General features: G+C 48.8%; 4 protein-coding genes, 1 long non-coding RNA gene and 1 other non-coding gene across 7 annotated transcripts; 3 read left to right on the forward strand and 3 right to left on the reverse strand.

Moving 5' to 3' along the window:
* Positions 1 to 6,151: 6,151 nt before the first annotated feature.
* Positions 6,152 to 9,109, reverse strand: FAM43B (family with sequence similarity 43 member B). Its single transcript, XM_010979801.3, has one exon. The coding sequence runs from the start codon at positions 8,205 to 8,207 to the stop codon at positions 7,221 to 7,223; it is 987 nt and encodes a 328-aa protein (XP_010978103.3). The 5' UTR covers positions 8,208 to 9,109; the 3' UTR covers positions 6,152 to 7,220.
* A 25,493-nt stretch (positions 9,110 to 34,602) lies between these two features.
* On the reverse strand, positions 34,603 to 34,766 carry LOC116157025 (U1 spliceosomal RNA). Its single transcript, XR_004140987.1, has one exon. It is a non-coding gene; the product is annotated as a U1 spliceosomal RNA (small nuclear RNA).
* Positions 34,767 to 36,815: 2,049 nt separating this feature from the next.
* Positions 36,816 to 44,102, forward strand: MUL1 (mitochondrial E3 ubiquitin protein ligase 1). The gene is made up of 5 exons (XM_064493975.1): positions 36,816 to 36,834; positions 36,973 to 37,094; positions 40,238 to 40,325; positions 40,749 to 40,869; positions 42,147 to 44,102. The coding sequence occupies exons 2-5, from the start codon at positions 36,975 to 36,977 to the stop codon at positions 42,874 to 42,876; spliced, it is 1,059 nt and encodes a 352-aa protein (XP_064350045.1). The 5' UTR covers positions 36,816 to 36,834; positions 36,973 to 36,974; the 3' UTR covers positions 42,877 to 44,102.
* A 12,440-nt stretch (positions 44,103 to 56,542) lies between these two features.
* On the forward strand, positions 56,543 to 60,058 carry CAMK2N1 (calcium/calmodulin dependent protein kinase II inhibitor 1). The gene is made up of 2 exons (XM_010979797.3): positions 56,543 to 57,176; positions 58,746 to 60,058. The coding sequence occupies exons 1-2, from the start codon at positions 57,011 to 57,013 to the stop codon at positions 58,814 to 58,816; spliced, it is 237 nt and encodes a 78-aa protein (XP_010978099.1). The 5' UTR covers positions 56,543 to 57,010; the 3' UTR covers positions 58,817 to 60,058.
* A 25,077-nt stretch (positions 60,059 to 85,135) lies between these two features.
* On the forward strand, positions 85,136 to 176,543 carry LOC135322905 (uncharacterized). Of its 2 annotated transcripts, XR_010383949.1 has the most exons (8): positions 85,136 to 85,235; positions 135,007 to 135,155; positions 154,199 to 154,253; positions 160,486 to 160,641; positions 161,236 to 161,294; positions 175,290 to 175,334; positions 175,718 to 176,034; positions 176,147 to 176,543. It is a non-coding gene; the product is annotated as an uncharacterized LOC135322905 (long non-coding RNA). The 2 variants fall into 2 exon arrangements; XR_010383950.1 differs by lacking the exon at positions 154,199 to 154,253.
* VWA5B1 (von Willebrand factor A domain containing 5B1) lies at positions 167,482 to 221,951 on the reverse strand. Its single transcript, XM_031464244.2, has 22 exons — positions 221,553 to 221,951; positions 203,606 to 203,770; positions 201,905 to 202,057; positions 200,417 to 200,636; positions 197,962 to 198,107; positions 196,965 to 197,096; positions 196,060 to 196,184; positions 192,190 to 192,366; positions 187,946 to 188,056; positions 185,905 to 186,107; positions 185,353 to 185,467; positions 183,712 to 183,897; positions 181,620 to 181,803; positions 180,603 to 180,793; positions 178,194 to 178,395; positions 177,407 to 177,721; positions 175,661 to 175,798; positions 173,075 to 173,206; positions 170,945 to 171,019; positions 170,242 to 170,311; positions 169,501 to 169,618; positions 167,482 to 167,976 (listed from the first exon to the last, which is right to left on the reverse strand). Exons 2-22 carry the CDS (start codon positions 203,742 to 203,744, stop codon positions 167,482 to 167,484), a joined length of 3,627 nt encoding a protein of 1,208 aa, XP_031320104.2. The 5' UTR covers positions 203,745 to 203,770; positions 221,553 to 221,951.
* Between the last annotated feature and the right edge of the window lie 63,548 nt (positions 221,952 to 285,499).

Raw genomic sequence — 285,499 nt, forward strand, 5'->3', positions numbered from 1 at the left:
TGGGGGAGGCCCAGTGGGATCCAGGGGCTCAAGTGATGCCATGGGACTTAGTCTTACTCTGTGGCCTGCTTTGCTTTTCACTGCAGGCCTCTCAGGCTCTCTCTCCTCATGGTGGCAAGATAGCTGCCAGCAACACTAGACACGCTCCCTACCTCTCAGCAACTCTGGCAGATTGTGAGCATCTCTCTTTCCAAGGTTTGCAACAAAAGTCCCAGAACTAAGTTCCACTGGTTCTGACCATGTCACATGCCCATTCCAGAACCAATCGCTGGGGCTAAGGATATGGGATATTCTGATTGATCAGGCCTGGATCACACATCCTCCTCTGGAGCCCATGCATGTAAAGTCAGCTGCACCAGAAGCCCAGGGACCAAGAGCGGAGAATGATGGTTTCACCAGGAGCGTCAGGGCAGTGGGTCTCCAGAAGAGTGTGTTAATCAAGGTACACTGTGTGCTGCAGTAAACAGCCCCCAGCTGGTCAGTGGCTAAAACAATGACATTTCATTTCTTGCTCCTATTGGTGGCAGTTGGGGGCTCTATTTCATGTGGTCATTCAGGGGCCCAGGCTGGTAGAGGCTCTGTCATCCTCAACACATAGCTTCAAGGATGCCCCCTGGGTGATGACATCCAGCAGGCCGGCAGGAGAAAAAAGCAAAGGTTTTATTTTGTTCGTTCCAGGTCCAGGAGTGACACGCATCAATTGTGTGGGTCAGAACTCAGCCACATCTCTGTGCAGGGGAGAATGGGAGAGTTTCGTTGTACCCAGGAGGAAAGGGGAAGCAGTTTCCACCATAAAGGGGGAATGGATGAGTGCTGGGCTGGTGAAAGCGAGATCGACCTGAGCTTTCGAGTGCAGTCCAAGTCCCTTAGCCTTTGTCAAGCGTTCCCAGCACGAAGCAGTACTGGCCCAGTCTTCCTGGCTGCGGTCTCCTTCATGATGGCTTCAACTCCACCGTCCCCCTTAATCCCTTGCTTGCCCAGCCTCCTGTCCTCTCTTAAGTTGAATGGTGATGAGGCTCAGTTATTCTGGATCAGCTGACAAACCCTATGTGCTCTATGGACAGGCAGGCAGTTGAGCAAAGCAGGAGAGAGGGCAGTTCTGGCTCAGAGATACACCAGATCTGTGTGTCAGCCCCCTCAGCCCTTTGCAGCTGCCCTTGACTGGTCTCTATGTCAGCATCACCTTCCACTTCTCCACAGCCTGTAGCTAAGGACAGACAGGGACTGGAGGGAAGCTGACCCATCACTCCCAAAGGACTGGCATCCCAGCTTTCTGAAGACCTTGGCTGGGAAGGCTGTGTGCCAACATGGTGGCCGGCAGGAGCTAATTGTCCCCTCATTCATTCACTTACTCATTTACCTCTGCGTGCTTACTGTGTGTCTGACACTGTGCCAGGTGCCAAGGCAAAAAGGACATACAAAAGCATAAGGTATTAGATCTAATCTAGTGTTAAGGCGATCAGGCTTGTGTCGGTTGAACAACGAGATGAAAATGAGACAAACTGTAGTGGAATCTTCTACCATGATTTAGAGAGAGCCACCCCAGGGCGTGAACAAGCAGTATATTCAGTGTCTCAGAGTCCAGGCACCTGTTCTCCTCATCCCAGAGCTCCAAGATGGATAATAATAAACATAATAGAAGCAGCTACAACTTATTATGTGCATTGGGCACTGTGCTAAATGGACTGTTCAAGTACAAAGCTTTCATTTTCCCAAAAAGTGTATAAAATCTAGACTCACCCACCCCTGTTTTTTTACAGATGGAAAATCAAGGCTCCGAAAGCCTTCAGAAACCTGCTCCAAGTTATAAAGCTGTCAAGTGGCAGCTCTGGGACTGGCCATCCAGTCTGTCTGATGCCCAAGCCCAGGTTCAACCGCCTGTGTGTTAAATTAGAGATGGCATCTGGATGGTCCTCCCGCTGCCCAGACAGCGCACCTGGAGGCTAGCTGGCCTGTGCCAGGAGCTGCTCTGTATTGTGAGTGGCAGCCTTGTGCTGGGGCTGGATGAGATCAGAGAGTGAGAAGGCCCAGTCCTGAGGCTCTGGAGCTGAGAGCAGACCCTCAGAGGGACAGAGGCTTCAGTTTCTTCCCCTGGCCTCATCTCTCGGGCTGCTGCTTTTCTCCCCGAGAACAGCAATCCATCTGAGCAGGGCATCTGAGGATAGTTCTCCTTCAGCATCTCCAGGCGGAAGCCTGGCAGAGGAAACACATCTCCACCCACTTGGTTTCCTATCCCATGATGGCTCTTCCATCTGGCTCATTCATTCATGTGTTTGTTCAACAGATGAATATTGAGCTTCATCCTCTGCCCTGCGTGGTCCAGGTACTGAAGGGAGGCGAATACAAATCAGTATGAGAGACAAGACATTTACACACAAACAGGAATCCTGGCTGTAACCTGATGAGGACCGAGAGCGAAGCATAGGCCACATCCTGCGTTAGATTGAGGCGAGAGATCACCCCCAGATCTGGCCGGAGCAGGGGACAGAGTGTGCATTTTTTTTTCATTTTTCAGTTTCATTAGGTAAAATTGATACATCTGACTGCACATAAACAACATACTGCGTAAATACATATATACAATATACTGCACGTATTTTTGAAAATTTACATGTATGTACTGTTCATTGTTTCTAAGAACAGTTTAGAGCTTTACTTTTTAAAAAATATTTCTAAAAAAACATACTTCTATTGAAGTATAGTCAGTTTACAATGTTGTGTCAATTTCTGGTGCACAGAACAATTCTTCAGTCATATAGGAACATACATATATTCGTTTTCATATTTTTTTCACCGTAAGTTACTACAAGATATTGAATGTAGTAGAGCTTTAGCTTTTTAAACTTACATAGTTATCAAAGGAATAAAGCCAACCACGAAGTAAGAATCAACAGAATGCAGTAATCCAATCATAAAGGACAGTCAAATGTGCTTACACATATTCAAGAAATCAATCATTTAAGTTATAAATAATAAGTAATTCATTTGTATCCTTTCTCTTTTAAGATTTCACATATAAGTGATATCATCTGGCATTTTTCTTTCTCTTTTGGGAGGGGTGTGCATTAAGGAAAGTTTTGAGGACGTGGAATTTCTGCTGGGCCTTGAAGAAAGAGTAGGATTGAAAATGTGCAGCCCAAGGTGGGGTGGAGGGGAGGGCGTAGCTCAGTGGAAGAGTGCGTGCTTAGCATGCACGAGGTCCTGGGTTTAATACCCCAGTACGGCCATTAAAAAAATAAATAAATAAAAGTAAATACATAAACAAACCTAATTACAGGAAAATATGCAGCCCGAGGGAAGGACATTCCAGGGATGGACATTCTAGGTGGTGAGAACAGCATGAGCACACGCCTAGAAGTGGGAGGGGGAGCTGGGAGCACATCCACGTGTGGAAGAGCAGGGGGAGTCGGGGTGGCACTGGCAGGTGGGCCAGCCGGCTTTCTTCTGTGAGCATTGTGCTGTGGTATCGTCACCCCAGTCACAGCCCGGCTCCTCTGGAGTGGGATCAGGAGAGCGGGAAATAAGGCCTTAGGATCCTGGGAAGAGGCCACCCACTCTGCCCACATTGTGCTTGGCTGCTTGGTGTTCTTGGAAAGCCCTCCATTGCCACGTTCATACTCCAGCGTTAGTTCTCAGGCCCAGACAGCCCAACAGACATAAGACACACACAGCATTGAGGGTAGAAGAAAAATTTAAAGGGCATCTCACCCAGTGTTTAAAACTCAAGTGGAATCCCAGAAACCCCAAAGAAGAAACAGAGAAGGTACTCCAGTTAAAGCAGGTTGTGGGGGGGGCCTCCTCATCCCATCTCCCCATCACTCCCCACAGCAGATCCTGGGGCACCTCTGGGAAATCTAGGGCTCAGAGAACTCCCCATTTTTACTTTACAGGTGGGGAATTTGATGCTGAAAAAGAGACACAGGGGCACCAGATGGCTTACCCAGTGGGTCATGGTTTTTTTTAAAAAAAGTTTTTGTAGTTTTTTGGGGGGTGGGTGTGATAATTAGGTTTATTTTTTTATTTTTAAATTTTTATTTATTTATTTGTTTTGGAGGGGGAAGGTAATTAGGTTTATTTCTTTACTGATTTTATGGGAGGTACTGGGGATTGAACCTAGGACCTTGTACATGCTAAGCATGCGCTCTACCACTTGAGCTATATACCTCCCCCCTGTTTATTTTTTTTAATGGAGGTACTGGGGACTAATCACATACTCTACCACTGAGCTATACCTCCTCCACCAACACCTCCCACCCCCTAGGGCTCTTTTGATCTTGTGCCTAATATCAGAGGAGACAGTCTATGTCAGTGCAGAGATGGAGGGGTGTGGTTTCCCAGGATGCACCCTCCCTTGGTAGCAAAGATGCCTGGGGCCTGGTGGCTGGAGCTGCCCGGAACAACCCACTCTGTGGCCCAGGCTCACCTGTGGCTTATCTCCTCCTCAAGCCACTGAGGGAGGAAAGTTGGACCAGGTCCTTCCTCCATTATAGACGTTGAGAATGGAGATGTGGCCAGTAGGACATGTTATTGTTCTTGACATGTGCTGGGCATTTGATTATTTGCCAAAGCTTTTTCACAGACATCATTATATTTAATTCTGTTTTTGGATGGGGGAGCAATTAGGTTTACTTTTGGGGGAGGTTCTGGGGATTGAACCCAGGATCTTGTGTAGGCTAAGCATGTGCTCTACCACTTGAGCTGTACCCTCCCCCCTCTATTTAATTCTTACAATCGGCCTTGTGAGATAGATATTAGCCCCCACCCATTTTACCATTGATAAAGATGAGGCTGAGAGAAGCTGAGTTGCCTAATATCACACAGCTGGTAAGGAGGCAGACGGTCCTCTCCCTCTGGTCTTCTAACTCCAGACTAACTTCTAACTCTAGGCTCTGGTCTAGAGAGTGTAGTGTAAGCAAAGGAAGGAAGGAGGAGGTTCTGTGTGTATGTGTGCGCGCATGTGTGCATGTGTGAGTATTTATGTTTTGGGAGGTTGCCTGAGAAAAGTAGAGAGGCTCAGCTGGGAGTGTGCTTGTAAATTATTATATTGCAACTGTTCCTTTAATTACATGCATTTCACTTGAGGATGTAGAAGCCACAAGGGAAGGACTCCCAGGCTGATAAACCTAGCTCAGTGCTTGTCCCAAGGCAGGTGTTTAGTACATTTCTGCTGCATGAATCTGATTAAAGAGGATGTGTTTGTGACCTTGTTTCTGGGTGAGATTGTCTCAAACACCAGAGGCTGTCTTGCAGCTCATCCTCCTCTCCCAGGTCTGACATCTTCCTACTTCCTTTTCTCCTTCTGCATATGGGGAGAAACACCAACAAATCCCTTGGCAATGCATAAGAGGGAAGCAATGAACACGCAGGGCATCCTTGCCCAGTGGGTCCTTGTCCCCCCAACTCCCAAACATGTGGAGTCAAAGCTTTCCCCTTCTAAATACCCTGACCCTGCCTGGGTTCCACCAGACTGAAGTAGCAGTGGTACCCTCTGTTCCAGCAGCTCCAGGAAACAGAACAATACTGATTGCTGGTGATGGCAGAGGCTACTCATCTGGGCTCTGGACAACTCTGGGATCAGTGCCCAGCTCAGCACAGAAATAAAGAAGATATCCAAGCTCAGGACTCACACTGTCACAAAGGTCCAGGCAGATGTCTTCAGTTCCTCTGAAAGCAAATTCGGTTGCCCACCTCTCTCCTTTCATCCCCGAGGAGACCCAGTGTATACCACTTGCTTTGACACACACACACACACACACACACACACACACACACACACACACACACACACACAGGAATCTTCTCAAAGATACGTGGCTGATGAGAAGGCCCCAGCCCAGTGGCCCTTCCCTATCAAGTGTCCCAGAGACACTTGCGTCTGAGTGCCCAGGCAGACAGACATTCTGGGCGGCTGAGACAGACAGCTGACACCCCTCCAAGGCTTGGCACATGTGATTTGCGGGCGAGGCACCTGCTACTGTCTCCCTTCCAGACATGAACAGCTTCCTGGCAGCAGCCACCCTTCCCCCAACCCTGAGAGTTGGCTCCAGCTGCTAAAGGGGACACTTTCTGGGGTCTTCTCCTGCCCTCTAGGATTCTGATGATAATCTTTTCACCCTCAGCAGGCCTGGCATCAAACACAGCACAGGAGTGGTGACAGGCTGAAAAAGCAGAACACTTTATTTACAATGATCATTTGGTGACACATAGATCTTTGGGCTTTTAGTGGCCTTGTTGAGACACACGTGGGCAGGGGCCCACTTTCTCTGTTGGGTTACCACACCCTCCTGCCTCATCCTGCTGTGAGAATCCCGTGGCTGTCAGGACCCTCCTGCTCTGACAAGCCTCGACTTGGGGGCATCCTTCCTGTGTCCGTTTTCTGGATAGTCAGTGGCCTCAAGCACCTGCCAAAGGTTCCCCTTGCCTCCATTGAAGGCCCTATCTTGGTCCCGATTTCAAGGCACCTAGCAGGGAACCACACACATCTGTATGCAGAGAGATGGGGTGGGTGAGGAGTCCTGTGAGGGTGGCAGGTGCCAGGGCACAGGCTTGGGCAGCTGCCTGGTGCAGAGAGCTGTTACCTGGACTAGCCTGTTCTTTAGGTTGGTAGGACCATCTCAGTCTTCTCCAGAGGAAGAGCAGTGAAGTCCCAGAAGTTCTCCAAGGGGCAGAGAGGCCAGGCAGAGGGCCTGAGAGTTTCTCCTGGTGTGTATGGCAGCCGGCTTTGTTGCCACTTCGGGCCTGGCCTCAATTCTCCACGGCGACTACTCTTCCCCCTATTGGTCTCATCCCAGGGAGGCAATCTAGACTGGCCGAGGGCAGGACCAGTGCCTCCACCTGGCCAGGATCCAAGCTCACCCTCCTGGATTTCTGGAAATGTTCCCCGCCTTCTCTAGAGAGGATGTTTTGGGAGAGAGGGTGTGGTCTACGGGCAAAGAGACTTGGTGTAAAGCACAGGCGGCGATTCCACAATTGAGGGCACCGGGAGGCTCGGATGGGGCCGTGAACACTGAATACTGCGACCCCCCTAACTCGTCCCCCAATACTCAAGGGCATATCAGGCGTCTCCCTGAGCCAGGATGAGGTGCGGGGCGGACAACAACAGAGACCACGAGGGAGACAGGGGCCCGGGGACCAGGGAGAGACGTAGCGGGCAGGCCGGGGTTGGAAGCTGTCAGTCAGGCCGGCCGGGTCTGGGGCCGCGAGTCCTGCCCCCTCGGCTCTCAGCGCGCCTGGGCTGCCCGCTCCCGGGGGCCGGCTTTCCAGCGGCGGAGCTGCGAGGGCAGCGGAGGCGCCGGGGCGCCCCGCAGGCTGCACGTCCTCAGCTCCCGAGCCAGGCTGAGCACCTCGGGCCGCTCGCGCTGGGGGTCTCCTTCCTCGCGCTCCTCTGCCTCCTCGTCCTGGTCCTCGTCCTCCTCCTGGATGCTGCTGAGGCGCGGCGCCCCGCGGCCGCGCTCCGCGGGCGGCGGCCGGTAGGCGCATTTGGCGTTGAGCAGCCGGCGCAGCGGGGCGCGGGGCACCGAGGCGGCGGCGCCCCCAGCGCGGAGGTGCTGCTGGCGCACGTGGCGCGCGTCGCTCTGGCGCTGCAGGCGCTTGAAGTCGCTGAAGGCAGCCAGCGCGGTCTGGCGGAGCAGGCGGGCCAGGGCGCGCGCCTTGTGCGCCCGCGCCAGCAGCACGGCGTGGCAGCGCAGCACCACGGCCTTGTGGCGAGCCTGGTGGCGGTAGACCCAGGCGAAGACGCGCGGGTGGCGCCCGTCCGCCGCGCAGTAGGTGATGCGCGGCAGCAGGTAGGCGTGCGCCGGCCTGCGGCCCCCGGAGCCCCCCGAGCCGCCGCGCTCGCACGGCTGCATGCGGATGCCGTGCGGCCCCAGCGTCAGCTTCATCTTGGTGCCCCCACCCGGCCCGCAGCGAGCCCAGATCTTGCCCACGGCGTCGTCGGTGCAGCCGTCGCCCTTGGCATGCAGGGTGACGGCGTTGCCCAGGTACCACACGGTGTAGGTCGGGTCCTCCTTGTTGAGCTCCACTTTCTGGCGCCGGCTGCGGAACACGCGGCCCAGGCGCTCCAGCGGCCAGTCGGGCAGCAGGTCCGGGCAGGAGCGCAGGAAGCTGGAGAGCAGCGACGTGTAGGCAAGCCCCGGGCTCAGGCTCTTCGCCTTGCACTTGGCCTCGTCCTCCACTAGCACGAATTTGTTACGTCTCCAGGGCAGCATCGCGGCGGCGGCCAGAGGGCCTGGGGGCGCAGGGAGCTCACGGGCGCCCTGCCCGGCGGCCGGGGGAGGGGAGGGCGCGCAGAAGCCCGCGGCCCCGGGCTCTCGAGAAGCTGGGCGGCGCCGGAGACAGTCGGTGCCTCGGTGCCCGGAGATGCCCAGTGCCAGGCAGAGCTAGCTTCACAGATGCCTGGTGCCCAGCCGGGCTGGCGGCCGAGATGCCCGGGCGGCGGCCGAGCGTCTGGGAACAGCTTCCCCCGGGAGTCGCTCCAGCCGTCCGGGAAGCAAGGAGGGGCCGGGGTTGGGCGGGGTGGAGGCGTCCCCTAGGCCCGAACTGGGGGGATCCCGCGGTCCCCGCCGCCCAAATTGCGGCGGCAGGGAGGTCACCGAAGCCGGGGCTGGCGGCTGGCGGCTCGGAGGGTTAGACCGAGAGCGCGACTGCGGTGGGGACTCCTTCAGGCGTCGCGACTCCACCTCCCCGGGCTGCCTACATCACCGGGCGGGACCGCTAGCTCTCTTGTCCCCTCCTCTCGCCCTCCTCTCTCTCTCTCTCCTCCCCCGCGCAGGCTAGCGCTGCTCTTCGCCCGAGACCCCGCACAGGCGCGGTGGAACGGGTTTAATCATTATAGTCGGAGGGGTAGGAGTGGAGGGGGAGGTTAAGGAGCAGGCATCTCCTGAAACGTACCAGAGGGATTTGCCAGTGCAGATTTCTCAGGCCTCGCTGGTGGTCTCATCTCCTTCTGGAGCGTTGGGTTCCCCCCTCTCTCTCCTTCTAGATTCCCACCGCCCCTCACCCACAGCAAGTCCCTACCCTCATCTCTGAGTGAGTTCGGGTGGGTTCCTGATGCGGCTGGCCTGGCTCACTTTGCCTCCTGTCTGCACAGCGGAAAGCCAGCTGAGGTGGCCGAGCAGTGCAGTGGAAAAATACTGTCGCTTGGGGAAGCTTTCTCCCAGGTTCTCCCAAGGTCGTGGGCCAGGCCACTGGGCCTGAACTGGGAGGCCAGTCACTGCTCCAGCGGCTGGTAGTGCCCCTCGCCTGGACTAAGCTGGGAGGGTACTCTTTGAGGGTGGGGAAACTTGCAGAGCAGTCCTGGGTCTGTAAGAATTGCAGATAAAAAGCTCCTTCTGCCAAAGGGCAGCCTCTGGCCTCCCAGGATTAAGTAGATAACACTTGTGTTTGTGAAGCTTCTGTTCCCTACCACCTCCTGGGTTTTGCATTCATTATCTCAGGATAGCCCAAGCTGGGTTAAGCGACTTGCCCAAGGTCACTGGGCTGATAAGATGTGGAATTAGGGCTCCAGTGAGGCTTAGGTGACCCATGAGAGGGCCCTCACTCTGCTGAGTGCATCGTATGCCCTATATGGATGGGGCACTCTCCATCCTCCCCTGAGACCCTCCAGCAGGGGCTCTCACTGGAGAGGGGTTCTTGGGTGCTGGGAAAGACACTCTGTCCCCGGGTGTGGAGACACATACCCCTTTTAGGATTTGTTAAGTCACAGGATCCCTAGAATCCCAGGATGGCTCTGATAGGAGCCCAGGAGTCTCCCACAGAACCAACACCCAAGTCCTCTCCGTGGTTTCAGAACAGCTCATTTGGGGAGTCTTCCAGATCAGGAATGAGCCCAGAGGCTTCGGCTGGGCCAGGCCCAACCAAGTGACCTCTCAGAGTTGGAGCAGTGGGAAGATGATATGTTCCACAGCCAGGCAATACTCATCCTAGGGCCAGCCGGCTGGGTTCAGAATCCTCGGGGGGAATAAGAACAGCCCCCACCCCAAGGCTGCATCACAGAATGCTCCTAGGTGACATGCAAATCAAGAATAGGAAATTACCTAGAATCGCAGAATCTTAGCTTTCAAGGGGGCCTCACAGATTATCTGGTTCACTGCAGCCACATTTTATTTTATTCTCCAAATGGAAATGTCTTTATTGCTTGTTGCTGATTATAAAAGTAATACAGACTTGTGGTAAAAAAAAAAATCACTCAAGAAGGACATGGAAGTCTCCCACTGTCCCCACCTTGTAGCTGTGGCCTCATTTCTCCACGAGAGAACAGGCTCCAAGCAGTACAATGATCCACCCTTTGGACCTCACCGCCTTGCAGTACTCTTCCCGGCAAAGGTCAGGAGGCTGGTGGAAGCGGCCAGCAGCAGCATCTCAACTTGCAAGGCTGAGATACCTCCAAGTTTTTGTGAAGGCACACAGGTTGCCCAGTTAAATTTGAATTTCAGATGAACAACCACTTTTTTTTTTACTGTCAGTGTGTCGCAAGTATTGCTTGCATTTGATCCTGCCTCCCAGAGAACAAGAAAGGATGGAGGCGCTGCATGGGGTGTGTGTGATGCAGTTAGGTGCCTCCTTAGGCTTACTCTCCTAGTCCTGCTTCTGTTCTGTTCCCATTGCTTTTGCAATATCCTTGGGGCGAGGCGGGGTGGGTCACCTGGGACAGTGTGAGATCAGTGTGCAATAGTCTGTTTTTATGTTCAGTCCTCTGGACTTCAAAGTAGCATTCGACATTGTTAGCTATTTTGTTCCTTTGTTGACCACTCACCTTGACCTCCTAGGCAGGGGTTCCCCCCTCCCCTGTACATCCTAGGATCACTTTTCGCTTCAGAGGCTCCTACTTATACCCTTAGGCTTGGTGTCCTGTCTTCTTTTCTTCCTCCAAACCTGTTCCTTGGAAGGGCTCAGCTGCTTCTATTCAGAAGAATAGAAAGGCCTGCCTTGGCCCATTCATCCAGGCTGAGCTCAAGGCTATCTCTTCCCTTAAGCTTTTTTTCCTTCTCTTCAGTCCACAGTGGTGCTACCAACTTTGTACCAGTCATCGCTACTTCCTAGACTGGCACGCAGTTGGGTTTTTATTTTCTTTTTCCAATGTGATTTTTATTTCTAGCATACTTATACTTGCATTAGTTGAAAAAGTCAGATAACTGGTAGAAACCATAAACACAGCTGATACGTAATTTATAAAAAGCAATCCCTCGCCTCATCCTTTCCCCAGTCTTAATTTTTACTTCCAAGGACAGTCCCTCTTTTACACATTTTAGATGTGATGTGGCTACTTATTTTTAAATTACACACCTAATTCAGATTTTCCACTTTTTGAGACTTTATCTATTGCCTTCCTTTGGTGGAAGATGAAGATTTAATGCCCTTTCATCCACCCCCACCACACACATTATTTTCCCGCCCTCTTAGCTTAGTTAGAAATTTTTGTTGTTGCTTCCGTATTCAGTGTTTAATTATTATGACTACGTAACTGTTGTCCAAAGCTGAGCCTTGAAGTGTGTTACAATTTCATGTTTCCGTATTGGATAACACTTTTTGCTGTTCTAGAAGTGTGTACCCACCTCATTAAAACAACAACAACAAACTCCCTTATGTACCTATCACTGATTTATCCCCCATCTGTCTAGCAGTGCCGTAAAACGCTACTCTGCCTGACTGAGCACACCAGGTGGGTCCTTCAAGTCTGTGTGTTTCTTAGAGACAGCCCTCCTGGAGGCATCCTCACTGGGCTCCAATCCGGACTGGTTACCCTGCAGCCCTGTAGCCCTATTGCCCTGGGACCTTGTTTCACTGCCACCCTGGGAGTTGTCTGTGCTTCTTTTCCTGTGCTGGTTCCTGTTTTCTGGATCCTTTGCTTTCTGCCTCCGACCCCTACCCCCGGCCAGGATTTATTTCCTTGTTTTGGCCAAGCATATGTTCCAGTAACTTTGATTGCTAGTTCTGCTGTGTGTAGAGTTCTAGACTGGAAATAAATTTCCCTCAGAATTTTGCAGAAATGATCCATCGTTGCTGTCGAAAGCCCGACGACATTCTGATTCCTGATCCTGTGTGTGTGTAACCTGATTTCTCTCTCCGGAAGCTTTCAGGATGGCTCAGAGATCTAAAGTTTCAAATGATGTGCATTTACGATGGGCACTTGGTGAGCGTTTCAATTTGGAAATCAATCTCTTTTAATCTGGAAATCAATTTGGGGGACATTTCTTTGTGCTAATTTCCTCCATTTTGTTTTTTGTTTTTTTTTTTTTCCTGTTTTAATTGGATGTTGGATCTCTTGGATTGATCCTCTAATTTTCCAAAATGTGTGTTCCCATTTTCCATTTTTAAAATGGATGCATGCTAAGAACACAGTCTACCACTGAGCTATAACCACCCCCATCTTCTAGTTTTTCTATATAGATTTTTAAAGTCTTGTCTCATAATTTTTCACTTCTAAGAGCGATTTCTTTTTTAATTTATTTTATTCTTTATTGAAGTGTAATTGATTTACAATGTTAGTTTTAGGTGTACAGCAAAGTGATTCAGTTTTATATATATATATGCACATATATATACACACACACACACACACATATTTTCAGGTTCTTTTCCATGATAGGTTATTACAAGAAATTGAATATGGTTCCCTGTGCTACAAAGTAGGTCCTTGTTGTTTATCTATTTTTTATATAGTAGTGTGTATCTATTAATCCTAAACTCCTAATTTATTTCTACCTTCCCCTTCCCTACCTTTTCCCTTTGGTAACCATAGTTTGTTTTCTATGTCTGTGAGTCTGTCTCTTTTGTAAATAAATTCGTTTATGTCTTTCTATCTTAGATTTCACATATAAGTGATATCATATGATATTTGTCTTCTCCGTCTGACTTACTTCACTTAGTATGATGACCCCTAGGTCCATCCATGTTGCTGCAAATGGCATTATTTCATTCTTTTCTATGGCTTAGTAATATATATATATATCCCGCATCTTCTTTACCCAGTCATCTGTTGATGGACATTTAGATTGTTTCCATGTCTTGGCTATTGTAAATAGTGCTGCTATGAACATTGGGGTGCAGGTGTCTTTTCAAATTGGAGTTCCCTCCAGATATATGCCCAGGAGTGGGATTGCTAGATCATATGGTGAATCTATTTTTAGTTTTTTGAGGAATCTCCATACTGTTTTCCATAGAGGCTGCACCAATTTACATTCCTACCAACAGTGTTAAAGGATTCACTTTTCCCCACACCCTCTCCAGCATTTATTGTTTGTAGACATTTTAGTGATGGCCATTCTGACTGGTGTGGGGTGATACCTCACTGTAGTTTTGATTTGCATTTCTCTGATAATAAGCGACGTTGAGCACCGTTTCATGTGCTTGTTGGCCACCTGGATGTAAGAGCAATTTCTTGTTCTTTTTTATAGCGTCCTATTCTTGTTCATAGACGTATTACCTCCTTTGTCTCTAAAAATGTTAATTATAGGTTGCTTTAAAATTTTTAGAAGTCTTAATTGAGGTAAAATACATATAATATAAAATTTACCATCCTAATCATTCTTAAGTGTACAGTTTAACCTTGTTAAGTATATTTACATTGTTTTGCAACCAATCTTCAGAACTTTTTCATTTTGCAAAATCAAAACTCTATATTCATTAAACAACAACTCTCCATTTCCCCCTTTCCCCAGCCCCTGGTAACCACCATCTGCATTCTGTTTCTATGAATTTACTACTCAAGGCCCCTCGTACAAGTGGAATCATACATTTGTCCTTTTGTGTCTGGTTTATTTCACTTAGCATAATGTCCTCAGTGTTCATCCATGTTGTATCACGAGTCAGAATTTCTATCCTTTTTAAGGCTGAATAATAATCTGTTGCATGTATATAACATTTTGTTTATCCATTCATCCACTGATGGACATTTGAGTTGCTTCTACCTTATGGTTATTGTGAATAAGGCTGCCATGAACATCGGTGTTGAAATCTCTCTTGGAGACTCTGCTTTCAATTCTTTTGGATGTTTACCCAGAAGTGGCATTGCTGGATCATCTGGTAATTCTGTTTTTAGTTTTTCAAGGAATCACTACACTGTTTTCCATAGTGGATGCACCATTTCACATTGCACGAGGGTTCTACTTTCTCCATAGCCTTACCAAAACTTGCTATTTTCTGTGTTTGTATTTCTTTGTTGATTTGTTTTTATAGTAGCCATCCTGATAGGTGTGTGGTGGTATCTTACTGTGGTTTTGATTTGTATTTCCCTATTAGTGATGTTCAGCATTTTTTATATGCTTGTTTGCTATTTGTATATTTTCTTTAGAGAGATGGCTATTTAAATCCTTTGCCCATTTTTAAATTGGGTTATTTATTTTTTCTTGTTGCTATTGACTTGTAGGAGTTCTTTTTTGTTTGTTTGTTTATGAGGGGGAGGTAATTGAGTTTATTTATTTATATTTGGAGGCGGTACTGGAGAATGAACCCAGGACCTCGTGTATGCTAAGCATGCACTCTACCAGTTGAGCTGTACCCTCCCCCATGTAGGAGTTCTTTATAGATTGTGGTTATTAACCCCTTATCAGATATGTGATTTGCAAATATTTTGTCCTGTTCCTTCAGTTGCCTTATTATTCTGTTGATTGTGTCCTTTGATGCACAAAAGTTTTAAATTTTGATGTAGTCCAGTTTATTGATTTTTTAACTTTTATTGCGCGTGCTCTGGCATCATACCCAAGAAATCATTGCCAAAACCAATGCCATGCAGCTTTCCCCTCTATGCTTTCTTCTAAGAGTTTATAATTTTAGGTCTTATTTTTAAGTCTTTGATCCATTTTGAATTCGTTTTGGTATATAGTGTAAGGTTAGGGCCCAACATCATTCTTTGCATGTTTATATCTAGTTTTCCCAACACATTTTGTTGAAAAGACTTTCCTTTCCCCATTGATTGGTTCTGGCACCCTTGTTGAAAATCATTTGACCATATATGCAAGTGTTTGTTTCCATCTCTATTCTGTTCCATTAGTCTGTATGTCTGTCTTTATGCCAGTACCACACTGCTTGGATGACTGTAGCTTTGTAATAAGTTTTGAAATCAGGAAGGGTGAGACCTCCAGCTGTGTTCTTTTCCAGGGTCCCTTGAGATTCCATTTGAATTTTAGAATGGATTTTTCTTTTTCTGCAAAAATATGCCTTTGGGATTTTGATAGGGTTTATATTAAGTCTGTAGATTATTTTGGGTAGCGTTGGCACCTTAATAGTATGAAGTCTTCCAATCCACAAACATGATTGTCTTGCCATTTATTTGTGTTGTCTTTAATTTTTTCCAGCAACATTTTGTAGTTTTCAGTGTTCAAGCCTTTCATCTACTTGATGAAGTTTATTCCTAAGTATTTTCTTCTTTTTGATGCTATTGTACATGGAGTTGTTTTCTTAATTTCCCTTTCAGGTTGCTCAAGATAAAATGAAACTGATTTTGTATCCAGTAATTTTGCTGCAATTTGTTTATTCTAAGTTTTTTGTGGACTCTTTAGGGTTTTCTAATTATAGTCATTTTTAAGCTTTTTTTTTTCAGTTTCATGCATTGCTCTGTTCCCTGCGTTCTTTTTCCCTGACTTATAAACAAAGTAATTAAAAGACGTACATCTCTGACTGTCATGCTTGCAGCTTTCCTCTAATGTCTGGTAATCTCTGTTGTCTCATCCTGAGAAGCACAAACACGGTTTGGAAACTCCATGTATGGGAGGTGGAGGAGGATGAACAGGACTCATTATGTACGAGCCTCCTTAACTGAGGACACGCTCAGCCAGGTTACAAAGAAACCAGGACAAAGATTCTCTCCTTGACCAAACTTGAGTCAAGCTCCTCTGAATCCTTTCTTCACGAGGCCCCCATCCTTGCCCATCCTGAATCACCCAGTTTTAACAAGAACCGTGTTAAGTCAGTTTAGACAGAATCCCCCACCCTGGATAGCTGAGCAAATGCCTCAGCCTGCTGTCATTTTCCCGTTGAAATCTGATCACACTGGCTGCCTTCAGCAAAGACCCTGTGAAGTTTTGTCAGGATCCCCTCTTAGCTCCAATTTCCCCTCTTAGTAGTTTTCCCTCCGCTGACCCCCACCCTGCTCCTTGGCTCTAAATCCTTGCTTATTCTCATTGTCTTTGGAACTGACCCCAGTTCTATCCTGAGGTTTCTCCATTGCGGTGGTTCCTGAATAAAACCTGTTTTTACCACTTGAACCACCATCCAGCTCTGGTTTTCTTGAACAACTCTTAAATGTGAGGTCTGTAGGTCTTGTCTTTTGGTCTGGCCAGTGTCCCCTGGGGGCACAGCTAAAGCCTCCTTCCCGGAGGTGGAGGGGGCGTATAAACCTGGCTGCCAGTGTCCTGGGAGCAGAGTGGAGGTGGGGCATCCTGGAGGTCTCCCTGATCAGGATGTGGACTGCCCGTCCATCCGTGTTCAGGATGCTGCCTCCCTCTCGTCCATGCCTGAGGTCCTCAGTCCAGAGGCATCTTGGGTTGGTCCCCCCAGAGAGGAAAGCTCCTGTCTTCTGGTGCAGGGGATGGGTGGGAATCTCCATGCTGCTCTGGAGAGGGGAGAGGAGGGTATCTGAGCTCTCACTGCACGCTTTCGCCAGATCATTGGTTTTTACACCCAGCTGGCTCCCACCGGAGATGCATGCTGTGTGAAACTCTCTGGTTTCCAGGGCTCCTCAGCATGATGTGACTGGGCTCTTGGTGGATTTTCATCTTTTCTGCTCCCCTGAGCTTGCTTTCCCATGTCCACGTGCCTTCCATCCTACAAAATGTTGCTAACACCTCTCAGCGGCTGTCATCGCCTCTTCCCTTTTCCTTGTCAGCTTATGCCACTTTTGTCCCTTTATTGTCATTTTAGTGCGCCTTGGGGAAGGGATGGGGACTTCATCTCAGTTCTCCATGTCTAACAGGAGTCTCTCCTCTGTCGTTTTCTGATGGTTCCTTATTGGGCTCGAGATTCATGGGTCACATTCGCTTGCTCTCATGATCACTTGTTCCTGGGAATGGAAAAGTACCTCAGTGCATATTGATCTGTTAATTAATCCATATTTATTTATGTATTCATTTTTATCATACATATGTATTTATGTGTTCAACTTCGTTCTGCTAAATGAGGAAGCTGGCCTAATTGCTCTAGTCCCTCCTGGTTTGGACATTCTGCCAGCACAGGAGTCATTTTATTAAGTAGGTGCATTCAAAACTAGACACTGTGGAGGCACTGCGAGATGGGCAGAGACACATAAGACACTCCTGGGGTAGCCAGCCTCTCAGACGGCTGCCAGTGATTCTCGCCTCCCGGTCTTCATGCCTGTGTGTGGTCCCCTCCACCCTGAATAGGGCTGAACTTAGGAACGACAAAGGTGTTGTGGAAACGACACCGTGTGATTTCTGAGGCTGGGGCATGAAGGACATTGTGGCTTCTGCCTCGTTCTCTCCTGGGTTACTCTTGCTGGCGGGGACCAGCAGCCATGTTGTGAGGACACTCAAGCAGCCCTGTGGGGAAGTCCTCACGGCAAGGGGCTGAGTCCTTCTGCTAATGCACCATCTGGGTGAGGGAGCCATCTTGGCAGTGAACCCTCCAGCCCAGTCAAGCCTTCAGAGGACCGTAGTCCCAGCTGACATCTACACTGCCACCTAGTGAGAGACCCCGAACGGGAACCATGCAGCCAACGAGCTGCTCCCAAATTCCTGACCCCCAGAAACTGTGAGATAATACGCGTTCAGCCTTATCCTAAGTCACTGACGCTTTAGGAGGATTTTTTTTTAAGCAAAAGATAACTAATACAATCCCTAATCTGTCACGCTGGCCCCCAAAGCTCTGTTTGGAGCCCATCTCCCCCCCAACTTCAGCATCCCTGTGAGGCCCTCTCTGCCTGCATCCCTTTGCTTCAGCCCTGCTGTACCAGCCTCCCTCTTGTCCCTCAAACCACTGAGCATCTTCTTGCCCCAGGTCCTTTCCACATGCTGTTCCCTCTGGTCCCCATCCTTCTTTCTTATCTCTTCCAGCTTATTCATCTTTCAAGCCAGTGCTTAAATGTCACCACTCTTAGGGAAGTAGTTCCCTGAACTGTCCTAACTTCCTTGGTTGGGCCCCTCAAAGCACCCTTCAAAGCATTTATAAGAATTGTCATCAGTTCATTCTTTGGGTAACCATTTATTTAATGCCTGCCTTTCTCTAGACCCAAGGCTCCGGGCACTTTGAGGGAAGGGAATGCATCTGTCCTGTATGTTGCTAACTCTGCGCTGCCCTGGACGGCAGCTGGAATGTAGTAGGTACTCAGAAGATGGTTGCTGACTAGCTGAATGAGATGTGTCCCCTCCATCTGACTCTGTTTTCATCCTTTCCACTATAAAAAAAAAAATTGCTTAGAGCAAATCCCTAATTGATGGCAGGTCGGTATGTTATTCTTAAAGGGTAGCACATACACTTTTATTTAAAAAAAAAAAAACCTCACTTCCGACAATGACTCATTTTGTGCCCTTGGGCTGCCTGCTTTTCGCCTCTGAAAAAGGTGGATAGCAATTGGTGCGATACTTCTCTTGAAGGCTGGGAACGCTTCATTTAGAGAGACTTTGGCAAGGTTTTCAATGCTCTTAAAGGACAATTTTCTTCATATCCAGGTGGTTGTAATGATTTTAAAAGTGATGAATAGAAATGAGCTGTGATTTACCATGTGGATGTATTTCAGTTTTAAGGATGTGTGTGTGCGCACGTGCTTTTGGGTGCTAAATTGGTAAACATTTGTGTGTGCATATTTCTTTTAAAAGAAGAGTTTGCTCTAGAATGCTCATGAACATCCAAAATTCTGCTGCACATTTGTTTGAAGCTGTAATTGTTTGACTTTGTTTGAAGCCATATTTATTTCTAATTCCTTTGGCTCCATTCATTTCTAATTATAACAAACCAATATTTACTTAAAGCTTACATTATGCAAAATCTTTTCCTTTGTCATAGCCAATCCTCATGATTACTTCTGCAAGGTAGGAACTATTATAATTCTCATTTTACAGTGAGGGAGCTGAGGCTCAGAGAGGTTAAATAACTTCCCTAAGGCCACACAGCTAGTAACTGACAGAGCAATAACTAAAATCCATTTGTCATGTTCTTAACCTTTGGAAAAACTATGCATGTGTATTTGTGACTAAAAAATGAATAAAAAGAGGAATGTGACCAAAATTACTATTCATTCTGAAGGATTTTAAGCACAAAGGAGTCTTTGGAATAGCATTAGTCTATAATCAGATGCCCAAGTACTGAGTAGTATGAATGTACATTATGAGGTGAGCAAAGGTGATGGATGAAGATGTTACCTTCAGTGCACTTGAACTCATGAGATAAGCTCGTGCATCCATCAAATTACAGTCCAGTGCAAAGCAAAATCATGTTTGCAAAGCAAACAGAACAGTCTAAAGAAAAGCTGGTATTTGGATACAGCTGTATCTCAGGGACGCAGGCAAGGGGAGACACCTGCAGCCCTCAGGCCCCGAGCCAGAGCAGGTGGGAGCGAAGACAGGGTCAGAGGAGGGGATATTGAGGTTGGCTCCATTTTGTACTGATACCGATCTCACTGTGAACGGCCCCGCTGGACCCCCTCATCTAACCACACATAGTCACTCTTCACTTGGTCAAGCAACCATTCAACAAACAATTTCTGAACACTTGATGTGTAGGCACAGGGTTTGGAGGAGAGCAGGACATACGTGGGCCCTCTCCTCCGGAGCTTACAGTCCTGTTTGGGAGAGGGCTGTGTGTTGCAGATTATTAAACAAATGATTATGCAGATAATTATTTAATTATGTGGCTAGAAGGAGAGAGTGCTCTGAAAGGGGGTCCTGATTTAGTCAAGGGGATCAGAGGCGATCTGCTGGAGGAAGTCACTTCATTTGAAACGTGGAGTGTTGCCAGAGGAGGGACTACTAAATAGTAAAGAACGAGTGTGCTAGTTATCTATGGGTAACACATCCCCCCGTAAGGGAGGACCTTAAAACAACCATCATCATTTCAATACCACTCCTGGTTTCTGTGGGTCAGGAATTTGGGAGCAGCTCAGTGGGGCCATTCTTGGGATCTCTCGTGAAGTTTCAGCCAAATGTTGGCTGGGGCTGTGGTCATCCAAAAGGTTGACCTGGGCTGGAGGGTCCACTCAGACACGGCTCACCCGTGTGCCTGACAAGATGGTGTTGGCCGTTGGCTGAGGCCTTGGTTTCTCTGCAGGGAACCGCTTGAGTGTCCTCATGGCCTGGTGGCTGGTTTTCCCCAGAGTGAATGAACCAGGAGGCCCAAACAGAAGCTACCACGCCTTTTACGATTAGTCTCAGAAGTCACGGGGTGTTTCTCATATTGTTTTGGTCACACAGGGCCAGTCCTGGTCCAGTGAGGGAAGGGGCTATGTCAGGGTGTGAGTTCTGCGGAACTGGATCTTTGGGAGGCATTTTGGAGGCTGGTTAAGAAGGGCAGATCAATAGAGGTTAAATTCTGGCGTTCCCATGTGATGTTTTACTGCAGTCTTTCCACGGAAGGGTGGCTCCTGCCCTGCACCCTTCAAACCACTGGATCACAATTGGGACAAATATTCTTGCTCCCATATCAGAATCTTTACATCCTCCCTAAAATCTCCCGTGTCACTGGACCACACCACCCAAAGCTCCTCTTTGCTATGGTCATCTAGCATCCCCAGAGCCTAAGGATTTTTAAACTCCTGGCTTACTGTCCTCTGCCCTACCACTCCTGCTTAATTCTTGGTGATTTCGATATCCACAAAGTGATCCTCCAACATCCCAACCCCCCAGCCCCTCCTCTGAGGAGCCTGTCTTCCACCCATCTCAGCACTCATCCCCACTGTCATACCCTTGACCTTGCCATTATCAAAAACTGCAACTCCAGTGTAATGTCAATTAAAAGCATCCCACAGTGTAAGAACTTACCATCTAGTGTCCCATCTCCAGTGATGCTTCAACCCCACCTGGTCCTCCAGTTCACAAATGTTCTACATTTTCATCCTTCTTGTAGCTCATTTCCCTCCTCCCTCAGCTTACATCCCATGACTTCTTTGCATATCCCTGTCTTAGTTTCCTGTTGTAACAAATGACCACAAACCTAATGGCTAAAGACAACACAGTTCTATTCTCTTACAGTTCTAGAGGTTAGCACTCTGAAATAGGTCTCCCTGGGCTAACATCAGGGTGTTGGTAGGGTCACATTCCTTCTAGAGGCACTAGGAGGAATCTGTTTCCTTGCCTTTACCAGCTCCTAGAGGCCACTCATGTTCTTCGGCTCCTTGGTCTTTCCTCCATCTTCAAAGCCAGCAACGTTGGGCTGAGTCTTTCTCATGCTGTCATTTCTCTGGTTCTCTCTTTCTTTCCTTCCTCTTCTGCTTATAAGGACCCCTGGGATTGCATTGGGCTCATCCGGATATACAGGATACCCTCCCCATCTCATGGTCAACTGATTAGCAACCTTAATTCTAATTCCTTATTCCTATCGACAGCCTTATTTCTAATTCCCTTTGCCATGTAATCCAGCATATTCAGAGATTCCAAGGATTAGGATGTGGACGTCTTTGGGGGACCATTATTTTGTCTCAAACCCCTCAAATGCTTTTCCCTTCCCCCAGGTTATTTTACTAGCCTGAACAAAATCCCAAATCTGGTTTAATCCAACTGTCTACTCACTCCATGTTTGCACCCTGGCTGGAGAAAGACAGAAACCACAGCTCGCTCTGTATCCATGACCACTCCTCTCGAGAAAACCTTCAGACTGCCAGGCAGTTCTGCTACATCCCCTGGTCCATTCACTCCCCCCTCCTGCATGATGACTTCACACCTCCTCCTCTCTTCAACCCCCTACGCTTCCTTCCTTGTCCTTACTCTCAGCTGAGGTTCTGGTTTCCTACTTCCTCGAGAAAACTGGGGCAGTAAGAAGAGAACATCCTCAGACTCAGCAGCGCATCCACCCGCCCACCTGCATCTGTGCTCATACTCTGTCTGCCTCCTTCTCGCTGCTGTGGACCAGCTGCCCAAAGCCAGCCCCTCCACCAGAGCCGGAGCCCACCCCTGCCTGCTCACTTCCTCAAGGTCATCACTCCAGAGAGCCCCTGCATTTTCTTCTGTGTTATCAGTCCCCTCCCCCTTCTCTTTTGGATTATTTTCCCATCAGTACACAAACATGCTATCATTTCTCCCATCACACAAAAGCCAACCAAAAGAAAACCCTCTCTTCATCTGACATCCTCTCTCCGGCCAATGCTGATTTCTCTGCTTTTCTTTACAGAAAAACTTGAAAAAAAAATACTTTCTGCTTCTCGGGTCCAATTTCTCCCCCTCTCCCTTTCTTGGATCTGCTCACATCCGGCCTTGGCTTCACTGTGCTTCTTAAGGTCACTGACAGCCAAGTTGCTAAATCCAGTGGTGGATTCTCAGCGCTCACCTTACTGAACTCTCAGCAGCATTTGATACTGCTCACCCCTTCCTCCTGAACACACTGCCTTTACATCCTCCCTTGGTGTCCTCCAGTCTCAACAGCCACTGGTCTCAGCCTCCTTTGCTGAGTTTCCCTTATCTCTTGACCTTGAGATATTGGAGTGCCCCCATGCGCTCCTGGTGATGTCAGCCAGGCTCTTAACTTAAAATACCATATTTTTTTTTTAAACGAGGGGGAGGTAATTAGGTTTATTCATTTGTTTGTATTTGGAGGAGGTACTGGGGATTGAACCCAGGACCTCATGCATACTAAGCATGCGCTCTACCACTTGAACTATAACCTCTCCATCCTGAAATGCCATCTTATAAGCTAACCATCTCCACATTTTATCTGTGGCCTGGACCACTCCTCTGAATCCAGACTCTTTCTTATCCTCCACTCGGAGTTCAAATAAACTTCTCAAAATTAAAATGACCAAAGCCAGGGATGGCCATACCAGCCTCCCAGTTACTCAGGACAAGAATTTTGGCACCAGTCTTAAGTCCTCTCTTTCCCTCACACCCTTAACCCATCTGAACCAGTTCACATTGGTTCCACCACTGCATATATCCAGGATCTGACCCCTTCCCACCGCATCCGCTGCTCCCACCCTGGTCCAGCCACTCTCATCTCCTTCCTGGAGACTGATGCAACAGCCTCCCCTCTGCTCTCCCCACCTCTACCCTCGGCCCTACTCAGTCTAGTCTCACCACAGGGACCCTTTTAGAAGGGAAATCCAATCATGTTCCTCCCCTACTCAAAACCCTTCAGTGGCCGTAGATGGTGTGGCTTCTAAAAAAACAGAAATTAATTTCTCACAGTTCTGGAGGCTGGGAAGTCCAGGATCAAGGCACAGGTAGATTTGATGCCTGGTGAGGGCTCTGGTTCACAGAGGGTCATCTCACTGTGTACTCCCATGGTGGAGGGGGAGGGAGCTCCCTGGGGTCTCCTTCATAAGGGCACGAATCCCATTCATGAGGGCCCTACCTCCTAGTATCACATTGAGGATTAAGTTTGAACACATGAAGTTTTTTGTGTGGGGATGCAAATATTCAGTCTATAGCACCTCCCATGGGCTATCGGGCCCCTAGTGAGCAGCCTGGCTGACCTTGTCCCCCACAGTCCTCCCCATTGATGTGATCACTCCACACTGGCCTCCTTGCTGGTTCCCTAACAGGCCAGGCACGCCCCTGCCTGGGAGTCTTCACACCGGCTGTTCCCTGGGCTGGAATGTTCTTCTGACACCCACACGTCCCCTTATCTCCTCCTCCACACCTTCACTCAAATGCCACCTTCTCATCAGAGCAGCTCGCTGACCACTCCATCTAAACCCGAGACCCCTCCACCTGGTACCAGCTCTCTGCCCTCATCGTCTGCTGTATGTTTCTCCATGGACACTTGTCACCATCTGTGTTCATTTTCTGTTGTCACTGTAACAAATGACCACAAGCTTAAATTAACAACACAAATTAGTTATCTTACAGTTCTGGAGGTTAGAGGCCTAAAATAGGTCCACATGCTGTGTTCCTCTTGGAGGCTCTCGGGGAGAATCTCTTTCCTTGCCTTTTCCACCTTCTAGAGTTGCCTAAATTCCTAGGCTGAAGGCCCCTTCCTCCACCTTGAAAGCCAGCCGCATAGCATCTTCTCGCTTTGACCTCCTGCCTCCCTCCCATCAAGATCCTTGTGAGTACCTTGGGCCACGTGGGGATTCTGGGGCAGTACCCTCATCTCAAGACCCTTAACTTAATCGCACCTGCAAAATCTCTTTCGCCACCTCAGGTGACACATTCACAAATTCACAGGGATGAGGACGTGGTCATCTTTGGCGAGGGGAGCATTATTCCACCTACTCTACCTTATTTTGTTTTGAATTGAAGTATAGTTGATTGACAAGGATATGTTAGTTTCTGGTGTACGGCATAGTGATTCAGTTATACGTATATATATGCATTCTTTTTCATTATAGGTTATTACAAGATATTGAAAATAGCTCCCTGTGCTGTACAATAGGACGTTGTTGTTTATCTATTTTACATGTAGTCCGCCTACCTCACCTTCTGATAAACCATTTTTTACTTCTTTATTTGTTTATCATCTCTGTCTTCTTGAGGGCAGGATTTGGACTCCTCAAGGAGGATTTTCATCTGTATCCTTAGTGCCAATCCATGGGACTACCCGGGGCTAATAGTAGGTGCTCAATAAATATTTTTTTGGAGTGAACATCTGTTGTTCTGCCTGTGGCTGTGTTTGCCTGCTCTTGCGAGATGTACCACCAGCAACAGCGACTCTGTTTGAAGGCATCTACCCCCCATGTGGCAGGCAGCGTCAACAGTGCCTGGGGTGGCTTTGGGGAGTGCGTTGGGCAGCCCCCCCAACCCAGGCCGCCTGATGGGATCTGCATCTCCCTTCAATAAGCCGTTTTTTTTGGAGACTGCTTCAGTGCAATTTGATTTAATTCTTTGATGTTTATTGAGTCCCTGAGGTGGAAGGCTTGGTCCCGCCCCACCACTCCAGGAGATGTCTACAAAGAGCCTCGTCTCCCTCTGATTTGAGACAGAGATTCATCTTCAGTCGCGCAAATGGTATTTTGTTACCGTGGCAACTGAACTTCTGAAAAAACGGATGTTAAGTAACCTGCGGATCCCAGTGCTCATGGCAACTGCCATTCTGCATATTTTGGGGGAGAAAATGTGCCTTGCCTTCTTCCTGCCTGTGAATTGAGGAGGGGGACGGTGTGCTTAGCAGCATCAGGTTTTCTTCCGGAATTGATGAGACATTGAGGTTTTTGGCCGTAGCAGGGTCAGAGGCTGGATCTCCCCCCTCCCCCAGTGGAAGAGCAGCTCTTTCCTACAAGGTCACATAACCAGTGCCTTGCCCCCACCCATGCTTGGAAGGAGATCTGTCTTCCGCCCTGCCTGTCTTTGATGCTCAAATCCCTGGAGACTTGCTTGGGTTTTATCAGGGAGATACATGGGAACACACACACACACACACACACACACACACACACACACACACACACGCACCCTACTGTGGGCTGAGATCTGACAGGTGTAGGCATCACCCTTCACCCATTCTTCCATTTAGTTGCTCATTGATTCCTTCTGTGTCCCCTCGGTAAATATTCACTAAGAGCCTACTATGTGCCAGGGCCTCTGAGGCCAGTAGGACATGATTCAGGATGTGGTTCCCATTCTCCAGTCCAGAATCTTAACAAGGAGATAAGTACAAATTACTGTGCAGCTTGAAATAAAGGGGAATGCACGAGGCATGGGAAGGAAGGGAGTGATTAACTCCAGCGGAGATGTAGGTGGGAGTGGAAATCAAAGAACTCAGCCTAGTTTTAAGTTCTTTTACAGAAAAAAAAAAAATTGGCCAAACTAGATACATTTGAAAAAGCTTTAAGAAAAGATCTCTACCAAGTTTCTCAAAGGCATTTTTGACTACGTACTTCATCGCCTCAACTGAAGACGTGCATCTCCCCCACTGTAGTGTGTCTGAAATCAGGGTGTGTTTTATGATCCAGTATATATGCGATGCAATGTTTCTTTTCCTGCTCCCAGTTGAGTTGATGGTGTGTCTGAGAATCGAGGAAACATGAGATTTCCCTTTTTTTCATTCCCAATGTTCATTAGTAACTGAGCCTGAGACCTCAGAGAACCTTCTTGACCTTGGACTCCTGCTCACATGTCTTCCCTGAAGAAGTGCAGCCTTTCCCAGTAGAGACAGGGGATGGTTCCAGTTTGAAGCATTTGGAGGGTCCTCTCCCCACTGGATGGCAGGTTAGTTAGTGTTTGAGAGGGTGGGTTCTGCGGCCAGATTGCCTGGGTTCACTCCCCAGCCAGGCTCCATCACTTTCCAGCTGGGTGGCCCCCTCGGAGCCTCAGCACCCACATCAGGAAGGCTGTACTACGTACATCAAGGCTGGTTATCCTTCAGTTTGTCCATTCTGTCAAAAACCAGACTCTGCACACTGAATAAAGCAAAGCAGAAAGATGCAGGGGTTTTTGCAAGGCTTTCAATTTGCAAGCCGGAAACTCAGGCTGTGGGAACAGTGAGTTCCAAGTTACTCGCAGAGTAAGAGATTTCTTAGGGGTAAATGCTGAAGCTGTTTGGCTTTTTCTGCTTATTGGTTGCCTTAGTGGTCTTTCCCCCTACTTGGATCACGGGAGCTAAGTCAGGGGAACAAGGAAGTCCAGAGATGGGGTGAACAGACTCGGCATTTGGGAATTGGCTGGTGTCTTCTGCCGATTTCTGAGAAGAGCTGTAAATCCCTGTTAAGGTTAGGTTAAGTTTCCCTTACGTGCCTGCATGAACCATCTCCATTTGGTCCCTGACATAAATAACTCCATTTTGTTCTACAATTCAACAAATATTTATTGAGCATCTACCATGTGCCAGGTACTACTGCAGAGCTGGGGGTGTGGAAGTGGACAAAACATAAAATCTCTGCCCTCTTGAGCTTACAATCTATTGGGGGGGTACCAATGATAAACATGCAAATTGTTTAAATATAATACATTAGGTGGTAATCAGTGATCTGGAGAAAAATACAGCAGGGAAGTGGGTAGGGACAGCTAGTGCAGGGGAGTTAGGATTAACAGCTGAGACTAGGTTCAGTTGGGAGTAACAAAAGAACCAAAACAACTGTGGCTTAAAAAAAGTCAAAAGTTCTTTCCTATTATTATAATAGATGTAGCCACTGGGGACCCAGGCCCCACTTATCCTATTGCTCTGCCATCCTCAACACCTGGCTTCTACCTCATGATCCAAGATGGCTGCTGAAGCTCTATTTGACTGCATCCCAGCCAGCCCAAAGGAAAAAGAGTGCCAGAGGATGTGCCTCTTTCTCCTTAAGAACATTCTGTAGAAATCTAATGTGATACTTTCCTTTCCTCCTCTTTGTTCAAAACTTAATCACGTGGTTATACCCCTGCAAGGAGGGCTGGGAAATGTAGTTTTTATGTGTCCAGCTAAAAATTAGAAGGATTTACCAGGAAAGAATGGATGAAACAAATGTTGGGGTACCACTGGCTGTCTCTACCACAGGTTATCACAAGGATTTGATTAGATAACACATGCAAAGGATTTGGTGTGCAATGAGCACTCAGTAAATATTAGCTTTATTTCAACACAAAGGTTTCTCAATGTATCTGTTCTTGGGAGCTATTTGTAGATGGTAAACATTCAGCAAATGGGGAAATGGGGGCTCAAAGTTCTTTAGTGACTGACCTGTGGCCACAGAACTGAAAGGTGGCAGATCCTATCTGGTGGGCATGGAGTGGGTTTCCCTGGAAAAGAGCAGAGGGTCATATGGAGGTGAGGGCGTATCAGGGATGACTCTGAGGAGTCCTCACGATCCTGGGGACCATACCTCATGTGATGGCATAGTCAGTGGGGCCAGGAGGATGTGCTCAGTGACTGCAGTCCTCAATAGTACGTGGGCTTGTTACCTCTTTTCCAGCCCTGAGAGCCGATGGCCACATGGTTTGGGGGCTTTTCATCAGGTTCTCTTACTCTGACATGCCTCTGCTCAAAAGCTTGCTGCTTACAGAATTGAGTGCAAACTCCACTGTTCCTGGCACCTAAGGCTTTTGATACAAATTTATTGAAATAATTAAAGGACCTCCATGATCTTTCTCTAATGTATCTTTTCAGCCTCTTTCCTCACGATGTCCTTCCTGACCCTGGGGGGAATCTATTTTTCTGTAACTTAATTGGTGTTTTTTTTTTTTTTAGAAACCTCAGGTTATCAAACTATATTATTTAAAAATAATTGTTTCAATAGAAAAATAATAAAGGCTAGAGTGTTTCAGATTTAAAATACTAAGGGTGTCTCTGTCTGCTCATCAGACCCTCCCCTCTTCTGGTCTCCACCTCCAGCCTCTAGACCACAGGGGTGAGCACATGTGATTGGGCAACCATATGATCCTACCCCTTGGCCACAGTGATTGGTCCAGGCATGGACATGTGACCCAAGACAGCCAATGCAAGGTCTTCCCTGAGATTTTTCCTTCATGGTCTTTTTCCTCCCAGTTCTGTGCTTAACCTGATGCTGCTTGTGACTATAATCTAATTGTAGGGAGAAAGACTAACGGTGGTAGGAGAGACTGAAGCAAACAGAGGAAAGCAGAGGAAAGGAGGAGGGAGAGGAAAAGGGGAGAAAAGAAGAGAATGAATAAATACTGGTGCATTTGTGTCCTAGAGGCTGGCTTCACCACTGTGCCTCTCCTAGTTAGAATATCGGGTCTATAATTTTTCCATTTTGGCTAGTTTGAGTTGGGTCTGGCTAGGACAAAAGCAAGGCAGGCTTGCTTGTATGATGCTGAGAATGAGTGCCTCCTTAAATTTGCACCCTAGACTCCTCACTGGTGCACCTTAGTCTTGGCCTGAGTCAAGTTTCAATGACTTGTAACTGAACGAATGCTTGGCTAATAAAAACTCTTCTTATATGTTGTATATTAGTTGAAACATATTAGTTGATCAAATTGGCCAAATATATTTGAATATAATGAAGAACACTGACAACCGGATCAAAGCCATTGGGGTTCTAGGCTGAGAAAGTAAACCGTAGCCCATTTCACAACTGCCAATAACTGGCTTGGTTATAACACAAGCTAAGAATTAGGGAACATGATTGTGATGGTTATGACTCAGTCAGATGTCGTTTGTAATCTCAGATCTCCTGTCCCTCTGACTTGTTTTATGATTCATGGAACAGACGCTGAGAATTCATTCCCCCTTCCTCGGTTAACAGTGCCCAGAATAGTGTTTGCTGCATAGAGAGCGCTCAATAGATACTTGTTGGATTGAACTGAACAGTAAGTACCCTGACCTCTGGCCACCCCTCTCCTCATACACATCTAATAGTGGGTATGTCGCTTCTTCTTGGCTAGTCAGTGTTTCTCCTCCCCTGGCTTCAGTGATTAGCTCAGATGTGAATATGTGACCCAAAGCAGTCGTGAGACAAATCCCATGTTTTTTATTGAAACTAGTGGGAAAGAAAAGTCCTCTTCCACTGGTTGCAAAGCAATGAGGATGTGGGTCTGGGGCTCCTAGGGGCCTCAGTATGACCTGGGGAGTGACTGTCTAAGAGCAGAACTAATAGAGGGGTGAGATGGAGAAAGGGGAGTCCTGATGCCATTGATTTGAGTCCCTGGATCCAGCCAATCCTGAACTTTTCAGTTATTTGAACCGTGTTCTACTTTTTGCTTAAGTGTGTTAGAGTCCAGCTTCTGCACTTGTCACTGAAAGATTCCTCATTAATGCAGTTAGTTTTTTAAAATCTGTGTATCTGTTAGGATGTTCGCGGTGGTGGTACCAATGGCCAATTTGCTGGGATTGCACAGTGAGGTTTATTATCTCATTGACAAGAAGTTCAGGGATGATGAAAACAAATTTATGTATATATTATATGCATGATTGGGACATTATGCTGTACAACAGAAATTGACACATTGTAACTGACTATACTTAAAAAAAAATATTCAGGGAAGGAGCACTTTCAGGCACAGTTTGATCAAAGCTCTGGCTCCATTTCTCTGTGGTTCTCCTTGCTTTGCTTTTCTCTGTGTATTGGTTTTGGTGGCAGCAAGATGGCTTCTACAGTTGCATGGCATCCAGATACATTAGTTGGAGACAGAAAAGGGCCCATCTTTTTCAATCTGTGCTCCTTAAGAGAAGACTTCCCTGAAGGTCCTTATCAGACCTTCCATCCCAACTTATTGGTCAGAACTGGGTTACATGCTCATTCCTAGGCCAATCCCTGGTAAGGGGAGTGAGACCATCATGATTGGCTGGGGCGGAGGCCAAGGTCTGCCTGCCTCCCTGCAGCACATCGTCCCACAGTGGGTCCTACATTTATCCCTTCCTCTCCAGTAACTACAGTCTGTTTTCTTTTCAGGTTCCACCCCATCTGCCTCACACATGGACAACTACCTCCCACCTTGAGGAAAATCTCTTCACTTGACTTTGCACCCTTTCTAGCCACCATGTTTCTCTTTTGCCTCCCATGAGAATTAGGGCTCATGGTTGACAGAACTCTAAGGAAGTTACTGAGGTGTGCAGAAGGGCTCTATAGTCAACTTCTTCAAAATGGATAAAGGCTCAGGAAGGTAGAACCAGGGCCAAGGAGGTGAAGCGTCAGAGATCCAAGATGGCAGTAGACTACTTGTGAGGTAATGAGTTCTCCACCAAGGGAACTAATCAAACAAAGGCTGGATGATCCTCTCTGAGTCAATGTAGAAGGGCTTCTCCTACTGGGAGTGAGTTTGGACTGAGTTTATTCATTCATTCATTTATTTAGTCAATACCATTTATTGAGCCCCTGCTGTATACCAGGTACTCAGCTAAATACTGAGGGTGCAGCATTTAACAAGAATATACAGCTCCTGGGGGTCATTCAGCTTAGAGATTAGCAGTAGGGAGGAACCTTAAAGAAATAATTATACACATAAATATATATTTACAGGTATTGTAGCATGACCCTCAAAGTTCCTTCAAATAAAAGATTTATGATTGTCTATGTAAAATGCTTAGCTCAGGGCCTGGCACGTAGTAGGTGTTCAATAAATGTTACTACTACAGTTATTCCCTGACCATAGAAGCCTCTGGCAATGTTTTCCTCCTCTGAACCTCTATATTATTTACATGTGAATATTACTCATTTGCCATTCAGCCACAGTTTTATTATATTGTTAAATTTTGAATTTGTTTATCAGTAAACCACAGCAAACATTTTCCCCCCCAGGAACTACAGTATTAAGCTACAAAATGACGCTGAACAGATTCAACAGGTTAAAACGCAAGACTTGCCTGGCAAGGGTATAGCTCAGTGGTTGAGTGTGTGCTTAGTATGTATGAGGTCCTAGGTTCAATTCCCAGTACCCCCACTTAAAAAAAAATTAAAAAAGAAAAAGCAAGAATTGTTTACATTCATCCCCTTCCTTGCATGTGTTTTGCAAGCCAAGAACACAAATAGTAATTAGAAGGAGAATTCCTATCATATCTATGGCTGTTTCCCACACATCAGCTTATCTGGGCCGACAGCAGTCCTGTGCAGAAAGCAGAAATATTACCCCCTTTTTCCAGCTGAGAAAACTGAGGCTTAGAAGTGGGAAATGGTTTGCCCAGTGCCTGGGGAGGAGAATATTTCTTCCTCCAATTTTCAACCAGCTTGAATAGAACTCCTGCTGGAGGACACCTGGGGAACCATCTACTTCTATTTCCCCATTTTATAGATGAGAAACTGAGCCTCAGGAAGGTGCTGGGACTTAACAGTAATCACATGGCTGGTAAGTGGGAGAGCTGATCTAGGACTCAGGGCATCTGACTCACAAGCCTGTCCTCATTCACGCTTTCCCAGTACACAGGGTGCTGGTCCTTCCCACTGACCAACAGGTGCTGTTAATAATTAAGGTGGGGTTAGGAAGATGGTTGGGGAGGGGGATCCTGCATTTCCCAGGTGAGGCTGGAGGTAAAGGTAATCACAGAGCCTGCTGACAAATAGCAAGCCTGAAGCTTACCTGGGTCCCTAGATACAGCCCAGTGTGGGGCACAGTTAGCCTCCGGGCTCCCCTTAAATCTCCCTGCCCTCGCCTTTCCTTCATCTCCCTTCTCTAGGCACCAGGCCCGTCTTCCCTGTTTGCCTTCTGTATCTTGTGCTCTTGGTGCCTCCTTGTGGCGAAAAGTATCCACTGCAGCATTGACCGCCCGTGTTCGCGAGAACATCCCAGAGATCATAGAATGCGGAGATTGAAGTAACTTTAGAGATTATTTTACAAATCATTTCCATTTTTCTTGGTGGAATCCTATCTTCCAGACTAGTTTCCCAAATGGAGTGTTATGTACTAAATCTTTGAATAGAAGTAACCCGTGTGGTTCAGGGCAGGAAAGGATTCCTATCAATCACTAAGTTGTTTTTAGGGCCAAACAACATGAACGAGATAGAAGTCGGCATAGTTGAGCGCTGAGGCATACAGCTCTGCAGAAAGATGGAGTTGGATACACTCTGCATCTTCACCTCACTGAGCCTCCTTTTCCTCATCTGTAAAATAGGGAAAAATAGTACCTAACTACTTTGTAGGGAGATATGGGAACAGTACGGAAAACACAGTGCCTGGCACAGCATACACAAAAATTAACTTGTCTGATACGTAGGACAGTTGTTAAGAGAGCAGTTCCTAAGCGTTCTCATCACATGGGGACTTAGTTCTTTTATTTTTATTGTATCTATATGAGATGATAGATGTTAGCTAATTGTGGTCATCATTTCACAACATGTAAATTACACCACCATGCTGTACATCTTAAACTTATACAGTGATGGATGTCAATTATTTCTCAATAAAGCTGGAAAAAAAAGATATTAATTCAAAATGGACTACAGACCTAAATGTAAAACCTAAAACAATAAAACTTTTGGGAGAAAACATAGGTGAAAATCATTGGGTTCTTAGGATAGGCAGATTAAATGCAACACCAAGAATATGATCCATAAAAGGAGAAAAATGGATAACTTGGACCTCATAAAAATCAAGAGCTTCTGCTCTTCAAAAGACAAAGAGAATGAGAAGTCAAGCCACGATACTGAAGAAAATATTTGCAAGTCACATATTTTATATAGGACTTGTATCCAAAGTATATAAAGAACTCTCAATAATTAGAAAATAAAACAACTTAATTTTAAAAATGAAGAAAAGATCTGAGCAAATATTTCATCTACAAAGATATGTGGATGGCAAGTAAGTACATTAAAGATGTTTGACATCATTAGTCACTAGAGAAATGCAAATTAGAACCACGATGAGATGCCATTACACACCTATAAGAAGGTTTACAATATCATTTATATGTAGACTCTAAAGAATAATACAAATCAATGTACATGCAAAACAGAAACAGACTCACAGATGTGGAAAACAAACTTGGGATTGCCAAAGGGGAGAGGGAAGCGGGGAGGGACAAAGTAGGGGTATGTGACTGACAGATACAAACTACTATATATAAAATAGATAGGCAACAAAGATACACTGTACAGCACAGGGAACTATAGCCGTTATCTTGTAATAACCTATAATGGAGTATAATCTGAAAAAATACTAAATCACTATGCTGTACACCTGAAACTAACATAATGTAAATCAACTACACTTCATTTTTTTTTAAAAAGAAAAAAATCTGTTTTACTTAAGAATGATGGCCTTTATTTATTTTTAGGGTGAAGGTGCTGGGGATTGAACCCAGGACCTCATATATGCTAAGCACACACCCTACCATTGAGCTATACCCTCCTCTTGGGGATGATAGCCTTTTAATGAGCTCCCAAAGAACTCATAGAAGGGCCTGGGGACTAAAACAAGAGGGCCCAAGGTAGTTAGAACCATACACACGGTTCCCCCGCAGTGGAGACTCCACTGGTTTTCAATTTTATGGCCTCTTTTTTTATGCTCTCCCTTTCTATGATCTAAGGATAGGAGAATTTTGATGATAAAAAACAAACAAACAAACAGGCCAGATCATGCCCTGCTGGTTCTCAAACAGCTTTACTAGATCCCAATCCCAAAATGATGAAGTTAAAATTTTTGGTCTGGCATTTAGGGACTTACAGGATCTGATCCCAACCTGCCTTTCTCAGTTACTTGCTCCCTGCTCTCTGTCTCATGCCCTAGGCCCAGACTCTTGGTGGCTTTGCACTTTGCTTGTCTTTTTCCCTCTGCAGGAAACGTCTTTCCAACTCCCATCCCATCACTGCACCCTCTATTCTGCTTACAGAACTCAAATTCCTTCCCTAGCAAGGAGAGTTAAGTTGAATCACTCTCCCAGAGGCCTTTGTTGCCCTAATTCCATTGGACCGGGGATAGTAGACAACTCTGCCCATGTCCGCTTCTCCACAGTCTCAAACAGCCAGAGGTTCTACCTCCTGGTGCCCAGACCAGAGCTTTGGGTGTAGGAGGGCGTTGGTTGTGGAGTGACTGGTGTGTTCATCTTCCTCTTTGTAATTTTATTTTTATTCTTATTTATTTCCTAATTTTTTTTTTTTTGGTAGGGGAAGGTAGTTAGGTTTACTTATTTATTTTTAGAGGAGGTGCCGGGGCACTCTACTGCTTGAGCTACACCCTCCCCCTCTTATTTATTTATTTAAACTAGGGGAGCGTTCGAACGCAGTCCCCCACTACCACAAATTACACAGTCAAGTTTCCCGCACTTGGGAAAATCACAGGGGTTAGCACATCCCGAGTACAATGAATGAACCTCGCCCTGGGAAAAACACCTTTGTGATCATGGTATGTCCTGTTTCAGGTAACTATCATCTCCCTCTTTTTTAATATTTATTTATTTATTTATTTATTTATTTATTTATTTATTTATTTATATTGAAGAACAGTCAGTTACATTGTGTCAATTTCTGGTGTGCAGCACAATGTCCCAGTCATGCATATACATACATATATTCATTTTCATATTCCTTTTTCACTAAAGGTTATTACAAGATACTGAATATAGTTTCCTGTGCTATACAGAAGAAACTTCTTTTTCTTTAATCTATTTTTTATATAGTAGCTAACATTTGCAAATCTCAAACTCCCAAATTTATCCCTTCCCACCCCCTTTTCCCAGTAATCATAAGATTATTTACTATGTCTCTGAGTCTGTTTTGTAGATGAGTTCATAGTCTCTTTTTCCTTTTTTTTTTTAAAGATTCCACATATGAGTGATACCATATTCATCTCCCTCTTTTTTAAATTCAAGTTTTATTAATTTGAAACATCTCATACATTCACACTAAAAAAGTACAAAGGACTGAAAAGTCCCTCTGTTCTTTAGCCACCTGATCCCCTTTTATGGAAATAACCAATCTTATTAGCTTTTTATGCAAACATGCATATTCTTCTCCCTCCTTTTTAGAATAAATGGGATCATACTCAGACAGTTTTGCAGTTTGCCTCTTCACTTTAGTATGCTTATATACACGTTTAAAAAATTTGCTTAACCAATTGACTATTGATAACATTTAGGTTGCTTTTATTCTTTTGTTATTAAAAACAATGCTGCAATTTATAACATATATTTGTCATATTCACATGTGTATTTACGTAGGAAGAATTTCTCGAGGTGGGATTGCTCTGTCAATGGGTGTGGTCACTTTTAATCTTGGTCAGCATTGCCTAACCATTCTCCATAATGTCCAATTTTACACCCACCAGCAATATGTAGGAGTCTCTGTCCCCACACTCTTGCTAACGCAATGTGTTATCAAACTTTTGGACAAGCTTCATTTAAAAAACTAAAGTTAGATCTTATTTTGTATGTATGTAGCAAGTTCATGATCATCCCTTGGGTTGAAAATCATCAAAGGTATCTGGTGATGTTGACAATCTGGAGATTCTAGCCCTATGTTCTCAGAATATAATTCTTGTTTGACTCCTAGCATAATTAAGGAATGGGGTAGGAAAATGTCATGGATCGCCAGCTGCTTTAATGAAGAGATTTTACTTTTGTGGAGCAGTTTACAGTTTTTACATTTTACAAACATTGATTTTGGTCAATGGGTACATCCTTGTAGTTTCAATTTAAAGCATAACCAACCTGTAGGAGACAGCTGGATGAGCATAAGCTTTGCAGGTTGATGTTTTGGATAAAATTCTGGGTATCTCTTGATTATTTTAGGAAGGAGATCACTATAGAGTTCAGAAAAAGAGTCTCTGAAATCTGCTGTATAGCTGTGTTGTGAGGATTAAATGGTATACTGTTCGTAAAACTTTTTGTCACAGTAATAGGCCCTTAATAACTGTAGTTTTAACTATTAGTTGTTAAAAAGTATATTGTATGTGGTGATGGCAGATTAAGGGGCTACTTGGGTGATACAACCTGCTGTCTTGGAGGTAATATCTCTGTAGTCCGGTAAATTCCTCTCTGGTATTCATTAGCAGTGTGACTTTGGGCACACCCCGTAACTCTCTGGTCTCAGTTTTCTCATCTGTAACGTGGAAGAATAAAATCCAAGACTCAAGGTTTGCCCTGAAGCTTAAATGTGTAATACTCATAAGTGCTTCTTAGACATTAATTCTCTTCTTTCCTCCCAACCCAATGGCGGAGACAATAAACAACCCATCAAACGCAATAATCCCAGGAAACCAGAAGGACCGAGACCGGGATGACGCAAGCAAGGCAATTATGGCCAGTGCGCCGCGCGTCGAAAGGGTAGTGGAGCGACGAGCTATCACTCCCTACCGGCGACGCAAGAGACTGGACCCAGCTGAGGCCGCTGAAGCTCAGCCATCACCCTGGCAACACCGCCTTCCGGTCTACTCTGCCCCTCCCGTTTCCTGTTCCAGCGTCTTGCGTCATCGCTGAGCGACCGGCTACGGGTTTCCCGTAAGGACAGTCCCGGGGGTGTGGTTCCGGGTGGAGGGAGGTGGAAGGAAGTGGAAGGAAGTGGCGGGAGGCGGAGGGTGGGGTTCGCGGGTCGCGGGGATTGACCGCGGGGCTTGTTAAACCCGGGGCTTGTTGCAGTCATGGAGAGCGGAGGGCGGCCCTCGCTGGGCCAGTTCATCCTCCTGGGCACCAGCTCTGTCGTCACCGCCGTTCTGTACTCCGTGTACCGGCAGAAGGCCCAGGTCGCCCAAGAGCTCAAGGTCAGTGCTGGAGTCCGCCTGGCCTCAGGCGGTCATCCTTCCCGGGGTAATGGTGAGCCCCGAATTCGCCGTGGGCCATTCCACTCTCGGCAGCTATCCAAGAGAGGAAACAGGCTCTGAGGGGGTGTCACCCGGCTGGTAGACAGAGGAGCTAGTTCAGAATTCGGGTCTCGTGATAACTGCTTCACTGCTTCCTTTCTCCTAAATCTTTCTCATTACTCAGAATGAATCTTGACCTAAATACTTTTTTCGACAAATCTTTATTGAACACCTGCTATGCTTCAGGCACTGAGGGTATCGCGTGGATAGAACAGACACTAGTCTCTGCCCTCATGGAGGTTCCATTCTAGTCCACCCAGACAAATAATAAACGAGTCAATCAGATTTTATGACACATGAGGATAAGTACTACAAGGTAATGCAGAGAAGAGAAGAAATGGGATGCTGGAGAAAGGGAGGTTTGCTGTTTTAAATAAGGTGACATTTGAGCAGAACCCAGGAGGGGCAGAGGGGGTCCGTTCAGATGTTTGGGGAAGAGCAGTTCAGACAGAGGGAACAGCAAGTGCAGAAGCCATAGACTGTACCCATTTACATAATTACTTTGCTCCTTGCTTCTATATTCTTTCTATATTACAGCCATTTAAAAAATACCACTCACTTTCCTGAGCTACACTTAACCACTTACACATTTCCATCTTGGTTTTAATTTTTCTTCACAATAATTTCTTGGGAGTAGATAAAAGGACACCTCCAGATTGCAAATCAAGAAATTGAGACTCCAAGGAAAGGCCTATATAGCTTGGAACTTAAACTTTGGTCTTTTGCTTCCCAGCGTAGGATAGTTTTTCTGGTTGACCTTGCTCTATTGTGAAAGTGTGGGCCGCTCATGAGAGATGGACTTCATTAGGTCAGAGACAGCATCTTACTTATCCTTCTTCCCTTCTAGGTTCTAACTCAGTGGTTCACAAGCAGTAGATATTTAATACATATTTGTGGATTTGTTTTGGCTGAAATTTCACAATACAACGGTTAGGGCTTGATTTGACATTTATTTGGAAGATGGATTCCTAAACCTAACTAACTTTATTATCATCAGATTCTTTTCATTAAGAGCTTAGAAACAAATGTGTGAAATCTCTACTGTGAAGGGAGTTTTGGAGCCTGGCTGGAATGAACCTAATTACCAAGGAATTGAATTTGTGGTGTGAATGACATCCTGGTGAGATTCCAGCTGCCCTCTTGTTTGCTTAATTAAATAACTAAGTTACTCCTGAAGTGATTGGCTATGAGTGTAACTGATACTTCACTTTTTGAATCCGAATCAGAAATCACGTTGGCATCAAGTTGGCTGGAGGTGGGATCCTTTGAAGCAGTGAGCTCTCCAGGACCCATCTTCGGGTATCTTAAAAGCTTTGCCAATTCGTTCCTAAATGAGGATGAAATAGCCACTTTCTGGAAAAAACAGTTGAGATTCCTAGTATGTTAGGTTCTATTTTCTTGATCAAATTTCAAAACTTCCAGAGTGGGGTTTGTGTCTTACCGTTTTACATTTCTCATAGTGATGGGAATACATGTTTATTGTATGCCTACTATGTGCCAGCCCCTGGTCTGTATTCTTTGACATCTTAAGTTTCATTTAATCCACATGAAAATCCTGTGAGGTTGTTTTCCCCACCTTGTACAGAATTTGAGACTCATAAATTAAGTTCACAGTAGATGCGTTGAAGCTTGATTCAATCTCAGGTCTTTCTGACTGAATTCCCCCTCTCTTCCTTTTTAAAAATTTTAACCAGCTATCCTGTGATGGATACTTGACTGGCTGTGTGACTTTGGGCAGATCACTTCACCTCTCTGAGCCTCAGTTTCCTTATCTAATTGGGGATAGTGATGTCTACCATATAGGGGTGGTATGAGCATTAAATGGGGTTATACATTTAAAGTGCTTAGTAGAGTGCCTGGTATGTAGTATATCTAAGTGCTTATTCACTGATTTATTTATTAAATACATATCAAGTGCCTAATGTGTGTCAGGCACTATTCTTGGCACTAGGGGGACAGCAGTGAACAAGACAAACAGGGTCATAGCTTTCCTAAGTTTAACAGCCTGGTGGAGGGAGAGACAGATAATAAACAAGTAAATAGAACTGTTTAAGTGTTAATTGTTGCTATTGCCATAATTTTTATTATCTTCACAGTAGGTGAAAAACCACAGTAGGTGGTTAATACATTTTTATTGACCTTGCTCCTGTCATTTACTGTGTCACAATGGCTTAAACTTAAAGTGACCTTAATAGGTATCCAGCACCTCCTCACCTTCCTTGTCTGACCCCCTTCAGATTTGTTGACAGGGATACCCTGAAAGCCAGAACTGTCCTTCATTCATCCCTGAATCCCTAGCACCCAGGACATAGATGCTGAGGAAATGTTCAGTTTTTTTTTTATTATTAATTTTATCTTGCTTTTGATGCAGCAGTGACGGGCTTGGTTGGTTCCCAAGCAAAGCACAGCAGGTTGGAAGCTGAATCGGCAGGGATGGGAGAACTGGGGGACGTTAGAGGCAGGCAGCAGCAGAGGGAACTATGCTCACCTGATTACGAGAGGGAAGAAAGGCACAATAAGAAGCAGACCAATAGTGTTTGGCCCAGGTCCTCGACCTTGTCCTGTAATGCAAAGCCACCTGTTTATTGTAATGTCTGATGCAGAGCATGATCGGATAAGGAAACAGTGATAATAATACCTACCGTTGCCCGGGCTCTACCGTGTACTGGTTTAGGTGCTTTTTCACATAAGCCCCTTGGATGCATGGTTCCATGTTGTCAGGAAGAGATCACATTACGTTCAGTCTATGGTATGCAAATTGATTAATACCTTTTATGTTTTCTTCTTAAAGAGTTAAAATGCAAAGGAGTGAATGCTTGGTTAACTGGAGAAAGAGTACGTGGTGCCCCTGTTTGAGGCGCTGCCCCATGCCTGTTTATATGGTAAAATTTGCAGGATGCAGCTTTGGAATCTGATTCTCTGCAGTCTCTTTCCTGCCTGTTTCCTTATTCTCTCAACATGAAAAGTTGAAATAGTCTTTTTTTTTTCATTTGTTTGATTGAGCATGTAGTATTCAACAGTCAGTTCAGTCTGTTTACATTTAGGGTGCTAAAAGAATCCACCTGGGTGAAGACTTAAAGAGTATTCTTTTGGAAGCTCCAGGAAAATGTGTGCCTTATGCTGTTATTGAAGGTATGCTTCTTTATTGGTAAAATGAAAAATAACTCCCTCTTCTGAAAGTTTGATAAAGATCTTGGCTGACATTGAGGGCCTTCTCTAGCCTTGGGGCACTGGTTCAGAACTTGGACTTTGGGATCAGAAGGACCTGGGTTATTGCTGTGTGATCTTGGGGAAATTACCCAACCTTTTCAAACCTCCATTGCCCCATCTCTGAAATAGACATTACAGGGTTGGTGTAAACCCCAAACGATGCAGTCTGTGTAACTGCTTAGCAGAGTGCCCACAAAGTTTACCTTGTAAGTTACATAAGTTAAATGATGGCATTTTTATCATTTTGATTAATGAAACCAACTCAAACTGAAAACAAAACTTAAATTACTTCAAAGGAAAGGGCAGAATAGTTCCTCAGAAATAAAACAATTTGTTTCCGTTTAGGCGCTGTTCGATCTGTTAAAGAAACACTTAACAGCCAGTTTGTGGAAAATTGCAAGGGTGTGATTCAGCGTCTGACGCTGCAGGAGCACAAGATGGTGTGGAATCGGACAACCCACCTTTGGTGCGTATCCTGGCTCCACCGACCCAGCCCTCACAGGTGGTCAGGTCAAATGCTGGTGAACGCAGGTCAAACCTTGGCAACCACCATTTTACTCTGTTTCTGTGAGTTTGGCTCTTTTAGATCCCTCATATGCATGGGATCATGCAGTGTCTGTCCTTCTGTGACTGGGTTCGTTCACTTAGCTTAATGTCCTCCAGAATCCATGTTGTCGCATGTGGCCGGATTTCCTTTTTTTTCTAAGGCTAAATAATATTCTCTCTCTCTTTTTTTTTGTATATATATATTTTTTATTGACGTATAGTCAGTTTACAAGATTGTGTTAATTTCAGGTATGCATCATAATGCTTCCATCATACTTGAAATTACATATATTTGTTTCATATTCTTTTTTCACCATAAGTTACTGCAAGATGTTGAATATGGTTCCGTGTTATATAGTATGAACTTGTTGTATATCTATTTTATGTATATTAGTATCTGCAAATCTTGAACTCCCAATTTATCCCTTCCCACCCCTTCCCTCACTGGTAACCATAAGTTTGTTTTCTGTTTGTGAGTCTGTTTCTCTTTTGTAAATAAGTTCATTTGTCTTTTTTTTTTTTTTAGATTTCACATATAAGTGATACCATATGGTATTTTTCTTTCTCCTTCTGGCTTACTTCACTTCGAATGACATTCTCCAGTTCCATCCATGTTGCTACAAATGGCATTGTTTTATTCTTTTTTTTATAGCTGAGTAGTATTCCATTGTGTATGTTAATTTATATATCACAACTTCTTTATCCAGTCATCTGTCGACGGACAGATTTTCTCTTGTATATGTATTCCACATTTTCTTTATTCATTCGTCAGTGGATATTTTGGCAGTTTCCTTGTCTTGGCTATTTTGAATAATATTGCAGTGAACACAGGAGTGCAGATATTTCTTTTAGATTCTGATTTCAGTTCTTTTAGAGCTATACTCAGAAATAGGATTGCTGGGTCATATTGTAGCTCTGTTTTTAATTTCTATGAGGGATTTATTTAAGTTAAATCGATTTCTCTTACGGAGCAAAGGGAAATAAACAGCGGTGATCTGTGATGGTGTTTGTTGCCCACTCGGAACCTGAAAAATGAGCTTCCGTCTCCCGGGGCCCTGGATGATTGTGAACTCTGTTGTGCTTTTCCCCTTGCTTCAGACTTTATCCTGCCCTCCTGGCGTATCGGTGAGCTCCATCCCTGCCTGGGCGTGAGGTAACTGCTGTCCTTCGTTTTATCCTGAGTTCTCATTCTTGTAGGAACGACTGTTCAAAGATCATTCACCAAAGGACCAACACGGTGCCCTTTGACCTGGTGCCCCACGAGGACGGCGTGGATGTGGCTGTGCGGGTGCTGAAGCCCCTGGACTCGCTGGACCTGGGCCTGGAGACTGTGTACGAGAAGTTCCACCCCTCCATCCAGTCCTTCACGGATGTCATCGGCCACTACATCAGCGGTGAGCGGCCCAAAGGCATCCAGGAGACCGAGGAGATGCTGAAGGTGGGGGCCACCCTCACAGGCGTGGGCGAGCTGGTCCTGGACAACAACTCCGTCCGCCTGCAGCCCCCCAAGCAGGGCATGCAGTACTATCTGAGCGGCCAGGACTTTGACAGCCTGCTGCAGAGGCAGGAGTCGAGCGTCAGACTCTGGAAGATCCTGATGCTGGGCTTTGGCGTTGTCACGTGTGCCACCCTCTTCTTCATCCTCCGAAAGCAGTATCTGCAGCGGCAGGAGCGGCTGCGCCTCAAGCAGATGGAGGAGGAGTTCCGGGAGCACGAGGCCCGGCTGCTGAGCCAGGCCAAGCCCGAGGACAGGGAGAGTCTGAAGAGCACCTGTGTCGTGTGCCTGAGCAACGTCCGGTCGTGCGTCTTTCTGGAGTGCGGGCACGTCTGTTCCTGCGCCGAGTGCTACCGCACCCTGCCGGAGCCCAGGCGGTGCCCCATTTGCAGACAGGAGATCGCCCGGGTGATTCCCTTGTACAACAGCTAACAGCCTGCCAGGGCCCCGCAGTGAGACGTGGGAGGCCCTCCCTGCCCGCTCAGGGGTGTTTATCTCGAGGCCTTTAGAAGAGCAGCGGTGGGGCAGCTGTTACCTCACACCCCCACCTCAGGATGCTGCCTGTTCGACCTGCACCCAGTGGGGGACTCACAGCCCCTCCCCGGGGCGGGCCTGGGGGCGCTGCATCCCTTCCGGGAGCCTGGCCGGCGTGTGTGCGGCTGAGACCACCTCATCGATCTTGAGCCAAAGCCAGTGACTCCAGCTCTTCTGCTGCAGCATCTTCTCGTCCCTTCTGCGAGCTGTCGATTCCTGTGGACTTGAGCCTTGAGTGACTTGGCCAGAGAGGAGGCAGAGCTGCCCCCGAGGAGACTCTGTCACGGCCTTCCTCCTCTTTGCTTACACCCCAGGAAATGTGTCAGGCAGGACACGTCCCTTGAATCCCTTTCCCCTCACCTGCTTGCCTCCTAAATGTGCACATGTGTGTGTCAGGACGACAGGGAGTGAAATCCCACATCTGCCCTCTACCTAATGGGTTGGAACTCCGGTCAGTAGAGTGAAGAGAGGTCATTTGCAGGGACACTTGGAATGGTGCTCATTCTCTGATCCCCTGGGGCAGTGGTGACAGGGCACCTTTGCTGCCGTCCTCCTGAGGGCTCCACAGACCTAGAGAGAGGGCCACCGGAGCCTGCTTCCGGCCCTGACTTGGAACTCCTGAGGCCTGAGAGGCCGAAGGGTGGCTCCAATTTTTCCCTGCCCGAGATGCGCTGGAAAGCCCCCTGCCCCCACTGCCCTGGGGAGCAGTAAGGACGCCGCTGCCCCAGCCTCCTGGCTTTCTCAGCTCCTCACCCAGGCTCTCACCAAGGAAAAGGAGCAGCCGGCATCCTGAGTGTGGGGCCTTTTCCAGGCTTCTTCCCTCACCCCCTGCCCCCCACTGAAAAGTGAACATCCTATGGGTGTGATCACAGCGCCCCTTCTCATTACGGTTCTCCCCCTCCCTCACCTGACCCGCTTGAGTTCGTGAGTGTAAGCAGTGGGAGAACCTCTCTCCACCTCTGAGTAGTCAAAGGTCTGTGCACAGCTCCGTCTTCTCTCCCTTCTTTGGCTTCAAATATCCATCCCCCAATCCTCCTTTGTGCAGGGGAGGTGGGGGTGCTCTCAGGGGGCAGACACCTGCAGTGTCCAGTGTGGACAGCACAAATAAAACGCATTATAACTGAGTGTTAGCCTGTCACTTTGAACAAGAGCTCAGTGGCTAGGCTTCCCCAGGGTGGGGTTGAATCCTGTTTTGGGGGAGGAACTGAAGACCTGGAGGCCTCTGTGTGTCCTTTCTCAGCCACGAGGTGGCTTTGGGGTCCCCCAAGTGGGTGCAGCTTAGTGATGCTGGAGCTGGGGGTGGGGTGGAGGAGTCTCTGGCCAGCCTGAGAGAGGGCCCTCCAGAGACATTCCTGTGGGTCATGCCTGGCCTCACTCAGGGTCATCTCTGTAATAAGTCAGTCCTGGTAGGCTGAACGCTGGGGCAGTGAAGTTTCACCTGTTGAGAGAAGGGGCCGGACGTGGGGTGTTGGGGACAGGAGGGAGGAAATTAACATGTAGCGTGTACCAGATACTCTTTCAGACTTTAATTTCAGAGCTGATCCTCACCAGACACTGCAGGCACTCTTGGCACCTCGTCTTACAGAAGAGGAAGCAGGCGTGTTGGGGGCGTGTTCACTGGGTCAAGGGTGCAGTGCTAGTAAGGGGGGATCCACATTTAAACCCCAAGCTGTGTCAAACTCCTGACCCTCCTGCTCACCAGCCATGGGGCTGACCCCTCAGTGCTCACACGAACACCCCACAGGGTGCTTGTCCCCACGTGAGTGGAGGAGACCACGCTGGAGGAGCAGGCAGACGTGATGAGAGCCCCCTTGCCGATACTGAGTCCTGTCCAGGGAGGTGTTCAGACCCTGGCTTTACAGACAGGTGTCCGGAGGAGGGGTAATGGGGCTGACCTCTGAGCACCTCAAAAGCATCTGTCCTTTTCCCCATGTCCTTTCAGCAGATTCTTTGTAGGAGTCTGGATGAATGAACCGCCTCTGGGGGGTTATCTATCAGATTCTAGCCCTTGGCAGAGATTTCATAAGTAAATCTGATCAAGTGATTGAAAAGCAGGGAAGGCAGCCTGTCTCAAACCCTAGCAGATTCTTCTATCTTGATTGTTCCTCCAAACAGAGTTGAGTTACCCATCACGGGAGACCCAGGAGCCGCACACCGTCCCTGCCCCAGGAGGTGGCAGCTGGTTTGAATTCGGGCACACATGCACCCAAGTTCTGAATCTGAGGTCCACACTTGGTCCTAGCCTGGTTTGATGGAGACTACCTCACACTCTCCATCACCCGTGGCAGCTCCCAGCTTCCATTTAAGGAGCCTCCTTGCCAGCAGGGTTGAAGGGGGCTTAAACTGATCCGTGGGACCAAGGCTAGGAGCGGGGGTGACGGGAGACAAGGAATGGACGGTGGGATTGTTGTGACTTTTGACTCAACCCCTCTGCTCAGCAACTCTCACCCTAGGCAGACAGCGTCAGGGAGGGGTCATCTTGAATAACTGCTCCAGGTGTTTTGAAAGTCTGCTCTGCACCTGATAGGCTTGAATGCTTGCAGCCCTACCAAGTGGCTGCTGTTCCCCACTTCACCAGCGAGAACAGCAAGGCCCAGCAGGGTTACGCGTTGCTTACAGCCACATGTCTCCACAGCTGGCAGACACCAGGCATGTCACTAAGATTTAGGGCGAACCAGCAGGGGAGGCCTTATTACCCCTTCTAACAGCTTCTGTGATTTGCCCAAGGCTATCAAGGTCAGACTGTGAGGCCACGCCCTTTGCCTTTCGGCATATTGAACCTGCCAGGCCGAGAAGGGAAGTTGTCCAAGAGGCAACTGAGTCGTAGAGACACTGTTTTTGAAGCCGGTCAGCACCTTGAAGATCACCAGTCCCACCCCTGGTTGGCTTTGAGGTTCCCCAGCTTATCCTGGTGGAGCAGAGGCCAGAGGGCAGGTCTTGGGAATCTTAATTCATTCAGAATTGGAATATAAACTTCGAAAAGCAAACAACAAAATCAGGCCAATCTCTGACACCCTTTACAACCCTGGTCCTAGGCTGGGTGTGGGTAGAGCTGCCATGTGCGGCCTCGGGAACACTCAGAGGAAGAACCTGTCAAGTTGGTATCGTTGGTGAAACGTTCATCTAAGAAACGTTTGCTAAATGCATATTCTGTGCTTGGGGCTGCAGATCGCAGTCTCTGCCTTCCAAGGGCTCAGAGTTGGCTTTTAATGTGTCCTAGTTGTTTGAAAGCAAATAAGCCCTGCGGGGACAGGTCAGATGGGCTGCTCTTGCTGTTGGAATATTTGTGGTTCACAGAATATTGTAGCTCGGAGGACCTTTGAGATTGGCCTGGTTAATGCAGATTCCCTGACCATTCAAAATAAACCTACCAAGGGCAGTGTATCATTGCTGCAGGGGAGCTGAGCAGAGAACCCCTACCCCGCAGAGCCTAGAATGATATATTTAAAACACCAATCTGACCCTGGCACCTCCAGGCCCAATCCCTGGCTCCTCCAAGGCATACAAAGGCCCAACCCCTGGCCACCTCTCTCAGCCTCTCCACATCTCTCTCTGCGTCTCACACCTGTGGCTCCAGCCACACCTAGCCTTTGAACTTCCTTAAACATGGATGCTTTGCTATCGCTGAGTCCTGCCTCTGGAATTCTGGTCCTTTCTTCACCTTTAGGTGTCCCCTCCAGAAAACCCTCCCTGACCCTCCCCACTGAGGTGGAGTTAGGTGCCCCTCCTCTGAGATTTCATAATCCAGTCTTCCTGCTCTTACCCATCTTGCCTCTGTCTCTGGCAAGAACTGTATCTTATTTCTGCTCCAGCACAAGTTTTTAGGTCGTCACTCTACACTAATCAGAGCTAACATTAGGGCTTGTTCTTGGCAAGGTACCTGTTCTTGGCAAGTACTGGCCATGATTGATGTCATTTAATCCTCATCAAGAGCTGTATGTTTGTATTACTCTTACTTTAAAGAAAAGGAAATCAAGGCCTAGAGAAGTCAAGTGTCTCACTCAAGCATCCAAGAAAGACAGGATTTAAGCCCAGGCAGTCTGACTCCAGAACCTGAGCTCTTAACCACTGAATGTATGGAGAATGAGTGAGGAAACTAGCGAATGAGATAGTGGCTGTGGGGCCAACAATCCTGGACGGCTGCCTGGAGGAGTTAGTGATCAAGTGAGAGTTGAGGGTCATGGCTTGGTTGTAAACAGCGAGGAAAGGGCCTCTCTTAGGACCTGGGGTCAAGCTGGATTGTGTTTCTCACATAATTTCCAGTGACCCGCCCAGAGCTTCGAGGACTCCAGGCAGGAAGGAGAATACTGTCATTGCGTGGTGGTAAATGGTTGGGAATGGGAACACAAAGACTGGCTTTCCCTTGGGTCCTGGCTCTGTTGCTGTGTGATCTTAATAGAGTGAATGAACCTCTCTGGGCTTCAGTGCTATCTATAAAAGGAGCAGGTTGAATTAGAAGCTCTCCAAGTCTCCATTGAGCACTGCCATTTTGCACATCTACAACAGAGCAAGTGGATGAGGGAGGAGGGAGGGCAGTTTTCCTGAAACCTTTCTCGAGGCCGCTGTCAGAGGGATGAGACAGGACCCTCTTCAGGCTCGCCGCCTGCCACAGCCTCGGGACCACGTTCCCAGGAAGCCAGGGAGATCAGCACATTTCTCCCTAATGAGATAGTGTTAGCTTATCAATTTTGAATGAGAGAAGTTTCCATGTACTATGTCCTGAATTGCTCCCCGGAGTGCTCATTAGTCACTTCCCCTGCAGCTGCTGCCTTATTGTTTTTCAGATGCCAGCCGAGGGACCTGGCATTTCCCTTCCCCGAGAATGGGGCACTTGAGTCCGAGCCAGGGACAGTGGCACTGGGAAGAGGGGCTGCCGAGGCCTGAGGGAGGGCCCTCAGCTCTTGACCTTTACCCTCTGTCCCAGCCAGAGCTTCACATTGGGTGCCTCAAATCGAGATTCCTCTAGGATTGGGCTGTGACTCTGGAGGGCCATGGCTGATCTCAGCAAGAATTTAGTAAGCACTGAGGGCACCAGTCACCTTGTATCTGTAACCTGAATGGCCTCAAGTCTGGGGAGAGGGGGATTCCATCTGAGGCCATACTAATATTAATGTCCAAATTCCCGTAACTTCAGGCCTCCCACCCCATCATGATCTTCCCTAGTATTGAAGATGCTTCATAGGATGAGGCTTCGTTCATACTTGTGATGCAGGAAAATGGGACGCAAGAGGATGTCCGTGTCCTAGGTCTCGGGCAAGCCCCTGGGACACGCCCTGCCAAGTGAAGGTCCTTGGCTCACTCCCTTAGAAAGAATTCAAGGCTGAGCCATAGTAGATGGAAGGTAGATTTATACAGAAAGATACATACTCCATAGGCAGAGTGAGCAGGCCATCTCGAAAAGCAAGAGAAAGGCCATGAGGTGGAAGTGCAGCATTGTTAGTTTTTATGGGCTTGGTAAATTCATATGCTAACAAGTGGGATGGCTAGTCCAGCTACTTTGGGGAAGGGGCTGGGAGTCCCAGGAACTGGGCCATCATCCACTTTTTGACCTTTTATTGTCAGCCTTCAAACTATCTTGGAACCTGTGGGAGTACCATTTAGTATGCTATTGTATTACCATGAGTGTATAAGGAAGCCCAAGGGCTACTGGGAGTTGAGTTTTCCGCCATCTTGGTGCTAATTGCTGTGTCATTCTTTTAATGGTGGTGCCCTGCCCCCTCCCCTCCTTCCCTCCTGTCTCACTTGCTGTAAGTTGGCTCAGAGTCTTGGTTTCTTCCTATCCTTCCCCACCCAGGGACTTAACGATGAGGGCCCTCTAATGCTGCCATCTCTACCATGACCTCCAGGTGGCGCTATGCTCCTATGGTTGAGGCTGGCTGGAGGCCTTGCAGGAGAAACTGAGGTGACACTTCCAAAGGCAGGTGCAATTTTCTCTTCCAAGGGATGGGGAACAGACCTGAGAAGGATGCTGGGCTGCTGGTTTCAGGTCCAGCTGGGCACAGGCTGGAAAGATGAGAAGCAGGGAATTTTCTCTACAGTTCCTTTCTCTGACTAACCCAGGAAGCTGGGTGCAGATGTGAAAGTTCTGAGAAACCCAGAAAATTCAGGTGGGAAAAAAAATCTCACATGTCTCCTATAATTTTCCAGGCATTCACATCTTTAAATATACTAACCATGATTTCTTTCAACAAAAATGAAGCATGCATAATGCATCACATGTTCTTAAAATACCCAGATGACTTCACACTAGTAAAAGATGCTTAAAAAAATTGCATGGAATTGATTTTGACTTTCTCCCCAGAAGCTTTTGCTCAGAGAGGCTGCTTCTCCCAGCCTGGCCTGCCTCCCTTGCTGTCATCTCCTCTGCTCTGTCTTTGCTTTCTGCTTTCTCCTATGTTAAGTTTTTCCATCCTCTTCTATGTTGCCTCTTGTAGGAGAAGGAATTGTCAATTACCTTACTTGGCAGTTCTGCCTCTTGTCTAACCTGTTTTCCTCTTGCCTTTGAGTGTGTGTAAGAGTTTCATCTTGTGTGTGTTTGTGCATCTGCCTTCCTCTCTGAGACTTTTCTTTTTTAGCCTCTCTGCTTCTGCTGGATTCTGTCTGCTTCTTTGAGTCTATCTCTTCTCACATCTTCCTCACCTGTGTCTGACATCTGCCCTTCCAGACTGGTCTCTCTTCTTTATCCCCTGCTCAGCCCAGGGTCTGGCAGGGCAGGGTGGGGAGGGCCTCCGTGACCACGCATTGGCTGCTCCTCTGTCTTCTACCCTTCCTGTTACCCAGGGAGTTCCCTTCCTAGGAAGAAAAAGCCCTCTGTCCACTCCTGCAGGCCCTGGAGGGCTCTGGGTGGTGGGATTCACTGCCTGGAGTGGTTCCCTGCTCTTAGTGACTCAATCAGCTCCTCATCTGATCCTCACAGTCTCCCTTTGAGGCTGATCTGGTTACCCCAACTTTACAGCTGAGAGGAATTCTGGCTCAGAGAGTGAAGTGACTGCCTGGAGGTCACGCAGGTAAGAAGGGGTGAAGCTGGGATTGAACTTGGGTCCTCTGATTTACCCTCATTTCACCTGCTCATCACCAGGCCCAGTGGACAGAACTCCAAGTTGGTTGTGGGGAGACCTGGGGTCTCGTCCTGGCTCTGTTTCCAGCTGGGCAGCTCATCTTCCTCATTTGAGACTGACTTCTCTCCACAGTGCAGTGGGGAAATGCCCCTCTCTGCCCTGCCAACCTTACAGGTTATCACGGACATCAAATGACCCTGCGTCCGTGGGGTGGGAAACTGCTTGAATAACAGCATGTGGGAACCCAAGGGTCCAGAGCCACACACAGCCCCCTTGCTGGGAACCTAGGCTCAGAAGTCAATGGCCACATCTTGCTTCCCAGGGTTCAGCCCCTGCAGGTCTGACCCCAGGTCTGGGGGAGAGTCAGGGTGACGGCCTCTGGGTTTAAGGTATAAAAACTCTTCTGTTGTCACAGGATACTGGTGGGGAGTGTCATTCATAGGATCCAGCCCTGCATTCTTTATCTGAAGGGCCTTTGGGGCTCTGAGATCCCCTGGCAACTATATACATGATTTTCTGCATCTGGGAAAGAGAATCCGTCTCCTTCACTAGATCCCCAGAGGGGTCCTTGGCCTGCAAGAGGTTTGGATCGAAATCTGCAGTCCCTCCATGTGTGGGGAGGCCGAGCTGCAGAGGCTAGAAGCAGCTTGTCCCTGGTCACCTGTCCTTCCAGCTGTCCTCAAGGAGGCAGTGTCACTCCACAGTTGAGAGCTCAGCCTGGAGTCAGACCTGCTGCTTCTCCTGGGCTCTGTGGCTTTGGGCTTGTTCCTCAACTTCTCTGGCCTCAGATCCCCTGAGGAGGCCATAGGATAGAGATGACAATCACAGCCCGCTTCTGCGGTTAGCATGTGTGGATGTGTATTTCCGGGGCGTGGGAAGCTCTCAACAGAGCTCGGTGGTGAGAGTTTGCGGTCAGAGGGCCTTGCTACCCTTGCTGAGCTCGGTGGGGTCAGCTCCTCCTTAGTCCCCTTTAGAGGTCACTGTTGGCTCAGCTTGTTGTCTGGTGAGGTCAGGTGCTCTTCAGTCAGGGGACTTCAGGCCTCTTGGGGCCTGGACAGGAGAAACCCGACAGAGGGTGAGGTATCCAGAGCCAGACTTGGAGCCAGACCCCCGTTCCCAGCCTCCTGATCCTCCACCCTTTGTCCATGAGGCCAGCATCCTACCATCCTTCTCTGCCTCCCTCACCCCCCTGGGGTCATGTGGGCACGCCGTGGTGCCAGGCCTGTCTGCTGTCCTCTCCTCCTTGCCTGGGCCTTAGAGGACAATTGTTTTCAAGGGTGACAATTGTCTTCCATCCTCTGTGGGAGGATGGGCAGTGGTGGGGGTGGGGAGCACAGTCAGGGCACCAGTTCTCTGCCCCTCATGTCCTGGTGAGTTGAGGCCCCTCAGCTCCTCCCAGCTGTCCTCACTATTTCTTAAGGTTTCCTAAAGAGCCCATGGGACTCTCACTTTGAGGGTTGTTGGTATAATAAAAACTTTTAAAAAATTATCCTCTGATCTTTCTCTTTATTCTATTTTAAAGAAATATAGCAAACTTCATTGTTGAAAAAAAGCCCTTTTATTTTGTGACTAATTGCGTGCATGGCCAGGGCTCCCCTCCCGGTCTGGTCCCCAGCGAGCAGTGAGATGCAGGCATGTGAGTGGGAGACCTGGGGCAGGAGACCTGGGCCCAGCACGCCCTGTCTGCGTCCCTGCTTCCCCACCTGGACTGGATGAACTCTAGGGCTGGTTTCAGGTGGAGCCTTCTAGAACTCTGGGCATTCTTTGGAGACCCTCCGGGGAGTATGAGGGGCCCAAAGGGTGAGGTCCTGAGTCCCCATCTCCCCAGAAGTTTGTCCTTTATCTACCTTTTATCTATTGAGGTTCCTTGTAAGATTTTATTGGAAGAGGGCGTCTTGGTGATTAAAGAAATAAACAAAGAAGCTAACACTCCTTGTGGTTTTGAGGGGAAGGGCTGTGTCTGTCGTGGACGTCCTCAATAAATGCACGCTGACTGAAGGACAGGTGGGTGAACTCTTGTATTGCTCCTTGATTCTAGGTCTGAGCCACCTGCAGTCAGTTAGCATGCTTTTCTCTCACTGTGTGTGATTGTGCGTGTGTGTGTGGTGGGGAGGTGGTGCTGCAGAGGCTCTGCCTTTCTCGGCAGGTGGGGAATGGGCTGCACCAGGTTCCAGTCACCCATGTGAGAGGCGTGGGGGTGACGTAGGTTTTTATGACTCAGGACAGTGGTTCCTGCTGGGAGGCCACTTAGCCTCTCTGGAGGTGACCAGCTGGCCACTGACATAGCCCTGCATCCTGGCCTTCCCTGCTGACCAGCAAGGGTCTGAGCCAGCCCTGGCAATGCCCAGCGTTCCCCATGCTCCACCCTGTGGGATCCTTGGCCTGAGCTGCCAGCAGATGCCCTGCATCCAGGGCTGCGGTACCCAACAGCCACCATCTTATCTAAGTCTCACCATTACCCTCTGATGCTGCAGCCTGGGTCTCAGTTTCCCCATCCAGGTAGGAGAGAGGGGAAGGCAACAAAAGGAGCAAGTGTGTCTGGAGCATCTATTTCATGCTGGGGCCCACCTGGGGTGGACTTTCCCTTTTTCTATCCCATCAACACTAATGCAGCGCTCAGGGCACAGCAGGGCCTGGCAGATCTATTTTAACCCTGGAATGTCTGCGCTAAAAGGGCTACAGAGATGGTCCAGTCCTGTGGGCCTCAATTCTGCAGAGTTCCAGGGTTTGGTGAAGGTGCTTTCAGGTTTGGTTTGAGGGGGGAGCCCCCCTTCCTTGGCCTCCAGCAGGTTTTATCTACTTTAGATTTGAGAGAACTGGCTGATTTTGCAGCTGGAAAAAAAAAAAGATGCGATTTTTCTCCAAGTTTCCCATTTTGTGATGTATAGTCAAAGGCCGGGAGGAGAGAATCAGCCTCTTCAAGGTCACAAAGAGAGTCAAGGAGCTAATGATGATAACTGCTAATAATGACGACCGCATTTACTGAGGACTTACTGTGTGCAGACCTATGACACGTGTACGATCTCCTTCCTTGGAACAAACCAGCAAGTAGGAATAATTATTAGCCCCATCTGACAGATGAGAAAACTGAGGTACAATGAGGTTGAAAAAAAGCACAGAGTTAGGAAATAACAAGGCAGGAATCTGAACTTGGCTGTCCCCTTCACCCTGGACTATGTCCTGCCAGGCTACCCTGCTGGATGGCGTGGAGGGCAGCCTCCACTCCTGCCGTACTTGGTCCATTCCTCCACCTGGACCCAGCATCTTCAACACAGCCCTGGGCATCTGGTCCAGAGCCAGGCTTTGTACGGGTGAGGCAGGAAAGGAGCCCCAGGGCATGTGTCTGCATCCAGGCCTAGGGCTTCAGGATAAAATGATGCCCGTACTGAAGGCTGGACAAATGGAGGACTACTTGAGTCACACTTTCCCTTGCAGAACTTGTGTGAATTTGGAGGCATCACTCAACCTTTAGGAACCTTATCTGTAAAATGGGACTGATTGTCCCAGCTTTCACTTCTGAAGGCTAACGGAAGGCTCTAAAGGGAATAGTCATGGAAATGCTTTTCTAAGTGTAAAGTGCCGGATGTGTGGTTTGGTGAGTGGTGGGTATTGAGTTGGGAAGGTGTGATGCTGCCACCTTTAACCTTATTTGAAACAAGGCAAGGTCAACTTAAAACCAGATGAGGGTGTAAAATTCGGTTTCTCTTCTTGGTCTCACTTGCTGTGTGTGCAGGGATTTGCCCGCCCTCTCTGTGCCTTTCCACTACCTTCTGCACAAGTGGGACTGTGGTAGCTGCTCAATGTGTAAATTGCTTTGTTATTCAGCAGTAAGGAAGGAGCCGGGCAAGTATGAGATGAGTGAAGTGGTCCCAGCCCTGCATGCTGTCACCACTGCGTGCATGGTGTCCCCTATAGGGACCTTGAATCACAGCTGGGAAAAGTGGCTTCTCTTGGCTCCATCACTAGCCTGTGACCTTGGCAAGTCACTTACCCTCTTTCTGCTAACATCAGTTAAACAGGGATGCACTGTCTCCTCTTTCCACCTCAAAAGGCATTTGTTTTGAAAAGCAAGGTGAAAAATGGATGTGAAAATGCTTTAGGGGGAGGGAAATAGAAAGCCTGATACAAATGGAAGAGCTTCTTGTAACTTTATCATTCTGCTTACTACGCTTTTGTTTTCTCTTCCAGCACTTGGCCTGGTGCTAACCTCAAAGCAGACACTCAGTAAAGCCTTAATGAATGGAGATAGGTGGCTTGTGGAGTGGAGCAAAGGAGGCCAGAGACCTGCTGCTTCTGACACTGACAAGCTGTGGGATTTGGGGCAAGCCCCTGACCCTCTCTGGGCTTCAGTTTCCTCATTCGTAAATGAGGTGGTGGCACTGGGTCATCTCTAAGGCTCCTCTCAGCTCTGCAGGCTCTGGAATGGGACTGAGTGAAGTGCTACTGTTCTTTCTCCCTCATTAAGTCATTTCTCAAATGTTTAATGCACATCCACGCTCAGCCAGGCACTGGGAGCCTGATGTCATTTTGTTTTCATAACACAGCCCTGCGAGGCACACAGGCAGCTGGCTAGCTACATAGCCCATTTTACAGCTGAGATAAAGGAAGTTCAGAGAGGGGATGTGACTTGCCCAAAGGCACACAGCTAGCAAATGACACTGGGTGGGATTCAAACATAGGCCTGAATCTACAGGTCATGCCTATTCCATCCGCTACATTGCCTCTATCCCCATTTCTCAGCCCTCTTCCATCCCTCTCCCCAAGGTGTCTGACCTCTGGAGGCCAGATGTCCCCACTACACAGTTTGGGGGGAGGGGAGGCTGGGCTGGCTCCTCCCAGACAGCCCCTCTACCATATGTCTTGTCACTAAAAAACATACCCTCCTTCCCCATAGCTTACCACCCACCGAGTTCTAGATTTAAGGGGAGAGTAGACCTGAGGACACTCTTTAGCTATTGGTGGGACCTCTTGCAGGGCAGTTGGTTGAGCCAGATGAGACTCACCAGGGAACCAAGATGTGTTTCCTTGTCTGCCTTCAGCAAGTTGCATGACCTTGGGATGGCTACCCCTTTGGTGGTCAAGGTGGCACTGCTGCGCGAAGGCGGTCTCCAGGGAGACAGCAGGTGCTGTTGGCTCTCAGCGAGGATAACGAGACCTCCTCGCGCACCTTGCCCCCTTGGAGTTACCATCTGCTCGGCAGATGCGCCTCCCAGGCCTCTGGGGCTGCCCCAGCCTCCCTCCCGGGTTTAGGAGCCCGCTCCTCGGCTCAGAAGCTGCAGTCTCTCCCCAGGGCTTATGACTGTTGCTGGAAGGGAGGTCCCCGAGGGCAGAGGGCTGCAGGCCCGGGACGTCCCCGGTGGACGCCAAGAGTCGGGCATCCCGGGCGAGCCCGGCGTAATAGGGCGCTCCCCTCTCCTCCAGGAGGCGGGGCTGCCCGCCTCCCCGCCATCCGCCTGCACTGCCTGGCCCCGCGGGAGCCGGAGTCGAGAGCCGGCAGGGAGCAAGGCCTTCCAGGGCAAACCGAGTGGGGGAGGGAGAGCGTGAGGCCCAAGGGGCAGGGCCCTGAGAGTCTGAAGTGGGGCGCAAGTGCGGGGGGTGTGGCAAGCGGATCCCCAGTTGGCGTTAGGCCGGGGAGATCGTGTCCTAAGGGCACCAGGTGCCCTCCGACTTTTGCCCCAGCATCTGGCCTCCAGGGAGACCAGCAGTCATCTGTCCTTCCGTGCGTGTGCGTCGTCGGTCCGCTCCCTACTCCCGCTCCTGGAACCCCCAATCCCCACCCCCGCTCCCCACGGGAGTCAGAGCCCGTGGAGGGTCCCGTGCGGAACCGCCGCGTACCGGCTCCGGCAGGGATAAACACCCCGCGGGAGGGGGCGCGGGGGGAGGAGGCGCCCGGAGGCCGCCGGGCCGGGGCGGGGCTCACCGGGGGCCCCTCCGCGCGGGCGGGACGCGGGTGCTGGGGGCGGGGGCAGGAAGCGAGCCGCGGCCCGGGCCGGCCGGCCCGGCCCCGTGACGTCGCTCGGCTTCCAGGGATCTCTCCCCGCGGCCCGGGTCCCCTCCTCCCCGCCCTCCTCCTGCCCTCCCCCACCGGGCCTCGCCTCCGCGCCGCGGCCGGCATTTCTCGCTCGCAGCTCGCTGGGTGGCTGGCTCTCGGTCCTAGCCTCCTTCTCCTCCCTTTCTCTCCTTCCCTCTCCGACCCTCTTTTCTCCCTCCCTTCCCCTTTCCTTCTCCTCTCTCCCCTCTTCCTCTCCAATCCTGATCTAGTCGCTCCCCCTGCCCTTTCTTCTCCCTCTCCTTTCTTCTCCCTCTCCTCTTCCTCTGTCCCTCTCTTTTCTGTCTCTTTCTCTTGATTTCCCTGCCTCCCATTCTCTCTCTGCTTCTCTCCCCGTCTCCCTCTCGGTTTCTCTCTCCCTCCTCCCTCCCTCCCTCCGGGTATCCTCTCCCCCCCCACCCCGCCCCGTGCCCTCCCTCCTCCCTCGCTCCCCTCCCCCCCGCCCCTCGCAGCCCCGCCGCTCGCAGCTCCCCAGTCAGCCTCCCCGAACCAGCACCGCTGCCGCCCGCACTCGCCGCAGGACCAGCCCGCCGGGCTCCCCGGGGTGCGCCCTCCTCGGCCCCGCGCCCTCGGGGCTCACTGGGACAGCCTCCTCCTTCGGCTCGTAGCCCCGCCCGGCTCGGCCCCAGCCAAGCGCCCGAGCGCGCCGAGGATGTGAGTCTTGCCCGCCTCTGCCGGAGCAACAGCCACTCGCGCGCCCAGCCGGAGCGCAGCGCAGCGCAGCCGCGGGCGCTCGCGGGGTCGCTCGGGCGGGCTGCGCGCTCCTGCCCCAGCGGCGCCCCCGGCCTCTCGCCGGCGCCACAGCCGCCGCAGCCCGCGGGCCGTCCCCGGCCGGCCGCCCCCGGCCCCAGCGCCGCTGACCCTGTCCGCCGCGGGCGGGGACGCGGGCGGAGGAGGTGCCGCCGCGGAGCCCCCGGACGCGACCATGTCGGAGGTGCTGCCCTACGGCGACGAGAAGCTGAGCCCCTACGGCGACGGCGGCGACGTGGGCCAGATCTTCTCCTGCCGCCTGCAGGACACCAACAACTTCTTCGGCTCCGGGCAGAATAAGCGGCCGCCCAAGCTGGGCCAGATCGGCCGAAGCAAGCGGGGTGAGTTCGCGGCCCCTTCCCCCGACACCGGATTCTCGGGCACCTAGGCCTGACGGAGGTTTGCGGGGATCTCCCGCACCGGGGAGCCGGTTCCTAACCACTAAAATCTCATCGCACAGAATTGAGGGGATCCCGCACTGCGGGTCCAGCTCTGGCTGGTCTCAGAAACCCCTCCCCCTCAGCCGGATCCTCCTTGGGGTCACCCAGGGGGCGTGGCGGCATCTCGCTGCAGCGGGGGCTGAAAGGTTATACCCTGGTCCCCTCCTATGCCGAAGTTTGCCTTTTCATTTCTAAATACTCCCCTCCCCCTTTTACGCAGTGTAGTTGCAGCTGCACTCGATCTACAGCCCGGGGGAGGGGTCCCAGGGCTCCCCAGGGGCCGACGTGGGGAACTGCGGGGGAGAGGACCCGTTCTTGCAGGGAAGGCTAGGGGCCTTCGGGTCGCACGGGCTTTTCATTGTTACTTGGGGTTGGGAGGGGGGCGGTTGTTGTCGAGCCTGGGCGCTAGGCGCTAGACCTGGAAAAGCCCCGGAGAGACTGGGACACGGAGAGGCTCCGAGAGGAGCTCCAGAGGCGCAGGGACAATGAGGGAGATCGACAGCTGCCGGGAGAGACTGAGACGCAGAGATAGGGAGGGGGACGGCGGGGGGAGGTGGCGGGGAGACCCAGGTGGGCAGAGACCGAGACAAAGCTCCGGAGAGGGAGCCAGAGCCGGAGAGATAGCGAGACGGGGACGCAAGTCTGGGGAGGACAGAAAAGCAGTTGGAACAATGAGGGCGACCGACATCCCAGACACAGAGAGGTCCAGAGACCTCGACAGGTGACCGTCTTGCCGAGAGACTGATGGAGGGACGGAGGAAGGCGAGGCTAGGTAGAGTTGGTGAGAGAGGCGGGGGACAGTGAGAGGCAGACGCCAAGAGGCGGTCGAGCCCCAGGCGAGCAGCAAAGGGAAGCTCTGACCTCTGCATCGGCCGCAAGTGCGGAGAGGCCGAGTCCGCCCGGGGGCCTCGCGGAGGGAGGCGCGCAAGAGGGGAGCCCCCAGCCCAGGCGAGGCCAGAATCCTCGACGGGCTGCGCACCGTGGGACCCGCTCCTGGCGTCCCCTTTCGCTCAGCGCCCCTCCGCACCCAGCCCAGGCTGCTCGCGCCACTCGCGCGGTGCTCGAGGCACCCCCGAGGGTCCCAGACTTGGAGACCGCGGCTCCTCCTCCCCTCCCTCCCCTGCCCCAGAGCCTTCTTTCTAAATAAATGCGCCCTCGGGGGTGGGGGATTGAGGTCAAGGCCAGTGCTTACCCTGACTGCAGCCGGGGCTGCGGGATTTGCTCCCTCTCTGCTTCCTTTTCTCAGAAGGGTGCTGGGACGCAGCCTGGGGGTAGGGGAGTGGTTCAGAGGGAAGCAGCAAAGGGACCCCTCGCAGAGCAGGAGGGTATGGGGCTGTGTCAGCGTGCGTGGAGACCCCCCTCCCTCTCCTTCCCCGCAACCCCCGCCTCGCCTCCTCGCGTAAAGCGAAACTTGAGAGACCCCTGCGAGGCCCAAGCGCGCTCACCTCTCCTTTTCTCCTTTTTTTGCAGTTGTTATTGAAGATGATAGGATTGATGACGTGCTGAAAAATATGACAGACAAGGCACCTCCTGGTGTCTAACTCCCCCAAAGACAATGAGTTAAGGGAGAGCATAAGAACGGCGATAACAGTTGTTGGCAAAAAGAACATGAAAAGCGAAAGCACTTTGAAATTTATTACTAGCTTGCTACCCACGATGAAATCAACAACCTGTATCTCGTGTCAGGCCGGGGGACAGATGAGGCGTGAGAAGGCGAAGGCTCTGGGCTCCTTTGCAAAAATAAAAATTTTAAAAAATTTTTAAAAAATTAAAAAAAATCACTATATACACACATATAAAGAAATAAAAAAGAAGTCTCAGTTGCAGCTATTTGTCAAAATTAATATCCATTTCTTTTTATATACAGTGAATATTGCACAATTATAGATCTGGATTTTGAACCACTTAAATAATGAAGCGGCAACACCGAGTGTTTTGAGGTGTTGGCATTCTTTGCTGATTTGGCTGTTCCCAATGTTTACATTATTTAACCTTGCAAAAATGATTCTGTGCACTTGGATGTGAAATGCTGTCCAGTTTTATTTTTTTATGTTGCTATCCTTGGATGTACAAAAAAAATCAGAAAATGATCTCTATAGATGTTCCATCTTATTTTGGTCATCTTTTGAAGTTATCAAGAATGTGTTTAAAACAAGAAGAGAACTTTTCTAAGGAATGATACAGAGAAAGAATCCTTGTTTTATTTTAAAATGAATTGTAAAGCTTGTGTTTCTTTGTTGCTGCAAGCTCTTTGCCCAAGTTAATGCAAATGGACACATTTTATATGTCAGGAAAAAAAAAACACTAAAAAACAAAACAAAAAAAAATGCTTGAGCTTTTTCTAACCTCTCCCTGCAGTCTGTTGTGTGAGCAGCCTGTTTTTTTTCTCTAATATCGTGTCAGTTTATTCTCTTTAATGGACTGTAAAAATGTAATCACAAGAGTGCCAAATATCTTGAAATGCCAAAAGGCATTTTGGTTTTTTCTCTTTTCCCTGTGCTCTGAGTCCACGTAAAGGAATGCTTGGAGTGTCTTTTTCTGTTATTTATAGGGGTTCTCTTAAGGCACACCAGCTGCCTGTTTTGCATGGTATTTGCAAAAATGCCTCTTGCGTGAGGAAATCTTTTACCATTTTTTGTTTGCAACTCTGGACCTCAAGAGGTTTCTTCCTTTTCCTACCCTGTTCCCTCTTTTCTTAATTCGATATTCTGTATGTTGCACCTTTAACCAGCACACAGGGCTATTTCTCCAATGTACAATTAAAGAACTGTTCCTGTGTCTCACTCCTCTCTTCTCTGCTTTGGTTTGGGGACTTGCTTTTTGTCTGCTGGTTGCAGACAGGAAGGAGGGAATGGAATGGTAGCTTTGGTCTGTGAGGCAAAAAGGTATGGAGGCCTCTGTGGCTTGGGTTCAGATGGTGGCAAAGAACAGCTGGATTGGCAAGTTCATCCAATTTGGATTCAGGTTGGGCTCTGCCTGCTTCCCTGAGGTTTCTGCCATCCCTGGTGGGGTTCGGAGGGAAGGAAGGCAGGATGTCAGCAGGGAGTCTGTCTTGTTAAGAGCAATGTTTGGAGGCTGGTAGACTTGGATTCAAATCCCAGCTCCTTCACTTCCTAGCTCTATGGACTTGAGTAAGTCCCTTCACTTCTTTAAGCCTCAGTTTCCAAATCTGTGAAGTGGGTATAATGCAGCTCCCGCCTCAAAGGTTGCTGGGAAGATGAACTTGACACCTAGCACAAAGTAGCACTCAGCATCAGATGCCCAGGTAACCCCTTCATCCAGGGCCACCTGTCCTCAAAGGCAGGACTGGGGAGGAACTTTCCCCTGCACCTTTGCCTTCCCAAGTATAGGTCCTTGCTGGAGGGATGAGCCTGCTTCACTGGGGTCCACCACCTGAGTCCATCCTCTCAGGCTTTCTCAGCAGCTCTCCTCCAATCACTGCTCAAAAAGATTCGTTATGAAAAATAAAAAATCTAAGCCTCTTTTTGGGCTCAGGATGCTCAATGACTGTGGAGCAGGCCCCTGGGGAAGGAGGAGTTGGGAGAAGGATTTTGGCTGAAGAAAGACCAGGAGAATTTTCTTCTGCTGGGCTCTTTGGCATCTGGGAGTCCCAGTGTCGGGTGCTTTTAATGTGTTTGTTGTAAAACTGTCAGCCGGGGAGTCACAACACAGCTCACAGTGACAGGAGCCTGAGTGTGACTCAGACATCAGGTAAGGCAGGCTTGGGGGGTGGGGGAAGGGGCTCCAGAGGGCCTGTGGGGAAGGGGGTGATGTCTCATCCCCCTTCTCAGGAGGTGGGGGCCCAGAGCCGCAGGGGGACCCAGCAGCATCTCTGTCAGTCATCATGGGGGCCAGCCAGTGTGCTGGCAGAATGGTTGGGGGTGCTGGCTTGATTTTCCCAGGCTTGTGACCCTGTTCCCAAACCTGGCCCCAGAGAATCCCAGTGTTTGGAACCAATGGACCTTTAGACACCACGGAGCCCAGCTCTCCCCTGTGCTCTCCCCATGAGAAGGTTGGGGGCAGGGCCCATCCTCTGTGCAGCATCAATTTGCCAAGAAGGGGAGGAGCCAAAGGAAAAGATTCCTTCTGAAGGCAGCTCTCTGTGCGCACCCAGGAGTAATTACCACTTAACCTGATCAGAGCACTGTGCCATTACAAAGTGCTTTCCCTTGTGCTCCCTCACAAAATCGGCCCAGCGACCCTGAAACCCACACCTTTCTCTTCAGTAGCTGAGGAAGTTGACACCCCAGAGGGGCAAAAGGGACTGTGCAACATTCTTTGAGCTTTTACTCTATGCCGGACTCAACAACAGTCCAGTGAAGTATCTTGATGGTGCAGGAGAAACCTGGGCTCCGAGGCATTAAGGAACTTGCATAAGGTCACTCAGCTAGGAAGTGGTGAAGTCAACTTGAGCCCAGAGTCCAGGCTCCAGGATGGGGATACAGAGTCATCTGACCCCACACCCAGGCTCAGTCCCAGCTGCAGCCACTGCCTTCCAGCCTTGAAGAGCCTTTGGTTGGCTTAGTGTTCTGAGCCTGGGCTCTCCAGCTATTCTGCCAACAGACAACTGCATAAGGGGTCAGAGGGAGGCAGGGCTTTGATGTGGTCAGCGAAGGGGGGAGTGCGGGAGCCCTTGGCCAAGGTTCAGGTCCATTTTGATAAGTGATGTATTAAAATGTTCCTGCTGGAGGCCACCCCAGCAGCCAAGGCAGGGTCCTCTGCCCGGGAAGGCAGAATCCGCCTTTCCTGAGCACTCCATTCAGCAACAGGGAATATAAATCTTTTAAATATACTTGAACATTGGGGTAAACATTTGTTGAGAAGGCACTTTGGGGACTGGGCAGATATCAAATTATACCAAGTGCAGGATATATTTGAAGTATTCGGTTAGGTAGCAAGAAATATGGAAAAGCCCGTGCAAAGTCCAAGGTAGGGGAGGGTGTCTCTAAGCCTCTAGGCACTGATCAGCATCCAGGGCTGCATTATTCAAACTTCACTAATTGAATGCTTGTCCTAAGCATCCATCACCCTGGAAGCTGCTTCCGTGGCCTGTCCAGGCTGACAGCCTGAAGGAATCTCAAAAAGCACCTCTAAGGAGGAAATTGACAAATTAAGTTTTAAAAGAAAGAGACTTGAAAATCGCTGCTGTTTGGAGGCCACAGATGAAGGCGTGAGTGTGGGTGCCTCTGTGGACAGCAGGCAGCCGGTTCTGGGTCCTTGGGGCCCAGCAGAGGGGGTAGACTTCAGGGTGGCTGGTGGGCAGGTGGAGCGCACGGGTTTGGGACTTAACAGGACTTGGATTTGAAGCCTCTCTTACATACGTTCTAGTTGTGACTTGGGGCCAGTTTCTCAAGCTCTTTGGGCCTCTGTTTCTCTTTTTGTAAAATGGGGATGGTGGCAATGCCTACCACACAAAGGATTAAACAGGAACTCCCTCTCCTCCCAAGCACAGGGCCTGGTGCCTAATAAATGGTAGTCATCATGTGAACATACATGAGGTGCCTACTATGTGCCAGGCAGTGGACTTTCAAGACCTAGCAAACAGTTTGTGGTGCATGAAGCTTCTCTGCAGACCGTTTTTTTGGCAATCCACAGCTGATGCCCGGAGGGGCCAGAGGGGCAGTGGAGGTGTCACCATAGGGGGTGGAGTGGAGGAATCAGCCTGTCTCTCATCCCTGTCAGTTCTGCAAAGCCCTCAATCAATATGATCCTAAGTAAACCAGTGCGCTTGCTCTCCAAAGGCAGTTGAGAGAAGACTCCTGCCTGCTTCCAACCAGATTGCTAGAAACCTTCCTTCTCTAGATGGAGATTAGCAGGTACTGACTTCTTGCCCTGGGAAGGAAAGAACTTGGCTTTCTGCTTGGATCCCCCTCCATCAACAGGTCCTTCTTGAATTTCGTTCATTTGACAAATATCGACTTAGCACCTACTTTGGGCAAGGCGAGGCTAGGCTAAATGGGTAGACAATGGTGAAGAAATGGGAGTTGCTCCCCGGGCTTGAAAATGATGATGGTTGCTATGGTAATGAGGTTGGGAGCGAGGAGCTTGCATACCCCCAAAGTCAGCAGCTCAGATCCTTCATGTTGGCAAAAAGAGAGAACCAAAGAGAACTGGGTCTTGGGGACTGCCTGAAACCCAAACGTGTGACTCACTGTTTAAAAAAATAAACTTTTAACTTCAGAATAGTTTGATGTTTACAGAGAATTTGTGAAGGCAGTACACAGTTGCCATATATCCCCGACCCAGTTTCTCCTATTGTTAACATCTGACATTTCCAAGGTATGCTTTTCAAACTGAGGATGCAACACTGGTGTAGTACTATTAACTAAACCTTATGGTTCACTCGGATTTCCTTAGTTTTTACCTAATGTCCTTTTGCTGTTCCAGGATTCCATCCAGGACACCACATTGCATTTAGTTATCGCGTCTCCTGAAGCACCTCTTGGCTGTGATCATTTCTCAGACTTTCCTTGTTTCTGGTGGAGTACTAGTCAGGTATTTTGGAGGCTGTCCCTCAATCGAGAGTCTGTCTGATGTTTTTCTCATGCTTCAACTGGGGTTATAGGTTTGGGGAGGAAGACCGTGGAGGTGAATAAAGTGTCATTCTCAGCACACCATGTCAAGAGTACATATTATCGACATGACTGATCACTGTTGATAATGACCTTGATTATCTGGCTGAGTTGGCATTTGTCAGGTTTCTCCACTGCCAAGCTTCCATACTGTCCTCTTTGGAAGGGCCTCATTACAGCCCACTTAGAAGGTGGGAAGTTGTGTTCCCCCTCCTTTAAGGGGGGAGTATCTCTAGAATTGATTGGGATTTTTCTGCCCCGGCGAGGTGAGTGACCCACGTTTCAGCCATTAACTTTGCCCCTGTGTTGGGCAAGCCCACTGTGGTTTCGATGTAATCACAAGTTCCAGGCAAACCGGGGAAAAACAAAATGCCCACAAGGTCCAAGGTGCTGCCTGATGACCGATAGATGGAGCCTTACCAAAAAAAAAAAAAAAAAAAAAAAAAAAAAAATTAAAAAATTTAATAAAAGCAACTTCCTGTGCAGGGGGAACTGTCACCCTGATTAGAAACTGTGCAGAATTTTCTCTTGGAAACCTTCAGGCAGCTGCTCTGGTTTATAAAATCTGCCTATTGGAGGAGGGGAAAAAAAAAAGATTGTCATTATTCCAGCAACAGAGATTCTCCCAAACCATATGCAAAAATAAATCCTCGGCGACCGGGCTGTATCCGGGGAAACCTGGCAGCTGGGCTGGAGATTGTGAGGTGGTCCCTGGGGACAGACAGCCTGTGTCCAGGGGCCCCAAGCCACTTTTTTCACAGTCCCACCTTGTCGGCACTGGGCCCCCACCCCATCCTACCCTCCCCCCCCCCCCCCCCCCGAGATGAGGACTTGGTTGGGCTTGTTACCCCTCATGTTGGAAGGTCTGCCCTCAACCCAGGGTAGTACACACCCACGGGCTTAGAGAAAGGTTCTCGACCCAGAAGCAGCTGTTTGAGGACAAAGGGTCACTAGAAGGGAAGGGAGGTCAGGGAGGCCGGGCTGAAGGGAGGAGGAGGACCTGGGAAATGGGCCATGGGAAATCCTAACAGAGTGGCAATGGGGGTTGGGTGGATGGGGTCAGGCAGTGATGGCAGAAAGTTGTCAGGGAAAGGGGTGTCCAGTAAGGCAGAGAGCCTGTGGCTAAGGCTTAAAGAGCTTGGCCTGGGAGGGTGTTTGGGTAGAGGAAATTAACTAATAATGAATTGCATCCATATTCATTCAAGGACTCAACTGTCAGGCGTGGGTGGTGCGGGTATTCTGCTGGGTATTGGCACTGAGGAGACGGTGCTGCCTAAAGCAAGGTCTCCTCCAGCCTTCAGAGACCTCACTCCCTGGTCAGTGACCATTTGATGACAGCTGAGCTTCAAGAGGTCAAGAAGGAGGGAGGGGTGGGCTCACAGGAAGTTTAGGAAACCCTTGGAGATCCTCAACAGAATGCTGCCAACATCCACAGTGGGTGTCCTGGAAAGGACTGGCGATTGCATTCCAATCCCAAATGTGCCAGTAGCACACTGTGTGACTGTCGCCGTGCACAGGTATTTCGCTTTCTGGGGCTCCTTTTCCCAGTATGGAAAATATTTACAAGGTGCTTGTTATAGGCACTCCTTGTATTTAATTCATTTAATTTTCACAACACTCTGGGAGGTAGTTATGATCATTACTATTCCTATTTTCTAGATCGGGAAACCGAGGCACAGAGCAGTGAAGTCACCTGCCTCAGGTGGCACATCTAGAAAGTCGCGGAGCTGGGATTGACCCCAAGGAGGCCGATCCCCAAATCCTTGGTTTCAGCTGCTCTAATATAAGGAGGGGGTCGGACAAGACGTCTTTCTACCGCTTCCGGTCCCTTGGAGAGCTCAGGGTTCTGAGCCTAAAACGCCCATCCGCCCGTGGGGGAGGGGAGAGTGAGGATCCGGTTGGCGGTGAACCCTGGACCAGGCCAGCCGGTTGCCATGGGGACGGCTAGGCGTGGCGGCCGGCCGAGGCTGCTTGCCCCGCGGGGCAGTTCCGGGGAGCTCCCGCCAATAGCAGGGAGTGGCCCGGAGCTGGCACCTGTGGCCGCGTATTCCAGGCAGACAGAGCGGTATTAATTCTCCCCTCTCAGACAAGGGAGACCACAAGTCCCCTGCAACCGTCTGAGCCTCTTCCGACCTGAACTCAATCCCCAACGAAGCCGCACTTATCTCCAGTTCATCTGTGTGAATTATTTACTGTGTCTGGCGGCCTCCCCGGCGGCGGCCTCCCCGCCCGCCTGCCTTCGCCCTCCCTGCCCCCGTGGCCTTTTCACATCCTGGTTTGAGGCAGCCCCTCTTCCTCACTATTCAAGGAGTTCAACTGTCCGGCCCCTGGGGAACTTCGGGCAGGAGCGTCCCACCTCCACGCGCCCTCACCTGGGCATCCGCGCCCTGTGTCCAGAGAGCCCTGGGTTAGGAGTCCAGAGTGTTTGTTTAACTCCCCAGCAATCCCTGCAAACAGGAGCACTGTATGTTATTCCCATGCCACATATGAAGACGCTGAGGTCTAGAGGATTTGAATAATCTGTCTACAATCAGGGAGGAGCCAGAGGTGGCAACAACAAGCCAGCAGGCTGGCTCCTGCTTTTAGGCTCCTAAGCCGGATGCTGTGAGGCCTCCTTAGCCTGGTCTTGGGTGCCAGTCACATCTGTGATGCACCGTGTGCCCAGGGTAGTGAGCCAGCCCTGTGTACTTGGCCCTGTGCTGGCGCTGGGGCCACATGGGTGAGTCAGGCACAGCTCCTGCTCTCAAATCGCTTCTGTCTGGAGTTGGTGGGGGTAGGGGACAGAGAGCAGGCAAGGACAGACACGTTCGTGACTAATTATGATACGAGCTGGAGGGCTGGGCACAAAATAACAAGTTCTGGGGCGGTGAGAGACCCATTCAGCGAGCAGGTGGGACTTCAGCTGGGCCTTGGATGGGGGTGGGGGTGGGTGCTCTTGGTGTAGGGAAGACTGAGCAGAGGGACAGAGGCTGGCCCATTTGGGGTTTGCTGGAGGAGGGGCAGGTCCTCAGGGAGGGAGGTGGGAACTGGGCATTTATGATGGTGCCAAGGTTGGAGGAGGAGGGGGCTTTGGGTCAGATCCTGGGGGGGGGGGTCCTTGAAATGTGAACTCAAGGGTCAGTTTAAAGCAGTGCTTCTGATGGAGTGGGGAGATGGTGGTGATACTTTTGTCCTTCAGGGGACATTTGGCAATATCTGGATACCTTTGTGGTTGTCACAACATGGGGAGGAGGGTAGAGCTATTGACATCTAGTGGGTAGGGGACACCTACTAGGGGACATCTAGGGATGTGCTGAACAGAATTACCCAGCCCCACATGTGCCGGGGTTGAGAAATCCTGGTTTAGAGTGTATTTAAGAATCTTTACCACTCACCAAAGTGAGATTTTGGGCAAGTCACTTAACTTTCCATGCTTCACTCAGTTCCCTCCCTAAAGTGGGCTGATTAAGTTGGCTAATGTTTGAGAAACAGCTGTCATCTTTTTCATTCTACTGTGTGCTGGCCACACCCTAAACACCTTACATATATGAGCTCATCTAATCCTTATAACCCAGTGAGGAGTAATGCTACTACTAATGGCACTATTATTTATGTTTTTTAATATGTATTTTTATTAAAGTATAGTTAGTTTACAATGTTGTGTCAATTTCTGGTGTAACGGCAGTATTATAATCTCCATTGAACAGCCAGGGAAACAGAGGCACCAGTGGATGGAAGCTTCTCGGGGACAATGTCTGTCTTATTTTCTGCTATCTCTCCAGCATCTGGATCAGTGTCTAAATAAATATTTGTTAAGGAGAGAATACATAAACCCTCCATGGACTTCAGTGGGCCCAGGCACCTCCTGCAGTGGTGAAGAAACTGGGGCACAGAAAGGTTGAGGGTCTTGTTTAGAAACACACAGCAGGACCTTTACTCCCTTGCTTTCTGGCTTTGGGAGAGCTACTGGGTGGTCTCTCTGGGCCTCTGGAACCTGGCTGTGATGCTGGCAGGAAGGTTTGTGCAGGGCATCTGAGATTCCCAGAGGGCAAGAGGGCCAAGAATCTCCCTGGACTCCTAGCTGAGCCAGAAAGAACTGGCATCTTGGACTCTGACCAAACCCGGAACTCAGTCAATGTGAGAATGTGTCTAGCGCCTGGGATTGGATTTGTCCACTTCCTGGGTGAACATGGAGAGATTTCAAATTTAATCCAACTCTAGTCCCGAGCCTGGGAGGGTTAGTATCTGCCGGGCACTGGCAGAGTCGGACGCGGTGTTGGACGGTCACTGAGCACCTGTGCCATCTCCGTGCTCCTTGCTGGAGGTGCGCATCTCAGCTGGTCCTCATGCCAGCCCATGGAGGAGGCACCCCTGGACAGGTGGGAAATCGACTTAAAGAAGTGGTAACTTGTCCAAAGGCAACAGCACAGAGGCTGCTCTAATGTTTACATCACCTGGAACCCAAGCACACATTCATTCCACAACTGACCACAACGGGCCTATTAACTCATCTGTGAAATGGGACCATGAATCCACACCTCTGAGGATTGCTGGAAAGGGTTAAAGGCGGTAACAGTGATAGAATACGCAGAGCCTAGTGGGTTCTTTCCCTCAGCTTCCTGGGGAGCCACCAAGTGTGAGCTTTGGGGTAGCCCTGGGGGCTGCAGTGGAGCCAATATTTGAGGAAGGGGGCCAAGGGTGGGCAGAGGCTTGAGGGGAGGCCACTAAGCACTTCCCAGTCCTGCTCCAAGAAGAACAGCCCCACTCAGCTTTCTCCCTGGGTCCTATCCGGCAATGCCGGCTGCCCTCAGGCTGTAAAGTGGGTGATGCGGCTTCCTGGGAGTGGGCAGCGCAGCACCTTCTCCATTCCTCAAATGGTTAATGGATCAATGGAAGTTAAAGGAGCAGATGGGGGTGTGGTCTACACCGCAAGCCTCCTCTCCCTCCACTTCTCCACAAACCTGCTACACCCTGGCCACACTGTTCTCTCCAGAATGTCATACTTTTTCTGTCTCTGCACTTTTGCATATGCTGTTCTCACAGCCTCCCACCCCTTTTCATCTTGCCAAATCCTACTCATCCTCCAGGTTTCAGCTGAGTTGTTACCTCTTCCAGGAAGTCTTCCCTGAGTCCCCTCCACCTGAATTAGTTCCCTGACTTAGGCTCCTGCAGCCCCGATACTTCCCCCTAAGCGCTCACCCCAGTGTGTGTCACTGCTGGTCAGTCCTCCCCCATCAGACTGTGTTTCTGTCTTGGATGGCCCTGGGGCTCTCTTGCTGGTCTCTGTATCCCCAGGGCTTCACGCAAATGCCTGGCACGTAGCAGTTCCTCAGGGAACATTGTCGAATTAATGTTACAATAATAACAACCTCTTGCATATGGAGAGCTCTTTTCCAGTTTCAAAAGCCTTTTTATGGCAACTATGTCATCAGAGCTTCACAGGGAACTTGTCATTTGAGGTAGGCAGGTTTCGCATTGGTATTTCCGTTTTGCAAGGGGGAAAACGAGGCTGGAAGAGATTAGGTGTGCTGCCCAGGTGGCTGGTGGGACAGGTGCGCTGCCCACACTGTCCTGCCCCAGGCAAGCCTGGAGATGTAATATATTTGGTCCAGGGTGTAATATTTTTGGCTCAGTGTTCTGATTCCAGGCTTTCCACCTCGGGGGAGGGAGTGGAGAGTTGGGGGCTAGGAGTTGTTGCTTTCAAGTCCCTGTGAGGAGCTGGAGCCAGCTTTGTGTGGTGGTGCTGGGGTGGGTGGGTGTAAACTTATTCTCTGGAAGGGAAAGGGTGGGAGGCAGTAGCATTCTTCTGAGAAGGCTCGTTCACCACTGTGCTGGGGACGGTATAGAATGCTGAGAATTCGGGAAAAAGATAACCCAAAAAGGGGAATGGCTAAGTAAACGGTAGTCTGTCCACTTGGTGCATTTAGCGACCATTAAAAATAATGTTAATGGAGTTCGTGCATTGACATGGGAAAACATATAAGTTATAATGCTCAAGGCAAAAAGGAGACTATAAATTGAACCTCTGATAGGAGAACGGTGTTGAGGAATGGTCTGAATCCCATCTCTGCCCCTTCGTGGCTGCAAACTCATGCAAGCTAAGCTCTCTGTGCCTCAGTTTCCTCACCTGTAAAACAGCCATAATAGTAGTCCTACCTCATAGAGCTCTTGGGAGGACCAAATGAGTTAATAGGGGTAAAGCACATAATACAATGTCTAGCATATATTAAGTGTAAAGATTTAGTTATTATTATTTTTTTAAAATTTTATTCATTTATTATATAATCACTTTATTTTGGCAGCAGGGGGAGGTAACTAGGTTTATTTATTTTTAGAGGAGGTGCTGGGGATTGAACCCAGGATCTGGTGCATGCTAAGCATGTGCTCTACCATTTGAGCTATATCCTCCCCACTTAGTTATTGTTATTAATTATTGTCATCTCAGCTATGGAAAATATATATGAAAAAGTAAAATGATGGAAGAAAAGTTCAATGGTGTTTTGGTGGGGGATGAGGGTTACTGGATGATTTTTTCTTTTTTTCCACTTCCTTGAATTCTCTAAATATTTTACAACGGGGATATATTACTTTTATTATCATGAGAGGATAACTACTTCCCCCAAACCACAGTAGTGGGGAGACAGACTCAGGAATCCTTTCCTTTTGGCCTCAAGAGGGTTGACCCCAGGGAGTCACATCTATAACTAACATCTGGGACTCCCGGAGAACACACACGTGTCAGTGTTTTTCTTTTGCCTGGGTCAGCAGCTCCCGGGTAATCTTTCTCCAAACTGATCAAGCTGCTCCTTTTGTCTCTCATCTGCTTGTTTAATAATTTTATATGATGCCTATCGGAACAAATAGCTGAGCTGTTTAAATCCCCACAGCCATCAGCTGTCACCACCTGATGACAATGAGAATTCCCCCTGCAGGGTGCATCAGAGATGAAACGAAATCATTCTGACCACCCCTGTCATCATCACACTCTCCCTCTATCCAGTGAGACAAGGACATTTACAGTCACGGAAATGCCAACTGCTGTGTAAGCTGATCCGGGCTCCGGCGGTCGGCTGGCCAGGCCGGCAGCCTGCCAGGGGAAGCCAGCCAGCTGGCCAGCTGGTCAGCAAATGACTGAGCTGAGCACACAGTAGGTGTTCAAGAATTATTCCTTGTCAAAATCAATGGGAATTTGGTTAGGTCTGGCCGATGTGTGTGACTCTCTCCTGGGCGTTGATGTATCTTGGTAAGGAGAAGGGGTGCAAAAGGATGGTCTTCATCTGTAAGGAGGAAAGGCCCATAGATTCTTCTAGGTTCTTCTACTAAGAACTGCATGATTTCTAGGCTTTGGGGATGGTGGTTCCTGACCTTGAGGGTCTATACTAGACGTTGATTAAATTTTTTCCTGCTCCTCCTTAGGATAAGGGTTTAAGTGACCAAGATGACCGTGATAACCATCATTGCAACATCTTACGAGCTCTCACCTCCCTATCTCCCTGTTTTTCGTCTATCTATCCATCAATCCAACCATCCATCTCTCCATTCATCATCCATCCATGCATCCATCCACCCATCCATCTATCCAGCCAGCCAGCCATTGTGAAGTAATATAATGGTCGATAAATACTTAGATCCTAGGGGCAGAGTGCCTAGTTTTAAATCTCTTCCTGGAGGCAGAGAGATGACCAGACACTGAGGTGACAGGGCAAGATCAAAGTTCTGTGAGTACAGAGAGGAGGAATCTGACACCCAACTGGAGCCTCAGGGGAGCCTGTAAGTTGGGCACCACTATTGCAATCATCATCACTGCCGGGATCCCTTTGACCATTGGTAGGTCCTCAGTCAACATTGGCAAAGCTGGCCTGTAAACCTCGGCCTGGTCCCTGGCATGTCTTCTCATCCCTGGCACCCTGACCCTTCCCCTGGCCCCTGTTTTCTACTCTGCTGCCTTTTCTGGCCCTGTTCTCCACTCTCCCCTCACTCCTCCATCCCTCCCCACCACCTGTCAAACGTACCTGTCCCCAGAGCCCTGATTTTTGCTAGATGACAACTACTTAGGTTGATAAACCAGCTTGTGTAAATGGGCCAGTGGGTGTTAACATGTCCCCCACCCCGGAAACATTTGTCATCACCATCGAGATCTTGGAAGGGCATCCGCCGTGCACTATGGGACACCGATTGTGAACACTGTGCGTTATTCAGCACCAGTTGTGTGTCATTATCAAGTATGTTGAGCACCGGATGGAAGTATTGACTCCATTACTGAACATCTTGTGTGGGCCTTTGTTGTGAATTTCCACTGGGTCTCGACTTCAGCTTTCTTCAAAAGACAGTGTGTTGGAGTGGGGAGAGGGAGATCCCGGTCAGACAGACCTGGGTTCAAATCTCACAAAACCTCTTGGTAGCTTTTGGATAAGTCGTTTAACATCTCTGAGCCCCGGTTTCCTTATCTTTTAAATGGAGACATAATACCTCCCTGGATGATGGGGTGGTTGTAAACAATCAAGCATCATGTTAGTGTGACAGTCATTCCCGGAGCTTTAAGTGCCCCGGACATGTCACCCTGCAGAGGGGCTGGAGATTCTGGGAGCATTTGGAGTGGGCCAGGGTCTCAGAGGCTGCACCCTGGGCGTGGTGTCCGAGGGAGTGGCCTAAGACTTGCTGGTATCTGATTGTCCTCCCCTTGATCTGATTACACAAGGCCTTGCAGGAAGTTTTATAAGCCGAGGGTGAAGATTTCACCCACTCAGTGTCCTCGGGGCCTCAGTCATCATCTCTGGGTGCCTTCCCTTACTTTCTCCCTTGGGGATTTATGTCATCCACCCCAACATCTCTGTGTTCCTTGCCTGAAGAAGTGCTTTGGCCTCCCACAAAGCCCTCCAACCTCCTTCCTTGTTTTTTGTTTGTTTGTTTGTTTGTTTTTAACAGAGGAAAAGAAACTAAAGTGTAGTAACACGTATACCTCCTGCACACATGGGAGACACTCAGGAAAACTAGTTACTTCTTTTCCCTTCGGTTTTGAATCAGCAAAAAAGATAGCCCTCCTGTAGTGTGACCCCTCAGAGAGGCGTCATGCCCAACGTGCTGATCCATCCACGCATTTATTCTGCACATGTGTACCGAGTCCTACCGTGTGCTGAGCCCCGCGCGTGAGGCAGGGATGGTGCTGGCTTGGATGCATCTGATGAGTGATTTTACGCCTTCTCCTCCCCTTCCCAATGGTCTAGTCACAGGACTCAATAGGGTCAGTGATGTGGGTTGGGAATGATACTTGATGGTAAAAACATGAACTTACACTTGAACATATCAACCTGCTGCTTCTGGGTTCAAATACTGTGTCAAAATGGAACTATATTCAATACACTGTAATAGCCTATAATGCAAAAGAATATGAAAAGGAGTATTTATATGTAAAATGGAACCACTATGCTGTACACCAAAAATTAACACAACATTGTAAATTGACTATATTTCAATTTTAAAAGTCACAAGTCTCACAGACCATTGGAAATGGGATTGGGAGAGTTGTTGCAACTGGGAGACAGAAATTTGAGATTATGGTCTAGGAGGCAATGGGTCAAATGATGGGGGTGGGTGTTACTGAACTGGGGGCTAGGGGCTCGGGGGTGTACAGAGGGAAGTGGGGTGAAGAAGAGAATAGAGGAGGGGACGAAGGAGAGAATCCTGGGAATGGTCCGTTGAAAGATTTGGGAGGCCAGAGGAGGCCTATTCTGAGAGTTGGGATGAGAGCTGAGGAAAGCATAGGGTGAACAGTGTCAGAGGAGCTCCAGGGTCTGATGGTACCCGGGCACCTCTGTGACCATGAGGCAGGAACTGGAACACAGAAAGTTGGGACCTAGAAGAGGTGGGGGAGGGGAGGGGAGGAGCCTTGGCCATTCTTTGGAGGAGGTGGGCAGTGAGAGGGAGGGGGTGCTCTTGGGGTGGAGGACAGCTTTGGATAGGATGCAGTTAGAGGCAGAGGGAAGGGTCTCCTTGGTTCGATGCATATACTTAGTGTGTACGGTGTTGGCCGGTCATCTTTTTATGTCTGTGGTACCTTCGTCTTCTTCACCAAGTCCTGCCAGCTTATGGCAGCTAGTCCATCCCTCAGTAACTACTAAGCACCTGTTATGTGCAGGATTCTGCTCCATGTGCTGGGGGTTCAGCTGTGAGAAGATGGACAGGATTCTAGCCTTCAAGGATCTTCCTTGGGTGGTGAGAACAACAATGAGCAATTGTAACTCACTAGCTTTCAGGGCTGATGAAGGGCTAGCATGGAGATAATATCCATCAGGCTTTAATCAGAGAAGCAGCATCCTTAGAATGGTACAGAATCAGGCTTTGTTATAGGGGTCAGGCCTTATTCAGACGCGGGAATGCGTGGGGCTGTCTGGGTGGGCTGCTCCTCTGCCTCTGGGGTTTAGCCTAGGGGTAGAGCCTGGGAGGCTATGGTTGGATTTGATGCTGGTCTCAGTGGGAAGAGGTTGAAGGAGGGCAGTGTGTAGCATGACTTAAGCTTTTGAATGCTTACTCATGCTGGCTACTGACGGAGGAGGGGCTGTAGCGGGGTGGGAAAGACTGGCAGTGCGGGTCTTGGATGGGGGTGTACTACAGTGGTCTAAAGAGGAGACGATGACAGCCAGAACTGGGGTGCTAGCTGTGAGAAGAGAGAGAGGTGGTGAAATTCTGGGTCCGATTTGTGGACAGAGGTACGATCGAAGTGGGTTGGCGATCACGGACAGAGTGGTATGAAGGTCCTCAAGAGTAACAGTTACTATCCTTTGGTCCAGGCTTCTGAGAAAGGCTGTCCTTTTCCTAGTGGCTTCCTTGCTAGTGGCCCCTGCCCTCAATGGCTATATGAATCCATCCCCCCCAATTCCTTCCAACATGCAGTTTCGCCCCACCCCCAGCTCACCCCCCCACCTTGACAGTTCTCTGCCTTTGGGCTCCAGTCTGTTGTCGGCACCCACAAGTGTCCTGTGCCTTTAAGATGGGGACAGACGGGCCAGATGAAATCTATCACCTCAAAGTCCTGCCTTAATGAGAGGCAGAGAGAGAAGATAATAAAAGCAAGAACCAGCCTGGGGGGAAAAAGAAAAGATTTTTTATCCTCCCAACCCTGCAAGTTCCCCTCGGGCTCTGAGAAGCCTCAAAAGAGTTCTCTCCGAACATATGAGTAATACCCGGCAAAAACGCTGTCCTCGGAGCAGAGGGAGAGATGGAATGATTCTGAGTTTGATTAGATTTTATTTCCAACCTGCAGCCTCCCTGGTGCCAACCTCCCACGCTCCCCACCCCTGCAGAGCTTGGCGGCCAGAGGAGCAAGGCGAGGCAGGGAGGGAGGAGAAGGGGAGTGGGGAAGAGGGGAGGCAGGGGGATCTCCGGGCCCTGGAGAACTGCCAGGGACAGGGAGAAGAGAGGTTCTCCTCCTGCTGCCTCCAGAGAAAGTGGCCAACAGGCTGCTGTTCTGCGACTATGAAAAAGCACCAGTTGGATTTCCTGGGGTCCGGGGAGGGATGGCTGATTGGATCAGCCAGTCAGGCTGGGCTGCTAGCTTGCTGTGTGATCTTGAGGAATTCATGTACCCTCTCTGGTCTCAATTTCCTCATCTGGCTTCGACAGGTTTTTAAGGACCTTAGTGGCTTTGATTTTAGGACAATTGCAACATGCCTATCTGGGAGCCAGTTTGGTTCTCACAGGGTTGAGTCCAGGGGAGTTCCCTAGATGTCAGACTGGGGAGTGATGTGGGGCAGAGGGGTGGGGCCAGGATGAGACTGGAGAATTGAGACTCTGGGGCAAGGGTTCATGGTTTTTTTAGGTCATCTCTAGGGGCTGGGGTAAATCTCTCCAAGTGACTCTCCCTTCCTTCATCATCCATTCATTCATTCATTAATTCACTGTTTATTAATCACAGGCTACATGCCTGATGCTGGCTGCACGCAGTGAACAAGACGCTGGCCCTGACCTCACAAGGCTCTCAATGTTGTGGGGGTGGGATGAGTATAAGGCACTGGAGACACTGAAGAAAGTCCCCTGACCTGGGCTTTGAGGGTCCTAGGCTTCCTGGGGAAGTTGACATCTAAGCTGGGACCCAAGGAGTGAATCGGGGGAAGTCAGGAGAGGAGGTGGGTAAGGGGAGTGCCAGGAAGGGGGAAGGGGCTATGCAGAGGTGCAGGGTATATGGAGGTGGCTGAAACAAGTGGTGTGATGGGAATGGGGCCCAGGGTGGGGCAGGGAGGGGTTCAGATTTCATCCCGGGGCCTTGGGGGCCATGGGGGAGGGTGGCTGTGAGCAGCACCTCTCCAGGAAGGCATCTGGCCAAGAGCATTTCACATGAGAAGACATGGGGGTGGATTTATAACTCTTGGCTCTTTAAGGCCCCACTCCCTGGGGGTCCCTTCTCTCACCCTGGACGTGGACAGTTATGGTTGATACATGGGTGAGGGGGAACCAGACTTCTTTAGTGTGGATCTAATGCTTCAGTGAGTTAAGGCTTTAGAAAGACAGGCTTTGGCTCCATTATGGAGTCTCTCGGTACTGGATCTGGCTGTCCTGGTGGGAGTGAACTCCCGTTTGTGGAGTCGGTGGGTGGCCATCCCTCCAGCTCTGGAAGGAAGGGTGATTGGGACAGACTTCATCTTGGAGTAAGAGGCATGAGCACTGGAATAAGCACAGCCAGGTCTGGTTTCCCAATATTGGCTCTGTCATGCGCAAGCTGTGCTTCCTTGGGTAAGTCAGTTAACCTCTCTGAGCCTCACTTTCCTTATTTGTAAAATGATATTACTAACATCCACTTCCCAGGGTGGTTTTGAGTGTTAAACAAGATGATGATGGTGGTAATGATACTGACAGTGGTGGTGATATTGATGGCTAATGTTTATTGAGTCCTAAAACCTTTTTAGTGATTGGTGCAGTGCACTGTTGAAGTCCTCCATTCAGGACCAAGGCACTTATCCCCCCTCCATTTCCAAGAGTGTTGTCAGTTGAAAGCTCACTGCTGAGTGCCTCTTTGGAATTGCCCTCAGTCCAAGTCAAGGTCACAATTGTCCCTACGGCGCAGCTCCCTGGGCTCAGCGCGGGAGAACTTGAGGGCCATCCCTGCCCCAGCATTCCAGATTGTGGCAACTGCGGAACAGGTCAGCTCCTCCATTTGCCGAATCCTGCTTCCTGCACCCCGTCACAGGTGCTTTCCCGAGGGCTCCCCTGACAAACCTCCTGCATCCAAGTCTTCATCTTAGAGGCTGTTTCTCGGGAGTCTGGTGTAGGATAGCCCTTTGCTGCACTGTCTTATATCATCCTCCCAACAGCCCTTTGCAAGAGACACCATGATTAAACCATTTTTGTACACAAGGAAACTAGAGTAGAGAGATGAAATCTCTGCTTGCAGCTGCATAAGTAGTAAGTAGCAGAACAAGGACTTGAACACAAGCTACTTGACTCCACAGTACAGCTTCTAACCAGCCTCAGGAGCCTGGCCCATCACAGGCAGGCGGCAAAGGGCCGTAAGTAGTTAACACCCCTTCCTGCCTCGAGTTCCTAGGGGGATGGCTCTGGACCATTGCCACTTACTCTAAACCCCCATCTCCTCGCCTGGTCCTCATCTTGCCCGCAGCCCTGATAGTGGCAGCAGCAGCAGCAGCAGCCTTCATGAGCCTCCCCTGCACGCCTGCTTTGCACAGTGGGAAACAACACCTCTCTCGGCCACCCACTCCCCAGCTGCCGATGTAACACCATTGTTACCACCACCAGGGTGGGTGTCTTCGCCTGCGCCACCTCACATGTGGTTCGTGCCGCTGGGGGAGCTGCTGGGAGGAGAGATGTGGAATCTGATCTTGCCTTACCCCGAGTTGGGAGACCCCGGAGGACCGAGGCTCTGGCTGGGCCTGGACATGTGATGAGCAGTATCTTGGTTGTAGGGAGACTGGCTGTAGTCTCAGGAATCCCTCGACTCATTTGGGGTCCCTGTACTTCTCTGGGTCTCGGTTCCCCACCCTAAAATGGGCAGGGGACCCTAAGGGCCCTTCAGAGCTGGTGTGATGCAAAGTACCTTCACGTGGATGCCTGTGACTTCTGTGTCTGTCCCCCTCAGTCCTGAAGGCCTGGAAAGCCATGTTCTTGCTCACTGGTGTGGGGCATTAGAGTTTAACACCTTCGCAGAGGAGGTCGCATTTGAGGCTCACAGCACTGCTGTGAGGCTGCGTGACGGCCTTCCTGTGTCAGATGATAAACAGAGACTCAGAGTGGGGCAGTCACTTGCCTCAAGCCATTTGATCTTTTAAAAATTCTTGAAATCACATCCTTTGTAACCTACACATAAAAAAAAAAAACATTGCTCAGTATGAGACCTGGGAGCTTAGAAATCACTCCATCAGATCCTTTTTTTTTGACAGATGGGGACCCGAGGGCCCCCCTCTCCCCTAGGTTACACAGTGACCAGCGGCAGAGCCGGGGCCAAGGGCATGTCTGAGTTTACTCAGTTACACTTAGTTGGGTATTTTTCGAATTTCATGCCATGAATTATTTCCCTTTTAAGCCTTAAAACCTAAACCGTGAATGGGAAGGCACACACCACACAAGCCTGTGGACATTGGCCCCTGTTTTGGGGAGGGGGGCAGAGCTCTAACTGCTGATCGGGCCCGTTTCGCCTTGTAACACAGCCGCGGGCAGGCACGGTGGGGATGACTTCGTGTGTTTATTTTCCTGTCACGGTAGTGCACGCGGCCCTGGGAGGAGGTGAGGCTGAGGAGCAGAGACAAAGAAATGTGTGTGTTCTGGCAAATTTGGAGAATTAACTCTGAGGTTGTTCCAAGGAGAAAATGATGTTTTGAATCGCGAGTTATTATACATCTGAGCTCGCTGCCTTTTAAAGAACACCTTGTTTATTTAACTGTTCTGTTTACAGATTTATTTATACCTGGCTCAGTTTGAAAAAGACTCTGAAGGGGCAAATTATTTAATTAGATTGTGAGTTTCTTGAGGGCAGAAACTACCCCCATTATTCTCTCCTCTTCTTTTGACAGGCTAACTTCTGGGTGTCCCTCCCCACCTGCCCTCCCCTAGCTGGATTTTCTGCCTCTCTCTGTTGTAATAATCTGTTCCTGTGTCTTTGTTTCCCACTGAACTGTGAGGGCAGAAATGTGTATCACACATTTTAGTATCTCATCCACCCATCTATCCATCCATCCAACAAGCAAATATCTGTCCATCCATCCATCCATCTCTACAATCATCCATTTGTATAATCATCTGTCTGTCCATCATCCATGCATTTATCTCTCCATCCATGTATCCATGCAACCATTCATCTATCCTTTCAAAACCCAAGAGAGTTGCACAAATGAAGCCAAACCGGATGAGCTACAAGCAATTATCCTTTACCCAGTGCTAATTTTGTTCCCAGCACTGTGCTAAGTGTAGCAGATATATTGACTAATTGAGTAAATGAAACTAAAATTTCCCAAAGACTCCATGAGGTTGGATAATTATCACCATATTTCAGATGAGGAGGGTAAGATGGAGGGAGTTTTAGTAACTTGCCCATGGTCACATGGTTGGTCAGTGTCAGAGTGAGCTTTTTAAAGCTGGTCGTCTGACCGTAGAACCCATAATCTTTTGCTTCCCCAAGGTGGGAAATATTTCTGAGGGAACGATTTATGCTGACTTGTACACCGTCCCCGCAACTAACTAACCTCTCTCCTCCCTAGTCCTCATCTCCACAAGCTCTGACCATCTCCCCCACCCTTGTCCTGCCCCCTATTCCCTCTACAAAGGACAGAGGTTCCTGATCTTAACCGGTGGGGAGAGAGGCAGGGAGTGTGAGAAAGGCCTGAGGGGGCATTCCATCCGGGCCAGGTCAGAGGTGAGGAGGAGGACAAACTCTCCTCTCCACGGGCAGCCCAGCCCTCTTCTCCCATCCCCTCCTCTGGGGAGGATCGGAGCAGCATGAGGTGTGCAGCTCTGCTGTGAGTGGGCAGGGATGAGTCAGTGTGTCTAGGAGGGCCGGGGAGGGCCAATCAATGCTAAAAGCATTTGGACCCAGAAGCCCTTGGGATTTTGGGGAAAGGAAGCACAGTTGTTCCAAGTTCATGGGAAGCCAAATGGAATTCGCAGAGAGGACTCCTCCTGAGCTTCGGGGATTCTCCACTTGATGACCTCCAGGCACCTTAAATCCCCCAGATCCAGAACAAAACCCACCTCCTCCACCTGCTTCTCCCTGCCTGTCTCTCTCACTCCAGAAGTGACAGCACCATCTCATGCTTTTGTCTGTCTGTTCCACTTCCCTTTCCCCAGTTCTTCAGGTAACAGCACCCTTTTACTTGGGATAATCGTTCCTCTCCCATTTTAGTTCTAATGGGACCAGCACAGCAGCATTCTCCCCTTTCTGGTTGAGGGGGTGGGAAACATCCAGATTAGGCCAATCGTATTTCCCCAGGCCGCAGGCCGAAGCACCAGGTACAGCGATGGACACGTGACCAAGCCTGACCAATCAGAACTCTTCCTTGGGATTTTCCTAAGTGGAGCTGATGGGGAAAATGTCTTTCCCAGGCTAGTTCCAAGGCTATAAAGATATGAGACTTGAGCTCTTTGCAGTTGGATCAAGAGTGACACCAAGACACAGAGAGGAAGAGGGCATCCTGAAGCTACCTGAGGCCCAGGTTCTAGTTGCTCCTGAAGTCAGCACCACCTCTGACTTCCCCTTAGCTGGTTTTCAGGGCAGAGGTGAGTGGATGGGTAATACACATGCCCTTTTCGCTCATGGTTTGATTGTGTTTTGGTTACTTGCAATCAAAGAATTCTGGCGATCACATTGTTTAAATGAGCAACTCCAGTATCTTCTTTGGTTTGGCCCTCCCCTTTACCTCTTCATCCATCAAAACCAAATTTCTCAAACTCTACCTTCTGATAAGTTCTCACTTCTGCTCACTTCTCTCCAGACCCACAGCCTCCTGGATAACAAGTGACTCTCTCTCTGGGTCCAGACTTATCCCCTCCTGTCTCTCACTTTAGGCACGCAAATCTGACCTGGTTATTCCATTGCTATAAACCATTCAATGGCTCCCCCATTACTCCCAGGATAAAGTTTTAGTCTTTTTTTTTAAAAAAAAAACCTTTTTATTTTGAAATCTTCTATTTATAGGAGAGTTGTAAAGATATTACAGAGGGTTCCCATATATCCTTTACTCATCTTCTTCTAATGTTAACATCTCATATAACCACAGTATGTTTGTTAAATGCGAGAAGTTAGCATTGGGACAACATTATTAACTAAATTACAGACTTCATTCAGATTTCACCAGCTTTTTCCTGTATTGTCCTTTTTCTGTTCCAGACTCTGATCCCGGATACTAGGTTGCACTTAGAAGTTTTAGCTTTTAAACAGGGCCTTTTGTGATTGAGAGCCTTTTGTGATCTTGGTCTCTGTTTACCTCCAAGCCCATCTCTAGCCCCTCCCCCCACCCCTTTCTGCTCAGGCCACCTGGATTACCTGCAGTTCCTCCAGGGGCCAGACCTTTCCTTACTCCTGGGCTTTTGTATACGCTGTTCCCTTTGTCGGAAAGAGTGCCATTTCCCTTTCTTGACCTCACACTTATTCATCTTTGAAGATTCTAATCAGTCAGCTCTCCTTCTAGGAAGCCTTTTGGACCAAACCCAGTTGACCCCTGGTTTTCTCCAGCTATCCCATGCTCTCTCTTTCCCTGTACTCTTCACCCCGGATTTTGATGACCTTGTCCTCCCCATTGGGTTGAAGAACCTTGGGGCCAGTGCCCTGTTTTATTTTTCTCGGTGGGAACTCAATGAATGCTTGCGAGATGGATGGAGTTAGGAAAAAGTCAATACCCACATAAGTGTCAGTGATAGCTCAGAAGGAGAGATCTGCTGGCCAGGGCAGGCTTCTTGACTTGACTCTTGCAAAATGGAGTGGTAAGCTAACATTTCTTGAGCACATACTATGTACCAGGCACTATTCTAAGCACTGTACACAAGCTAATTGAATTCTCATGAACACTCTATGAGGTATGCACTGGTTTTCTCCCCACATGACAGATGAAGGAATAGAGGTGAAGCAACTTACCAAGATGCACCGCTACTTGAGGGAGAGCTGGGGTACACCCTGAACTGCTTCCTCTTTGCCAGACTTTGGTGTGTGTCTATGGCCTATGGAGGAAGGTAGGAAGGAGTATTCCAGGCTGGAGCAACTGGTAAACCAAAAACATTTTGGAAGGTAAGCATGAGTGACCGAGGTTCTTGAGAAGTTTCTGTCTCAGGGGATGTGTTGTTGGTTACCCCTGAGTGGGACAGATGCGAGCTCGGATGGCTGTTTGGAAATGTGAACCTGGAGAAGAGGAGTGGCTGCATCCCGGTGGCAGAGGCCACTGATGCTCTCCAGAGTGTAAGTGGGCCGGAGGCTAATTAATTAGAAAGCTCTGAGAACTGGGAGCAACCCAAGAGAAGACTGTCTCAAGGAAGGAAGAACATAGAGGCCCAGGGAAAGCAGAGCCACCTGGGCCAGGGTGGGCACGGAGTCAGGGAGAGCCTGCTAGCGTGAGGTCCTCATAGTGAATAACTGCGAGATGGAAGCTGTGGTTCAGCTGGGCACCTGTAAACTGCCGCTGTGTTTATCGTTTATAGCCTGAGATTTCCTCCAGCTGAGTTGTACCGCTTTGTCCCCTAAATGGAGGTGCACCTCCTCACATGAGTAATAGCTACTATTTGTGCCGTATTTATGAAAAAGCCCTTTCCTTCACTGTTGTTTTCAATCGATCCTTCCAGTGCTTAAACAAGGTAGGCAGGCATCCTTTCCAGGTCCTGTTTACAGATGCAGAAGTGGCGACTTAGTGAGGAAGATGACTGGCCTGAGCTCATACAGCTAGAAAGGGACACAATAGACAACGAACGAATGAATAAATAAGAACCGGAAACTGGACTATTTGAGTCTGGTTTCTGTTCCTTTTCTGTAACATTTGAGAAAGGGTATTTCGTGCCTGAAACTGGAGCACCTGGCACATGATGGGCCAATAACGAATGGTTACATAGGTGAATGTAAGTGGTATGAGGAAGAAGAAGAAGAGAAAGGCCTTAATAACATAACCTCCTGTCAGTTTGTATCTGGAACAATGCTCATGAGACATCAGTCCGTCAGTCCTCACCACAACTTAGCTGATGGGAGGACCACTCTCCCCAGTTCACAGGGGAGGGGAGAAGACTCAAGGAATTAGGTGACTTGGTGAGGGGTCCCGCAGCCAGCGAGCTGTATAGACAGAACCAGAACCCGGGACTGACATGGAGTATTTGTGCCTGTCAGAAGCCAGGGTCATCTCCCCACACAGCCACACAGAGACACAGAGACACATATATACACATGCGCACATACAAACATGGCCACACACACACTCAGACAGACACAGGGACACACTACTGACACACAGAGATATACACGTGGACACACATCTAGACACACACAGATACACACAGACACACACCCACGAGTTGTGGTCTTTGGAGAAGATACCTTAATGCCTTGGGTACTGTCTTCACAGGAGCAAATCCTGGGGAATCTTCTTTTAGGGTGTTCCCTGGCTGGTTCCAATCCAGTCTCTCCAAAGCATACAAAGGACCAAGCTTTCTGGAGAAGAAGGATCTCCCTTCCCCCACTCCCTTCTAGCTTTTCTGAGATGAGGATGAGAAATCCAACAGGGAAGGGGCCGGAGGAAGGCAAGAGTGATGAAACCACAGGGAATTGGGAGGCTGTTCCCGCTGGAATAGATTGCTTTGCATCATTTTTAATTCTAAAAAGGACAAGTGATGTTGCTCTAGCTGGCTGGGCTGCGGGGCTCCCTGGTCTTCAGGGGCCATCAGCTCCTTTTCCCCCAGGGAATGTGACCGCCTTCTAACTTCCTCTTGCACCCTGGGAAGAGTTACAGCTCCATTCTCTGTGGAAGCAGAAAGGACCCTGAGTTTGGAGTCATATCCAGTTTCAAATCAAGCTCAACTCCTTCCTGACTGTGTAACCTTGGGCAACTCACTTGGAGCCTTAATTTCCTCATCTGTAAAAGGGGGGCAGTAGGACCTCCCTCACAGGCTATGGGGAGGATTCACCAAGATAAATTATCTGAAATGGCCAGCACCGAGCCTGGCGCAAAGCAGACGCACAGTCAGTGGGGTTCCCTTTCCTTTCTCCCACCAAGCACTCTTCCCTTCCCCTTCTGGTGTGGCTGGTTCCTAGACAGTCATATCTGGGTCATGGTCATCGCCCTAATTCCTGGTTGAGGCCCTGGCACATAGTAGATAATCCATAGATACGTGTTAAATGAGTTTTTCCAAAGTCCAGATCAGCTCCTGACTCTCCTGTGTCCCCAAATTCATCAATGGATGTTCATTTCTTTCAAAAGAGCAGGCTCAGCTCTTTAGCTTGGCATTTGAAACCTCTTGTGACCTGACCCCAGAGTCACCACCCCTCAAAGACTGCCCTTAGCCCTTAGCCTTGGGCAGCTGGGCCCCCTGTCCAGGCCCTGTGCTTTAGAAGTTCGGGATCTGGCTTTCCTCTGGCCTGGCCCATCCCCACGGGGCAAACAGTCTGCAAGGCCAAGGGGTCATGTCCACCCAGAAGCCATACCTCCTCCTCTGGACTAGGCTTTGGGACCCAGGCCCCCCAATTCCCTTCTCCCACATTTGCCTCCAGGGCTTGCATGAGCCTTTTCCCTGAGTCATCCTCCTATAGTTGGACCACACTTTTGGTGTTTGTGTCCCTAAGTCCAAAGGTTGGTCACTTGTCAGACTTGTGGATGGTGCTTGGCCAGCCTCACAAGAGGCCCCACCTGTGCATGTGAAGCCCTTGCAGAGGAAGATGGAATCTCTGTTGGGAAAAGAAGGGATGGGGGATGCTCTGGACCCAGACCTCCATTTGTATGCTTGCCTTGGGCTCCAGAAATGTTGGTTCTGCCCTTTGTAGAATTTCACATAGTTGGGATCATACGGTGTAGGTCTTCTGTGTCTGGCTTCTTTGGTTCAGCACAATTATTTAAGACTCACGCATGTTGTTGCTCTGTCAGTACTTCATCCCTTTTCGCTGCTGAATAGTATTCCATTGTATAGAGGTCTCACATTTTTTTGTCCATTTCACTGGTTGATGGACATTTGGGTTGTTTCCAGTTTGGGGCTGTTACAAAGAAATCTGATGTCAACAGTCACATAGAAGTCTTTGCTGGACATCTGTTTCCGTTTCTCTTGAGTGAAATTGCTGGGTCATATGGTAAGTGGATGTCAAGTGTTTTGCAAAGTGGCCCTACTATTTTGCATTTTCACCAGCAGTGTGGGAGAGTTCCAGTTCCTCCTTATCATTGTCAACACTCCAACCCAAGACTCCCGCGCCTAAAACCCAGGCAGTGCGGAGGCCATGAATTAAACAGGACAGGTGGGTCTCGGTTGGGCTGCTCATCTCTGTAAGGATATTTGACTATCAGAGCAACAAGAACCTCCAGGGATGCTGAGCTGTGTTTTTGTCATTTTACAGATGGGAAAACAGAGACCCAGAAGGGGAAGGGAATTGTCCTCCCCTGAGAGGGATTTGGTGCTGGTAGAGCTGGGAGGAGGCAGTGGATGGAGTAGGATTAAGAGCAGGGATTTTGGAGTTGGATTACCCCCAGATTCTAGTCTTGGTTTAACCGATGACTAACCTCTCTGAATCTCCACTCTTCCTTCTGTAAAATGGGGACAACCACAGCCTCATAGAATAGATGGGCAGGATGAAATGCCTAGAGCTTGAGAAGTTCCAGAAACATTTTACTGAGCACTTACTATGTGCCAGGCACTGTTCTTGATGCAGTGGACACAGCAGAGAATGAGACAGAGATAGTCCCTGTGCTCTGGGAGCTGACAGATGGTGGGGGGAGACAGATTATAAAGGAGGAAACAAATAAAATCAATAATCATAAACTGTGACAAGTGCTGTTTGAAGAAGCCAAACAGTGATCTATATCAGACAGAGCTTCTCCAGCCTCTCCAAAGAGGTGCTGTTTAAGTGGGCTGTGAATTATGGAGAGGAGCTGACCATGTGGGGAGGTGGAGGTGGAGGTGGTGGTGGTCCAGGATATGGGAACAGCATATGCAAAGGCGCAGAGGTTGGAAAGGAAGGACTGTATTTCAGGCACAGGAAGGGCGGTGCTGCCCTGGTACAGAGGTTCAGGAGCGAGCACTGCAGAGACACCGGAGTGCTGGCCTGGGCTTGGTCGTGCTGGGCCTTGCAGGGGTTTAGATTTTACATGAAGAGCTGATTTCTTTTTAGACACAGTGAATGTTGGCTGTTATCATCCTTCCTCTTATTTTCCATCACAGGGGTCTTAATTCCCAGTTCAAGCCTCTTTTCCAAAAACCCGATGTGGGCAGGTGCAAGGCTGGGGTCTGCAGCCAGCTGGGCCCGGCCTCCATCCCGACCTCTCCAACAGGCCTGGCAAACTGAGTAGCACCAGCTGGCGGGGTGGGGGCTGGGAGAAACCATCTGCTGTTCCCTACTGTCCATCAACCCATTGTCTGGTCCACGCCCTCTGCTCTGAGGACAACGGGAGGACAATGGGGGAATGTGATCTTCAGGCTCATGTTTCCTGGCCTGGCCCCTCGCCCCCATGATGACACCAGGAGAATGCCCCCCTGGGGTGGAGGCAGGGGCTCTACCAAGCCTGCATCCCTCATCATCTCCCTGGCAACCGCAGCTGCCAAATTGTTGGTTGAGGGGTTTTTTTTTAGCATCCTGGGTGGGGGTTTTCTTCTTGCCTCTCCTTAGAGGGTGGGATGCTCTTGGGAAAGGATGCTTCCTGAGGGCCCCTGCGCCTAGCCTGGCGTCTACGGATTCCTCAGGCCACCTGTGAGCCCAGCTCAGGAACACTCTAAGTCAGCCCTGGCACAGGCTTGAGATGCCAGCAAGATGGAGGCACCAAAATAAACTCATTATATTTGAGAAAAAACGTCAACGTTGTCATTATGCAAAGAATCAGACCATTGTTAAACTTCTTTGTGCTCGTTTGATGGTTTAGTACTGTTTTTATTTGGACTTACATGGGCAGTGGAGGGGTGCACCACCCTCTCCTCACTGCTTGGAATCTCTAAAAGTCTGGACCCAGCCCTCAGGGGACATGAAGGGAGGGGAGCAGACCTGTGGACATCTGCCCTCTCATCCCTTTGGTGGAGAGATTCACGACTTGCAGGGCAGCGTTGAGAGCTAGCTGGCTTGTCAGCAGCCAGTGAGGTCACTCTCTAGTATTCCAGAAGCCAAAAGGGTGATAATATTAGAAGGGTGATAATAAAAGAAGCCAGACAGTGATACTAACAGCCAGTGTTTATTGAGCACTTACTGTGTGCCAGTAATTACCTTATATATGTTAACTCACTGAATCATCACAATAAACCCAGGAGGTGAGTACTCTTGGCATCATCCCATTTTATAGACTGTGACGCTGAGGTACAGAGAGGTTAAGTAGATTGCCAACGTCACACAGCTATTGGGTGGCAGAACTGGGATTTGAACTTGGGCAGCAGAATCAGGATTCGAATTTACGCCCTCTCTCTCTGATTCCTGGTGAGCTCATGCATAGCTTTTCTTTCCGGAAATAAGCCCCACCCCCAGCCGCAAACCAGGCCAGAACTCTGGGGAGATAAAAATAAAGAGCTCAGGCACGGCCTCTCCAGGCTACCCCAGTGACTTGGCATAGCCTGGGGTTGGGAGCTGGACCAACGTAGGTTTGTGCCATCACTTGGATACTGATTAGCTACGTGGCCTTGGGTACAAAACCACTTCACCTCTCTGAACCTCACCCTCCCCTCCTGTAATTAGGATAATGATCGATCGTACCTTGCTCACTGTGTTGGTGTGAGCATTGAATGAGTGAATACACGTCAAGGGCTTAGAACAGTGTGCTCAGTAAACAGTCAGGCTGATTGTTATCTTTGCTTTTGCTCCCTTTTATGGTGATGGGGGGGGCTTGAATACTGGGTGAAGACACTTTGTATGTGGAAGACAATTACACAAATGTCAGGTCTTGGTGTGACTCATATAAATACGGAGTGTTCAGTCTGGAGAGCATGAGGGGGTGGGGGCTGGGAGGAGAGCCATCTTCCAAGGGGACGGAGTGCCAAGTGTCAGCTCAGTGGGGTGGTAGTGAGGGCACCAGCAGCTCTGAGGCGAGGGAAGGTGGCCAGTCTGCGCCGCTCCCTGAGCCAGAGGAGAGTCTTGGGCTGGGACCCCGGGCACGTTCCTTTCCCTCTCGGGGCCTCAGGCTCCCCATCTGTAGAATGGGTGACTGGGGACTAGCCGATTTCTAAGCCTCCCTGTCCCTGCCCTAATTTTCGATGACTCTGAGATAAGAGGATGTGTAACAATGAAAGTGGAAATAGACACGTGGTGTGGTAGGTCAATTGCAAAAATGTGCCCAGCTCTCTTCCTTTTTCTCTGTAATCACACCATTTACAAAATGACTTTGCAGCTTCTCCCTGCAAGAGGTGGAGTCTATTTTCCCTCTCCCTGGCACCTGAGTCCCGGGGTCCTGGTGATTTGCTTTGGCTGATGCAAGGGGGATGAGGCTATGTGCTGGCTCCACGCTGAGGTCTCTAGAGGACTTGCTGCTTCCTTTCTGTCTCCTCTCCCTCTTTCTCTTTCTCCTTCCCTCCCCTCTTCCCTCCCTCTCTCTCACCTTCTCTCACTTTCTCTCTTGTGACTGCTCTGTCAGCAATTCTGGGCTGGCCTCCTGGAGGAGGAGAGACCCGTGGCCCAGTCACTTCCATCATCCCAGCTGACAGGCAGCTAATTGTCAGACAGTTGAGCGTGAGCCCATCTTAGACCCACCAGCCCCCAGCCCACCTGCCAGCCGCCAGCAGACCCATGAGCAGGACTAGCTGAGATCAGCTGAGCCTGACCCAAAGCAACAGAACCACCCAACTGCCTTGCAGACTGGTGAGAAAATAAATGTTTATTGTTGTGTGCCATTGAGGTTCTGTGGTTGTTACACAGCATTACTGAGTCAGTTGATAACTGATACACATGGTCAGTGGAAAGCAGTGTGGGCACAGTCTGGTGCTCTCCTGGGCTGGGCTGTGTGTGTGTGGGGGCAGGCAGGGTTGGTTTAGTGTAATGGTTGAAAGGTTAAGTTCTGGATGGAGTCTGCCTGCCGCACTTCAGACCCCAGCTTTCCACTTTCCAACTGTGTGGCTTTGGGCAAGTTACTTAACAGAGACGTCTCTGTTTTCTCCAAAGTCTAGATAATCATAGAACCCACTTTGGGGTTGTAGATAGAGTTAATTCATGTAAAGCACTTAGAAAGACTCTGCCCATGTGTAGTTTTCCTGGGTTTAAGATCTAAGACAAATGTGAGGTTGAATCTTGATCCTATTATTTACTGGGAATCTGACCTTGGGTTATTCCTAAGCTGACATGTCCTTAACTGTAAGTTGGGGATCTTCCTAGCACCTTCCTCATAACTGAGATTGTGTGTATACAGGGCTTGACCCAGTGCCTGACCCAGAAGCTGCTCAGGAAATCTCAGCTTGGGGGAGGGGCCTCCCCCTAAGATCTTCTCCTTCTTTGCTCCAGCTTGGCCCACCTGCTGCTTCTGGTCATGGAATCTCAGAACCAGATGTCCCTGGGAGACCAGCGCTAGTTCAACTTCCTTATTAAGTATGGGCCCAGAGTGGGGACTTGCCCAGGACCATACAGAGTCAGTGCTAGAACCTACTCATTCTGACCTCCAGCCTGGTGCTTCTTGCATGATGCTGGGGTGGTCGTGTCCCCAAGTGGTACATGTCTCAAAGAGCAGACCAAGCTAGACCTGGCACCTTGTTCCACGGGCCACATGGGAGGTGCAGCCTCCTACTGGTCTTTCCCATGAGCCCATCCCATGCTGGTGCTGGAGAGTTCCCAGAGGGGTGGGGCCCGGACCCTGACCATGGCGGGTGCCACCCAGTGAGTCAGATGCTTAGATGACTAGGGGACCCTGGCCTCAGTAGGAGCACAGAGGGCAGCTAGCCAAGGGTATTCCCCGGGTACTCAGTGGGGAAACCATAGCCAAGTTTGGTCAGGGGCCTGCCCGGGATGCCCATTTCAGCAGAGAAAGAGCCAAACCTAGTACCCAGGCCTCCAGATGCCCACCCTGTGGCTCTAGGCTCATCCTCCCTCTTCCCCCAGCTTGGGCTCCTGGCCCTGTGGGTGTAACAGAGACAAGGCCAGAGTCAGGCAAGGTGGAGCCTGCTCCACCCCTGGCCTCAGCCTGGCTCAGGGAGCCTCCCTGGGGCTGCCCCACCTCTGCCCCCATTGATTACAGGGCTGCCTGGCCTGACTGTAGCCTGGACACTCCCTCCTCTCAGGGAAATGGGTCTCTGACCTCACCGTCCATCGCTCGTAGTCCATCCCTCGTAGGGGCCGGCACACCTGCTGAGTCAGGCCTGCCCCAGGCCCCAGGCTACCTCTCCAGGTCTTAGCTTGTCTCTGGGGAGGAGGCCTGGGCTTCCCTGCCTCTTTCTGCCCCTTCCCAGGGCCGGCCTGGCCCGGCTGAGGGTGCTGTGTGTGGAGCTGCTGTGCGCGTGCATGGCCGTGCGTGTGCACTGTGGATTTCCTCTCCTGCAGCACTGCATGGACACATGCCCTGATTCACACACAAGCCGCCTTCGTTCTGTGTGCTCGCTGTGTACGAGGTGGGGAGGCGTGTGGGTGTGTTTGCATAAGTTCTTGCTGGGCGCTTTTTCTGCCCAGTGTATGGGTGTCCTGCGTGTGTGTTGTGTGCACAAGTTGTGCACAGTGTGTCTATATGCACTGGCAGATAAGGGGGCCCTTGGGGCAAGTGCACAGCACACTCACCCCTGAGCACTTACTGTGTACGCTGTGTCACTGCATGTGAACTCTAAGGGTGTGCATGTTGTGTGTGTGTGCACATTGTGTGTGTACACATTGTGTGAACGCACATAGTGTGTGTACACATTGTGCGCACACACTGGGTGTACACGTGTGTGCATGTTTTGTGTGTATACACACGGTGTGTGCACAGCCTATGTGTACACCTTGTATGTGCACATTGTATGTGTACATGTGTGTGTGCATGCTGTGTGGGTGCACACAATGGAAGGTCCTCTGAGGACCAGTGTTGGCTCCGGGGGTGGGCTGGGGAAGGGCTTCAAGGTTCAGCCTTGGGTGGGTGTCCTGCCAGCTCCTTCTAGCTTGTCCCAAAGCCTGCTTCCGAGGCGCCTGTTCCTGCAGCTTGGCTCAGGCAGGCCCTGGGAGAGAGAACTGCCGACAGGGACCTGGAGGTGGAGGGGATCACCTCGGGCTGGAACCTACACTGGACACTGGTGCCACTCGGAGACCTCAGCACTGGCATCTCCTCTGGGTAGAGACGAGGAAGACAGGTCCTGGGGACCTCTCTTGCCCTTTGATCTTTGCTTCCCAAAGGTCATTTTTCTCTGAGACCTCTTCTGTCTTTGAGGGTCCTATATATAACAGGTCTTTGAACCTCTGTGCAGGGGTTGCAGGTCCCTGGAAGCTCCTCAGTTGCCCCTGACCTTGAGCCAGTCAGGTTTTGAGGATCTGGGCAGCATGGAGCCCAGATCTGTTGGCATCCAGGACCTGGGCCCCTGACCACTGCCCCACCCTGCCAGGGCACATCCAGAGACTCCTGCAGCCACCCGATGGGGTTGCATCCATCTACCCATGTGCCCTCCTATAATCTAGGCATAAGACACAACGCTGCCTCCTCACTCCCGTTTCAGGGCTGCCATGGCAACGCAGAAGTTGGCTCACCATCTGCTGCCTGTGGGACCTCAGTCAGGCCTTTACCATGCTAGGAATTAGTGTAGGGAGGCACCTGACCTGCTGTGGGGCAGCCATTGGCCACATCTGGCGTCTTTCAGCTCTGGAGTGTTTGGAGACAATGCAGCCTTGAGTCCCTCTGGCTGCTGGAGAAGTGTGGACACGGAGAGAGCCCATGTCTCCCCGGGGCTAACCTCTCCTAGTAACATCCTCTCTTAGGGAAGTGTCTGAGACTTATTCACACTATAGTGGAAATGACTGACCCTTTCTGGGAAGGCTGTGGGTTGGGGGTGGTAGAAATCTGGACTTTAATAGCAATTAGAAGCTTAAATTATCAAATTATCAACAGGGAAGATTATAGGCATGAGAGGGAAGTGCAGGGATATTAAACACTTGAAAACTTAGTTGGTAAGGTGGTTCTAGGTATACACTGGGGTCATGGCAAGTCTAACTTGCCCTTTGGGTGTCAGTGGGAGTTGGGGAGGGACCATGGCTCATCTCTGAGGCCTTTACCTCTGTTGGGAGCTGAGTTTTTCCTATGGGGCTCAGAGGTTCCCTCTACCCCTACTTCTGGCTCTTCTACATTTGTTTTCTTTGGAAAAATGTTCTCCCTTGGATGCTCTGTGCTTAGTATAAAAAGAGCAGTGGAGAGGAGGAGGGAGTCAGGATTCCAGTGGAGTGAAGTTAGGGGTAAGGTAAGGTGGCTGGGAGGGGTGGGTGAGAGAAGAGGAGAGAGAGGGAAGAGGAGAAGGGAGGTCTTAAGGAAAATGAGATCAGTTGCAGGGTCTACTTGAATCCCTGAACTGCCACTAGAGGGCGCATGAGTGTGGGTGAGTGACTTCCCCTCCCTGTGACTCAAGTCTCCTTATCAGTGAAATGGGTACAGTAACTTCTGGGGTGGCTGTGAGGACGGGGGGAGAGGCATGTAGAGGCCTGGCAGGGGGAGAGCACGCAGCAGTGGCTTTGAAAAGAGTGGTCTGCATCCCTTCTTCCTTTCTGCCATGGATTCTGTATCAGAGAGGGAAGTTTCTAGACATTGTCCCAGGCCCTCTCTCTCAGAAGGAAGATGCTCTGGCATCTGAGCCCATCTGCTGCTGACCTGGGTCTCTAGTCTGCCTAAGAGAGGAACCACCTCCCGCAGGCCCTGGGCAGGTCCCACCCCCTCCTTGCCAGGCGACAGGTCCACAGGCTGGGAGTAACCCACATAAATCGAGGTCGATGTACTGTGTGGCGCTGGGATGCCGAAGTCCTCCACCTCAGGGGCTCCGGGCCCAATCCCAGGCCCAGGAACTGGGACAAATCGGGAGATAAACAGAGGAGTCATTCTCAAAGGTGGAGCCCACCTCCTCGCCACACCCAACATCAGAGCCAGCAAGGCCCCAGTAGCACCCAGCTTGACTTGGTAGGGAAGCTAAAGGGTACAGATAGGGAGAGGGGAGGGGGGAGCAGGGCAGGCTAGCAAACCCTCTCCACCAGCAAGCTCCTCTCTGTGAAATTCTAGCATCTGCAAATTTATTTCTGCCAGCAATTTACCTTTTCTGCAAGCAAGAGAAATCTGTTCTTGTTTATGAGTCACTGCTTTTTCGGAAAGATTAGAGAAAGAAGCATCTGCGGTTGGGAATAAGACAGTGGCGGGGCCAATAAAAATGAGCCCTGGCATAAAGTCTAATGTGGTCTCACTCCCATTCAACCAGAGGCAATTATTTTCTTGGCTGGAGGTACATGGCTTTATTAATATCCACACAGCATCCTTTTTTGATAAAGCAAACATTTTCTAAGTAAATAAACTTTGAATCTTAAACTGAAAGCTTTACTTGACATGATGTAATAAGCTGGAAAATATGCTCTCCATAGAAACCTGTTAGGGAATGTGAAGTTGGGATAGTCTGGGTAGGAGTTTAGCATTAGATCTGCAGCTGGGGCTGGAGAAGGGTGGCTGGACCCTGTTTTGGGGGAGTAAAGCTGGTCGACTATCCTGTTCTCTGCGGGGGACACTGCCACTAGGCAACCCTCTGGGGATCCTTCCAGGGGCTGCCCTCCTCCTCCTGGATGCCTTGGGTAGGCCCTTCAGGCCACACACTACGTGGTAGTGTACAGTCTGCCAGTTGTCCCCAGTATTTGTGGTCCTCCAGCTCAAGACTACATTTCCCAGTGTCCTTTGCAATCAATCCAATCATGTGATAGGATCTAGCAAATAGGATGTGAGTGAAAATGAGTTGAGTAATTTCCAGGTTGGGCCCTTAAAAGGACAGGAGTGAACTTCCCTCTCCCCATCCCTTATTCCAACTGCTGGAGCAGAATCCTTGGACCCCAGCACGGAGGCCACATGTGAAGGCTGGCAGAGCTGCCCTGGATATGTACCTCTGGACTGTCATATGAGGGAAAAATGAACTTGCATCTCATTTAAGCCAATATATTTTGGGGTCTATTTGTTACAACAGCTTATTTTGTACCCTCCTTTCTTCATGTGGCAAACACAGCCTGATAAATTGCCCAAAGCCTGTGGTGAGTTACTTGCGTGTAGTTCGGTCACAGTCAGTGTCGCATTGTGGTTCAAAGCCTGTTGGACCTGATTTCAAATCCCTGCTCCCCTACCTGGTAGCTCTGTGACTTCGGGAGAGTTACTTAATCTCGCTGCACTGGGGTGGTTTCAGTTAGAAATGCCTTTCCCATGGTGACCCTGTGTCCACATGCATATGTCACTGGAACAAAAGTTCCATGGGCCAAAACACTCTTATTACTACCAGTATACTCTGATATTTTCTATTCCACTGGTTCTCAAAGTGTGGCCCCTGGACCAGAAGCATCAGCATCACCTGGGAACTTAAAATGCAATTTCTTGAGCCCCATCCCAGACCCGCTGAATCAGAGACTCTGGGGAGTAATGCCTAGAAGTCTAGGTTTTAACAGGGCTTCTGGGTGATCCTGATGTGGCTAAAGTTTGAAAATGACTGTTCTACTTCATCAACAAAATGGAAATGATCACCTATTAAACTAACCTTATGACCCGCGAATATGAATCATGACTCATGTAGAATTAGTGGACGTCTGTTTCCCTCCTAGCATTCGTTTCTTCTCCTTCTTCTCCTTCACCCCCCGTTCCCCTCCCACTCCCCTTCCCCCTCCTTTTCTCTCTCCCCACCCCCGCTTTCCTCCTCCTTTTTCTCCCCCAAATTTCAACAGAGAAACTAACTCTGGTCCATGACCCCAGGGATAGGTGGTCAAGACAGGCCCAGCCAACTGAAGCAGCGGTTGGTTCAGGGATGAGCATGTGATCTTCGTTGTCCAAGAAAATGCAATCCTGAGACTTTTGCTGGAACTATTGGGAAAGAGAAACTTTCTGCCCAGGGGTTGCTGAGCTGTGGGGAAAGAGCCGGGGCCGCCAGTGCCGCTGGAAGGGTTTGGAAGAGGCTGTCTGGTGCTGCAGGCATCTCAGAGGAGGGAACTGAGGGGCAGAGGAGAGAGCAAATGTTTTGGAATCTTGCATCATCTTGATCCCAGGCACAGCTGCCAGGGTCCACCTCAAGCATCTCTGGAGCTGAGGAGCGATGGAGCCGGAGCCTAGGTGCAGCTCTGATGTTCAGGGAAGTTGACACCCTCAGGGCTTCCTTCAGTTGGTGCAGTGAGGAGCTGGGAGTGAATGCCCGGGCTCCTGTGCTTAGAAGGACAGTACTGGGAGGCAGCAGGCTTCTCAGAGGTTCCAAAGGAGTCCAGCTTTTGTTGCTTATGGCAGCAAATTGGAAAACACACCCTTAATCACCATTTCCTTCTTCCTTGTCTCAATCTCCTCTCTCTCTCTCTCTCTCTCTCATTCTTGCTTCCTACAATCCCCTCGCAAATAAACCACCTGCACCCAGATCCTTGTCTCAGGTTCTGTTCTCATGGAAAACCAAGACAGATTTCTGTTGATATTTGAGCATTTGGATCCAGCTAGACCTGAAACAAACTCTACTCCTGGACTTTTCAGCTAAGGGAGCCAAAAAAAACAAAAACAAAAACAAAAACAAAAACAAAAACCCACCTCCTTTTGTGTATTAGTGATCTGTTACTGTGTAACAAACTGCCCCCAAACTTGGTGGCTTTCCACAATAACATTTAGTATCACATTTTCTGTGGGTGAGGAATCAGGGGCGCTTTGCTAGGTCCCCTGGCTCAGGGACCCTCATGAAATTGCAATAAAAATGCCAGCTTAGGCTGCTTCAGCTCAAAGCTTCACTGAGAAAGGATCTGCTTCCAAGCTCACTTCTCTTGGCAGAATTCAGTTCCTGATGGCTGTTGGATTGAAGTCCTCAGTTCTTCGTTCTCTGTTGATCAAAGGTGGCCCTCAGTTCCTTGCCATGTGGGTCTCTCCATTGGTTAGCTCACAACATGGTGGCCGGCTTCAGCAGAGCCAGCAACACAGAAGCCAGTGTTTTGCCGCCTAATTTAAAAAGTGATGTTCTAACATTTTTTGTACTATTTTACTTGTTAGAAGCAAGTCACTAGGTCACCCTAACCGTACCCCTAACACACACTTAAGGGGAGGGGATTACACAAGGAAATGAGTACCAGGAGGTGGGCGTCATCAGAAGCCACCTCAGAAGCTGCCTACCCCAAGCTATGAGGAGTATGAGACCCAGGTCCACAGCACAAAGCCGAAGAAGCCTTGAGCATCAGAATGGACTGTGAACTCTGGCTTTGATTGGTCCCAAGGTAAGGGGAAGTGACAGGCACCTTGGGGACACTCATTGGGTGGGAAGCCTGCAAAGATTTTGGTGGCAGGAAAGGGAGAAGGAAATGGAGTGTGGAGGTCCCTCCTGTGACTCAGGGAAAACCTGCAGAAGTTCACTGCCATTCTCTTCATTAAGGGCTATCTTTCCTTTGAATTCTCTCTATACTATTATGGTACTAGCTAACCTTTATTTAACATTTATCCTGTGTCCATCCCTGGATAAAGAATTTCACCTATATGATCTCATTTAATCCTCCCCCTACGAGATCAGACCTGGACGTATCCTCATTTTAACAACGTGAAGAAACTGAGGTACAGAGAAGTTAAGTGACTTGCTTGAGGACACACAGCTATTAAAGTGGTGTCACTGGAATTCATCAGAGATCAAAACCATGTCAGCTCAGTGACATAAAAGCATTCATGGAGGCTTGAACACATTCACTCACTCAGAGCCTTGGTCTCCCTACCCTTTCATACAAGGTCTTAAGTTCCTTACCCTAACTTTCCTGTTACTGAATTTTCATTACTGCCAGCATTTATAGACCTCCTTTGGGATATGGAGACTTTAGAGAGTGTATTGAAAGCTATGTACCTTCTTGCCCACCAAAAATGCACTCATGCACTCGAACTCACATTTGCCATATGATCACAGGTGGCAACTAACTTTCTGAAGGGCCTCGGGAGCCCCCAGGATGGACTCTCATTGGCTCAACTCAGGTCATGTGGCCACCTTGGAACTTCGCAGTCTAAGGGGTTTGGTGCTCTGATTGGCCAGATCCTTAGGGACCACGGCATCCCATCCTGGAAAAATTGGAGCCTACATGGGGAGAGTGACTTGCTTAAGGTCACACAACATTAGTGGGCCCAGGTTGGACTCACACAGAAACACATGCCAGTCCCTTGGCCTGCAGGTTCCTTCCAGGCTGGGATGTGACTGACTCATCCATGCATTCCCAGCCACCTGTTCTGGGCCTGACACGCAGGGGGCATTTCATAAGCACTAGATCTGCAAAGGCCCCTGCAGGGAACAAAGAGTAACTCAATGGAAGCTGAGGAAAAGGTAGCGTTTGTCCAGGGAGACCCTGGAACATTGTCCTGCAGGATGTTAGGTAGCCCATGAAAAAAGAAACTGCTCCATGAGGATGTAAGTTCGTGGAACACTGGACTGAACAAAGTGAATTGGTTTCTTTACGTTAGAACTTCTCAGAATTCTTAATAGACTCATGGCAGTGAATCCCCTCAAAGGAAGATACAGCATGCAGTGTTTCCCAAGCTTGTTTGATCATACAATCCTTTTTATTAAGTGAGATTTTCGAAGGATTAGCATTTAGCGAAACATATTTTGGGAAATGCCAGGAACACAAGGAGCAACCTGGACCAGGGTGGTCAGGGAAGGATTACTGAAGGAGGAGGAGGAGGCACTTCAGCTACATTCCAAGATACGAGGATAAGAAGAATCAGATGAGGGCAGGGGAGACATCTCACATGAATCACAGGAGAAAGCACTAAATATTATAGCACGTATGAGTTGAAAGACTTATATAGGTCAAGACTCCGTTGGAGACAAGCACCAGAAGTGCAATTCAGACTGGCTTAGGCAAAAGAGGGAATTTATTGGTCCATGTAACTGATTTCAGGCATGGCTGGATCCAGGTGCTTGAACCATGCCCTCAGGGATAAGTATTGACTTTGCTTGCAGACAAACCCCTTTCTGAGGGAGGGGGGCCTGGCATCCCCAGGCACACATGCTGCCAGCTAGCAACCTCAGCAGGAAGTGAAATGCTTTTGTACAATAGTTTCCACCAAAGTCTCAGGATGGACTTTCATTGATTCAGCTTGGGTCACGTGCCCACCCTGGAACCAATCATGATAGCTCAGGAGATTTGGTACTCTGATGCCCAGACCCTTAGGAATCAGCACCCCAGCCTCTCACTGATAGATGGAGAAACAGTTGGAGCCCAGAGAGAAAGTGACTTGGTCAAGGTCACAGAGCAAGTGAGTGGGAGAGTGAGAGAGGGACTGTCAGTTCAGGGCTCTTTCTGGACAGCTGGTGCCTGGAGGCCACTCAGATCAGTGTGGACAGAGCAGAATGTCTGCCGGCATCCTTGTGTTGAGTGCTGTGGTGGGGCTCTGCCTGGAGAAGAGGCTGGAAGGGACGAGACTTCCAAGGCCCTGAGGCACCAGAGAGGCTGCGAGAACATCCCGGTGCCTGTGTTGGCTGTGAGCACATGTGAGGTGGGCTGTGGTTGGGGAAGACAAAGAGAGCAGTTCAGAGGCAGGTAGAGGGAGTGGCTCCCTGGCTTCTAGCGGGGACGGGGGGGGGGGGGGAGGGGTGGTGGTGGTGGGGATCTGTCTGAGGTCTGCGGTGTCTAGCCAGCTCTCCCTTCTCCCTGAGTTTTTACATCCAAGCTGTTGCTAGGCACTTAATTCTACCTTCTAAGTATCTCTGAACAATCCACTTCTCTCTGGTTCTACTGACTCCGCTCTAGTCTGAGTTATCGTCATCTGGCACCTGGCTGCTGGCAACAGTCTTTTAAATGGTCTCACATTCTCATTCTCACTTCCACCCAGCCCTTGATCTGACCGCTTCATAGCAGTCTGAGGGCTCTTTGAAAAACTCATATAAGAGGTCATCACTAAAATTTTCAATGGCTCTTCATTGCCTTCAAGATAAAATCTAAACTGTGGCCCCTCAGCATCTCTCTGGCCTCTTCATGGGGAATTGTCCCCACTGCACTCCAGACACACGAGTTTCTCCTTTGAACAGGTTTCTCCTTGAAAGAGCCACATTTCCTTACCTCTGAGCCTTTGCACATGCTATTCCCTCTGCCTGGAACTCTCCTTTTCCCTCTTCCCCTGGCTAAATACTGATCTTCCCTCAGATTTCAGCCCAACGTCTCTTCCTTTCCTTTAAGAAATCTTCCCTAGTGCCTTCCTTAAGACTGAACTGAGTTCACCTACTACAGACCCCAACAGAGCCATCTTCCTGGAAGATGAGGAAAAAGAAGTTCAGAGAAGTCATCAGAGGTCACATGACTAGTAAATGGCAGCGCTGAATTAAATTCAGTTCAATAAAGATGCATTGAGCGCTGACTAGGGACCAGGCCGTGTGGTTATGGTTACGGTTATGTGTGGTTATGGTGACAAATCAGACCAGGTCTCCTGCCCTAGAGGAGCTCTCAGACCAGCAGGGGAGACAGACCTGTAAACACAGGTCAGTACTGCGGGAGCTGAGAGATGGGGCTCCAGACCTAATCTCAGTGAGACATGGAAAGTTCCAGGATGGCGTGATGTCTGAACTGAGATTTGATGGAAAGATGCCCAAACCCATGTGCAATAATTCATTTCCTCACTGACTGAATGAATGAATTTGCACACCTGCATCTTTTGGGATGCAGAAGCCAGGGGTAGGTGCACGTGTGTGAGGAGACGTTACAATGAATTGACATCCACTACTATGTGTGGGAATGCCATTATGCATGCAAATAATGCTGTGTATTACAGCAGCTGGGGGACCAGAGCACCAATAGCCTTTACTATACCCTTGCTTCTCAAAATGAGGACTTGGGATCCAATGCATCGGCCTCCCCTGGGAGTCTGCCAGAAATGCCCTACCCTAGACCTGCTGACTCGGATCCTGCAACAGGACCCCCAGCCCTGAGCACGTTAAGGTTCAGGAAGCACTGTATGAACTGGCCTCACAGGGTTTTGGTGAGGGGCATATGAGGTTAGGGTACAGAAAGCACTTAAAAGAGCCTTTGGTCCACAGAAGGTACTATTCGTATCTGCATCCAGGTGTGTTGTGCTTGTTTGCTTATCCAGATTCTTCACATGGGTAAATAAGAGTGCAGGGAGGAGAGGCTGTATAATTTGCAGGATTCAGTGCAAAATGAGATGCAGGCCCCTTGTGCAAAAATCAGACAGCAGACAGAGCTTTAGACCAAGCACGGGGGAGCCCTTGTGAGCTAGGGATGCTGTGTGACCACTCAGGTGGCAGGAGGAAGCAGCCTGGGGGCAGGCATATGGACATGGATGTGTTTGAGGCCCTGATGATTCAAGGGTTTCCCTTCTCTGGCGATTTGGCCCATCCCTCTGGTTTTACAGATGAGGAAAGCCTGGGTGAAGGGTGCCAGACTGGAGATTGGACTGCCGTCTCCCATTTCCCAGAGTTCCACCCTTACGGTCCACCAGCGCGGCTCTGTGTGTCTGAGCTCGACTTTGGGGAATCGTTGAGAACTCGTAGCCAAGAAATGTTCTCTCACGTTTGCACATTGTGAAGAGACGTTGGAAGTATGTTCTCCCATGAATCGTGGGTATCCATTCCCAGGGAGCTCTCTCTGCTAGGGAAGGGGTGTGAAATTTAATTTGCACTAATTATCCCGAAGTGAGAGGAGCGGGAAATGAGTTGGCTCTGCACATTCGGCCTCTTCCAGCAGCTCCATCCAGTTCCCTGGGTGGCAGTTTATTTATGTGCAAGGGCTGGGCAGGTGGGGGGTGCTGTTACCAAGGCAACTGCAGCTGCCGGGATTTTGGGGCGGCTGGGTGGGGGGAGGGGAGGGAGTGGGTAAGGGCTGGGGCGGATCTGAGGCATGGAACCCTGTGATTGAGGGGGGTCTCCTGCGGGGCCCGACTGTCTCTGATGGGGGAGGGGAGAGGGAGGAGGGGGGAGGGGAGGGAAGAACTCCTTCTTGGCCCCTTGTTAGCTGGGGAGGGGAGCCTTAGCAGCTCTATCCCAGGAGACAGACGTACTGTCCCAGTTTGGTGGGAGAGAAGGTTTCCGATGATGTTTCAGTGATTCTCTGGAGCTGGGGTGGCCCTCTGAGGCCCCCAGGGCCTAGGCTGAGCTGGAGGGCAGAAACCCAGAGATGCAGCTGGCAGAGGGAACACTGGAGGGGGAGAAAGAGGGACTCCGGAGCCTGGGACAAAATGCCCTGCCAGTCTCCTCTTGCTCTTGTCCAACCCCTTTCTCTGCTCCAACTTTTTCCCCATCCCTCCCTCTCCCCCTCTGCCTGCCCTCCCCGTCCCTCTTCCTCTCTCCGTAGACGCTCTTTCTTGCCACCGCTAGAGGGCGCTGAGGCGCCACGGTCGCCCCTGGTTTATCAGCCTAGGACCGGCTGTGGGCGCCTCGATGGGGTGGGTGGGGCCGGCGGAGAAGGCCCCACAGCAACTGTGTCCTCTGTAGAACTGGGCTGATTCTAGCCTCTTTGGACCCAGGGGCAGCTCTGGGCTGTCCCCAAGGGCAGAGGATGTCACAAAGACCTCCCCCTAACAACTGTCAGGGGAACGGGTGTTGGAGGGGAGAGGGTGCTTCCTTGGGACCTGGAAGGAAGGAGCCTGGGTTTCCATCCCAGCCCTCTCACCTCCTGGCGTGTGGGGTGACCTGGGGAAGTCACATCACCTCTCCAACCTACTGGTTCCTCTTTTGTTAAATGGGGGCAACGGAGCCCACCTCGGTTGTGAGGATTAGACAGAGAAACATACAGAAACGGAGGTGTAGTAAGCACTCCAATGGGAGCTCAGAAAATTTGTGACTTTCCCAAGATCACATAGTTACCGAATGTCAGAATTAGACCCCGAATCTGTCTGAATCCAAACCTGTCCTCCTAATTGCTGATCATGTATGTGGACCCACGGCTTTCCCCAGTTGTCATTGGAGTAATAATAATTCAAGCTGAGTATTGTGTGGAGCGTTGAGAGGAGAGGGAGAAGGGTTCTAAGGTTCTTTTACAATATAAAGATTGGGAGAGGTGCATGCCTATCAGGCACTCTTTAGTGAAAATTAGTAGCATCTTTCCTGGCCCTGAGACTGAGTGTAAGAGGAGAAAGTAATACGAGAGCATGTGTGACTAGGGGGAGCAGATGTCCAGGCTGCGGTGTTGCTGTGGGTGGCAGGAGGGCACTGGCACCCACGGCAGGGGAGGGAGCAGGCTGGGAAGGCATCAGGGGTAGTGCTCTGGTTAGAGAGCTGGCCTTGCTACTCACTTGCTGTGTGACCTGAGCCAGTCCCTTTCTCTTTGAAGGTGTTGTCTCCCACTTGTACAATAAGGATAGTGGACTGACTAAATGATCCTAAGGTCTCTTCCAGATTAGAAAGTTCATGCAGCTTCTTTCTCCCAGGGCTTTGATGTGGGGCAGCTCTAACTGGCATCAGAGGCCCAAGAGTGCCCTAGGGTCCTAGTCCACATCTGGGTGACCCCACATAGAAGTGAGCAGTGATGGCTGAGCTGTCGAGTGACGAGCGGGAAGTAGGGGTGAGGTGAGGGGAGTGGGGCTGGGCCAGCCTGTTTTAAGCCATCATGCCCAGCTCCAGTGCCCAAACTTGCTATCCCTCTTGAGTTAGAGCCTTCATCATTTCATGATTAATTTGAACTTTTTATTGTGATCCACTCAGAAGCGAAAATGGAGAATCTTGGAGTAAACTGGGCTCAAATGTAGCCTCAGTTGCCCTGCGAGGAAAGGGCTGCCCTTTCTCAGACTCCTTCCCTGCCTCGCCCCCAGCCCTGGAAAGTGCTGTAGGCAAGGGGAACTAGACTTGGGGACGGCCAGACCTGGGACATAATCCTGGCTCTTTTTAGCTTTATGGCCTCAGATAAGCTGCAAAACCCCCTTGAGCCTCGCTTTCCTCATCTGGAACATGGGGATAAACCCACCTGCCTCTTAGGGTTCTTGGAAGGATTCCAAGAGGACATCTGTAGAGGTACCTGGTACACAGTAGGTGTTCGGTAAACACCAGGGGATTCTGGGTCAGTGCCAGCCCGGACAGACATTGATGGTTTCCCTGGCAACAGCCCTGTTTCCTTTAGACCATTGTAGTTGCTGAAGGATTGTCCCTTGGGACAGAGGCTCAGATCTGCAAGGCAGTGGGCAGGTCTGGCAATGTCCGCAGCCTCGGAACAATGCTGTGTCCCCACTTGCTTCTTTACTTTGGGGCCAGACCCTGGCCCTTGGCCAAATGCACAAGCTTTCAATTCTGTGAGATAGAATCTAAGGTATCTGATCGGCTTTCCTCCCTACCCGTCCCCTCCTCTCCCCACCTCTTTCTCTTCCAAGCTCTGCAGTGGGCTGGTTTAGGCCTCCAGACCAGTGGTTTGAAATCTAGAAATTTTAGTTTTCATCCAAGTTATATAAGCACACATTTGAAAGAATCTAAACAATTCTACAAGATTTATTATAAAAATCAACCGTCCCCTGACTTCACACCAATTCCCCACCCAGAAAGGCAAACACTTTGACTTCTTTTTGATGATTATTTTAGTATTTCTATTTGTATTTCTAAACAATATACTTGAATCACTGCTGCTTGAATTTTCCCTTTTTTTTTTGCTAGTCTTTTGATTTTTTTGAGGGGTAGCAGTTTTGAGGTATAACTCACATATCAAGTAATTTACCTAATTTAAAGAGTGCAATCAAATTGCCCCATTGCCCCAAGCTCTGAGCAACACCATCCTACTTTCTGTCTCTATATATTTGCCTATTCTGGGCATTTCATATAAATGGGTCATACAGTATGTGGTCTTTGGTGACTGGCTTCCTTCACTTAGCCTAATAGTTTCAGGGTTCACCCATGTTGTAGGACATATCAGGCCTTTGTTCCTTTTTCATAGCTGAATAATATTCCAGTGGATAGATAAGCTGCATTTTGTTTATCCATTCATCCGTGGATGAACATTTGTGTTGTTTTCAGCTTTTGGCTATTATGAATAATGCTATTATGAACATTTGTATACAAGTTTTTGTGTAGACATTTGTTTTCATTTCTCTTGGGTGTATTATATGTAGGAGTAGAATTGCTGGGTCATAGGATAATTTTATGTTTAGACTTTTGATGGACAGCCAGATTGTTTCCCACAGCAATGTGCACCATTTTACGTTTTCACTAGCATTGTTCGAGGTTTCCAATTTTTCCATATCCTTTCAACGCTTGTTATTATCTGACTCTTTGATTATAGACATTCTAGAGGGTTTAAAATGGTATCACATTGTAGTTTCTATCTGCATTTCCATGACTGCTGATTATGTTGATTATATTTTCATATATTTTTGGATATTTGTATATCTTCTTTGGAGAAATATCTATTCAGATCCTTTGCCCACTTTTAATTTGGATTACTTAGCTTTTTATTATGGGGTTATAAGAATTCTTTATGCATTCTAAATACAAGTCCCTTATCAGATGTATAGTTTACAAAGATTTTCTCCCATTCCATGGCTTTTCTTCTCACTTTCTTGATAGTGTCCTTTGGAGCACAAATTTTTTTTAATTTAGATGAAGTCCAATTTACCTATTTTTTTTCTTTTGTTGCGTGTGCTTTTGCTGTCACATCTAGGAATCATTTGCCAAATCCAGGGTCGTGAAGATTTACTCCAATGTTTACTTCTAAGAGTTTTATAATTTTGGCTCTTACCTTTAGATCTCGGATCCATTTTTGGTTAAATTTTTTGTGTATGATGTGAGGTATGAGTCGAACTTCATTCTTTTGCACGTGGCTATCCAGTTGTCCCAGCATCCATTCATTGATGAGATTATTCTTTCCCCCTTGAATGGTCTTGGTACTTTTGTTAAAAATCAATTGACCATAGAGGTATGAGTTTATTTCTGGACTCTCAATTCCATTCCATTAACATATATGTCTATCCAATGCAATATCACACTGTTTTAATTCTTGTAGCTTTGCGGTACATTTTGAAATTGGAAAGTGTAATTCCTCCAACTTTGTTCGTCTTTTTCAAGATTGTTGGTTATTTGAGGCCTCTCGTAATTCCACATGAATTTTAGGACTGGATTTTCCATTTCTACAAGAAATGCCACTGGGATTCAGATAGGCATGGCACTGAGTCTACAGATCAGTTTGGGGAGTAATGCCAGCCATCTTAACAATATTAAATTTTATGGTCTGTGAACATAGGACATCTTGAGATTTATTTAAGTCTTCTCTATTCTTTCCAAAAATGTCTTGTAGTTTTCAGATGATAAGTTTTGCACTTTTTTTGTTAAATTTATTCCGAAGTATTTTATTCTTTTCAATGCTAATGACAATGGAACTGTTTTCTTAATTTTAATTTTGGATTGTTTGTTGCAAGTATATAAAATACAATTGATTTTTTAAAAATTGAAGTGTAGTTGATTTACAATGTTGTGTTAGTTTCTGGTATACAGAATAGTAATTCAGTTATACATATATATATTCTTTTCCATTATAGGTTATTACAAGATATTGAATACAGTTCCCTGTGCTCTACAGTAAGACCTTTTTGTTTATCTATTTTATATATAGTAGTTTGTTACAATTGCTTTTTGTATATTCACCTTGTCTCTTGGGACCTTGCTGAACTTGTTTGTTAGTTCTAATAGTTTTAAGTGAATTCCTTAGGATTTTCTTTATACATGTTCATGTCATCTGTGAACAGAGGTATTTTGCTTCTTCCTTTCTTCCTCCCTCCCTCTCTTCCCTCCCTCCCTTCCTTTCCCCTCCCTCCCTCCCTTCCTTCCTTCCTTCCTTCCTTCCTTCCTTCCTTCCTTCCTTCCTTCCTTCCTTGCTTCTTGACTAATTACCCTGGCTAGACCTTCCAGTACAATGCTGAAAAGAAGTGATGAGAACAGATAGTCTTATCTTGTTTCTGATCTTAGGGGAAAGATTTCCAGTATTTCACCATTAAGTATGATGTTAACTGTGGGTTTTTAACAGATGCCCTTCATCATGTTGAAGAAGTTTCCTTCTATTCCTAGTTTTCTGAATTTTTTTTTTTAATTATAAAAGACTGTTGGATTTTGTCAAATACCTTTTCTGTGTTTATTGAAATGATTGTGTGGGTTTTTTTTTTTTTGCATCTTCAACATCATTGCTCTTTTTAAATTGAAGATAGTTGATGTACAATATTATATGTTACAGATGTACAATTTAGTGATTCACAATTTTAAAAGGTTATACTCCATTTACAGTTACTATAGAATAATGTCTATATTCCCTGTGTTGTACAGTAGATCCTTGTAGCTTATTTTATGCATAATAGTTTATACCTCTTAATCTCCTACCTCTATATTGCACCTCTCCCATTTCCTCTTCCCATGGATAACCACTGGTTTGTTCTCTGTGAGTCTTTTTTTTTTTTTTTTGTTATATTCACTAGTTTTTTTTTTTTTTAGATTCTACATATAAGTGATATTATACAGTATTTCTCTTTCTCTGACTCATTTCACTTAGCACAATGCCCTCTAAATGATCATGTGATTTAAAAAATTTATTGATATGATGTATTACATTAATTAATTTTCAGATGTTATACCAACCTTGCATTCCTGAGTAAATCCCACTTGGCATGGTGTATGCTTCTTTTTATACATTGCTGGCTTTGCTTTGCTTGCATTTTGTTGAGGATTTTGACGCCATATGCATAAGAGATACTGGGCTGTAGTTTTCTGTTTTTGTATGATGTCTTTGGTTTTGGTATCAGAGTAATACTGGGAATATCTTTATTTCTCCTTCTTCTTTGAAAGATAGTTTTTCTGGGTATGGGATTCTTGGTTGGCAGTTTTCTTTTTTTTTTCTTTAAGCATATTGAATACATTATCCCAGTGATTCTGGTCCCCATTGTGTCTGATGAGAAGTGAATCTTACTGGATTCTTTTGCAAGGGATGGTTCATTTTTCTCTTGCTGTTTTGGAGATTTCCTTCATATACTTGACTTTCAGCATTTTTGCTACTTTGCATTTATCCTATTTGGAGGTTTTTGAGCTTCTTAAATCTGTAAATTAAAGTTTTTAATCAACTTTGGGAAATTTTAGTCATTATTTCTTTCTGCTCATTTATATGTCTCCTCTCCTTCTGATACTCCCATTATGCATATATTGGTTCATTTAGTGGTGTTCCCTACTTCTCTGAAGCTCTTCATTTGCTTTCATTCTTTTTTCTGTCTTTTCTTTTGAATTGCATAATCTCTTTCAATCTGTCTTCAGGTTTGCTAATTATTTCTTCTGACAGTTCATAGCTACTGCTGAGCTTGTCTAGTGAAATTTTCGTTTCAGTTATTGTACTTTTCAGCTCTAAAATTTCCATTAAACTCTCTTCTATTTATTTATGTTCTCTATTCAGTAAGACATCATTATCAAACCTCCCTTTACTTATTTAAGAATGGCTTTTAGATCTTTGATAATATTTATAATAGCTACTTTGAGTTCTTTGTTAAATCTGACATCTAGTCACCCTCACATACAGTGCCTGTTGCTTGCTTTTTTTTTCTCATGTCGATCTAACTTTCTTATTTCTATGCATGTCTGGTAATTTTTTTTTGGAAATTGGACTTTTAAAGTAATGTAGCAATTTTGGCCTCCTTTGTGGGTATAGTTTTTGAGGTCATTGTTTAAGATTTGTTCTGACCCCAGGAGGGCTCTTCTTATCTGTCTCCCCTGATTCTTCCTGGTGAACTAGTCAGTTTATGGGTTAGCCTGTGTCTCAGGTGAGTGTACCAGTCCCCTTTTAGTCTTTTTTGATACAGTCTCTATTGTGTTTGAAAGCATCCTTAGGCTTTCCCCAAATCTCCCCAAACTGTTGCCAATGAAGTCAGTTCTTTTGAGACAAGTTTTGGAACTCTCTCTTTTATGGTCTGTCTTTACCCTTGTGTAAGATCTCCAAGCCAGGACTCTGGATCTGGGGGTGGAGACAATGGTACCCTTCTCTCTGAGTGACATCCTTGCTTTAGGAGCTGGGCATTTGATGGAGTAGCTGTAGCCTTTGGTTTTTTTCAGCTTGCCACTCCTGGCATGGAATATCTGCTTTATGAATGAGCCAGGATGAGGGTAATTGAGGTCCCAGTGTTTCTCAATATTCCACTCCCAAGGTAGCTCCTCCATTCCATTAGTGGGCACTAGGAAGAAGAAGGGAGCCTCCATATCTCTGCTATATTCCCCTGAAACTTAGCCTTTGCAACAGTAAGTTGGGATAGGATGAGAAATGCTAATATCCTGCCCTTCCTGGGAAGATACTGCAGGCCTCCAACTGGGAGCTAAGGGGACAGAGCCCTGTGCTATTGGCTGTACCCAACTGGAGTAGAGTTCCATAATGCTGGGCTGGGAGGAGAAAGGCAGGAAGTAGATTGTAGTTCAAATGGCATAAACTTTTGCTGTTCTTATAGAGTTTTATTAGGTTTACTTGAATAAAGGTTTCTTCATTTGCTGTATGCCCCTAAGACCATTTCTAAAGACTTGAAATGATTCCAGAGACTATAAATAATTTTTAGCAGTTTCACTGGGGAACAAATCTGCAGACTTCTCTCATTCCTATGCCAGAAGTAGAACCCTAGGTATTTGACTTTACACTAAGGAAGATGAGAGTTTAGCTCTCTTTGCTCTCTTCCCCATCCTTACCTTGCTCTTCCCATTCCCCTATCCTCCCAATAATGCTGTGAATCTTTCCTTTTCTGTGCAAGTTTTTGTTTTCCCTAATTGCCTTTTTCAAAAAGTATTTTTATTTGTTTATACTTATAACTAAGTGAACCCCAAAGTGTTGGTCAATAGTGTGAATCTTCTCTCAAGACATTTGAATGCATCAGTTTTTTTTTTTTAATTAATTTCATCTTCCTGAAGAAATCTTCCAGAGCCTTCCAGTCTGCTTCAGGTTAGACGGGTTGCTTTTGACACCTGGTACACAGGTGTCATCCTGGGATCCATCATTATCAGCTTGGAGGATTTCTCTGTCTCTCTCAGCTTCCTGAATCCTAATTCTTCCTCTTTCTTGGTTTATTCCTTTGTTTCGGTGGAGTGCATCCTCCAGTAGTTCCTGAGAAAAGGTATATGAGATGATTTTTTTTTTTGAGATTTTGCACATCTGAAAATGTCTCATCTTTGACTGGATGTTAGTCTAGGTATAGAATTCCAAGTTGGAAATTATTTTTTCCTACAGAAAATTTGAAGGCCTTGCTCTATTGTTTTCTGGCTTCCAGTATTGCTGTGAAGAGAAGGAAGCTGTTCTCATTCCTTGTTTTTTCAGTTTGGAAGTTCAGAGAATCTTCTCTTAGTTCCCAGAGTAGTGACATTTCACGGCAATGTGCCTTGGTCTGGGTCTACTTTTATTTATTGTACTGGACCCTCTGTGAGTCCTTGAAATCTAGAAAGCTGTTCTTTAGATCTGTGAAATTTTCTTAAATTATCTTATTGATGATCCTCTGTGCCTCCCCCCCATTTTTTTCTGTTCTTTCTAGAACTATTATTTGAAAATGGAACTCTTGGACAAGTCCTCTGGCCTTCTCTTTTTCTCTCCTATTCTCCTTATCTATCACTCTAGAAAAACTAAACCTTATCTTTCAAGTTTTGCTTTTTAATTTCTGCCATTATATTTTAAGTTTTTAAAAAGTTTTAAAATTTTGTGCTCTATCTCTTTTTAAAAAAGGAGAATCCTACTTTAATTTTACCTGTGCATTTCTTATGTTATCTCTTTGATGATATTAAGACAGGTTTTTTTTTCCCCTTGCTATTCTCTGTTACCTTCAAGTTGGTCTTTTCTGTTTGTTTTATTTTTATCTTTCATTAAGTTAGAGGTATTCTTCTTCTTCTAGTTAACTCCAGTTATCTGTGCGTATTTTACAATAGAAAAGTAGAAGCTGACTGAAAGCTCTGAGTACATGGGTACGTCTTGTGGGCTGTGGGCTTCTTTGCAGGATGAACTGGCAGGGATGTTCAGTTGAAAAATCTCCGATATTTGTATCTCTAGGGTTTCTCTAGGTTTTCTCTTTGGTTCATCAAGTTCCCCTGAGAAGGCTCTTCTAATTGTCTGCCTAGAGGGTGTAAGTCTGGCTGCCAGTGTCCTGAAAGCACAGTGGTGGGAGCTGACTGGGGTCTTGACATCCAGCTTGCTCACATTCCCTGAATCTCCCTGTCATCAGTAGAGTAGCATCCCATGCACCGTGCCCGATGTCGCCTGTCTAGTGGTGTCTGCTCTGTGATTACAGCTTCTAAAAACAGCCTCTCAAATAATCCTCTTCATCTGAACTGTCCTTTACCCCAACTTCCAGAGTCTTTGGGGATTTTTGTTCCTGATCCAATTTCCTCAGTTGTCCAGCTCCTGAAATTTTGTTTCCTGATGTTTCCTCTCCCATTCTCCCCATCCTTCTGGGCTCATACCTTCAAACATTTAAAGAAATCCCTTTACTATTGATTTAGCATCCGAGAGGTGGGGAGAACCAAAGTGTTTAGTGTGTCCAGTCGGCCATCTTTACATGGGCATCCTCTCTTCTCGTTGCCTTCTCCATCGGAGTAAATGGAGACCCCACACTTCCAGCTGCTGATGTCCCAACTTTGGAGCCATCCTTGACTCCTCTCTTTATCCTATACCCCACATCCAATCTCTCAGCAAATCTTATGAACTTTACCTTCAACATACATCCAGAATTCACTGCAGACACTGCGAGAACCTCCTCTCTGGCCTCCCCCTTTCTGTCTTTGTGCCCCTTGCAGGCTGTTCTCCACATGGCAGCCTTTTCATCTGTCATGTCCTGTCCCTCTTCTTCCTAAAGCTCTTCTGTGGCTCCCATTTCACTCTGAATATGAACCCAGATCCCAATAAGGTTAACAAGAGCCTGCACGATCAAGCCCCACACAAGTCCCTTCTCAGTCACATTGGCTGCCTGGCCATCTCACAACACTCAAGCCAGCTCCCTCCCTGGCTCCTCCCTTTGCCTGGAGCATTCTGCCAGATACCTGCAGGGCTCACTCCCTCTCTTCCTTCAGGTCACCTGGGAGCCTTCTGTTTAAAAGTAAGTCCCTCTTCCTCCCTGGGCCCTCTCCATGTTTGTTACCCCACTTTATCTTTCTCTATAGCAACTCTTGAGATTGGACATATTTATATTTCTTGTTTAGTTATTTATAGCTTATGTCTCTTCTCTAGGATGGATGGTCTTGAAGGCAGGGATTTTGGCTTACGGTGTTCACTGCGATATGGCCAGCACCTCGAACAGTGCCTGGCATATAACAGGTCCTCAGCAAATACCTGTTGCCTGCAAGAATAAATGAACGCTTGGCCCCAGCCCTGACTCTGGGATTGACCTTATTCCGGGGAAGAGATGTAAGGAACTCCTCTACAGCCTTTCCCTTCATCCATTCACCCATTAATCCATTTATCCATTCATGAATTATTATTGCTGCTGTGGGTATTAATATTTAATAGCTAGAAAGTGGCAGAGGGGGGGTTTGGTCCCAGCCTGTCTGACTTCAAAGCCCTGGCTCTCCAGCATGCTGCTAAGGCAGGCCCAACCTAAAGTTGGGGGAATAAGGCTAAGACCCAGTTTCTCATCCTGGGGCAAGAAATTAGAACAGAGCGTGGCCCCAGGCTGCCTGTGTTCATGGGCGTCTCCCTGCTGGATGGGCAGTCCCTTGAGAGAAGATGCTCCCTCATGGAAGCCCCCCGGGGCTGCCCAGGGCAGATCAGCTGCTCCTTGCCTGCTCCCTCGGGGCTGTGTGCATCCTTCCATCAGGATGAAAACCCGATTTCTTTTAATTGGCTGCCGCATTCTGTCCATCCTCAACTGTGAACTCTTTGGGGATGGGGGCTGGGTCTTATTTGGCTCAGTGTCCCAAGAGCCCAGTACAAAGGGCCTGCAGCTGGGGAGACACTAAAGGAGCAACTGACAGCGCCTGGTAGGGACTAGGCGTACTATTAGAAATTGCTTCTCTTATGAGCCAGGCCTCTCTGGCCCCAGCCCACTCACTCTGCGCTCCTATCCCCAACACCGGGTGCCTCCACCTGACTTCTTTCTGGTGCTCAGGGCAGTTGGCTGAGTTCCTGGCCCACCAGCTTGGCCCTCTGCCATTTAGAGATTGGCCTCTCTGCACTTGGTCTTTGGCCTCCAAACATCCTGGCTTTGACACATCATATCCTTACTTGCTGGCCAAACTGGAGACAGTCATCACTGGGGCAACTGAGGCCACCCTTGGTGTACCAACGGGACAGTGGACCTCGGATGAAGAGGAGGGCCTGGGATGCCCACAGGACCGGGGATGCTGCAGGGACAAAGACAGGCAGGGGTGTCGGGCAGGGATGTAAGGGAGAGGAAGAGGGCTGATCGGGGTAGGGGGGCTGCCTTGGGGATTTGAGGATGTCTGTATTTGAATTGGATTTTTAAAGAGTCAAAAAGAGTTTAGTCAAGGCATGAAGATTTCAAATGCCAGTCTTCTTTGGTTAAGTCATCAACTGCAGCTAAAGTCAGGGTCCTTAAACTTTTGGGGAAGCGATTGTACGATTCTTCTCTGGAGCCTTGCGATATGGGGTCTGTTCTGCTATGTGCCCCTTTTGTGACCAGAGCAATGCTTGGCACATAAGCATAAGTATTATAGTTATCTTTTTTCTCAGTTTTATTGATGAATAATTGACATACATCACTGTATAAGTTTAAGGCATCCAGCACGATGGTTTGATTTCATATTGTTACCTTTTGACAAGCACACCAATCCTGAAGTGGGTGCTATACTGTTTTCCCTATTTTGGGATGAGGAAACAGGCTCAGAGAGGTTAAGAGGCCCAGCCATGGTCACACAGCTGGATGTGGCACAGCTGGGATCTGATCCCTCTGAGGGCTGTCTTATGAACTGTGTCAGAGGCCCTCTGCCATACTGAGCAAGAGTTTGTTGAATGACTGACAGTGCTGACATGTGGTGATGGGTGGATGGGTTTGAACAGCTGGCCTCTGCCAGCGGCAGCTGTTTATCAGGGACAGGAAAGGAAAGGGTGAGCTGGGGCCAACCCACCTGGGGGTTGGGGTCAGCCTTGGAGATCCACCAGAGATTCAGATATTCTGGTGGGGACCAGAGCCATCCAGGGTCATTTGCAGCCACCTCTTCGGATGGTAGAATCTGGTCTGCAAGGCAGAGGGTTCTGCAGCCTCTGTTCAAGCCCTTCCCATGCTGGGGAAGCGCCTTTTCAGGGATGAATAGCTCGGATTGTTAGGGAACTCCTGCTTTCTACTTTTTGTTCCTCCCCTTGGGATCCTGCAGAATAAGCAGAGTTGGTGTGTTGCTCCTTTACATATTTGTTGAGTGAATAATATAGATACCAGTCAGTCCCTGGGGGAGTTTAATATTAGCTAGTATCTCCGCCCACTCACCTTGTTTCCCCTGTTGTGAGCGTCTTACACAACCATGGGGTACTTGTCAAAACTAAGAGACCAACATTGGTATGTGACTATTAACCCAATTCTAGGTTTTATGTGGATTTCACTAGTTTTTTCCCACCAAAGTCCTCCTCCTGTTCCAGGACCCTATCCAGGATCCCACATGGCATGTAGTCCTGGGTGTCGTCTGGTCTGTGACACTTTCTCAGTCTTTCCTTGTTTTTTATGACCTTGAGAGTGTTGAGAAGTAATGACCAGGGATTTTGCAGATGGTCCCTTAACTTGGGTTCGTCTGATGTTCTTCTCATGACGAGATTGGGGTTATGGGTTTTTGGAAAGCAGACCACAGAGGTGAAGTGCCCTCCTTGTCACATCATATTGGGGGAAACGACCCCCATGTGGTGATGTTCACCTTGACTACTTGGTTAAGATGGTGTTTGCAGGTTTCTCTCCTGTAAAGGTAAAAAGCTGACATTTAAGTGCTTAATACGAACCAAACATTGTTATGGGTGTTCACTCACTGAACTCTTACAGCTACCCCAAGAGGAAGATATTCTGACTAGGTCTGTCTTAAGATGAGGAAACTGGGGCACAGTGAGTTAAAGTAACCCGTGCAAGGTTATGTAGCTGGTAAGTCTGGATCCCAGCAACTTGGTTCCAGAGCCCATGTCTTAACCAGGACTCAGTGTGTCTGCTCTGATCTAAGCACTCTCCTTGGTCACCTGGATTCCTGCAATGGCCTCTTTTTGTTTCCCCTCTGACCTTATCTACTACCCTACACCCCTCAGGCACTCTGTTCTGTCCAGCCATACTTGCCTCCTTGCTGCTCCATGAACATGCCAGGCATTCCCACCCCAGGGCCTTTGCACATACTTCCCCATTGTTCAGAATGCTCTGTGTCACCCAGGTGGTTTGCCTGATTTGCCTCCTTCAGGCTTTTGCTGAAATGTTATCTCAGTGAGGCCTTCCCTGGTCATCTTTAAAATTCAACACCCCCCCACCCCAGCACGCTCTAGCCCTCCACTTTATTTTTTTCCATAGCACTTATCAGCATCTGACATTCTTTTTATTTTACTTATTGATTGATTGATTATCTGTCTCCCTCAACTAGAATATAAGTCCCTTGAGGACAAGAGATTTTGGTCTGTCTTGTTTAGGGCTATGTTTCCAGTGCCTAGAACAGGACCTGATACAGAGCTTGCTGCTTTGTAAACATCTGTGCCTGAATTCCCTGAGCTTGCTTGAATCCAAGCTCTCTCATCCTTGATGAGTTGGTCCAAAGGCAGACTCCCGTGGTACACCCTCAGAGACCTCCTGCAGACTGACACTGATTCATTGATTAGCACCCTTTGAACTGGGTCATTAGACAGATCTACTTAACGAATCTACTTAACCATCCAGTCCCTTGGCCCTGATATGTAAGCTCCAAGGGGAAAGAAGGTGGGTCTGTTTTGTTTGCTCTTATGAACAAAATGTATTTACTACATTGCCTAGCACACTCTAAATGTTCAATACATGTTTGTTGAAAAAAAAAACATCAAAAAGAGCTGACAGTGACAAGGTCTCCTCTACAGTAATCTACAAACTGTCTCATTTCCTTATGGTGCTTGTCAGTTTCCACAGACCCTTCCCGTCTCTGCCCCCACCCCCATTCCAGTCTTGGTCGGGGAACAGCATCTGTTTACAGACAAATATCTTGGTGGCCTGACTGATTTTAAAGGAAGGAACAGAGAGAAATCAGGTGATACTCTTCAGGGGAAGCCTTGAAAGTGTTACACAATTTAATGTATTTATGCACAAATAGTTTGCTCTGACTAGGCTCTGGGGAAACTGGAGGGAGTCTGGTAGCGTGAGTAGGGAGTTGAAAACAGGGAGACTCCACCCCTCTCGCCCCGTGGAGGTCCCGTGGAAAACTGGGGCTCCAGGTGCCTTTAAAAAATGGTATGTGTTTGGCACCTACTATACACGGGAGCTTTATACCAAAATATCTCATATCAGCCTCCCAAAGGTCATTTCCCCTCTTTCATAGCCGGGGAAACAGGCACACAGAGGGTCAGTGACTTGCCCAAGGCTGCAGAGGTGGGGAGGGGGCCCCAGGCTACCTGGCTTCCATGGTTCTCCCTGCCTTTGCCTGAACTTTCTCTCTGGGTTTGGGGCTTGTTCCCTTCTGTGCTGAAGGCAGTCAAGCCCCGAGACAGTGGGATGGACTAAATGATCTCCCAGACACTTCCCTCGTGTCCTTCCCTCCCCAGAATCCCTTTTGGACCCTTGATTCCTGGGCTGGGGGCCTCAAGATGGTGGCCCAGGAGGTCCTGCGTCACCGTGTGAGCTGTGACCCTGGCCAGGGGGGCTGCATCACCGACAGAGGCCTGGGGACGTGGGCAGAGGGTGGGGAGGAGAGCAAACAGGGAGGGACGCGTTCTTCTTCTGCGAGTGTCGGCCTTGGCTCTGGAAATGAAATGCCTTTTAATTCCATCCTCTGCTTTTCTTTTTTCCCTCTGTGATGCCGTCTGGTGCCAGGAGGCCCTTGGCCACAGGGTGCGTGTTTAACAAATCCAATAAAGCCTTTGTTTGGCCGGTTGCTTGCTCCCTGGAGCTCGGCTGGCCTGGGAGACATTATCTCATTCGTGCTGCTCACCTGTGTGCAGGCTGGGGCTGGGCAGGGGCAGGGAGCGGGGTGGGCCGAGGGGGTGGGAGAAGCCGAGGCTGAGGGGAGAGGCTGCACTGCTCACGAGGGGTGACAGATGGTGCCTGGGGCAGTGTCCTGAGACCTGAGTGTTGGTCCGAGCCCTGCCACCAACTCTCAATTTGACCTAAGGCAATCCCTGGACACACCGGCTGTCTGTGAAGTGGCCCGATTAGACTAGGTAAGTGGATTTTATATTTTTTTTAAGCAGTAAAACCCAATTTCCCAAAGGGGAATAGGCTATGGACCTTGGTTATTACTCCCTTGATGTTTTGGTGTTTTTTTTTTTAAATGGTGGGTTTGTTTCTGCCTCAGGACCTTCGTACTGACTTTTCCTTTTTGCATGAATAGCCTTCCCCTAGAATGATCTGTGCACAGCTAGTCTTTCTCTTGTCATTTGGGAGTCAGCTCAGACATCACTCCCTCAAAGAGTCTTCGCTAACCAGCCTGTCTAACGACGTCCTGCACCCCTGCCCCAAGTCATTCTGTGCCCCACCCCCTTTTGTGTGTCCTCAGCACTTATCACTCCTTGCTGTTTTCTCGTGTCTTTATTTGTTAACATGCTTGTGGTCTCTTTTCCCCTCTAGCTTAAAATTTTCACGAGAATAACTTGGCCTTTTTCTTCACTGCTCTATTGAAAGCAGCAAACCCAGTGAATGGACAATAAATACCTGATGGATGGATGAATGAATAAATGAATGCTTATCTAAAACAGGTGAAAATGAGGCTGCTCTGGGTGGGACAGGTGTGGAGGGCTGTGTGCTGCACTGGCTGGACCTCCATCCTCCCACGGTCTTTGATGTCCCTCCCTGCCCCACATTGGGGTGCCGCAAAGCCCACTTTGGAAAGCGCTTTTACTTGGTTCTCTCTCAGAATCTCCTAGCAGTTCTGACAATCCATAGACAACTCTGAAAACGTGGTACAGCCAAGAAGTGCTGGGTTTCAGAGAAGCGCAAGGTGAGGGCTGGTTTCAGTTGTCTCTAGGGAGGTGGCCCTTAAACTGGTTTGGAGATTCAGCGCTGGAGCAAAGGACCTTTGATGAGGAAGAAGAGAAGTAGAGGCTTGGGACCGGGGATGGAATGGAGGATGGGAGCCTTCTCCAGACAGACAACCGTGAACCAACCAGGTTGGCGGGGGTGGGGGGAGATTAAATGGGAAATGTTGGAGGCGGACAGCTCGCAGGGCCTTGAATGCTAAGGTGAAATGCTTGTGCTTGATTTGTAACATGTGGGAGTCGGTACTGAAGCTTTGAACAGGACAGTGGAACCATCAGGGCCTTGTCTGTGGGCTATAAAAGGGAAAGGGCAGAAATGGAGGCAGGGGGACTGAGGAGGAGGCTGAGAGAAGATGAGGCCTGGGCCGCAGCAGTAGGAATGGGGAGAGGGGTTGCGATTTGGGAGAGAAAGGGAGCTAAGAGTGGAGCCGATCTGACAGTGAGTTCGTGTGGAGGGAAAGGAAGAGGGAACCGGCTAAGGTAGTCTGAAGTTTCCTACCAGCATATGAGGATGATGCTCTGGTCCAGGAATCGTCCTAGAGGACTGTGTTGGCAGGGATGGTAGGGGAGGGCTGGGCTGGTGGATAGCCCCTCCCCCATCCCAAGCTGGGAGACTAAGGCTTCTCAGCTCAGCTGCTCCCCACCTCTGGCTTCCTGGGCAAAGAGGAGCCTTTGGGGCAGCCCTCCAGTTTGAATCCCTCCCCTCAGGCCCCAGGATTAATGTGCTAATGGTCATGGGAAGGACTCAGTATAGACTTATCCCCACTGCAGAGAACAAGGCATGCCGTGGAATGCACTGGATGTGTCAGGCCGGGGGAGCCCCCTTTGGTTGAGGTTTGGCATGTGATGGGCATGTCTGTGATGGTCTGAATTTCCCAAGCTATGAGGACAAGTTCATCTTCTCAACCGCACAGATCGTCCCCTGACCCTGTTCTCCAACACTAGCCCTGAGCTCCCCACAGTCCTCCCAGTTCAGACAGAAAAGGAATAAGAACTTAAGGGCCTGGTCTACTGAGGGGCTTGCTTAAGAGTTTGGGGCTGCTGCCTGGAGAGTGTGCCCTGGCTGCCAGAAATGGAGGGTGTTCTTGGATGTCTAGAGAGTTCTGGAGCTTGGGGAAAATATTCTGGAATTCGAGGACAGATTTCAGAATTCTAGGCTTGTTCCAGAACTCTGGGCACTGTTTCAGAATTCTCGGGAACATTTGAGAAGCCAAGGGTATATGCTGGAATTCTGGGACACATTTCTGAACTCTGGGGGCCTGCTGGAATCCTGTGCTGGTTCCCTATCATTCACCTCCTTGGACTTGTCTTATCTGCTGTGATCTGCCTGTACACATGGTTACAGGGAGGCAGTTGCTATGGCAACAGTAACCGCGGGGTGTATCAACTCCCAGAATTTACTCTGAGCCTGTGACATTTTAGCTGGTGGAAAACCAGTTAGCTCCTGCGAGCCTGAGGAGCAGGGATTCCTGCCAAACCTGCCTCGGTGCTTCCCTTCCCCCCAACCTCAAATAACCTCCCTCTGGGCCTGGGGATCTGGCTGCCCGGCACTCCCTTGGGCAAATGAATATTCAAAAGCAGCCAAAAAGTGTATTCAAATCTTATAAACTTCCGCCTGCCTTGCTCCATCTAAATGCAACAGCCTCCTCTGTTTTGCCCCATTTATCTGCCAGGAAAGTGAAGGGCAATTCCAGGAGCTGAGAATAAGTGCTTTTCCCAAGTTGCTTTAACCTCCTAAGTGGGCTAAGCCCACCCCTCCTAGAGGGGTGGGGCTGGGCTTCTCACTCTATCCGATGGGCCCCTCAGACGAGTCTCCCAGAATCCTGAGATGCTGGAGTGCATCTGCTGAAACTGTGGTCCAGCGAGGGGGGTGACAGATGAGTGGCAGAGGCCCCCCAGGTTAGTGGCTGTGTTCTTAACCAGTAGGCATGGCCCCCTGCTTCCAGCCTCTTCCCCCCACACCCACCCCTAAGGGGGGCCTCTACAGGAGTAGGTTTTCTTGGCCTGAGCCCCTGCTGCTGTCTGCAAAATCACAGACTGTCATGTGTAGAGAGGACCCTTGAGAATCACTTGGGTTCTATGGATGGGGAAACTGAGGCCCAGAGACATCCCTCAGACGGTTGGTTAGTGGCAAAGCAAGGACCTGAATTTCAGGCTCCCAATTTGCAGCTCAGAGCCTTTGCTGTCACACTCACCTCTTCCACCCCATATTATTAATTCATCATTTGTCCATCCATCATCCATCCATCCATCATCCATCCATCTATCCATCTATCATCCATCCATCATCCATCTCTCCATCCATTCAGAAAGATATTAAGTACCTACTGACTGTCTTGTACCACCTTAGGCCTGAACAGGACAGGAAGCTTATGGTTGTCTTGTCTAAGCCCCTTGTTTAGGATCAGGGCTATGCAGTCCTCCCTACCTCATTCTTCCCTTCTGCCGAAAAGACATTCTCCCATTTAGACCAACAAGTGCCCATCCCTGCCCCCACCCCCACTGCCAGCACATCAAGCTCCTTTTAGTCTTGGGCAGACTTTTACTCATCATGTCCCTCCTGCCTGGGGCCCCCAGGCTCACAGTTTATCCAAACCTTACTCAACCTTTAAGGCCGCAAAAAGCCCCCTCATCCTCCACAAAGCATTTCCTCACCACCTCAGGCCGTCTGAGCCCTCCACTTTCTTTGGATAAAGAACTGTGCAAATGAGCCCCTATTCCCTGCTTTTGGGTTTTGTCCTGGTTCACTCCTCGAGAGTGAGCCCCAAGCTATTTTACTACTACTGTTACACTTGGGCAGTGCTGTGATGTAGAGAAAATGCTACGAGCTGTGGAGTCAAAGAGTCAAGTCAGTTTCACAGACGAAATGCTGTGTGACCTTGAGCAAGCTGCTGAACCTTTCTGAACTGCAGATTCCTGAGATGATAGCTTTGAGAATTCCAAAGTGCTGAACAAACAAGAGAGGTCTTCCTCATCGCGGGATCTAATTTCCCCTGTGCTGCTTGGGCTTGTAGTCTTGAATGACTGCTGATAGCACAGGGCACAGATGCCCTCCTCCTCGCCTGTTCCTCACCCCCTGTGGAGGGGAGACCTTGCATCAGAGCAACCTCCTGAGGGGCCTTGCAAAGCAGAGTTTTCTTTTTAATCTCTTCTTTCCAGGTCAGATCCGAGGTGGTGGTGGGGTTGGGTGGGAAATTGTTTTCTTCCAAGAAGACTCATTTCCTTGATTGGTTGAGGATGAGCAGGGTCTGGACGGGCCCTTGTGTATTTCCACGGGGCTGTGGCTTCCCCAGGGACCTCCTCCTGTCTGGGGAACCCGTGAAGCACTTGGTGGCGTCTTGATTCCCACTCTGTGGGCTCCTGACTTTCATCTTCATCGTGTTTCTCTCTCCTGAAGTGTGGCTTTAGCACTCTCTGGGGGCCTGTGGGAGGAGGTTTGTGCCTTAAGCACCTTTTATCTTCCCTCTGCTGACTGATCTTGTTTTCTAGAGCTGAGATTTCTTTCCATCACAGTGGTTCCAGGAGACAAACTCAGCCAGTTCCTTCCTCGCCTCGATATAAATCAAAACACGTATATATGTAACATGTGTCGGCCTCAGCCATGCATGTGCGTGTGCCCATCGTGTGTACAGGCCCAGGTGTGGTGTGCACACAGGAAGGCAGGTATTCACGTGGGGATGCATGTTCAGCCCCCTGCAGGCCAACAGCAAGTGTCTGCGTCCCGAGACTTTGTGCTTAGCTGTGTCTCCCTTTCCACTCATAGCAGGTGTCCACTCGAGTGCGTAGGTCTACACATGTGCTGGCACAGAGGGCTGCTTCGTCATGGGTGTGCCTTCACCGTGTGCACGGGCTTGGACACCCACATGCACCTATCTGTGTAAAGACGTAGACCCGGGCGCGTTCCCCTGCCCCCAGGACCATCATAACAGCAGGTGGTTCGACACCCTGTGTGCCAGACACTGTGAACTTGGGGGTATTAACACTTGAGCCCTTGCAATAATGTTGTGACATACATACATGTGACTGAATGATCATCCCTGTTTTCCTGGATGTGGAAACTGAGGCTCGGGGAGGTTATATAACCTGCCTGGGTTCCCACAGCTAGGACGGAGGAGGCTGGGCTTGAACCCAGGCAGTCGGCTCCACACGCATGACCACTACACTAACTTGGTAGTTACCGTGTTTTTGTAGGCAGTCCCTAGCCTGGGCCTGCCCTTCTCCCAGGAGTGTAAGTGCAGGGCAGTAAGTATGGGGTGTGAAGATAGGCTTGTGGTGTGACACTGCCCCCTTGGGAGCCGCCAGGAGCATTTTCGCTTTCTCAGGGGGCCAGTGCCCTGTGGTTCCTGACCTGGCCTCTCTAGAACTGACACCTTCCATTGCATTTTTTTTTTCCCTGAGGTCACGTGTCCCAAGGCCCAGCTGAGCCCCATCAGGCAGGAAGCAGAGAACCAGGCCACTCCCCCATCTCCGCCCCGTACTGTGATTTTCCCAGAAGTCAGGCAGCTCTTAGAGCCCCTGCCGCATATTGTTCCCATCCCCAATCTTATCTCCTCTTGTTGAGATCACTTTTTAGGACAGAGTCTTTCCCCAGCAACCCGCCCTGGACCAGTCTAATCAGGTTAGGAGCCCCTTCCCTGAGTACCTACAGTGTGGCTTGGGATCTCCCTAGGTCCTACTTCTGGCTCTTCTGATTCTCAGCTGTGTGACCTTGGGCATGTTTCTTGACCTCTCTGAGCCTCATCGGTAAAATGAGGACATTGACATCTACTCCAAGAGTTAATGGGAAATTACATGAGGCAGTATGTGGAAAGGGTTAGGACTGCACCTGGCACTAAGCCAGTCATCGGCACTGTTGTTCTGGCCTGTACTGTGCTGTGTCTGTATTTGTCAGCCTCCCCAGGCAGGTGGTGTGCTCTCTAAGGGTATGACCACGACTTCTTTCTCCTTCTGTCCCAGGGCCTGGCTGGGTCCCTGGGGCATTGTTGATTCTGCTCCACGTTGATTGAATGTCTGAATGAGAAAGCCAGTTCTTTCCCCAATGGGACCAGTTCTCTCCTGGAGTGGGATAAACCCCATCTCTCTGTCTTAGGGGGTGGGGTGAGCCTGTCTCCTCTATGCCAGGGATGCAAAGTAGGGCAGGCCTCCCCAGGGGGGTTGCCGTGGCAACAGGGAAAGTTCTGCTCAGAGGCAGACACACACACACACACACACACACACACACACACACACACACACACACACACACACGGGGTTGGTTGGGAGGCATGGTGGTGTTGCGTGCCTAGAGCAGGGGGACAGGCTGTTGAAATGGCTTTCAAGCCTCAGAGACTCATCTGTAAAATGGGGACTAGGCTCCCAGCTCATGATTAGGATCATATTTAAGGGGGGCATTGATGGGAAAGGCTGTTAGAGTTGCAGAGGGTCATGCCGGTCTTCTGGGAAATATCCTCCCTACCAGCACAGAAGCATCCCAAGAGAAAGGACATTGATTTATTCGCTGCTGTTCCCCCAACACCTAAAACAGTCCCTGACACATAGTAGGTGCTAATAAGTATTTGCTAAGTGAAGAATTAGTCAAGTAAGAGGATGGGAGCATCTCAAGGTCCCGCTCCAACCCAACATCTAGAATTCTACCAGGGCCTGATTCCAAGCTGTAGTCTGTATTACAGATCCCTCGATGCCCTCCCTGACCTAACCTAGACCCTCATGGACCCAAGAGTATCACCTTCCACCCTAGATGGGACCTCAGTGAGGGGCAGGCAGGGGACTGGGTCCCATCTGGCTTTGGGAGAATTATTCTAGACTGGGATCCCCTGACTTGGCTGATGATGGAAGCTTGGGGTAGGGGTGGGGGAGGTCGTCATGGTGGATGTAATGAATTCAGGTTCCCGGGCCCCTTCCTAGTCCTACTAAGTCAACCCTTTGGGGTGTGGCCCAGCCTTTGGAGTTGTACCAGGCACCTAGGGGATTCTGGGGACTTCGGCTCAGGACACGTCCTCCTGCAGCTTGGGGGCCTTTAAGGGGTCTCCCTGGCCAACCCAGGGTCTGGAACTTCTTATGCACTTGGGAGACTGAGGTCCAGAGAGAGATGTGACTTGGTCCCATCCTAACTCTGGCGCTCCTTTGCTTGTGGCTTTGGCAAACTGATTCGCCATCAACACCCAGCCTGGCTTCTCCCGAAGGAGGGAGCTGCCTGTTAGAGCATCCTGGTCAAGACACCAAGCGCCGGGGAAGGGGCGAGACTCTCACACCAGACGGCCCTGAGTTTGTAGCCTGGCTCTTTTTTGGAGCTTCTTGGGCAAGTGCCTTAACCCTTTTGAGCATCAGTCTCTTCCGCTGCAAAATGAGCATAACACGACCCATTTCCTGGAGAAGTGGGGTAGTGAGGCAGTTAAGAGCGTGGATTTTGCAAGCAGGGAGTCCTGATTTGAATCCTGGCTCCACTGGCTTTACAGCTGTGTGACCCCAGGCAAATGATTTTACCTTTCTGAGCTTTCACAGCTTCATCCGTAAAATGAGGGAGACAAATCCCAGCTTCATGGAGGTCATTGTGAAGATTAAGTGTGAAGGTGCTCACGAAGCACATAGTCGGGGGCTCAGCTAAAATGACTATTTTTTAAAATAAAGGCAAGAAGGCGGTGATTCAGATGTCCAGCCTGGTCCACTTCAGTGCTAGAGAGACACTAGGGAGTAGGCTGGAAGCTTTCCGAAGGACGGCCCAGAGCAGGGGCAGCGGAGGGGAGAGGTGTTTGTTTGAATAGCCAGAGATGCTGAGAGGCCCCTGGTGTCTGTCCATTAGCCGGTTCCTGCTGAGTCGGAGGGAGCTGGAGGCTGGGGAGGTGATGAGCCGTCGCAGCTGGCAGCACTTTCTCCGCTGAAAAGCAGTTTCCATCTCGTTATCTTAATGCGTCCTCACAATAACCCCGGTAATTGTTAGCCCAGGGATCAGGCTTCCTGTTTCGGATGGGGAGGTGAGAGCCCGAGAGGTCGGCTGGCTTGGGCAAGGTCACGCAGCGCAGCAGCAGCCAGAGACAGCGAAGGTGGAGGGCGACTGTGTTCCTGAAGGATGGTGACAAGCGCAGGGGCGCCCCTCCTGGCTTCGGTCCTGCTTGACCTCTCCCTGCTGCGGTACTCTGAAGCCAGATGTCTGAGTTCAAATCCTGGCTCTTCCCTTTCCTATGTGTGCCTTGAGGGCATCACCTAACCCTCATTAGCCTGGGTTTTTCATCTGTCAAATGGGAAGAATAATAGTACCTATTCCATAGGGTGTTTTTGGGAGTAGCCCAGCCAATATATGTAAAGCCTGTGCCTAGCACACGATGGGTTCTTTATCTTAGGCATAGCTTTCCTGCTGCCACATATGGGGCCCTAAAGTCACATCACCTGTCCGGGACTCAGTTTTTTCATCTGCCAAATGGGCACTTATCTGGTACCAGGTATTGCACCAGGCCCCTGTGAGCCAGGATTTTATTTAATACAAGCAGCAACCAATGACACCAGTCCTTTTAGCCCGTCACATTCTCCAGATAAGGAAACCAACACGCAGAGAAGTTGACTGATGCGTCTGTGCTTACTTGGCTGGTGACCAGGATAATCCAACTTAAACCCAGACCTGAGATGCCGGAGTCCATGGCTCCGAAATGTGCCGCCTCGAGGTTTTCCTCCGGGGAATTCTTTAGGGATGCTAAACTGTCTCGGACATTGAGTCTGGGGGTGGTGCCTGCTTGGATGCTGGAGCGGCAGAATCCAGCCTCAGATTCATACCTTCCCGTGACCCCTGCAGGCAGTGACCTCCCTCTGCACCCTGCCCTGGCCTGGGGCTCCAGTCCCACCAGGCCTTTCCGCTTCTCTGGGCCTGGGGTTGGGGGAGGCTGGCAGGCCCCAGGCCATGGCGGGAAGGCCATTAGCTGGCACTGGAGCGCGAGCGCCAGTAATGACCCTATTTTCATGTGGACGCAGCTCCTAGTCTCTCCCCATGCTCAAATCTGCTCCCGGAGCTCCCATTCTGGAAAGCAGCAGCAGCAGATTATGTAATCGGAAGTGGGTTATGTAAGGAAGTAGCACGTCCTGGTGGGACTGAGGGAATGGAGCATCCCCCCCCCGCCTCCCACCACCAGCCCCTGCTCCCAGCCCCCAGCGGAAGCCTCTGGAGCCCGGCCAGGCTCCTGCTCCCACACTGCTCTGTCCATCCTGGGACAGAGAACTGCAGTCAGGACGAGAGCAGGGATGGAAGAGCTCAGCAGGGGGACGGAATAAGATGGTGCTGGTCGGGGAGTCAGGAATCCTCGCCTCAGTCCCGGCTCTCCCGTGAAGTGGACAAATCTCCCCGCTCTGGGCCTCGGTTTCCTCTTCTGGAAAACCAAGGAGGGGTGGCCTGGGTAACTTGAGGGGTCCTCCAAGTTCTAGGGGTGCTGTTTCCCTCACCTTGGAGAACAAGATCCAGATTTCTAGGTTCTGACTCCGGCTGTGGCCAGCTTGCTGGAGCTGGGCATCCTTTGTCTCTGGGCCCTAACAGGATGATGAGCCTAACAGGAAGATGAGCTCCACTCTCAGCTTCGTTGGTGCCAGATGTGCCTGGACTTGGGGTTCTGGAGGTGGGCAGCAGAGCGGTGCCAGGGCATCTCATCCCTGACTCTCTCCTTTGCTCCTTGGTCGAGCCCTGGTGGAGACCAACCCATCCTGGTAATAATACCAGTGATGATGAAGACAGCCCCCCTTGATTGATCAGACCTCGTGCTCAGCCACTTTTCATGCACCACCCCATCTAATTCTCACGAGAATCTTAAGAAGTGTGTACTTCTAGTAGTCCTATTTTACAGTTGGGGGCTGAGGCTCAGAGAGGGCAAGTCACCTCCCCAAGCTCACACAGCCAGTCAATGGCCAGGCTAGGATTTGATTCCAGGCTTGTCACACTCTAGAGCCCCTGACACTGTGAGTCTGTACAGAACTGGCCTGGTTCTCTCCGGAGACCAGAGAACTGGGTATGGCCAGATGGTGTAAGCAGCCCTGTTCTGTGGTCTAGGCTCTGAGGAGTGTCTGTCCCCCTCACCAGCCACCCCCAGGCCTTTCTGGACTCCCTACCCACTGTCGTTCCCTTTGTGCCACCCACGGCGGCCATGACGGCATCTGTGAGGTGGAGCACAGCCTGCAGGCTGCGTGGGCAGTTGGCACTGAGGGCTCATGGGACCTCGTATTTTTAAACCCCAGCTCTGGTCAACCTCTGAAGTTGGCTCAGAAGAGGCCAATGGGTTTTCTTTGGGCAACGCTGACCCTGAGTTGGGGGTGGGCGGGGGGCGGCGTCCTTGGCATCGGGAGGCACCGGGGCTCTTAACAACCAGGGAGATGCCCAGCACCGGCTGGGGTTCTGTGTCCCTTGGACCCTGGGGGCTCCAGGCAGTCTGAGCCAAGATCATGGGAGCAGCAGCAGGTCCGAAGCTTGGATGGAGAAAACCAGGGTCAGCAGGAGGGGAGGGAGGAGGGTGGAACGCAGGCAGAAGGAGCCACAGGGTGTAGGTGGGAGGGCACTGAGAAAGCTTAGAGCCCAACCCACTTACTCTGAGCTGGGGAAGCTGAGGTCCCAAGAAGACAATATCCAGGTCACACTGTTAGAGGCAGAGCCAGGACCCGAACCCAGAACTCTTGATCGCCAAGCAAGAGTAATTTTGTACTAGCTTTTCATCTTGACTCCCAGGGAAGTCTTGCTCCTGCATAGGGAGTTTTACCTGCCCTGGAGGAAGGTGAGGGAGGAGAAGACCCCTCCTGTGCCCACTGAATGCTGCCACGTTAAAGGAGCCATGGCATGGTTTCATGATCAAGGCCAGATGACAGCAGAGGATGTGACTGGGGGTGAAGGGGAATTCGCTACGCACCTTGAGCCCACCAGGGCTGCCCCTGCTCCCTCCTTCTGATACTTGGGGCGTTGGTCAATTTCCTTGCCCCTGACCCCTGGCACCAGCAGAGTCCCTCATACAATAGTACAGAGCAGGAAACTGAGGATTCGAGGGGGCCGTTTACGGGAGAAACATGATGAAAATGAGGCACACGAGAGAGAGAGTGGGAAGACCCAGCCTGCAGCCCCAGCTTGGATGCTCTCAAGATGTGTAACTTTGTCACAGCGTCTTTCTGGGCCTCAGTTTCTTCATTTATCAAATGGGGACAATCATCAGCATTTACCAAGTCCTGATTTAATGCCAGGCACCGGACTAAACACTTTCATATGTTATTTTACTCAACTTTATGATGATCTATTTTGCAGATGAGGAAACTGAGGGTCAGAGAGGTTAGGTGGCATGTCCAGGGTCACTCAGCTGCTAAATGGCAGAACCTGGGTTTGCCTTTAGAAGACACTGGGCACTTCACCAGTATCCACTGCCTCCACCTAGGGTGCCAGGTTGCTCAGATCAAAGACGAGTAATGAGAGAAAGGGATTTGGAGATGACGGCTGGAGTCATGCACAAGCCGAGTGTTTTCAGCCCCCTTCACTTGCCCCTAACCACGGAAAGCAGGCTCAGACCCGTTCTAGGTCCCTCTTCAGGTACTTTTTTGCTTACCCTGCCTAATCCATTCTCCATTCTGGTTGCCACCAATGCTAACCTTCTGAAAACTCAAACCTGATTATCTCACTCCCCAATTTGAAACCCTTCCATGGCTCTCTGCTGCCGCTGGGGGAAAGTCTAAACTGTCTAGGTTGGTATTCAGGGCCCTTTCGTAATCCAGCCCCTTCCTAATCCTCCAGAGACTCTCTACTTTGGCTACATCATTTCCCGGACAGATTTTCTTCTCCTGCCTCATGACTTTGCTCAGGCAGTTCTCTCTGCTATTTTTACCTTATCCTCAAACTCCTATTCATCCCTCAAAACCAACTTAAAGTCACTTCTTCTGTGAAGCTTTCTGTGCCTGTCCCTGGTGGAATGTTACTCCTTCTCGGTGCTCCCATCACCTTGAGGGTGGTTCTCATCACCAGGTTTTGCTCCCCATCTCATCTGACACCTATCTCATCCTTAGAGAAAAGGGACTCTATGAGTCATTCCAGTGTCCCAGCCCCAAGGTTGGGCACAGTAAATATTTGTTGCTGAGTGAATGAATCAAGAGAGTAGATCAGGAAGCTGCAGAGGGTGGAAGATCAGAAAAAGTTCTTTCTGGGTAGAGTCCAAGTTTTGTGTTCTGGAACAGCTTCATCTATATCCCACTCACTAAGGATGTGTTCAGATTGAGAGCTAATGTCCTATAGTTGGACAGATTTGGAATTGAGCCATGTGACTTTGAGTAAGTCACTTAACCTCTCTGAGCCACTAGTTCCTCATCTGTGAAATGGGTTAACAAGATGGATGATGTGAGGATTCAGTATGATAATGCTTGGAAAACTGCTAGAACAGAGCCTACAATAGGGCAGGTGCTCAGTACAGGTCTCTTATCTATCACCCCCACCATCATTACCAACATCTCCATCATCATCATCATCATCATCATCATCATCGTCATCATCTCCATCAAAATCATCATCCCCATCATCATTCCCATCATCATCACCTGCATCCCAACATCATCATCATCCCCATCATCATTATCACCACCACCATCATCATCATAACATTCATCATCCCCATCATCACCATCATTTCCTAGATACCTGCCCCTGTATTGGAGATTCTGCAAATATCAGCCATGTGTCAGGAACTAGACTAAGTCCTTTGCTTTCATCATTCCATTTGCTTTTCACTCTGAAATAAAAACACAAATAAAAATCCCTTCTTTCCTATGGAGAATCTTCATACCCACCAGATGGGTAGCTACAATGATCCCCATTTAGAGATAGATAAATGGAGGCTCAGAGAAGTGAATTAACTTGCTATGATCAAATGGTAGCTAGTAATCAGAGGAGCCCCGTTCAAACCTTGGTCAGCCCTGTAAGCAATACCAAGTTGCTTGGGGCTCCTGGTTCACTTGTCCTTAGGGTTTTCCAGATTTGCTTCTGCGGCTAGTGCTCCCTGCAAAGGGTCAATATGAGTTTTTAGCTCTTTCCTGAGTCCCCTGGGCCAAGCAGAAGAATACTAGCATTTTCACTGAGAGTTTTACATGAAATCTAGGGAAACAAAATAGGGCATAAGCAAAGACGCCAGGAAGCTGGGTTTGCAGGCTCAGAAATCAGAGTGTTGGACCAGCTTGTTCACTCTGGACACGCATCATCATTACTCTGGACACACAAGGCCTATCCAGAATCTTCCTGCCTGAAGGTCCAGTCCTAGGGATCCACTCCGGAGAAACTCCGCCCCCATCCCCATCACATTTCTGGTCCCATTCTCATCCTTGTCCTTCTCCCTTCTGGAGAAACGTCACTAGTGTCTCTAAAGTTAGAATAAAAATGTCTATGTTGGCTTTTTTTATTAGGGTAGGTCTAGTAAGGCTCAAAGGAGAGAATTATGGATTCATTCACTCTTCAAATCTTTATCGTGCAACTACTGTGTACCACAATTGTGCTGGGCATGAGGACTTAGATACAACTCAAACACGGCGCCTGCCCTGGAGGGTCCCCTCCTGATTTTTACCTCTAGGATTAGCTGAGACTTTTCCACTTCCCCGTCATCTGTTCTTGAAGGACCTGAGGGCAGGGGCCCATCTTTAATTCTACAGAGCTAAACACAGGCAGGCTTTCAGAGAATGTTTGTAGAACGGGACTAAGCTGAACCCAGTGAGAATTAACCTCAGTGTGTAATTCTCCCCGATTTAAAGCATGAAGCTGGGGAAGCTCAGCCCTGACCTGCCCTCTTTCCCATGGGTCCACCCAACCCCTCTGTGTGTACCCTCTCACTATAGAGCTCCTCATGCTAAACCTCACTTTCGACTCTGAGATTGAATCTCTTCTATGTGCCAGGCATAGTGCTGGGCAGACATTGCTGTATCCTTACAGAAATTGATGATGCCAAGCATACACATACCAGGACGGCAGTAAAGGTTTATTAATCATATAATGAGGCTCTCTAGGAAGAGCAGGGCAGCTCCCAGGCAGGTCCAAAAATGATTTGAAAGAGCAGAAAAAAGAAGACTGGCTTGAAGTCTTTTATGAGTGGATGATCCTCAAGGACATTATGGGATTTTTGTATGGACCTCAGGGGTTGGGGCAAGGGTTCCTGGTGCATGAGCAGGGGCCTTTCCTGCTGGTACCAAAGGAGGGAGCAGCTGGGTTTTCTTCTCAGCTTGCCCAGATGTGAAGCAAAAGGGGAGGGGGGAGTGGCGGGCTTGAATGCTGTCAGCAGAAAAACATCAAAAGTGGAATCAGACTCTATATTACATAGTCAAACCCAGCCCCTCCTCCTAAACCTTGGCAAACACTAATCTGTGCTCCAGATCAACAATTTAATAATTTTGAGAATGTTATATGAATGAACTCATATAGTATGTGACCGTTTGAGAATGGCTTTCTTTTTTTTTTTTTTTTCCTATTCCAAGCAATAATGCCCTTGAGGTTCATTCAAGTTGTTGCATGTTATCAGTAGCTGGTTTCTTTTTACTGCTGAGTTGTATTCCATGGTGTGGATGTGACACATTTTGTTTAACCATCCACCTATTGAAAGATATTTGAGGTGTTTCTAGTTTTTAGCTATCACAAATAAAGCTGGTGTGCTACTTTATCTGATATTAATGTAGCCACTCCTGTTTTTTTTAAATCATTATTTGCATGGTATATTCTTTTCCATTCTTTTCTTTCAACCTATCTATATCATTATATTTGAAGTGGATTTCTTGTAGATACTATATAGTTGGATCATGTTTGCTTTTTAAAAAAAAATCCACTATGCCTTTTAATGGATGTATTTAGATTATTTACATTTAATATAATTGATATGTTAGGGTTTACATCTGTCCTTCCACTTTTTGCTTCTGTTTGCTTTCTTTGTTTTTCATTTCTGTTTTCTTTTTCTTGCCTGCCTATCAATTACCTGAACATTTTTTAGAATTCTATTTTGATTGATCTATAGTGCGTTTGAATGTATCTCTATATAGATATTTTCATGTTTTTTCTAGATATTACATCATACATACATAACTTACCACAGTTGTTTACAGTTTACTAGTGTAAAGTAAAAAGTTACCTCTTTTCAAATCCCTTTCCCTCGTTTTAAATATCATTGTCTTAAATATTCTCTCTAAATATATTGAGAACACATCAGATGATGCTTTATTTTTTGATTCTATCACCAAATATAATTTAGAAAACTCAAGAGGTGAAGGGAAGTTTTATACATATATATATGTGAAAGAACAACAGAAAGAGTATATATATATGTAATATTATATACATATTTCCATATTTTTGCTTATTCTGTTGTTCTTCCTTCTTGATGTTCTAAGATTCCTTCATTTCCTTAGTGTCTCAAGAACTTCCTCTAGCCATTCTTTTAGGGCAGGTCTGCTGGTGACAAATTCTCCTCTTTTCCCTTCATCTAAGAATGTCTTGACTTTTCCTTGTCCTGAAGGATGATTTCACCAGATACAGAATTTGAGGTTGACAGTTCTATTCTTTCAGTGCTTGAAAAGGGTCATGCAAGTTTCTTCTGGGCTCCATGGTTCCTAATAAATTCCTATCATCTAAACTATCTCCCCCATAGGCAAAGTGTCTTTCCTCTCTCACTATTTTTAATTTCTGAAATTGTCTTTAGTTTATTGAAATCCTTTGTGATGTGTCTTAGTGTAGATTTCTTTAGGTTTATCCTATTTGAGATTCACTCAGGTTCTTAAATCTCTAGGTTTATATCATTGGCCAAATTTGGGAAATTTTAAGTCATGATTTCTTTTTCACTCCTTTCCTAGGATTCTGATAACATGAATGTTAAATCTTTTGTTATCGTCCTATAAGTTCCTGAAGGTCATTTTTTCCCTGTCTTCTCTCTTCTTCAGATTGTACAATTTCTATTGTTCTATCTTCAAGTTCACTGCTCATTACCTCTGTACTTTCAATTTTGCTGTTAATTAAGTGCATTCACTATGTTAAAATGATTTTCTTATTGCATTTTTCAGTTCTAAAATTTTCCATTTGGTTCTATTTTATATGTCCTATTTCTTTCCTGTTCTTTCTATTTTAAAAAATTTGTTTCAAGTTAGTTTGCAATTGCTTGTTGAAAGATTTTTATGATGACTGTTTTAAAATTTGTCAGATAATTCCAACAGCTGTGTCTTGGTGTTGGCATCTGCTGATTGTCTTTTCTCACTTAGGTTGAGATTTTCCTGGTTCTTGGTATGATGAATGGTTTTCACTTATATTCTGGACATTTTGGGGATTGTGTTATGAAATGATGGATTTTATGTAAATCTCCTGATAGTGTGCCAGCCAGGGAAGGGGAGTGTCACTTCATTATTGCCAGGTAAATGAGAGCCTAGGTTCCTTACCCAAACTTTGACACCCCAGCGGAGAGGGATGGCTTTTTACTGGTAGGCAGAGGTGGGATTTCGGGTTCCCTGCCAGGGCTCCACTGATACCAGCTGGTCTGGGAGGGGTAGGGGTGCCTTGTTACTGCTCCCCACATAGCCTCCACTGACACTGGAGCTGAAGGAAGCTTTATGAATGCTGGATAGCAATGAAAGTCTTGACTTCAGCTCAGTCTCCTCTATTGTCACTGTAGGAAGGAGGGTAGGGGCTTCCTCATTACCACTAGGTAGAGGTAAAAGTCCAGGATCTCCATGCAGCCTCCATTGACACCATGATGTGGTGGGGGAGAGCATGTTACCACCTGACAGGCATGGAAGTCCTGGCTCTCCCCTGGTCTTCTCTGATACCATTTTGGTGGAGGTGGGGGTGGAGTGGAGGGGTGCCTTCTTATAGCCTGATGAGGGTGAAACTGTAGGCTCCCCACTTAGCCTTTGCTGATGGGGTTGGGGGAACGGGGCCATGTGTTTTTGGTAGTACTTGGACAAAGTTGGGTGGTTGTTGTTTAGAAATTTTCTGTGGGCTAAGTTCTTAGTCTTTCCTGGTCCTTTGGCTAGGGAGAGCAAGATTTCTTGTTTTTTTTTAAAAAAAAACCTGCTCTCAATGGCATTTCCAGGTTGCTGGCTTCTCCAGCACCCAGTCTGAGATATATAAGACAGAAGGAAAACTCAAAGAACCCACCATCATGTCGTTGCTTAGGTCCCTAGCCAGTCTGCCTTCTTCTCTCCACCTTTCAGGGCCGATTTAGTCTTGTTTTTAGACAAAGCATCCAAGGCTTTTAGCTGTACTTAGCAGGAGGATTAGGGAGAAATGCATCTACTTCACCTGGGTTTAGAACCAGACGTCAGCTTGGCTCTCTTTAGGTTTTTAAAAAAATAAGTGGATCTATTTTGTCTACTCGGTTAGAAAGAAAAACAAGCCTTGGGTAGAAAGTGAAAACAGATAAACCAGTTAAATATAATTTGGCATCTGTAGGATGAAACAAAGTAAATACCTGATTGTTTGCAGGGTTTGATCAGAGAAGCACGCTATGGTTGGCACACCCTCGGCTTTAGGGCTATCACCAGGAGAGCAGAGCAGCCCAGCACACCCACCACTGCACGTGTGATAATGATGTAATGATAGGAGGTGCTGAGTGGACAAGCTAATTTACACCTAGAAGAGGGCAGCCCTATGCTACCACCCAGGGGGAGTACAGACAACCCTGAGGAATGCACCTTCCCTGGAGTTGGCTTGGGGGAAGTCTGAGTGGAATAGAGGAGGTGGGTGAGGAGTTGGGCATTTTGGATAAATGTGCAAATCCAAACATGTGGGTGAGAATGTGGAGGAATGCAGGTCTTTGTTTCTTCTGCTGACCCTGGTCAGGTCCCTGAGGCCAACAGGTGGATGGTTTATCACTGTTTCTAACAGAGTACCTGGCACATAGTAGGTGCTCATAAATATTTGCTGATGGAATGAGTGGATGAATGAATGAGTGAGGGAATGAGTGTTTATTTGAATCACCTCCCTTATTTCATGAAGTGTTGTGGCTGACTAGAGATTCCCCACTGATGGGGGAAAATTGGAAGCTTATTGTCCTGGGGGTCTGGGTAACCGGCCTGTGGGGAATCCACAAGGTACATAGGTTTTCATGCTTACGGGGTAGGCCAGCTGAGAGGGAAGGGGAGATCAGGGAGCTGACATTTCGTACACCCACTGACTTACTCATTCGTACTCGTCCACGTTGGGGCCAGATGTTGCAGGTTTCCATGGCCAGAGGGGCAGGCCCGTGAGAAGGGAGAAGTGGGCAGAGGGTTAACATTTTATTCCTTCATCCATTCATCTACCTACCCATCCTTCCACCCACCCATCCACCCACCCATCCATCCACCCATCCATTTATCCACCCAGGATTGGGGCCATACTGTTAATGGTCATTAAATGCCAGCTTAGGACTTTAGACTGAGAGCTATTTTTTGTGACAGCTGTCAAGGAGGGGAAGTTAATTGGCATGAACAGCCCAAGTGCATGTTGGAAGCTAATTAGGGCTTAAGCAGGGATAGTCTGTGGATCCTGAAGTAAGTGGAGCCTAGCATTTCAGGAAGGGACCTTTTCATTCCTCATGTCAGTTTTAGAGAGAGATGGGGACCAGATGGGACACAGCTACTCTCGTAAACAAAACACCTGGGTTGTGTACTTATTAACCAGCTTTACGAAATCTCGAGTATAGGGCAGCAGATGGAATGATCTGGATTGGCTGTTCTCAAAAATTCTTGAAAGCGAGAGTACCTAGTTAGGCTTTCTGGCATCCTTGTTGGGTTCAAGACTGAGTAACACATTACTTTTTATGAATAATCCGGAAGAGGGTGACTTTCAAATGCTCCTGCCTTTCAGTAGAGACCACAAGTATCTCCTCAAGGTCAAAGCCAAGACTGGGACTGCGAGAGGGGCCAGGTCTCTTGGAGGAACCATCACCGTTCATTTTATCTCTGCCTTTGTACTCCCCCTTCTCCACAGGCTGTGCTTGGTTTCTCTCTGTGCTCAGTGTCTGAAACATGGAAGATGCCAATACTGCTTACAGAATGAGTGGACGAATTAGTCTCCATTAGTCAACTCGTATTTGTTGAGTTCCTGCTATGCACCAGGGATTTTCCTAGGAGCTGAAGGTACAGTAGACAAGATTAATGTTTAATGCCCAATGTATTTAAAACACACAAGTGCATCCTACAGCTTATAGCCCATACACTGCTGCCATTGTTTCCCGAGGGCCTGTGCCAGGTGGTGCTTGCAGTTGCTGATGGGTGAAGGTGTCTCGGAGTCAAGGCCTGATGGTTGTTCCTGGGGAAAAAGGGTGAAGAGAGGGCAGTACTTACTGAGGAGTCAAAATTGGTGGAAAATCGTAAGGGCTATTTGTTGAGCATGTTGTGTGCCAATATATAGGTTATCTCTCTGAGGTTTCCACCCCAGGAAGTAGACCCTTTTATTTGCTCTGCTTTACAGGGGAGGAATTGAGGCCCCAACAGCCACTGTGACTCACTGAAGGCCATGTGGGAGAGGGTGGTAGAACCAGGATTGAATCTAGGTCTATTTGGTTCCAAAGGTCAGGTTCTTACCCACTTGGCTCAACTGCCAGGGAGAGTGGAAGACGGTGGCAATAGGGGTCCTCAGGAGCTGATGCCTGGCCATGGAAGACTTTGGAGGGCAATTTGGCCCTACCTCTTGTTCTTGAGTGTGATGCAGTTATGGCTGACTTCAGGCAGAACCCCCAGACCAGCCTCCCTGTTGCTGGCCCACTGAGATGACCATTCTTCAATGCAAATCATGTCTGCCCATGCCCAGTATGGATCCTATATGCTTACACAAATCACTAACTAAAAATTACATATTGTTGAAGTTTCTAAACGTCACCTGCCACGCATCACCTGTAGCTGCAGGAGGAGGTGCTGAGTGCCTGGGGGGAAGCTGTTTACGTGCTCTCAGCCCCGCTGGGTGTACTGGGGCTCTGATAGGTAGAGTAATTCTGTAACTCAGCCACAAGTGGTAGGAGGGAGAACCTGGTTCTGCAGCAGCTTCAAGGGTTGACTATTTGTCCAAATCTACATTGATTTCTCCCCACATCTAGAGGCCAATCTAGAAACTAGAGAGGATTATTACAATAAAACAACAGTCATAAGCAACTCTCATCGGACACTTTCTATAGCCCAGAAGCTTAATTTTACCACTTTTAGAAGTAGGGACTTTGTCATCTCCATTTTTTGAAGGTGGAAACAGGCCCCTAGATGTTAAGCAACTCACTTAAGGTCACCTTGCTAGCAATTGGTGGAGAGGATCACAAACCTAACTCTGATTGACTTAAATGTCTGGCTCTTAGCTGTGGTGTTGCCCTGCCCCCACCTGCCTCCTCCCTCTGAGACCCAACAAGGGGGCTTCCTTGGTGGGGGGGAGGCCAGCAGCAGTAGGCTCAGAGAGAATCCATGAGAACAAAGCCAGGCGCCAACTTACCACGTGTGCAAAGGTCTCTGAGGACCTGTCTATTTGTGTGTTCACATGTGGGTCCTTATGTGTGTCCTTGAGATTTTGTACAAGCCCAAGTGCTTGAAGATGCGCTGTGTGTTCTGCATACGTTTGCATCCTCGCATGTGTGTTTGCGAGTGTGTGACTGGGCGCTTTTGTGTTTTTGTTCGCAAGTATCAACGTATATGTGTGTGTGTTCATGCTAATGTGCATTAAATGTGTCTAATTTTTATTGGGTGCTCACTATGTTCCAGGCACGATTCTAAGTGCTTTATGAATATCAACTAGTTTCGTCCTCACAACAATCTTGTGTGGCAGATATTACTATCCCCAAATCACAGATGAGGAAATTGAGGTACAGGGAGGGTAGTGAGTTGCTCAAACATCTCTTCTTGTGAATATGAACCTGTTTTCTTCCTTTATGCTGCCTTCCCTCATTTCCGGTCCAGGTGGCTTAGGTATTGGTCCCTCACCTTCCCAACACCTGAGTTGGACATGGAACCCAGGTGTGGCGATCAGAGTCACTGAGGTTGGTTCAAGCATCTGAACCAAGCGGCTCATGAGAAGCATCTGGGCGGAGTTCAGTGTTACTGAAAGCGTGGTCTGCAGATGGCAGCACCACACTCCTGGGCCCCAGTCCAAAATTCCTGAATCAGGAATCTGCTTTCACAAGCCCTCCAGGTGACCCTTGTGCACTTAAGAATTTGGGACTTGAAGCCAAACTGCCTGGCTAGGGGTTAGAATTCCAGCTCTGCCATTCATCAGCTATGGACAAGTTATATAAACTTTCCATGCCTCAGTCTCCTCATCTGTGAAATGGAAATAGTAGTCCCGACATTTTTGAGGACCAAATAGGTCAATACACACAAAGTGCCTAGTGCCCTGGCATGTGACTAGTTGCTGGAGGGTTTACTGTCACTGTTATTGCTCAGGAACAGGCATGAGGGGACCCAGTCCTGCCCAGTGAGCATCAGCCCTGAGACTTTCGCTGACACCGTCAGGAAAAGTCTCCTTCCGCTGAGATAGGATGTAAGCCCCGAGCTGCTTGCAAAAGCGCACCACCCCTAGGGGGAGAGCCTGCCTTGGGATAAAGCAGCAAAGAAGAAATCAAAAGGGAGAGGGGCCCTGCGGACATTTTTGGAGCACCTGGTCCATGCCCAGTTTTGTGAGTAAACACATTTCATTTTGGCCTTAGCCACTTGGAGCTGGACTCCTATCCCTCACGTATGAAAGACTCACACCGAATGCCTGATCTGACCCAAACAGTTTACAAAGAAGTGAGTCCAAGGCCGGACAGTGAGTTGGGGTCGTGGTTGAATGTCTGACCCCCAATGTGGCCTCTTCCTGGCTGTCCTGTCCCAGCAAGGCGACTCCAGGACTCACCTACCAGCCCTCAACTGCCAGTCCTCTCTCTGGGCAGCTGAAGGCTGACCCTGCCTTCATCAAATCTCCCCAGCCTCCTTTAACTGCCTCCATCTGACCTCTCCCTGTGTCTCCCGGCCTCCTCAGCTCACCCCAACTTGCCCTGGTGTCCCCATGGTTCTGGGCTTTTCCCTCATCCCAGGGCTCTCCTGATTTCCCATCCTCTCTGAATCGCCCTCCTTCCATCATCTCCCAGTCTCAGGCAGCAGCCTCACACCTGTCTCCCCCTCCTCCCTCCCTTTCTCCAGGTGGCCCACTGCCAGTCGGGTACCAGTTGGGTTGCCATGGGAACCGCTGAACTGCTTAGGAAGCTGCCATAGATCTAATCATGGCTGTGAGGTTTCAAGGAACAGCTCAGTTTCTGGACGAAAGATGGTGCTGACAGCCGATTAGACTGATGCTGAGGGGTGAGACGAGGGGGAGCAGGAGCCCCAGAAAATGCCAGCCAAGGCACGGCCAGGCCCCCGAGGCACCTGGGGGCAGGAGGCCAGATCCACCCAGCCCAAACTGCACTGTCTGCTGCCTCACTGGCACTCTCAGACCTTCTAGGACTTTCCTGAAGAGATCACTAATGCTCCATTTATCCCCTCCTCCTCCTGTCACTCATACTCATTCATTCATGCATTCATTCACTCACCAAATGGCTCCCCTCTTTCAGTCATGTGTTCCCAAGTCCTTTCCAGAACAGAGGGAAAAGACAGATCCCTCCATGGGAACCTTCCCCCAGCAGACCAGGCTCTGCTGGAGGGCATCTGGGGGCTGTGGGGGACCCAAGGAGGGCAGGAGGTCCATGCTGGGGGGGGGGTCAGTAAGGGGACTAAAGGTGGTCTTCACAGGGGATCTTTGAGCTGAGTCTCAAGGAGGGACAAGAGTGTGTCAGCTAAGCAAAAGGGAAGGTTTTTTCTGGACCCACCAGTTCTGTCTCTGAAGATGGGCCATGGAATGTGTTTCTGAGTATGCTTGAGCAAGGCCACGGGGAGCCACCACCTCCTGCTGGGTGGTCCCTTCAGAGCAGACCTTTCTTACAGCCGTGCCGAGGAGGGGTGGGCGGGGGAGACCCCACTCCTGAAAAAAGCCTGAAGTCCCCAGGGGACTTGGGGTTGGTGGTCTATGTCTTGGGAGGGCAGGAGGGTGGGGGATTATACGGGGGAGATGGTCTCACCTGCTAACACCCCTGGTCCCTTTGGTTGTGCAGCCAACGGGGCAGCATCAGAACTCTATGGCCAGAAGGGCCTGCCAGCTCGGTCTAGTCGTAGATGGCTCCCCCTGGTACCAGGCTGTTGTTTCTCTCATCCAAGCCAGAAACTGTGTTTGCACATAATTTGCATATATTTGCATGTGGTGAAAGCTGGGCCCAGCCTAACATGGGAAAACACATTTTTCTCACTAGGGTGCTTGCAGCCTGAATTAGAGCTCCCAGTGCACAGAGACCAGGCCTATAAAATCCTTCCCTCCTTTGGCCCTTGAGCCTCCTCTAGGACACCCCTTCCTGCACTCCTCCCCGCACTGCAGAAGGTGTCAGCAGGCGGAAGGTGTCCCAGTCAGGGAGCCTGGATTCTCCTGGTCCAGGCTCAGCTATATACTTGCTGTGATTTGACAAATCACTTTTCCTCTCAATGTCTCCACCTGCCTTTGTACTAGTCTGGATTTACAGAAGATCAGGAAGTGGAGGGTGTGTCCCTGAAGAGGTATCACGCCATTCATTCATTCATTCATTTAATTCTATTCATTGTGTGCTTACAAGGTACCAGTGCCCTCTGTTCTGGAATGAACAATACCAGCCATGATCCCTGCCTTTGGGGAGTTTCAAAGAGACTGGCATTAATCAAATGAACACACAAATAAATATACAGTTGCAACTGCAAAAAGTGCTACACAGAGACAAGCAGTGCTTTCTGGGAGCCCAGAATTAGACTGGAAAGTCACAGAAGACTTCCTAGAGGAAGTGTCCTTCAGCTGAGCTGATAAGTATAAGATGTTTTGTAGGTAAAGAGGGGCTAGAAGAGCCTTCCGGGGAGAAGAAAAAGCATGTGCAAAGGCCCTGCTGTGGGAAGGAGCAGAGTGAGTTTACAGAAGGGAGAGGAAGGTACTTTGTCTGAATGAGAGGATCTGAATTGAAAATAGATGGAAAGGTGAGGCCAACCCCAGAGGACCTTTTTGACCCATTAAGGATGGTTGTCTTTAAAGCAGTGATGCCTTTATTCTAACAGCAATGGAAGCCATTAAGCAAGGAAGTGACATAATCAGGTTTGCATTTTACAAAGATGGCCTGGACTATGGTGTGAAGACCGGGTGGAATGAAAGCAGGAACAGCTGTCAGGAGGCTGTGGGATTGTCTAGGAGAGAGGAAGCAAGGGCTTGGGTTAGGTCCTGCAGGTGGGGATGGAGGGAAGGGGAAGACACTGTGAGATCATCAGGCAGTGACACAGACAAGGCTCGGTATAGATGGAATATAGGGGGCTGATGCGTATGTGTTGGGGGACAATGACCTCTAGATTTCCACACAGCCTTTGAGCCATTCATTGACTAAAGAAGTAAATATGGGGCTGGGGGAAGCCCAGGTTTGGGGATAAAGAGCAGGAATTGAGTTCTGATCTCGTTGAGTTCTCATTGCCTTTGAGGCATCCTAGTGGCAGGGGGGCAGAGGGTCTGGAGCTCAGGGGAGAGGTGGATAGGGTGCTGTGTCTTCCCAGCCCCCAGCCTCAGGAAGGGGGCCTCCTCAGGAGCCCCTCTGCATCTAGTATTTTCCTGAAACAGCCAACCTCAACCTCAGCCAACCTTAGATTCGTATTTTAGGCTTAACGTCTAATCCCAGCGTAGGCAGAACACTGGGGAATGTGATAAGCATCTTCCCACACTATGGGTATTAAACTTGCACCTTCCCTGTATGGGGATGGTATTTTCTGAACCTCAAGTCGGCCCCGGCAAAGGAATTCCAGGCTGGTTCCAGGAGTGATGCACATCCTGGGGAACATGGTTTAGATGCAAAAGCTTTACAATTCCTGGAATCTTTTGATGGTTTGTGGGGATGAGGGGACAGAATATTTGAAATTAGGACAATCTCAGAAAATTGAGGCTGTGTGGTGTCCTCTGGAAGGCAAAGAAGGGGAAAGGAAGGGAAAGGAAACAGAGGACCTGGTATTTAGGAATGTCTACTGAATGCCAGACCTTAGGCTAGTTTTTTTTTTCCTTTTTAATAGTATCATACTATTTACTTCTCACAAAAGTGAGGTGGGTATTAATCAACCCATTTTACAGATGAGAAAACCGAAACTCAGAGAGGTTAGAGAACTTGCCCCAAGTTACACAGAGAGTATGGGCTGGAGCTGGAATTCTAACCCAGGCTCGAGCCCTTTCAACCACATCGGCCACCTCTGAAAGTGGAGTTTTAATCTGGAGCCCAGGAGGGATTTGGCTGTCTTGAGGACCAGGTGCCAGGAGGAAAAAAAAATCGCACTTCGATCCTGTTCTTTCCAGCAGCAGCCCAGAGCTCAGCTGTCTGGGGATCCCGACGGCTCTGCTCTTGGTCCAGTAGTCTGCCTGGGGCTGTCACTCCTCGCTTAGCAGTCTCACTCCCCCTTTGCCTACAAGAACTTTCCACCCGACACCCTTGCTCTTCTCACTGTCCCCTGGGAATGCCCTGTGCTTTCTCACCTCCACGCCGTTGTCCCGCCATGTCTCCTTTTAGAACGCCTCCTTTAGTCTGCCCAAGCCCTGCCCGTCATGTCCCAGCGCCTGGCACATTCCTCCTCGTTCTTCATGACCCAGCTCTCCGGCCCCCTCTGAACCCTCCCTGATCCTCTGCACAGAGCTGAGATCTTCCTTCTTCTGGGCCAGGGGTTGCCTAAGAGCCCAAAGGCCAGGTTCAAATCCTGACTCCTCCACTTAGGAGCTCTGTGACTTAGGGCAAGGTACTCAAGCTCTGGGTCCCAGTCTGCTCCTCTGTAAAGTGGAGATCTTAGCAGTCCTGAATTCACAGGCTCATGGGCTTGGCACGCAGAGAGCCCTCAGTGAGAGGCGGTCATTGTATGGCCCACTCTTTTGTATTTATTTACTTGTCTATCTTCTCCACCTGGCTGGGAGCTTCCTGAGGACAGAGCCACTCCCCCAACCCCACCCTTTTTTAAAGTATTGCCAGGACCTACCCTAGGCCTGATACATAGTAGGTGTTCAGTGGACATTTGTTGAATGAATGGGCAAATGCTAGTGCCTTTTTCTATATATCTTGCTTCCCTTCCCTGCACCTGGCTTTTTAAGGTAACAGTGGGGTTTCATGCTCAGTGGTAGCCTTCACAGAGCCCAGCCTACACACAGGAGGAACTCAGCAAAGGTCTGTGCTTTATTTCCTAATGAGCCCTTTCGCAGATGCACGGAACCCAGCCTCTGACCCACACATCCAGCAGCCGTCCTCTGGGGTGTAATGGATATGAATTTCTTACTGCCCACGTGTCTCGCCTTCCCCGCCGAGCACTATATTAAATGGCTGTTCAGGAGCTCAAATAAACAAATATTCCTTTCAAAATTATTACATTCACCTTTTGTTGGCAGAACATGCCATAGGAAACATCCCAACCCCATGTGTGGGCGTCTGCTTTCTGCTTCTGCCTCAATGGCAGTGCTTGAGGCCAAAAGGCCTTGTCAGGGTTCCAAGTGCCTGCTATGCCAAGCATTGGCTGGACTCGGGGCCAGTGGGGTAGCTGATTCTGCGTTAACCTGAGCTGACCTAGGCAAGGCTGTCATCATCATCATACTGTTATTGTCTTCACCACTGACACCACCACCACCATCAACACAGCCACCACCACTGATTGCCACCATCACCACCACCATTATCACTATTGCCATCAACACTGTCACAATTACTAATACTATGAATTATCAACTTTTATTGAGAGTTTCTCTGTGATAGACATAGAGCTAAGCACCTTACGTGCATAATTTTATTTAATCCTCAAAATGACCCTGCAGATAGGTATATTTTTTATTTTCATGTTACAGATGAAAAAACTGAAGCTCAGAGAGTTTAAGAAACTTGCCTGACATCACACAGCCAGCAGGTTAAGAAGTCAGTTTTTTTTTTTTAAACTCAAGTCATCAGGCATTTAATGAATGTCCATTGGCACATAGGATACTATTACCAGGGACACAAAAATAATTGTGCTTCCTGACTACAGGGTATCTTTACCCTCTGAGATTGGACCCATATAATTAATACAAAGGTGTGTCTAGAGAACACAGGCAAACTACCCTGATGGCCATGGGAAAGAAACATCCCAGGGCGTGGGAAATAACTCAGCAGTAAAGTGTGTGCTTAGCATGCATGAGGTCCTGGGTTCAATCCTCAGTACCTCCATTAAAAAAATAATAATAATAAAATAAAATTTAAAAAAAGAAAGAAAGATCCCATGTGGTTAAGACCTATACCTAGAGGTACTGCTATACTATGTATGTTTTGATAAAAGCTGTCCTAGGCTTTTTGGTCACTTGAAAGCCTTGTGCTCTTTATGACTGCCCTAATGGTATGGCCAACTCAAGGAAAGACTTGGCTGTCTCTCTAACTCCATGTGTCAAAGCCCTGGGCCAGTTGCTCTTGCTGTTCTAGGTTTACCAGGACCCCATCTTGGTCTCCAGGTGGAAGGGAGTTTAGTAGCCTTCTCGTAGGTGGAGAAAACAGAAACTCTGAGAAGGGAAGGAACTTAATGAAGGCTCAGAGGAAATTAATTTTTCTGTCAATTTCCCTGAAAGCGCAGACATTCTGTGAGGACTGGTTGGACTCTAAGTTCATCAAGGATGAAAAGGAGAAGCACTCACTTTAGGACTGCCTTTGCTCTGCTGGTTTATGCAGTAAGTGGTGGGGGAGGGGCTCCTCCCTAAGTCCCTTCCAAAGGGACCTCAGGACATGCTGGTTGAGCCTGAGGGGAGAGGGCTGACGGCTCTTGGTCTACTAGTCCTTCAGGGCTTCATATTCCCCATGGCTGGCCAGAATCCTTCCTTTGGAGAAGGAAGATTCCAGAGCTTATGGTGGAGTCTCCAGATCCCTCATCAGAAAGGTGGGTGAGCAGCACTTCAATTCAGACCTCCTTCCTGGAGGAGCAGCCTGGCTCCTTCTCCCCAGAGGCTGGGGCAGGCCAAAGAGAGAGTTGAAGGGATTTAAAGATCTGAGTGATTAACATATTCCCTGCCCCTTCCCCTTTGTTATGCTCTCAAGAGACTACAGTTAAGCCTTCAAGTTGCCTTTTGATGATTTCTGGGTCTAAGACTAATGTTTCTTTGTGACTCATGCTGAGCTTGACCTGAAGGAGGAGGCAGGATGGCCTGGCTTGAAGAGGGTCACATTTGGTTCCTTCATTTGCTCAGACAACAAATACTTTTTGACCTCCCATGAAGTGTCAGGCATTGTACTGGGAATGGGAGTCTAGCAGTGAGGACCAAGTAGAAGTGGTCCCCACCCTCACGGGGAAGACAGACACGACTCCGATAGTTATGAATGGAAATGTAATTACAACCAGTGTGAAGCTCTACCCCCAAAGCAAGGATGGCTAAGAAAACACAAAACAGGGAACTAGGAGTGGTTTTGGGATTTGGGGCTTCCTTGAGCCGATGAGGACCAGTGGCTATTTTACAGATGGGGAAACTGAGGCACAGAAAGATGGAGTAAATTGTCCAACATATACAGCTAGTAAACAGCAGGGTAGGGATCTGAACCCAGCGCCTCTGGCTTTGGAATCCAGCTTCTGAGCCATTTTACTTCAAACGTTTCTGGTGGATGAATGGGTTTAACAAGGCAAAGATGGGGTGGGCATGGGAGTAAGGGTGAGTTCTGGGCAGCTGGAACAGAGCTGCATGGCTGGTGGTATAAAGAGTGCAGAGCATTCCAGGAGCCAGATGAGGTCCAGTGCAGCTGGGATGATGGGGTGGGTGGCAGGAGGGCAGCAGGGAGATGGGCAGGACCAGATTGCTTGGGACCTAGTAGGAACTTTAGGGTTTGGGTCAGGGTCCTGGTAGAAGTAGCTCCACAGGGCAGGCATTGTGTCTGTTTTCTTCAGCTGTGAATACCCAGCTCTGAGCACACTGCCTGGCACGTAGTGGGAGATGGTGAATGACTGAATAAAGACCACCCCACCCCCATTAGCTTCCTCAGTTCCCACTGTCTGTCAAAATCCCTAGGGATCCTGTGGAAAATATAAATACTGGGGCTCCAGGCCTGGAAAATCCAGTTCAATAATTCCTTTTTTTTTTGTATATATATTTCTATCGAGGTATGGTCAATTTACAGTTTTGTCAATTTCTACTGTACAGCTTAATGCCTCAGTCATGCACGAACATACATATATTCGTTTTCATATTCTTTTCCACCACAGGTTACTACCAGATATTGAATATAGTTCCCTGTGCTATACTGTATGAACTTGTTGTTTATCTATTTTATGTATATTAGTTAGTATCTGCACATCTCGAACTCCCGATTTATCCCTTCCCACCCTCTTCCCACCCTGGTAACCATAAGTTTGTTTTCTATGTCTGTGAGTCTGTTTCTGTTTTGTAAATAAGTTTGCTTGCCTTATTTTTTAGACTCCACATATAAGTGATATCATATGGTATTTTTCTTTCTCTTTCTGGCTTACTTCACTTAGAATGACAGTCTCCAGGTCCACCCACGTTGCTGAAAATGGCATTATTTTATTATTTTTTTTTATGGCTGAGTCCAGTTCAGTAATTCTTGACTGGACCTTCAGATCTGTATTTTCAACAAGCTCCCCAGCTAATTCTGACTTTGCCTGGCTGTCCCCGGGGTGCCACTGGAAGTCAGTAGTTCAGCTTATAATGGGCGGCATGAAGCGGGGGAGCAGCCCTGCAGACTCTTGCTGGGGGACACACCTCGAACTCACTGCCTCTCACTGCAGTCTTTATCTATAACACTATGAAGAGAAACACTCTTGGTAAAGGGTCTTCCATAGACCAGGAGCCCTCTCTCCCTTTGGGAATGCAAATGTCAGCTCCTGGACTGAGCCTGACCACCTGACACTCAAGAACCTGACCTGGACCAGTGTTGACCTTGAGTTTTATGTATCCCTACAAACTCCCTAGAAGTCTGCTGGGAACAAGGAGAGAGAGAAACCAATCAATCACCCACCCAACCAACAATGAGTCAGTCCAGAGACAAGAGGACCAAGAGAGTGGGGTGGAGACCCAGAGAAAAGGTGAAATAAGAGATGGAGAGAGATTGAGGATGGAGATGAGGAGCGAGAAGAGACAGAGGGAGAGACCAGAGAGACTGAGAGGGGAAGAGAACGCACCAAATGGGGATGGGGTGGTTCTGGGAGGATGCTCCTGAGCAATGGCCGTTCTGGGCATTTCACAGCCAGGCAAGAATTTCCCCAGCCATTCTCGGAGGGGCTCTGAGGGGGTCACCAGAAAATGTGAGCATAGCTAACAGGTTGTGAGGGAGGTGGTGGGCAGCCCTCTTCCCCCCTTACCCCACACTCTCCCCTGCCCCAGAGTTGAGGGCTCCAGCTGCTAAAAAAAGGTCCCCCTTCCCTGCAGCTCCACAGACTCAGTCCGGGATTCATTGCTTGCCTGGTTGGGATGGCCCGGCTATTTCCCAGGGCTCTCCTGGACACAGGGGCCACTGCTTCCTGGTTTCCATCACTCTATGGTTTTAGAGCACAAGAGTCAGGTGAGGCTGGAAGTAGCCAGGAAAGGCAGCCACGCCAGTCCCGGTGGAGTCTGGGGCTCCACTTTGTCTTATTCAGAGCTCAAGACCTAAGATGTGGTGGCCCGAGGCCATCTGCATCAGGACAGGCCACTAGGCCATTAGCAGATGAATTGGCAGTCACGTAGGATGCATGGGGGCCCCTATTGGCAAAGATTGAGGCTGATGGGTCAGCCTGTCTCCCCAGCTACTAAATGAGGGCCTGTGACCAGAAGATCATACCTACAGCTATTGCTCTTGAGTTCCTGCTATGTGTCACACTCTTTCGCAGGCCGTCTAGGACCTCATCCTGACCTGGACAGACTCAGCGCTCCAACCTCAACCCCCACTGCTCTCCCCATCACTCTTGGTCTTCAATCTCACCAGTGTCATAGACCCCACGCCCATTGCCCCCTCAGAGCCTTCGCACATGCTGTTCCCCGTCTGCAAAGTGTCCCTCCAGGTCTCTGCATAGCTGGCTCCTTCTTGCCATTCATCTCTTCGGAGAAGCCTTCTATCCACGATCACCCTGTCTCAAGCAGCTTCCCTGTCTCTTGCCCTTATGTTACCCAGTTTTATTTTTTATCAATCTGCTCTCCCTTCCCCCCAGCATGTGCAGACCATTAAAGCAGGGACCTTGTCATCCTTAGATGCTGGGATTATCCCACCCCCACCCTCACGGCCGGCTCAGTGCCTGGTGCACATGGACCCTGTACGTCTATTATCTGAATAAAATGAATGAATGAATGAATGCAGCTCGAGTAGCTGGGGCTTGTTTGCTATTTCATGCAGGTATCAGGAATACCTACTTCCATTAGGTACCGAGGGGGATGTTATTGTCAGCTTGCTACACCTGAGCCCACTGAGGTTCTGAGAGGTTCTGGGTCATACAGCTGGGACCTGGACCCAGGATTCTGCCCCCAAAGCCGTCAGTTCTTCCCTTCCCCCAGGTTGTCCCCTCCTCCACTTTGACAAACCCAGAGGAGATACCGGCAATGAGAAGGTGGGGGTTATTATTTGCATTTAGAGATGGGGAGGTGGTGGCTCAGGGTTAAGTCACAGGCTCCTGGCTGCTGGTACTCAGCACTGCCACCCACAGGCCTTTGGTGGTGATAACCTTCCTGGATGTTCATGGTTCCCACCTTCTGTATCTCTGTGATTCTGGGAAGTGCAGGGCAGGGCTGGGGGGAAGTGGCTGCTGCGTGGTCCACCCACCGCCTACTGCAGCTGGCTCCTGGAGGTGCCAGGGGAGGATGCCCTGCCTGAAGGAGATGCTGGGGCATGGGAGAGAGCACGGCCCTTCAAAACTATCTGGTACACCAGAAATTGACACAACATTGTAAACCGACTATACTTAAATTAAAAAAAAAAAAAATGAAGGTGGGGCATTTGGGCTTACTTTTCAGCCAGACCCTGCACGATGCTCTGAATGGGGAGAGGGCAATGTCCTGACCTGCTTTCTCCCCAGGGGGACAGAACAGCATGAAGCCTCTTGCCTACAGGGCAGCAGAGAAGTACCTCGTGTGCCCTGAGGCTGCAGAGCAGGCTTCATCAGTCACCTGTTGGGGGTAGCTGGCAGCTTTGAGAACCACTAAGCTGAGGTGTATCACGGTCAAGAGGCAAGATCATGGCCTTTAGAATCACCCAGGTCTGGATTCAAGTCCCAGCTCTACCATTTATTGGCTGTGTCACAGAATGCTCTGAGCCTCAGTTTCCTTGTTGTAAAAGGGAAAGAAAGTGCGGTGCTGACACCTCTTCCTTGCCAGCTTCTGTCTGCCTGTCATCAGCAGAGATCTTCAATTGCCTTCGGCTGCCACAAAATATTCATTGTTCTCTTGTCTGCTGTGCTCTGTCTCTCCCTGCCTCTTAGGTGCCAAAAATGGTGGAATTATCAAAGGTAAAACATGTCTGTCACCAGGCATGGTGGGTGGGGTGCTGCTACCGGCTGATTCATTGAAAGATGCTCCTCTCCCTGGGCTCAGGGTGCAAGACTGACTCAGATTCGACTGTCTACCTTAGGGGACCCAGGGAAGGTGGCAAAGGCTATGAAAAAGGACAGTCCTTGAGGCTGGAGAATTTCTTTTAGAGCAACTTGGATGGAGACTCCTTGGCCAGGGGGCAGATTCCAATCCACAGGGCTGGAGGGGGCTGGGGAGTGGTCCAACTTGCAGCGAGGGTCTGGGGGAGTGTGAACCCAACTGGACGTCCCAGAGGAATCCTATGGGCAGCTCCCTGGGCACAGTTTGGGGCGACTGGTGTGTGGGAATGGACTCGTGCTGGAGACAGGGGACAAACTCTACAAAGGAGACTGGAGACAGGGCTGAGAGAGCATTCAAGAGTCAAGACTGCAGGATGACGAGCAGAGGCCAAGATTCAGAAAGGCTGCTGAGACCTCAGCCAACTGGTGTCTGAGATGATGGCCACATGGAATCCGGCTAATCGCTGCTATTTACTGTGCACCTACTAAGTGCTCGGTCCTGTGCTAGGTGCTCTGGGGATCTTGTCTCATTCCACCATCACACTCGGTGTCATCACCATGTGAAGAAACCAAGGCACGGAGGTCAAGGAAATCAGACCCATGTCAGAGGATGTCAGAGTCAAGATTTGAACCAAGAGCTGTCAAACTCTGTTGCCTCCCCCTCAAGGCCCACTTTAACAATGATTTATTAATCTTCCTAGAATAAATAATACACGCTAGCTGTAGAGATTTGGAAAGTAGAGTTCAAGAAATAAAACAGAATTTACCCTAAACCAAGTTTTTCTTTTCCTTTTAAAAGAAAAATCCTTTCTTTCCTTTCTTTTCTTTTCTTTAAAAAAAAAAATCATACAGCACATACCACTTGGCATCTTGTTTTTTCTACTTAACATTAGAGCATATGAAAATTCCTATGTGAGTAGAAGATCTCAGTAAATATAATGATTAATGACTGTCTCAATATTCTGGTGGGGGATATATACTGTAATTTTCGGAGCCATTTCCTTACATTTGGACATCTGGATGGACTCTAAGTTTTCCCTGTTGTAAGCATCAAAGTGATGCATTTCTTTGTGTTCAAGCTTTTTCTGTGCTTCAGGTGATTTCTTGAGCATAGATTTCTGGAAGGGGAATTATTGGATCAAAGGAAGAGCTGCTTTTAAGGATGGATAAATGAGAAGAGGACTACAGGTTCCTGGCAGCCCCAGGGAGGGTGGTTTTTTTCTAAGAGAGACCAACTCATGAAGGAAACTGGCTTCCCTTGGACTAGCATGTTTCTGATTTCTGCCTGTGGGAGTTAGAGCTGAAACAGAGCTTTTGGTGATACCCTTGGGACTGTTCTTTCTTTCTTCTTCTTCTTTTTTTACCTTCTCCCAGGAGCTGATGGGTGGGTGTTGAGGGGACCTTCCTGTAGTCACCTAGCTACTGGAGGCACCCACCAGTTTAGAGACCTTGGAAATCATCTCATCTGACTACCCCCACATTGACAGAGGTGTGCATTTGACAGGCTGGGCAGCTGGGTTCCAGCAAGGACAGGGAACTTGTCAGAGTCACTCTGCTTGATGACAACTTTGCTGTGGCCAGAAGTGGGCCCCCTGACTCCCCATTCATTTCTCTTTCCACAATGTTAGCTGCTTCTCATTTTTTGATTCCAGGTCATATAATTCTATACGCTGAGTGTAATGAATACCAATCGCTGTTACCATGGTTACTGTGGCAACATTGGCCCTGAATTTCTTCCCAGAGGTGCCTTGGGCTGTGAGAAGCCTAAGGCTGGGGTGGGAGCTGACCTGGATGGGGCTGGAGTCCTGACCTGGATGGGGCTGGAGTCCACTGGCGTCTCGGGCCAGTGGGATGACATCACCATGATGCCCTTAAGGAAGCCCCAGGGCTGGGTCCTGAGCAGGGACTGTCACCAGTGGTGCTCCAATTTGGTGCTGATACTCTGTGTGAGAAGAGAAGCAGGATCTATGTTTCAGATTTTTTTTTTTTTTTAAAGACTGGAAGATGAGCGGTGCAGCTGAGTCCTGGAGCTGACTGAGCCAGCTAAGCAGGGAGGAGCCACTGGAGAGAAACCGTGTCAGGCCCTTTTGAAGTTCCAGGGAGACAGTAAGGGAGCAGGGGTTCCTGGCAGGCAGGCTGGTTGGCTCTGGGGAAATAACACAGAAAAATGCCTGGAGAGAGGGCTAGGCCCAGAGTAGGGTTCCAGGGATGAAGCGGCTCCCAAGACACAGTCCTGAAGCTCACTGGCAGGACTAGCCCCAAATTCTGCTCCGGAGCTGTCCTCAGAGCACTGCCCAGAGCAGGGGCCTCACCTGAGCTGTGAAGGAGGGAGGCACTTCACAGGGGAAAATGGGAAAAAGTGGGAGCCTGGGAGGCAGTGGGGGAGGACCCCAGGTACAGGAGTGAGGGGAGGAGGTATTTTTCTGTTCCCCTCTTTTCTCCTCCTTATTCATCTCTCTTTCCCCTTCCTCCTTTACATCCTTTCCTTTCTTCCTTCTCTCTTGCCCTCCTTCTTTCTCCTCTGTCCCCCTCTTTCTCTCTCCTTCACCTCCTCTCTTCTCCTTTCCTCCTTCCTCCTGCCCCTCTCCCCTTCTCTCCTTTCTCCTGCCACCGTTTTCTCAGGGAATCTAAACATTAGCTGGAAGCCAGCAAAATTGAAAAGGAATAATCAATTGCTGAAATTTTCCAAAGCTAAATTGACGTGTATCTAGGACAGCACTTCACAAATCGTGGTCTATGAATTCCAGGTCCTCAAGGCGGAAATATAGTTCAGTGATGTGGTTAAAGCATACACTCTGGAGCTTGTCTGCCCAGGTTCAACTCCCTGCTCTGCGGCACACTAGCCATGTGACCTTGGATAAATATCTAATCCCTTTGAGCCTTGGTTTCCCTTTCTGCAAAATGGTAGTGATAATAACATTTGCTTCATAGGTTGTTGTGAAGACTAAATGCCTTAAAATGGAAAGGTCTTAGAGCAGTGCCTGGTACATAAAAAGTGCTATATAACTGTTAGCTATGCCTACAGGTGTTCCACAGAAGAAAGTTTGAGAAACACTGTGTACTTCTCTCCCAACATCTTGAAAAGAATCAATATTTCAATAGTGTGTTAGAGGCCCTAGAAATCCTAGGGCAAAATGATCTGTTTGCCTTTCCTTTGTACTTCTCAAAGTACTCCTCCTCCTTCCTTCTTTGTAAGCACAAAACACCTAGTCTCTTAGGACACACCCACTTTTGAAGGTCATGGTTTGAGAAATACTGGTTTGGGATTATTCACTGTTTTGAGACTGAGGAGAGTGAGGCAGAGAGGGGAATCATCTGAGTCACCAAAAAGATCTGAAGTCAGACCCCAGCTTTACTCTACCAGCCTCAGGGCTCAGGAAGTGTCACAGGAGGGGGAAGTAGCTTTCCCAAGGCCATGTAGTTAGCTAGAGGGAGACTCAAGACTAATATACAGGACTCCCAGCCCAGGATTCCCCCCTTTGCTTCTTCCTCACTGTCAAGTAGAAGCAGGAGGTCTTTTGGGGGGGAAAGGGGGAGAAGTTGCCCTTAATCTTTGAGACTGACGTGATCCCCTCTGCCTATCTGCATTAGCTTTTCATGCCCTGAGAGTCTTGGGCCACAGTGATCATAAAGAATGTATGCTTTCCTCCCCAAAAGGGAGAGGGAGGAGGCGAGAAGTTCCCACTCTTCTTCCTGCCGAAGAAGGTTAAACAGCTAAACTCCCCCAAAGGCCGATTGACTGGCACTCTGTAGAGAGCCAACACATGTGTGCCCCTGTCCCTGGTGCTGAAACATGGCTGGCACCTGGGCAGTGGTCCCCAAATTCAGACCTGGCTGAAATGGCTGTTGCAAAATCTCCTGGAGAGAGTCCATCATCACTACAATTCCCAGACCTTGTATCTCACTAGATGAATCAAACTCTCCTGGGGTCAGTGCCCAGCTTCTGTACATTTGAAAATCTTCCAAAGGGTGGTTTGGGATTCCACCACTTCGGGGAATATTTGTTTATCCCAACCCTAGCCCTCCTCTCCCATGGATCATTGTTTTTCAGTGATGTTATTTTCTAGTTTTTCTTAATAAATTTGTGATTTTGATACTTTCACAGAAAAACAAATCATTTTATATGTTTCATATTAATGGAGCAGATTTTATGGGTGGTTGGCAGTTCTATAATTTTTATAGCCGTAGCAATTTTTTTTTCCACCCTGGGAGTAGGAGGGTGCATATTCCTTCCTGATCCTATATTTGTGGTCCTCGGAAGTCCATTCCATTCTTTCCCTCTGCCTGCATGCCTGGAGATTTAGGGCGCTGGAGTGGTTTTAATTATGTTCATGTGCTCTCTGTCCTCACATTGCACTGCTCCAGGCATAGATGAGATACCTTTATTGTGGTATTTACTCTTTCAGATACTTCTCTTTCCTTCTGAGACCCTGAGGTAAATCCTTGGTGGAGAAATAGTCACATTGGACATTCTACCAAGACAGATGCCAGCAGGATGGGACCAGAGAGCTTCACTAGCTTCTGACAATCCCCTTTGGCTCTATTGCTGTGAGGGAGTGTGATTTGGACCCTTGCGGCTGCATCACCCTCTTATCTGATTTCCAGATTCCAGAGATGCTGGCTTTGAGGAAGAGAAGAGTGCTCACAAGCACAGACTTTGTGGTCACACCTGGCTTCAAAGGCTGGTTCTGCCTTATGCTAGCTGGGTGATCTTGGACAAAGAGCTTCCATTTTCTGAGGCTCTGTTGCCTAATGTGTAAAATATGGACAGCACTATCCATGCCTTGATAAGCTTGATGTAGAGATCACGTGAGAAAATGGACATCGAAGCGTCATTCTCTGAGCCACCATGAGTTATTATAATCATGCTAATAAATCTCTACCCAGATGATGACTGCAAACCTAAGGAAGGCATTTGCATTTTATCATGATATTCTTGCAAACTTCCACTTCTCTCCCCGTCCTCTGGAGATCAAGTTCTAAGCATGAAGTTGAAGGTAGATGTCACTGGGGGCCCCTCTACCCGCTTTGTGCAGATGGGAAAATGGAGGTCCATGCAGGTCAGGCAACTTGCTCCTGGCCACAGAGGTAGTTGGCAGAACCAGTGGAAAGAATCAGGTTCCCTTTCATAATGCCACATGGCCTCCTGGGCACAGTGCAGTGAGTCCGGCCGCTGCTTCTGTCCAGAGCCAAAAAGAAAAGACCTGAGGGGCTGTGGGTTAGTTTCTGGGAAGATGGATTGGGTTAGTTCTCTGTGGCCCCCAGGGGGAAACAGTAAAGCTTAGGTGCTAGGAACATAGATTCTGGCATCAGACAGTTGAAATATGAGTTCTGACTCTGCTACTCGCCACTGCTAGGAGCTTGGCCTCTGAGAGGCACAGTTTATTCACCTGTGCAGCGGAACTAATGGAAAATGCTGCCTCAGTGATGTTGTGAGTCCGTAAGACAGCCAGCGGCAATGTGTATGATGACATACTTTGCTCCTTTTGCAAATGGGACTTTAGTTCCGTGTCTATGCATACGCTAAGATGTTGAGTGAGAAAGTAAAGAGGTTATAGCACAGCCAGGAATAACCAAAATTGTATGCAAAATTGTATGTGCAGATTTCCAAGGATGGAAGGAGCTGCCTGTGTGATAGTGAGCTCCTCATCACTGGAGGTAAGAAAGCCCTTGGTGTGGGTGCCCCCGAGAGGATTCAGGCATCTGCTGGAGAAGTGGACCAGCGCCTCTGCCCACTCTCTCCCTTCTCAGTTCCCTGGTTCCTGCTCACCGGGGCGGGGGGGGGGGGCTCTGTTTTCCAAAGCAGCAAGCAGCCTGCATGGTAATTACTTTTGGACTTATTAAGCATAATTATCCCCTAATCGCATACAACCAGCAATTACTATGGCTGTTACCAGGGGCCTACCCATGCAGTACCGCCCGCAGCCCTGGGGTCCAAAACCCAGCTGGGGCCTGAGGTGGAGCTGGTGCTCCCTAATGTGGGTTTGGGGGCTCGGCTGAGATGGGGCTGCTGCCTCCCCCACGGTGCTCCTTTAGCCTGAGTACCAGGCTGGTGAGGAAGATGCTCAGACATACCAGCCCCAGGGCCTTCCTTCCAAGTACTCCCCATCCTGTCATGCTGGCCAGGCCACCCTACGTTTGCCAATGCTGCTCCCTTCTCCTGAGACTTGCTTTCTGTCTTCTTATTTCCCTTCCTTCCCTCTAACCAACTACCCTCTCTTCTTCCCTTCCTTCAAATATTTTTGAGTCTCTTTTCAGTTCCTGGCACTAGTCAAGGTACTGGAGACACAGCAGTGGGGGAGGGGAGAAGGACAAAATCCATGCTTTCATGGAGCCAACTTTCTTCTGGGGAGACGGAGAAGCAAAGAACAGTGTAGATAAGTTCTGGAGCATACCAGAAAGGGCTGAATGCTGTGGAGGAATAGAAAGCAGGGTGATTAGAATGGAGGTTTTCTTTGTGGGCAGAGAGAAATTCACAGTTTTAATAGAATGGCCATTGTAAGCTTCATGAAGAATGGGACACTTGAACAAAGACTTGAAGAAGGCAGTGGGCTAAACAGTGATGCTATGTGGGGAAAGACTGATCCAGGAGGAAGGAACAGCTGGTGCAAAGGACCTAAGGTGGGAACAGGCTTGGCGTATTTGAAGCACAGCGAGGAGGCCAGGATGGCTGCAGCAGAGGGATCAAAGGGAGAGAAGTGGGGGAGGGAGTCAGCGCCTGAAGAAGGAAGTGGAGGGTGGGTTGCGTAGGGCCTGGTGGGCCATTTTAAGGATGTTGGCTTTTCCTCCGAATGAAACATCTGCACAGAGGAGTGGCTTAATCCAACTTGAATTTTTATATCTCTACTCTGTCCACAGAGAGACTGTGGTGATGGGGGGTGGGAACCCAACTGGGAGGTGGTGTTGCAGCAACCTGGTGAGAAATGACTGGGGCTTGGGCTAACATGGCAGCCCTGGAGCTGGGAGGCATGGAAAGATTCCAGAAGTTTGAGAGGACAGGATTCCCTGATGGGCTAGATATGAGGTGTGAGAGAGAGGCAGCAAAAATGACTGCAAGGTTTTTGGCCTCAACAGCTGGAAGGAGGGAGCTGTCACTTACCGAACTGGGGAAGACTGCGGGGCAAAGCAAGTTTCAGAGGGGAGGGCTGATGTTCGGTTCCAGGCATAAGGGCATGTTTGATTCTGGACATCCAAGAGAAAGATTGGTCAGTGATTCAGAGGAGACAGGTCTGGCTGGATTGTGCATATGGCAGGCCTCCACACACAGATGACAGCTGAAGCATCCAGATCCTATGTGCTCATCTAGTGAGTAAGCGAGGACGGAGAAGAGGCCTTGGGTCTGAGCGCTAGGGCCCCTCCAGGGTTGTGGGATTGAAGCCAGCAAAGGATTGAGAAGGAGCAATCAGAGAGGTAGGAGGGGAATCCAAGGGAAGAAAGGGATTCAAGAAAGGGAGGGGAGAGGGAGCTCTCACCTCCACATCTTTGAGGCACTAGATTTTGCTTCTAGCGCTCTGCTACTTCTGTCCTTACTCCCCTCGTCAGTTTATCCCCTCTCTCCTCCTCACCACTCCCCCTTTCTCTTTCCCTGTCACTTTCGGTGTCTTTCTCTGTGTGTCTCTCTCTCCTGGACTCCTTCCCTGGGACTCTCCCTCCACACCTCCCCGCTCATCCCCTGGCCGCGGGGGAAGGCTCTGGGGCTCGGAGATCCCCCGGCAGCCGCCGGCACATGCCAATCTCCCCGTGTCTCTAAACCGCTTGAGGGCCCCGTGCCGCGCCTCCTGCCCGCGTAATGCGCTCTAATATTTATTTACATGCCTTTCAGACTATTATTTATTAAGGTATCGCTGCCTGTGAGCGAGCTAATTGCTCTTAATGTGCCCCCTCCCTGTTCCCACGGCGACACCTTTGTGACAGCGGAGGCGGCGCCGCAGGAGCGGGGAAACCGAGGACCAGCGCGCGGAGGGTGCCGGGAGTGCGGGTGCCCGCGAGGGCCGGGGGCGCGGGAAGTGCGCGGTCAGGGCGCAGCGGGGACGTGGGGAGCGCGGGGCTTGGGGGGGGGGCCCGGAGCCAGGGCGCGAGAAGCGTGCCTGGAGCGCAATTTGGAGTGGGTGGGGGTGGGGATGTGAGGGTCCCTGAGCGCGAGGGGACCCAGCTAGGGGTCTTGGAGCAGGTGAGGGACCTCCGGCTGGAGGGGCGGGGCAAAGGGATTTGGCTGGGGGTCTTAGAGCAGGTGGGGGACTCTGAGCGCGAGGCCGGGTGGAGGTGAGGTTCGAACCGGCTGAGCTTGGGCCTCGCGTGGCTCGCTTGCTCGCCTGGCTGTGGGCGGACAGAATGACGATCGCGAGGCCCCGGGAGGGGGCCGTCGCCTCCCCCACCCCACCCCACCGGGCGTGGGCGGCGGCCTCGCCTCGCCTGGTTTTCCCGACGTCAGCAGCAGCCGCTGAAGCCGGAGGGAGCGGTTTAATTGGCAGGATTTTGGGTTAAGGACAGATGTGGCTTCACTAAGTTTGAAGGCTGGGCGCGCGGGGGCGGGGGACAGGGCTAGGCGGAGCGCGGAGGGGAGCCCGGAAAACAGACTGAGAGAGACCCCGGCTGGCTCCCCTGGAGAGAGGAGACAGAGACAGGAGTGGGTGAGATTGGGAAAAAGAGGGGCAGAAAATACAGCTGGGCAGAAACAGGCGCGGGATGGAGGCTGGAGAGGCAGCCAGGACAGGGGCGCTGCCGGGCTGGCTTCTGCCTTCTGCCAGGTGGAGGCGCACCTCTTTCTTGCCTGGAATCACCCCCTCCCTGTATTAGCACAGCCCTGTCCCAGGCAGCTGTCTTCATTGAGAGGGGGGCCTAACTTGGGAACATTTAGTCATTTAATTTTATCACTGGTACCGTGAGTACAGTGCCAGCTCCCAGGCATGGTTGTTGTTACCCTGAAAATTCTCTCCCAGATGGGAATTGCAGTTTAATAAAACCCAGGGTACTGTGCCCTACCCCGGCCCCTGCCACCAATGAAGGCTGATTTAAAGCAGCTGTGCAGAGGCCTCTTGGGTCCTCTTCTGAGCTGCAGTGGGCCAAGTGCATTTCTCCCTGTGAACACCACTGAGGCAGGTGATTTTCCAGGTGGGCAAACAGGGGCTCTGAGAGGTGAAGGGACTCCCACAGCTAGTGACAGGCAGAGGCTGAGGGGAGAGGCCAGTGCAGAAGCTCATGCTTTTCCCACCACCTGGGGCGAAATCTCTGATGGTGGCTATAATTTTATCAGGCCCCTGGCCTGAGGGACGCTGTTGTGGTGGCTGCGGAGCTTTCTGGAACTGAATCCGATCGATTTTCCTGGTTGGTTGTTGCTGGAGGCTCAGGGCTTGCTGTGTGCCCGGCACGTTCCCCAGGCTCCCAAAGCTCATTTCCCCAACCCTGGCCCAGATGTGGCCATGCTGGACTCTGCCACCTGAATGCTGGGAGCCTTATGGCCCAGGGGAAGACTTCCTGTCTCCAGGACAGCTGGCACAACCTCATGGAGGCTGGGAGTGGGATGGGGACAGTCCCCACCACCCTTTCATCCTGGAATGTTCTGGAGTCTGAAATCAAGATGTTAAACTCAGCAGCCTCAGAGGTGGAGGGAACCTTGGGAATTATACAGTCCACCACACAAATGGGGAAACTGAGGCCCAGAGTGAGGGAGGGACTTATCTAGGGGCACATAGTCTACGTACCCGAAATGACCTCTGCCTTCACTGAATAATTGTTGGGAGGTGTGGATGGCCCCTCCCCCATCTCATTTTAGCATCGGGGGGTCTAGGTTTTACTACAGAATGGGGAAGGGGGCAAGATTTGTTTTCTGTGCACCCCAGCCTTCTTTCCACCCCGTCTCACCCAGTGCTCTCTGCTGCCCTAGGACCCGACTTCCCCAGTCACCTGTCTCTAGTCCTCACCTGCACACACATATTTCCCAGGGGCCTTTCTAAAGACATTATCTTAGAGTAGCTGCAAAATGGGATCTTTAGACCCAACAGGAGCAGGTTTGGGGGACTGAATGACCTTGGTCCAGGCCCTATGCCTCCCTGGGCCTCAGTGTCTCCATCTGTAAAGTGGGGATAGGGTGGACATTTGGAGGTTCCTAAGCACCCTTTCCAGCTCTGACATCTCAGGACTGCCCACAATAGGAGCAGCTGGGACCTGGGTTCCAGGCCAGGGCCCATCTGCTGCTTCTCCTCCTTGGGGCAGGAGAAGGAGCAGGTAAGGGGGAAGAAACATCCATCATAAGCAGAGAAAACGTGGCAGAGATATGAATGGCTTGCTTGGGAGCACTCAAACGCTGTCTCTGCTCCTATGTCACCTTCTCAGGAAGTCCTCTCTAACTGCCCCGGGATGGATGGCACCCTTTCTACCCTGTTGTTCGCTTCCCCCTAGTACTGCAGCATTTTTCTGCCTCACCTTTTACCCTAATATATGTTTGTTTGATTTTGTGTTTCTTGTGTCTCTTTCCACAAGAACATCAGCCCCATGAGTGCAGTGTTATGGATTTAAGTGAGTCTCCCCCGCCAAAAAAGTATTCATATGTTTAATTCCTGACCCTTGGTATCTCAGAATGTGACCATATTTGGAGATAGGCTCTTTACAGAGGTAATCAAGTTTAAATGAGGTTATTAGGTGGGCCCTGATCCTTATTAAAAGAGGAAATTTGGAGGCAGTCACATACAGGGGGCGGATGCCACATGAGAATGTGGGTTATGATACCACAAGCCATGGCACTCCCAGAAGCTGGGAGAGAGGCCTGGAACAGATCCTTCCCTCGGCCCTCAGAGGGAATCAACACTGCTGACACCTTGATGTTGGACTTCTAGCCTCCGTAACTGTGGGACGATACATTTCAGTTGTTGTAGCTCCAGGTCTGTGGTCCTCTGTCGTGGCAGCCTGAGCAAGCTGATAGAGGCAGGGACTTCGTTCTGTTCACTGCTGTATCCTCAGTCTAGAGCAGGGCCAACATTTCGTAGGCAACACAATTGATCGTTCTTGAATGAATGAACCTTGGTTGTGACACTGAGGGGTGAAGGCCACCTCTTGGGTGACAGTGCAGATGGAGCAGAGGCCCTGCAGGAGGAGGGGCAGAGATGTGGTGCAGACAAGGGGGTCTGGTGTTTTCAGTCCCTTACAAATCTCACCTGCCCAGTTTCTGTTCTTCCGTCCCAAAGTGGTGATCTTTTGCCTGATCAAATCCTGTCTTTCTCTTGCCCAATGTGCAAAGCTCGTGGAACTTGGGGGTATCTCAGATCCCTGCCTTGGGGAGTGGGAGGAGAGCCACCTCTGATCACTGTCTGTGAACATAGCCCTAAAACAGGTGCTACAGGAGCGACACCAGAGTTACCTCAGAGAGTGCGTGGTCTGGTGGAGGACACGGAGCCCTATTTGGGGAAACGCCTGGTCTGATGGAGGAGATAAGATCTGTGCCCTTGCGGAGCCTCCAGTCTGGTGTGGGGACACAGCCCCTGTCCTGGGAGAGACCTCCAAGTGTGACTGGGAACTTCCAGTCTGATGGGGGAGGCTCAACACCCGTATGGACGCTGACAAAATATCCCATAAGGAGCTGCTGCTGGGAGGCTTGGGGAGGCTTCTTGAAAGAAGTGGGTTTACACTGAGTTTGGGGAAGGAGGGGGTTCTATATGGTGGGGAGAAGGAGGAGTGGGCAGAGCAGGGAGGGACCAAGCCATCACCTCTCCTTTCCCATCCCAGGTGAGCTGGCCTGGTGTCTGGATACACTGGTGAATATGTAACCAGCACAGCCTTTCAGTGGGCTTCCTAGCCATCACGAATCACCCATTTTTAGGAGAAAAAAAGGCTGTTGACGGGGACAGGAATAGCTTCTAAAGCCTCCCTTCATTCCTGCTGCTCCTCTTTTCTGCAGGCCCTGGGTCTGGAAGGCAGTGCATGCCCACAGCGCCCTCTGCTGGACAGTGTCAGAACAGGCTCTGCGTGCCAAGGCTTTTGTACAAGCAGCCTGGTTTCCTGCTTGGTGGAAGACATTCTGAACCCAGGAATGAATGATGGGCAGTGTCTGGAGGTCAGTGTCTGGGAGGGTCCATATCTGCAACCTGGAGGATCTTGGAGCTTAAGAGTAGTGTAGAGGGAGGATAGTTCCGCTTGGGGTGACTGTGAGAGCCATCATAGATAACTTCCCCTAGATCTTATTGGGGGCTCATCAGGAGCTGGGGTGGCCACCACCCTGAGTTTCCAGGACCCCTCCTCCACCCCGGGCATGGGAGGACCGCCCCCCCCCCCCCGGCAGATTACCTATGTCCCTCTATATGGTAGATGACATGTGTCCCTTTCTTCCACCAACCTGGCATCTGGGGTGGCTGGACTTTGGATGCGTGGTCTGGATGCTTCCAGGAGAGACTGGTGACTGGGATATTGTAGGTGACGTTCAGATGGGAATGAGGGCAACTGCTGCTGGATGGCAGAACGAGAGAGCTTGGCAGAGCTAGGCCGGGACTCAACTTAGTATTTTCTCCCCTTTTCAGACCTGGATAAAGATTAATTGAGCGTAAGGAAGCTCAGGTTTCCCAGGGGGCCAGCAGTGCCTTGGAAGGGAAAGAAGACCCAGGAAGCTCAGAGACCTGAACCACTGAGCTCACTTTATTCTGTCCTTTTACAGAGTTCCTGGGGAGAGCCTGAGTTCCTGCTTTCCTGAGTGTGTTTTTCATGGCGAGAGGGGTGAGGAGGCCCTATTGCCATCCCAGCAGGATGCACGTGTGTGCGTGTGTGTGCGCACCCCCCCCCCCCGCCACCCTGGGCTTTTGCAGGATGCACAATGGGAGAAGAGGACAAAGCAGTAGGTTGCAAGTTCCTTATAAAGGTGGAGCGAGTGCCCAGCTCATGTGCTAAGGGGACTTCAGTTCCCCCCAGCAGCCTAGAGCTGTGGTGGGGGTCAGAGGAAGGGGTTGTCTGTCTTAGTGAAAGCCATTACCAGCTGAAAATCAGCCATATGGGCCGCCTGTGAACAGTATTTCTATTGCCCATTTAATCTCAGCCTGTCAGCTCCTAGAATTGTTTCCATTAGGGGCTGTTAGCACGTTGAGGGGATGGTTTTGGCCTCTTGGGAATTCCTATTTTGGTCAACTCTTCCCCATGAGCACTGCAAAAGGAAGATTGATTTTAAGGAAACAAGGCAGTCTGCTAAAAGATTTCCCAATGAGTCTTATGTTTGATTTTGGGGGGTCAGTCTGTGCAGATTCTAAGACAAAATGGTAGCCGGGGATGATTTTCAAATAAATGTATTTTTGTGGGACCACTAATTGCTTTGGAGAAAAATCTGAAATGTGGAAAGCGGCTCTGCAGAGATGCTGTAGCAGATGCTGGGGGTGCCTGGCCGTATCCCCTCAGCTCATCTCAGTTCAGTGCACACGAGCTGGACACCTGCCAGCACCTGTCCTCTGTTAGGTGGCTTTCTCTAGCTGCAGAAGTCAGCTCGGCTGGTGCACCCATGGCCAGCCAGAAATGCCAAGGAATTAGTGCCCCTGGGAGGGACGCTCAGCCAGTGGCTGAGTGGAGCTGGTGCACATACACCCTATTCCTTCCCTGTGAGCTCTGAGATGTGTTTCTACTCTTGTTTTTAGAGTTCCCCAGGGGAACGAAGTTCCACGCCCCTTGTAGTTACCTGGTTAGTAACATGCCCTCTGTGGGTGTCTGTGTAGCTAATTCAATTCTTGGCTTGCCTATTGTGTTTCCTAGAATGACATGAATACACTGTTTGCACTGAATCCTTATCTCAGGCTTGCTTCTGGGGAACTACTGTGACCAACTAGTCCCGATTTTCCTGGGATTGTCCCAGTTTTAAAACTCTTAAGTCTCACATCCTGGGAGCACCCCCTCCTCTACCCCAGGCAACTGGGAGACTTCTGGTCACCTGAGGGAGAACCCAAACCAAGACAGATTAACCACACTGAGGCAAACAGATCACTGAACCACTCATTTGAAAGGCAAGTATCGGCTTTGAGAACAGTAGAGCGGACACGTTATAATTTTGTCACATCATCAGGTTTGACAGTTTTTATGAGCTAAAAGCCTGTAAGAGGACAGTAGCTACCATTTACAAAAAAGCCATTCCTTTGAGAACAGACACACTCATACAGCCCCAGGGTACGATTTGCTAATTATTTGTGGACTTTAGATGGCTGATGTCCAGGATTCCACGATGTCTGCAGAACTGGCTACTGGGCAGAAAGGTGACATGTATTCCAAAACCAAGAAGTGTCACAGGCACCATGGGGACATTATGGGTGAGCAGGCAAAGGAATGGGGTAGCATGTTGTAGGCACTTGAGGCTCTGAGGGGGACAAGCACCGGCCATGCCGCTTGAGCCAAAGCCACCTGGGCAAATAGTGAAGCTCTACGGCGGGCGTGCCCACACTCAACCACATAGAGACGAGGCGCTTTGCCTTGGGAAGCGGCTGTAAGCTCAAGACAGCTGGCTCCAAGCCAAGGAGATGTGCAGCATGAACAGGAGAAATATCACTTCGTCAGGTCGCCTGGGAGGCAGTGGTGTTGAGAGGCTGGGGGCCGGGGGGGACATGTGGGTCAGGGAGCTCCATAGTGGGGGCTGGAGGCCTGGCCGGGAGATGCTGCCAAGCTCCTGACCTTAGGACGGAGCCCTGCGGATCAGATTATCCAGCTGCAAAATGCCACACACGCCCCTGCCCTGGTTATTTTTACACTGGCACCACGGAGCCTGCTATAGCCGAGGAATGTGCCCATTTTGGTTGTTGATTTCTCTGGTCCCTGCTAGACTGGTGGGGGGAAAAAGATCTTCTGATTACCATGGCGGTGAGCACACAGCCTGTTTCCTGGGGTCACAGAGCCCTTCTCTTCCCTTTCCCAGGACACTAAGGATGCAGAATGCGTTTGTGTCTGGGGTCCACATATGTTCCAATATGCAAGTAGTGAGAGGCAGCATTTGGACTCTGCAACGACGGGTGGTGGCGTGTCACACAAGTTCCAGCCCAGGCAGGTGAACAGGGGGTGCTCAATCCCCCGGGGCAGGCTGCATACAGATCGGGGAGACCCCTCCAAATAAGAGTGGGGACGGTTCAAAACTTAGAAGAAACTTCCAGAGACCTTTCTGACAGCTGGAAAGGAAGAAGAGGAACCCCTGCTTTCTCAAACATCTGAGGAGCAGGTGGAAACCCACCAGCAGTTAGTCCTGGAACCAGCTACTCCATTCATCGGTCGCAGTGGTGGAGGACAGCAGATGCCACTGGTTTGGCCCACAGGCAAGGGACAGGTTGGGAATATACAAGCGCTGACTGGAAATTGATGCTATTTACAAGTCCAGTGTAAGTCTGCTTACGTGTGGGGCCCAGTTTTTCCGGGATCTGGAGTTGGTCTTCTCAGCGGAAGGGGACTCAGAGAGAGGGCTCTGCCTCTGTGTGTAGCAGCAGGTTGGACCCTTGGGGGACTTTGCTGCAGGGACTCCCGCTGCTCCGCTGGACAAGGAGGCCACAGCACGAGCTCCTGCCAGAGCCCCACACTGCTTCCACTCTGGCCGCAGGGGTCAGCTTGACTCACACAACGGTGAGTGTCAGGAAGTTCAGGGCAGACTTCAATGCCAGCGGTGCCTGAGGCCACACCCACAGATGGCAGGACCCCAGGGTGGGGGTGTGGCCAGTCAAGACACACCCCGCCTGGAGCACCAGGAAATTCACAAAGCAGACAGCCTTCAAATACTTCTCACCAAGCTCCAAAAAGCTCCAAAGAACACCACCTAATATGTTTACTACACCACCCCAATGTGCCTGGCATCCAGTCGGCTCTCAGTAAAGGCTTTTTGAATGTCAGTGCCCAGAGAACTCGAAGGGAGATCTAGACCAGCATTTTCCCAACTGAATAACCTGGGGAGAAATACCTTCTGAGTCACCTCGTGGAGACTGGCAACGCTCATTTATATATTCATGGGACCGAGTCGCCCTGACTTCAAGAAATCTGTTTTCCTAGTGTTTCCCCAACATATTTGCCCTTGGGGTAGTTTCTCATGAATTGCTAATTCACCAAGAAACATCAGCCAAGAAGTAGTGCTGGACATGCTGATCTAGAGTAACCTCATCATTCTACCAAAGATGAAATGGGGCCCAGAGAGAGCCAGCAATTTGCCAGGAGTCACACAGCACACTAGTGGTGGAGTTTAGACCGACACTTAAATTCCCCAGCTCTCAGTTCAGTGTTCTTTCCACTAAAGGCCACGTGTTGTTGGACAGTGCCGTTAAGCATTTGTACCCTCCTGATTCTTCAGCCAGGCAGGGCATCAGTGTCCTTCTGCGTGACCTAAAAAGCAAAGGCCCAGTTAACAAAGAATCCGGATTCATCCAAATCAATCCCGAGTGCAGGGGCAACTCTTCATCTACTTGAGAACCTTTGGAGCTAACCACTTGAGCTTCCACGCATGTGCTTATGACCTAAGGTTCTTCTCTCTTCCTTAAAGCCAGTTCCTTTGGACCTCGGCTTGGCAGTCCTGGAGGCACATTCCTGAGACTGCATGTCCTTTCAATATCACTGAAGTTCTTTAAGAATATATCTCTTATCCAGATGTCCCCCAAAGCCCTTCAGTTATCTGAAATCAAGGACTTGTTCCTCTGCACCTTGGGGCTCTGGGCAGCACGGAGGTCAGCAGTTGCTTGTGCATCCAAGTTGTCCAGGGCTCCAGCAGCTGCTGCTGGGGCAGGGTCTGAGAAGAGGGGGTGAGCCCACTGTCCTGCTGGGCTTCTCAGTTCCTCCTTCCAGGGGTTCTTGCAGCACTGGTTTTACACTGGGCAGGCAGCAGACCACCTTGAGCCCTGGTCATTGTCCACACTGAGCTTGGAGACCCAGAATCAGGCTAAGCAGGAGGCTGGCCAGCCCAGTCCAACCTGGTCATGGTAGAAGGGGAAGGAGACCCAGAAAGCACATGGGACTTGTTCAAGGTCACACAGACAATCAGAGCAAGTCCATGGTCACTAAGAGGGAAACACATCAGAGACAGAGAATCTGGGAAGATCAGAGCAGGGGAACCCCCCACCTCCAGCTCCAGGGCCCCCAGAGAGGAGTAGCCCCTGGCCCACACTAGTGTCAGGCGTGCCAACTCTCACCCTGACAATATTTCCATTCATGGTGGGCCCAGAAAGGGCTACTGCTACCTCCTCCCGCTGCAGCTGGGCTGCTGGCTGCAGTTTCGGGAGTGTCATGTTGTGGGGCAGGGAGGTGTGCGGGGAGGTGACGAGGTCTGGAGCAAGGGTCTCCTCCCTGTTGGTGTGGGTGACTGCCTGGCTGGGTTCCTCCCCAAAAGGGGGATCTGAAACAGAAAAGCCAACCAAGCAGCTGACAGGATTTGCTATTACGACTCCAGCGCCTTCCCCTCCTGGCTTTTGGGGGGGAGCCTCGGAAGGGCTGGGGAGGTAAAAGCCCCTCCCCGGAGAGTCTGCAGCACAGCGGGAGGGCAGGGCAGGGCTCTGCACTGAGGCCCAGCCGCGTGCGGGCAGGGTACCGCGCCCTGGCGGTGCTGCCTTTCTCCATGCACGATGGGTGTCCTGCTGGGGCCCCTCTCTTTCTCTCACTCCCTGCTGAAGACTGGGCATTTATTGAGTCTTCCTGAAGCTTCAGAGCCCGCAGCTCCTCCACAGGTGTGTGTGCTCACAGGGCCCTCCAGATCTCCCTGGAGACGGGGGTGGACGGGGGGTGTGGATTCAGTCTGGGGTCCCAAGCTGGTGGGCTTCCTTGGTGAGGTCCAGACCCACCTCCAGGGGAATCCGCAGGGCAGAGGAGACTGAGACCCAGCCCTGAGGGAATCTGAGGCTGCGACACACCTGTCCCCACATGGTGGGCCTGAGAGAAGGAAGGCCCTAGGGGCTCTCTGCTTTGAAGCTTCAAGAGTCTTTCATTTCACTGAAGCTGCCATCCCCAAAGGCACTGCAGCCAAGCACAGTTCTCTATTGCAAAGAAGGCCCCTCTCTCTCAAAGTGTGCTGTGGCAGGAGAGGGCCTCCGCTCTCCCAGAATGCAGCTGGCACAGGGCGCCTCTCTAGCCCCTCGACACAAGTGGATAGAGCTTGCGTTATGTAACTCCTGCAAGCGCGTGAATTATTAACGGTATCCTCTGCTTTCTCCACTGACTTCTGTGACCATGTCTCTTCTTTGGGGACTATTTTTGCACAGACTGCAGCTTAATTCTAACACCTCGGCTTGCAGGTGCCTCCCTTCAGCCTGCCCACCACCTCTTCTTAGACGGGAAGTCACAAAGAGTCTACAGACCAATACTAAAATATACGAAGGGTTTCCAAGCCAAAATAAAAGTTCCCCCTGGTGATTCTTGTAAAGTGCAGAGGAGAAAGGTTCTCCAGGCAGTTTGTAAGTGGGATTCAGGGTCCTGCACGGTCACTGGGGAGGCAAGTGCCTCCCTCACAGTGCAGCTGGCAGAGGTGGTCTCCCCAGGCCTAGAGGCGAGCTCACAGGTCTGGTTACTTTCAACCTTTGGGTCTGCTCAACCACCGTTTATTTGAGGGGGCACTGTCCATGTGATCTTGCTCAGGGAGAACTCAGGCTTAAATTGCACCTCTCTCCTGATTCCCCAGCGGCAGTAAACCCCACGGCTGCCCAGATGTCTGAGCAGAAAGGAAACTGAAACTTCTAGAGGCTGAGTGCAACCTTACCCATGTACTTTACAGGTGGGGAAACTGAGACCCAGAGGGAGGCAGGGGCTGGCCTAAAATTGCACAGTTCGGTGATAGCAAAAAGTTGGCATTGAACTCGGGCCTCCTGATTGCCAATCTAGGGCTCTTTCTAACAACCGATATATTGGCTACAGTTTCAAGACCCCTCACAGACCCGCAGGGCCCCCTCCTCTTTCCCGCTGCCCCAGCCCCTCTCACCACCCTCCACTACACATAATTCGGGTTATAGCAGAGCATGTTGAACTCCAAGTTCTCGTCCCAGTGCCGCAGGAGCACGAACAGCTGGCGGGCGGCAGCCTTGAGCATGCCCCGCGTGCGGCCCTCGGGCACCTCCTGCTGCTCCAGCCACGAGTTGGCCTTGGCGGCCACCAGCTCCCATTCAACGAAGTAGGAGGCTGAGCTGTGCTCCAGCCACGCCAGCGCCACCACCGTGGCCCACAGCTTCCCCGTGTGCTCGATCACAGCCCTGGGCTCCCAGCCTGGCTTGCCCTCGGCCAGAGGCTCCAGGGAGATGCTGTCACAGGACAGGTGCCGAGGTGAGGGGCTGGTGCCCATCTGGGGGCTCGGGGGCTGGCGGGTGGTGAGGGACACTCGGTGGCAGGTGAAGGGTGAGGTCCACTTGAGCTTCTCCATGGGGATGTGGATGGCCTTGCAGAAGGCTTGGTTGAGCAGGAAGGCTCCAGAGGCCAGCTGTAGAGACACCTGTGTGTGGGGGAGCTCCTCAGTGGGCCTCAAACTTTTTAGCCTGTGGAGCCCCAGGCCACGCCCAAGGCAGGGTGCACACAGCCCACCCGTTCATCTCCCTCAGCTTCCCCTGCCAACCTGGGGGATTTGCGGGCGACCCAGCCCAGCTGAGCACCGCCATGCTTTATCCCACTAGGACTTCCAGCTGATGAGTTTCCAAGCCCAGCTCAACACCTTCACTCCAAACCTGTCTCTTAGCCTGGGCAAGTGGGCCCAGCTCAGCCACTGGGACCGTCTACCGCCACCCATAGTTTCTGGGCAGCTTACCTCCCTCTTCCTCCCTCTGCACCAGTTTCCAAGTCCCAACTTTCTAAACAGTTCTGCAGTCCACCATCTGCCACCACATGTGGTCCCTGCTCTACTTTTCTCCCCCTCCTCCCCCCACCCCCGCCCCATCCCCACTCCATCTTTTCTGCATCCTGGATGGTCTTTGTAAGTCATAGGCCATGATACTTTTTGGAGGCCATAAGTTCAGTGGTTTCAGTTTTCTCCCAGCATAAATCCAAGCTATGATTTCCAAGGCACTGATTTATCTTTGACTTTCCCCTCTCAAGCCCATTCTCAAGCTCCCAAGCTTTCTCCTCTGTAGGCTGTCGGCCGTTAACTCTTTATTCTTCAGTTCTTGACTTAGCCATCATATTCCTTAAGAAGTCATGCTTCATTCCTCCTTGACCTCAAGTCTGAAGTAAGTGTCTCCCCCCTTTTCCATGCTTCCCTCTCCCAAACCCGACCTCTCCTGTCACAGAGCCCAGCAATCAGAATTTCCTGGTTCCTTGTCGGTGTCCCCACTAGACAGTGTGGTGAGTTTATATGTTCACCTAGTTCAAGGTTGTTTCCCAGGGTCTAGCGCTGGGCCTGGCTCATCAAATACATGTTGAGTGAATACGTGCATCCTACTTGGTCACCTGGGATATTTGAAAATTCAAAGTGACACTGTGCACTTGGGTATGCAGGGACTGGAGCTGGGCAGAGAAGCTCAAAGTGTGTCCCTCCTTCTAGCACCTTCTAAGCCTCAACCCTGCTGGGCTCCAGATATGGCAGAGCCAGGCTCGCTTGGTCCTCAGTTCAGACTCACTCACTCCCGACCTGGGCTTCTGACCCTGCCCTGCAGGCTGGGGTGTCTGCAGAGCCACTTGCTAAACATGGTGCATGTCCCAAGGATGTTCATTTTACTCGCTTGTGAGTCATTTCAAGGCTTATCTTTATGTATTGAAAAACAGACAGACATAGGTGGTGGAGTAGAATGCAAAATTCCCATGAATTTTTAAAGCGAAGATGGCAGATTGCAGAGTATTTTTGTGGCGCTGGCGCAGGTTTCTAGCAACATTCCTAGACCCTGGGTGGGGGACTCGGGCAAACTCCCTCTGCCTTGCTGGCTACGTGGGTGAGAAGGTCTAGGTCCTCTGCCCTTTGTGGATAGGGTATGGCGGGCAGCCCCTGTGCTGAGTGTCGGGGCTAGGGTCTGAGGTCTGGGGCACTCACCAGTGGGATGTAGTCGAAGCTCTGGCTCCCCGGGACTGACTCTGGAACCTTGGTCAGTGGTTTGCCCAGGAAGCCCCTGGCCGCACGTGTCAGCAGCCTGGACTTGTTGAGGTTCAGCCTGTGTGCATGGAGCCAGGGAAGAGTGGGCACAGCTGCCCTGGTAGTGTCCCTGGTCACCCCCTCTCCCCCTCCCCCCAGCCCACTCAACAGCCTCAGAAATTCAGGGCCAGAAAGCATCTGACAGATGGCTTCCTTCCACCTCCTCATTTGACAGCTGGGGAAACTGAGGTCCGGGGGAGTGCACTTCCCCCATATCACTCAGTGAGTTAGCAGCAGCCTGGGTGAGGAGCACGGAAGAGTTCTTTTTAGGACCCTCTTTTTTGGGGGGACAGGTGGGTAGTTAATTTTACTTACTTATTTTTAGAGGAGGTGTGAACCCAGGAATATGCTCTTTTGAGAGCATATTCTTATTCAGCCCAGTGGTCAGAGAGTCTGATGCTCGCCCCCCAGGGGTACTTGTATTTGCAAACAAACCGTGGGCCTAGGGGAGAGGAAGCACATAGGAGAGGGGTTGGCAGTGGGATCCTTGAAGGCAGTGATAGCTCTGGGCCAGGGGCACTTCTTGGCACCCTTCAGATTGTTCATGACAGGCTGGGCCTGCCTTTGGCCTTCTAAGCCAGGAACAGTGCTGGGAAAACCGGGGGCGGTATAGAGCAGAACCCCAGTGGAAATCTCACATACCTGGATCCAAAGAGAGTCTCTGAGGCCTTCAAGGAAGAAAAGGTATTGGTGGCCAGACTGCGCAGGGGACCTGGAGAGCCACAGAATGACAGTTAGGGCCTGACAGATGACCCTGTCTAACTGCTTACTGCCCAGAGAGGGAAAAACGGAGGCCCAGAGAGGGGCAGGAGCTTGCCTACATCCTTCGGGATCTGACTTAGTGATCAGGCTGCATGGATGTTTGGGACCCAGTTGGTATGGGGAAGGGTGAAAATATGTGGGTCTGAGCGTAAAGAACCAGGTCTCCGAGTTCGCTTGGCTGGCAGCCCCTGGCATCTCCTGGAGGGTTACCTGTGGGGACAGTGACAGCTTTACATCGTCCCTCATCCCCAAGTAGGGACAGTGAGTTTCCTCAGTGGGCACATTGCTGGAGGACCCTAGGCAGAGTGAGGTGGTAGAGTGGGGATAGGAACTGGGAATTGACAGGCCTGATTTCAGGCCTAGCTCTGTCACCCACTTGTTGTGTGACCTTGGGCAAGTCACTTCATCTCTCTGAGTCCCTGTTTCCTCATCTTTAAAGTGAGGATACTCTGATTTATGTTGCATGGGGCTGTTTTGAGGAATAAATGAACCACTGAGGACTTTGTTGGGTTAAGACCCTCCCTTGGCCCAATAATCAATCACTATTTCAATGAAAGAGAGAACTGGCAGGCTGCGCCCTCACCTTCAGAAGGCGTGTACTTCTCGTGGCCTGGAGATGCGGTCTCGCTGAAGGGTGCCGTGGAGCTTTCCTCCACATCTACAGCAGAGGAAGCCAGTGAGGCCTGAGCTCCCCTCTCCCTCCCCGTCTCTCCTTCATTCTCGCAAAGAGAGGGCTGGTCCAGATTCACTGTACCTGGGGATGTGCTGGCAGAGCAAGTTCAGGGGCCCCACCTGTGCTTGGAGGGGACTTCATCCCCCAGAGATACCACTGCTGCTCCACCACAAGAGGTGAACATGCCTGGGTGCAAATCCCAACTCTCCCAAAGACTAGCTGTGTGACCCTGGGAAAATTACTTTCTTTATATGTTTCAATTGCAAGGATGTTGTAAGGATTAAATGAGATAATACACAGACAGTGTTTAGTGCCTGGCCCACAGTAAGTGCTCAATAAAGTCCTGAGCTATAGACACAGCAGGGAAGCAGGGACAGGTCAGGGGCCTGAGGGTGAGGGTTGGGGCTTAGGGGAGAGATGGGTCCATGCCAGCTCTCCAGAAGACACCACAACATGGCACTGACCTGTCAGAGGGCTCTGAGCCTCAGTCTCCCCATCTGTAAACCTGGCGTAATAACTGCATATTGTTTGTTCAAAATGTGGAATCGGGTTATTATTCACACAATTATTATTTCCAGGGCTAGAGAGGGATGGGCAATTGTTCTAAAGGAATGATCCAAATTACGGAACAAGCTCCATGTACAGATGTGTTCCACAGAGACTCTGTCTTCCCTCTGAGCCCCTTAGTAGCTCTGTGTGGGCAAGAAGCTCTGTTTTACTGCTGGGTGCTCGGGGACAGCACAGGAGTGAACTTGTGACTGAAAGACTGGGGACCAGCAGGCAAAGAGCATGGTGGTTAATGCACCTCCTGGGCTCTGGAGCCAGACATGGCTAGTTCAAGTCTTGGCTCTACTGTGCATCAGCGGTGTGATCTTGAGTAAGTCACTTAACTTCCTGGAGCCTGTTTCCTCATCTCTTAATGCGAAGAAGAAACAAAACTCTCAGTGAGTGTTAGCCATTGTCATGCTTGGGGAGGGAAAGGGCTTGGGATAGACTCAGAGTTTAGAAGTCATACACATTGGCTGTGAATCAGAGGACAATTGGAAAGAAAGGATTTGTGATTTTGATGGAAGCCATCAGCCATCAAGGGCTGAGCTACAGAGAAAGGAAAGGGTAGACCAGAAGTCTTCTCTAGACTGGGGTCTCCAGCTTGGCTCAGGGGTAGAGAAGTTTCCCCTTGGTTTTGGAGGCTCTGAGGGACCAAGGGGTTGGTAGAATCTTTTAATTTGGAGGAGATCCTCCTCTGGATCTCTACCCCTTCACACACTGTTCCTTTTTTTAACTCCTCAATGTCTGTGAGCACTTTCTAATCCTTCATATAAAACGTTGTTAAGATCTGGATGTTGGGGTTGGTGGTGAGGTGGGACCTCTGATGTCTTTCCCATGCACGGAAGAAGGCAAGAGACCCTCACTGTACACGTGAGGGCACATAGGTGTTAGGACTAATGCAGCATTTAGGCTGTCTTTAGTGGGACGAAAAGATGTGCAGACACCCCCGGACACAGAGGGCTAAAACTATCCTGTGAATTAGTGCAAAGTCACCAAATGTCAGATCACGGATCTTCAAGGACCCAAGCTGCAGGCACAATGAAATCAGGTGAAGGTAAAAAGAAAACTTTTGGGAATCCTGGGAGAAGCAGATGGTGGGACCCAAGCAGATGAACTGCCTCTTCGTGCTTTGCTTTGCCCCTTGTTTGTTAGGTTTTCTGGCATTTGGTGCCTGGGGGACTCAGAGGTTGGAGGCAGGCAACAGCCCCTGAGGTTGGTGGACTTTGAAAGGGGAAGCGTGGGCATGTGCGCAGGGAGGCCACGCTACTCGCTGGCTCCCAGCCACTCTCCCAGCAAAGCTGTGCTAATGGTGGCATGACTGGGCCAGGCTGAGCCCCCATCTCAGGCCTTGGAGGGTCCAGGAGGCCTGGCCTTGCTCTGGCCCTGTAAGGCCCCGAGTGCAGACTCAGAGAGAGGCCTCTGGGATCTCGGACACGAGGTTGTGGTGACCCAGGGGCCCAGGCTTCAGAACATACCAGAGGTGGCTCTTACTTAGATTCTGAAATTTGCCATCTCCTGCTGCCGAGTCTTCCCTGAGCGTTGTCTGGGACCGTCTGAAACCGGCAGAAGTGCCCCTCCACTGCCGGGTCAGGACCCGAGAGCTGGCCATCTGCAATGCAGCACCTTCAGGAGGACAAGGAGAAGGGGACAGGTGGGGACAACTGTGCCCATCTTTTGCCTCTTCCCCAGGGCTGGCAGGGACGCTTCTGGTTTCAGTCTGTCCATTATCCAAAGGCGGGAAGACATTGTGGAGGGTAAGACCATGAGTTGTGAAGCCGGAATAATCCGGGTTTGAACCACAGCCCCATCTCTTACTAGCTGGATGGGGTGCTGACCATTCTGAGCCTCAGTTTCCTTATCTGGGAAATGGGGGTAATAATACTTACCTTGCCAGGTAAATACTATTGCTGAGATAATGTTCAGAAACCAGCAATGCTTGCTAGTTAGTTAAAAAGCTGTTTTTTTTTCAGGAACACTCCTTCTCCCTTCTCTCCCAGTTTGCTGTCTCAGAAACTGAGGTCCCAGCCCCACTTCCCACAGGCAGGCCCCTCAAGTCCTAGGGTATCACCAACAGTGGATGGATGGAAGGAAGATGAAGTTATAGCACCTTAAAGTGTATTTTGGGAAACCCCACTGTTGGAGAACACTAGTTTGTAAATTGTCCCTTAAAAAACGAAGAATTCTTTTGGAAAATAAGTTTTGAAGAAGCTGCATCCTGTAGTCCATTCTCTGAGCCCCCTGATGAATAGTAACCCCCTAAAGGCTCTGAGCAGTTCTGCAGCAAAGAAAGCTTTGGAGATTTATCTAATCCAGTGGTTGGGAATATTTTTTCCTAATCTGGTATTTCCTGTTTTTGTGCTGAATGGCCATTAACAGGACACAGAACTAGGGTTCTAGTTTCCTGGAACACACTTTGGCTTGTGCTAATCCAGATCTTAGGGGGTGGTGGGATTTGGGTTAAGATATGGGCCTGGTCCCTAAAACTCCCAGACTGTAGCTATGGAAGCAAAGAAAATGGTCAGAGATGGGTGGGCAGGAGAGACATTGGGGATTACCATTTGGGATGACAATGCCCACTGGCAAGAGAGTCTGGGCCACTGGCCAGAACTCGAAACCAGAGGAATTGAGGCAGAGAGGGAGGGTCGTTGAATATTTTTGTACCACGGATTAAAAAAAGGGGGCAGGCAAGAGGGATAAGGAAAGGCACATTTTGTTTCCAAACACAATTCTTACAGGAAGTCTGCTTTAAAAAGAAAAAAAAAAACTGATGCAAAGGACAGAAAATGTAATTCAGGAAAGAGAAAGTACAGATGGTTCATAAACATATGAAAATGTTTCAACAAAGAAGCTACAGAAATTCTCCAAAGAGAGAGTCTTTCCTCCCCTATCAGATGGGTAGGTTTAGAAAGATAACCAATTTTCCATGTGGATGAGAGTGGCCATCAGGATAAATAACTTTTGGGGGCAGGACCAGTTTGAGAACATACATAGTAATAGTTTAAAACCAGGAAACCCTTTGATATGCAATCTGAGTTCTAAATGTCGTTTAACCCTGAGGAGATAACCAGACAGGTGCACAAAGATGTTCTTTGCAGCAGAATTTACAGTAATCAAAAGGGGGGATAAACAGAGGGTCTAACAGTTGGGCGCTGGTTAAATAGGTTCTGATAAACCTTTAAGAAGCAGCGAAGAGGAGTGGGAGAGAGCAGAGACTCTGGAACCAGGCCGCTGGGATTCAAAGCCTGGCTCTGCCCCTCTCGGCTATATGACCATGGACTAGTTACTTAACCCCCTCTGCCTCTGCTTCCCCACCTGTAAAATGGGGGTAATAGTATCTTCTTTCCAGAGCTGTTTTGAGGGTTAAATGATTTAATATATATAAAGGGCTTTGGAATACCATCTAATTGGCTGTTTGATGATAATTGCTCCCTGCAGTGGGATACCTGTTGCTATTAAAAAGAAAAGATGGAAAGATATTTTCCATACCCATAGTTTGTAAGATATAGCACACATTGGTATGATCCAGGTCATGCAAAATGATCTGCCTTTTAGATTCTAAGTGATGTCATATGATCTCTGTCAAACAACAAGGTCCCTGTATAGCACAGGGAACTATATTCAATAGCTTGTAATGACCTATAATGAAAAAGAATATGAAAATAGTGTTCGATTTAAAAATTTTGTCTTTTGATTTCTCTACATACAGATATCCCTAGAAAGAAGTCTTGCAAGGAATGGTCACACCAAGGAGGTAATTAGCACTCTTTCTGGATGACTGTCAGTTCCAGTCACTTTTATTTATGTCTTTCTGTATTTTAGAATTTTCTAGAGTGAGCAGACACCAACTGGAAAAATATTCATTTAGTGGGCAAAAGGGAACAGGATGGTTTTGCAGCCCTCTGCAGAGCCCCTCACCCTCTGGTGGCCAAACCATCTTCTGGGGGCCTTTCAGCTTCTAGGACCTTCCCTGCACCCCTCCCTGCAGGCCTATGCTCCTTTGTATCCCAGTCTCCCTCCTCCGGCCCACTTGGGGGCTGCTTAGCCCTCAGAGGCGCCCTGGCCGTACACCTGCCTTACCGGAGTTGGGGTAGCTCACCACGGTGGGCAGGTAACGGCTCTTGCTTATATCCACAGGCACAAAGGCTGTGTACTTGCTGATAACATTGCAGGCCTTGCTGGTGTGCACGGCGTTCACCTGGTAGCGGCGGCTGGACCCTGCAGAGGGAGAAGCCGGGGTCACTGTGTGGACTTGGAAAGCCCTCCCTAACATGGAAGCTCTGGAAGCTAAAGGGAGGGCTAGATCAGTGGTCCCATCTTTGAAATTAAATAAGCCCTTAAAAGGAAGGGGTTACCAACTTGCCATTAAGGACATTAAAAAAAAAACAAACCCTCAAGATTATTCAAACCTTCACCATCATTTCATAAAATAAGAACATTTTAATATGAAAGAGGTAAGATAGCTAAGAATAAAAAAAACAGTAACTTTCTTTAAATAACTTCAGTGTTATTTAAAAAAAAGCCCAAATCTCTATGTTTTCTGTATTCTCTATTTTCATTTTGCAGCTGTCTGATGAGAATCTTGCTGGAGGATTTCACAGGTCCCCTGGCTGCATGGGGACCATTGGTCTGGCCCATTGGGACAATCTTGCAGAAAAGATAGAAAGCCAGAGATGGACAGTGGTGAGCACAAGGTCACACAGCAAGTTAGGAATGGACCTGAGATCAGGAGTGAGGAAGATCTGACTCTAAAGCCCAGGCTGGCTCCACCGAACAGGTGAGCAGTGTCTGGCTTGCTGCCGCCAAGGGCTGCATGAGGTGCCAAGGACATGAAGGATGGACAAACATCTTACAAACTGTAAGGTGAAGTGCTCATGGGAAGAAAAAAAATAACGTATATAAAATACAAAAAATGTGAAGTATAAACAATAAAATGCTATAATATAAATAAAGCATAAACTATAGCAGATAATAGACATATTCTGTTTGTATCTCTATCTGTTCTCCAAGTGTGCTCCATCAAGTTCCCAGGAATCACTTAGGAAAGTGTGCCCCAATTTCTGAGCTAAATTAGCCTCCCTACCATCCCTGTTATACAATTTCTTGGATCCTTGTGTTTTTTCTTAATAGCACTTAGGACAAATGCACTCAATTAATTGTGTGTATAGTTATTTGACTAATGTCAGCTGGCTTCCTTGCTAGTTCATGTCAAGCACTCACAAGTAAGGACAGGGATGGTGGTGGCCCCTGCACTGGTGAGCCGAGAGTCTGGCCCCCAGCTAATCTGCACTCAGTAAATGGTGTTGATGGGTGACTGAGAGGACAGATTAGATCTAGGGGGTTTTGTGGGAAGGCAGATGTGGTCCCAGAGGAGCAAGGCAGGTGGAATAGGGCGGTCCTCAAAGTTCTGTCCCTGAAGCCCTACAGCCCTGGAAAGGGAGGAGTGAGGGACCTGGAGCAGAGGGGAAGGAGTGAGGAGTGAGGAAGACAGATCACAGGGTGGGTGGAGCAGCCCAGGGCTGGGAGGAGTGGGGCTCCTGGAGGTAGGGGGATGGGGGCAGATCAAGCAGGGGGTGGAGCCCTGGGCTCTGTGTGTGTGTGTGTGTGTGTGTGTGTGTGTGTGTTGGGGGGCAGTTGGGGGTCAAGAGAAGCACGGGAGGCAGAGATGGGGGACGGCAGGTGGAGCATTGGGCGGTGGCAGGGCTGTAGGGAGAAACAGGGTTGAAGCCCGGGGAGGTGGAGCCACGAAGTCCTTGGGGGCGGAGAAGGGGTGGGGCTTGGGGGCGGGGCTGTGAGAAGGGGGCGGGCCCATGGCTCGGCGCTCACCTTGCTCGATCTCGTCCTCTCGCTCCGCCAGCTGCTCAAAGTCGCGGATGATGGCGCGGGCCGCCAGGTGGTGGAAGGTCTCGCTCCACAGGTCGGCCTCGCGCGCGCCGCCCCTCTCGGGCCCCGGAGGCCTCAGCTCGAAGCTCACCTCCCACTGCAAACGCTGACTGTCGCGCAGGCCCTTGACCACGGCCTTGCCCAGCACAGGGCCTGGGGTGGCAGGCCTGCTGGGACTGGCCCGCTCCTCGGACTCAGCCAGGGGCTCCCAGTCCGAGGACGTCTCCGTCTCGAAGGCGGAGGGATGATGGGACGGCTCTATGGGTGGAGGGACGAGCGACTGTGATCTGAGCTTCAGGACAGAGGGCCCAACCCCAGGGGACATCATCCTTCCCCAGGACACAGACACCGCGAAGCAAGTACAGTCCCCCACCCCCAGGGAACACATGACTCTTTCCTTCGGAGAGCAGGCGTGGCATGGGCTTGTCCCCAGGAGTGAGGCAGACCCACTTCCCAGGAAGCTGGTATCTGAGGGGGCCAGATAGGGTGGGGTGGGGACACTCTGCAGGGAGGACATCTGGGAGCCTCACAGGCAGCCCAAGGGCCACGTTGATTGAGAAGGAAGGGTTGGTGAGGTCCTCTGGGAGCCATGGGCCGTAGCAGACCGCCCCCACCCCTGAGCTGCTCCCCAGGGACAGGCGTCTGCCCTCCAGCCTGTCATCTGAAGCTGGGTTACAGCCTAGGATTCCTTCCTGTCCCCAGTCAGGTTTTGGAGCCTGTGGCCACTTACCCAGGTCCCCAGGGCTGCGGCTATCTGAGGCAGGCTTCAAGCTGGACCCAAGATCCAGCTCTTTCATTGGGCTCCAGGCCTGGGTCTCCTGGCCTGAGGGCAGGAAGGGCTGGCAGCCTTGGGGCAGCAGAGAGGGCCTGCGGGCCCCTGGACCCCGGAGTCTGAGGCCCTGACCCAGGTCCTGGCCATTGTTCAGCAAGGGCTAAGAATGCAAGAGAAAGGGGAGGAGGCTGAGCTCCTGGTGGCTGGGCCCTGCCCTCCACCCCAAGGCATTGCTCTTCCCTGGGTACCCCAGCTCCCCTGAGCTCCTGGGGGGACTGCCCCCTTAGTACCCAAGGACACATAACCTACCATTCACTACCGATGAGAAACATCAACACAAATAATCCCAAACCATGGATAAAGTCCAAACCACAGAAAACCATGGAAAATCATGGAGAATCACATACCAGGAGTAATATTCTAAATCCACTTTTTTTTTTTTTTGCCAAAAGTTAAAAACTTTTTTTGTGTTTGGTTATAATTATCAACCTTGTGCATTCACACAAGTGTGTTGGGGAGCATCATACTGGGGAAGAAGCCAGGCAGGGATTGGGGAGAGATGAGCAGAGCTGGGTTAGAAGCAAGCAGGAGAGAAGAGATCATAATAGGATCTTTTTCATCTCAAGTATTTACTGGGAAGAGGACTATACCTCCCCATTAGATGGGGGCTCCTTGGGGCAGGGGCTGGGGCCCTCCTTCCTGTTTCCTCTGGGCTTGCAGTCCTAGGAATGGTACAAGGGTGTGGGAGACAAAAGGGACTGGTCTCTCTTAGGTTGGTCTCAGTGGGAACTGGTACCCAGCCAAGGCTGCCCTACCCCATTAGAGACTGGGTTCCCTTCACCCCTGCCCCACCATCACCACCACATTGAGAAACAGAAGCTGCTACAGTTTTCATAGCAACAGATTAGTCTAATACTGAGCCCCCTTCACCCAACCACAGGCTGCAGGGAGTGTGTACATGTGTGTGCATATGCATGCGTGTTCATTCATATAAGTGTGTCAGGGAGCATCAGATTGGGGAAGAAGGCAAGCAGGGGTTGGAGAGATGAGCAAAGTTGGGTCAGAAGCAAGCAGGAGAGAAGAGAAGCCCAACTGCCTAGAGCTCGCACCAAGTAGAGCTGCATTTAAAGGACACTGACTGTGTGCCAGGTGCTGCACTAGGCACTTCATCTCTTAGCTGATGCCCGCAAGAGCCCTCTAACTGCCGTTATCTCCCAGTAACCATCTGCTGATGGCTGTTAGCTCAATCATCTGATAAGCTATTCTCCCCAGTTTCATAGATGAAGAAATTGGGGCTCAGAGAGGTTAAGCAACATGCTAGGGGAGCAGAGTCTGCCTGGCTCCAGGGTCAGTGTCTTCTAACCACATCGAGTGGTCCCATGTTAAGCACAGAGAAGAGTCTTCAGGGACAAGGTGGGGGTTATCTCCACCCTTGGGGATCATAGAGGACTTATGTGTATGTGAAGGTGGGGAGGGATGTGGTTTATAGGTCAGAGTGGGAGGGTGGAAGGCTGCTTTTATGCAATCATAGACACACAGTGACAAAGCTACATAAAGCCCATTCTTAAGAAAATGGGATAAGGCATACAGTTCATAGCAAACACCAATTTGATTTAGGACACTATTTCTTAACCTGGTGATTTTGCCTCCTTCCCCCGGGAACATTTGGTAGTGTCTACAGACATTTTTGATTGTCCTGACTGGGGATGGTAGTGTTACTGGCATCCGGTGGATAGAGGCCAGGGAAGCTGCCCAACATTCCACAACACACAGGGAAGCCCCCACAACAAAGAATTACCATGTCAATAGTGTAGGGTCTGAAAAACTCTGGTAAAGCTGGTCATTGGATGACTGGTCCTACTGTGGCTCTAACTTTGAGATGATCTTTGCCCTGGGTGAATGTACACCCCTTGGGAGTTGAAGAAGTTGCAGAAGGTGATGCAGTGGGGAAAGCAAGAGTTTTGCAGGCAGAAGTTCCTGGGTTGCAAACCCCTGATTGACTGTGTGACCCTGGTTAAGTCACTTTACCTCTCTGATCCTCAATTTCCACATCTGTACAGAGTGGGGGTGGCCAGCCCCCACATTCCCTCCTTTCCAAGAGGTGCTATAAAATCAAATGAGATGGAGGTGCTTCTTGCCAACTGGGAAGTTTTATGAGCTGAGAATGGGTGATGTCATTGACCAAAGGGTATCACTATTAGGAAGGTATCACTGGAGGTCAGGCAGATGAAGGTCCAGAAAAAGAAGGAAGAAGTGACTCACTTCAGTGTAAGTTGTGGTCAAGCTCCATCCTTGTGGTTGAAACAGGAGACATAGCTCTCCCCCACCCATGGCCTCCCTCAACTCCAACATGCCCTGCTTGGGTACCTGCAAATCAGTCTGCCACCATGGACCATCCAGGCTGGTCTGGTTGGTGAGGTCTTGCAGCTTGGCTTTCCGCAGTGGGTATCTCCTGGCAGCCATTGTGGGGTCGCTGGCAATGGGGGCCCTTGGGGAGGGCTTGTGGTTGGTGATCTGGTTGGTGCTATATGCTCGCCGTCGCTGGGAGAGGTATAGACCTGGGCAGAAGGGGTGACGGGGAGCCATCAGGGAGGAAGAATACTGGGGAAAGAAAAAGGGGCTTGAATATCCCTTTCTTTGGAAACTTCTTGAGTTTTTCACTGCTTGCCTGCTGAAATATGTGCAGGTGCCTCACCTCACCTGGAATTCAAAGCCTTGCCTCATCCAGCACTAATTTGTCTACCCAGCTACTCTCCTTTCTGCTTCCTTTTCAAGGTACTATGTACTCCAAACATACCAGTTGTGTATGTGTCTTCTGGGTGTCACACCTCCACATCTTTACTCAGGCAGTTTCTGTTGCCTGGACTCTCCTCTCCATTTCTGCTTCTAAGAACTAGTGCCCTCGTTATGTTTGGTTAATATCCTCTGCCAGATGTGCCTTTTCCTGGGATCCCCACAGTTTGTTAAACTTTCCTGTGGCCGCTGTCACTCTGCTTTCTATCAGAGTTAGGGCCGATTGTGTCTTTCTCACTAGATGGAGAGCTTCTGAAGGACAGGTGCCATGTTGGAGTCATCCTTGCTTCCTGCACTGCACATACATACCCTCTGAAACTAATATCATAAACAGGCTTTGGAGGAAGACAGGACTAGACTCTTTCTCTGTACTGTACCTCTTTCAAGTTCCATGAGTTTAGCCAAGTTGATGAAATTCTCTGAGTCTCAGTTTCCTCATCTGTAAATTTGGTATAATAGTACCCGCCGCCACAGCTGCTAACAATTCAATGAAATTGTATAAAGTGCCTAGCACATAGTAAATGTTCAGTAAATGTAGCAATCATAACCTCCCTGGAGAAGGGAGTGAAGCACAAAGAGCAGCAGACTAACCAGGATTGGTGGTAGCGTCTCCGCTGGATGGCTGGGCATCTTTGGCTGGCACCCCTTTGAAGGGTGCCCCCACGCTCTTGGCACAGTCTCCACTATCTGGGCTGGGGCCCTCATCCTGTGAGTGGTAGAAGACAGAGCTGCCGGACTCCTGAGAGTGCAGCATGCTGTATCGTCTTCTCTTGTCCTGGAGGGAAGGATGTAAAAGAGGGCTTGGAGTGAGGCTTGATGCCAGGAAGGACATCCAAAGGGCCGGGAGGGGTGTGGGGGGGGGATGGTGGAGGTCCCACCCTTAAAGAACCAGAATAATAGGAGAGTTTTTTGCTTGTTTGGGCAGTTTAGGCAGACTTCTGTTTAAGGGATGGTGAATGGAAGTGGTTTTTTTCGTATTACTTATGTTGTTTATATTTTTAATTACATTCTTTACTAAATTAAAAAATGAAATTCTAAATGCTACTGGTGCTTCCAAATAGGTAGCCAAGATTAACAACATGAATCGCCTGTTCCTTTTATTCCATTCTCCATAATATAAACATATAAAAAAAAAAGGGCTTTTTGGGGTCATTTTGTTTTACAAAAACTGGACCATATAACTTACATTTATCAGTAGCTTGAATTTCATGCTTAAAACATTTTGGAAATCTTGCATATCAACTATTCTTTTAAACATTTAGCTGTACGATATTCTATGACCCTTAAGTGTTGTTTAGCATTCACTTTGTGGCCATTTGTTTTTTTGCCACCATAAAAGAATGCTAAATAAATCCTTGGATGTAAATCTATTACATCACTTTTATTTCTATGTGTTTGATTCTTAGAAGGCTTTTCTGGGTTGATAAGTTATGTATGTCTAATTTCATTAGTTATTTCTAGATTGCCCTCCAGGAGGGGAAGTCATGTTTACACCCTTTACCCAGCAGCTCTGCTAGTAGCAGGAGAAAGCACTGCCAGTCTCGTGGGCAAGGAAAGGAGAATGGATTTGATAGTCCTTGCTAGTAGTAGCTAGTTGATGATCTGCTATCTCCCAGACCTCCAAGAAGAGCCTAGACTGTGCAGAGACTTGACCAGCATTTTGTTTATCATTTTCTCCCTGCAGTTGAACACTCTACTCTCCAAAACACATTGACTATTACTGACCGTGGTTCTTACTAGATTCCATAGCATTCTAAAATCTGGAAATTTCAAATAAAATTCTAACTTCTCTTGAAAGACTGGAAACACATTTATCACAGGGCCCGCATTCCTGCCTGGCCACAATTTGTTAGAGCTGAGTAGGGGCTGACCATTTTAGACAAGGTGTGTGCTATCCAGTTTGCTATATTCCTTACCACTCCTCATTTCCTCTCTACGAACTCAATGATAACGGCTGTCCCTCATGACATTGGCTATCTCCTTTCATTTTTACAAGTCCATTTCATTCATTTCATCCCTGTCCAATCCCTCTAGGCATTGAGTTTGTAGCTCCTGCTTAAAAACAAAACCAGATGACAGATCCTTTAAGGGGAAGTGGAGAGACTCACTAAAGAGGGAAGACAGGTGAGGAAATAGCTTCTCAGGTAATCTTCTACATTTTAGCATGAATTCCACCTCCTTCCGAGAAGTTCTTCACTTTTATGCCACCTTTGCCACCACATACAAGAGAATTATCCTCATAAATAAATAAGGCACAAATTCATCTAAGGAGATACGAGCTGACTAGAATATATGGAGAAAGAAAGCTGAGTGCAGTTGTTCTGAACTGAATTGTTCATCAAAATCACTTTGAGGAGAATAGGTAAAATGCAGGTTCCTAAGCCTTATCCTCAGAGATTTTTTTGTTCAGTAGACCTGGACTGGAGCTAGGGTTCTGCATTTCAAACATGTTCCCCAAGTTCTTCTGCTCCAGGGGATCTTGAGAACCACATATTGAGATGGTAGCATTTACCCAGATGGTGTTACCATGACCAAATGTTCATGGCCTGACAGCTATACCGCACAACAGTAAACTCAGATCCAATTAGTTCCCAGCTGCCATGAATATTCTTTCCAGCTAAGAATGGATTTGCGGGCAGGGTTCTGGACCCCCACTGATCCTCGGAATTTCTAAAATACTTACAGTTCTGGGATTGGAGACATATAAGGAGGCATCACATACAATGCCATACCCCACTAGCCGTTCTCCGGGGAAGAGAGAGCTGGTGCTGACAGGTGAGATCAGGACCTCGGTGGTCTCAGGGAAGACCCACTCCACAGTCACATCACTCAGGACTGGGGCCATGGCCTTCTTCAGGGATTTGACCATCTGTTGGGTAGGGTCAGAACGCAGGTTGAGGAGATATGCGAGCAGGGATATGTACAGATGAGGAGCATGAAGACCACGTGGGTATGAGCATGAGGCGATGTGAACATGCAATAAATGACAGTGGACCCTGGGGTGGCTTGCTCAGCGGTGAACATGCCTCTGAGCTTCTTAGACTCCTAAAATGTCAGAGTTGGAGCAGATCTTTGCTGTCACCTTCTCTAAGCTTAGCAATTTATAAATGAGAAAATCCAAGGCTCAAAGTAGAGCTGTGATTAGCCCGGGGCACACAGAAAGCCTGTGTCAAAACATGGACTAAGCAGTGTTCTTGAGCAAGTCAACTTGCCTTCCTGGGCCACAGTCTTCCCTTCTGTTAAAGCGGGCTCATAATTCTCAACTCTCAATACAGTTGGGAGGATTATCTGGGATCCTGAATTTGAAGTCTCTGCCTCATGATAGGTGTTCAGTAAATGACAGCTGGTTTAGCATCTAGACAGTGGTTTAGCATCGCCTAGGACGATTTCCTCAAATGTACTACAAAGCTGGAGAAAAATGATTTGGGGATTGTGGCAGCAATAGAGGGGTCCTCTCAAATCTCCCTTTGAAAAAGACTGTGCTTTTTTGCTGCAAGGAATGCAATTAGGTGACAGTCTCCACATGCAATGCCTCAGCTTTCAAACCAAAACCACACCTCTCCCTGGAAGTCCCCAGAGAACAAGTAAGTGTAACAGGGATACCAGGCAGTGCTTGATCTTTCCACCCAACATAGACTACCTAGTGGGCAATCCTTGCTCCAGAGATCCCTGTTGAGTTGGTTGAGTCCTTGCCAGACCTGCATTGCAGTCTGAGGCTCTCCCTGCCCAATCCTGCTTCCGTCCTTTCCTTTTATAAGTGGTGCATCTGCACATGGATTGAAGAGTTTTTCCCTTCCTGTTTCTTCCTTTTTTCCCTTTCATAGAGTTTATCCCTCAATAAACCTCTTGCAGTCTTAACCTCATCTCTGTCTCTTGTTCCTGGAGGATCTAGGCTGACACAGGGACTTCCTAAAGGCTGGATTATTTGTGCCAGTGATGCAGGAAATGGAAGGAAGACTACAATTACCTTGATTTCTGGGCCTTTTAGATTCTTCTGAGCCATCATTTGTCCTTATCAGGGACATGGCCAGAAAGGACCCCAAACATAACTCACGTCCATAGAGGCAGTGACTCCTTCAGGATCTCCAGTTCTGCCCAGCCAGTGGATGGACCGTATGATCCAGTGGCTGGAGACCAGGGGATCTGGTGTCCTGTACTAGCTCCAAGAACTGCCTCTGTGGCCTCTACCTCTGATCCTCACTGGCTTGCAGTGTGGCTTCGTGGAGCTAAGACTTGGGGTGAAATCCCTTCTCCACCATTGACTATGACCAGTCCGGGCCTCTGAGTTTCCAGCACCAGGAGAGACCAAGGCCCTTCCGCCTACCTTGGGTTGCAGCCGCTCCCCCTCCACCAGGAACTCAGCACTGCCCTTGGACACGGTTGCCAGCCCTTTCACCAGTCTGTGGCAGACGTTGGGTCCGATTCCAAAGCTATAGCACCTGGGGGAAGGGGAGGGGACAGGCTGCTGCTTCCCATTCTCTCTGCCATTTTTGTCCCCTGATGGGAAAAGGGACAGATCACGATCCAGCAGAGCCGTCTCAGAGGGTGAGGGAGACGGAAGAGGGCCCTCTGTGAGTGCTCACATTCACAGACAGCTCATAAACTCCCATCCCAGCGCCAAGTCAGAGCGGCAGGAAGGACATCCTCTGCCTGGGCTGCTCTTTGGGACATGTATGCAGAGGTGTGGGCATCTTATCCCCTCTGAACTCTTGAGTGGAAAAAGGCCAACTCTGAGGTCAGCCAGACCACTGTGGAAGCAAAGCACAGTAGAAATTGTGGGTTCTCTCCTCTGCTTCTGGCATTTTCCACATTGCCCCAGTTCTTGCGCACCCCCATCCCAGAATAACCAAGCCCCAGACCTTCAGTGTGTGCCCACCTGGTGGAGAAGGCATGGTTTCGCACCAGCTCCAGCACCTTCCCTGTATTGTTGACGGCCCCATCAGTGATCAGGAAGAGCAGCCTAGGGTGGCCTTGGAGCACTGGCTGCCGAATGATCCACTTGAGTGGGGAGAGGATGTTGGTGCCACCCATGTCAGCTCGCATTCTCTGGATGTTTTCACAGGCCATGGCCAAGGTCTCCTGCAGAGAAGGGCCATGGGCAGGGAGGTTGTCCCCAGGGTCATTATATGGTGCAGAGAACAAAAGCCCCCTGGAGGATGAGTCCTTTGTTTCTCCAGATCTTAATTCATCTTCAATGGAGTTGACTCATGTTCCCAATCTCTGCCCCATGCACAAGAAGAATAGGTGGCCATTTTTTTTGGCTTGATTCTGTCCAATGGCACCACCTACCAGTGCCCTAAATGCCACCATTCATGGTGTATTAACTTCCTGTTGTCCTTTCTTTGTTCCTTTTTAAGAATAGAAACAGCCCTGGAAAAGGTAGCACATCAAACCCTAACTACTCAACACAAATGAGATTTCCTTTTCAGATGAGGGAGGTAGGAGGTGTGGTAGAAAGAACTCTAGACTAGAAATCATGAGACTTGAGTCCTGGCCTGACTGTGGCACTAAATTCCTACAATGCTTTGGGGAAAACATTTCCTCAATCTGAGCTTCAGATTTCCTCCCTCCTGGGCCAACACCGTGGACCCAACTGGCCAAGGATTATTGGCACTGGATGGATGTCACTGTAGCAAGGACAGATTCTCACTGGACACCAAATGTTCTCCTGCTCTTGGCTCAGGAAGATGCTCTTCAAACATCTAGACTTGGAGTAATGGCATATGTCAAAAGTCTTAAAATGCATATGTACTTTTGAACCAGCAAAACTAGGAATTTATCCCAAGGGAATCGTTAAGGATGAATGCAAAGTCTTTGCTGCAAAGATGACTAAATAGAAAAAAATGGGGACAACTTAAATACCCAATTCTAGGGGTTTAGTTAAATAAGTCACAAACTATCTGTGTAGTGAAATACTAGGCAGCTATTAAAATTATGCTGCAGATTAATACTTACTGGCATGGACATATGCTCATGATAGGCTGTTGTGTTAGAAAAATAGGTTACAGAAAGTGTGGAAGGGCTAATCCTATCTTTACTGAAAATGTGTGTAAATGCATAGAACAAGGAGGGATTTATACTAAGCTCTTAACTGTGGTTTTTCTATTTTTTTTCCTGACTGATGTAATCACGGGAGATTTTCAAATTTTTCATCTTGATTATCTGGATTTAACAATTGTGGGACAATCAATATATATTATTTCTGTATTAAAAATCCATAAAGAAGTTATTTTAATTGAAAAGTGCCCCCTCTGTCCTTCTTTCCTCCCTCCCTCCTCCCCTCCCTATCTCCCTCCCTCCTCCCCTCCCTATCTCCCTCCCTCCCTCCTTCCTTTCTTCCCTCTCTCCCTCCCTACTTCCTTCCTCCCTCCCTCCCTCCCTTCCTTCCTCTATTCCTATTCCTAGACCAGGATAAGATGCTCCAATTTTGAACATGCTGCTGGGGCCACTGTCCTCTTTTTCCAAACTGTACCTTAAGCCATGTGAGCACCACTCTTAACCCACTTACTCACCTACGCACTCCTCTACCCCTTAATTCATTGCTCTGCTCCTTACCATTCACTCCTTTCACTCGTCCTTACATGAATCTATTGTTCTCATGAGACAGAGGCTTCAGTGAGTGGGAGATCTAAGGCATATCCTCTCCCTACCCTTTCCCTGTACCTCTTGCTGTACACACAATTTGCCTGCTACCCCCTGCCCAATGTTCTTTATTTCAAGGAGGAGAAAGGTCAGAAGACTGCCTACATGGAGGTCGCCTCCCTTTGGTTCTCTGCTCCCAGCATCATTTAGGTTCTATATGGGTGGACAGGTTCTATACGGGCAGACCTCAGGGCTCCCTCCTCTTTCCTTTTCCTTTCTTCCGTCTACTCCTCACCACCCAACACCTCTTGGTCCCAGCCATGTCCCCTCCTTACCTCACTGTAGGTCTGACTGGAAGGGAAGAGGGTCTTAAACGTGGATCCAAACCCAATGACATTGAAGAGGCAGGCTGGCATGAGGCTCTTAAGAGCCACCAGCATGGCATCCTGACAAGCAAGAAAGGCATTTTCAGGATTCAGGAAGGAGCCATCATCTTGCCTGCCACACAGCAGTGGTCTCCTACCAGCACAGAAGCAGCCTCCAAGTGGACCTTTCACCCCTTGTCTGCACCCAACATTGCTTTCTCCCCCAGATCAAGAAATTTGCTGATGTCGACCAGAGCCTGGACAAAAGCCATCATCATAAAACTCCTCATCTGTGTAGCAAGACTGATTTCTCAAGGCTATTCTATTATGGCTTGCCAGTTCCATTCTCTGGCAACCCGTCTTCAGAGCCTGAGAGTTAAGGAGAGCAGGGCCTGCCTGCTCCCTTCCGCCAAAGCAAACTTGACATCTAAGCGGGGCATGTGACTTGCTCCAGGTCACACTGCTGATGGAGCAGGTTTCTAGCTCTCATCCAGGGCCTTGTGCATCAGAATCACCCTCACTAACATTAACTAGGCTCACATCTCTTAGGAATAGTCTCTTTGGCTCATATTGTTGAATGCCCTGCATGTACTTTACATGTATTACCTCATACGGTCTTCATAATAACCCTTTGAGGCAGGCATAATGTTATCCCCATTTTATTTGAGAGAAAATTGAGGAATAGAGAGGTGGAGTGATTTGTGGTGAGCATCCAGATAGTAAAGAGTGGAGCCACGACTCAGACATGTGTCACTCTGCCTCCAAAGTCTGTGACCGTCAGAGAGTCTTAACCTATTTAACTATGCAACACCAGGAGACCTTGATAAAGGTATATTAAAAAAAATAATGACACAGAGGGAAGGTGGCGGGGGTGACAAGAAGGAAAATGATGATGTTGATGATGATACAATGCAATGATAAATATCAAGCAATTACTATGTACCAAACACGGTACTAAGCACTTTTTATTAATTATCTTTAATTTGATCTCTATAACATGTATTACAGCACAGTGGTTCAGAAGATACCCTTTGAAGTTAAACATATCTGGGTTTCAGTCTCACCTTTACCATTACTAACTTGACCTTGGGCTAGTTATGTCACTCCCCTGAGTCCCAGCCTGGCACGTGGTCAGCATTCAGTAAGTGGTTATTATTACCAACCCAATGAGATACATATTAATATCAATACCTCTATTTTACAGATAAGAAAACTGAGGCTCAAAGGGTTAAGGAATTGCACTGGATCATAAAAGCTAAGAATAGGACTGATGCTTTCACATAGCTCCAAGATCTTTATCCACGTTGGCTCTGCCTTGGTACGGAGCTCAAGAATGAGCAGCTCTCCCTCGTCCCCATATAGTTTATTGGTGGCACCTAGGGATCTCAGCGTAGCTTCAGGGGAACGAACTGTGATACCCCCAAATCTAGAAGGAAACAGCTGCAAGTAGATCCTGGCAACTTTTACACAGTATGGTGTTCTAGGTTCCACAGACCAGCAGCCCCTCTCCCAGACCTCTCTGTAAACATTAACATTAATGTCCTGTCCATCTCTCTGTTTTGCTTGTGTCGGTACATTTTGTTTTTCTACAAAAGAAGTCAATATCTTTATTTTTTCATTAGCCACTAATGTGGGAGACTCTGCTGATCCATACAGATTGTCTCTGCTCACACCTATTAGAAATTTTAAAGCCATGTTTCTGGCAGCAAGTGGCAGCTAAAGAATTAGACCAGCTGCAGGAAATTAAATTGGCTGAACTTTCCCCTTTGGCATGGCTGTTTGGATTTCTGTTCTCTCCTACCTCCCTAAGCCTAGTTTTTCCTAAAACTTCAACCTAATGACTCAAGGAACACCTGCCCCTGCAATGGCCTCATTGTCAGTGGGCAAAGAGGTACATGGCCTGAGTAATTTCTGTGACTTTCTCTAAAAGGAGCATGTTTATCAGAATGGATTGTGACAATGCAAAACCACTTGTGAAGGAATGACCTTGCGCTCAGTGAGCTGAACTGGAAAAGAGAGCAAGAGAGACTCCAAGGGGAAAGGGGCTCAGACATGAGCCAGAAAAAGTTATTGTCAGACAATTCTGGAATGAAGAGGTTGGAAAGGTCTTCAGTTCAGGAACTGGAATTCCACTCATAAACCAACTCCACTTAACTGATAGTAACTTCCTGGAGCACCACAATGAGAAAGATATAGAGACTGAGCCCAGGCCAGCATGAAAAATACTGTCGTGATCAATTATTGATGTCTGTCTGGGCTCGGGGAAGGGGAACAGAGGGATGTGTGACATATGTTTGCCCTCCCTGAATTAATCCTTCCTTCTCACTTTACAGGAAGGATAAATGAAGCCCAGAGTTGACAATCAACTTGTCCAAAGCCACATAGCGAGTCAGTGGCAGAATCGATCCTGTGACCCAGGCATTGCTCTTCCCACAGAGACATGCAGCAGGAATGCAAATAAGAGAGGAGAGCTTTTCTCAGTGGAAAAGTAGGCTTAAATCCCTATCAGCAATGTAAGGGAAATGAGCACTGAATCAGGATACAGAAGGCTTATGTTCTTGCACAAGCTCTGTGATGTGGGGAAGAACACTTAGCCTCTTGGGGACTCAGATTCCTTATCTGGAAATTGGTAGGGGAAATGGATTAAATGCTCTCTAAGAGATATTTTAGGTTTATGGTCTCGTGATACCTTAGAGTAACTGAAGAGATGTCTTACAAATCGGTAAGGATATGGAATGGAATACACATGATCACAATGGCTTGGAGTGTGCGTCAGCACTCCAGCACCTGGACAGCTCCTCATTCCTATGCTCGCCGTCGGTAGTGGGCAGGGGTGGGGAAAAGTCCCAGTCCTGCATCCCAGTGTCAGGAGGCATCAAAGAGGAACTCGGGTCTCATATGTGACTACTCTGTCATACTTCAAGACCAAACCTAGCACAGCAAGGCCGAGGAGACAGCTAGCATCACAGATCCCACCTAACTCCTTCCCTCCTTGCTGATCCTGTTGCCCTGGAAACAAGTTTGCTCCAGGGACAAGCTAGGGGGAGAGATAAAATTTCAGGTGACAGCAGAGCCAGCCCTCTCCCTCCTTGTTCCCTCATGCCTCATTCTCTTGAACTACAATCCTCTATCCAGTTCAATAAACAGCGACTGGGGGCTTTTTATGCATAAACACAGAGCTAGGCCCCATGGGGAAAGATAGAAAGATCTGGTCCTTTCCCTTAAAGAGTGTATAATTCCAGAGGAAGAGATGGACATCTGCATAACTAAAAATAAAAGGGAGGGTTGGATAATGCCATTATTGAGGCAAATAATCTCCCAAGGGAGAAGGAAAGCTTCTGGATGTGTGGGGGAAGGTTTTATCACTCTTTCTTCTACACTCCTTCAGAACTCTCCATAGCATCAAGACCATGCTCCCAGGCATGCTTGGCTGAAAGGGCTGCCCCCCTCACTTGACGGTGGGCTCCTTGAGGGCAGGAACTATGTTTACAACCTGTTTTACTTCCAGATGGCCAAGCACAGGGTTTTGCACATATTAGGAATTTGAAAGAAAAAAAAAAGAAAGGATGAGCCAAATCATTTCTACTGGATTCCACACATTCCTTGATGGCAGAGGTCGTGTCCAGTGACTGTTTGATGTCATGTGGTAGAAACAATCAGACAGATATGGGTTTAATTTTAGACCACACTAGCTGTGTGACCTTGGATGTATTGCTGAAACTCTCAGGATGAGTTTTCCCATTTGGAAAATAGTGACAACAGGACTGAACTCATAGGATTACTGTCTGGATTAAACACCAAGCTGTGCATTAAGTGGCTGCACAGTGTCTGACCCATAGCAGGCCCTCGGCAAATGTTAGCATCCTTCCTCTCTTCTCTGTATCCCTCTCCGTTTAGTACCTAGTGAGGGGTTTTAGCCAGATCAGGCGTGCAACAAAGGTGTGCAGAACACCAAGGGAAGCTACTGATGACTTCATCCCTTATAAACAGGCAACAGTTAACCTCTGCTCATATCACTTCAGGGGTTTATTCTGGGAGCAAGTGAGTTTGGGGGATCTTTGTTTAAATTGATATAAAAAATGTTGTTTGTCATTTCTCTAAGCCATGGAGAGTCATTTAAGGTGGTGGTTCAGGTATGCTTGGAACAGAAAGTGCTGAGAAGCTGGTTACCCTGAAGCCCTAGATCCTGGGGCAAGGGGTCCTCTTAGAGGTACCTTGACCTTGTGGATGTTGGTCCCATTCATGCTGCCACTCCTGTCGATGAGAAAGATAAACTCCCCATGGGTCTTTCTCAAGTTCGGCTGGACTGACTGGAGGTCAGGACAGAAGTTGAGCATGATGACGGAATGGTGGGGGATGTCCTTGTGGAGACGTTTCCGGATGATTTCTGTCTGGAGAAGAAAGGAAGATTCTCACTTGGGCATTCACGGGGTCCAGAGCTACTGCTGGGGGCTGGTCCCCCATGACTCGCCATGTTTTGTCAGGATCCCACTCATCCTCTGTGTGAAAGACTTCTAGGCTGGCTGTACCTGGCTCCTCGGCGAGGCATTCACAGGCTGCAGCAGCAACGTGGACTTTGGAGGCAGAAAGAACTGGGTTTGGATCCCAGCTCTTTCACCGTCCAGCTGTGTGCTCTTGGGCAAGCCTCTCCTCTGGGTTGGTTTCTTATTTGTAAAATGGGGCAAATAATATCCACTTCTCAGGCGGTTCTGGGGATGCACTGAGCCGGCACACAAATGGGAAGGCGCTGGCACCCACGCAGACCTTGTGTTGGATACTGATTTCTTTCCCTTTCACACCCAGTGCATAAGCCACTCTCCGGCTCATCTTAGCCGTGAACTTGGGGTTTCCCTAGTTTACTGATTCTCTCCCCACTGATAACTTCCTACTCATTCTTCAGATTTTACCTCTTTGGAAAACCTGCCCCCATCTTCCCGGTGGGCTTAATTATCTAGTTTCCTCATCCCTGGGGTGAGGACCAGAGTACCTACGTCACCAAGTTGTATGGACCAAACGTAATGCTTGTGAGGCCCGCTGGCCAGCAGAGTAATTGTGTCTAAACCGCAGCCATCGTTGCTCTTGCCGCTGTTGTTTGCCGTGGGGTCCCAGGCGCTTCTCTCACTGCCAGCTTTTGCCCACACCTCTGTCTCCCCTCTAGCTCGTGCGCTGCTTGAAGGCCGGTCGTGCTTGAGTCTCTTGCACCTCCAGGGCTTAACATAGAGCCTGGCACAAACATGGGCTCAGGAAACATTAAAGGGAGGAAGCACCATGGTCCTCTGTCTTCTCATGTGTTCTCTTAGCTGGCCCTGCCACGTGGCTGCTTGAACTGTCCTTGAGTCTCCCGGTCACTCAGCACCAAATCTCATTTCCTCTGTCCTCACTCTGCCGCCCAATCTCTCCACCCCGACTGTCTCTGTCTCTTTATCTGATGGTCCCTGCGTGTACGTGTCTCTCTTTGTTTTTCCGTTTCTGTCTATGCGGGTCCCTCCTCCAGTTCAATGGATGACATCATCACCTGCCCAGGTGTTCACACTAAAGACCTGGGACTTGCCCTTGACTCCTGTCTTTTCCTCACCCCACACATCTGCTCCTTCAGCCGAGACTGCAGGTTCTGCAGCTAAGGTATCCTGAACTTGTCCTCTTCTCTCTGTCCCCACTGCAGTAACTCAAGTTCAAGACTATATAGCATCTCTTGCCTGGACCTTTGCAACAGCCTCTTACTGGCCCCTTTCCTCTACTTTGATCTCCCCATGGTCCATTCTACTGCGAGCAGGCAGTGTGATCATTCTGGTTATTCCTTTGCTTAAGCAATAGTTTCCCCCCATAAATTGCAGCAGGGCTTATGAAGCCCTCTATGGCCTGACTCCTGCCTACCTGTTCATCTCATGTTTGCTCTATATTTCGGCCACACTGAACACCTCTCTGTTTTCCATACATGTCACCATTATTGTGCCTCCTGTTCTATGCACGTTCTTCCAGTGCTTGACAGACTGCCAGCTCACGTTCTCACACAGGCTCTCTCTAAAAACCTGGCTAACCGGCACCCCATGCTGATCACTCATTATCTTATCATCCTGTTTCATGTCTTTTACGTCCCCAGCCCTCTCCAAACTGATCTTGCTCATGTGTTTCCTTCTCGTCTGTCTCCCAGTGCTAGAATGTAAGCTCCAGGAGGAGAGGATGTGTCGTTTTCAGCCTTGTCTCCCCAGTGCCTAGACCAGAGCCTGACATCTATTGGGCACTTAGTGTTTGTTGAATGAATAAACGAGAGAATGAATCTGTGTGGATCTCTTTGTCTGCTGCTGGCCTGTGTGCACATCACTTTTTTTTCAGTCTCTTTATATGTCTCTGCTTCTCTCTGCATCTCCATCTCTTGTAATGGTGTCTCCCTCTGTGTCATTTGCCCCCTCTTTGCTAAATCACAGGTTTTGACAGCTCATCCCACTGACTCTTCCTGATTGATATCTGCCTTCTGGATGCCCCCCTCTCTCCCTGGCGAGGGATTGTGCCCTCCCTCCCACATGGAATCCTTTGCCAAAAGCCATTGCCCAATCTGGCTGTCTTGATGACAGCCCAAGGCAGAAATGCCCACATCTGGCAATGATAGGAGCCTGATTTTTGCCTCTCTGAGGGGCGGGGTGGGGCGCCTGGCTGAGGATTTTTCTGATGTCTCCTCAAGCTGCCATTATCTAATTACAATAAACTCATCACTTCTTAGCAGCAGCGGGTTGATGGCTGTCATCCCTGGGGCTCACGAGAATACCGGGTATTTGCATAACCAACCCAAGGTGGCAAATTAATTCTCATTTGCTTCAGCGGTCCCAGAGCTAATTGATTTAAGGCTTGGCAGGCAGGCCTGGGAGGCTCATTGCCGACCCCCCTCGCCCACATGCTGTAGTTCTCAGAGCTCAGTGGCACCCCTGGCATTGCCACCCCCCACTATGAGAACCTGGCTCCAGCCTCTTCTCCCAGCTGACTCGTCTGGGTGGGTGAGGGGGCACCTCTGGGAGGGAAGGTGTTTCCAGTGGGGTCTCTAATGAGGGGATGATATGATGGAAATTGAGCCACCTACACCTCCTCTTCTCCATCTCCCCGACCCTCCACCAAGCAGGTGCTTCCAGTGGGATCTCTACCAATGGGGATGATGTTAGCTGTAAGCCGTCTACACATTCCTGTCTGCTCCCCCTGTGCCACCGTCCTCCACCAGTCAGGCCAACAGGAACAGGAGAGCCTCTTAAATCCGGCACAACTGTCCCACATGAGCTTAGCCTTGTCATCAAAGCCAGCTCCCAGAGAACAGTCGTCCCCTTTCCCCAGATCACCAGTTATTTTGGGTGCTAAACTTCAGTTTTCCCATCTAAAAGGGGAGACAATAAAAAGAAATGTGTCATGATGCTTAAGCATACCTTGGCCCTCAGCTCGGTGTACAGGGCCATGAGCAGGAGAGAGACTGCGGGGCCAGCTTGTGGCTGGGGCTCAGTGTCCTCCTACCCGCTTTCCCACCCCCAGCCCCCTGCTCATGGTCTCCTTAGCCTTTGACTTCACGGGGGGGGGGGGGGAGCAGGCAGAGGGAAAGGAGCTTTCCTGGCTCTGCCTTTATTCTTTACATAATAGCAAGCAAAGATCCCAGAGGAAGGAAGAGCAAGAGACCCATTCAGCAGGTGGGGAGAGGGAAGCTCAGGAGTAGAGATGGAGCTGAGAGGGGAGGGCTAGGCCCTTGGCTCTAGGGTCCTGGGGACCTCTTAGGGGTGGATGAGCCTGGAGAAGACCCAGGGTGTTTCTGCCACCAGCCTAGAATTTTGCCTGCTTTAGGCACCTTGGGGGCACGAGGAGAAGGTAACCTGGCAGGAGGTGGGAGAAAAGTGCCAGGGTGACTCATGCATCTGGAAGTCCACTTTCCCTCTGCCCCGCGGCGCCCCAGCCCCTTGAGGAAACCTCAACAAGAATCTACCACCAGCTTGCTGTGCGACCTCGGGAGGTCACCCCTCCCCCACCTCAGGCTCAGTCTCCTCGTTGGTCCAGGGAAGACCAGGCCCCCAAGGCCACCCCAGTTCCACCACCACTGATCTGCTTGTCACCCTCACCTTTCGCCCTGCGCTGCCGTACTTCTTCATGCCTTTAATGAAATCCGTTCTTCCCTTCAAGTGCTGGTCAAACTCGCCCAGGGTCATGTCCCCTTTCTCCATCAAAACATGTGGCATGTGGGGCTCTGCAGAGACGAGATCAACTTTTGGCACTTGTCCTAGGTTGAGGGGCAGTTTTCACAGTGGGGAGGACTCCCAGGTGGAAGAGGAGGATGGAATCCCTGGCTGCTTGAAGGAGTGTGAGGCCATGAGAAGTCTATTAGCTGGAAGGCAGGCGAGCTTAGTGGCTGTGATTCACTGCTCCTCCCTGGGCCTCAATTTACCTAGCTGTAAAATGGGATTGGTTCTGGGCTTTCTGATCTTTTTACATGTTGCTATTCTATGAATTCTTTTATTTTTATTTTAGATGTTCAAAAATTTTAGTTGTTGTTTTTTTTGGGGGGTAGGGGGAGGTAATTAGGTTTATCTACTTATTTATTACAGAGATACTGGGGATTGAACTCAGGACCTCACGCATGCTAAGCACACACACTACCACTGAGATATACCCTCCCTCTATGAATTCTTAAAAAGACAAAAGAGTTGCTCCTTGAAGTTTCAGAGCTGCCAGGGTCTCATTGAGCTTAGGGTTTCAAAGATCTTCTGTTCAGCTGGCCTAGGGGCCAAGTGCACCACTGGGTAGATGAGACCCTGAAGCCTCAGGAGCTAGAATTGGGGCAGGAGACACTCAGTTTTGTCATTTAGAGATAAGTTTCCCAAGAGGCAAGCAGTGGGCCTCCTTCCCTCTGCCATGTACCTCCACCCTCTCATTGGCTGTGGGCGAGGGGCCCCTTGTCTGTGCCCCACAGGCTCAGCACCTTCTCCCTCCCACAGGCAACCCGGGGGCCCCGCCCATCACACAGTACCGCTGGGGTGGATGAGGATCTCCACGGGCCGGTCGAAGGTGTGCCTGTTGGCCAAGGTGATAATGATGCTCTTGGCTGAGCGAGCGGACGGGGCGGCATCGGCTCGGATCTCGTGGGTGGGACTCTCCACCCCTGAGTGGCACAGAAAGGTGGGATAGGCTCAAGAGTCCCTGGAGAAACAGGGGCTCGTGGGGGACCCTGGGACCCAGGCCAGAGATGGCTAGCACTCCAGCCCCATGAGGGGCTCCTGACCTGCTGTGTAACCATGGATAGGCCTCCTCAATTTCCCCATCTGCAAATTGGAGGCTTAGATAGAGGGGGTCTAATGGTCTTTCCTGCTGATCTCAGGATCCAGTGTGGGGGGGTGTCAAAGGAGTTGCTTCCTCATAGGGCACAGAAGGATAGAAAGAGCTCCACGCTCTATCAGTGGGCACTTGTAAGTGTCTGTTGTGTTGGAAGGTTGTGTAACTCGCTGACAAGAAACCACACCCTAGTGTCCTTTTAAAACCTTGGCTGGGTGGCAGAGGGGAGCCATCAGAACCATGGTTCTTGACTCTGGCTGCACATTAGAATCACTCGGGAGCTTCTAATGTTCCAATGCCTGGGAAGTACCCCAGACCAATGTCATCAGAAGCTCTGGGGTGGGATCTAGGTGGCAGGACTTGGAAGCTCCCAGGTGATTCTACTATGCAAGGGGAGGACCAGGAAGCAATTTTATGGCTTCTTGGAGAGAACGGAAGACTGCCACGCCCCCACAGACATTTCACCAAGGAAGCCATTGAGGTAGAGGTGGGGACAGCCTTGAAACCTGTCCGTGGGAGGGGCTCATCTTGGGCTGCATGATGGGGAGTGGGAAATAGGGGTCCATAAGCTTTATGAGCTTAAGATCATCTTCCCTCTGGGCCTGCTGGCTTCCCTGTCCTCCCCTTCTTCTCCCAACCCTGGGGCCTTGCATCTTCTTTCCAGCCCCATCCTGGTCTGAGCGGCCCCCTCTCACCTGCAAGCAGGCACGGCCCACGGATCTCCAGCTGGAAGCTGAACTCGTATTCCATGGGGTTGGACACCTCGGTGTCCAGAAGAGTCGCCAGACACAGCTTGTTCCAGGAGTCCAGGGTCCGAGTGCCAAAGCAATGCCTATCTTTTCTGGGAAGGGGGCGGCAAGGAGGGGGAGAAGGAAGAGGCAGCCAGGGCCAAGCAGAGGGCCAGAATGAGAAGACATGGAGAAAACAGCAAGCCCCAGGCAGCCCAGCCCAGAGGAGCTTAGGAGCTTCCTCCCACGCCAGACCCTTACCTCCCACTCAGCCTGACTGCAGGGAGCGCCTGGATTCAGACCTAAGGTATTGCTGCCTAGGATGGATGGGCCAGGTACCAGGCACAGGGCTCCATGGCATTTGCTCCCATTGTTCTCGCCATGCCCCCAGCAGAAGGCATCAGAGCCCCCAGCTCCCTCATCTCCCACGTGGTGAAACCGAGGCTCAGCAAGAAGACGCTGCTGGCCCAAGTTCCCACCATCAGGACTTAGCAGAGTGGGTGTCCTCACCCAGGTCTGTCTGGCTTGGTGGTGGAAGCTGGTGCTACAACACATCCCTTCTGGAACTCCTGCTCTGTCTCTGCAAGCTGGGGGACCCTTGCATAAGCCACTTCTCTGCGTCTTGGTTTTCTTATCCATTAAGTGGGGATGATAATGACACGGCTTTCTTGAGTGAGTGCTTAGCAAAGTGTCTGTCCTTTGCTGAAAGCTCGCATTTCTGGTCCTCCTGCTGTGTCATCCCTCACCCTGTCTCTGATCCTGCTCTAGTCTCCTCCCCTCCACGGGCACGCCCATCTGAGGTCTTTGATACACGTCCTGAATACGCACGTATCGTTGTAAAACACGTGGTGATGTTTGATTGTGAACGTGTTTCTTTTCTTTTTCTTTTTTTTTTGTGAATGTGTTGTGAACTGAAAAGATTGCATTGTATTATGAATCTCACTCAGTTGCTTTTCTTTCTTTCACTCAGTGTTGTGTTTTTAGGCTCTGTCCACGTGGCTGTCTGTGAACCAAAATCTCTGCTGCTGACGCGGTATGGCTTGGGGGCATCTGTTATAGGGTTCTTATTTGTTCCTGCCTCTACCTCCCTGGGTCCACAGATACCACCACCACGAAGATCCTCATCTGTGCTCCCTTTTTGGACGTATGGAAGGATTTCTCTGGGATCCCTGGGTCAAAGGGCACATGCCGTGTATTGACAGATTGCTTTCCAGGGTGACTGGGCCAGTTTCTACTTCCACTAGCAGTGAATAAGAGTTTCTGTCTCCCCTCATCCTCACTAACACTTGTTATTATCTACCTTTCTTATTCTTACTCATGCCACTCTATCTGAGCAACTTTGAGATTCACTGGAATTTGATGCAGGCATCTCCCAAGAGCATCTCTGTTAATTCCACCTGCTGGAACGGGCAGGTAAGCTTATTAGGGCCACCTCAGGGGCACGAGGGCCTCCCAAGCCTCTTGTTCCTTGATCCCCTGAGGTCTTGAATGTCCCAAGATCTGCTAGGTTCTGCCTCTCAAATGCACCAGGCTTGACGCCTATGGTGGCATTTACAAAGATGACACATTAGCTGGTGTTCCCCGGTGTGAGATTGGCTAGTACCACCAGCTTCTCTGTTGCGCCAACAAGTGTCCTCACCCTAGGCTTTGAGGTCCTACATAGTCTGACTCTCCAACACCCTGCTGACCTCTCTCCTTCCTTCTCCCACTCAGCTATAGTCACACCAAGCCCATTGCTGCCTCAGGGCCTTTGCACTTACTGCCCTTTCTGCCCCCTGCCCAGAATGTTCTTTCTCCAGAATATTTCCATGGCTTGCTCCCTTCATTCAGATCAGGCCTCAAATGTTGCCTAAGCCCTGTCTATTCTAGCTAAAAATTGCACCCACCCCACTGTATCCTGCCATGGCTCAGCCCTCAGCTGAAATGTCACTCCTCAGAAAAGCCTGGCCTGGCCTCTGGATCCCCCTGTTTGGGTCCCTCTTTTATACTCTTAGCCAATGAACTTCTCCTTCATTGCACTTTTCACATAATTAATCATGCATGCAAATTCAGTTGGCTAATGATATTTCCCACCAAGTTCAGAAAAGGCAGGAACCACGTGGGTCTTGGGTCCTCTGTGTCCCTAACACCCACTGCAGTGTCTAGCACATAGTAGGCACTCCAAAAACACCTCTTGAGTGCATTAAAGACTCAAGCCTGGAAATTCTGATCCTCAGCTGTCCAAATCCCAGCACTTCTGACTGATACCAACACAGGGCATTTCAGAGAGATCATTAAGTGCTCTAAAAATGAGCAGGGCACAGTTTGAGACGGCCACTAAAGAGCTCAGTCTTGCCTTTATTCCTTATCTTCCCCGCCCCGCACACCCCTGACTTCCCTGTGCTGCTCACCCAGGGCTCTTGTCCGGGCAGGGGATCCTTACCCTTGGGCCTGCTGGCTGGAGAGGCCGGTGCTCTCAGTGCGGAACTGGGGCACCATTGGGGCGCAGACAGCAGGCAGCAGAACCCGCACGGCCCCACTGGGCAGTGTCGGGAGCTCCGAGGAGGTGCTGACAAAGATGGTGACGTTCTCCATAGGAGCGATGGTCCCCAGGTTGACCACAAACAGGATCCGCTCCAAATCCTCATCCAAAGCCACCTTTCCTGGTGTGCAGGAATGAGGGATGATTGAAACTCCCTCTTGCAGAATGTTTCCTAAGTGCCAGGCCTGGAGTCAGGGGCTGTGACTGCATGATGGCTCATCCCCTCTAAGCATGCTGCGTGTGAGGTTTGAGAGCCTGTTTTGCCGATGGGAAAACAGGCTCAGCGTGGAGATGCAACTTGCTCAAGGTTAGGCAGCAAATAACTGATTTGTTGAGCCAGGATCTGAACCTCTGTGGGGCTGATGCCAGGCCTGTGTAGTTTCCACTGTGCCCTACAGGGAGGGGGAGACTGGGACCCACAGGCCCCCCACAGAGGGTCACATCTCCATCTGCAGACTCTACTTCAAGCATCCCTGTATCCAAGATCCATGCTCTCTCTTCTTATCTGAAAGACCCATCCCTCGTTCCTTCTTAGTCCTTCTTACCCACCCATTCAACCCTCCACAAAAGCTTCCCTGGTCCCATATGGACCCCTCTTTCCCTCCACTGTTGTTATCTGGACCACTTTTGGTACTTTCAGCCTCCTCTCATGGTCGCTCCTAGGCATGTCCTAGCTATTCTTTCAGGCTAAGAGAAGTCCTAAAATCTTGGGGGCAACTTCGCATCTTACACATCATAAGCATTCACTAAGAGATTCTTGAACTTCTCGATGTTCAGGTGAAGAAACTTCACCTCTATCACAGATCCAATGGTAAGACTCTCTTACATGATATTCGGTCTGGATTCAAGCCTGGCTCTGCCACTAACATGCTGTGTGACCTTGGGCCAATCACTCACCCTCTCTGAGCCTCTGTATCCGCAACAGCAGATATCAGTGGCCATGCTTCGAGTACTTACTCCGTACCTGGGACTATGATGAGTGTTTGGCCTGAATGCTCTTTGCTGAGATGCGGATGTGTATGATTAATAGTAACATTTCACAGATGAGGTTTGATTTCTTATCTCACACGGGTTGCAAGCAACAGGATTGGGAGTCAAACCCTGGTGTGACTCATTCCACAGCCTCTGAGCTCAAATGACATGCTATTCTGTTCTTTAGAGATATCTTAAGAACCCTTCTCTTGCCTCCTTTGATCTTTGCCACTCTTTCCAAGTGAGAAGAGAAACAACCATCTCTATTGTACAGACAGTAAGGTGAGGTTCAGAGAGGTTAGTTACTGGCCTGCAGTCACACAGGATTCCTGTCTCTTACCTTGTCCCACGGCTGCCCTTTTAGTCCGCCTGAGACTCCAGCCATGCCCAGGCCCTGCCAAGCCGCACTGGCCTTACCTGTGACAGTTGCCGCTCGGATTCGGGTGGCATCAAAGTGGCCGCTCTCCATCTTGGCTTTGTCCTTGATCTGTACCGTCACGACACGGTCAGCTATGACCGCCTCAAAGCCGATCACCGTGGTGTACTCATCCAGTGGGTATACAAAGAGGCCTGTCAGAGCAGGGCCCAGCATTGCAGGGTGCCGCAGCCCCCTCTGCAGGCCCCACCCCTGGGAAGGAACCCAAGCCTTTGGTATTTCAGATGGACAGACGGCCTGCTCATGGCCCCGGGGCTGGGCAGGATAAGGACAGAAGGCAGGCTCTGTGGAGCTGTGGGACAGCTGGAAAGGGACAGCTGCTCCCCTGTCCCAGCCAACGCTTACTATGTAGGCCTGAGAGGCCGGCATGGCCAGGGCTTCCAATTTTTCAAGAGAGAGTGGAAATCTGGATTTTCATGTGACCTGTGGTGTGGATGTATTAAGACATCTCTGTGTGGTGGTTTGCCACCCTTGGTGCCCGTGACCTGGGGCTTTGGAGGAATAAGACTAGGATAGGGTTCTAATCCTGGCCCTGACCCCTTCCCCAGCCCAGTGACCTTGGATTAGATATTTAGCATTTCTAAGCCTCACAGCCTCATCTGTAGGATGGGGATAATAGAGACAAACTCAGGGTCATCATGAAAATGAGAATAATGGCCACCATGATGTCCCCCATGGTGTGTGTCCTACATTTTGATATCTCAGTGCTTCTCAAACTTTAATATGGTGAGCTCGCCCCAAACTCCAGCTTCCCATCCCTCTGAGCCTCAGTTTCCTCATCTATAAAATGGGAGGACTGGTTCTTTCTGTACATGGAAAGCCAAAAGATTGTCCTAAAGCTGTTCAGTAATTTAGTCTCCATGGATCCCACTTTAAGCCACCTTCTCTAGGTTTCCTTAAATAGTGAAACAGAGTCATTTGCTTTGCCCAGATTTCTGCGGGGAGGAAACTTTCCCCTGCAAGTTCCTCTTGGGAACTGAAATGGTTTTAGAAGCTCAGATCAGGCTGCAGGGTGGTGCCCTGGGCCATGAAGTCTGGGGATCAGGAGGCCCCCATCACTGTGCATGAGACGGGATCCCAACCATAACAAGCTTTTAAACAGAACCCTCCTGGCCAGCCTTCCCATAACCCCTTTCCTTAAGTGCAAAGAGAAGCGTGTGGTTTACGAACGACTGCTGCAGGTGAATGTCCGTCCGCGCTCCTGACTGCCTGCTCGGATGGTGCATATTTGCAGACTGGTTTTCATTCCACATCGCCCTTCCTCATGCATTACCTCATCTGCTCCTCTGGCAAGCCCAGGCACAGGAGCATCCTGATGTCGAGAGGGATAGTGGCTGCCCCAAGGTCACGGGGACAACAGCCACGCCTAGGACCGGGAGCTCCTGGCTTCCACTGAGTCTGGACACCTCTCTTACTGTGAACTGGGCGTGTCTTCTGGAACATATGTAGGGTTGGGACTGTTGGCTGGGGCTGAGCCCAAGCCTGGGTTCAAATCCTGACCCAACTTGCTATCAGCTTTAAGACCTGCAGGGCGGAAATGGGATTCCTATTTTGCATGTAAGGAAACTGAGACTCAGAGGGGTGACATGACTTGCCCGATGCCTATCGGTTAATACTTGTGAGGATGGGGATTCAACGTGGGGGAGGGGGTGGCCCCAGGGAAGCCCAACAGGCGTCCTCACCCTGGAAGGGCTGGGCTTCTAGGTTGCCATAGGTGAGGGAGGCGGTGAGACCCAGGGCGTAACCGCTGACAAAGGAGGTGACATCGGATGCAGTGAGGGGCAGGGCTGCCCCTGTGATCTGGTTCAGCAGACCGGGCATCTCGCTGGCTACTCAGCCTTCAGGGTCTGCAAGAGACAGGAAGGCAGGAAGTGCGGAGAGGTCCCCCCATCCCTCTCCCACTCGGTTCTCCCACTTCAGCCCCCACGGGTGGTCAGAGCATCATTCTCACCATCTTCATGAAGGTGACCCACGATGACTCTCACCCACCTCTGAGAAGAGAAGGACTAGTAATCCCATTTCTTTCCGTGTCATAGTAGAGAAACTGAGGTGGAAGACATGTGACCCTCCTGGACTCACTCAGCAGGTGGGAGCACAGCCAGGGTCAAAGCCCAAGCAAGCTCACATCCACCTAGGATTCTCCCCAAGGACAGGGCTCTCCTAGCTCCGGAGGTGAGTCCAGGGATGTGGGCTCTGACCCCATCCCTTTGTCGTTCCCATAATCTCTGAGCCGTGGATGCTTCCCCGGCAAAGTCAGAGGACTGGAATAGCTCACCAAGTCCCTCCTTCTCTGACTTCAGTGCATCAACCCACTACGGCCAACACTTGGGGTGTAAGGGGAGAGAAGCACCTTCCACACAAGATACCAAAGTGAAGGGAACCACCACCCCTCCAGGGGTGCAGGCCAAAAGCCCGAGCCATGCCTGATACCACCCCCCCCACCCCCCACCCGCACACTATTGCCAAAGACCAAGACCTATCTCTGGAAAAACCCTGGCATCCATCCATGCCTTTCCTTCTCTGCCACCAGCATCCTTGTCCTAGTCGCTGCCGTCTCTGCGTGGACCACAGCTCTTAACTGGCCTCTTGAATCTACTCCTTCCCACGCCATCCCCTGTGACCCATTCTCTACCCAGTGGCCAGAATGATCAGACCCACACACAAAGTGGACAGGCCTGTTTCACCCTTGCCACCTTCGCTCCCACGCCAGTGGTTTCCCATTCATCCTAGGATAGAGACCAAAACCCTTAAGATTTTGGCCTAGGGCCCTGTGTGGTCTGGCCCCGCTGGCCTCTCCAGCTCATCTGTCACCATGTTCCCAAACACACTTTGTGGGCCTCCCAGCTTCCATTCCATCCCTCAGATGTGTCCTGTGCTCTCTCCCTCCTTGGTACTTGCCCTGCTTTACCTGGAAGGCTCACCCCATGACCCACTTGTAAACTAGTAACCTCCTACTGTCCTTCAGGGTCAACTCAGGTCCCCTTCTCAGGGAAGCCAGTCCACCCATGCCCAGTGTCCTTCGTCCGCCTCTCACAGAGCCAAGTTCCTCCCCCTCAGAGGACTTCCATTAGTTTGTAGGGACACATCTTGTTTCTGTGAGATTCCTTTATTCATGTCCACCATCCCCTTTGGAGTGCTTGCTCCTGAAGGCTCTGTCTGTTTTCGCTTCCCGTGACAACCTCAGTGCTGACTGAATAAACCAGAGAATGGGCGACTGTCACCATTCCAACACCAAGGACTTCATAGCACTTCCCAGGGCCTGGTATCCATTCTCAGTGAGATTCCTGACAGCCTCCCAGGCCATCACGTGCTCTAGAGAGGTGGGGGTGGGGGTGGGGGTGGGGAGTGGGAAGCAAAGTCAAACAAAGGAGTATAAACTTGTGGTCAGATTCTCTCTGGGGTTTCCTCTGGGCGGTGTGCGCGCCAGGCAAAGCTGCCGTGGGCCGGCAGCCTGCTGCCATGTATTCGCAAGGCTATTCACTGAGCGCTGACTACTCTGCCTTTTCTCCGTGAAGGGAACTCCCCAAGCTAGGATGCTAGGATCCTCAGGATCTCCAGGTGCTCCTGCCCCCTCTGCAGGGCCAGCGTGTCTTTTAGAAAAAATTTTTAGCTTTATTTTTAATTTTTGTAGGGGTGGGGAGGTAATTAGACTATTTATTTTAATGGAGGTACTGGGGATTGAACCCAGGACCTCGGGCATGCTAAGCACGCAGTCTACCGCTCAGTTATACCCTCCCTACTGCAAGCGGTGTCTTTTTAATTATTTTCTTCCGGTGGCTCTGGCCCAGACTGCTCTCAGCCCTGGCTTATCTGCAGCGGACTGACTGACGGCAGGTGGCAGATAAGGAGCCAGGAGGGAGCTGCTGTATCCCCAGCTGCCTCCTCTCAGGAGTTCAGTGTCTCTGGGCCCCAACCAAAGCCTGGCTACTCCCAGGGGGCAGGACTAGCTGGCAAAGCTCATTTCCTGACAGAGCCACGTCTCCTGCCATCCACACTCCCGCCCTCCTCCTCCTCAGCCCGGTTCACTCCCGTCTAGAATGCTGACGTGGGCACCCAGATGCGTGATGAACCTGGACTTCAGCTTCAGTTCACCCTGGGGTGGAGTTTTGCCAAGGGTCATCCCACTCTGCCCTTGTGCCCAGCCAGGCTTCCTGAGGTGGCCCCTCACCCAGGGAGTGGGGCTTGGGGGAGTGATGCTGATAACACAGACAGACTCGCTCAGAACTGACTCTTTAACGACATCAGCCCCCTTGGGAAGAGTAAACTTGCGATTCTTCAGGGCCTCATCCATGCATATTTGTCATCAATTCATCCAGCATTGATAAGCATCTACTGTATTCCCAGACCCTGAATTAGTGACTGGGGATTCAAAGATAAGACACAGCTCCATCCTTAAGGAACTTTCAAGCCAGAGGCAGAGGAGCTGGGGAGTAGGGGAAGACAATAGGAACAGCAGCTGGAATTCGGTGAAGATTGAAAATGTGTCGGGCACATGTATTATCTCATTTAATTCTCACACCTTATGAAGTGTCTTGTTCTGCAGATGAGGACATTGAGGCCTCAGAGAGATGTGTTTGGCTTTGCACATGACTGCGAGGTGCCCGGAGGACAGCGGGTACCATGGGTATGTGGGGGACTTTCTCCTGGAGGAAGCCAGGGGCATCCCTGTGAGAGATGGGGACCAGAGCAAGTCTGCTGCGTATCCTCCCTCCAGCCGTCCCACCTCGGGCCTCCAGGGGCTTCCGGCCACAGGAAACACCCAGGAGAGACCTAGGAAGCCACCAGCATTGTCCCTAGGACGGGGGGAGAAGCCAGGCTCAACCTCAGGGAACAGTGTGGTGTGAGCAGCTCTGAGGGGTCAGGGTCAACAATTTCTAGGTGTTTACCCACTTCACCTCCTTCCCGATTGGCCAGACCACCTGCCTTTGCCCAGGTCCTTGACTTTGGGGATGCAAAATCTGGAAAATGGGCTGGTGAGGAGAGAGAAAACAGAAAGGGCAGACTGGCAGGGCTGCTAGACCTTAGAGCAGCCACGGAGAGAATGGGCCAGGCTTGAGGGGAGGGCAGGAAAGACGTTTTTAAGAAGGGCTGCCCTGAGTTACAAGCTTGGTTCAATTTACTGTTCTTTAAAAGGCACAAAGAAGGCTTCAAGTTATGCAGGGTGTTGGACTGTGTTTCTTTGTTCTTTGAGAACTAGGTTTATTTATTTGTTTACTTTTAGAGGAGGTGCTGGGGATTGAACTGAGGACTTTTGCATGCTAAGCATGCACTCTACCACCCTCACCCCCTTGGACTGTTTCTTTGAAAGAGATGCTGTGCTGAACCTGAGTCCAGAGAGGTCGATGCAGATTAAAGGAGGTTCCCCATGTGACTGTTAATACCAAGACTGTTTCTGACGGTCTAGAACCCAAATGATCGCTGTCCTTCAAGCAGGTCTCTTTGGAGCCAGACAAGCCTGGAGTTGAATCCCAGTGGATAACGTACTACCTCACTCACCCTGAGGGAGTCACTTTAATCTCTGAATATTCCTCTCTTGTCTATAAAGCCAGGTGAGTGGAGGGGCCAACATTTCCCATCTCTTAGGCACTTGGAAGATTAAATTGAATAATGTGTATAAAGTATCCAGTACAGTGCCTGGCACATAGTAGGTACTCATAAATATTTGTAAAGTGAAAGTAAATGAATGGATGAATGAATGAATGCTGGCAGCCTTCCCAGGACACTGACCTTTAGGGGTCACCTAGGTGCAGGAGACAGTGGAGAACAAGGCAGATGTAGATACAAACTAATGGAGACAGAGTCAGTAAGGCTGCAAGCCAGCAGACTCAAAGCCTGACTCCTTGCCACCTCCACTGCTGCCACATTTTGTCCCCCTCCACTCTAGTCCCAGTGGAGCAGCCAGAGCGAGCCTTTGCTGACATGGATCCGGTCATGTGACTCTACAGCTCAACCCCCTGCCAGCTCCCCATGCCTCTCAAGACCCCCCGATCTAGGCTCCACGCCCATTTCCTTTCTGATTTCCCCACTGGTGACTCTGCTGTCACTCTTCTCCTGCTGTAGGGTTTTGCACTGGCTTTTCCTGCTTTCAGGAATGCTTTTCCCCGGGTATCCATGTCAATTGCTCCCTCATTCTTTCAAGTCACTCAATTGGCACCTTCTCGGGGAGGCCTATCCTTATACTGTGTATTTTTTGAATCATTTCCTTTTTAAAATTTTTAATTTTGATTTTTTACTTTGAGGGGAGGTAATTTTATTTATTTATTTATTTATTTATTTATTTATTTATTTATTTATTTATTTATTTATTTATTTATTTATGTTTTTAATGGAGGTACTGGGGATTGAACCTAGGACCTCGTGCATGTTAAGCACGTGCCCTACCACTGAGCTATCCCCTCCCCCTCTTAATACTGTATTTCAACTTGCAACCTGTTCCCCCACCTCCACTTCCAACCCTTCATCCTTTTCTTTTATTTTTCCCACAGCACATAGTACTCACACACTCTCTGTAAAGTATTTATTATGTTTATTACCTATTATCTGTCTCCCCTCCACAAGGGCAGGGATTGGGGACCTGATATGTCCCAAGTGCCTTGAATAGTGCTGGCACTATTAGTAGGTGGTCAATAAATATCGTTGAGGGAATGGATATGTATAATCAGAATGGAAAGCAGCCCCAAGGAAGATGTTGGAGCTCAATCCATCATTTAGGTTCTCATCCTCGTGTCTATCAGTCTGGGTCCCAAATACACCCTCCCCAACAGTGCATAGGTGCCATCTATCTTTGAGCAGACCATCGGCCCATAGGGATGCTCTGTTCTTCTGTGGCCCTGAGCCTGCCCCTGGCCATCTTCCTCCTCTCCAAACCTCCCACTGTGCCTTCTGCAAACCACCACTCGGCGGATTCCCTGAGATTCTTTCTGTGTCCCTGCCCGAGGACCTGCTCCCCCTGCTTCCACGAGAGGCTGCCTATTCCTTGCCCCTCCAGGTTGGGAAGCTGATGCCTTTCAAGTACCACCCTTCTGCTTTGTCGCTTGCCATCTTCAAGGTCCTGATAACACCCTCCTTTAAGCCCACCTGGCTCCCGGCTTCTCTGTTCTCTGAGCGCTGCCATCACCTGGGGTGACTTCAACATCCATAGGAATGGGACACCCAACTCCCTGGGCTCTTCTCCCCCAACTCCCACATCTCAGTAACCTTTGCTGCCCCTCCCATTTCCACTCGTTCCTTGAACTTGAGACGCCGCCCATGATCGCTCCATCTCCAAAACCTGAGTCACTCAGACACTTAGATTGCTCTTAAAATCGCAGCCTCTCAATACTCCCTGGCTTTCTTTTCTTGCTTGTTTTTTCCTTAACAGTTACCACCATCCGATAGACTATATATTCTTGTTTATCTTGTTTGAAGCATCTCCCCAGCTCTCTAGATGGAGTATAATCCCCAGCGAGGGCAAGGATTTTGTTCTAGTTTGTTTACTGCTCCATCTGCTACCCACAGAATAGCATCAGGGGATAGTAGATGCCCCGTACATATTTATTGATTAGATGTCATGTCATTCCCAGTATTTCGCATGTACAATTGGGCAGCACTCATCAGAGGTAAGTACACTTACTGTCCCTGTGTTATAGAAGAAAATACCAAAGCTCAGAGAGGTGAGGTAACTTACCCAAGGCCACCCAGCCAGTAGGTGATGGGGCTGGGAGTTAACCCGAGCAGAAGGACCAGAGCCCATTTCCTTCACCACGAGGCTACACTGTCTCCTGCACTAAGCTTCCTCCCAAGCGTTGACACTTCTGCCCAAATGCTCTCCTGAAATCCTCCTCTGTTCTCCATCTCTACTGCTGCTGCCTCGTTGCTGTCTCCTGGACCACCCTACCATCCCCTACCTGGTCCTTCAGTCTCCAGACTGTTTCCCTTCTGGTCCTCTCCGTCAATCCATGTGCGTGCGTGTGTGCACAGACAACCCCCAACACACACCCACACACATCTGCCCATGAGCCTCCCTTTCTCCTGAGCTTAATGGCTCCCCATTGCTTTGGTCCAACTGGGCAAGTTAAACTCTCAGCATGGCATTCAAAGCTCTTCCCCAGCAGCTCCTCATCTCTGTCCAGTGTCACCTCCTGCAACGTCCTGCATGTTTACTGCCCTCCAAACACACTGACCTTCTCACCATGCCCTGAACAGGTCAGGCTCTTCCCCCCCTTGAGCCTTTTCCTGTAATGATCATTGCCTTCTTCTCTGCCTTTCAAAGTCCTAGTCACCATTCAAGACCCAGTTCCACTGTCACCTCCTCCCTGAAGCCTTCCCTGACACCCCACTCCATCAGACACGCCCTCCTTGGGGCCTCCCCAGCCTTTGGGCGCGTGTCTGTCACATGGCACATCACGAAGTGCTGTGACTGCCTTTGTGCGATGGCTTGTCTCCCCCACCCAGCTGTAAGCGCTGCAAGAACAAGGGGCACACCCCCTCCTTTGCTGTGTCCTGTCTCCCTGCAAGGACTCAGGTCAGAGGAGGGATTCTACATGGAGGCACCCACCAGGGTCCAGTGCCTCGCGGTCTTCACTAGCGCTCACACGCACCCTCACTTCACAGGTAGGGAAGCTGGTGGGGAGGGGGTCCTGATAGCCAGGATAGCGCAGCTGGTGAGTGGTCAGGCTGGTTCCTCCAAAGCCTGGACTTTCCCTTCCCCAGCTGCTTCTGGGGCCATGCCGGGCACGGACGGAAGGGGGGAGGGGGGAGGGGGACGGGGGACCAGGACCCTGGTGAACTGGGGCTGTGGGCGCCGGGGACACTGGGCTTCCTCGCCTCTGATGCCTTCAAGGTGCTGCTGTGCTCCTGTCCCCCACGCACCCTCCAGATGCCTCTGGGGAGGCCTGTAGCCTGGGCCCCAGTTTGTCCTGGAACAGCCCGAGTGCAATGTTCTCGGCTGAGAACAGAGGCTGGGCTGACAGGGGCCTGCTGCAGGCGCAGTGTGACTTCATTTAGATGAGATGCAGAAAGGATGTGCAGGCGAGGCAGCAAGGACGAGAGTGCCAGGCCCTGCCTGTCTTCAGTCGTCACAACAGGAGTGGAGACGCCTGCATCAGGGGTCCTGGGGGCAAGGACTGGGGCCTCACGCTTCCCTTGCCAGGAGATGTTTACTTTTCAAGAGACTGAAGAAGTGGAAACTTGCTTATGGGGCAGCCCCCAGGTCCCAGGACCTAGAGTACTGCCAGGGGATAGGCTCCTTGGATGGCCATTTTCTGGGGGCTCTGGGCCAATTACTTGCTGGGCTCTACCACGTACATACTGTGTGACCTTGAGAAAGTTACTTAACCTTTTTGTGTCTTAGCTTCTGCATCTATCAAAAGAGACCATAACGGTGCCCACTCCTAGGAAATTGGGAGGAGAAGGAGAAAATGCCTGTCATGTGAGTGGGCGGGAAGCGGGCGGGTCCTGATGGGGCTAGGGGCTCCTCTCCTCTGCCCTCCTCCATCAGCCCTCCCTGAGAGGGCCACTTCCTGGGCTGGGTTGACCCCCACACATACTGGCAAGTTGGGAAGGTCCTGGGGTGTCTGCTGAAGGGCCCACCTCAGTAGCTCCCCTGATTCTGCCCTTGGAGCTGAACTCTGCCCCATGGCAGCATGGTGAGCCTCCTCCCTCCCAACCGGAAAGCCTTTCTGGAAGCCTTTCACCCTCCTGCTGGTCAGCTTCCCACAGATGGTGTCCACAGAGTCAGAGGCCTCCGGCTGAGTGATCTCGGCCAGGCCTGGGCGAGGTGCAGACGGTAAGCCAACCAAGCAATTCTGGCCTTACCCGCCTCAACTCACCTGGGTCTGGGGGTTCTCATCCTTTTCCCTGTCGCCGACCCTTGTAGGAAGTCCATGCTTTCATGCTGTCACTGCGAGCCTGTCCTCCAAGGACCACCCCACCCACAGACCAACACTGACACTTCCACGAAAGTGGGGGCAGAGTCGATGGGTTCTCTGGATCCCATCTGACTGTTCTAAGCTTCTAGAATTCTGGGGCTCTCAAATTCTGTTCTCCTTTCTCTAAACTTCCCCCACCTCTTGGGTTCATATCCAGCCAATGTGAGTCAACAAACCCATACTTCTGATACCCTCTCCCCTCACCTTATTCATCCCGTGCTCCACCGGTTAAGACCCCTTCCTTTGCTTTCAAACAGGCCTGACTTTTCCTGGTTCCATATCTCTTCTGAGTCTGCTGATTCTGCCAAGACTGCCATCCCCACCTCACATCCCTCCTCAAGAGGAGACTTTACCCATCCTTCAAGGCCAAGCTCAAATGCCACCACCTTCCTGAAGCCTTCTCAGGGTCCTGTGCTGAATAGGAAGATCCCCCCACCAGCGCAATCTCTCACATTAGCCATCTCATTGTCCATGTGTTGTGTGTCCTTTTGAGAACTGTATGTGCGTGGGACACTGTGCTGGGCCTGGGCCACACAGGTGGAACAGGCAGGCAAGGACTCCACCTGCCCCAGCTCACGGCAAGAACTCTCTCTCCCCAGTGTCTGGCCCACAGTCGGCGCTAAACAATGAACTGAATTAATGTGTGGTCTGTGCTCCATGTGTCTCATAAATGAATGAGTGAGTGAGTGAGTGAGTGAATGACAAGCATGGATGTGTCAGGGGTGGGAAGAAGCCTTCGCTGTGGGTTCATTAAAAGAAACAAATAGTAGAGGAAATCCTTCTCTTTTAACCCAAAGCCTGTAGGATTCCATCTCAGAGATGGTGCCTTCTGGGTGGGGAGCCGGGGGGACAATCAGAACAGAAAATGCGCAGGCGTCTCGGTGCTAAGTGTCCCTGTGCTGTCCGAGGGACCTGGAGTGCAGCCAGTCTGGATGCCCGAGACAGTCAGCCCTGCGTGTGGCTGAGACCCAAGCCGCCTACGGCTTCCGAGGCCTCTAGTTAAGAGGATGCATCTGGACCTGCTGAGGGAGGGAGAAAGAGGCATATCCAAAATTCCAGGTAGGTGAGGGCTGTCTGTAGGGTTACTGGTAAGAGACTTTGTTGAGGGAGGAGGATAATAGCTCAGTGGTAGAGCACGTGCTTAGCATGCGCGGGGTCCTGGGTTCGATCCCCTGTATCTCCATTTTCAAAAAAAGACCCGTCTTTGTCATATGACATTAGGGGGAGGGTGCTTTAAATACACATAAGTGGTGCTGGCTGGCAGGTGGATGGAAGCCTGTTCCCTGGGGGTCCAGTCATGTTCCAGCACTGGCAGCTCTGCCCACGGAGGCTCACTCAGAAAATGAGCCCCCCCCAACTGCTGGGAAAACTAGACTCCATTTACACATATTCAGTTTCTGCCCAACTTTCCCAGGGCACATTTGCAAGGTGAGCTCCCCTGGCTGAGCTGCCAGCATCCCTGTGGCCCTGTCAAAAGGCACTAAATGATTCTCCAAATTCTAATTCGAAAAGATACATGCATACCAATGTTCATAGCTGCACTATTTACAATAGCCAAGGCATGGGAACAACCTAAATATCCATCCACAGATGACTGGATAAAGAAGAGATGGTATATATAGGCAATGGAATACTACTCAGCCATAAAGAAAGAATGAAATAATGACATTTGCAGCAACATGGATGGACCTAGAGATGCTCATACTAAGTGAAGTAAGTCAGGTAAAGACAAATATCATATGATATCACTTATATGTGGAATCTAAAAAATGATACAAATAAACTTACTTGCAAAACAAAACAAAAGTCAAGACATAGAAAACAAACTTAGGGTTACCAGAGGGAAAAGTGAGGGGGGAGGGATAAATTAGGAGTTTAAGATTAGCAGATGCAAACTGCTATATATAAAATAGATAAACAACAAAGTCCTACTGTAAACTCAGGGAACTATATTCAATCTTTTAATAATCTATAATGAAAAGAATATGAAAAAGAATATATGTATTATATATAACTGAATATATATAGAGAATATATATATGGAATATATATATATATATATATAAAACTGAATCATTATGCTGTATACCAGAAACTAACACAACATTGTAAATCAACTATACTTCAATAAAAACAATTTTAAAACAAATCAGTAAGTAAATGGATTCTCCGTATGGCTTCAGCCTCATCCATGTCCCCGCCTCCAGCCCGTCGCTCCCTGACTACAGAGAAGCTCATGCGATGATGGCACAGAGGGAAGCTTGCTTAGATCCTCCTGGCAGACCTTTCTCCTCTAGAGCTGCGCTCTTGCCTTGGGGGCTCCTAGGGAACTGTCCCTGGGGATCTTGAGTTGTACCCTCTTCAGACACCTCTAAGTGAAATGACAGACTCGGAGGCTAATTCTTGCTTCTGGAACCTGTCTTTCCTCCTCGGGATCCAACACTTCCTCACTGGATACAGCTTTGAAATTCAATCTCACCCTCTGCAGAATGGACATGTAAAGTGGTCGCTTACTTCCCGGGGTAACTGTGAGGGTCACAAGTGAGATACTTACTGCACATGCAGTGCTCACCCCAGGGTCTTGTCCTCAATATTTGACATCTGCCTGCATGTCCTTTTCTCTTTGGGACTTCCTCCTCGTCTTACTCTCCCACCAGCTTGGACTGCATCTGGGCACCTGCATTTTTTGGGCATTTCCTCATGGTGGCCATGGCCACACACAGCCCCGGGACCTGCCATCCAGTCCCCCCAGAGACCGCCTTTCCCAGGGCGCCCCACCTAGGGGTTGGCTGAAGAATATATTCATCGCCTTGGCCTCCCTCTGAGGTCTAAGGTCAGTTTATGCCGAGCTGCAAGGATGCACCCCCACACACACTGTCCCCTCAGATGGCACAGAGAGGCTGTGTAAGCTGATGCTACTGGATAGGCGGTCAAGGCCCCCAGGCCTGGGTGGCAGCTCTGCCACCCACTCCATGTGGGCCCCGGACTGGGATGCTGCTGTCACACATCCTGCCAGCGCCCACCTCTCAGGCCTGGCACACAGCACAACTGGTGGGATGGAAAGGCTGGGGCCGCTGGCTGAGTGTCTTTGTCCAACACCCCTGAGGATGTCAACCCCGGGAGAAGGGACCAAAGCTGTCTGGTTCCTGGTTATAGTCCCCAGCACACAGGGCAGTGGCTGAAACAGTTCTTTAAAAAGAACAGCAGCTAGCATACATCGAGCAGTTAATACCTACCAGGCATTATTCTACATACTTTTAGGTATGTCTATCACCCCCATTTTGCAGATGAGGAAACTGAGGCCCAGAGTGGATCCATCCCTTGCCCAAGGTGATGATATACTCATAAGTGGTGGAGCCGGGATCTGGACTCTGGCTTCAGAGCCTATGTCTTAACCACAAGGCCTTCTCACCCACTCAATACTTATTTGCAGGCTGAAATAAGAAGTCACCTCCCAATTCCACCAGAGTCTTGGCGGCTTCATCTAACACCGTGAAGAGGTGGGCCTGGAGAATTAACTCCTCCCTTCTTCCCAAATTGATAGTCCACCGTCCACTCCAGAAGGAATCGAGTGCTCCCAGCTGTTGCAAGGCAGCTGAAGTGGGCGTTGGCTCCTCATCTTAAGGTTCCTTTTTTAAGGGGCCCCCGTGTCTGACAATTGAGTCCACATTCAGAGGCAGCACTGAGTGTTCCTGGAGAGCCTGGGGGAATATTTTATTTAATCCCCATAAAGACCATATGAAGCAGATCATCTTCACTTTACAACAGAGGACACCAAGGCCCAGAGAGGTTAAGTAAATCTCCAGGTCACACAGCAAGTCATGGTCGAGTTAGGATTTGAGCCCAAGCAGTCTGGTTCCAAAACCTGGGTTGTTAACTGAATCCCCTTGCTGCCTGCTAGCCAGGTCCAGGGGCCAAGGCCCAGTCTGTGCACCTGGAAACCTGCTTGCTCTTACTCAGGGGCTGTGATCCCTTGGCATGGATTGGGGCAAAATCCCCAGGTTCCACATCTCACTGGCTCTTGCCTTTCTGATGTTCCTTTCAGGAGTTGGGGGATAAGGATGGGAGTGGGGAGTAGGGCAGCATCCTTCCCTGTTTGAGGAGTAGGGCGCATCCTTCCCCATGCGTCGAGCACAGATGATAGATCAGTGCCATTGCTCTCCTCCTACAGAGTCGGCACAATTGAGGCGACTCCCACCAGAAATCATCTGAACCAAGAGGCAAATAGACCACAGTGGAGAGGCCGCCAAATGAACTCAAGGGGCAACTTTACTGCAGGAGAACCTCGGAAGAGATTTGCAGTGTCTCTTTTCTTGTTAGGACCCAGGTGGTGAAGAGGCAGCTGAAAGTTAACAGGGGATGAGGAGATGCTGAAGAAGCTGGGTCTAGGACACAGAGTTCCCCACTGTCAACCAGACTCAAGGAGACAGGATTTGGTGGTTCCTGACACTTGTAACAAGCTGTCACTGAGTCAGGCACTGTGCTAAACAATTTATGTGGATTATCACACTGATTCCTCTGACCCTGTAAGTGCCTTTTTTTTTTTTTAACAGATGATCTGGGTGATCGTAAGAGGGGTTAAGAAACTTCCCCAAAGTCACAAAGTTAGTAAGCGGTAAGTCTGGAACTTGAACTGTGGCCTTCTCATTCCAGCACCTCTGCGTTTCCTGCTCTGCCACAGCCAAATCCACAGAAGCGAGAGAAAAGCCTGTCTGAGGTACCACATGGGGTTGTCAGCAACAGAGACTAAACCAGCCAGGGGCAAGCAAACAGGAGTCCCCAGCCTGATGGTCAAGAGCTCAGGCTATGGAGTCCCAACGGAGTTGGGTTTGAAGCCAGTCTCTGACTTGTATCTCTGAGTAATGTGGATGAGTTACTTCATCTCTCCGAGCCTCAGTTTTCTGATCTATAAAATGGGCACATCTGCACGCCTACCTCCTAGCATCATTATGATCAAATGAAGTGATGTATATCAAGTGCTAAGCCCAGTGCTGGCATGAAGTAAGGGCTCCTCAAATCTGAACCGTGTGTATGACTCAGCTAGGGGGTCAGGGGCTGAGCTAAAGCTGTGTGACCCAAACGGGACTGACTTTTAATGGTGAGTGGACAGCTTTGGCTTGTGTGAGACGGGATGAGGGGCAAAGCTGGTCAAGGCCAGACCTCCCAACAGACCTGTGAGGAATCTCTTAGAGAGAGGCTATCTTAGAAAAGGCTTCACGGTTCAAAGAATTGAAACGATAGAATCAAAAGCAGTGAAAGGGGTTCTAGTCCCTGAGCAATTTACCCTCTCAAATCCACCACTGAGCCTTAAAAATAATACTAAGGAGTAAACATGCCTCCTATGAAGCCATTTATAATTAAAGCACGTTCATATTCATGAATTAACCGGCATTCTCTTAGTAGGGGCAAAATAAAGATTATTATCCCCATTTTAGGGATCAGGGGACGGAGGCTCAGAGAAGAAGTAACACAACAGAACTGAAGCTCCTGTGACAGAGCTTTATGCTATGGACGGAATGCGTCCCCCTTAAATTCATATTTTGAAGCCCTAATCCCCAGTGTGATAGTGTTTGGAGGTGAGACCTTAGGGAGGTAATTAGATTTAGATGAAGTCGTGAGGGTGGAGCCCCTGTGATGGGATTATACATACCAAAGTAAGAAACCCAAGCTCTCTTCTCTACCATGTGAGCACCAGCAAGAAGGTGCCTGTATATACTGTTTATACTAGCATGATATGACATTTTTTCATTTCATAGTTCACCGTCGCAACGCAATAAAGTTTCCTATCATGAACTCATTCTGGCCAATGTTCTCTTCTTGCTTTGCTAACTGGCCTACCTCTGCCAGGTTCCTGCTTGTCTATGACTTTGTGTGGGATTAGAAGAGTCCTCCATCGTCTCCTTTGATTGGCTTCATTAAACCCCACAATGTTCACAAGATTGCAGTTTTACCGTGCATTCTATTGGCATCGAATATTCAGCGGCTGATCCCACCCAATAACCAAAGAGAACCTGACAGACATAGATGTTCAGGGATGGGCAGGGATCGATGCTGCTGTTCGGCAAGGAGAGATGTTCGTGTAGGGGCTACTTTTTAAGTGGTTGGTTCATTCCCATTCTTCTGTTATGATTTTTTAAAAACCTACAACCTCACACATGTGGGGTCTCAGATAGTGATTACTCAGACCCCTGCATGGGGTCTGAACAAGGAACAGGGGTTACTCAGCAAACCAGGGAGACCAGTCCCCTGTCCTCCAGCCACTCTCACCCATGGCCCCATTCAAGGATGTGCTGGGAGCATCCACTGCAACTGCCCATCCTGGCCTTCAGTCTTCTACTGTCTCCAGAGTGGTACCCAAGGAAGAAACCACTTAGCTGGTGCCCTGGGACCAGCAATTTGATCCCCAGTGTGGTTATAAGAAGAGGGAGAAGAGCTTTGTCCTGAAGCCACCTGGGACCCTTGCCTCAGGAACATTCACTGAGTATCAACCAGCAAAGGGTTTTCAAATGGGGGACTGGGATCCTCCCAGATCCCAGTGAGGACTCAGGAAGTGAAATTTCAACTCCTCAGGTTCATTGATTTGTCTCCGTTAAGTCTGGACCTGATCACAGCACTCTTTGATCCAAGACTGCCAATAGTCTTAACTAAAGCCCAACTCCACATCAAATCGAGCCTCCCTGATGGTCACCTCCAATCCTCTGAAGCCTGGTCCCATGTTATTCCCCCACTCTTACTCATGTTCCTGAACAAACAGAACTTTTGCTCCTCCCTAGACACCTTTGCCACGTCCTTGCTATGCTCTTCCTTCAACCCTTGTGCCACCTAAACCTACTTATCCTCCTGGCCCTTTCAAGCCCCACCTCCTCCCTGAAGCCTTTCCTGATCCCTTTATCTGGGTGTGATTGCCCACTCCTGTGAGCCTCCTAGGATACAGCCTCACTCAGCTGTCTCCTGCTGTGATAATCGCCACCCACGGAGTGGTCCCAACTTCTCTTCCAAAGGATGGTCTCATGTCAGTTCCTCTCGGGGCACCCAGGATGCAGTGCATACTCAGGAACCCTGCTGACATCTCTTACTTTATTTTGGTGAAATGGCTCTGCCATTTGCTATGTGACCTTACACTGAGTTCTTTGAGCTCTCCAAGACTCAATTTCATCATCTGTAAAATGGGGATGAAATAAAATACCACGGGTAAGGTACTTGGTAAGGAGACGTCACAAGGCAGGGAGGACACTAGGTCCTGGCCCCTCCCTCCAGCTACCTCTTGTCTGTTTCTTTTGTAGGCCCATCTCTCAGGGCCAGGGCTAAAGTGAGGCAGGTGACTGGTCATTGGGGGTAAAAATTCCTCAAGGGCCAGTCTCTGCATTCAGCTCCCTCCCGAGGTGGTTGACTCCTGCTCCAGTGTCTGAGCAGGTGACTCACAACTGCCTATCTCCAGCCTGGCCCTCGTCTCTGGGCTTCAGGCTCAGGAATTTTGCTGGTGGCTAGCTGGAAGAAAGCTAAGAGCTCTTGTCCAGGACGCTGTTTTATACAATCTTGGGTAATTGATGGATGTTGGTCTCCCCACCTAGGCTGCAATGCCCAGCAAAGAGCCTGGCGTAAAGCAGGCACCCCGTGGTGGGTGGTTCTCATTCTTTTCCCTCTTTCCACTCTAGGTTGTTCTGTTCATTCCAACTGACCTACTTGGTACCAGCCGACCAAGACCTCCCACTCCTCCCAACCCTGCCTGACCTCACATCTCCGACCACGTGCGAAACCTCTTTATCATCCCTGTAACCGCATCCCTCCACTGCTTCCTCCAGGTCCGCACTCTAACGTCGCCTCCTCCAGGAAGGCTTCTCAGCGCACACTGAGCACTCCTAATCCCAGCCCCTTCTCCTTATTTTGTGGGCCAGCCACTCTGCTGGGTGAGGAACCCCAGAGAGCACAAGTTAGGGGAAGTTTCCAGCTGGATGTTCACAAAGCAGTGCCCGGTGGGCACACTCTCTTAAAGGAGTTTAATGGGATGAAAAGATCTGTGCACCCCTGGTGCCCTGGAGCTATATTTTGTCCACTGATGGCACTTGGCTGTTCCCAGTGCCCTGAGGGAAGTCTGTTCACTTCTTGTTTATGGTGATCCTCTGCTTGGCGTGGTCTGGCTGCACTGGGAAGGTCCATGAGACCACAGAAACCTGTCTGTCTGGCTGTTGGTTTCCCAGGTCATGTAGTTGGAGGGAGTCAGCCAGGAGGGGCTAGGAAAGACCCACTTGCCCAGCAGAGAAGACAGTTTGAAACTGAGCAGGAGCCAAAGGCCAGGGTCCTGGAGGAGTAACTGACCTGGAACCCTTGGGTGTCTCTTCTACTGTCCCCATTCCCCTAGACTGTCCCTTTTCCCCATGGAGCAGCCTCCCCCAGAACTGCAATCAGCATCTTATGCCTAGTAAGAGGCCAGCCAGCGAGTGCCGGTGCCCACTCAGAGCCAAGCGCGTTGAGGGAGACCAGGAGGGACAGAAACGCTGCTCTTCCCTCTGGGCCCAGGACCACTTCACTAGCAGCCCATCCACCCAGCAGCAAACCGATGGCCAGTGGCTGGAGTCCCTTAGAGCTTTATCTGACCCAAATGTGAGGCTGGTCCCCTATGGACCCCGAGTGACCTAGGGCTGGGGAGGACGCTCAGCACCTTGGCCACCCCCAGCCCAGCAGCCTTGGCCTGTCTCATGTCAGAAAAGCAGTGGGATCTGCAGGCCGTTCATCAGGGCACAGTGCCCCCCTCACTCGGGGTCCTGGGTCATCACCTGGGGTGGGGGGTGGCTGAATTGGAAACAGCAGAAGCACTGTCCCTGGAGGAGGATGCTAACCAAGTCTGGATAAGAAAGAACTGCATGCAGCCGACACATCAGACCTTGGGGATCCTGGCTGGCAACCCCTGGGTCAAGTTCAGTCCACAGCTGCCTGCACATGTATACACACACACACACACAAGAATGCCCCATACTCTTCAGTCCATCCACACCAGCGGACACGGCGCATCCCTCACAGGCACCCCTGTACATGTTAGCACATCTACACGCATCACAACCCCACTTTTCAACAGGTGGAGCCACTCCCTGGCTTCCCCACCCTCCAGGGACACACAGCACCCTAGAAACTTCTCGAACACACACGCCCACAGCCACCACATCCCCATGAGCTCAGGCCCCCTGGACCCCCAGTTTCAGCTAATCGAGGCAGCCTCCGTGCCCTCTGTCCTCCACTCCTGAGCAGGAAGGTGGGAGTTCACTTAATGCCCTCTGAGCCTCTGCTTGGACCCCAGGGCAGGTGAACCCAAGAAACGGGCTTCCATGCCAGCAGAGATGGAGAGGAAATGCACTCTGCCTCCTCTGAAGTCTTCCTTAAAAAAGGGAAGAAAGAAGGAAGGGGAGTAGGAAGAGAGACAGGAAGGTGCCTGGGGCTCTTGCAGAGGAGGTGGGGTGGGAGAAGGCTCTGGCCCTCCCTCGCCCCCCCCCCCCAGCTCTAGGCACCACCAAGCCTCTGTCCGCACTGCCTGGCGAGCAGTGCGGAGGGAGCGTTGGGCTGGGACTGTTGGCGCTGCTGCAGGAAATGTCATGACGGGACTTCCAGCGGGGGCTTGACATGTTAGCAGACGCCACTGCTGCACGCAGGTGCCGGTCCCCTCCATCCACCCCCGCACCTGCCCACCTCCTACCTGCAGACCCCTTCTGCCTCCTGGCGCTCAGCTTACCTGGCAGGAGCTGGGGGTGCAGGGCTCTGAGAAGGGCACACGATCAGCTGGCGGCTTTGGGGACAGTCACATGCCCGAGACCCAGAGGGCAGCAGGCAGGAGCTCGGGCGGGAGCCAGGGCTGGACAGCCCGCAGAGCTCCTGATGGCCCAGGGGGCCTGGAGGACAGAAGAGACTGTGGGGGACAGAGAGATGGTGGAACAGGTGTCAGGGAAGGGAGGAGGGGAGACAGGGAATGGGGGAGGGAGGAGGCAGAGACAGAGAGGAGAGAGAGACACACATAGGGAGGAGATGCAGAGAAAATCACACACAGAAAAAAGACAGAGAACTAGACAGAGGGAGAGAGAGAGACGGAGAGAGAGCGCGCTCCAGAAAGGGAGAGAGAGGGGAAGGAGTGCAGAGAGAGAGGGAGAATTCGAGCAGCAACATGTGGCAGTGTTATCTCTCACTTCTAATGCCCTGCGTTCAGCATGTCCCCCACCCAATTAGAGCAAGCACAAGCTCACACAAACACACAGACACACAGACACACACACACACACACACACACACACACTTGGGACAGCCCAGCTGCCAGGTCCTCATTCTCACCCAAGCTGGATCAGCCCTTACCTTGCCCCAGAAGCAGCACGTGTCGGGCAAACACTCCCTGGGTCCGCAGCCCCAGCAGCTGCGTCCCTGAGCCCAGCGCTGCTGGAGGGGTCGCCCAGGGCAGGGCTCCAGCGCCAAGCCCAGTGCCCGCGGCCCTGGGAGGCAGCCGGCTTGATCGATGCCCACATTGCGATGGCTGTTTGGGTGGCCTGCAGGAAGCAGAGCCATTTGTTTTGTCAGAGCGTAACCATGACAATCACCCCATGCGCACACCGCTGTGCCGCTCCCCCCTCACCCCTTCCCTCCCTCCTTCTCGGGAGCACAGGAGGATGCAGGAGGCCACTTAGCAGCCTCTGCTAATTCCTGCTGGGGTTGATGGAAAGGGCCTGGCCGGCGATGACAGGCCTGCGGGCAGCACCACCCCGGGGAACCGGGCTAGTCAGCGCCGGACAGAGCCCGGGCCCCGGGGCCCCCGTGCCTGAGATCAGAGCCAAGTCGGCCTCTTCTACATCTCCTTGTCCCCCAGCACGTCCATTTTAGGACCAAGTGATAAAAGCCGTCAATCCATTCTTTCCCCTCACCTCCCACCCCGCTGTGGCCGTGGGGCAGCCAAGCAGATGGCGCTGGTGGTCCCGGACATGTTATCTGCCAAAACCTTCGGCCATGCCCGTCCAGGTCCTGAGCCATTACCTCCTTCCCCGGTCATGCCAAAGCCACAAGGGAGGTTGCCAGGCTTTTAGAGGTGAGCTCTGGGAGGCGTCAGACTGGAGGCCTGAACTCTGAGTACAAGGCTGGATGGCCCAGAGAGCCAGAGGCTTCTCAAGATCAAAGACAAGCAGATCTGGAAGCCGAGAGGTCTGCCAGGTGGGAGCGTGAAATGTAACTTTGGAGTCTGGATGAAGGAGAGAGAAGGTGGATATCCCTGGAGTACAGAATAAAGCTGACAATCACATACCTACACTTCCTGTTTAATCCTTAGAAACACCCAAGGACAGGGCTTTATCCCAATTTTACAGAGAGACTGTGGATCAGAGAAATGGAGTGATTTACCCAAGGTCACACAGCTGGAAGGTGACTGAGCAGGGATTCAGACTCATGCCTGTCAGCTTCCAACTCCTGGGAACCTCCTATTACACCCCCACTGGCCTTTTATGGCTGTCACTGTGGGCCTGGCACTTGCAAGAAAGGCCTGGGAGAAGTGCATGCTCACTTGTTGTATACCAAACACTGAGAGGTAGAGGCTATGTTCCTCATTTCAAAAATGAGCTCAGAGAGGTGAAGTAATTTGCCCAAGGCCACACAGCAAAGAGATGAAATTCAAGGCCGGGTCTGTCTGACTCCATCTTTCCACCCTGCCTCCTTCACCGCACCTCAGGCTGCACGCAGGGCAGATGACCTACCCCTTTTCTGGACTCTCTGCCTAAGGAGGGTGGTGTCTGAGGATGGGATGGGGACAGTGGGTGGATGACATGGGGTAAGAAAGGTGTGAAGGGAGGAGAAACATCGTGTTGGGTTTAGGAGCTCCCTGCCAGGGTGACAGATCCCAGCCAGGAGTCTGAGAATCAATGATTCCACCATTAGGGAATTGTATCTTGGGGTCCTCAAGGGCTTTCGGTCTGACCAGATCTTCATTAAGTGTACCTAAAACCCAGGCAGACATCACTGCAGGGGTCAGCCAGCTGAGAGGGAGAGCTCAGCAAGAGAACTTTGGAGAAAGTCTGGAGGGAGGGATTTTGCATGTGTGTGTCTGTGTGTGTGTTGTGGGGAGGCTGGTTATTGCCGGGCAGAGGGAATGCAGGAACAGGGGAGAGGAAGGGGAGCTAGGCTGTGGGAAAACGAACTTCTCCAAGTGGGTTGTTTTGCATGGATCACCCCTGAATGTCTGCTGGGGTGTGTGATCGATCAGTCATGAGTAGAAAATGATGGTTTGGGGGCTGGAATGCCGCCTTCGTCATAACGGGGACTAACCAAGAGCCAAGGCAAAATTCACTTCAGTTCGAAAATATGATCTCCCACGACGAGCCAGGTTTTGGGTCTAGTGCTTCGCGAAGGGGCTGATGAGCGAGACTGAGATTCCAGGAACTTGGTCAGGTGGGAAGAGGCACAAGGGTTCCCAGGCAGCTTTTGTTCCCCTCAGCAGAACCCCAGAGCCTTTCTACAACCGCTGTCTCACGTTATCCTCACCCTCACCCCGTGCAGTAGGCAAAATCAGCCTTGATCCCGAGAGGCTGGGAGGCTGAGGTGGAGAGGTGATGTCCCTGGCACCCGGAATGCCTTTGAACCATTTTTTGGCTCATAGAGTCTCAGTTTCCTGTAGGTAAGGGGCTGGAATTCAAGGGGCGTGGCCACTTAGAATTCCAAGACTACCCGCCTCCCAGGTTCCCAAAGCCCAATTCTCAGCCCCGAGGAGGTTCCAAATCTCTGTTTCTCAATAGGTTCCACCCTGGCCCCCGCCACCATCATTCAGGTTTCATATCCACCAGCCATCTTTTCACTCAGTCAATCCCAAGCTTAGGTTCGCATTTCAGGACCAAACTTCTCTGGGAATCAAGGTCAGCCAGGTTGAGTGGTTACAGGAGAGGTGGCAGGAGACACAGGATCTGAGACCCGACCTGGGAGGAGAGAGAAGGCTGCCAGCCTGGAGTTACTCTCCGGACTCAGCTCTGCTTAAAACTTTCAGGATTTCCTTACCCATTGGGTTGGTTTCCCAGGATTTGTTGCAACAAATGACCGCAAACTGGGTGGCCTTTCCTTAGCTGCATCACTCTAACTCCATTTTCACATAATTATCTTCCCTGTGTGTCTCTGGGTCTTGATGTGTCTGTCTCCAAGTCTCCCCCTCCTTTCTCTTAAAAAGAAAAAAAAAGCAAAAACAAACACCAGTCACTGCTGATTAGGGTCCACTAGAATCCAGTATGACCTCATCTAAGCTTGATCACATCTGCAAAGACCCTGTTCCAAAGGTCACATTCACCTACCCGGAGTTAGGACTCGAATGTATCTTTGCGAGGAACACAATTCAACCCATAAAACCCATTTCAAAGGAAATAAAGAAGGATCCGGGTCAGGCATGACTCCAAGAGGCCAGTCCTCTGGGTTTCCAGAAATTTGGAGAGGAGGGAAAAGCAAGTAGCAGCATTAAATGTGGACTCTGGGGCTGGATTGCCTGGGATGAAGCTCTGACTCTGTCATTCCCTGACTGTGTGACCTTGGGAAAATAACCTAACCTCTCTGTGCCTCAGTCTCCCCGCTGTAAAATAAAGATGATGAAGTGTTGTTATGATAATTAAATGAGTAAATATTTGCAAAGCCTCAAGATAGCAGGGCACTTAATAAGCATTATATATGTGTTTGTTACACATTGAAAGTCCGCCAGACCACTGCTACTGTTTTAGAGGTGTGAAAACTGAGGTCCAGAAAAGGGAAAGGACATCCCCCAAGTCACCCAGTTGGGCCAACCAGGGTACAAGTCACCTCTGCTTCCTTCCTTCAGGGTCCCCCCCCGCCAGGGGGGAGATTAAATCTCCTTCCCATCTGTTGTGCAGTTGGAGAAATCAGGAAGATGGTCTGGGGCGGGGGCGCAGCCAGCAAGGAGGACGTGTGCGCACAGGGGAAGAGGGGGTCCCTGGGAGAACGAGAACGGAAGGAGGAGACTCCCCCCGCCCCCAAACACACACCTCTTTCCCACCCACCCCTCTGTTTGCAGGATGGAAGCAGTTGCACGACTGTTTCTGCCCACACGGAGGAAAACAAGTCTCCAGAATGTGTATCCAACACAGTATGAGTGAGAAGGGAAAGCTAGCCCTTCAGGAAGGCAAGCTGGGGGGCCCAGGGCAGGGCTGGCAGAGAGACCAGGGCTGGTCCGGTTAGGGTATGGGGCTGGGGGTTGGTTCTTTCCCTTTCTGTGCATGGTGGACCGGCTGCATTGACATTGCATCTGAGATGATTGTCTCTGGCTTAATTCCCGATAGGGCTGTGAGGTCCAGAGGAACAGTCCAAGCTTTGAAGGTGGGTGGGTTGACATGTAATCCATCGGCAAAAAAACAAAACAAAAAACCCCAAAACAAAACAAACTCATGAACTCCCCTCCTCTCTTCCCAGCCCTCACTGGTGCAGGAAATAGCTTAAATGGCCCAGCTCTTCACCTCTCCCTGAATCTATGCCCTGGGCCATGTGACTTGACAGTTCTTTCTCCAAAAAAGGTGGACTACAGCTACCATGCCTTCACCTTGGGCTCAGCCCCATAACTTACCCAATGGGTATGATGTAACTAAAGGCTTGTAAAGTGCTTGCCTGTTTGGGCTGATTCTCTTGTGCCTCTGTCCTCGTTGCCATGAGAAGAGTGTGTCCACTGGTACCAGGAGGAGGGTGAGAGACACGCAGAGCAGGACCAAACTGCTCCAAGTAAGCCCGCTGAGATCAGCCAACAGCAGATGTTCACGCAAGTTCGGCCAAGCCCAGCTGAGTCTGGGGCAAGATCAATTGACTCTTAGCTGATCTGAAATCAATGGTTGTTTTAAGTCACTGAGTTTGGAGCGGTTGGTTTGCAGCATATTCTGGCAATAGCTAAGTGATAACCCGCCTCTTGTAGATTTCATCTTCCTGATGTCTTTTGAACACAACCCTCCTCTCCATCCCCTTGCCTCAGTACCAGCCTCCTAACAGCTTCCCCCCGGGCTCCCAGTCTTGAGTGTCATGTGTCCCCATCCATTTTCCCTACCACAGATTTTTGTGAGATCTGATGATGGTTGTACCTACCTGTTACCCCTTTTCTCAACCCAGCCTAAGATCCTTCAATGACTCTCCCCTGGCTTTTAGTAAAAAGTTCCCCTTCTTAGCTTAGCATTCAAGGTCCTTTATGATCTGCCCTGTCCTCTCTCTGGCCCTGCTCCTGCTCAGTCCCCTCTGTGGACACTTCTTCCAGCCACCTAGAACTATCTGCAGTTCCCAGAACTTTAAGTTGTTTCACACCTTTGGGGTTTTACCAGTGTTGATCCCTTCAACTGGAAGATGCCTTTTCCACTCTTCACGTGGCTGTTCTCCACTTGTCCTGCAAAGGAGGGCTGAGCGTCTTCACCTCTCCCTGAGAAAGTCTACTCATCCCAGTTAGATAACCCGACCGAGGGGCCACAGTTCCCATGCCTGGCATAGTAGGTGCTCAACTAACGTCATGTTGCATGAATAACAGAATGAGGGAATGAACGAATGCCCTATCCTCTCAAGGGTAGTATCGCGTTGAACATATCCCTGTGTTTCCAGCATCCAGTGCTGATCCTGACGTGTAGCAGGACTTCATAAACATTTGTTTTATAAGTGAATAAATGAGCACGTGGCCCTATCACCTCAGTGTCCCAGAGAGTCCTGGTAAGCGAACCCTCTCTTCCATGAGACAGTGGCAATGGGAGAAGGGGCCTTGGCCTCTGGCCTAGCCAGGAAGAGGTGAGAGGGAGGTCGTGGCACAGGAGGGGCAGGGTGGTGAGAGCCATCTTCTTTGGGTCCAAACAAGAGAAGTTACATTGTCTGTAGAGAGTTTAAAAACAGTAAGACTGACTAAATCAGTTTTCATTTTTTATCACCGTGCACTGGGGAGTTAAAACAATGCTGTGATGAATAAGTCCTCCCCACTGAGCAGACCACTCCATCTGCCTCTGCCTTGGTGTCTTGCCGTAGGGGAGATATCCTCCCTTCTGTCTCCGATGCTCATCATCTCCACAAAAGTCAGCCCCACCAGAGGACATCCTTGGAAAGACAGGGCAGCTGTGTCTCCAGTGAGCCCCACCCGGGCTACAAAGGCTCACAGTCTTGGTGGAATGCTCTCTAGTTCAGGTCAGACACCAGGAAGCCACTGGCAGGTTCATGGGGACCACAACTAGAAGGCGGCCAAGACAGGATCTGTACCCAGGTCTGCGTGCCTCCAGAGCTGGTCATCTTCACCTCGCCTGGGTCCTGTCTCCAGCTGGCCCTCGAGCTTCATTTCCTCCTGCCCACTGCTGGTACCCTTGGCTTTGGCTGAGGACCAGGCATTTGCTGAGAATAGGACTGGGTCAGCCTGGAGGCTACCCTCCTCACCTTTGGCAGCACAAACTTTGGGAAAGAGGCCAGCCCTGGTCTTGGAGGACAGTCTTTACTCAGCCACTCGGCACTCACCTGAATAATGATACCTGACACTGGTCCCCTGGGGATCGAACGTCTGAAGTTCCTGGAAGACTGGCTGTGAGTTTTGACCTACTACTTGTTGTTGGTGGGGACCACTTCCACCTTCTGAAGCTTGAGTCTCCTATCTCTAGAGTGGGGTTGGTGATTCCTGCCTCTGCCCCCCTCCCCGACTCTGCCCTGAAATAGCAGCCTTATGCACACCACCTGTGCAGGCAGCTGCCTGGACGTTCTCTCCAAATCTGCTGCCACCACCGTTACCAACCAGACCACTCTCATCTTCCTTCAGGATGCTAGCCATGCCTCCCAGCCCCTACTTTCCCTCAGGACTCTCCAATCTGTTTTCCATACAGCGGCCAGAGTGAACCTTGCAAAGCATTAAACTTGATCTCATGACAGCTGGATTAAACCAGCAAACGTTTTCCATTGCTCTCAGGATGCAGACACGATTCCTCTGTACCTCTGACAACAAAGACCATCAGGTCTGGTCCCTGCCAATTTCTCCCACTGCATTTCCACTCTGCACCCCAAGAAACACTGGATTCCTTCCAGGCCCTCATGATCTCTGGGCTACCTCCTGACCCACGCTTTGCCCAAACTGTTCCCTTTTCCCAGAACATTCTTCCCTCCTCTCTTAGTTAACACCTCTACTTCTTCAGATGTCAGTTCAAGCATCACTTCTTGAGGGGATCTTCAAGTTCGAATTCCCCAATTACAGGCTCTCTATGTCCCAAGTACCTGTCCTTTGTAGACTTTACAGAACCTATTATGACTATAACTTAACATTTTGTTATGGGATAGTTTCTCCCCTACAGTGCAAGCCCAACGAAGGCCGATACCTACTGTATCTGCCATGCCTAGCGTGGTGCCTGGTGTGAGTAGACTCTCAGTAAATATTTGTTTTACCAAACAAGTGAAATAAAATGAAACCATTAATGGGAAAGACTTTTAATCAAAAATAGAAATCCTAGGTATCCATTTGGAATTATTATTATACCCACTTTACAGATGAGGAAAACTGATGGTCAGAAAAATTAAGGGACTTACCCAAGTCTCCTGGCTTAGCAGCAGAGATGGGGCTGGAACCCAGACATAGTTCCTGACACAGGGAGCAGCTTGATCCCTGCTTACCAAGCTCAGGTGGGTTCTGCCTCCACCTGTGGTGCCAGTGCCCTGCACCCTGCTGCCTCTCCAGGAGGTGGGCTGCCTGCAGTTTGCAGATGCCTGCTGGCAGAGGCCCATGCTGGCAGGAGATGGCTTCTGTGTCATCAGGGGCCTGATTCTTATTCATGATCTGTTACCACACATGGTGCCTTGGTACAAACAAACAGGCAGTGACAGCTCCTGGCTTCAAAGCCTTCCCGGGGGCAGGAACACAGCCCAGTCTGGCCAGGGGCCCCTGATGCAGTTCAGAGCAGCAGGGAGAGGCGGAGGCTGAGGCAGATGCTGGCGGCTTGGAACAGGTGGCTGCCTGGGAGCGACTGGAAGGAGGGAAGGGAGGGCTGCTCAGGGGACAGAGAAGGACTGAATCTCTGAAGCCATTATCTTGCCGCACTCGTCCAGCTCTTTAAAAATAGATACATTGCAGAGAGAGAAAGAAGGCAAACAAAGAAAATAAACTCTTTCAAGTGTGGTCAGGAGCACTTTCTTATGTTTCTTACCCTCTCATCTCTCATGCTTTTTTTCCCAGGAAAAGAGGTTAATGCACTCCTAGTCCCTGAAATCTGCAGGCCAGCCCGGGACACTTGGTGGGGGCATGGAAGGCCTACAATGAACCTGGCCCTGTGCCAGGGGCTTTCACAGTTTCCTGCAATCCTCAGAACAGCCTAGGGAAGCTTTTGTTGTTGTTGTTTTGTTTCAATTCAACAAATACTTGAGTGCCTCCTCTGTTAGACACATGGCCTCCACAGTGAAGATGGGCACTAACTCTATCATCATGAATCCCACATTCCACATCTGTTACCTGAGAGCAGATTCTTGTCCCACCCCAGAAAGAAATCAGAGAGAACGCACAGACGTCAAGAAAGTAAAATGAGGATTTATTAAGATACAGGATGCTCTCAAGGGGGAAGTGGGCAGACTCAGATGAATAGCTGCCCTGAGTTTCTTTGGCCAGCTGGGTGTACGGGATATAAAAATGAATGGGCAGAATATTCATTGGGGAGGAAGGGGTTTATGGTCATATTCTCTGATTTTCATCCTGGCTCCACCTTCCCAAGGGGAGGAGGGATTTTTGTCCTTATTTAGTCCTTTTTTTTTTTTTTTAAATTGAAGTACAGTCAGTTGCAATGTGTCAATTTCTGGTGTATAGCATAATGTCCCAGTCATGCATACGTTCATTTTCATATTCTTTTTCATTAACCTATTTAGTCTTTATATATATATATATACATATATATATATGTATATATATATATATTTATTGAAGTGTAGTCAGTTTACAATGTTGTGTCAATTTCCTGTGTACAGCATAATGTTAGTCATACATACACATACATAAATTCATTTTCATTTTCTTTTTTACCGTAAGTTACTGCAAGATGTTGAATATAGTTCCCTGTGCTATACAGTATCAACTTATTGTTTATTTTATATATATTAGTTGGTATCTGCAAACCTCAAACTCCCCGTTTATCCCTTACCACTCCCTTTCCCGTCTGGTAACCATAAGTATGTGTTCTATATCTGTGAGTCTGATTCTGTTTTGTAAATAAGTTCATTTGTCTCTTTTTTAAATATTCCACATCTAAGTGATGTCATATGTCTCTTTCTGGCTTATTTCACTGAGAATGACAGTCTCCAGGTCCATCCATGTTGCTGCAAATGGCACTATTTTATTACTACTTCATGGCTAAATAGTATTCCATTGTATACATATACTACAAATCTTTATCCAGTCATCTGTCAATGAACATTTAGGTTGTTTCCATGTCTTGGCTATGGTAAATGGTGCTGTTGTGAACATAGGGGCTGCATGTGTCTTTTTGAATTAAGGCCCCTTCTGGATATGTGCCCAGGTAAACTTATTTAGTCTTGATCGGAAGTATCATGGTGGCTTCCCGTCAGTTCAGAGGTTCCTGCTTTTCTTTGTCTGCCTAAGGATCCTGTGTTTAACAACATGTATGGTTTCCTGCCATTTGGCCTGTACCCACCTTTCTCCGCTCATATTTAGCCACCTGCCTGCTCTAACACATCCATGAGACCATGAAAGATTGGATAGATGCTACCGAGAGGAAAATTGGAGTGATATGTCAGAGAGTCACTAGGTTGGGTGGTGCTTTGGATTAGGAAGTCAGGGGAGGCTTCTGTGAGGAAGCGACATCTGAGCTGAAGCCTGAAGGATGAGGAGAAATCCTGATGTTGAAAGAATGGGGTTGGGGAGGAGCAGTCAGAGATAGAGAGGGCAGCAGGTGCAAAGGATGGGAAGGGGTACTATGGAACCAAGGAGGAAAAAGGAGCTGTGACTGGCTGGAGCAGTGAGAAAGACCCATTCAGAGAGGAGGGGGCAGGCGGGAGGTGATGAGGACCAGTGCAAGTTACTGTGGAGTTGGAATTTTACTCTGAGAGCAATGGACTCTCTCTGCAATTCTATGAGAAGGGGGCAAATATGCTTTTGTTCACATTTTATGAGATCAACCTGGCCACTGTGTAGCAAATGGATTAGAGCAGGGTCAGCTGGGAGAAGGTTAGTGGGAAGATATTGTGGTAATAGAAGTTAAAGATGGTGGTGGCGGTGGTGGTGATGGTGGTGATGGAGAGCAGTGGATAGACTGGGTGTGAGGGTCAAGGGAAAGGGAAGAGTCAAGGGTGCTTCCTAGGTTATGGGTCTGTGGAATTAGATGGGTGATGGTGCCATTCATAGAGGTAGGAAAGCTATGGGGAGGACCAGATTGGAGTTGGCATTGGTGGAAATCTAGAAATGTGTCTTGGACCTAATGAGTTTAGGGAAAATCATGTATCCAGGTAGAGTTTATAGTTGGATATATAAGTTGGAGCTGAAGATAAAATTTAGCAGTCATGAAACTATGGATGGTAATTAGTACCGTCCAACAGGACCCTCTGTAGGCCGCAAGTGGGTTGAAGGCCAGTTATAAGTTCCATGACAGCAGGGACCATGCCTGTCATTGTCATGGCTCTCTGCCCCCAGCACCTACAACCCAGCACATAGCAAGTGTTTGTTAAGTCAGTATTGAAGACTTAAAGGGAAAAAAAGCAAAGCCAAAGACAGAATCTCTTTCTTCAAGGAGCTTATGTTATGCGAGACCATTCCGAGGCAAGCACACAGCTCGAATGCACAGAACAAAGAGCTGCATAACCAGGTTGGGATCTAGGGCCATCTGAGCCGGGGCTGACATTTACCTTAACGTCACAGAGCCTGCCCTGGTGGGTGGTCCAAATAGGCTAAGTACACTTGCGGGGGAAGCATTTAAAGAGCTTGGGAACAAGCATTTCCAAGCCCTTGAGAAGTGTTTAGCACAGCCTCAGAGGGTTTATGCATTGTTTTTACTTTCCTGTAGCACGTTTTGTGTATCTTGGTGACTGCCCTTGTCCTGTTGCATTGCAGTCCTTTACTTTGCAGACATCCTTACCATCCTCCCACCGATCCACAAATCTGCAAACTTTGCAAGGGTAGGGGGCTTTATCTGATCTAGCTTCATAACTTCAGAGGCTGGCTGGGTGCTGGGCATGTGACAGATAATAGATAACCAATGTTCATAACAGATCATAGAAGCTCAAAAGGTTTATTGAATAAATGAATTCTGAGTCATTTATTGAAGCAAGTTCTTTAAGGATCTCTCTTAGGTAATGCTTCTTGGAATTACTGTATATGATTTAATGGCAATAATGGTAATAGAATTACTATATATGATTTAATGGCAATAGAAGTACATTTGGGGTTTTAAAACTCACTACCTGGTAGCTGTGTGATCTGGAGTAAGTCTCTTAACCTCTCTGGGCCTTGGTTTCTTCTAAATATCCTAGAAATGGTCTGTAATGCCTGGTTTCTTGCTTTTCGTAGCATGGATGAATTTATATGTATTCTTTTGGGTGGCCGGGTGCTCCTGGCTGAGCTGAAGCTAATGCAGGACACTTAGGTGGTTGCAAACTCTGCTTGGGGAAGGTAAGACTGTGCAGAAAGCTTTGGGTGCTGGTGCCCAGGACCAGAGGTGGAAAAATTGGAAAAGTGCCTGGTGGAGAAAAGCACTGAAACAAAGAGTCTGTGTTATTTTTTATAACAAAAAATAATCAAGGTATCCATGAAGGTCAGTCCATCAGCAAGCGTGGTTGATTCTCCCTCCAAAATATCTCTCAAATCGACCCACCTCTCACCATCCCCTCTGGCCCCAGCTCCAGCCCCTCCCCCACGCCCATTCTGTAGCAGCCTCCTCACTGCTCTCTCTGCCTCCCCAGCTGCGTGTCCCAACGGAGTGGCATTTTAAAAATATAAATCAAATCACATCCCTGTCTTGCTTAAAACACTTTGGGGATTACATCACGCTCACAGTAAAATCCAAACTCCTCGCTTTAGTCTTAAATAAACTGGCCCAGCCTGCCTCTCTCACTTCATCTCCCACCTCTCTCTCTCTCTCTCCAACCCGTGTTCTGGTTGTTTCCCCACTTCTCACTCCCTTGCTTTTGGCAGGATGGCTCTTAGGTCTCAGCATAAATTTCACCTCCTCAGAGGGGTCCTCCCTGACTACCTGATCCCAAGGTACAGCCTTCCATTAGTTTATATAATTAAACAGCATCCTCTTTCTTTCCTTAGCTATCATCACAATTTTTAATCTGTCTGTTCATTTGCTTGTTTATCACCTCTCTCCCCTACTAGACCACAAATTCCACAAAGAACAAATATCATGTCACATTTATTCCCCACGTCACATTTATTAATCTCCTGGCACATAGCAGATGCTCAAGAAATCGTCGTAGCATGAACAAATTCTCTCCATTCAGCATGGACCCCAGCATGGCTCCGATACAGCGAGGACAGAGGGGGAAAGAGGGCTATGTTGGCATCTTGAGGCTTCAGCGTGGAAAGCACTGGACCACAGCGCCCTAGCAGATGCAGAAATTTGATCACCCGCAGAAATTGCTCCCAGGCCTCGGCAGGCAACCCCAGTTTGCCTAGCATGGAGTGTGCAGGACTACCTCTTCCCCCGAGACTTCCAGAAACACTTAAAGGAAGGAGCTTTGTGGGGCTCTGAGATCCTATGCAGTTGATGAAGCCCCACGCTGGCGGGTTTTGTATATTTATGTTGATGACACTTGCTAGTGGTTGCCCACCTTCCTTATGGCCCTTCCCTGTCAGCGGTAAATAAAATTGCACCCGGATTTATTAAGTACAATCTGCGTCCCTGCCAGAGTTGTAAGCTCCAACAGGGAGTCAGGCCAAGCGTGCCCTTGGAAAGTTGGCTCTGATAGAGGCCGAGGGCCTTCGGGAAACAATATGACTTAGTTCTGGGGAAAAGGCATGAGCAGAATCATCTCTCACAACTGGTTCTTTGTTCCTCCCATTTGCAACTGTTCAGTGGCCAGTGTAACACCAGCAAGAAGCATAACCTTAACCTGGCTCCTGCAGGAAGTTTGTGGCCTGTGCTCAGCCCTCTGTTTCAAGGTAAAGAAGAGGGGGATGGTACTTAAGAACCAAGGGATGCTCATCCACCTACTTCACTCCTGGGTGCCCCAGACATCCCCACGGTCAGTGCTTGTCTGCTCCAGTTCCTAAACCCTCACCATGGAATCAGAGGGAACAGCCATGTTGGCAGAGTTGCCCAGGGTCTGGCCAGGAACGTGGTCCAGAGAGAAACAATGACCACTCTTCCTTCTCGCCAAGGAGCATTTCTGTTTGGGGTGGGAAGAGGTGCAGGGGGAGGCTGGGGCTTATGGCTTGCAGGCCAAAGACAGCCCACCGGGGTCTTCTGGGGCGCACGGGCTGGCGGCTGTGGCCGTCCCTTCTTGTCTTCATTTGTGAGAATACACAAACTCATTCCTTGATGGAGCTTGGACCCAGAGATCCTCTTCTGAGTGGGAACAATGATCCCCACCCCGTAGATGGTTGTGAGGACAGATGAGATCAGGTAGACCAAGGGCTCGGCACAGTGCCCGGCGCTGGCCCGGCTGCCCCTGCCCCTCCCCCACCTTGGTTTCATCTCTCATAGCAGAACCAGGACCTTGGCAGGTCACTCTCAACGGGCTGCCAATCCAATTTACTAAAGTATCCACATGAGAACCTATCACACATCTTAACAGCACCCTGTTCGCATTATCCACAGTGATGCTAATGAAAACAGCTGTGATTTAGCGTGCACTCTCTGTGTTCCGGGGCATTTTCATCTATCAACAGATCTGGTCCTTGCAACAGTCCTGCAAGGTAAGTCTTTATTCTGATCCCCATTTTGTAAATGAGGACAATGGGATTCCAGAGAGGTGAAGGGAATTAGGGGGTAGAGCCAAGACCTGAACCTGGGACACCTGCCTGTCTCCTCAGCACTGTGTTGCCTCTCCCTGACCTGCATGAGGACTTTCCATGACCTGCTTTAACTGTGATCCTCCCTCCCCACTCAGGAGCCTTGCCCCAGTGGTGACAGTCACTGTAGACACGTGGACAGGTCTATCAATAGGACTAATTGATCTGTGGCTCCCCTGGGCTCTCAGAGGTGATTAATTGCAATGACACATTCCCAGCAAGTTTGAAGGTGGTTTTTCTCCCTCTGAAACTTTGTCTCTCTGAGGTTGGACCCTGGACTCATTCCCCAGAGAACGGAGAAGCCTGATTTGGTAACCCCAGGAGCAGTCGGGGGCCTCCCAGGAGCTAGGCTGTTGCCATGGCATCCGTCTGCCTTAGCTTCTCTGAGGCCGGGCCTGGCCGGCGCGGTCCAGCTGAGCATCAGATCATGCCAGGCTGGTGGCAGTGTTGCCAAGGGGATGCCAGCCTCTGAGATGCTCTGGTGTTGTGCATATTGGAGGAACGCCAATGGGAGGCAGGGACAGGGCTTCAGAAGGACATCTCCCTCCTAGGGACTGGTCTTCAGCTCCTGAAAATTCCCTGCCTGGGGATGTCTCCCTAAGAGCCCAGCACAGTGCCTGGCACACACGCTCACTCATTTACTTATTAGTTCAACCCATGTTTATCGGGCACACTTGGTGCCAAGCACTGACACTGATGCAGGGAGGGAGTGAAAACACACACAGGGCTGACCCTCACAGGGCTTACATTTTCGTGGAAGAGGAAACTGCTCATGGACGCCAAAGAGCAGCTGTGACAAATGCCACCAAGAGAGTCACATGGTGCTTGTCTGACGTAGGGGAATTTGACCTAATCAGTGAGATCGGAAAGTCTACTTGAGTTGAGATCTGAATGAGTAGGTGCTAACTAGAAGAGAAGCAGGAGGAGGAGGAGGAAGAGCAGAGTCAGAGGGAACAGGATGTGCAAAGGATGTGCAGTGGAGACATCTGTATGGGACAGGATGAGGACCGGACCAGGCAGGGCCTTGCAGACTGTGCTAAGGAATCTGGCTTCCATCTCAAGGGCAATGGGAAGTCATTGGAAAGCTTTAAAGCAGGGGGTGATGTGATCGGACCAGTTTTGAAATGAATGCATAGCTGCAGAGTGAAGCTTTGGAGGGACGGCTCCAAGCAGATGTGGAGAGATCACCGGTGGTGGGAAAAGTACTCAAGACGTATTTTGAAACTATTTTCCAAATCTGTCCCCTATGTGCCTTCCTCACCGACACCACCTTGGCTCAGGCATCTTCATCTCCTTCACGCAGTTCTAACCAGCCCCTAACTGGACCACTGGCCTCTGCTGTTTCCCACCTGTCATCCACCAGGCAATGGCTGGCAGAGATCCCATTCAAAACTCTAAGTCTGATCATGCGCCGCCCCGTGGAGGCCACGGTGGTTCTCTGTGTCTTCTTTCAGCCTGAAATGTGGGGATTTCATTGTGGTCACATTCTCTCCCCTCCCCAGGTTCCCCTTGGCTTCCGGAACACAGGGTGACTTTTATCTCCAGGCAGACTCTCTGCCTAGAATGCCATTTTCTCCTCCCAGTTCCTGGCAGGTCTGCCTCATCCTTCAAGAAAACCCTGGGGAGTCCTCCTGGATGGCTCCAGCCGCCTATCTTTCCCATACCTTGGTCCAGATCCTGATTTATTTCCATGCTGCCTCTGTAGGTAACAGAGAGAATGATGTCTTGTGGAGCATCTACCCAGACCAGGCTCTCAAAAGCACATTAATTCATTTCAGCCTGATAACAACTGGCACATAAAGAAAATATTATTTGCATTTTAGAGATGTGGAAACCGAGGCTCAAAGAAGGGAAAGAACTCCCCCAAGGTTATGCTGCAAATAAGTGGCAGCAGTGGGGTCCGTCTGCTCTGAAAATCCACTCTGTTTACACCACAGCCTGGGATGGAGGGGTGGGGGGGGCATCATTTGACCTCTTGGAGTTCATCAAACCAGGGAAGGGATGGAATCAGAAAACAATGTAACTAAATGGAGGTAAGTCTCTCTCTCCCTCTGTGACTGCTCCTTGCTCAAGGTCACTCTGTCTCAGACAATGATATTAATACTGAGTGTTCATATGTTATAAACATCTACAGGTTATAAATGTCTATGTTATAAATAACATGAACGTATTTATCACACATGTGTATGTGTCAGGCTCTATGCAAACTGCTTAGCTAGCATCATCCCAAGAAAAATTTGACAAGAACCCTGGAAGAGAGGTGCTGTGATCATGCCCTCCCCACTCCCGTGGAGGGGAAACTGACGCTCACACCCTGCACCGAGCTGGCCCCCAAGCCCACAGTCCCTGCCTCTATGAAATACACCTTGAACATCTACAGGGAATGGTTTACCCTGGGTCTCAAGGTCATTAGGGGTTCAACTACTCCTGTGGTCCATGTAGCTTTTCCTAGAGCCTGAACCCCACTGATTCCCCTGCTCAGGCTCTTCATGTGCTCCTGGAATTCCCTGGCAGGAAGGAGGCAATCTTTGTTTCAGTTTACTGTGTTTCATATATTCATCCACCCATCCAACCATCCATCCAACCAACAAACATGTATTAGTACCTACTGTGTGCCATGCCCTACTATGTGCTGGGACTATGCGGATCAAAAAGGTCTGGCCCTGGGGAACCCGCAGGCCAGTACTGCCCACCAAGGCTATGGGTGACAATGCAGGGACCAATTAGAAAGTCTGATTTCTGGACATACCCAGTGACTGTCAAAGTTCGGTAGCCTGAGGGCATGCCAGAAAATCTGTATTTTTTCCACCTCTGGTAAAGTCTGGAGCAGAGGCATCCAATTGATGGGAAAAGGAATTAGCTCAGCTGTTGCTTATCCCTCAGGAACATCGACAATGAGGAGACAGCTTGCAGAGTCTGGGCAACGTCGTCATGGTTGGATTTCCCCTGCAGGCAGCTTGCTGAGATTTTTCTAGAGGCAGATTGTCGCAGCTTCTCCATCCGCATCAGCTCAGGAGGCATCTCTCAACATCTTGCCCTTCCTGTTGGCGCTGCTGCCAGTGGGCTGGCTGTAAGGCAAGTGCTGCCCTCCTGAAGAAGCTACTATATCAGCGGGCATGGATTCTCTGCCTCTGTACGCCAGGCTCTTTGTAGGCGATGTCACCACTCCCCACAATGACCCTGGAATGTAGGGGCTATTGTCCCCATTTTACAGGTGGAAACATTGAGGCTCACTGAGGGAGGACACTCAGCCCAAGATCAGACAGCCAGGCCGTGGAGCACCGGGCCAGGAGCCCGGGTCCCTCTGATGCAAACCTGTATCTTCTGCATTATTTCATGGTCCTGCCTGCAGGTAAGCACTATACTAAATGGTAATGTCTTCTAAGTTTATGATTCTTTTGCTTGTGGGAATTAAGGAGGTCTGAGTACTTCAGAGAGCACAGAGAGGAAACATGAGAGACCATGAAATACAGCTCCCAGCTTACATAAAGATAGTATCTAAAAGCTGGGAATCTGGAATCCATTTGCCTAGTTAATGTGGTGGTTGGATTTCCAGACTGGCCCACAAAGTCCCATCTGACCCTTAAAGACTTGGAGGATTGCTAGCTGTATTTCAATTACACTGAGCTGTTACTTATAATCCTGTTGCATCAAGAAACGCATTTCAAGATTTCACTCATAATACCAGCAACAGGTCTCTCTTCTTCAATGCCCCGCACCCGCAAGCCACAGCCTCAGAGTTCCTCCAAAAAGGCAAGGATAAGGCTTGATTCCTTTATCCTGAAGGTAAAGACCCCTCTGCGTACTGGTGAACACGCCACATCTAAGACAGTGCTTAATGCACAGCAGGTTCTCAGGACATGTTGACTGGAGAAAAAATAAAAGACTGAACGTGAGGAGTGCGGAGGATGGTGGGCAGGAGGGAAAGGGAGCAATCAGGACAGGAAAGAGTGACGGATAGACAGGAAGGCGATAGTTTCGGTCATCGTGCAGGTGTTTTCAGGGCAGATTCTGCAGGTAAGCCGGCCAGACGTGCCTGTGCTATACTTGGTCTCCACCTATATAATTTTCCTTCCAGCTGGCTGGCCTGTCACAAAGATAGAGTTCTTCAGTGGCAGGGAAGGCGGTCCTGGCTGCCCTCCATCGGGGCACCTATGCTGTTAGACCAGCAGCTCCCCCAGGCCCTGGCTGCCAGTGTGGGGCTGTGAGGGCTGAGCTTGTGCCTCACAAATGCCTCCTCATGCTGGGAGTCCATTTGCCCTTTCCTGATGGAAGAGACTTTGTCTGGCAGACAGGCATTGCTGGGTGTTGCCATGGTGATGGCTATGATGTCACTCGAGAGTAAATCAGATTGCAAGTCTCACGGTAGAACAGCTCTACATTGGGAGGGTGGTTAGGAAGGAGGAAGGGGAGTCGCAGGGTCGGTCTGCGCTGTGTCAGTCACCCACCTCTCTCGCTGCTTGGTCACCTGAGATGAGGCCCGTTGGTTCATTCTTTCATGCCAATTGTTTTTGGAGCACCTACTATGGACCAAGCTCCATGCTAGGTACTGGGGATGGACGTGCAGATAGAGTGATGTGGTGCCTGTGTGTCTGCACAGTTTAGTCTGGAGGGAGGGACAGGCACATAAGAAATCACACCATAACATGTCACCACCATTGTGATTAGTTTGCTCTGGCCGCCATAACAAAGTCCCCCCGACTGGGTGGCTTAAACAACAGAAACTTCTGTTCTCACAGTTCTGGAGGCTGGAAGTCCAAGATCAAGGTGTCAGCAGGATTCGTTTCTTCTGTGGCCTCCTTTTGGCTTGTAGGTGGCTGTCTTCTCCCTGTGTCTTCACAAGGTTTTCCGTCTTAAATTTCTGTTCTCATAAGGACACCAGTCTTACTGGATTAGGGCCCACCCTAATGACCTCATTTTAACATAATTACCTCTTTAAAGATCCTGTGTCCGAGGGGGAGGGTAGAGCTTGTGCTTGGCGTGCACGAAGACCTGGGTTCAATCCCCAGTACTGCCATTAAAAAGAATAATGATACTAACTACTGTGTATAAAATAGATAAACAGCAAGTTTCTACTGTAGAGCACAGGGAACTGTATTCAATATCTTGTAGTGACCTATAATGAAAAAGAATAAGAAAAGGAATGTATGTATGTACACGTGTGACTGAAACATTACGCGGTACACCAGAAATTGATGCAACATGGTAAACTAACTATACTCCAGTAAAAAAACAAACAAAAATCCAAAAGCAAAACAAAAATAATAAACAAACAAACCTAATTTCCTCTGTCCCCCCAAAAATGATTGAAAACCAAATATTCTTAAAAAAAAAGAGAAAACCAAAAATTAAGAGTGACTCAATAACTTAAGGAAAAATAGACTCTGTGTCCAAATATAGTCAGACTGTGACGTACTGGGAGGTGAGGACTTCTGCGTGTGAATTTCAGCCCATCACAGGAAGTTGGGAGACTATATAAGGGAGGATCCAAGCTAGCGGACTGGAAGAGGGGAAAGGAAGTTCTCCCTGATGAACTGCCATTTCAATAGAGACTTGGAGGACAAGAAGGAGTTTTCCAGGAAGGGAGGGGGAAGATGAGATGAACTTCAAGGCAGTGGAAACAGATGTGTAAGGGCCAAGAGCTGGGAAGTCTCCTGATGAATTCTAGGAATTAAAAGAAGACCAGTGTGGCTGGCATAGCGTGAATGGTGTAAGAGGTAGGCGGATGCCAGATCACACAGCACCTTTCAGGCAACGGTAAAAATCTGGACTTTTTTCTATGAGCAATGGGAAGCAACTAATGGGTTTTAAGCAGAAGAGCAACTTGATTAGAATCTTTGGAAAGACAGCTCTTCCAATGGTTTTGGAGGGATACCCAGAGGCTACCAGAGGGAGTGAGTAGGGAACTTCAGAATTCTTCTTGGTCCTCTGGTCACCACCAAACGTCCTGACAGTTATCTGAAGATACAACCATTTGAAGGCCAAGATATTCCCCCGAGAGTTTCCTCTCACCCTTTCTTCCGTCTGGCTAGTTATTTGAGGACACCCATTCTGGAGCCTACTTCATTTTACAGCTCTGATAGAGAGTTAGAATTGCTTTGAGTGTGAAATTGATGGACCCTTCAACATCTTCTAAAGGCAATGTGTTTGATGACATAGGATGCCTGTGTTTTGCCTGCCAGGCCCTGTCCCTCCTTTTTGTGGTAGAAGATTTGATGCTTCTTTTGTGAGTGATCCTTCCTTAACCATGGGCAGGTCTGGTGGGGCTGTCACTCAAGATGTCTTGCCCATCACCCAGCCAAGAGATGGACACAGGACCCAGGACTGCTCCCAGAATCTGAGTCTAAAGGAGAGTAACATGAAGACAGTGACAGGTGAACATGATTCTGGCAGGGATTATGTTTTGGTTTCCTGCCCCATGGATTCTTGGTTTCTCATTCTCTCTGAGAACTAGTTTGTGTGTTTGTTTCACTTTTTTCTTCAATCTGTAAGCTCTCCCACATCTTCCCAGTAAATTTCATTGCCTGAGTGAGCCAGTGCCTTTTTGTTGCATGCACTCAGATCCCTAACATCAGTCTTGGCTGCTGAAATCTGACATGGTGGCATGAAGAAGCTTGGACTCAGGAAAAGCCTCTTTTCCAACTGTCCTTTGGAGGGGGGGCATTAAACATGCTCCCTTAAGACAACTCAGAGGCACCACATCACGTGGCTTTCTCCCTTGCAGTGTCTTGATCACATGAGGGTGAGTCAAATTTCCCAGCTTGCTTTGGATTTCTTCTTTTTTTTTTTTAACTGGCATATGGGACTACCTCCCAAGCTTTAATTTTTTAATTTTAATTTTATTTTTTAAGGAAAACAATGGTTTTTATTTTTATTTTTAACACCTTTATTATGGTATGATTCCTGTACAGTAAACTACACATATTTCAGGTGTACAATTTGATAAATTTTGATAGATGTGTATACCAATGAAAACACCACCACAGTCAAGATAGCTAACATTTCCATAAGTTCCCAAAAGGTACAAATTTTGAATTCTCAAATTATCCCTTCCCACCCCCTTTACCTACTGGTAACCATAAGTTGCTCTCTATGTCTATGAATCTGTCTTTCTTTTATAGATAAGTTCATTTGTGTGCTTTTTTTTTTAGATTCCACATATAAACAATGTCATATGGTACTTTTCTTTCTCTTTCTGATTTACTTCACTTAGAATGACAATCTCCAGGTCCATCTATATTGCTGCAAATGACATTATTTTCATCTTTTTAATGGCTGAGTAGTATTCCATTATATATATATATATATATATATATGTGTATATATATATATATATATATATATATATATATCTCACATCTTCTTTATCTAGTCATATGTTGATGGACATTTGGATTGTTTCCATGTGTTGGCTATTGTAAATAGTGCTGCTATGAACACTGAGGTACATGTGTCTCTTTGAATTATATTTTCCTCCAGATATATGCCCAGGAATGGGATTGCTGGATCATATGGTAAGCCTATTTTTAATTTTTTGAGGAATCTCCATATTGTCCTCCATAGTGGCTGCAACAATTTACATTCCCACCAACAGTGTAGGAGGGTTCTTTTTTCTCCATTAACTTCTTGTCTTTGTCTGTTCTAGGTTGACACGGAGGCCACAGCTATGAGGGAGGGTTCCTGGATTCTGCATGACAGCATCAAATGCTGCAAAGAAATGGAGCTTCAAATAGTGGGAAAATGAGAAAGCTACTGGTGGCCCTCCTGATGGCAGCCCCAGCAGAGCAGTAGGCCAAAGTCACTGCTGGAGATGCAGGGAAGCGTTGGTGGAGAAGAGACTGGGCCACTGAATTTTTCAGGGAAGAGGGGAGAGATGGGCATCAGTAACCAAGGGACCTGGATCCCCCCAGCTTGCTGGCTGTGTGACTTTGAGCAAGTTCCTTGGATACTCAGTTTCTTTACTTGCCAAATTGAGAGAAATGTTAAGCCTACCGCTTCAAGGTTGTTGAGAGAATTAATTCAGCACGTAGAGGTCAGAGTTTTCAGGAATTTGGTCCACATATCACTGCTGAAACATTAGATCATGTCAGTTGGTACCCAAATAAGCCAATTCTCTTTCTAACAGTTGTGTGTTTATGTGTGTGGACATCGATGTGAATGGTGAGCACCCCACGGCTGCAATTCTGTGGATGTTATTCTTCAGGACAAGGACAAATTAAAAGCTAGTCACTTTAAAGAAAAATTATCAAGTAAATAATAGGACAGATAAGAAAAGGGAGCGGCCATCAGACAAAGGCAGCTTTGGACATGGCACTTACAGAGGCAACGTCGTGAAGATGGATGTTGCTGGTGAGGGCGGCAGGGCAAAGGGAAGCAAGGCTGAGCTGGGCTGGATCTGGGCCCAGGAGGGTCAGAGATCCCTGCAGAATATTCTGCCTCAGGCCATGGTGAGGAGGTGTCTGAAGCTCCCCCTGAGCTGGCCTTCTGGACGGGATCTCTGTGTACCTCCTGATGTCCTAGGTGTGGTTGTGGTACCTGCTATATCTTGGGAAGATGAACTCTCGTCCCCCACCCCCAGGGGTGAACTGTGCTGTGGCCGCAGGGGCAGAGGAGAGTGGCCTCCATCTCTCCTCCCTCTGCTTCTAGGCTGATTCCTTGCTAAATTCCCTCTCTCCAGTCAGGCATCGGTGGGAGCCATGGGTTTGGGGATCAGATAGGGCTGGGTTTAAATCCTGTCTCTGCCATTCACTGGCTTTGAAACCTTAGGTAAATTCCCTCCTGCTCTGAGCCTCGGTTTCCTCATCTGTAAAATGAGAGTGATACAATTTTTTTTTTTTTGAAAATGTGTTCTCTGCTGAATTCCCAAAAAGATTTGGAACAGCAGCAGGTAGAGGTTATAATGGCCTGGTGACCCATGCAGCTGCTGAGAGGACAGATGGGATGCCCTGCTAGAGCACCCAGCACAGGGCTCTATAAATATGTGGGTCTTTACCGGCTCATATAAGGCCCAACTCACCCCCAGGCCTCCGTGTGTCTACCTGTGGGAGGGATCGGCTGTGGGAAAGTTGGGTGGGACCCTCTCCAAGATTCCACCTGGCTCAAACACACCCTCTTCTCCGTGCCAGGCTTTGTCCTGTTCTGAAAAAAGCTGGCAGGCAGGATGGGTTTTATGCATCTTCCCATTCTGCTTTCTCTCCCGTCTGTCTCAGGGAAGCGGGTTTAGAATCAGAGAGACCTGTACTGGAAGCTCAACTCTATCACTAGCAGCCAGGTGACTTTCAATCTCTATATGCCTCCACTTCCTCATCTATCAAGTGGGAATAAAAATAAGGACTTCGTATGGGTTCTTATAAGGAGGAAATAAGATGAGGAACGTGAAAAGGCCCAAGAGGGTCCCCAGATCATAGCAGGTGGCCCTGAGACTCTCATCCCTTCCCTTCCCAGCAGAAACTCAGGATCTCGTGTTCCAAAAATACATCCCACGACCTCAATTTACCCCCAATGACAACCCCAGCTCCTCCTCCCCTCTCTGTTTGTCTCTCTCTGCTGTGGATCCTGCACAAGGTGACTGAAGGCAAGAAACTACTGTGTATGTGTGTCTAGGGCTCTTGGCTGGGAGTGGAACTGGGGCGAGGGGCAGCTGGCTGAGTGACAGCAGCCTTCGGGGAGGGCCTTGGCATGGGTGAGTGAACGCAATTAGCACTGACGAGGCCCAGGGTTCCCTCTCCATATGGGCCCACATGGGCCACTGCATTCCACTTAATAAACACTGATGAGCAGCGTTTGAGCAGGGCACCGGCCCAAGGTGGGTGGGTGGGAGACGCAGGGATGGGCCCCAAAGCAACAACGGCAATAACAATAGCCACCACTGCCCAAGAGCTTAGCCTGGTTGTTCTAAGAGTTTTCTGTGATTACTTTATTTAACCCTGATCTTTGCTCTTTGAGAGTTCATACTATACCTGTAGTAACCTATAATGAAAAACGATGTGAAAAGCAATATATGGATGTATATGGATGACTGAAACATGATGATCTACACCAGAAATGGACACAACGTTGGAAACTGACTGTATTTAAAAAAAAAAAAAACTGAATAAAAAGAGTTGATACTGATGTTAATGATGATTCTAACTTCCATTATTTAGTACTTACCCTGCTCCAGGCACTGGGTTGAGCACTGTCCATGTATTTTCTCTTATTCCCCAGCAACCCTGTGAGGCAGATACCATTTTACAGGTGAGGGAACTGAGGCTCCTGTAAGTTCCCAATGCTGGATCAGTGCTTCTCACGCTTTTGTGTACACATAGAACAGCTGACGACCTTGCTGCATTCCAGGTTATTCTGATCCAGAAGGTCTGGAGCGGGGCCTGAGATTCTGTGTCTCTAACTGGCTCTGGGAGATGCTGATGCAGCTGTTCCTCAGCCCGCACTGGAGGTGGGAGGTCCTAGATCACCCAGCTGCAGAGCGGCTGATCTGGGATCTGAAGACACACCGTCACAAGCTAAACTGAGCATGGGACCAACTTTAAACAGCACATAAGGACAGTGAAAAGAGAAAGGGACACTTTCTCTTTTTATAATTGAAGTATAGTGAGTTTCCAACGTTGTGTCAGTTTCTGGTGTGCAGCATAGTGTTTCAGTCATCCATATACATACATACATTCCTTTTCATATTCTTCTTCATTGTAGGTTACTATCAGATATTGAATATAGTTCCCTGTGCTGTACAGTAGAAACTTGTTGTTCACCCATTTTATATATAGTAGTTAGCACCTGCACATCTCAAACTCCCAGTTTATCCCTTCCCACCCCCTTCCCCCACTGGTAACCATAAGTTTGTTCCCTATGTCTGTGAATCTGTTTCTGTTTTGTAAATAAGTTCATTTGTCTTTTTTTATTCCATATGTAAGTGATATGATACGGTATTTTTCTTTCTCTTTCTGGCTTACTTCACTTAGAATGAACATCTCCAGATCCATCCATGTTGCTACAAATGACATTATTTTATTCTTTTTTTTTTTTTTTTACAGCTGAGTAGTATTCCATTGTAGAAATATATCACAACTTCTTTATCCAGTCGTCTGTCAGTGGACATTTAGGCTGTTTCCATGTCTTGGCTACCGTAAATAGTGCTGCTATGAACATTGAGGTGCATGTATCTTTTTGAATTGGAGTTTTCTCCAAATATATGCCCAGGAGTGCGATTGCTGGATCATAAGGTAAGTCTATTTTTAGTGTTTTAAACAGTCTCCATACTGTTTTCCATAATGGCTGCACCAAATTGCATTCCCACCAATGGTACAAGGAGGGTTCAAGAAAGGGACTATTTCTGAGGGATGAAGGAAAGCTGCATGGAGGAGGCAGTCTGAGTAGGACCACAGAGGTGGAAGGGAAGGGGCGTCCCAGGTTCAGGGAACCCGTGAACAAGAACACTGAGCAGGAAGAGAGTGGGATGTGTTTGAGCGATACCAAAGCATATGGCATGTTCTGAACTGAATTGTATCCCTCCAGATTCATATGTTGAAGTCCTATCACCTAGTAATTTGGAACGTGACCTTGTGTGTGGAAAATAGGATTGTTGCAGATGTGATTGGTTAAGATGAGGTCCTATTGGAGTAGAGTGGGCCTCTAATCCAGTATGACCTATGTCCTTACAGAAAGGACACATGTCTTGCCTCTTAGAGAGAGCAACATACATACAGAGCTAAGGCATAAACTGAAGTATTTCTAAGAACTGATTCAAGTTTATCTCCTTACCTGAGGTCATCAGGGAAGAAATGGAGCAAGAATTGGAAGGTATTGTGAGTCCTGCTATGTGTCAAAGACTGTGCTAGGCGCTCTCCATGCGTAATTTCATCTTCACTGCACTCTTAGAAGGGAAACCTTGCAATCTTCACTGCACAGAGGATAAGACCGAGGGTCAGAGAGTTTAGGTCACTTGCCCAAGGACCCACAGATAAGAAATAGCACAACAGACATCAAAACCCAGTGATCTAACTTCTGCCATCCCTTCCACTATCACAGAACACCTAGTGATGGAAAAGATGACCCAGAACCTGGCCACCATTCGAGGGAGGAAATGAATCCAAGATCAGAAGGTTGGCAAAGAGATCTGCCTCCAGAATTCTTACCATCTGAAATAACAGTATCCTTATTTTTTGAACTACTTTAGTTGGACCGTCTGTTGTTTGCAACCAAAGGCATCCTAACAGAATCAACCATTTAAAATGGGCCAGGTCCTGAGGTCTAAGATATATAGCAAGAGCTGCATGCCAGGAGGAGCTAATAAGCAATACTCTTGTCTCCCCACCCACATTCTGAGCCCACTGAGAAATAAGAACCACAGAAAGGCAGATGGAGCCCCCAAACATCACCTTTGCTAAAGATAAATCTGCTATTAGAGAACATGGCTCTGTCTGTAGGGAAGTGGGCTGCCTTATGTTGCACCCAGAACAGGCAGACTCGCCCACCCGGCAGTAGGCAGAGTTGGGCCACGGCAGGGACTGGAAGAACCAAGCAGAACCTGGCTTCCCGTGGGCAGCTCTCTTCCAAGAGAGTGGGGAGGAAGGTGCCGGGCTCCTGTCGCTAATTTCCATATCCCAGACTCACCAGTGAGCCAGGTCACTCGGGGGGGGGGGGGGGCGTGTGAGAGAGTCTAGCCAGTGTTGCTTCTAGATGACTCATCAAGAATGGGGAAGAAATTTTTTTCCAGGAGGGTAAAATTGAAAGAAAGAGAGAGAGAGAAGGCAAGAAAGCAGAATAATTGTGTATTTTGAACACATTTTTGTTTAAAAAAATGGAAGAAGAAAACTCCTACATGTGTGTATGTGTTTGTCTAAGCACAGACGGGCATGGAAGCATATACAGCAAGGTTGCCCCAAGGGCTGAGGGTGGAGGAGGGAGGGAAAGATGATAAAGGATGTTTGAGGGGCTAAGAGGGCAACGAGGTATAAGGTTCTTGCCCACTAGGAGCTGCCAGTCCTGCAGGGAAGCTCAGGCGACGTTCGGGATCCCATCCAGAAAATTAGATAGTGTTATAGGTTCAGGTTGGAACTGGATCGTGCAGACTGTTCTTGGGAGAATGAAGAAGTCAGAGGAGGGTTCATGAAGGAGATGAACACTGATTGGAAGATTAAGAGTGCCGGCCAGTGGTTCTCAAAGAGTGGTCCCCAGACCAGCAGCGTCCACATCACCTGGAAACTTGTTAGAAATACAAATTCTTGGGCCCCACCCTAGATCTACTGCATCAGAAACTTGGAGGATGTTATAACCAGCTCTCCGGGTAACCCCGATGCTTGCTAAAATGTGGAACGACTGATGTAGAAGATGCAGCTTTGGGTCAGATGACCTGAGTTTAATCCTGGCTCTGGTTCTTAAGAGCTCTGGCCTTGGGTAGCTCAAAAAAACTTCAGAGAGTCTCAAGTTCCTTGCTGGGGAAAACAGGGATATTGTCCTCTCTTGTGCAATGATAATTACTAGGTATATACAGGCACCATTTTTGATAATGAGGTCCGGAGTTGAAGAGTCACAACCTCTGGCCTCAAGAAGCTAGCAGTCAGTGGACTGTATTAAGAGCAAATATTTATTGGCTTAATTGTGCCAATTAAGTTGAGTGCTTTACATGTATTGTCTCATTTAGATCTCCCAACACCCCTACAAGATAAGAACAATGATTATCCTTCTTTCCAGATGAGGCTGAGTGACCAGGAAAAATGCACATGGCCACTGTGTGGATAGGGGAGCCAAACACAGGTTGTCTGACTTCAGAGCCCAAGGGAGAGAGACCTCCATGTGGCTGAACAAGCAGGAAGTAAGCCCAGTGTGGGACCCCCTTTCCCAGAGAGGAGAGATCACAGCTGAGAGAGGGGCTCCAGGTAGAGGTGAGGGCAGTTTTATCAGGACCCCCTCCTTGGCCACTTACGTGTGGAGATAATTTTGTCCACAATTCCACACCTACTTCCGATTTCAAAGGGTCTATGTTTCAAAGCTTTAACGCTTTTGTTTCAAGATCATTGCCAGAATTCTAGACCAAGTAGCAGGTATTCTGTTCCTTGCTCTCCAGAAAAGTGAAAACAGGAAAGAAAGAACTGAGTTGTGGAGAACATGCAACAATACAGCTGCAGCATTTCAGGGCTAATGGCATAAAAGTACCCTCGCACCAAAGCATCACCACCATATTGAATTATTGGTTGTGTTTAACTTTGGTTAATCTCTGTTTGCCCCTTTCCCATCTCTACTACCCCTTGCTGGGTTTGTTATCTGCTCTTCTCTGACCTGTTCTATGTCCCCAGAGGCCAACCACTGCAAAGCCCATCAGTCAGCTGCCACTGGCCTCTGGCTCCCTGATGGACATACCAAGAGGAGAGCGGAAGGCAGGAAGAAAGAGAGATGGGGTCTCTATTCTGCCCACTTCTTCCTGCCTGGCTATGGGGTGTCTCCTAGTGCTTTTCTCTGTGACTACAAACCCTGTGGAGCGTCCTCTTCTATGGTCCCAGCTCTCACCAGCAGCTAGCCCCTTCCCTTGTCCTTTGAGGTCTGGAATGACGGTAACTTTCTGCTATTGCTGGCTCCTCACCGTCCTCCATAGCTTCCCTTAACCCTGCCCACAGCTCATAAACAGCCACTTCCCTACAGTCTCTTTCTGGTAAAACTTTTGAGCATTCCATCTGTTTCCTGAGTAAGACCTTGCTGATACAGACACCAACACTAATAACGGCTAGCATCGATGGGGCACTTACCACATGTGTGACCTTATTCCAAAAGCGTTACATGCTTTAACTCATTTAAACCTTCCTGGGCATTAGGTGCTATCTGGCATCATTCTTAAATGAATGCTAGTTACCTTTGGCCAATGAACTTCAGGCATGGTCCCAGATGAAAGAAACAGAGTGGTAAGTCAAACAGAAGCTCTTGGAATGGTGTCTGACTTTTATGACTCATCTTGCAGACGCCGGGTGCCTCTGTCAGTGACAGCCTCTCATTGGGGTTTATTTTTCCTCCCCAAGCTCTTTGAGTATTGGAACTCTTTCCTGTGCTCCTGGGTCCCTCCAAGCACCCAGCACAGGCTGAGAGGCCGGCAGCAGATGCTCCGTGAGCTCCTGCGGACTGATTGATCGGCTGATACTGTGTGGCTGAATGAGTAGGTGCTTTCAGAGCAGCTGCTGCCAGGGAAAATTCCAAGTGCAAAATATTGTTATTAATTATCACGATTGCTCTTTCGGCTGCAGGCACTGTGTCTGCTTAGAGGAAAGAGATAAGGCATCCTTGCCAAAGTCAAAAGACTGATTAATGCTGGTGGATTTTTGTCCTCTGAGAGGAGGCTACAGAACGTTATGGTTTTGTTTTTAATGACTTCTAGACTAAATTGAAAAAAAAATAGCGATGCCTGGATTTGAAGCCTGGCTAGGCTTAAGGCCGTGTGACCTTGGGTGAATTGTTTAACCTCTCTATGCCTCAGAGTCTTCACTGATTAAATGAGAAGTTAGGACTAGGTTATGTCTAAGATCCCTTCTAGAAGTTCTCCAAAGATGCTGGGCAGTGCAACACCAAGGCCAGCTGACTGGCTCTCTGCGCTCATCCATCCCTTGTCCTACTAATGGCGTAAACTCAAATGCCAATGCCTCTTGCCTTTTGGGTTCCTTGGGGTGTCAGAGTTGAATGTGTTCTCCTTTTGCTGCTGTGAGAGTCATGGGCATATTGGGGAGAAGCGACAGACCGACAGAGTCTCTTTTTCCTCCTCCTCCCTCTTCCTCCTTCTCTTTCCTGTCCTCCTTCAGGGTCACAATAGGATCAAGAACAAGAATGGCAGACGACAGCCACCAGTTCCCGCGGCAGGAGGCTTTGCATGGTGCCCAATCATTGTTATCAGCGCTTTCTGGGAATTAATCCTTTTTATCCTCCGTAACACCTCAGTGAGGGATATGCTGTTATTCCCCTTTCTTTGCTGATGAAGAAATAAAGGCACAAGACTTTCGAATCTCCTCTGTGAGGTCACACAGCTGGAAGTAGCACCCACCCTCAGAGCTGGAAGGACCCCATCAGGCCCACTGTTTCTCAGCCCACCTGCCCCTGGGGAGCTTGAAAAATGCTGCTGCCTGGGTCCCACCCAAAGGTTCTGAGTTTGGGGTGCAGCTGAGTTTTTTTTTTAATCTCCCCAGATGACTCTAACATGTGGCAAAATTCAAGAACCACTAATTTCACCTAATTATCTATTTTGCAGATGAGGGAATTGAGGCTCAAAGAAGGGAGGCAGATTCACTTGAGTTGCTCTGGTATGTGTGGCACCCCCCATATCCCTCAGGTAGGCGTACAGGGGAAGTGATGCTGGAGGCTGAAGAGCTGGTCCTGCACTACGTGGCCCTGTCTCACCCTGTATGTCTGAATCTCCCCCGGGGTACCACTGGGGATGGTCTTCACTATACCTCCTTCATCCCTCTGTCCAGATCAGCATCAGTCAAGTGTCGAGGTAACTGGGGACCCTAAGCAGGGGGCTGAAGAGAGGAGATCAGAGATGGAGACCTTATTGTGGTCAGCCCTGGGGACTTAATTATCCTTCACCTTGACCTAAGCCTTGTTCTTATCCTCTCCCAGCACATGATTTCCTGAGCCGAGTCCTCACAGGTTTGAACTGGCGGAGATCAACAGCATCTGATCTATTGTGAGTGCTGGTGCTGAGCACACTGACCCCAGGCAGAAACAGCCTAGGGGCTTGGACTGAAACAAAATCATAACAGCAACCTTCTAAGAAGTGCTTTCTATGAGCCAAGCACTATGAACATTATTTCATTTAAGCCTAAGTGGGAAATATTATGAATCCTATGTTTTAATTGTGGAAACGAGGGACTGGAAGGATTAAATGATTTGCCCAGGGTATGTTAGCTAGTAAATGACAGAATGGAGATTTGAATCCAGGTCACCTGTTGATGTTAGCCTAAAAGCCACCTTCTCCAGGAAGTCTTCCCTGAACACCAAGACAGGCTAAAACAGATCCTTTCATCATGCTCCAGCATTCTCTAGTGCTACGTATCTCCCTTAATAATTAAGTATTCATCAGTGCTGATATTTCATGAGGCTCTGTCTCTCCCACAAGACCATAATCTCCTTGAAGGGTTTGTTTTTGCTCAACACCCCCAAACATATCCCCAGTTCTCAGTGTAGTACCTACCACAGTGGCAGACCAATTGTTTAATAAGTATTGAAAGAAAGAAAAATACAAATGGTCCAACTGACCCCCAAAGTCAATGTTTATACCCACAGCACAGTCTGACAGATTTCCCCCAAATTTACATCAACCACTTGGGGATAGTCTCCAAAATTAGCCTCTTCTGAGAAAGGAGGGTGATCCAGAAGTAGGAAGGTCTCAGGTCCTTGCCATAATAAGGATACTGGGAATATTTGAGAATTTTTAACCTAAGAAGAAAAAGGATTCCATCACAATTGTGCATGCCTTGCGCATCATTATTGGCCCAGTGGAGGCCAAGGAGCCTGAGCTGAGCAGGGACAGATCTGGCCCTTCAACTGGATCATCAGAACTTACTAAGCTTTGCCTATGTGCCAGGATGTCCAGGATGTAGCATGTAGGATTGCATTTAGCTGCATGTAGCAGAAGTCTGTCCAGGAGGTTAACCAAATTGGGGTTTGATTTTTATACCTGACAACCAGTCCAGAAGAGGGAAGTCCCAGGCTCTCACAGCTGTTCAAAGAAGTCCTTGATGACTCCAGATGCTTGCTCAGCTATCCCCAGTGTGATTTTTTTTTTTTATCCTCATGGTCACAAGATGGCTGCTCCACCTTGAGGTATGGAGTCCAAGGTTCCAGATGGGAAGATGGGGTGAGGGTGGGTGGGAATGAAGGGCCAAAGGCCAAGAGCCACCTGGAATCCTTTATCAGGAAACTCATCCTATAGAATTCAACTTGGATCTTATTGGTCCAAATCAGGTCATGTGGCATCTGAGCTTCAAAGGGGTCTTGGGCGGGGGTGAATGTTTTTAAATAAGCATGTTGCCCAGTTGGGATTCTGTTAGAAAGGAAGATGGGAAGAATGGATATTGAGTAGGTCACTGGCAATATTGGCCATATTAGGCTCTGTGTTCAGCGTGCAGAATATAAAGATGAACAACACAGCCTCCTCCTACCTTCGGGCATAGCGCCTGGTAGAGGAGCCAGACAACCTTTTACAGTACAGTGTAGACATTATTAGAAGAGTGGTGGGAGCACAGAAAAGAGAGAGTGAGCAGATTACTGGGAAAGCTGGAGTAGGTATCACAAAGAAGATGACATTTTGCCAATTGGGATGGATGACAATGGGATAATAGTTTTCACATAAAGTGAGGACCTGACCTTTCTAAAGCTGATCTCAAACTCCCTGTTAGTCCTAGCTCTTGGGATTACTCCATTCTGAATGCTTCAAACCCACATATAACTAGATCTATTTTTCCTTCTTCGGGATGGGTCTTGAAGGATGAATAGGAGTTTGGCAAATAAACAGTGAGAGCCTGGCCATTCAAAATTGGATTCCAATCTGTTTTTAGTCTCAGCTCTTGGGATTACTGTACTCCCCAGACAGCTTGCTGTTCCCACATATCCCATAGTCCATCATTCCTCTTTGCCCTTCCTTCTGTGCACATGCTATTTTTCCTGCTTGGAATGCCCCTTCTCCTTTATCCTCTGGAGTAGGCTCTCCTGTTCTGGTGACTCATCGTTGGCCAGCTGTTTACAGGGCAAGAAAGAACTTCATTAGAGTGAGATGTATTCAGGAAAATGGATCGCAGTCACATGGCCCAGATGCAGACCTTGGCTTTGCTGGTCTTAGGAATGAAGGAAAGGGGGAGACTAATGCTTTGTGAACCCCAATCACATAAGGGAACACATCTTCTGATCCCGGAAACAACCCTGTGTGGTAGATATTTTTAGGTACCCTTTGTAGCCTGGGAGACTGGAACTTTGCAAGGTGAAGCAATTTGTCCTCTCTTGTAATAAGTAATAAGTTAAACATAGGGATTTGGATCCTGCCCATCTGATGCCAAAGTCCGTGCCCCTTCCATCAAACTGTAGTCTTCTTGGTGGCTTTCCTTGTCCTAGGTTCCGCCTTGTTTCTGGTGGTCATCCCTTCCATTTAGAAGTTTTACTTCTGGGTATTCCAGATGAAGAGCTTCTACCTTGAGTTTCCCTCCTACTCCTCATGCTCATTCTGAGCGAGAATAGTGGTTCTCAGTTGGGTGGTGTGTGATTTTACTCCCTAGATGGCATTTGAAAAGTCTGGAGACGCTTTCGGTTGTCACAACTGGCATCTAGAGGGAAGAGACCAGGGAAGCTGTTCAACATCCTCCAGTGCACAGGGCATCCTCCCATAACAAAAAATTATCCCACCCCAAATGTCGGTAGTGCTGAGGATGGGTAACCTGAGCTCGAGTCAGCCTCCTTTAATCTTTCTGAGCACTGGGAGTGGGCTCTTTCTGGAAGATTCCCTGAGCAGTTGTTGCCACACTTTCCCCTCCCTCTCTTGACTCAATGCAAAGCAGCAAGATGACCCTGGGCAGGCTGCATTTTCCGTGCACAGGGATCCTCCCTTCTCCAGCCACCTTCTAAATTCTTGTTCATCAAATTCCATTCTTTACCACAACCTCTTTATCCAGTCATCTGTTGATGGACATTTAGGTTGTTTCCATGTCTTGGCTATTATAAATAGTGCTGCTATGAAAAATATATGTACAGTGGAATACTACTCAGCCCTAAAAATGAATAAATTAATGCCATTTGCTGCGACATGAATGGATCTGAAGATTGTCATTCTAAGTAAAGTAAGCCAGAAAGAGAAAGCACTTTGTAAGTGGAATCTGAAAAAAAGCATTTATATGTGGAATCTGAAAAAAAGACACAAATGAACTTATTTACAAAACAGAAACAGACTCACAGACATAGAAAACAAACTTATGGTTGCTGGGGGTGGGGAGGGTAGGGGTGGGAAGGGATAAATTGGGAGTTCAAGATGTGCAGATACTAACTATTATATATAAAATAGATAAACAACAAGTTTCTACTGTACAGCACAGGGAACTCTATTCAATATCTGGTAGTAACCTATAATGAAAAAGAATATGAAAAGGAATATATGTATGTATATGTATGACTGAAACTTTATGCTGTACACCAGAAACTGATACAACATTGTAAACTGACAAAAAAAAATTGAAATCAGATTTCTACTAGCAAAATAAACCCCGTAGTATCTTAAAAAAAAAAAATTCTGTTCTTTGCAGTGATCTCACAAAGAGCTTGGCATCCAGAGTCAGGCCACCTGGGATTTGGATTGTGAGCCATGACTTACCTGGAACAAGTCATTCAACTCCTAAAAGGTCCATCTTCAAAATGGAGATAACAGCACAAACCTTGTTAGGGTGGTTTTGAGGATTTAATGGGATAACTCCCATGAACTGGAGTGCCGAGGCCGATGGGAAATACTCAATACATGTCTGGCATTATTGTTACTCTTAGATTCTTCTCTCACCTCTTAGCTCTTTCTTTCTTTCTTTCTTTTCTTTCTTTCTTTCTTTCTTTCTTTCTTTCTTTCTTTCTTTCTTTCTTTCTTTCTTTCTTTCTTTCTTTCTTTCTTTCTTTCTTTCTTTCTTTCTTTCTTTCTTTCTTTCTTTCTTTCTTTCTTTCTTTCTTTCTTTCTTTCTTCCTTTTTTTGTCTTGAGCCATTTCATTTGATTGGAAAGCATCTGGTAGAGTGGGAAGGACATAGACACCGGAGTGACACACCCCAGAGTTCTGATCCCAGCTCTGCTGATTTGCTGGCCATGTGACCTTGGACGAGTTACTCCTCTGAGTCGACTTCCTCATCCGTAAAGCCTGGACAATAATACTACTTTATAGTTCTTGTAAAGATTAAGCTAGTTAACTGTCTGACACTTAATAGATGCTCAGTAAATGTTAGCCACCCACGCTTTCTATTTCTGAGTCTTCCTAGGCATTGTTGATAAATGAGCAGTTTTGAGGCACCTTACTCACGCAAAACTTGCAGAAGATGAATCTTGCCTGAGAGAGACTGGGAAGGACAGTCTTCACAGCGGGGGAACCAAAAAGCCTGTAGAGTAAATGTTTTGGGGCTCAACTCCGTGTGATGCAGGGACGGAGACTGCTATCCTTCTCAGAACATGTTCCCAAGAAAGCATGGGGAAAACTCAATCCAGGGGCTCATCTGGAGGTCTGCAGTGGAATTCAGTGCTGAGAGCATTGTTTAGAAATGACGTTCCTAGCCTGCAGGGGGTGAAGATGAAAGTGGATTTGCTGAAAAACAATATGAAACCAAATACATGTATGTTCATGCATGACTGAAGCATTATGCTGTGCACCAGAAATTGACACAACATTGTAAACTGACTATCTATCTATCTATCATCTATCTATCTATCTATCTATCTATCTATCTATCTACACATACACAAAAGAAAAAAAGAGAGTGGATTTGCTTCATTTTTCTGCAGGAGTTAGCAAGTAGAAGAGGAATGCAACAACAATAGTGGAAAGAGGGTTCAGCGCTGGAATCTTCCGTTTGGCCCTCCAGACCCCCACTCCATTTTGCTTTCTGCCCCAGAAGCCTGGACGGCATGGACCGCATCTGTGAGTTCTGCCATTTTTGAGCCTTGGCTGGTTAAGGAGGGAAGAGAGAGAGTAAAGTGGGGATGATTTTTCCTGCCCCCTCCAGGCAGTTTCACGGCCAGCTGGCTGGTCTCCAAAGGTCACAGCTTTCATTCAGGCAACTGTCTCCACAGAATGTTCTCTCCCTTAGGGTTCCTGCTAACTGCTCCCTGCCCTCTCCCTGGCAGCCTGTGGTTTCCAGCCCCAGCATGTTGCACCCTCCCTTATGCTGCCCCCAGCCCTGCCCACATCTCTACAACTGGTTCTTTTATTAAATTTACCTGAAATTACCCAGTTTGCATATGCTGCATATTTCCTGCTAGCACCTTAGCTGATAAAGAGGAACTTGTCACAGACCCTCCATCCAGTGTTTTCTTGTAAGTTCCTGGTTCTCTTTGCAGTGATATGTACCAGTTTCTGGTGTAACAGAGTGCCACAGACTGGGTAGATTTACAGCTGAAATTAATTTCCTCACAATTGTGGTAACTAGAAGTTCAGGATGAGATCAGGGTGTTGGCAGGGCCCTTGTGAGGGCCATGAGGGAAAGACCTGTTCCTTGGCTTGTGGATGGCCATCTTCCCCCTGTGGTCTTCCCTCTATGTGTGTCTGTGTCCCCATTTCCTCTTCTTATAAAGACATCAGTCTTACTGGATTAGGGCTCACCCTAAAGATCTCGTTTTAATTTAATCACCTCTTTAAGATCCTATCTCCAAACACTGTTTGTTACATTCTGAAGTGTGGCGGTTACGACTTCAACATGTGAGTTTTGAGGGGGACACAGTTCATCCCATAACTGGGTGGTTGAGATATGGGGGTGTGATTGCCAGGTAGGAATAAGACTTATTGAAGGCACTGGGGACATAGCAGCATTCAAAAGGGATGAAGTCCTTGCTTTCAAAGGGCTGACATTCAAGCTGGGAGGGGAAAAGCAAAGGAGAGACAGATCACATACAAATCAATAAACAGAATTATTCCAACAGTGATGAATGCCAGAAAGACAAACTCGGGATATGACAGAATGACTGTGCCAAGTCCGACGGGTCAAGGATGGTCTCTCTGAGGAGGATACTTGAAAGCTGACACATGAATGAGGCAGAAGAATTGCCATTTGACTCCACCCATGAGGTGTGGGGCAGTCCTGGCAGAGAAAAAGTGGGCAAATCATAAGCAATGAAGTGTTTTCATCCAGAGAACAACTTTTGCTGGTGCAGAGAAAGAAAGAGAGAATTTGACGGACATTTTGTTTTCATTGGAGAGATTTTTATTTTATTTTATTTTATTTTAGTATCTAAGGGTACCTAATAAGATAAACTAAAATTAAATAACATTTAAGCAAAAGTATAAGAAAATGCTTCACATTAGCAAACTTCAAAGTTATTAAATGCCCTTCACAGCAAAATGGCTCTTTGGCATCCATTTAATGTTGGGCTTTAAAAAAGATTCATTAATATCTGGCTGAGGAGATAAAACTAGATAAAAACTCAATAAAACTAGGAGCCTCGTGGGATTTTTGATTCATACATATTATTAGAGAGAAATTTTAAAAACTAGATGAAACAAGCCTCATTAGAGCGGGCCATTTTCCAGGACATTCTGTCACACAGCAGCCGTCTCTGTACTTGGACACTATCCCCTCCTTTGCTGGCCCACCCAGGAGCAAAGTTCATCCTGGCTCCGTGGGATACAGGCGATGCAGGATACAGAGATGACTGGGCAGTGCCCCCAAACCAATCCCAGTTTCCCCCCATGATCTGCTACGCAGCACAGCACAGAAGATTACTCTGCTGGAGTTAGGCTCATATTAAAATATTAATCTACATTTAAAATGTTTCCATTGTGCCATGAGGATCTCCATTCCATATGTTTGCAAGAGCTCTGGGGCCAGCAGTGTGTTTGATTTTGAGTGCTTTAAAATGAAGGCTAAAGGTGACCTGCAGTAAAGCAATGCAAGTAATAGCAGAGTGATTATGACACCCCCTTAGTAAATATTGACTTCAAGGCTTTTCTTGCCACACAGAGCATCGGAGGCTGTTAGGCTGTAACAGATCCTATAGACCATCTCCTTTAGCCGGTTCAGCCTCCCTCAGTTTAACCTCTTCCCTTCCCTCCTCTCTTCATCTCTCCCTTCTTCCCTTTCTTCCAAAAATGTGTTAAGCCGACTGCCTGTATTAGTTTCCTTTGGCTGCTATAACAAATGACCACAAACTCAGTGGCTTAAAAAAACACAGCTTTATTATCTTACAGTTCTGGAGGTCAGAAGTCCAAAATAGGTCTCACTAGGCTAAAATCAGGGTATTCACAGAACTGCATTCTTTCTGGAGGCTCTAGGAAAGAATCCATTTCTTTGCTCTTTTCGGCTTCTAGAGGCTGCCTGCATTCCTTAACTCATGGCCCCTTCTTCCATCTTCAAAGCTAGCAATGGACAGTCAAGTTTTTCTCATGCTGCATCACTCTGACTCTGATTTTTACCTCCTTTCTTCACTTATAAGGACTGTTGTCATTCTGTGGGGCCCATCGGGATAATCCAGAACAAACTCCCCATCTCCAAATTCTTAATCACGTCTGTAAAGTCCCTTTTGCCGTGGAAGGTAACATATTCACAGGTTCTGGGGATTAGGACATGGACATCTTTGGAACCCCGTTATTCTACCGACCACATCCAGAACCCTAAGCTTAGAGCATTTTATAGAAACACTAGGGTTACAGGTCTTTTAAACAATTCACCACTTGCATCATACGTTGGGTGTAACTTCCATTCACTGAAAGAACACTGTGCCCAAAATCTCTTTCATATCCATTCACTGAAAGAACACTGTGCCCAAAATCTCTTTCATATGGCTTGCAACAAATACACATCTAATATGGGAACAATTCTTTACATATGGACCTAGAGTCTGGCACATCCATACATGCAGTTTAATTTCTAAGGTGCAGAGGTCCAAGGTAACCATGTAGAGCACTGGCTCACAGTGGGAGAGCACTGGCGAGGAAACATACCATACTAATCCACCTCCCAGCTCTCACTTGGCACTAAGTAAGATTAATGTGCTGAAGTATTGCACATTTTTACGATGGTCCCAGCAATAATCTCCCTGGGGAAATGGTCCAGCATTTATTTATCTTTCTCTCCTCTCATTCTGCCAGAACAGTATCCCACGGGAAATGCCCACTGTCTGGGTGAATGAAGTTCAGCTATTGAGAGAGGTGCTGAAAGAACAGTTCCCTGGCATCTCCAAAACTTTGGACAATGACTACAATTTTTCTGCCTTGGTAATTAGTTCACTTATAACACTGTTGTTTGAAATGGGAGGCCTCCACCTTTGCCCATCACTCTCTATTTTCATATTGAGCTTTTTGTTCTTTCGTGGCCTTTATCACTATCTGACATTATGTTTACAGAACTATTTTGTTTTGGTATGTGTCTCTCCCACTTGAGGGCAGGGATTTTGTCTTGGGCATGACTGTATCTTTAGTGCCTAGGACTGTGCCGGACACAGGAATAGAGGCACAAAAAATATTTGTTGAACAAATACATGATCAGATGCTGAAATACTCTCAAAATGCTGAAGAACCCTCAAAAAATTATGACCCAGAAATTAGATAGTGTGTTAATTATCTGTTGGCTCAGTAAGAAAGTGGGACTAAGCTTTCTTTTATGGTATGGGGAGAATCCATGGGCAGAGCAAAAAAGGTGGTTAAGTCATTGATGATTCTTACTGGGATGGGGGGAAAGACAATATGTGACCAAAACTGTGGGGCTTGGGCATACCAGCACCTCAATATCATAGCCCTTATATTTATAAAATGTATTTCCATTTTACAAAGCCCTTTCCCATACTAGCCTACTTAATACTCATCCCATCTCTAAAAGAAACATAGTACTCGATATGAATTATTATTTCCTTTTACAGATAAGAAAACCTAGGTTGGCAAGATTTAATTATTTGCTGAAATGGATTTAGGTGTTCTGTCTTCTAGTTTATCAATCTGTCCATTTAGCATGGTTGCCTCATAAGATGTCTTTAAGAGAAGGCAGGTGGGGCTAGACATGTTTTGAAATGCTGGATGTGGGTAAATGTGTTTTAACTTCACTGTGCCTATAAAGCTCTGCAGGATTGGGCTTCTGTCTGCATCTCCAATTTCATTTCCTGCCTCTTCTTCCTCCTCCTGAATCTCAGCTACTATACCCTACTCATCAAGCTCCTTCCTGATCCAGCACCTTTTCACTTCCTGTTCCCTCTGCCCTGAACACAGTTCAACATAATTTTACCTGGATAACTCTACAGAAGTGAGTATAAATGCCCCTTCTTCTTCCTTTTCTTTCTTTTTTTTTTAATGTCTTGCTGTTTTATACTCCTCCACTCCAATTTAAGTCCTTTTCAAATCACCCTGTAATTTATAATTGTTCATTTAGTATCTGTATCCCAAACTGAACAAAAGTTTTGAGGGCAGGTTACCTATCTGCTTTGTTCATTACCTGATACTAAGCACATGCTACAGTTCATGGAACATAGTAAGCATTCAGTAAATATCCTTTGCATGGAGAAAGGAATGGTCAAGTGGTGGAAGGGGGCCACTCCTTAGAGTTGGAGTCTATTCCTTAGGTTTTTAGCATAATGCCCTGTAGTTAAGAAGTTACAGTAATGATCACCTATCTGTTGCTGCATAACAAGCCGCTTCAGAATTAGATGGCTTAAAACAACGACCATTTCATTTACTCACAATGCTTTAGGAGAGCAATTTGGGATAACTTCAGCAGGGTCGTTCTGCTGGTCTCTTTGGATTTAACTCTTGGAGTTGCTACCATCTGGCAGCTAGACTAGGAGTGGAAGAGCCAAATGTTGGTGGAACTGGATGTTGACTGGGCCACTCTCTTCTCAGGATTTTTCATGCTCAAGGATGATTACAGCCTCAGGGAAGCAAATAAAGTGGCCAGCCATACTGCTTTGTCTGGCACCATTGGGATTTTAGCAATGAAAATCCCATATCCTGAGAAACTGCTTAGGAAAATCAGGATGGTGGGTTACCCTAGCAGCAAGAAAGGAGTGAGAGTTACAGCCAAGCTCAGAACTTCCACAGTGAGACTTCTGTTGCATTCTAGTAGTCAAAGCATGTCACTAGGCCAGCCCAGGTTCAAGGGAGTAGAGAACTGAACCCCGTCTCTTGATGGGAAATGCAGCAAACACAGACTGTAAAGGAGAATGCATACAGGGATAGGAGGATTTTTGCAGTCTACTACAGGTAAAGAAAGTAAGACCATAGACTCAGAAGTCAAAGAAGGCTTTTTTGTTTATTGAAAAATCTGTACAAAGGAAGGAAATATAGGGAGAGCCATCACTACCAAATGTTAAATGACAACTCCAGTTGAGTGTCTTAATACACTATGGCTTTCTTTTATAGGCAAGTACAACCTAAAATACTCCTCCTTTGGAAAAATGCCTTGAATTAGCAGATTATGAGGGATGTTGAAATATTCAAATAAAGGAGAGAAGACTTCTTGGCAATTAAGAGAAGAGAACAAATCTCCTAATCACACATTAATAATATCAAAAAGGCTATTTCAAGGGTAGTATTGATAACCCGTTTGTCCAGCAAAATACTTGGGATAATAAAACTTCACACTTATACAAGGCTTGCTATTTGCCAGACACTGTTCTAGCATAGGTGATTTACATGGATCAACCCATTAACTCATGTTTATAATGAGGAAACTGAAGCCCAAGTTCCCCTAGATAGAAAGTGGTGGATTCGCATTTTGAACCAGGCAGTAGCTCTTAACCTGTCTTCCCCAAAGCTTCTATTTTGCTGAGAGGTTAACTTCCTTTTCCTAACTAGCGGTTTTGGAAGAGTAATCAAAGGTCTATCTATCTCGTATGGAGGTTGTTCTTCCTCGTTAGAATTAGAGGGAGGCGGGGAGAGTTTGGCCCCGGAACGGAAGACCAGGGCTTGGGTTCCCACCCGGGCGGGAATGGAGGCGTCTCTTGCGCAGGCGTGGTGGTCTCCTCAATACCAACCCCGGGTCTGCACCTGCTTAGAGTAGCCTGCGAGCCAGTCGTCCGAGGGTCAGGCCGCCGTCCCCCTACCCGCGGATGTGGCTGCCGGGGTGGGCGAGGGGAGGATCGGCCTCGAGGGTCCACAGGGCGCGGGTGGGGAGGATTGGGGAGCAGAGGGACCCAAAGCAGACCTGAAAAGCGCGAAACCCCCATGTGGGCCCAGGTGCCCGAGGGGCCGTCACCCTGATCCGCGCACGCGGCTGAGTAGAACTTCTCAGGTGCCGTGGAGCAGACCAGCCCTTGAAGAATCATCTCAGTGCACGCGCATCTTTTACCGATAAGCAGACCGAGCCCTGTCCCCTTAGGAAGCCCTGGAGGGAATTTAGCTTACTTCTACCTCTCTGAGCCTGGGTTCCTCATCTGTGAAATGGGATGAGCAGTTCCCACCCCGCCTTCGTTCGGTGAATCTGATTAAGCTCTTACCAGGCACTGCCTTAAGTGCTACTTAATCACAAGATTATTGTGGGGAAATCAACTGAGATGATGGAAGTGAAAGCGCTTGGCACGCTTTTAAGCGTGTTAACAAATGTAAGCTCTTAGGAACTCACATTTATGTTTGTAGTTCGTTTCTATTAAGAAAGAGGTCGAGCTTTGCTGTTTCCTGGCCTCCGGTCACCCCACTTTCCCTGGCAAGATTTCTTGCAAATGGATCCAATTAGCCACTGGAAGAACTGAGAAAAGGGTTGGCTCCCTGCAAATAGATGGCTACGAGTTTGCCCTTGTAATGCAGAATATCTTTGCACCTTCAAATGGATTAAAGTGAGTTGGTAACTTGTAACTGCTCTGAGTGTAATTCTCTGGCATGTTCAGAATATATTTCAATCTCCTAATTAATTTGGGAGGTTGAAAATTGTTGATGTTGAAATGGAACTTTTGGCTACTGATTCCCTTCCCCTTTTGGTTGATAAAAACCCACTAATAGAGAAAATACCCTTCGTGTTCTCCTTGCTCCCCTTTTTCATTCACAAGGCTCAGTGTTCCATTGATGGACACATAGTATAATATTTATTTTCTCCTAGTTTAAAACATGTTTATACAACAACTGACTTGGACAAGACATTGTATTAGGTCCTCAAGACATGAGAAGATGATTATGAAATGGTCCCTGCGCTCAAGGAACTTGCAGTATTGAGAGAAAAGAATGTAGTGGGAGATCTCATACAAGTAGAATTAAATTAGGACAAATAGGGGTTTCACAGACAACCACCATTATTTTATTAAAGGTAGTGTTGTGTCTGTTTTACTCATGATTGGTACATCTTTTGGTGAATGCTGTTTAGAGCCAAGGTTATGTGCTTTTCCAGGCCTTTAGTTATCGTGAAAAATAATTTAAGTGCTTGACCTGCTCCTGGTCCAGTATACATCATCACAGACATGCCCCTGACTCTGGGAACATATTCTCAAAGGACCTGTGTGAGGCACATAAAAGGAAAATTTCTAAAGGTTAATGTTGTTTCTTGTGTTAGCGCTGTGGCTTTGAGATTTGCTGCCCTGTCCCATGAAGATGCATTCCTGAGTCTTGAGCTCTCTTCTCCTTATTTCAAGGTACAGCTAGTCTACCACACCTTCCTAACCATCTGTATCATATTGAGCTTCTCTTTCTTTAAACTGTGGCACATGCAGTCCGCTGCTCTGGTCTTGACATTTAATCATAAAGCACCTTGCGTTGTTAGTAACTTTCATTATAAATTGTGAATTATTGAGCAGGGATTCAGGGACAACATACAGTAGAGGGAAAAGCACAGGCTTGGAGAGGAACAGATTTGAGTTTGAATTCTGGCCCCGCTGCTTACTGGCTGTGTGATCGAAACTTTGTGAACCTCAGTTTCTTCAACTGTCACACATACAAACTGCCTTCTGCAGGCTTGTTACTCTTAGGTGTGTAGTGAGAATTAAATAAGATAATTATTAAGGTGGGAAGCAGCATTCTCTCCTTAAGCCCTATACGGTGTTAGTGTCTATAGGTTCTATTTAATACTAGTTGAATGAATAAGGGTCTGTCACATTCAGTTAAATTATGAGTGTGGACTAAAGGTTTTTTCTTTCACCTAGAATCATAAAATTTTAGAATACACATCTTTAGATTCTCAGCCTCATGTTTTGCCCTCTATTTGGTGTAGTCCACAATGAGTATTTCTTTAACACTTATTAAATTCAAAGCACTATCTCTTCAAAGACATAGACCAGGCAGAGTTCCAGTTCTCCAGAAGTTTCAGTCTATCTGGGAAACTAGGGCTATCTATTTCTTATGTGTGTCGCCTCTATGCCAATAGCTCAACTTCTGAAAATTGGAATTCTCTAGGGTATGGTCCAGGTCATCTTTTCACTTTACATTCTCCTTGGGTGAACCCATTCACCTCCATGGCTCTAAATACCTACCACTTGCCAGAGATTTCCAAATTTATATCTGGAGTCTAGACTTTTAAACTTCAAACCCATATATCCAATTGTCTACTTAACTAATGCATTTATTCCACAACTACTTCAAATTAAACTTACCTGAAGCAAGCCTCCTTTTCCTCCAAACTTGCTTTTCCTTCCAGTGTTCCCTATCTTCACTAGTGGCTGAAGCCAGGAACCCAGGAATCATCCTTGTAGTCTCCTGTCTCTCATAGCTCCCTGCCCACATCTAATAAATCACTGAATCATACAGCTTCTACCTTCAAAATATAATTGGAATTCATCGGATTCCATCTCCATGGATAACACCAAAGTTCAAACTATTGTCATCTGCCCTCCATACCACTGTGACAGCTGTCTCTCAACTCCCTCCTCTAATCCATTTCCATGTGACAACAAGAGCAATCTTTTTAAGCATAGAGCTAGTCAAGCCACTTCTCTGCTGAAAATCTCCCGGTGCCTTTGCTGATAGATTAAGATTCAGAGTCATTCCCAAGCCCCCTGACAGTCCACAGACTTTGCCCCTGCTGATTCCGTAATCCCAGCTCCCACCATTCTTCACCCAGGTGCCTCCTTCTGGCTGTACCAAACTGCTCTTGTGCATCAATGGTCACTTTTTTAGGGAAGCCTTCCATGCCCCCCCAACTATTTAGATGAGGTTCCCTTATGATGTCTCCTTATAAAACCCTGACCTTTTTTTGATTCTTAACTTAATTGTAATTATATAGTACTATTTGCATGAGGATTTGCTTACTGATTTGCCCATTAGTCTGCAAGCTCCTTGAGAACAGACACCGTGTCTCCTCAGCACCCAGCAGTGTGCCTAGCATACATAGATGCCCTATAACTGATGGTTGAGAGAATGAGAGCAGTAAGATAGCTTATGTCAGTTACCAAAGAAAAGCTTAAGACAGTGAGTGTGATGAAAATTCAGGGGAAAGAAAAGATCATTGGAACCTGGGGTGGGTGAGACTTGAGTTCTTTCTTAAAGAAAAACAGAAGAGTCTTCAAAGGTGCTTATGAGCTCTGAATATTCAGGGGACAAAGTGTGTACCAGTTTGGCAGAAGAAGAGTTTCATATAAGGTAGCAATTTGAAATAAAGGTGGGGAAGTGAGTCGAGGCCATCTTGTCGATAGCTGTGGGGGCCAGACTAAGAGATTTAAACTTATTTTTTGCCATTGATAGTTTTTAAGCATGGGTGGTAACATTTGCAAGTCTGTGGCCTGAGAAATATATCTTGGGGGACTCTCAGTTGCCAATGAAAGAAATCTATGCTAAATAGGCTTAACCAAAGGGAATTTATTGACGACACATTGGGAAGTCCTGGGATAGACCCACTTTAGGCAGAGCTTGATCCAGCAGCTCAAATGATGTAACTGGTTTCTTCCTGAATCTCTCTGGGCTGCATCCTTTGGGTAGGCTCCTTTCTCTGCCAGGCTTTTTCCTCATGGTGATAGGATGGCTGCTGCAGCTCCAGGGCCACATCTTTCAAGGCTGAAGTCTAGGAAAAAGAGATCGTCAGCTTTCTGATAGCTCCAATAACAGTCCTGGGGTTGCATCTACATGGCTGGGACTGACTGGTTTGGTTCCTGTGCACCTCTCAGGACCACTAGAGGAATACAGTGTGCCAGCTGGCTTAGGCCTAGTTCAAATCACAGCCCTCCTTTCCCAGCTCAGGGAGATCAGCTAAATTTGCCACCCCAGAATGTCTCTTTGGCATGTAGATTATTTTGAGCTGTAAACAAACAAGGCCCAAAAGACCTAGGAAGAAGCTTTGACCTTTCCCCTAACTGCCTAAAGAATGTAGATGGAGGACCTGTTCCAGGAAGGGAGCTATCACCATGGATAGCTGTAGTATGAACTAGGTGTGTAGGCAGGAGGAACCCAGCAAAGGCGGTTATAATTCCTCTCTGTGTCCCACTGCCTCTGCAGGGCCCAGCGATCATTTATCTACCATCTTCCTTCCCTTTGAGGTCCTAAACCACTACCTCCAGCATCCTCTTGTGCCTTTAGCTGACAATGGTATTTGAGGTGAGGGTTTCAGTACAACATTGTGGTGAGTGACTCAGTTCTCCTGGGTCTCTCCCATGTACACATATTATTAAATTTTTGTTTGATTTTCTCCTGTTAATCTGTCTCATGTCAATTTAATTCTCAGACCAGCCAGAAGAACCTAGAAGAGGAGAGGAAAATTTCCTCCCCAACACCACATTGGATGAGAGCACGGGAGGAGCAGATTTCCAAAAGAGAACAGGATCGTTGCTGGAAGCAGGGTACTTAAAGGCTGGGCCCCAAATCAATACACGTCCACAGCAGGAGGGAAGGTCGGCGTGGCGATGTAGAGAATAGAGTGGAGCAGAGAGAGACCGCTGCTGGGGGTTTTTCATTCTTCTGTTTTGTGCAGTGGCCTGAGAGCATTGCACTTGACCGCTCAGTTCTTTGCAACCATCACTGCCCCTCTTATAATGCTCTGCTGGCCAGAGGTCCCCACAGAGCTACTGAATTGTCTCCGTGGAGGTAAATCAGAAGGGAAGAAGGATTTATGATGGATAAAAGGTGTCTGGGGGGCCGTACATTTATCTCATTGTCCGTAAATCAGTCATATGCTACCGTTTAAGAAGAGCCTCACTGCTTCACTTTGGCAGCTACTGCAGCAGTGTGTTTGGGAGGCAAGGCTGCTAACTTGGCAGGATTGTTTATCTATCTAGGCTTCTGGTGATTTAACTTTTTCTGAATTTGTTATTAAAAAAATGGGTTAAAAAAAAAAGACTGGATTCTTTTTTGGTTTTCTCCTAGTTTTTATTTATTACACAAGTAATATCACAACAACAGTCAAGGAAGAAAAAAAAAAGGAGGGAAATAGTAGGCTACTGTAAATGTCTTTTTAAAGAGACAGACAGTCCTTGGCAGATGTCTAAATACTGACTTCAATTTATCTTTTATCCTCTAAATGTTGACTGGTCAAACAAACAAACAAACCTCATTCTGTAACAGCACCATGAGGCATATTAGTACAGAGCACAACAGTGCTCTGTTGAATTTTTAAGTAAGTACTGGCTGGGTAGGAAAAACTATGGTCCTTACTCATTCAATTTTCAGACGGAAGAGTTTGAGGAAATTGGGACTAAAGGAAGGAATCTGTGTGTTTGTTTACCTTTTGCCTGGAGTCATTTCTTCTGTGGCACAGTCTCGTATGTGAAGGAAATGTAGCTTCTGAAACATCTTCAGTCTTCTAGTGTAATCTCTTGAGAGCTGGCTGGGTCATTGAGTTTTCAACTTTCTGAAAACCCCATAGAACCAGGAGAGCATTAAATACATATTTGAGAACATGAGTAATGAATCCTTTTGTTGTGTGCCTGGCTGAGAGGGGAGGATGGCTGATGTGATATTGTGATTTATAATGAGAAATCTATATTTGGTCTTTCTGGCACAGAGCTCCTAAAATCCTTGGAATTTCCTAAATGATGAGAGCCTTAGAGGTGTCTTTTGTTATGTTAATGAAGGGACTTTTGGACCCCACTTAAGGTTGAGGGCTGGTTCCCAGAAGACCCAAATCTGTGATTAGTGGGTTGGAATTTGCAGTCCTACCCACTGCCCTCCAGGAGGGGAGAGGGGCTGAAAGTTGAATCCATTACCAATGACCAATGATTTGATTAATCATGACTCAATGAAGCCTGCTTAAAAACCCCAAAGGACAGGGTTCAGACAGCTGAGCACTTGAGATCTGGGGGAAGTGGCTGGCCTGGAGAGGGCATGGAAGCTCTGCGCCCTTTCCCCAGACTCTGCCCTGTGCGTCTCTTCCATCCAACTGTTCCTGAGTTACGTCCTTTTATACTAAACCAGTGATCTAATAAGTAAAATGTTTCTCTGTTCTGGGAGCTGCTCTAGCAAATTAATTGAACTCCAGGGAAGAGGTCATTGGCACCTCCAATCTGTAGCTAGTTGGTCAGAAGCACAGGTAACAACCTAGGCTTGCAACTGGCATCTAAATTTGGGGCTAGGGGTGGCAGTCTTATAAGACTGAGCCCTCAACCTGTGGAATCTGATGCTTTTTCTGGGTACTGTCAGCGCTGAGTTGAAACCTGCCGGTGCCCAAGAATTGCACTTGCTCATTGATGTGGGGAAACCCTCCTCCCGACATTCGCATTGATCTCTGAACGCCAAAAGGGCTGGCGTGGGACTGTCTCGTGGTAAGATTGTCATCTGATGGACTGACCTTCTCTGATACAGGATTTTTCCCTCCAGCATTTGAAGTCTTTTTAATAACACATGACTCATCTGTTAATTTGGTGTGATTGAGACCATCAAATGGCACCATTTTAAGACCCATAACTGAAAAGAGCATAGCTTGTCTAAATGAGTGGGGGAGACTAGTATCTGCTGAGCCGTTGGACATCTGTAACATCTGACAGATACGCAGGCGGTAAATTGAATAACTAGGCTCTCTCATGTATCGAAAGTGGTTTCTGTAAATAGGAAATCAGCGTTGCCCACAATGAGTCAGATCTGAAGTAATGGTATTCAAAACTGGTGACTCCCACTCAGGTATTTTAAGGACTATGTCAGCCGTTCTTAACCCTTTTCAAAATGCAAGGTACTAGAATGTGACAGGTGGTGACCCTGAAGTATTATCTGTCCCCTCTGGGTTTATCTGCATAACGCACACACAAGCCAGTACAATCAACATTTATCAGCTCATGCCCATCAAAATGAATGGAGCCATTTCCTAAATGCTTCTGTGGAGTTGTGGTTTTCTTGTCTGTGACACCGAGCCTCCAGTTGCCCAGTCCTCACTCCTCTCCTGTTCCCACGAGGCTGCTCCTGTATTCATTCTCTCCCTAGCCAAGCAGACGGGAACACGGCGCTGGCCGCCCCAACCCTCCTTGCCTTCCCACACCCACTTCAATGTCCTGCCCACTTCAACTGGGTGCTGCCTCCAATGAACTATTTTCAGAGCTAGTTTTCAGGAAAATTGAAAAATCATCACCATCCTATGGAAGTTTTAAGGCACTCTTTCTTTTACAGTGATTTAAAAAAAAATATGTATTTAACCTCATAAATAATAATGTAATCGATTATACAGTACCAGCACCTGATATCTGGGACCAGCAGTCTGAACCTCGCTTTTCCTTTAAATCAGGGCAATTCTTTACGCCTGTGGATGCCTTGGCGGGTGTAGGCAACGGAGAATTGCACCACTCTCAACTCTCCCTCTTAATCGCACTGTGTTTGCTCTTCAGAGATACATGGCTCTGATTGCAGCCACTTCTGGCCTCTGCTGTGCCTCTCAGCCCCTTCCACCTGCCAGCACTGCACAGCCCTTTGCAAGTTGGTCCCTGTGCTGGGTTGGATGTGGGTAATTCCTCCCCTCAATGCTCTCTTTGTCAGCCCTGAGCATCTAAAGCGAAAACATGGTTGGCAGGAGCAGATGCGCTGCTGTACACCCACCCATGCTCATCCTCATTAGCTGTCTTTCTTCGAGGCAAATCATCAGGGGAATGCAAGTTCTCGTCCTCCTGCAAATGCCAGAAGCCGGATGTTCACTGACTTAACTCCTCCTAAGCAGCAGCTGGGTCCTCCTTCTTTCCTCCTGTGTGTCTCTTGAACCCAGTTTGAGGAAAGAACATTCCTTTGGTGCCTTGGCCAGGAATGTTCTAAATATATTAAGCCACAGCTCTTGGATCAAATGCCTATTATGCAGAAGGCAGGTCCTCTTTACTGTATCTTTCAACCCTCATATCAACTCCGGGAGGCTGGAATGGAGCCAGAAAGACCTGGGTTTGAATGCTGGTGCTGCCATTCCCCAGCTGTGTGACCTGAAGTACCTCAGATGATGTCTCTGAGTTTTCTTTTCCCATCTGTAGAATGAAGACAGTATTCCCCTGTCCTTAGGTCTGCTGTGAGATTTAAGCAGGATTGTTGATGTAAAGCCCTTACCACAAGGCCTTGGCATGTCGTAAGTGCTTAATAAAGGCTAGCCATTATCACAGAGAGGTTGAACTGAGTCAGGTTACTTGACTTATCCGAGATTATACACCTGGCTAGTGATGGAACTGAGCTGTGAATTCAAGTTTTCTATTTCCTTTCCTTCCTCTCCTCCTCTATTAGAAAGGATGCCGTGTTAGTGCCAGAGCACTGTGGGGAAAAAATGGGAACTCCTGGGTACTCTGGCAGTGTGCTATGCAATTAAACTCCAAGGCTAATAATAAAAAATTATAATATGATGGTTAATATCTATTGAGTACCCAGTATATGGTAGGAGCAGGTGAGGCATTTGGCATCTTTTCAACAGTGTTCTCCAAAACTCTGTCATTTGTGTTCTATCGTCACAATTTTTGCCATTTCTGTATACCACCTATACCATTATATTACTTAATTTTCTTTAAAAATTGGCTCTTATTATTACTTAAATAAATGTATTTCGAAAGAAAAGCTGTCAGTATTGTAAGTAGTTAGGATTATTCGCCTTAACTAGAGGATAACCAGGGAAATAGATGCAGTTAAGGCAAAGCCATGTTGTCCAGTTCCAGCTGGATAATTCTCTGGACCTGAAGCCTGTTCTTTGTCAAAGAGGGAGATTAGCAGGTGTTAAGTCTTTAAGACTTACTGGATCCAAACAGGTATTTCCTCTGTCCATAGCTGGAACAACTGAAAAGGAATGGGGAAAGAACAACATTCTAATGTGTGACCCTGTGTACTTTATTGCCAGGTCAACAGGCTACCTAATAATCTCAGTGGTCTCAGTGTCCCCGTTTCCCCCCGAGGGAAACACTGCCATGTGACAAGCTGGCAGGGAGATGTCACCACCCCATTTTACAGGTGAGGACTGAGGCTCAGAGGGTTCATGTCATTTGCTCAAGCTCAGGCAACTATCAAGCGGTAAAAGATGGGGTTAGAACTCAGGTCTTTTTTGAGGAAGCGTGGGAAATGTGTCGCACTTCAGTGGGCTTGATGACTGGGCCTGCCCAGGAGCAGCAGAGTGCTTGCTTGAGTTTTCTGTTATGAGTTCCTGGCTGATGTCTCCCTCAGTGGCCTGTCATGAGTCTGTCCTGCGTGAATTGACAGCAGCCCCCTTTCTAGCTTTGCTTTTCTTCACCGTGTTCCTTCTCTGCAGAGTATTAGATTCCTCCACAACTGGGGAGGAATCATCTGCTTAGCCATGTGGCCTTACGTACACAATCTCATGTACTTCTCCCCCATCCTGTGGAATGGGCTTGGTTGTCTTTGTTTTACAGCTGAAGACGTGGAGACGCTGAGAAGCTGAGCAAGTTACCAAGGCTGTACATCCAACAAATGACCGAGCTGGAAGGCAAACCCCAGCGTGTGACCAAGCCCCTAGCAAATGCCCTGTTGGGAAGCCACCCTTTCCTCTTACAGTCTGTGGTGAGTCCCCCAGCCCCATCCCCAGCCTCCAGGACTGAAGCACTCATTCCTCCAGCTGCTGGGAGTGTTGGTGGCTGGCTAAGTCCCCTCCACGGCCTGCTTGCCTCTGCAGCACAGCTCTGCGGGGCCAACTCAGCTCCAGGCTCCTGGTGGGATCAGCCAAGCCTTTAGCCGTGACTCCATCACTGTCCTATCCCTCTGCCCACTCTGTCTATGGCCTTCACTCTCCCCACAGTGTGATCCAGAGCACACTCCCCAGGAAACTTGGAAATGTCCATATTCTAGTGCCCGACAGTGAGCGCATTGGCCTGCACCCTACTGGTGGGAGAGGAGAATGGCTTGCGGGCCACGTGGCCCGGATTAAACTCTCACCCTCCATCACTTACAGCAGCGTGATCTTGCAGACTGATTCTCAGAACCTCGGTTTTATTATTTGTAATCCAAGCATGGTAATAATATCTATGCCATCCACTGTGGCAGTCGAGATAACAGGTCCTGTATTTAGAACAGAGCCTGGCACGTGGTGACGTGGCACATGGCAGTACGTGCTGGGCATCAGTAGTGAAGGACGCCCTCTGCATTTCCCCACTTCCTTGAAATCACACTATTTTCTCAACACTTGTCCTGTTTGCTTGGCTGGCTCTTCTTCCTCCTTCTCTCCTCTTCATTTGGCTAGTCTTCAGCGTCTGTCCCGTTCCCACTTTCTCTTCCCTTCTTTTTCCATGTGCTATCTCCCCAGCCTCCTCCACTCTGCCACTCCCCACTCTCCACTCTGAAAGTGGCCTACAAGCCCTGGAGTGCCTTGAAGAGCCCCTGAAGTGGGCTGCATGTATTTTTTGTTTTTAATTGAAGTGGTTTTTGAGGAGGATGGGCAGACCTGTCATTTGCATGACTAACTGGAGCATGGCCCATTTGGGCTGCTCCAAAAGTCAGTCTGTCAAAGCTTGTGAGTTGTGTGAGCGATTTGGTTTTCAACTTCTGCCCTTGAGTAAGGGCATCCGCCTGTCTGTAATAGGTGCTATTGTCAAGGCTGATAACGCAGAGAAGGCAGGAGGGGGCGTAGAGAAGGGGGAACTGCCATTTGAAGTTCGGTGACAAGACACGGAGAAAGGGATTCTGCAAAAGTCCCAGAATAATGAGGACAATGATCCATTGTTCTCTGGGCTTCATTTTTAGACTTGTTTTGATTAGTACCTTAAATCTCGGTTGTTTACATGTGAATTACAAGACTTCGAGGGAAACATAAAACCCATGAAAATTATATGCGGAGGAATTCCACCGATGGCTTGTGTTTTGGATTCAGTTGATTGACAACTAAATCAACAAAAAAATATTTTCTGATGTCAAAGGTTAGCGTTAAAAAGCGTGGTTCTAGGAGGAGAGGGGACTGGGAGAGGAGAGCCAGCACCAGAAAAGTTGAAAAGTGGGGAGAGAGCTAACATTTCCTGGTCAACACCATACGCTCTGTACCTGACGTATGTTTTCTCATTCAGTATTCAGAAGACGAAGGAGAGGATCTGTTACCCTATTTTATAGATAAGGAAATGGGGAGTCAGGGAAAAAAACTCTTCCTCAGGCCACACTCAGGACGGTCTGACCCTAAAGCCTGTGTTCTTAACCCCCACCCCTCCAGAAGAACTGACTGACTTAGGAGTAGGGCACCATGATGCTGTGACTTTAAGGTCTTCAGGCAACTTTCATTTCTGTCATTAAACCATGTGACATGTAGGGACAGTGCTATAAGGTCATGGCTAAACAAGATATTCCCAAGTAGTGACCTTGCTTTGTTTATAACACAAACAAATCAGAGTCTTACGATGGATTCACAGCCCTCCTCCCTCTACACCCATCCTCCCCCAAACACACACACACACACACCATGCACTCGCTCTCCTCGATTCAGAAGAGTCTTGGGCGAGCTTCAGTTCTGTTCATTCTCATACTAGCTTAGCTATGGTTCAACCCATTATAGCCAGATGGATTGAGCCTGCTTTCAATCTGCTTTCTGAGTTTAGGAAATTCTGGAGGCAGGTGGTGTGATAACACCTGGGTACTAAGATAAGGCCTCATATTGCCCAGTGAAATCCTTTCATCACACGTGTGTGAAAAATTCTTGCTTCTATGAGGAGCTATTCCAAATGATTTCTTATCTGATGCCTTTTTATGACTGCTGCAAAGGCAAGAGAAGGAGAAATTATTTTGAAGCAGAGAGTTTAGGAAAGAAAGAAAGATGTTTCCTCTCCTCTGTGCTTGATTTTTTTTTTTTAATAACTTTTGCGGTTGAAATTTGATACTTGTGGTTTTGAAGAGTGAAATTCCCAAGGCTTTACATTGGACTTTTGTGGGGCTCAGGTCTGGCTGCCTTCCCACAGCCTGAGCTGAGCGTGATCGGAACTGTTAATATTGGCAGTTGAACTTACAGCTGATAAACAACTGCCACTAGTTCACAACAACATCTCAAAAGTTAAGTAATTTAAAAGTGGAGTGCGTGTGAGGGTCACTGCTGGCCTCATCGTGGTGTTACAAGAGGTGATGCTGGGTGTCCCTGAATCTTGGGTTTGAAAGGTCTTTCCAAGATTCTTCTTGGTTGCCTACAGTCCAAGGATTTCATAAGGTCAAAGAAAGGCCCCTCAGAGAACATGTGAGCAAAGACTGTGAGCCCAAAGCATCAATTTTGCTTTTTCCCTTTACTCCTGCCTGTGAAATATTTTCCAACTATTTTCCCACATTGTTGTTAAGCAAGTAGTTCTTCGTGCTTTACTGCCTAGACTTTCAATATAAGGGGTTGAACCATTTGCTTCAGGAATAAAATGTTCACAGGACTCTCCCACTGGGAAATCCACTTGCAAGAATAAAGCTTATGCCATGGCCTCAGGTTAAGAAACCCATTTACATTTCTTGCAAATGGTCCCCTCCAACCTGCCCTCACCTTCACTTCCCAGCTCACACCCTCTGGGGTTCTGATTTAAAAAGCACTTAATGAGGGTCCTAATTAGAACCTGATCGGGTTGCTGATGAAGTAGTTGACAGCCCAGATCAATTAAAAAGGGGAAAAAAAGCCTCCCTGGCCTTTTGTTTGCAGCCTCTCCAGGAGATGACATTCTCTTTTTAATTGCTTCGAAGCAGGCTTTGCTGGACCAATCGGCCTCTGTCTTCGCCTCTGGGCCCCTGGTCACGTGGTCTGTGCCAGCGAGAGGCTGCACTGCAGCAGGAGGGAAGCATTTGGACTTTGGAGAACAAGGTTTCTCTTTCTCTGTGCTTGAAGCTTCATAAACCTTACACTTGTAAGGGGATTGTTCTGCCTACCTGTCCTCGCCCCTGATCACCCACATAATAGCTATAAACCCCGATTAAGCTGAATTACCATTTAACCAGCACATCCCCCGTAGTGTATGTATGTATATATCTGAAAAAGTAGCAGGGAGAATTGAAACCAGAGAGACATTATAAATAATATTTCTTCTTTTTTCTTTTTCTGCTTACCTGGATGCTGGACCTTAGACACAGAACTCTAGAGTTTTGACGATTATTTTTGGAAGAAATAATAATAGTGGGTGAATTCTGGCATCGTAGGCATGACTTGGGAGAAAAGGAAGTTGATTTCTAGGTTGCATGCATCTCACACAATGTGTGAGGATTACTGTGAAGCCAGGCCTGCAAATAAGATGGGAGAGCCTGCTGATGGGAAGCAGACGGTGAGATGAGGGAGAGGGGACCCCTGGAGAAGGGCGGTGGGTGGTGTCCGGGTGTTTACACTGAAGAAGAGAAGGGTATTACAAGTGGTTTAACAAAATATTTTTAAAAAATACATATTGAGCATCTGTTATATGCCAGGCACTATAGTGGTCAGGGGTTCTAGAGCACTGAATGAAACATGACTCTTTGGAAGACAGACCAACCAATGATTGTACATGAAGTGCATAAAGTGCGGCAGAAGATAAATTCTGAGCGCTGTGGGCAAGTCCTATATGGACATTGCAGAAAAGAAGTTTCAGCTGAGACATGAAGTTTAAATACGAGATGGCTAGGCAGAGGGGCCAGAACAGAGTCTCCACTGCAGGGATGGCACAGAGGAAGTGGGAGGGAGCGAGGGAGAGAGAGCACAGGTTTTGTTCTAGGATCTGAGAAAAGTCCCACCTGTTGGAGCAGAGAAAGGAAGGGAAGGATTTCATGAGCTGAGCCTGGAGCGGTGCCCAGTCATTCACAGCCTTTTAAGTCACACGAAGGATTTGGGACTGTTCTTGCAGTGAGGAAGGCATTAGAGGGTTTTAAGCAGGGGATTCTTATGATCAGATTGTATTCTTGAACTATCCCAGCAGCTGCGTGGGGAACTGAGCAGAAGGAGTCCAGATGGGAAGTCGGGGGGCTCATTGGGGTTTTTACAGTGGTCCAAATGGAAGTCACCGCTGGCCTGAACTAGGGTCCCGACAGCGGGGGTGGGAGAAGTGGGTAGGCTTGAGACACCTTTAGAAGTTAGAATGAGCAAGAATTGCTGGTTAATTGGATGTTGGTAGTGAGGAAGAGGGCATAGGCAAGAATGGTTCCTAAACATATGCTTGAGCACTGGGTTTTATAGTGGGACCATTTACTGAGATTAGGAGCGATGGGGAGAGAGTAGAACTGGGGCGATTATAATTCAAGCCCTGGCCATATTTAGTTTGAGGCATCGAATGGCAGGGTCAAGTAGGCCAGTGGGGTTGGTGGGTCTGGAGCCTGGATGAGCTGGAGAAGCGGGAGCACTCAGCCCACAGCAGGCTGTGAATCTGTGGCATTCCATGAAATACCCCTCCTAGAGGGCGCTCAGACCTGCAGCAGAGCCCTGAGGAATTCCATCGTTTAATGAATGGCCTCTTAGAGAAGGAGGAATGGGGAGTCGCCAAGACAACTAAGAAGAAGCTTCCAGAGACAAGAAGAGAAACCTGGAGAGGACCTCGCTGTGACGGTTTTCACGTCCAAGGCTCTCTGGGAGGAGATCACGGTGGACCAATCACCACTCAGGCCCGAGAGCACTGATTTTCCAAAATGTTTGAGTAACAGAACTCCTGAAAGTAAAATCTTACATAGATGACACGGGGAAGAGTGGGGGCTGGGCTTGGGGCCCTGCTCGCCCAGCCTTCCTCTTGTCAGCCCCGCTCCTGAACCCCAAGGCTCTGAAGAAGGACGTTGGAACAGCCCTACCCTAGAGGACAGCCACCTGGCCCACTGAGCGAGGGCTCCTCCCAGCAGAATCATCTCGGACTGTCTTCCAGGGCCACACCCACTCCGCCCCATGAACCCACCGAAGGCCTGGCTCCTTTGCTCCCTGGAGCTTACGGAGATCTGTGTTACTCCAGGTTAGGAAGTATCAGGGAGCCGATTACCAGACACCTCCCCTCTTCCCCCATCAATAAATGCCTCATAATCCTTTGAAACCCATCTTAGACGTCATTTACTTCACGAACCTGCCGGGGCCCCCGATTCAGAACGGATCCTGCCCCCACTCCACGCTGCTTTTCGCTGCAGTCATTTCACAGACAACTTGGATTATTTGTTTACACTCCCCTTCCTCCCAGACTCTGAGTTTCCCTAGGGCAGGGACCAAGTCTGTACATCTTAAAGCCAGGATAGTGCCTGGCACAGTATGGGTGGGGAATACATGTTTGCCCCATTGGATTAAATCACATTGTATTAAACTTGAAAGGGCCCTCAGATAGTCTCCAGTCCTGCCTTCTTGTCAGTGAAGGAGAGGGTAAGCTCCAGCTCATCGCTGGCAGAGCTGGTTCTGAAATCCAGACTCCTGACTTCCAGTCCAGTTTTCTTAGGATCCTTCCTGCCGTGCTCAAGAGTTAGCAGCACTGAATAAATATGTAAATGTTGGGGGAGAAACTCCCCAGTTTGCAAGCTGCGGGTGGCTCCCGCTGGCTTAAATGGTGCTGTCTCAGTATCGTCCACCAGGCCCATGGCGTCAAGTGACTTTCTGCGGAGTCGCTTGCTTTTCGTAAGTAGGAGTGCGCTGGCCTCTCCCGCTTGCCCTCACCACCTGTCATGGTTCTGGCTCCTTCATGATTTCCTGTCACTTTAAATTCTTACTTTCAGAAACAGGGCCATTTCCTAGGGGAAATGCTTTGTTTGTTTGTTTTTAATTTCCTCTTACAGGATTTGGCCCAAGAATGGTTCCAATATAAAGGCTCTGGCGCTTTCTGTGTTTGGACGGGGGTTAGCAATTCCTCGGGGGAAAAAGTAAAATTGGACTCTGTTCCTTGGAGACAGAGTAACAGTTCTTTTTTTTTTTTTTTTTTGAAGACCAGTTGAAGAGCGGGTTCTCAAGAGGCATCCTTGAGTGTAAGAGGGGCCAAAACTTCTCTCTCACCTTCAGTACAGGCGATGCTGTGACCCCACCCCCACCCCCAATTTAGAAAGAACTGGCTGACGGGGCCGAGAACCTGCCTGTTCACTTCTCTTTCCTGTTTCTCAATTTCCTGGGGCAGCTGTTTCCCTTCAGGTCCCCGCGTCTCGCACTAGGCCACCTCCACCTCCCAGCTTCTGGCTACGAATTATTGTCAGCCTGACCAATTTTGTTGAGGAAGTGGAGAAGGCAGTAGGAAGAAAGAGCAGAAGCTCTGGACTTGATGCCGTGTTCAAACCCCAGCTCTGCCGCTTACCAGTGTGCACTCTGCCCCTTAACGTTAGCTCCATGAGCCTCAGTTTCTTCCTTTGTAGACTGGGACTGATAGCACCTCCCTGGGGAGGAGGGGTAGTTGTGAGGACTGGTGAAAATGAATACAAAACGCCTGGCCAAGTGCTTGTCCCACGTAAGTCACCTAATGAACATTTGTTGTTAATTAATCACATTACTTTAGGTGAAATCACTCATTGTACTTGCCTTAATCCTGGTTGCACAACAGAAACGGTTCTGACTGGTTACGATTGATCCGTCTGCTCACCATTTTCATGGACGTGAGTGCCTGGTGCGGTAGATGCTTTGCCGCTCTAATTACTGATGTCGTTAACATCACCATCCTGATGCTTTTTGATGGACTTGCTCTTTTAAAGATAGGTTCTTGTAACCGGATGCAAACAAAGAATGAAACCCGGATCACGTTATGTATTTTGCCTGTTTTGAATTAATATGAATTAATCTGTCAAAAGAAAGAGATAAAAGTGTTTAACCTATGGGGGCACTTGGACTAATGGAGCCCCGATTCTGCAGCTGCTCAGGGTATCCTTGGCAACTGGTTAGGCGAGAGCCAAGCTTCCCAGAGCTCTGCTTTTGGATGGAGGACACACAAAGGTTATATTTTCAAAGCTCTTTGTGTCTGTCAGCTAATGTCTGCAGGCAATATGTGGCTTTTAGAGAGCCTGTTGAATCACGAGCAAGATGTGGGTAGCCAGATTCTTTCCCTTGAACAGAAATATTATACTCTTTACACAAATGTCTGATTTTGATTTAATAGCTCTCTGGTTAAGAGGCGCCATATAACAGCATCTTAACCCTAGTTTAAGAGCATCCGGAAGGATTTTTTCTTTCTTTGTATCTTTATTCCAGAATCCATCACTTTTCTACTCAGAGGCACTCCCTGAAGGAGCCCAGCTACTTGATAGGCCATTCGTAACATCAAATACAATGACTTGTTTCTCTTCACTCTTTTTGCAGTATTGGGGATTTGCTGGAAACTGTTTCAGTACAACCTAGTGGTACCCTAAGGAAATAAGTAGGAGCACCCCAAAAGCTTAAATCCATCTCAGCATTACTCATAGTAGGAAGGCATTGTCAACACCAGAGATGTCCAGTAGTGAAGCCTTGGTGAAGGAGATGAGCCCACACCATACAAGGGAGACTGGTGCAGCCACTAAATGTTGCATTTAGGAAGGTTTTAAGGGCAGACGTGGGAACATTTTATGATGTCATGTTAAAGTAGGACATAAAATTGTATGTTATGCCTGATCGTGACTTAAATTTTAAAAGATACATAGATGAAGACAGTCGACTGAAAAAAAAAAAACCACACGCACACAATCTGAAAGTTGAGAGTTATGTTTTATTCGGCGGACATTTCTGAGGACTCAGACCCGGGATGACAGCCTCTCAGATCACTCTGAGGGGCTGCTCCAAAGAGGCAGAGGAGGAGCCAGGATATATGTGAGTTTTGCAACAAAGACCAGGTAGTTGAAACATTGAAAGATTACTGTTAATTAGACAAAGCCAGATATCTCAAGTTAAGGAATTTAGTGCTCTTCTGTGTGTGGGAAGATGCAAGAGTCTGGGCGCATTGAAATCATCCCTTTAATATGCACCTAGCTAGCTAGGGCCAGTATCCTGTACTTCCCATACTGGGTCCCCTTAGGTGGCACCACTGGGGGTGGCTGCAGTGGCAGAGGGCTTGGCAGCAGGTGGCCTGCTTGGTTAAGATTTCCTGATTTCCCTCCGGCTCACCATGGTGGGTGGTGAAGTAGTGGCTGATGACTTGATGGCCGCAGCATCCTGAGTTCACTGATTTGGCAGGCGATACTTTTCATTCACAAGACTGAAAGGAAATGTTCCAAGATGATAACTGTACTAAAGTTGTTCCCTGGGAGTGGGCCTATAAGTGATTTTTATTTTGTTCTTTGTATTTTTCCATACTTTCTAATTTTTCACAGTGCACAGTAATAACTTCAGTTTAGGTGAAAGTGTTATTTAGCGAAAGTCAAGACAAAAGCTCATAGGCCCAGGGAGGTGATGGTGGTAGAACCTTTAAATTAGAAATTGGTAGCAAGTGGCAGAGGCTGGATATTAATGTTTAGCACTGATATAACATCTCATGGGAGGCTTTTATGGTCTTTTATTGCACTTGAGCTCATTTTCATACCATCCCTGTGTGGCAGGCAGTAGGATTGTAATGATTTTTGTGGGTGAAAAAAAAAAAAAAACAGGGACAGAATGAGCACTGCATTTTGCTTCTGCTGGTGTTTTTAAGCTGTGAAATTCGGGCCCACATGAGGACATGTTGCTTCTGTTCCTCATTCACAGACACATAGACATTTAGGATTGGCAGGAACCGCAGAAACAGCGTGCTGTCCACTGCCCTCCAAAAAGGAGACCGAGGGGAAACAGTGAGTCGGCCTAGTACGTGGAAAGGTCATTCCCGTGCTCACTTGTTCAGCACAGGGAATCTGCCCGAGGAGCCTTCTGCTTTAACATATGACATTATACCTGCGGAGACTCCTCCAAAGAAAGGGGAGGGATGCTGGATTTTTACCGAGTGGATTGGAGATGGGGCAGGTAAGGAGGCTACTGGCAGCCAGAGAACGTGGGCCAACCTCCTGCTTGCTGAGTTCTCCCCAGGTCAGTGTATCTGGGGTTCTTCTCATCCCCCTGTAATAGTCTGACAACCTAGGCTCCTCCTCTGTGGCCCTCCAGTCTCCTACCACCGATGTCCCCAGCATGCCAGTCCATCTATGAGAATTCTCGTCTTTAGGATTCAGAGTATATTCCCCTTAGGGCGACAAAAGAATTCTAAGCTACTCTCCCTCCCAGTTTTCTGATGTCATTTTTTAAAGTGGTCACAGTCCAGATTCAGAGGAGGCAAATACACATATGCCCTAACAGTTACCATCTCTAGTGTTTTCATCAGTGCTTAAATGGAAGATGAGTTTTTTTCTGTAGCATCCAGGAGTTTCCCAGAACTCCAGAAAAGGCAGATGTTAATGTGAAGATGCAACTTTTGGAGTTTAACAGATACCTGGGTTTGAATGGAGGTTCTTTCTTTGGCTAGTTGACCCTTGGTTTCTTCAAAGTGTAAAAAGAAGGAAATCAGAATAACATAACAGTGGCTGTGTTAGTCGGGATAGGGTATGCTATGCTGCTGTAACAAGTAAATCTGGAAATATCAGTAGTTTAGTACAGGGAAAATTGAGTTTTTGCTTGTGTGAAATCTGATGTGTATTACCTGGGCCCTCCTCGATCTGGTGAGTCTGGGATGCAAATGACTTTTATTTAGTGTTGCCACCATCTAACATGTGACTTCTAGGGTCACTGAGTTCGGGAAGAAAGCACTAAAAGGTCATGCACTGTCCCTGAAATGCTGTGTCCAGAAACGACACATGTCACTTCCTCTCATATTTCATTGATTGACTCAAACTCATCATATGGCTTTGCTTGACTGCAGGGGGATTGGATGTTTAAGGGAACACAGGGGCCACTGAGTGCGCAGTAAATGTCTCTGCCACATTACTAACATTAATCGAGCCCTTCCCATGTGCCAAGCGTGCTATAAATGCTTTACACGCTGATCCCACTTACCCTAAACCTTATCACGTAGTTGCTAATACCTCTATCATATATAGGATAAACTGAGCCACAGGGAGGTTAGGCAACTTGCCAAAGTCTCACAGCTAGTGAGTGATGGAGCCAGGATTTAACACCAAATAATCTGACTCCAGGGACTGAGTTCTTAACCTCAACACCCATTGCCTCCCTAATAATACCTCTCCTGGTAGGGTTTCTGTAAAATTATAGGCAAAGTAAATAAAACACTTGTTATGCAGCGTCTGACGTGTCAGAATTACTCACAAATGACTGCTATTTTTATCTATCATCATTGTTGTTGTTGGCTACCTCAGATCATTTCTGAGTCAAGGCAGAGTATAAATAGACGTCGATGTGATAGAGCTTTATTAAAAGGTATCTCTTTTTCTTGGCATCTGGGGTTCCATGGACTGCTTTAATATAACCTTGCAGAGAAGTATCATGTAATTACCGTGGTGTGGAAGTATTTTAGCAAGTCGTGTCCATTCTTACCCTGTAATGGCATGAAAGCAAAGTCTACGTTTTAATTACTGGCTTGCCATGTCTCGTTACTGGTATCTGCTGGGCTGCTCTGAGCAAAATTTAAGGACACAACAGTAGTGTATGTTGTATTTGTTTTAATTAAACAGTAGCACTGTTCTTGACTGGTTCTCTGGGTAGTTAAAGCAAAGAGACTGTGCTGTAATGTGATTTCTGCACCGTTTGGGGTAGCCAGAAATACATTTGGTGTTGAAGTGACTCCCCTGCCTCTTTCCTGCCAGGAGTTAATTGATATCCCTCCTGCCCTTTCTCAGGGAGCCTTGGCCGCTGAAGACGGCCTGAGGGATGGGCAAGTGGGTAGGCAGGATGATCCTGAGCAATGAAACTGTTTGGGATTCTCTAGCTCTGCATAGGCCAGTGAAGGATATCACTGAGTTTGTAGAAGGACCGGGGCAATCAGTGACGCAAAGAAATATGACTGTGCTGGCTGGTGCCAGTCCTCGCCAGGTGGGAGATGGAAGGCAGAATCTTGGTACTGGAGAAATATCTGTAATTCTTCCCTCACACTCGGAGTTGGGGGATGACTTCTTTTTATTTCTTACCTTCTTTCAGAAGCCCAACTTCTACCATAGATGGCAGCCCACTGCCATCTGACAAAAGAAGATGTACTCATCGGAATCTCTTACTGAACTGTCGATTGTGAGGTGGTGCTGTGCTCAGCAATGGACCAAGATAGAAGGATCAAGAGATGCACTGCCCCGGCTCATCACACAGAGATGGATACACAGTAAACTAAACAAATCAGAACCGCAAACGTGCTAAATAGAGATACGCAGGGGAGTGCAGAGGAAGGGGTGATTCACTCTGAGGGTCCGGCTACGGGATTGCTGGCCACCTCACAGACCACTTGTACTAATCAGAACCCACAAGTACCATTATTTCTAAGAACTAAATAGGTCGCGATAGGTAATGTAATTCCCCAATATCATTTTAGCTTTAAGTGATTATCATCTTGATTGATCTTTGGGTTAAGTACTGATACTTCTGACATTTTGGAAACTATGTCAGCCAGATATTGGTCACATTTTAAAATAAGTCTTTAAAAAGAAGCGTTCTGCAAAATAACATGTATTCTGTGACTACAATTATACGAAAATACCCATATATGTGTCCACCACCCAGATGGGAACATGCACGGTGAAGTAGTTATTTTCCAGTGGTGAGATGATGACTTCTTTTTTATGGAAAAAAAATTTTTTTTCAGTATTGCATTGCCTTCAATTTAAAGAGAAAAGAGCAAATAATTATTTTGTTCTAGCCAAAACATTCCTTTTTTTTAAAAAAAAAAATCAGTTGGAAAAGCATCAATGGTGAGGTTGAGAAAGGGAATCTTTAAAAATAACTCAGGAACAGTCACACTTGATGGAAATTCTGACCTTTGGGCAGAGAACTTGAAAGGGGTTTTAAAGCAGAAACACAATTTTAGGGAAATACAGGAAGCTTTTAGAAGCCA

Source organism: Camelus dromedarius, chromosome 14 (assembly GCF_036321535.1).
Source record: "Camelus dromedarius isolate mCamDro1 chromosome 14, mCamDro1.pat, whole genome shotgun sequence".
Classification (NCBI taxonomy): domain Eukaryota; kingdom Metazoa; phylum Chordata; class Mammalia; order Artiodactyla; family Camelidae; genus Camelus; species Camelus dromedarius.

What these genes read in the sequence shown, in the direction of transcription:
- FAM43B (XM_010979801.3), bottom strand. Translation starts at nt 8,207, where the DNA reads ATGCTGCCCTGGAGACGTAACAAATTCGTGCTAGTGGAGGACGAGGCC.
- MUL1 (XM_064493975.1), top strand. Translation starts at nt 36,975, where the DNA reads ATGGAGAGCGGAGGGCGGCCCTCGCTGGGCCAGTTCATCCTCCTGGGC. An exon ending in AGGTCGCCCAAGAGCTCAAG is followed by an intron (nt 37,095 to 40,237) that starts GTCAGTGCTGGA and finishes GTTTACATTTAG; the next exon opens with GGTGCTAAAAGAATCCACCT. An exon ending in GCCTTATGCTGTTATTGAAG is followed by an intron (nt 40,326 to 40,748) that starts GTATGCTTCTTT and finishes GTTTCCGTTTAG; the next exon opens with GCGCTGTTCGATCTGTTAAA.
- CAMK2N1 (XM_010979797.3), top strand. Translation starts at nt 57,011, where the DNA reads ATGTCGGAGGTGCTGCCCTACGGCGACGAGAAGCTGAGCCCCTACGGC. An exon ending in GATCGGCCGAAGCAAGCGGG is followed by an intron (nt 57,177 to 58,745) that starts GTGAGTTCGCGG and finishes CTTTTTTTGCAG; the next exon opens with TTGTTATTGAAGATGATAGG.
- VWA5B1 (XM_031464244.2), bottom strand. Translation starts at nt 203,744, where the DNA reads ATGCCCGGTCTGCTGAACCAGATCACAGGGGCAGCCCTGCCCCTCACT. An exon ending in AGAAGCCCAGCCCTTCCAGG is followed by an intron (nt 202,058 to 203,605) that starts GTGAGGACGCCT and finishes CTGCTCTGACAG; the next exon opens with GCCTCTTTGTATACCCACTG. An exon ending in CCAGTCAGACCTACAGTGAG is followed by an intron (nt 186,108 to 187,945) that starts GTAAGGAGGGGA and finishes CCTTCTCTGCAG; the next exon opens with GAGACCTTGGCCATGGCCTG.